The 288,358-nt window shown below is 42.7% G+C and overlaps 1 protein-coding gene across 4 annotated transcripts; it reads left to right on the top strand.

The window, feature by feature from the left end:
* The first annotated feature begins 83,436 nt into the window (after window positions 1-83,436).
* Window positions 83,437-287,520, top strand: MAD1 (mitotic checkpoint family protein). 4 transcript variants are annotated; one of them, XR_015692954.1, is made up of 17 exons: window positions 83,437-83,723; window positions 106,279-106,378; window positions 106,461-106,621; window positions 106,701-106,898; window positions 107,105-107,197; window positions 108,900-109,022; window positions 109,929-110,176; window positions 117,807-117,999; window positions 145,199-145,348; window positions 172,545-172,622; window positions 206,024-206,174; window positions 206,794-206,869; window positions 237,454-237,523; window positions 257,004-257,135; window positions 257,227-257,265; window positions 286,203-286,330; window positions 286,454-287,520. XR_015692954.1 is itself a non-coding variant. In XM_087691791.1 (16 exons), the coding sequence occupies exons 1-16, from the start codon at window positions 83,532-83,534 to the stop codon at window positions 286,541-286,543; spliced, it is 2,094 nt and encodes a 697-aa protein (XP_087547917.1). In that variant the 5' UTR covers window positions 83,439-83,531; the 3' UTR covers window positions 286,544-287,520. The 4 variants fall into 4 exon arrangements, 2 of the variants coding, with proteins under 2 accessions (XP_087547917.1, XP_087547918.1); XR_015692953.1 differs by lacking the exon at window positions 286,203-286,330 and having other exon boundaries at window positions 83,439-83,723; window positions 286,454-286,658; window positions 286,949-287,520; XM_087691791.1 differs by lacking the exon at window positions 286,203-286,330 and having other exon boundaries at window positions 83,439-83,723.
* Window positions 287,521-288,358: the final 838 nt, after the last annotated feature.

Below are 288,358 nucleotides of genomic sequence, written 5' to 3'. Positions count from 1 at the left end.
GAAGTACTTTCAACCCATAAATTAAAAACCAAACCACAAACAAATACAAAAAGAAACACTCATAATCTAATATGATTACATATTGAAATACTAGAAAAGGTTAAAAGAAATACAAGTAGTTTTAATCTACATTCTAAGACATGTTTTAGACCAATTGGATAGCAATAATAGGCTTGAATCTTATATAACAACAAATAACCATACATAAAATCTTTAGCACAGTGTTGCTTGAATTAGCTCTTTCATAAACTCTATTTAGAGACATGTATGGGTAGGGGTATGCAAATTACAATTGTTGGTCAAGGCATGCACATAGGTAATCTAAAATATGACTTAGAAAAAATGTTAAATCTATGTGTCATTGTAGTCTACCATGTATCTAGATACTCTAGATTCTAACTTAGGAGATAATTGAATTACTTGTTAGTACATGTATCTAGGTATTCTAAAATGTACCTTTGAAGCCAATCTAAATTTACTTGTCAATGTAGTTTGTGATTAGCTAGGTAGCATAAAGCAAAATTCTACCTTATCTAATTATCATTGTAGTTTGTGGTCACTTAGGTAGTCTAAATTCTGCTTTATATACTTGTCATTGTGGCTTGTGATTACTTAGATAGTCTAAAGTGAAAGGTGGAGCGGAAGTGGAAGCATAACTGAAAGCAAGAAGAGATGCAAGAGCTATGGAGGTTCAAGCAAGAAGAAATAGATCAATGTGTGGAAACCCCAACAGTCACAATTTGTGATCTACCTTCCCTTATTCTATTACCATTGAAAGAATAAAGAATAAAGTGATAATGATGGATGTTTGCCATCTGCAATGTACATATGTATGGGTACAATGTACATGTTAATGTAGCTAGCTATGTATAGGTGGCCCCCAACAACCTTCTTACTAAAGGCTAATGTCCTTGAGTGTGGGGAAAATAAGAAAATTGTGACAAAGCACAAATTGTACATAGAAGTACAACAAGATGAGGAATAGACACCATCTCATACTACACCCATCATCTTCCTATGGAAGCCATAACATTCCACTCGGAGAATTTTTGTGAACAAATCTGTAGAATTCATATTCATAGGGATCTCGACAAGCTCAATTGACTTGTCCTCTGCCACCTCTTTGATAAAGTGATAGTGTAACTCAATGTGCTTTGTCTTCACAATGGAAGACGAAGGTTATAGGCCAAATGAATGGCGTTCATCAAATTTGAATGCAATGTAGAAGTCATAAGTCATGACCAAGATCCACAATGAGATGGCCTAAACATAGGGCCTCCTTGCAACCCTCAATATTGCACCAATGTACTTAGTCCTAGCAATAGAAAAGACCATTCGTTTTTTCCCTTGGACATCCAAGAGATAGCACCTCCAACAAAGCTAAAGGCATACCTAGAGATGGACTTCCCACTATATGCATGTCTTGCATAGTCTAAGTTAGTGTAACCCATGACTCTAGTATCTTGGCGACCATAGCAAATGCACATATCTGCACTACCTTAAGGTATCTCATGATATCCTTCCCGGCATGCCAATGTCACTTGCCAAGTGTAGCCATATAATGTGTCCCAACTTCCACTGCAAAATGCTATGTTAGGTCGAGTGGCTATCGTGGCATACATCAAACTACCCATTGGAGATGGATATGAGACCTTGTCCATTTTGATTATTTAAGCCCATAATCACTCTTCAATTCTCTCCCTTTTTTTACAAAAACTCTTAAGCTATTGCATATAAATATCATCGTGTATCTCCCTATCTAAAAAAGCCATCTTAACATCCATCTAATGAAGATCCAAATCCAACTGAGAAAGCATGCCCAAGACCAAGCATAGGGTAATCTTGACCACAGGGGAGAATATCTCATCAAAGTCAACTCTCTTTTCCTACTTAAAACCCTTAGCAACCAATTTGGCCTTATATGTTGGCTTAGAAGGCAACCAAGGGTACTCTTCAACTTGTATATCCACTTGCATGGCAATGCATGCTTTTCATCAGGAAGGAAACTAAGTCTCATGTATGATTTTTCTGTAGCGAATCAAACTCAAACTGCATGGCCCTTTCCCAAGAATGAGAATCACCTTTGCACATAGTCTCCTCATAGGCAAGTGGCTGAATAGAGTCTATCACCATGACATGATCCAAAGATGGCTCATAATTATCAGGAGGACATCAAGCTCTAGTGTAGCATGTCAAGACTAGCTGTGGGGTGCATACGGCCCTATCGTCTCTGTCAAACATTATGATCATGTATAGTAGGTGGATCCTGTGCTACTATATCATCACGAGTTGTAGAAGGATGTCTCATTGGGATTGTACTGTAATTGTAGACTCCTCCTGAAAGATCACCCTACTTACCACTAGTATCTTGTTCAGAAGAAATGTAGAGTTGTAAATTTTTATGCCCTTATTTAAGATCTTAACATGTGGCATGCCAAGTTTCAAAGAACTCCTTATGTCAAACAACATTACACATAAGAACCCTACACTTGGTTGAAAGAAGGGCATGCCGTTCATGCAGCATATTCATCATATCAAACAAAGAGGCAACATGTAGGTGGGCCATCTTGAACTTGGGAGTGGTATTGGGATTATTCCACTACACCCAATTTTTCGTAGTATTTGGAAGCCATTCAATAAGAAAGGGAAAACCACATTTGTCCTCATACCATTCGAGGGAAATGCCATAGAGTTATCTTGAAAAAACACAAAACAAACCATCATAAGCAAAGGCATATGACTTCCTTTAGGGCCTCACAATGAAGCTTCAATACCATCAATATGATCACACATAATACAAACATAGATTATCGTTGAGTTTAAAGTCTATAGTTAAGAAAGTACACAACTTAAGGAAAATAGTATGGACTAGCATTTAAATTCAAAGGTGTTTCATTATAACTTCCTCTTTTACATATTGGTCTACAAAATTAGAGGTTTTCAAGCTTGAGCGATGATATTCCTTGATGAAGAATAATGTTTGGCATGTTGAGTTGGTGGTTAAAGTAGTGAGAGGTGACAAGGTTGTTGAAGAGCTTCTAGTGGGTGGTGATGCCCTTGGCTAATGGCCTCCTTTATTTTGGATAAAGCTTGCATGGGCATGTGGGTGTAGATCATAGAACATGGAAGATTTATTATTGATAGATAAACAATGGTGTAGGAGTCTTCACAATGTTTTGGACTTGCGATCAAAGACCTCTCATGCATTCTCTCCCTAAGCCAAGTGCTAGTCTTCTTTTTTCAAACAAAACGTATTCTGTTGGTTTGGGAGTTGGATCGAACTACAAGAAATCTTAGAGTGTTGTCCACATATCTAAGGTCCCAAACTGTATATAGGGTATTGTGCTTGTAGTCACACATGCATACTTAGGTAAGTACTTAGTTAAAAGGAAACTCCATTGGTTCCTCATGTAGATGTAGTTAGAAGGATCGCTTTGATGGCATTAGGATGGATGAGAAGTAGAGAGAAATAAGTATTAGTGGCTTAGGGTGACAAGTCTAACTATAGGTGAGACAAGCTCCCTAGATATGTCCTACACTTGATGAACATGTAGGATTTGAGAAGGATGGCTAGGGGTTGAGATGGAGTTGGTTGGTTGTGGCCATTGGGTGTACAAAACTTGAAGACGAAGTACACCTAAGTATAACCGAAAGCCTGATTGAGCACAAGTGCATGGAAGAGAACACACTTGTTGAGTGGAGGTAATGTGAGGATTGTATGCAATAATTAAGGAACTCACTCAGAAAAAAGAACGTGAAGAAACCCACCAATAAGAGGAGATTCCAAGACATAGACGGGCAATTCGAGCCCAGCATAGGACTTAGCAAATATCAACAGAGACATGGATCTAGCTGACCTCCTTAACCTTATCGACAACTTGGTGGAGGAAAAGAACACAACCATGTTGAAGGAAGGCTCAGACCGCAGGGAGAACGAGGAATTTAACTTAGGAGTTTTTCCAAAAGCGATCGAGCAGTTGGTGAGTAGCTACGACTCTCATGCCCGGTATGAGCACTGCGGTAGAGCGGCAAAAGCCATCATAGTTGACCTAGAGGAGGAAAGAAAACTAGCCCACAAAGCACTGCAAGGCATAATGGAATACAACTGAGACCAGTAGACTAGGAACCTAAGGCAGAACGCATAGATGCAAGAGATATAGCGAGTGCTGAACCTAGCAAGCATGAATCGAACTGACCATGAGAAAGCACTAGAAGGAGACTTGACGCTAAGTGAGCTTCTCATGAAGCGATTGCTAGACAACACAGCAGCAGAGCAAAGCACTGCAGCATTAGCCACGTTAGTACTAGCGGGGTAAGGGGTGAACCAAGGCTCCAAGAGCCAGCCTAAGATACCAGTTTTCGCTAAGCAGCTCGATAAGTACCATCCCCAAGACGATCCATACAGCTTTAGAGAGCAGTTCAAGCAGGTTTGGGAGGCCAACGGTCTCATTGACTTGACTCAACGCTCTCAAGCATTCGGGCTTTGCTTAGGCGACAAGGGTCAGACTTGGTACACAAGTCTAGACACCGTAGAGCGAGTAAACTTCAATGGACTAAAAAACCTCTTCATTAAGAGATTTTCTGAGTCCAGATACTCTAACAACTTGCTAGTACGACTTGTGAACATCAAGTAGAAGGAAAAAGAGGACATCCGCAACTATGTAATCCATGTAAGGAGTCTCTTCAAGAGAATCCCGATGGCCCGACCGAAAGAGCAGTGTCGACAGTATTCATCAATGGAATATGGAATGAGGAGCTTTATAAAGCCTTGGCAGGCAACTCGAGCTTGCAACAAGATGCTCTAGCAAGGGTGTTCAAAGAGGCCATTTGAGTCGACAACCAATTGAAGGAGAGGAGCTCTAGGAACTCGAACCAAGAAGAGACCAACTTAAGAAGTTCGAAGAGAGCTTCAGCATCCAGTGAGCGATCAAACGCAAGTACCCAAGATAAGGGAAAGGCTGCAGACACCAACTAGGAATTGGCTGACATGAAAATGGAAATAGCCAAGATGCAAGAAATGCTAAGACGACCAATGCGATGACATGTCCAATGCGTGTACTGTGGCTGGAACCACTTGTCGATTGAGTATCAAGACCCTAGGTCACGACCTTGTGCTAATTGTGGTAGGTTTGGTCACGATAGTGCCCATTGTAGATTTCCTAGAAGACTTTCATACTCACAATCGTATGATCAACCTTACCTAGCAAAACAGGCCGCAACAATTCTTCAGAAGAGGGGCACCATTAGCCCTTCCCGTGCCAAACAATGCTAAGCCGGCTATTCCTAGAATGGATATAAATCCTACTGGAATACCTAGACCACTTGGTCCCTATGTGACACATCCACCGCGATGCTCCAATCCACTACGTGGAAGAGCCAAATGAGGAAGAGCCTTACGTATACCCTTATGTCTCACATGACGATGATGGCAACGCAGTCCTTATGGGCTATCGACCAGTACCAGTGATGGGGTTGGGTAGGGGACAAGGTAGAGGCCTAGGAGAGCATACCCGAGATCCAATCATGTATTGGACTTGCAGTCACCCAGGACACATCTCATCACGCTATCCCAAAAGGGAGTAACAAAATAGAGACAAGGCTCACCTAAGGTGTCCTGAGTGTGGAACCACTCAACTCTTTGTTGACTGTCCACCCAAAGCGAAAACCATCCTCGAGCTTAGCTAACGTGCCATTTGTCCCATTGGGCATGTTCGATGTTGAGAATCTAGATGGGGAGGCTACACCTATCCCATTGCATGTCGTGACCCGTGCACAAACCGAGCAGGCTGGCATATCATTGCCAGGTCCTAGCACTCTTGACACAGCCTCGATAGGGAAGAAGCGCCATAGGCGAAGGAAGAGGAGACCCGAAGCTAAAGTCGTGCTTAAAACTAAGAGTGCGACAATGCTACCTGTTGGAAAGGAAGTCACTGACGTTGAGGCAAAGACATCAACTCCAAAGACAGCTGAAAAGGGAAGTGCTAGGGTAGAGGAGTATCCCAACCTGAAGCGCCAACTAGAGGCCATCGAGAAGGTGAAGGAGTGGGTAAAGGAGGCTCAGGAACACCTAAAAGATGCAGAGCCCATCTTAGAGAATGAGATCAAGGATCTCTCCAGCATCGGCACACCACTCTCATCCCCTGCACCAAAACTGAGAGATGTGACTGTGCCGTAAGCAGTACCACTTAGGCAAAGCCTTAACTCTGCGGGCCAGCAACCCAATCAGGACCACTCGCTAGGGCAATCCGAAACAAGAGAAAGATGAGCAACCAATGACCTCCTTACCACTCTAGTGACCACCCCAGTGACGTTAAGCCCGGGAGATCTGCTTAGACAGTATCCAATCCTATGGGGGGGACTTGAAGCAGTGGGTTAAAGGGTCACAAGAGTAAGCTGCTGCAGGCCTACAAGAACATGATGCAGAGACGTAGATACCGAGTTTGATGTTGCACTCCATGCCTAAATCCTTGCACATTAATGCTTTTTGGGAAGGCACCAAGATGCACGTGGTCTTATCAGTCTTTGCCCTAGAGGCGACACAACAAGGAAAGGGATTGTAGACATAGGGGGGGAGTTAGTGTATTGAGCCATGCAGTGCTCCAGAATTGGGGCAACCCACCTGTCGAGACTACTAGGTTCAATGTCACATTAGCTAACGGAATGAAAGAGAAGCCATTGGGGGTACTAAAAAACTGGTTGGTGACAATTGATGGAGTCCAATCCTCAGTTGACTTATAGTCATGAAGGGAGTGGACTACAATGTCCTATTGGGCCAACCCTCGATGCGCAATGCCAGAGTGATCGAGGATTGGGGGAATGGTCTCATCTTCCTAGGCAATAGAACAGAAGCCGTAAGGGTAGAAAGGGACTCTTGGAAAACTGCACCTTTTGACCTCAATGCCATCTCCGCGATGCTCAAGGGTGATACGCAGATCAAGAAATCCTATGGGCCCCTAACTAAGTATATCCCATGTCCTGAAGACAAGCGAGACTGGATGCATGTCCTTGCTACCATCGACCTGCCGTTCTCGGACGATGAGGAGTACGAACAGGCCATTAAGATGATCGGCGAGCCCAAGGGTGCACCCTCAGTACCAATCTGCATGATGGCAGGAAACCTCCGCAGAAGACCCAACCCTGTCACCTTCCAAGTGCCAACCAACTAGAGGGAGCTCTAGGGGGTTTTAGAGTATTTGACCGGCAAGCTAGCAAGCAATTCAGCAGCAAACTTCAAGACACTCCAAGATCTCTTAAATAACCAAGGTGGCAATGGGCCAAGGTGCATGACCTAAACCTCAAGTAAAATTGGGCCCTGGTCCCCGATCAAACACATGAGACATACCAAGACCTAGGAGATGACGAGTGGTCAGAAGAAGATGCTTCCAATGATGAATACAAGGACTACCGCTGTTGCACTGACAAGAGTGAGGACGAGATACATACCATAGAATATGACACCAAAGGACGAGAGATAGAACATATACGGGCAGACTCTAGGCCGCAGAGAAAGAACACCTTCAGGATAGAGCAAAGGGTCATGAGTGTGGATTGTGACCGTGCTTGGTCGGAACGTGTAAGAGCCACAGATCTGGATTAAGCAAGCCTAACCCAACCAGGTAACACACCAGTGCATAGAACAGAGTCATCCTCTGAGCTGCAAAGGGGGAGACTACCTCATCCAGCGAAGATTGGAAGTTTGATTATGAGTCGGAAGTGAGTTCAGAAAGTGACCCAAAAATATCGAGGCATCCCAAGACTAGATGTAGCAAGGGGGACTTGCCCGTCCACCTGAGGCGCAAATGCTTGAAAGAAGAAAGGGCAGAATAGTCTAAGGATGAAAGAGCAGACGAACAATGAAAACCACATGACCTCCCCAAGAGATTTACAAAGTTTAAAAAGGGCCATAGGGTAGTGATCCTGCTGGATGCCAAACGTTAAGGGCAAACAAGTGAACCCGTAGAGGGACCCGCTGTAATAAACCAGTTCTCACAGCAAATCAAATAATTGAAAATTCTTGAAATATACCATTCTTACAAAGAAATACAAGAAATACACCATGTTTGTAAAGTAGCCATAGCCATGGTAGCTAAGCTTGAAGTAATATTGCCATGGAAGGCTAAGAATAAAATATGTAAGCTGCAACATGAATATTCACCTCATGTCAAGGTGAGACATGGTATGCACCCCATATCTTGGTGGCTAAGAGCATGCACCCTCTTAGTTGGTGGGAGGAAGGAGCCTCAAAACATATGTTGTTTGAAAATTGCAAAAATATCCCTCACAAGTTACGTCTCCCCCTTTTATACTTAACCCTAGCCTACTCTAGACTAAGGTGACTTATGCTTTATTACAAGCCATCCCGGCCTAAAAGAGCTTTGTCCTCAAAGCTGAATTGGGAACAAATTACAAGGATGATTACAAAGATAGCTTGAAGCATTTGGAATTCATGCTGAAATAAAGCTCCATGTTGATGAAGATCATAGAAGTTGATGAAGATGGACCACATAAATGGAATAGGCTGTTGTAAACTGTCCAAAACAGGTTGTAGTACAAAATGGACTATATCTTGAGATAGAAGTGGGTGATTTCCATGTTTGAGATATAGAAATGTAGAGGACAACATGTAGTATCCAACCAAGCCTTCAAAATCAAAGTTTGAAGCCAATAAGACAATTTACTTTGTCACAGAAATTTAATACAACAAGATATTTACTGCTCTGTTTAAAAACTGTCCTCTTGCTGAAGCCATGGAAATTGTTCCAAATACAATGTTTGTTGCCATGAAGACTCTTCAATAGGCAAACCCTTCCATTTGACTAGGTATTCCACAAAAATATGGTTCCTTAGAATCTTCTCCCGCTTTCCAATAATCTTCTCGGGCTCATATATAATCAAACCATCCTCATCCAAGGGAGGTAGTTCTTCAATAACTTGAATTTGAGGACCCACATACTTTTCAAGCTGAGACACATGAAAGACATTATGGATCCTTGTGTTTGAAGGTAAGTCTAAATGATAAGAAAGATCCCCCAACTCGCTTGACAATACGATAAGGACCATAAAACTTATGAGCAAGTTTGTTGTGTCCTCCTTTAAGAGAAGCATAACGTGACTTGGAAACCTTTAAAAATACCCATTCATCTTCCTCAAACTCCACATGTCTTCTTTTCTCATCCGCATAGACCTTCATTGTCTCTTGAGCTTTATGAATGTTGTCCTTGCATTGCTTCATAAGGGCCTCCATCTTTTCCTCACGGGCTTGTGGATTTACATCTTCATGAAACAATGCGGAGGGTACTTGTACTTTGTAGCCATATAAAGCTTCAAAAGGAGACATTCTAATGCTCATATGGTAAGTATTGTTGTAAAAAAATTCCGCAAGATGGAGCCATTGGTCCCATGCATTTTGTGTCTCATGGCAAAAGTGCCTCAAATAAACCTCTAGCCATTTGTTAACTCTTTCAGTTTGCCCATTCGTTTGCAGGTGATATGCGGTACTAGGAATCAAAAGAGTCCCCATTGAAGAGAACAAACTTTTCCAAAAGCTGCTTATAAACTTAGTGTCGCAATCGAACACAATCTTCATTGGCAAACCATGAAGCTTGAAAATACATTCCATGAATTGTTGAACCACTTGCTTTGCTATAAATTGGGCCTTTGTAGGGATGAAATGGGCTGATTTAGTCAATCAATCAACTACTACATAAATGCTATTCCACCAATGCTTAGTTGTAGGTAGTCCCACAATGAAATCCATAGAGATATTAGTCCACTTGCCTTGAGGAATAGAATTCGCTGAAGTAAGCCGCCAGGTAGAAGAGTTGAGTCTTTATTTTGTTGACACGGAAGACATTGCACTACATAATCCTTTACATCCCGCCAAATGCCCTTCCAATAGAAGCTCTTATGGATGTTTTCAAATGTTTTGAATAGCCCATGATGACCTGCTAAAGGTGAAGAATGCATCTCATGCAAAATACAATCTTTGAAAGAGGATTGTGGTGTCAAGTAGACTCTAGCATGATACCATAAAAGACCGTTGTGCTAATTAAAATTGGGATACTCTTTCCCTTTTCCTTGCTAAAATTCCTTCATCATCTTTGATGCTTGCTCATCAAGCAAATATTCTTCTTAGATGTCATGAATCCAATCCTTATGTATGATTGAAATTGAAGATAAAGAACATGCCCACATACATGATAAAGCATCCGCCACAACATTATCTTTTCCAACCATGTAAGATATTTTAAAATCATAGCTTTGAAGAGTAGCTAACCACCTCCTTTGTTTAGGGGATAAATTTGGTTGGGAAAGGAAGTATTTCAACACACGATGATTGTTGTTCACCTTGAAATGGCTACCATATATATAGTGATGCCACTTTTTGATAGCATGCAAAATTGCCAACATTTCTTGTCCATAGACATGTAGTTGACATTCCTTGTCATCAAGCTTGCGACATTCATAGGCTATAACTCCATGGTCTTGATACAAAATAGCCCCAACTCCTCGTCCACTAGCATCCGCACATATAATGAATTCCTTAGAGAAATCCGAGCATACAATAATAGGTGCTGAAACTAATAGAGATTTTAGCTCATTGAAACTCTTGTCAGCTCTATGGAGTCCCAAAAGAAAGCTTCTTTCTTCAGCCTATCGGTCAAAGGAGCCGCCACAAGAGCATAATTTTTTATAAACCTTCTATAGAATGAAGATAATCCAAGGAAACCCCTTAAGGAAGTAGAATTCATAGGAGTAGACCACTCTTTGACACATTTCACCTTCTTAGAATCCACACGAATGCCTTGCTCTCCCACGATGTGACCCAAGTATTCCACTTCATCTTCCATGAAAGAACACTTTGGCGTTTTGGCAAAGAGTGTATGTCTTCTTAATGTGTCAAAGACCTCTCAAACATGCATCAAATGCTCAACCTTGGATTTACTATAAATGAGGATATCATCAAAGAATACAAGGTGATAACCAAGAAATATGTGCAAATATAGGCACCAAAATATGCTCGTTATAGAAACATCTTTTGTATAATGATCCATTGCAAATGTAATTTTTAGCAAAATATCAAATATGAAGCAATGTAAAATGTGTAGTCCAAAAAGGCTCACATTAAAAAAATGTTGAAAGGAAAAGAAAGGTCAAACACCTTTTGTCTCATTCAAAAAATAAAGGGTCTTTAGACCGTAGCCTAAATGTATGCAACCCAATTTTTATAATATCAAGAAAAGGAAAAGAAAGAGACTTAACGGGTGATTTGAGGAGGTGGGAGGTTGAGGTGGTTACAACCTCTACCTAGCCGGTTCATGGTTGCCATGGCAGGGTGCTCTTCACAAGGACTATTTTAAACAAGAAAGGCTGCAATATCTTATTCATGAGTGCTTGAAAAGTAGCGGGCGCATTTGAAAGCCCAAATGGCATAACCAAGAAGTGATATAACCCTCTTTCAGTCCTAAAGGCTATTTTATATCCATCCCCTTCCTCCATTTGAATTTTATGATAACCCAAACGAAGATCAATCTTAGTGAAGACCTTTGCATCTTTGAGCTCATCCAAAAGGTCATCAATGCGAGGAATCAGGTATCTATTCTTCACCGTGGACTTGTTAAGCTCTCTATAATCAATGCACATGCGATCCATATTTCTTCTTTACCAAGAGCACAGGAGAGGCAAACGGAGATTGACTTGGCTGAATTAAACCCATTTTCAGCAACTCTTTAACTTGTCTTTCCACTTCTTCCCTTTCAAACTTTGACAGGTGATAGGGAGGTTTGTTGATGGGTTTTGTGTTGGGTAGCAAGTCAACAAGGTAGTCTACCTCTCTCTTTGGAAGCAAAGATGATGGTTGCTGAAATAAATCTTTGTATTCTTCTCATAGCTTTTCCATTCTTGGATCCTTTTTCTTTTAGGAAGATGATGGCTTATTTGGTGACTGCTCTTCATCCGCTTTTGCAAGCAAAAGAGTGAATATGCATGACCGTGTATTGATTTCTTTACGCATCTTTTTTCTAGATATGAGTTCTATTTGCTTTTGACCAATTCCCTTCAATATCATAGGCTATCCATTTCATTGGAATTCCATCAGCATGTTTTGCAAATCCAAAGAAAACTTCCCAATGGTTTTCAATCAATTGCAGCCAATGACAATATCTATGGGACCCATTTCCAAGGTGATCAAGTCCACTTCCATAACACATGAAGGAGATAGGGTAATAGGAGTGTGTAGGCATACTACATTACTTGATTCATAAGCTCCATTAGCAACTTGAATCTTTAACGGCACTTGCATTTGTTGAGGAAGCAATCTCAACCCATGCAAAGATTTGGTATTAATGAAGCTATGGGTGTTGCCTATATCAATCAAAAGATGAACTTTTCTGCTATTGATCAGCCCTTCAAGTGTAAGGGTATTTTCTCCTTTACAACTAGTCCAAGCATCATGAGAAATTGCACATAAAGAACTACCCGGATCAAAAGGAAAATTGTCCACAATATCATAAAATTCATCATTATTTCCTTCCTCTTCATCATGCATTTCTTCAACCATAGGGTTTGCTTCTACTTGAAATACATTCGCCTCTTCACTTTCATTCTCATCCGTCTCATCAATGATGACAAAGTTAAGCTTGCTATTTTTGGATTTGCATTTCAGCCTATAGTCTTGTGTCCACTTTTCTCCACACTTAAAGCATAGCCCTTTTGCCCTCATATCTCTAATTTGTTCATTTAAAAGAACTTTGCTGTAAGTGTTGTTCTGAAATTCCTTTTGTGCATTTTTAGCCCTTGCAAAGCTTTGTTTTGCTTCAGCCATTAGTCTATAACCATTTTTTCCACTACATTTTGATCCATAGACCGTTGGATATGTAGGCAACTTGCTGTAATTACTGTTGTAGTTACTAGTTCCCTTGCTTTCTTGCCTATAAGCATCCCTTTGCTAGCTAAAATGTGCTCCAACCTTTGAAGGTTGATTAGATAATGAATACCCCGCACTTTTTGGCCGAACTCCCATTGAATCTCTTCTATATTTTTGCCCATACATTTCAGCATATAAAATGGCTTCATGAATTGTCTTGGGATGCATTGCACCTACTTCTGAATAGATGGCTGAATCTAAACCAAAGATATATTTGTTTACTTTGGCCAAATCATCAATCCCTTCAATGTACATAGAAAGATTAAGGAACATGTTAGAGTAATCACGAACGGAAATGCCCCTTTGTTGAAGACCATACCATCTTCTTTGCAATCTTTCTTTTTCCATTGGAGAAACAAACACTTCCAACATTGCCTTCTTAAAATCCTCCCAAGAAGCAAAATTGTGACCAACTCTTTACATATATCTCCACCATGTATACGTGTAGCCTTCAAGATGGAGTACTGCAAAATAGAACTTGGCTTCATCATGGCGAGGAAAAAGTGTGAAGTACATCTCCAATTTTTTTACCCATTCTTCCTACTCCGTCGGAGATGCATTATCCCCCTTGAAGTTGGAAATGGTAATCTTTTCTTTGTACCCTCTTTCATTATAAGTTGGCTGAAAATTGTTGGAATGCTGCCCAAAAGATGATTGTCTCAAAAAATCTCTATTCATCGAATCTCTTCCAAAGGAATTTAGTCTAGGATTATTACCACCATGATTCGATTGTCCCAATCCAAAAGAATGATGATGTCCATTAGTGGGTTGACCATAAAATGACTTATCTTTGTTGGTGATATCATGAAATGACATTCTTTCATCAAATCTCCCACTCTTATCATGAAAGTCCAATTCTTTTTGCTTGATGGCAAATTGAGAGGGAAAATATTTGTAGAAGGGGTCACATCCATGAAACTCCTCATTCTCCTCTCTTCTTATATCCTCCTCTTCTTCATAAGTAGCCTCATGTCTTGGATTGAATTGAGGATGAGTATAGTGCTTTGATGATATTGGTGGCTGGTAATGAGTACTCCTCATTGTAGATGGCTCTCCTTTCTCAAAGGTTGACATAATAGGCTGATCAATCCCCTTTCCTGTCATATTCGAGGGCTGAACTGAAGTATTTTCAATATGAATAGTGGGTTCACTTGGTGTAGAAGATATAGGTTGAGTCTTCAAATCCTTGATAGCTGCTACTACATCCTCAAATCCACTCTTCATGAACTTGACCAACTGTTGAAGTCCTTCATCGACTTTGTTGGATGTATTCTCAATCTTCCCCAAGGATTTGGAAATTTGCTCATATTGATCATGCATCCCAATGTTCAACATACGCATCTCTCTTGAAAACATGTGCTCTTCAAAAAGTTCATTAGACAAAGGATTTCCATCATTATCCAACCATGCACTATGCGCATTACCAATGCTTACATCATCATCTTGTTGGTCATGATTGAGGGCTTCATTAGTATTGTTTTGATCGTTGATATATTCTCTAATATCTTCTTGAATGGTTTCCATGACTTGATCTTTTCTCTTGTGTTTGGCCATTAAGTATAGGTGCTATCAAAATGATTGTGGAGGAGAAAACTGTCAATAACCTGCTTAGTATTGCACCAATGCCAATGGTTTATTGATCCAAACAAAGCTTACATATCAAGGATATTCCAGATTTAGTAATATCTCAACTTGCAATAGAGTATATGGGTAGAATGAACTCAAACAGTGCATCCAAGACAGCCTGTCTAGGTGCAGTCCACTAGACCCCATGTCAATAAATTGGCCATAACTTTTGCTCCCAATGTCCGATTACTAATATTTTTGATTCAAATGAAAGCTTAACATCCCCTCTTCAAATCAAGCTATCAATATCCCAAATCAAAGAGATTTATTTTGAGCTAACTTGACGCCATATTGGGGAGATAACATAGTCCAAGTGCTTGAGCATGGATTACTTGAACGACCAATAGAAAAAGCCCGACTTAGATGGCTCATCCTCAAGATTCAACCCTATTAGTTGACAGCAGGTCAGCTGTATAATCCTCGCCATACCACCCTCAAGCAAATGACCAAGCAGAATCCACCAATAAAATTTTAGTAAATGTCCTGACCAAGCTAGTCTCTGCTTTGTGCAGTGACTAGGATAACAAACTGATGGCAGCCTTGTGGGCTTACCGCACAGCCTACAAAACGGTTGCAGGCCAAACACCTTTTAGGTTGACCTATGGAACTGAAGCAATTCTACCTGTAGAATTCTTCGTTTCTAACCTGAGGATCGCACTTCACGAAAGATGGGAAGGGAAGGAAGCATGGACAAAACATCTAATTGAACTCGAACACCTCTCGAAAACTCGCCTCCTAACTACCCATGCGCTTATATGCGAGAAAGCACGATGCAAAAGCTGGTTTGACAAGCATGTTAAGCAGCGGGACTTTGAACAAGGCGACTTAGTGCTCCTCTACTCCGTTAAGGGGCATAAACAGAAAATGAAGTTTAAAGGTCTAGGGCCCTTCAAGATTCATGCCACAGCCAAACCAATAATGTCGAACTCGAGACTTTGAAGGCGAGGGCATAGGCTTCTTCAATAATAGTCGCATCAAGAAGTATTATCCCCCCACGCATCCCTTGCATGAACCACCAATGTTAGAACGTCGGTCAAAGTACAGGAGGTAGCCACAATCATGGAGATTGACGATGAAAATGAGGAAACTGTAGAACCTGTCTACCTCTGTATCGAAGTCACTGCCAAATAAACATGCACTGTCAACGCCTTGATCAATGAGGGAGCAAAATTCAATGTATTAACCCACGATCATTGGACCCATATTGGCAAACCACAGCTATAGCCCACTACCACCAAATTGAGCCCATATGGGGGTCAATCATACGCACTCCTAGGGAAATGCAAGGCTGCAGTTTCTATCATGTCTGAGAGCATACCAATGAGATTTTATGTGTTGCTAGACTCTGAAAATGCAGGCACCGAATTGCTACTGGGTAGAACCTTTAAGAAACAAGCTCACTGCAATGTCGATTATCAATCGCGCAGCATATCCACTTAGCCATTGGCAATGTCCACATAGTGGCGGCTTTCAACCAAGGCTGTTTCACTCCCACCAGCAGACCCGCAACGCCACTGGTAGACATGCATTCAGCCAAGCCCAAGGAGGAGGGTTGTGATTTGTTACACCCTCCCAAGCCTCTATGCCTGCAACCTACTGAAACCAAGGTCAATGCCCATGAACCCTAGTTAAGGTGGGTGCCTAAACATCAAAGCCTACCATCGAAAAGCAATCGGCCATGCCTTCGCAAGGCTAACAACACAACCTCAAAACCTAGCAGGCCAAAACAAAGCTACAAATAGCAATGTGTGGTCAAGCCACGATGGGTTCCTAAGACCCTATTACAAGTGCAAGGTTATTATGAGGGTAATGCTTGGATATGGATCCCTAAGTATAAAACATCCAAGAGCACTGATCAAGTGCCACCCTCACACATAACCATACCCCATGATACAATGTGTCGCCTAACACCGCAGAAGACTCGAGACACTAAGCACATTGACTCACAACTGATTATGCACATGAAGACCAACCAGGTCTACGAGTCCAAATCTCAGCCTAATGTTCCTGAACCAGTCCTACGCAACTCAATCAAGATTCAGGAGGCCACATATGCAAGTAATGATGCCCCATTCGCAATCTAATTGTCCCAGCCCACTAGACAAGCGACCTAACCACAATCTCAGGAACAACCGAGCCCGCAACAATCTGCTACCAAACTCTCTAGTTCTGTCAAACCTCAACCACCCGCAGGCCTTAGACCCTCCTATGAGCGGAAATCATTATTGTCACTAGCCGCAAATCTAGCCGAAGACACAGTGGATGATGTCATTACTTGCCTCAGACGCTTAGATGCCACATTCATGTCGTTGGCTCTGAGGTATGACCGCTTGGACTTCGACATGTTGCAAGAGCCCTTTGTGACAAAAATTCGCACAATGCCTTGTTCATGGGACATAATGGAATTTGCATTCATCAAAGCATCCCACTCAGCTACTACAGAGTTACTCCGCACTCAGATATCTACAAAGCAAGCCATCAAACAGCGGCTCATCATGTCATACGATAAGCGAGCCTCTTCTACTATCACTAATCGAGAATTAGAGGAGTTAAAAAAGCTTGCTGAAACCGAATCCCCATTCTTACGAAGCTGGTACGCTCTACGATTGCAATGGAAACTCAAAGGATGCCAAATAATGACCAATGTTGAACAGCAATGCGCCATCAAGACATTGGAATATGATCAAACTTATGTCACTCCAACTTCGTGTAGGGTGTTAACAACTATTCGTGACTGACCCCTAGAAAAGCACATCAAAGAACACCCTTATCTTGACCACCTCCTAATAGAGGAAGAGTTACATATTGCTAGTCGTATCGATTCCGGTGATGTCCTGACAAATGTTCTTACTTACATCACACACGTAGGTAGCCGACCCTTCGATCTAGACCGCAACGCTTAGTTGGAGTACAATCCAGAATTCTATGCTTGGCTCATGCGAAAGTAAACACTCAATCATAAGCTCATTGCCCTGGGCCTGCTAGCTTTCAATCCTATGAAGGATTCTCTTCAAATCCGAAAGGGGAGGGGATAAGGTAAGGTGGGTGAGTCAAATCAGAACCAATCAAAATCAAGAAAACGCATAAACACATAAGGAAAAACACACCGCTGTGAAAACCTCAGTCGACATTTAAACGTAGAAAGAAAAGAAACACGTTAATTTGCAATTGAAGAAAAATGTTACGAAAATGTTGAAATAAAGGGTGAAAAGTCTGAAAGGAAAGTTTATGTTGGAGCTTAAATGTTTTCATTCAACAAACACGAAGCCTTTCTTTTCAGCAAATAACTCTTTCGGAAGCACTAATGGAAATGATGGTTCATGATAGGAATGAAAGATGTCGCAGCAAGATCACGCTCATCGACTCCCTTTCACGAAGGAGAAGAGAATGCAGTACGGCATCAGCTTAGAAAACCGTGCTTATAGTTAGCTAAAATTCCGCAGCATTCACAACCTTTAGAAGGGGTGGTAGCCAAGGAGGAGGCCACAAGGAGAGTAGTGGAACAATGTAACCTCTCCAAATACCTAGAAAAGTTTGCACATGAGCTTGACCACACGAAGTGTGTGGAATTTCTGAGAACGTACAACCCCGATCAAAAATGCGAAATGATGACTGTGGGAAGAGGGGACAATGCTCGACAAGTGCAGGTGCCATTGAACCAGGCCTTGGTGGAGAAGGCATTGGGGTTGGAGCCTAAGGTGGAGAAGAAACATAAGAGAGATGTGTATGTTATGCTAAATATGAAGAGGGAGGATGTTTTGACAAACGATGGCATCAGCATACAGGATATCCCCGATGTAGAGATGCACATGCAGGCAAAATTGGTGTAGTCACATTTCTCCAACCAACCCTATAACTCCCTCATGCATCGAATAAGCGTGCCTATGTTGGAGAATGCGGCAGCCCACACCTTGGATGAGGTGGACTGGAATGGCTACGTGTGCAAGACTATAGACCAAGTAGCCAAAGCACTAGCTTTGGGTAGCAGACAAGCAAGTGGAGAATCCCCAGCCTCTAAAAATAGGGAGAGGAAGAAACCTTTCTCGAAAGCCTCCTTCATGGGGTATGGAAGTGTGCTGATGGCCATCATCCAGGAGGCTGTAAAAGAAGCCCAACAAGGAAACGAAGGAGCAGATGAGACCCCGAATAGGTCACCAACCCACCAAGGGAAAGAGCCATCGAGCGACAGGACAGAAACTAAGGAAGAGAAGGAGGAGTAGGAGGCTCAATCCGGATGGAAAAAAACAAAGAAGCCCACTTAAAAGACATCTCAGAAGAAGAAACAAAATGGGGGTAGGAAGAAGGAAAAAGAAGATCTAGAGAGAGCCAAAAGGGAGTCCCTAAGAGAGGTGGTAGAGAGGAAAAAGAAGGAGAAGGAAGAAGCTAAAAAGTTGGCAGAAGAATCAAGGAAAACAAAGGAAGAGAGAGAAAGAAGAGTTGTGGAAAAAGAGGCAGAGTTGAGGAGACATGAGGAGGAAGACATGGCCAAAGCAACTCGCCGGTCCATAGAACAACAAAGCCGACTCGATGGCCTAGGCACTTTAAGTCCACCCACGGAGGACAGACTCAGCTCAAGCACTCACATACCCAAAGTCATGCCGCCCGTGGTCATCGAAGGCAAGGGTAAGGCTCCCATCCATCCCATCCCGTCGCTCTTGGTGCCCACCAGCGAAGCAACCACTGTCACCCCAAGCATCCCAGCAAGCACCGATGTGAACAATTTTGTGGCCTGGATGCAATATTTCATCAATAAGGAACTAGCACAAGAAAAGAGTGGGGAGACTATGGCCACTGGGCAGAAAAGGCCGCCCACCACAGATGCCGAGTCTAGGCAAGATCCGAAACGCCAAAAGATGGAAGCTTCAACCACCCCAATCCCTACCACTATGACACCACCACCAAACCATGATGAATATGTTGATGAATTGCTCTTTCAGTTAGAGAAGGCAAGGGAGAAAAGAAAGATAGCAGTGGCCGAGTTGGAAGTGAAAAAGGAGTCGGTGACAGCCTTCCAGCTTGAAAAGACGAGGCAAATGGCTATGCAACAAAAGGAAATCCTTGACCTAAAACAGGAACTAAAAGCCAAAGAAGAAAAGGAGCAAAGCTGGCGACAACATCTCGTAGATGAAAATCAAGAGCTAGTGAAAATGCAGAGGGAGTATAAGCTTCTAATCATGCAGCATGAGGATCCGGCAGCAAAAATAGGTCGGATCAAATGGGGCATGAAAGAGTTTGCCGCAGGGGAAGAAGGAAGGAAGCGAGAAGAAGAACAACACTAGAGAAATGGAAACCATGACCTAAAAGCTAAGTCTTGAAAGAGAGAAGCATGAGAGAATGAGCAGGGAATTGGAAGACCAGGAGCAGAGACTCATGGCCCTGGAACAAAGACAAGGAGAAGGTATGGAGGAAATAAAAAAGAGAGCCGAAGAGTGGGCAAGCCAAAATGAACACAGAGTGAAGACCTTGGCGCGTCGCTTGGCTCTCATGGAAAAAGAGAAAGTCCTAGCAGAAAGCAGAGCAGAGGCAGGCCAAGTGGCTTTCAATACTCAACAACGAATCTTCCTGAATACCCGTAGAGGAAGGGGAGTCCTTGGAGGTGGTAAAAAAGAAGCTGAGCATAGCACGCAGAGCGCTACGAGCAGGGCTACACATACCCTCCCACAACCCGTTGCAATTGTGGGCTAAGCCTTGATGAACAACATAGGTACTTGTTGTTGGCAAGCCTAACCCCCCAAGAGATTGATGCTTTGGGGTTTGTAGAGGAGATACAATAGGAAGAGTGCCCATGAAGTGAAGCTGAACTAAAACTTGACCTAGGCGGATTCAAAGAAGAAGTGATCCCACAACCCCCTTCACCCTATTCTAAAGGATAGGGGTAGCCAACAACAGACGCATTTGCGGAAAGAAAAACCACCTTGAGGGAGAAGAGAAGGAAAATGGTGGAAGAAGCCAGACAAAGTCGAGGGCTAACCCTATGGCACAACCATCTATACCCCTCCCCCCATGCCCAAATGACCCACCGGCCAGTTTCCATGCCAACCTCATAGTCTAAGAGAGACAGCCCTTCAACTTCAGCTTCCTCATCCCTAATGCCCTGCGCAGAGTCCTTCCCCCTAAAATAGTGGACGAGGTGATCGGTGTCGAAAGCCGGCTAAGCCAACAATTGCTAGAAGAAAGAGAGAAGAATCCCACCCTCTGAGGCACCGAGGATGCGGAGTACTTGCAAAATAAGGTTTTTGAAGTGCCTCGGTCTGTGCCTGGATACGAGTGCCAGCCACTGAGGCGAAGACACATCTACAACTACAATGTGTTCGCATGGATGGCTTTTTGTAATACCCTCCCTTCTAAAACAAACAACCCCATCTACATGGAGTATCCTCGTAGGGTAGGAGTAGACTTTGATGCAAACACCCATGGCGTTTACAACTTCCCCGTCATATATAACCCCTGTACTACCACCTTAGCCCAAGCCCTCACCTTCACCTCTGACAGCCTAAAGGCCACCATGACCCACTTTATTGCTGACTTCTCCTCTGTCCAAATCCCACCTTCATTACCACATGAAACTATCTTAGGCTATTAAAAATCCTACTTAGGCAAGACCCCACCCTGGCAAAACGTGGCCTCCAACCACTCTTTTTTGACCCTAACACCATTGATACCTCCACGATGACCCGCCTAATGATGCGAGCCAGCCTTCTACCTTCCTTCTGCCTCACTGTTCTTAAATATATGAATGACAGCTAGTTCACCCACTACAACCCTCCATTCCTCTCCATCGCCCCTCTCCAGATCCAATTGAACCTTAAGGGTTTCGTATAGAGCTAGAAATTTTTGAGTCACTCCATTAAATCCCCTTCACCACCACCTTCTGATGACAAGACCTCAGCAAGGCTTTTTTTTTTTAAGAAGCCCGTGACATGTCCACACGCAAGTCGCGGCACATAGCTCACAGTCATTGCACCTAGGGGTCCTCAAGTTAGGCACGTCTAGTGATCTCGATCGGCCGGCCCCATTCCTAACCTCCTAGCCCTTTTTGCCTCCCCATTTCATGCTTAGGGCACCCCAAGAACAGGACACGCCTAAGGACATAACACTCGCCTATATTTAAACCTATCAACCTAAGCTACACACATCGCACCTCCCTTTGCATGAACAGGGTCCCCAAGTGTGGGACATCACCAAGGCTTACCTAGGGTTAGACCCAACTCCCTGTTCCACCAGAATGAGCACTGAACACTATACGATGAGGTAGACACTTCCCTTAGGTCGAGCACTTTCTCCTTCCAGGTACAACAAGATGTTGCAAACCACCAACTTCGGAGGCCCCCATCATCCACACGACACACCTTGGGTTCTCTATCCAAATCATTACCGAAGCTTCCCAATCAAACAAGTCCCTTAGCTCTAGTCCAGACTCCACCCTTCCACAACAGAGACCTTGAAGTGCCATGGGACTGGCACCCGTCTCGGAGGGGGCTAATGTTAACCTCAGTTCAAGATGGCAGAAAAATGAAGCAAAAAGCGAAAAAAGAATAGAAAAATAGCAAAGCCGCAGAGGCGGCTCCTAAAATCTAAGCTGAGGCAAAAGCGTAATTTTAAATAGAAGGCACCTTAAAAAACTCTAAAAACTCTTGTAAAAGAGCACCAAGCTCCCTCCTATGCCATTTGTAAAGGAATAGATGGGTGTAGGCTTAAGGCATGAGGCAAGAAAAGGGAAATAGGAAAAAGGACCTTGCCACAAAGGTCCGTCATGTAAAAAGGGATGGGCACCCATGGAATTTTAAGGCTTGTATATAAAGTTCAAAAAGTGAATGGAAGCTCATTCTTTGGTGTGTGGCTAACAAGAGATCTCTCTCCTCTTCTTCTTCTCTTCTCCTTGATTATGTGTGTGTGACATTGAGAGAGAAAGATGGAGAGGTTGACGGAGTGAGCATGTGGGACTGAGGGATCAAGAGGGTGAAGCTCTTCACCATTCCTCCTTCTCTTTTTCTCTTCTTTTTCCTTTTCTCGCGCGCGCACAGCTATGCTGGATGGAGCTTGAAGGAGGAGGCTTAAGGATGCTTGAGCTAGCATCTAGGATCGTGGAGCTACAAGTGTGTGTGAAGGAGGAGGCAACTCATTTCGGCATCGAGGTAAGCTCATTACATGTGTACGTTTGGAGGCGTGTCGGCTATGTGAGAGGTAGCCATTAGAGCTTGATTGGAATGCTTGAAACAATAAGCGGTCTGTGGGTCTTGGCTGTTGAGTGAAAGCTCCCACAAATGGTAATTAGAACATGGAAACAATTTTTATCCCTCCATGACTCTATTTTTCCCAAACTAGATTTTCACAATATAGAGTGTTGATGATGTTAAGGTTCTATTATTACATTTGTGTCAACATGACTAAAAACATCAAATATGACTTATCAAGTCATATAGGCTATTCAACCAAATGAGATAGCAATTTGCAAGCTAATCACCTTCTCAAGACTATCAAATTGATATGCTCCCAAGTATACTTGATAAATAACATGGATTAAAAACCCTAGAGGAACCACCTACCTACTTTGCCATATCATGATCCAATTAAGTTAACATTATAAGTACCTTCACCGAAGAACATCATTACTAATCTATAGGAGAAGAAGTTCCTTGTTAAGTAGGTTAAACACTTAGAATTCAATGGGGAAAGCTCTAAAGTTGAGGCATCAAAGTCTCAATTGAGATCTCAAATTCTAGATAAAGATTACTAATCAAGTCACAATAGCATGATTATACATCACTAATGCAGTAAGACTATGGTGGAGCAGCGATGCTATAAAATGTAATCACTAAAGCTTCGCAAACTTGGGACCAAATCAAAAGAGCTATCATGAGTATATGTCTACCTCCCTCGATAGAGTCTATAAGAAGAGTGAGTTCTTCGGCCTCAAATAGTTCAAACTATCACTTCAAGCATAGTATTCTAGCTTTATGACCTAACAAAAATGTGTGATATCCATGTCCATCCCACAACAAGGAGACAACAAGTAGCCCATTTTAATCCCTCCATTGAATTCCCAAGATGAAGCAATGAGGGCCACAACCCTAGAAGATGCTCTAATAAGGGCCAAGCCATTACAAGAAATTAATTTTGATATACTATTGGTTTGATCTAGTTGCATTGTACTTATTTGAGGGGGTAGCTCTTATTCTAGGAGATCCTCTCCCTAGGCATCCTCAAGAGAGGCATGGTGTGGTGCAATTGGACAAGGAGGGTCCTTGTCTTCAACAATTCGTGTATTGGAACTTGAGCTCCCATTGTAGATGTAAAACAAATCACTTTTTTGTTGTGGGAGGTTGAACCCCATCTCTTTTAGGCCAGCATCATTGTAGCATGCATAGATTAATGATTTCCATATTTGCAACATTATAAGGACAGGGAAGATATGTTGAAGAAAATCTCTATCATAGTGTTGCATGTGTAGTTTGTAAGTTTAGTTACAATATGTCTTTATCATCATCATCAAAGGGATTGTTCAAATAACTTTTGTTGCTACTCAATCATCATGTTTATGACTACCACGATGGGTTCTTTTAGTATATCTCACACATGAGAAGCGACATCTAGGTTTATAGTAAGCTTGTGGAGAAGGATCATATTCTTCTATTCTAGCGCCTAAACTTGTGTTTTGATTGCTTTAGTCATGCCAACAACTCAATCATACATTATCATGTAGCCCCTTAAAGAGGATAGCTTGAATTGAGTTGTGGCTATCTCGAAGTTACTAGAGGGATCTAATGAGCTACCTTTCTTGCAAAATGATAGCTTAAAGCTCATTAGTTGAGGTTTATTAGTCTCTCCAAGGTCGATTCCATTGAGAGAGAGCTTCTTCAAGTGGGTCATTTGAGACTATAGGTCTTTCTAGATCCTGGCCACTTTAATGTGGCAAGATGGAGAGAAGCTTGTATTCTCATCTTGCTCCTTTAATGGAAGAGAAGTTGAGCTACCTGGAAAGAGTGCCACTTGTTCTAGTATGGGGTATGACAAGTCTTGGAGAAGATTTGGTGCCCTAGTGGTTCATTGCCTTTTATGTATTTGACTTTGGTTGCTTGTGCATTAAGTTGGTTGTGGGAAGGTGGAGGCATTAATTGTACTCCCTATGCATTTGTTGTTTGAAAAATGCCATTTCTTTTCTTTCTCAACTTCAACTGACAAACAACTAGACCCATTGTCACTTAGAAGCTACAAGGCATACATATTTATTAATAAATCTCTATCAAAATCAATGAATTCAATAGAATTGTTCCACAATTCCAGCTTAGAAAATTAGAGGAAGAATATAGCTTAGACATAAACTATTGAACCTCAAGAAAGGATCAAATCAAACAATAGTAATAAGAAAAAAGTAGGGAATGCAAAGGGCTTATACAATGTTTATATTGATTAGAAGTTAGAATTTTTAAACATTAGTAAGAAATGATTGAAACTTAATAAAAATTTTGTTCACAAAAAAATTGAGGTGGTCAAGAGTCATCTGACATTATGCATAAGATTAAGTAATCTTATAGAAACTGTTGATAAAAAAATTGAGGTGGTCGAGTCAACAGACATTGCATAAGATTAAGTTATCTTATGGAAATCAATTGATACAAGAATCCATGGTCAACCCATACATTATAATGGGATCATAACCCTACAATAATCCTTGGTCAAGAGAAAGTGTAGACCCAAATTCAATGACCAGTAACTCTCCATAAAGAAGCCCTAGAATAGAGATGCTACTTGTCAAAGCATATCCAACCAATGTTCTACATCCTCTATTATCAACCAAAACTTAGATATAAACCCTAGAACCAAAACATGGAATCACTACTAAAAACCAAAAGAGGGAAGCATATTGAAGGAGGCATTGAGTTTGAGGAGGGTTGTGTATAATGGTGATTGGAATTCTTGATAGAAAGGGAGAAAATTGTACAAAATTGATTTCAATAAAGTACTATTTTATTTGATTTTTTCATTATGAATAAAGGAATGTGCCAAGGAACTCTATTTAAGGACCTAGTTAAGAAAGTTGTTTTTACTTATTAAATAGTGTGGTAGTATGCTCCCCTTGAAAAAAAAAGAATACTTTGGGTGTACACATAGAAAGTGGATGGTACTCCCGTGATGGGAGTGTCCTATAGGTGGGTTGGACCCAATTCATCAGATAGCTTTCAATTTATAATCGATAAACTAGAAATCAAGCTACGACAATAGTACCCTAGACCAACCTATTTAAGGGAAATGAGTGATAGAGTACTGGTCCTTGATGCCATGGAAGCAGCTGTCAGTCTCCATGAACCAAGTGCAAGTTCATCTACTTTTTGACCTAATGCCTTAGCCCATGAGTTATGCTAGGATGCATCACCTTCACCCAAACACAAGATCATTAAGGCCATACATCCCATTATGGGATAGCTTGTGACTAATTGCTTTTCGTAGAGCTACCAATAGATATGTTCTTTAGTTTAGATGAGTCCCTCTCATAAACTATTCATTTTTCATGTGAGACACCTTTTCCCTTAAGTCATCTATAGGTGCAAATCCTTACACCTCTTTGCCAAAACTACATGCATACATTATTACTTGAAACACACGCACATACACATAGAGAGCCTAACATGCTTTCTAAAAGAGTGGTTCCTTATGACTTGGGTGTAATCTACAATGATTACTGCTTGGCTACTACAAGCATGCTAGAGTGGTTTTTTGCAAAGATGTGGCCTTTTGTGATTGATGAATGATCTCTTCCAAAGATGCACTTTGTCACTTTATAGTACATGCATGTGTTGGAGGATAAGGGCAAGGAGTATGCTCTTCCAAGGCTGTAAGCTATATTCTCTACCTCTTTATGCATGCATTTGAGGAGTAGAAGGAGTGGCATGTTTAAGACAATTTCCATTGGGTGGAAAGAGGCATGTTTAAGACCATTTTTAGTAGGTCCCTCTATTGCTAGGGAAATTCAAGGTTAGTAATACTCCCTCTCATGAGAAGTACCAAAAAAATGGTAAGAATGAAAAGTTCAAATAAAAAAATCTCTCCAATACATGTTTATTAATCTTTTTGTAACATTTCTAATATTGATTTGGTGCTAAGACTTCTTGCTAATAAACTATTGTTAACACAAAAAGTGTCACGTTAACATGCTTCCACCCTTACATAGAACACATGCTAGAGAATGTGGTATACAAGAAGCTTACAAAATTTTAGACATCTTTTCTTGATGCAATCAATTGCAAATCCACCTAAACAATTGCACAAAATAGCCTTTGTTCACAAAATGTGTGATCTTCAAGGATATGTTGTGAGAGCTCTTAGAGCTAATTGGGAAAAACAATTCCATAATCTTAGGTGAGTCTTTGTAAGATGTAGGGATTCCTTAGTCCATAAATGTGCCAATTTTGGGTTAATCATGGTTGCATTCTAGGGCATGTGGTGTCTAGAAATGATAGACCTATGGATAAAATAGAACTTGACCTTCCATGGGTAGTTAATTCCAAGGGAGGCTTGCAATGCTTGTGTGGACAATTGAACACCAAGAATCTTATGAAATGTTGAGAGAACATTATCATCACATCTATTTTATGAGTCCTATATGAGTTGATCACATTGCATGTACCCTCGATATGTCTTTGTGCCAACCTAGGGACCACAACTTGGTGAGTTTCCCTCTTCAACAAATTAGTGATGATGAGATGGATTTTACTCAACCACCAAATGAAATGCTTAGATATGGTATACAGTAAGAAATTCTGCCCCGCTACTATTGATTGGCTATCCCATTGACTTTCATCATTGATCATCAAATATGTTTGTATGAACATGAGATTGAGAAGACTTCCCATTAAAAGCTTACCTAAGAAATAGAAAGAGGTACATGCCAAATAATGTTTGCTAGGATGTGGCTACTATTGACTGCAATCAACTCTTTGGCTACCCAAAGAAAAAGGCTAATCAAGGTAACTGCCTTTTGGACCAACAAATATTCTAGTTTAAGGCTCAATCATAATAAGCACACAATATTGAAAATAGTGTAGGACCTAGCCAAAGAGTGTGGATAGCCACCCTCTATACACTTCAAAGAGTGGATGACTTATCTAACAAATTAACACAAGTATATTCACTCTATGATTGAGGGCATCTAATGAAAAACATGTCTTAGTGTAAGATGGGATGAGTATCTACCTCAAGCAATTTGATCTTGTTAATGAGGGAACTAATACCCTCTCGAAGAACAACACCAAAACTTCAGTTATTTCATCCTTTATTAACTATACATGACACTAAGAAAGAGGAGATTAGAGAGCTTCAAAATAAGCAACCCATGGAAAATCATTTTCTCCTCCTTTATTAAGGCACTACATGACACTAAGAAAGATGAGATTAGAGACCTTCAAACTAAGAAACCCATGGAAAATCCTTTCTCAAAAGAATGTTATGACAATAGGGTGGAGATAGTCCAAGTAGGCAACCCACCATGACCAATGTGGAGCATTATAGAGTTGAAAAGACAATGGACTATGATCGTGTTTATGTAGCACCAACCACTACAAAATGAATAGCTCAATTTCATAAGGAAATAGTTCAAAAAAATTGTTGAAGCACATTAATAGATAAGGTCCTTATTGAAGAAGATCTACACATGGCAAGTTGTTATGGGAATCAACTATATTGAAGTCCAACTCCACTTACTTGAACCTATTCTCTTAGAAGTTCAAGTACCTTAGCCATCTCAATGGGATTTTAGCATAAAGCCAAATCTTTTCAATGGCACCTTCCTCTTCATAAGTAATAAAATAAGAGTGTATAGATAAACACAATTCATGACATGACACTCTTGTAAATAAATAACAAGGTGAACTGCCCCAAGAAGTCTTGCACACAGTGATCCAAATCAATTGACTTGAAGCAAAAGAGAATGAAAGTGTGTGTAAAAGAATCACCATTGAGGAAAAATGCAATAATCTTTTAGGAGAACCATGCTAGCCCATCAAAAAGATCATTTGCGTCAAGGTGAAAAGTGTCATCATTAAGGTGAATAAATCATTATATTGTCCAGAAAATATATTTTTTGTGCTTTTCCATAAGTCTTTTCTTACTCCTTTCTCTATCTTCAACTTCATCAACTTATTCTTGAGTCGCAGACTCTTGCCATGATATTTGACATCCTCCCCCAACCCACCACCCATTTTGTATTAACTCTTCATGTGTATTTGCAATCTCTCATTCAATTATTTGTGTTTGCATATGTGTTAGTCTAAATAAGAAGAGCACATCACTTGGTTAATTTAGGGGAATGTTCATGCTTTCACCAAGGAGGTTTGCTTTTTCACATCTTCCATGGATTCATGAGAAGCTTATTAATCACATCATTTTCATCCAGATGCCCATGCAGCTAAGAACTTGACTTAATGCATTCTACCAATGATGTTAGGAATCAATTTTGATACAAATCATGCCAAAAAAGAAAGGCTCGAGTGAAAAATTGGCCAAAATTTAAGTCCCTATATAATATCTCTATACCCACATATTAATATATCGATCTAGAGGCATTAAATACATTGTTTATCTTGTACAAAAGTAGCTAATAATTAAATATTAGTATCTCGATTTTGAGGTATTGGATAGGTTGTCTACCTAGTGTGGAAGCATTAAAGTCTTGGCCAAGGGTATGGATTTGGTATACAATTGGTCTAATTGCATTGTGCCTATTTTAGGGCGTGGCTCTTGCTCTAATAGATTCTCTCCCTAGCCCTCCTCAAGAGAGCATGGCGTAGTGCAACTAGACAAGGAGGGTCCTTATCTTGAACTAGTTCATCCTTTGGGACTTGAGCTCCCATTGCAGATGTAGAAGGGATCACTTCTTGCTGTGGGAGGATCAACCCCATCTCTTTTAGCTCGAACTAATGAGTTCTATCTTTGCAACATCATAATCACTTGTAAGATATGTTGATGAAAAATTCTCTTATTTTTTCATCATCAAGGGGGTGTTTGAATGGTATTGAAGAGCTTCTATTGTTGTTGGGTCATCGTCCTTATGACTACCATGATGTGTTCCTTGAGTATGTCTCACTTAGAAGCAATAGTTATGTCTTTAGTAAGTTTATGGAGACGAATTGTCTTCTTCTCTTCTAGCTCCTATACTTGTGTTTGGATTGCTTTAGTCATGCCTACTACAACCCAATTCGTTGTCATCTATAGCCCCTTAAAGGACTTGAGTTGAGCCTTAGGTTTCTTAAAGGTATTATAGGGCTTTGGTGAGTTATCTCTCTTGCAAACAATAGCTTGAAACTTGTTGATTTTTTTCTCTATCTGCCACACCTCCCACTAAAGCTAGATGCCTCATCCTTCTAAAGTAGGCCTACAAGTTCATTAGTCTCCACAAGGGTAGCTTCCATTGAGAGAAAGCTTCTTCAAGTTGGTCATTTTAGACTATAGCTCTTCTTAGATCCTGGCCACTTTAACTTGGTGAGAGGGAGAAGATGTTGTCTTCTTGTCTTACTTCTTTAGTGGAAGAGGAGTTGAGCTAGCTTCATTGAAATTTTGAGTGGTCAATACAAACAACCACTGCCAAAATCACAAAGCATCACATCAAGATAACACTCTTGGTACATTATGTACACAATTCACCACACAATACAATGGCTGAGTTGGAAAATAGGACTCTTATGAAGATGGCACCGTGCATGGTGAAAGTGCAAATATTATTGCATAGTTCTCAGTTGAAAGTTATTGTGTGTGTTAACTACATTAAACAAGTGTCCAACTAAGGCTCGTAGACAATTGCACCTTTAGAGATTGGCACGGTAGAAAGCCTCTTGTTGCACATCTAAATCCTTTTAGATGCTTAGCTTATGCTATTATGTTTGAGTAACAACAAAAAAAGTTAGAAGATAAGGCCATGAAGTGCATTTTGGTGGGATACTATAATGAAGAAGTATATGTGTACATGCTTTTTGTGATTCTGACTGACTGGACAATGTTGTTATGGTTTCAAGTGTCCACTAGCAAGTTTTGCTTTCACCTTCATCCTTCATGCATATCTTGGCTAAGCAAAAAGTGGCCTATAATAACTATCTCCACTTGTGAAGTTGAGAGCACAAGGAGGCTTGACAACTACATTTGGGTGTGTGTAGCTTAGATGACTTGTTTGTTAACTTGAGTTCATAAGTCATCTTCTACTATTTACAATTATGAAAATTAGAGTACAACAATTGTGAAGACTCCACTCTTCAATTCTCATGGAAAGCACATTGAGGAACATTATTATCATGTAGAAGAGTGACTCTTAGTAGTCAAGTCAACTCGATCTATATGCCTACATAGGATGACTGAGCATATCTATTTTACAAAGGCCCCATCTTATGATATGTTTGAAGCTTTTCTCAAATATTTGAGCATGTTGCCCTTCTCAAATGCTATATCCTTATTGTTGTTCATATCATTTCTCCAAAGGGGGATTTATAGCATGCACATTGGTAGTGAATTGTTATTAATAAACTTATAATCATTGGAGTTTTTTCCTAGCGCTTGTATATACCCTACCCTTATCCAGTTTAATGTTGTGTACTTTCTTTTGTTCTCTTTCATTTCTACTATAGCTATCAACATTAGAATGAGAGTAATTTGTTTGATTATTCTAAAGCATTATCTATGAACAATTAAGGTTTAATAATTACCTCAAAATGCATCCCCTTGTTATTCATGATCGAATCAATCACGTATGGAATATTATTTTTCTTTATCCCTCCTATTAAAATTTTTATCAAAGGAAAGTGCACTATTAAACTCTCCTAAATCTCATGATCTATTTTTTAAAGCTTAACCCTTTAACTTCACATTTAAACTTTAGATGTAAATTGATTTTGTACTAATTGAATATTAGGGCTTACATTGATATTTGTGGTCAAAAGGCACCCAAACCCTTGACCACATATTTTTGCAAGTGATCCCATTACAACATCCATCTTGGTGAAGACCAAGCAAGCAAAGCTATAATCAACTTCTTACATCATACATGACATAAAATGTTGCACTACACGTGAGAATGGAGCCCATGACTTTGGGTTTATTTCAACATTTTGCTACCACGTGAACTAGTAGCTCTTGGCTTCACATCCAAACTTTGTTGTTTCACATGTCTTCCAAACGCAAAGTATATTCCTTATAAGAGACTCCCTACCACTAAGTATTAGTTGTATGAAAAGCTTTACATTATGCCTTAGAAAGATTGTAAAACACATATATGAACGTGAGGGAATTTCATGTCCACTATCTTCTCATAGGAGAATATAATATTTTGAGATGGTAGTGCTTTTAAATTTATTAAACAATGTACTTTGATCTAAAGCAAAGACTTCATAGGATTGGTGAAAGTGGTGGCAATGGCATACATGCATTATGTAAAGTGTTGCAAACTTTGTCTCAAATTCTAAAGGGTTTCTATCAATCACATCAATTAGTCCAATACCACTTGAAATATCATGACTTCTATTTACAATATTGGTCGGCACTACTATCTTGAGAGTAAAATTAAACTTTGTTGGCAATCATTCTTTGCTTACATAAAACCTTAGCTGGCACATAATACCAAAGTAACCTTTAGTCACTTCTTGAATTTTTATTTCAAATTAATAAGAAGAGCTTTTGAGTGGAAGTATGCCATTGAAAATATAGTAAATTTGAATGAAGTACATGATGTTAGAGAGTAGGGTACTCAAAGGCTTTCTTTTGGCAAGACTAAGCAAGCATCATACTTTTGTATTTTGCATAATCCTGTAAAGATTTTTCCATAAGCTTGATTAGTATTACTAAAACATGTTTGTTTGCCCTTGGGAATGCATGAAGTTAGTGGAAGAAAGCATGCTTTCATGATTGTTTTCAGAGGGATATGTAGACTATTACTTGATAGAGCTACTTATGTAGAAACTTCAGCATGACTTTGCATTTGTAAAAGAAGGGAATCCATTTAGGAGACCAATATCATTTATGTATTAGATAAAGCCTTGTAAGTCATGTCACCTAATTGGTTACTTTAGAATTTTATTCAAAAGACATAAATCCTAGCCATTCAAAAGCAATTAAAAATCTAAACTAGGTGAAAAGTCACAAGAGCATTATACAAGGAAAGGGACGAAAAGACAAGCAAAAGAATATGAGACTTGCCAAAAATTCCTACCAAAGAGGAGGCATACACTAGCAACACAAACATGCCTAAAAGCAATATATAAATCTTTAACAAGCATACATAGCTAGCTTTTGTAAGGAATAATTGATGCTAATGCAAGGTCTAAGGTCGGTCGGTCTCTCTCTCTCTCTCTCTCTCTCTCTCTCTCTCTCTCTCTCTCTCTCTCTCTCTCTCTCTCTCTCTCTCTCTCTCTCTCTCTCTCTATCCTTTATCTTGTGATTGTTTATCCTTCATAATTAATTTGCCTTCAAAATAAATATATGATTAGGATGAAGAGCAATGTCCCCTTCCAATTTCTTCGCAAAGATATTGAGGTCTTACTATAGCCCTTCTAAATAAAATTTTTGGGATATCCCTATGATGCCCTTCAAATTCTAGCATTTCTACTCTCTCATATATGCAATAGGTGTTTGATGCAATACAACCTACACAAGAAGTGTTACATAAATTCCCATTAGAATTCCCACATTATGAATTCTGATAACATCATGAGCTTTTGTAAGGGAGTGACCATACACCTAGTTGGCAAGGGCCGGCAGTCCCCTATCCCCAAGTGCAATTAGCTAGGTATGACATGGCTGTCAAAGTCCCGAGCAGAGCAGCAAGATGTTGAACACTATTAAAGAAAACAAGGGAAAACAACCCCTTTTTCCACATGAAAGGCCAACAACCCTTTGGCCCAACTGCACCTAATTGGATATGTGGGGTCTCCTGAGCAAAAGCTCATGATGTTGAACATTACACAGAAAACAAGGGAAAACAACCCCTTTTCCCACATGAAAGGCCAGCAACCCCCTCTCCCAACTGCACCTGGCAATATGTATGGTACCTCCTGAGTCGAAGCTCATGATGTTGGACTCAATAGGGAACACCATAGAGAAAAACAAGGGAACAAGATGTATGGTAGGTACCTCTCTTGAGTAGAAGCTCATGATGTCGTCGGACTCGATAGGGGACGCCATAGAGAAAAACAAGGGAACGCGACCCCTTTTGACACATGGGGAAATGTCAAAACTTAATGTGCTAGAGTGTTATATTTTTCTTCATTAAAGCTCTAGCCTCTAGGTCGGTTCGAGGGAGAGAGAGAGAAGGCTTGAGCCTGGAGCCTTGCAGAATGGCATAGAAAGAAGGGTTTGCCTATTGGCTCTACACCGAACCAATCAGAGTAAAGACTCGGTCATATAACCCATCAAGACCCGATGGCTGATAAGGCCATCGCCCGCAGATCAAGCAGCAAAAGAGTCTCTTTCTCCTCTGCTTCCTCCTCCTCTTCTTCTTTTTCTTCTTCTTCTTCTGTGTTTCTGTTTGACAGGCCAAAACTGTTTCTGGACGACTTCTTCCAAAAGGCCATCAAGAACCTGCTGTCCAAGCCTCTCTCCGTCTTCCCCGTCGCCAGGGACGGCAATGTCAGGAGCGCGTTCCAGCCAGGCGGCATGGCCTTACGGCAGAGGTCTTCTGGTCTGGGAGTGGCCAAGAAGCCTGCCATGGCCGCCCATTGCAAGGTCGGTAGTAGCTTGCAGAAGACAGGAGGAGCAGGCCATCATCATCATCATACAGGCATCTCATGGAAGGCCCTGCAAGAATCGGACAATGAAATCCAAGGCGCCATAGCTTACTGCAAGCATTCTCTCACCACCATAGGTTAACAACCCAGATCAATCAAGACAGCAAAAAATGGAGACAGCATCACAAGGCCATCATATAGGACAATTGGCACACCTAGGGCTTTTAGCATAATAAGAGCACTACAAGTAGGATAATTAGCACAACAATTGACACACCTAGGACCTTAAGCATCATAAGAGCACTGCAGTCAATTGGGGCATTCTGTCATTTAAGACAATCTGCATTACAAGAGGGAAAGTGGTCGATCAATTATGCAAGGTTTAGAAGTGTGTTTCTCTACCTACCTTCCTCTCATTTGCTGAAGATTTGTGCAGTTGACACACCATTTGTGCCATGAATTGTTAGATTTCTTGAGTACATCCAACTCATCAAAATGTGGTAGCACAAAATTCAATGTAAACTTCTACATTCATAAGTACTTCATTGAGGTTAATACACACTATATTTCATAATAACAAACAAGACGTTGAGAGGACTTTAATCTTGCTAAACATGTAACATAATCAATGTGATAACAACAAATAAATGCTGTTGAGTGGTTACTTTTAAATATATAAATACTACCCAATGACATCTTTTGTGCATGGTATTGGAAAAAGGTGGCAAGTTGCTATGTGGTGTTAGTGTAACTATCTTATAGAAATAGTAAAAGTAAGAAGCCTTTCCTCTTCTTTCGTGTAATGAATATGAAGATTCATGATAATTTGCATAGGGAAAGGAATCACAAACAATGACATTACCCTCTTCTTCAAGATCATGGAACTAAAACATGCCTTCATTGGAAAGAATGTGCATGTTTCATTTGTGTATTAAGAGTCTCAATAATAGGTATGATAACAATTTATTTGTCATTGTGTTCATTTTGAGAATGGAAGATAACTCTAATGAAATGAATGGCCATGTGTCTTGAAGTTGAAGCATTTTTAACTAGATGGATTGTCGAACTATAGAAATGTGCTAAACATGTTTCATCTTTTGATTCACGCATTTGCCTTGCATGCTTTTGATTGTCAAGTTGATACAAAGAAACATGAAATGTTCTCAATCGATATCATTAGGAAAGCATACATACAAAGCGCCTTTTATAGGGAATGACATGTTTTGCATTAGGGTTGTCAATTTTGCCATCAAATGTTTACAAAGGAATTGTATATAAGGCTCAAATGTGTGTGATTTCTCCATACATGAGTTTTGTTGGTCCCCTTGTATTTAAGTTTTGTGTTGATGCTAATGACTAGGGCTAGTGCAACAAGGACTCCAAGTTATACATAGTGAAGTTAATGCATGCAACTATTTGAATGGACCTTCATTAGGTTGTTCAATGTTCTAGCTTTCAACTTGACCAGGTATTAGCTAAAGGGTTTATGTCCAATTAATCAACATTTCTAGTATTAGTTGTTCTTCTAATGTTTGTGTCCATATCCTTATTTTCATTCTACCTACATGGTAATTATGACTTGTAACTTCATTATCATTGTCAAGTACTATGCATGCACAATGTGCACATACTCTCTCTCTCTCTCTCTCTCTCTCTCTCTCTCTCTCTCTCTCTCTCTCTCTCTCTCTCTCTCTCTCTCTCTCTCTCTCTCTCTCTCTCTCTCTCTCTCTCTCTCTCTCTCTCTCTCTCTCTCTCTCTCTCTCATTGAGAGCTTAGCTAAATGTAGCCTTTGGGCTTTGGGATTATATGGAAACTAACCTACATCCATACACATTAGATTACCTTGTGTCTCTTAGCAGGGTTGAGTTAGTTAGAGCCTAGTTAATTGTAGTTGTTATGGAAGCTTGGACCTTTCTCAGAATGACTAGCTTTAGCAGGAGTTTTTGACCTAAGTAGTGTGCCTTTTTTACTTTAATTGGGATATCACAATCAGGACATGTTTAGGTGAAAAATCATTTTCTTTGTTGTTTTAGTCATTCTTGCCTAGGGAAATTACTAAGCTAGCTTTCTTGGTGGTAATCTCCATTATTTTAGTATTTCTTGGTATTCCTCTTCACAAAAGCTCATTGTTTCCACCTTCATGAATTGGGTATTAAAGAGAATTTGCATGCTTATGAGGCAAAAGGCTTTTTGTCACCATATTGTAGATCTATATCCAAATTAGACTCCTCTATAGTTGAGCTAAATGTTTCATTGTATGCTCAAACCTATGCTTGTTATTTTTTAAATTTCTCATCAATCGATGTGGAGTGGATGGAGGAGGGTGACCTAGTAGATTCACCTACTTCTATTTTTCTCTTTCTTTATCATCTTCAAGATCATTTGCCTTCAACCATAATTGCATTGCAAAGCTATTCTACCCATCTTGGGCTTTAATTTGGCCAATCTAGGCTAGCATTTGGAGGAGTGAACCCTTCTTCATTTTTCAAGATAATCCACAAATAAGCAACCATAGCCATGGGAGTTTGGCCACGACTCTTTACCATGGTATTGCTCTATGAGGTTCCCAACTTCATGTCATTGGACATCGACACATTTGTGGCTGATTATTGCATGCATTTTTAAGCATGAACTCAACATTTTAGTGTTTTGTAAACCACAAAAAAAGGATACTTGACATGCATAGAAAAAAAAAACCTCAATAAATAATTTGTCAATTCCAAGGTATCTTTTACATAACCTTGCAATTAAAGAGATTGAATTATCTACTACTATGAGTAGGAAAGAGACACCTTAGAGTTCCTTAGGTGGCCCGATTGCCCACTACCCTTTTTATTCAACATTGGTGGTCAAGTGAGCCTTTGTGCACAAGGGGATCCATCAATGCTACCTAGTTTTCTTGACATGACCCAATGTCTATCACCCTATGAACTTAGCAATAGGGTTCGATCTCATGGCCATGCCCTTAGTCAACCTCTTTGAGTGGTAATCTTCTCACATAATTGACATGTGCACCTTGACCTCTTCAACTAGAGAGGGAATGTGAGTATCACACAAGAAAAGATTCGAGAAATTGAGTTCTAAATTAACCCAAAACCACACAAACTAAACATTAATATAATTGCAAATATAGACCACCTTTCAAATGCAATGTTTTTGTTGTTTGTGTTACCCTCCATAAGACTATAATTCTATGATTCTTTGTTAACTAGAGTTCATGCTCGTGGTGTATGCAATTCACATAGATACAAAGGAACTAAGCTTGACACTAATTAACCATTTACCAAAAACATTTTAAAAGTGCTCATGCCTAGCTAATTTAATATGCACAACTAGTAAATTTAGAGCCATAATAATTTTAGAGATCCATGGAGAACTTTCATTCTTTCCAACTACAAGATTCGAGAATCCTCATCTTGCCCATATCCCTCTTCAATTCTCAAGCGGAATCTTCTAAAGGGTATAATTTCCACTTAACCAAATATTTAGTAACTATTGTATCCTTGCCTTGTTTTTTATAATTGTTGAGGATCTCTTATGGGTCAAGATTGATAGTACAAGCAATTAAGAGGTTATGTAGAGGTCACCTAGGACATGAGATGGATCTAGTATTTATTTCTTTAGCAAGCTAACATGCATACATTTTGCATTTTATCTTGTGGTAGTGAAAGCAATTGATAAGCTTGATCGTTGATTTTCAAGTAATCGCATGGGGTTCATAATGTACAAGTGATACATTTTACAAGTTCCTATGCTTAAAGTACTTTTCTTTATTTTAGTCCTAACGAAAACCATGTCTCCTTCAGTGAAAATCATACTAGGTCTGTGAGCATCAACATAGGTCCTTTTTCTACTTTGATATTTTGGTGGATTTATATTATTTGTGCTTCTATTTCATTCTAGGGATGTCAAAAAGCTTCACCTTCCCTAGATATTTGTCTCACTTGCCTTTAGTTCATTAGCAAGCCATACATTTATTGATGTAATTGAGCACATCTCATTTTGCCCTAGTAGAAGAAACTCTTCTTAAAGCAACAAGAGTTCTATGAAATCCAAAATGGTTTTATATGGAAATGTCATGGATTTCTTTAGGGATCTTCATTCTCAACTCCTTGTTGTTTGAAATAAGAAGTCTACCTTTAGAAATAAGACATCCTTCTTTTATCGATATGATGAGCTTAGATCAAATCGATATTGTTGAACTTGAATAGCTTTCAAGGTGGGGTCAGATTTTATATCCATTGCTAGGTTTTTCTTAACTTATTCAAAGACGAAGATATATGTTTCAAAAAATGGTATTAAGAGAAGCTTTCTCTCGCTTAAGACACCAACAAACTATTTGGAGATTATACTCATGTAAAGTTTTTATCTATCTTCTCTTTCTCACGTTGAGGTCCAATTGTGTGAAAACCCATTTCAAGCCTTGAGAATTAGTGTGATAAGTTGTAAAGTCTTTTTGAGAAGATAATCTCACCAAAACTTCAAGGTAGAGACCATAGATGCTGACTCCAAACCATGAGTAGGATAGTTTTTCTCATGAGTTTAAAGCTTTCTTGATGCACATCCACCAAGTCTTTATTCTTGAGAAAGTATCGTTATGACCACTTGACCACTAGCATTGGTGATGACCACAAGGGGTCTAGAGAAGTTTCATAACTCCAATGTTTCTACTCAATCCATTGCTACTTTAAGCTTTTTTTAAAGCCCTTTTTAAGTTAAGGATATACCTTTCTTCAAGAGGGTAGCCAACAGGGTTGGGAACTCTTGCAAAATCATGGATAAGTTTACAACAACATCTTGTTAAACCTCAAAATTGTCATACATTTTAAACATCCTTAGTTGCTACAAGTTTATATGTAGAGGCAATGACTCCCTATTAACCCTCAAAGGAACAAGGTGGAAAATCTAGAAAATCTAAAGTAGAAGACAGGGCCAAGGCAAAAGTGGAATGGAGAACGAAGGCACGCCAAACACAAAAAGTGTGAACAAGTCCTAAATCAATGAGAGGGGTACAAGAAAAAGTGCAAGTCAATACTTTTGTAAAAGAGTGCAAGGTGCACCATGATTTATTTTAAGAACGTTGACGTGCAAATTGTAAATGTAGATGGACAATAGAAAGAAAGCTAGGAAGATAGGAGAACAAAGGAAAAAAGGGCCTATCGTCGGCCATGTAAAAAGGGGATGACCACCCAAAGAGGATTTAGGGCTTTGTATATAAAGTTAAAAAGGTGAATGAGAGCTCATTCTTTTGGTGTGTGGCAACGAAAGACCATCCGAATGGGAGTGGCTGAGGGCCGATTACGAGCTGAGAACCGCGAACTTCGACGTGTCCGAATCGAGTGGGCCGAGGGTCGAGTTTCCAACTGTATGAGTCGATTGGGCCGAATGGCCTAATGGGAGTGGGCCGAGGGTTGATTTTGGGACTCCGAAGACCATACAGACACTTAAGAAGCCTTTTTGGCACAAGGAACAAAGGGATCAACGAGACTCTGGCAGCATAGAGATGACACTAGTCGACCATCTAGCGATTCAGCTGACAACAGCACCGAGTGTAGTCTTAGAGCACTAACGAATCATGACTGGGCGAAGAGAATAGCAGATAACCCTATAAACCAATGGGGATGACCAAAAATCGAGAATACAAGCCTATCAAGCTAAGCCCACTACGAGAGTGATAGAGTTGTCTAGGCACTTGTCTTCTCACTCACTCTGAATTCCAGCCCTCAAGGCACAATCGAGAAAACCTAAAAGCCTGACTTCGCACAGTGCATAGAAAAGAGCGCACATACGCACACATGCACAAAGTGAGGGTAAGTTGAGGACTTGTTGTAATTAACAAGGAACACACCCGGACTTAAGAACTTGAAGTAACCCACCAGTAAAGACATACAAGGGAGATCGAATCCCCAAAAGTAGGACCAAGCGAAGAACATGGCCAAAAATTTGAACTCAACAAGGACGGACAATACCGTGGAAGTGGATTTACCTGGCCTTGTCGACTTGATCGACAACTTGGTAGAACACGAAGTCCTAAACATGGAAGAGGGCAAGTCAAGCTGTAGAAGCAATGAGGAGCTTAACCTAGGAGACTTTCCTGAGGCTGTCCAGTAGTTAGTGAACAAATACGATGCTCAAACCTAGCTAGAGTATCACGGTAGACCTGTAGAGGACATCATAGCATATCTTGAGGAGGAGAGGAAGCTAGCACGTAAGGCTCTGCAAGGCCTAGCTGCGTACAACTAGGATCAACAACTAGGAACTTACTCCAGACCTTAGAAATCCGACAGATCTAGAGAGTGCTAGCCTTAGCGGGAAAAAATCGGTCAGAGAGTGAGAGAGTGCTAGAAGGAGATCTCACACTAAGCGAGCTCCTAACAAAGCAGCTACTAGATAGCACGGCTACAAAATAAAGTCCTGCAGCATTGGCAACATCGCTACTACTAACAAGGCTGGGAGTTAACCAAGACTCTAGGAGCCAATTGAAAACCCCCGTGGTAGCAAAGCAACTAGACAAATACCAAGCAACTGATGACCCATACAGCTTTGTGGAGCAGTTTGAGCAGGCCTGCGAGGCCAATGGCCTCACTGATCCTACTCAATGCTCCCAAGCCTTCGAACTATGCTTAAACGAAAAGGGTCAAATGACCTGGTACACAAGTCTAGATGCTGCAGAGCGCGCTGATTTCAATGGCTTGAAAAATCTCTTCATTAAGAGATTTTCCAAACCTGGGTACTCTGACAACCTACCAGTGCAACTCATGAATGTCAACCAGAGAGAGAAGGACATTCGAGATTATGTGACCCATGTGAGGAGCCTCTTCAAAAGAATCCCAATGGGCGAGAGGCCAACTGAAAGAGCGGTAACCGCAGTGTTCATCAACGGAATAAGAAGTGAAGAGCTCTACAAAGCCTTGGCCAGCAACTCGAGCTTATAGGGAGACGCACTACCAAGGGTCTTTGAAGAAGCTATTAGAGTGGATGACCAACTCAAGGAAAGAGGCTCCATAGGCTTAGATCGAGAGGAGTCTAGCACTAGGAGTTCCAAGAGGGCCTCAACACCGAGTGAGAGAGCCGACCCAAGCATGCACAATAAAGGGAAGGGCACTGATTTGGGACAAGTGCTAGTAGAGATTAGGATGGACATAGCCAAACTATAGGAGATGATGAGACAACCAACGCGCCCACACGCCCAATGTGCGCATTGTGGCAAAAACCACTTGCCAGCCTAGTGTCAGGACCCTAGGTCATGACCGTGTGCTAATTGGCCATGACACCATGCATTGTCGATTACCTCGGAGGCTCCCATACCCACAGCCATAAGGTCAACCCTACCTTGCAAATAGGCCACCGAACTTCTTTGGAAGGGGAGCCCCATTGGCTCTTTCGACACCGAATGACGCTAATTTGACCATCCCTAGGACGGAAATAAATCCTACATGTATCCCTAGACCGCTTGGACCCTACATGATCCATCCACCTAGTGATATTCCAGTCCACTATGTGGACGAGCCGAGCAACAACGAGCCTTATGTAAACCCATACGTGTTATATGATGAGGAAGGCAATGCTATCCTCATGGACTATCGACCAGTACAGGTGATGGTGTTAGGTAGAGGGAGAGGCTGAGGCCTAGGAGGGCAAACCCAAGAACCAATCGTGTGTTGGACTTGCAGTCACCCAGGACATATTTCTTCGCATTGCCTCGAGAGCGGGCAAGCAAATGGAGATAAGGCAGACCTAAGATGCATTGAGTGTGGAATCACTCATCTCTTTGTCGATTGCCCTAGGCGGAGGCCATCCTCTAGCTCAGCAAATGAGCCATCGGTTCCATTGGGGTGGTTCGGTGTCGAGACACTCGACGAGGAGGCCACACCTATCCCATTGCATGTCATGACCCACGCGTAGACAAAGCAGGCCGGCATATCATTGCCAGGCCTAGCAACCGTGATGCAATCTTAGTTGGAAAGAAGAGACGAAGATGAAGAAAGAAGAGACCAAATACTAAGGTCACCCTCAAAACCGAAAGTGCCATGACATTGCCAATTGGAGGGAAATTCATTGACGTAGAACAAGAAATGTCGGCTCCTCGGACGACTAAAAAGGGAAGTCCTAAGGTCAAGGAGTACCTCAACCCGAAGCACCAACTCGAAGCCATCAAGAAGGTGAAAGAATTTGAGATGGAGGCCTAGAAGTACCTGAAGAATGCTGAGCCCATACTAGAAGACAAGATCGATGATCTCTCAAGCATAAGCATGCCAATCTCTCTCCCACGACCAAGGTCAAGGGAGGCGATGGCACCACAAGCTCGGTCACTTAGACAAAGCCTAGATGCTCTGGGCCAGCAAGACAATCAAAGCCATTAGCCAAGAACCACAAACCTAGGAGCGAGGCAAGTGACTAGCAACCTCCTCAATACACTGGTGACCACCTCGATAACTCTGAGCTTAGGCAACACCCAACACTATGGCTGGAGCTAAAGCAGTGGGTTGAAGAACCAAATGAGCTAATTACCACATACTTGCCTCAGCACGATGCAAAAATCCAAATACCGAGTCTAACGCTGCACTCCATGCCTAAATCCTTGCACGTTAATGCCTTTTGGGAAGGCACAGAAATGCATGTAGTCCTACCAGTCTTGGCACTGGGGGACAGAGAGGCATGAGTGAGTGTGCTAAGCCATGCAGTACTCCAAACTTGGGGTAATCCACCGGTCGAGACTGCTAGGTTTAACGTCACGCTGGCAAATGGAATGAAGGTGAAATCGTTCAGAATGTTGAAAATTTGGCCAGTAAAGATCGCAAGAATCGAATTCTATGTTGACTTCATAGTCATGAAGGAAATCCAAGTCATAGAGGACTAGGGCAACAGTCTTATCATCTTAGGTAATCGAATAGAAGTTGTAAGAGTAGAGATGGACACTTGGAAGACTACGCCAGTAAACCTAGATGCCATAAGGGTGAGGGGATCCTATGGGGCCCTTACCAAGTATATCCCGTGCCCTAAGGACGAGCGAGATTGGATGCATGTTCTTGCTACCATTGACCTACCGTTCTCAGATACTAAGGAGTACGAACAAGCCATCAAGGCAATTGGCAAGCTCAAGGACATACCTTCAGTGCCAGTCTGCATGATGATGACCGGGAGCTTACATGGAAGACCCAATCATGTTGCATTCCGAGTCTTGAACAATAGATGATGGCTCTTGGATATCCTAGGGTACTTAACCAACAAGTTGGTTGGTAATCAACGAATCTTAAGCCACTCCAAGATCTCTTGGACGAGCTTGAATGGCGATGGTCCGAGGTACACGATTTAAACTTGACCACAAGGGCCGATCATGTAAAAAAGGGATGGGTGTCCATGGGATTTTAGGGTTTGTATATATAAAGTTCAAAAAGTGAATGAGAGCTCACTCTTTTGGTGTGTGACTAACAAGATCCCTCTTCTTCTTCTCTTCTCTTCATCTTCTTGCTTGTGTGTGCTCTTGAGAGAGGGAGTGTGAGAGTGTGAGGGAGTGAGTGTATGAGAGTGAGGGATCAAGAGGGTGAAGCTCTTCACCATCTCCTCTTCTCTTCTTCTCTTCTCTTCTCTTTTCTTGCGCACGCGGCTATGGAGGATGGAGCTTGGAGATGGAGAAGGCTTGAGGATGCTTGAGCTTGCATCTAGGATCGTGGAGCTACCAGGGTGTGTGAGAGAGGAGGCAACTCGTATCGGCATCAAGGTAAGCTCACTACACTCATAGGATCGACGACGTGTCGGCTAGGTGAGAGATAGCCATTAGAGCTCGCTTGAAATGCTTGAAGCAATAAGCGGTCCATGGGTCTTGGCAGTTGAGCGAAGGCTCCCACAACGGTGTGTAAGGGGAAATAGCATTACATGGCTAACCATCTATCTTGCATCCCCATGAGAGAAGTAGCTAGACAAGGTATTGTGGACGAAACTGCCAAACGTGCATCTATTTCGCTTATCCAGCGAAAATTATTTGTTTAAATCTGACATGATGACATATTGGGCAGATGACATAGTTCAAGTGCTTGAATATGAACTACCAGAATGAACAATAGAAAAGGCTCGACTTAGGTGACTTATCCTGAAAATCCAACCCTATCAGCTGATAGCTGGCCAACTTTACAGGCTGGGACAAGACAGGTTATTGCGCAGATGCGTGTGTGAACATGAGATGCATAACGTACTGACAGAGGCACATGGCGGAATCTCAAGAGGACATTTCAGTAGAGACATGACAGCTCGCAAAGTGCTGGAGTCCCAGCTGTGGTGGCCTACCCTCTTTCGAGATGCGAGATGATTTGTGAAGCATTGTGATGAGTGCCAACGAACTAAAGTCCCTATCCATAAAGATCGCATGGAGCTAACCCCAATTATCGCACAAAAACCTTTCAAGAAATTGGGGATTGACTTCATCGAACCCATTAGTCCCGCACATCATTGTGGCCATCGACTATCTAACCAAATGGGCATAAGCACGAGCTACGAGAAAGAATGACGCTAGGACCACTGCTAAGTTCCTATGGGAGCAAGTGATCTCATGATTTGGCTACCCCATCGAACTAGTCAGTGGACCAGGGCACACACTTCATCAATGAAGTAATAACTCACCTCATGTCCTCCTTCCTAATCATCCATCGGAAATGCTCACCTTATTACCCATAGGTAAACGGTCAAGTTGAATCAACAAATAAAATTCTAATAAACATCTTGCACAAGGTCGTCTCTGCTTCACGCAGTGATTGGGATAACAAATTGATGGTGCCCTTGTGAGCCTACCGCATGGCTTACGAGACGGCTGTCAAACCCCCTTTAGATTTGTCATATGGTACAGAGGCAATCCTTCCCTTAGAATTCTGCATACCAAGCCTCGAGATCTCCCTTCAAGAAAGATGGGATGGGAAGGGGGCATGGACGGAATGCTTGATTGAACTCGAACGCTTAACGGAAACCTGGCTTCTAGCCACCCATGCGCTCATATGCAAGAAAGAAAGATCCAAAAGCTAGTTTGACAAGCATGTCAAGCAGTGCAGCTTTAAATAGGATGACTTAGTACTGCTATACGCAATCAAAGGACATAAGCAAAAGCTAAAGTTCCAAGGGCTAGGACCTTTTAAGGTTCGAACCATCAGCCAAACTAGCAACATCGAGCTAGAAACCCTAGAGGGTGAGGGCATTGGCTTCTTTAATGGCAACTGCATAAAGAAGTATTTTCCTCCCACGCACCCATTGCATGAGCCCCCAATGCTAGCACCCCCTGTCCATGTACAAGTAGCCACTATCACTGAGGTGGACGGTGAGGATGAGAAAGCAGTACCACCAGCTTACCTACGCATGACGATCACTGCTAAACACACATGCACCATCAACACATTGATCGATGAGGGAGCTGATTTTAATATCTTGACTCATGACCATTGGACCCAAATTGGCAAACCTTAGTACCAGCCCACTAATGCTAATCTCATCTGTTATGGAGACCAACCCTGCACGCTGTTAGGAAAGTGCAAGGTTGCAATTTTTATCAAGTCTGAAAGTGTGCCGATAATCTTCTATGTGTTGCCCAACACTAAGAATGCAGGCACGGACTCACTGTTAGGACGAACTCTCAAGAAGCAATTTTGTTGCAATGTCAACTATCAGTCTGCAGCGTATCCACCTAGCCATGGGCAACATTTGCATTGTTACAGCTTTTAGCAAGGGTGGCGCAACTCTTTCCAAGACCATGAAGCCACTCCCGATGCCAACAACCCACTGGAACCAATGCTGACGCCCATGAACCCTAGTTCAAATGGGTACCTAAACAGAGAACACAACCTAGGAATAGAAACCCACGGCCTCACCAAGCTAATGATCTGCACTCAAAACCCAAGAAGCCAAGACAAAATCATAAACATCAATGTACGGTCAAAAAGCAACGATGGGTCCCCAAGGCCTTACTAAATGCGCAAGGCTACTATGCGGGTAACACCTAGATTTGGTTGCCTAAAGCCAAAACAATCAAAGGCCCTACTCAAATGCCACCCTCAAGCTTGACCACACGAAACATCATGCCAGAGACACTCACAACACAAGAGAATCAGGCCATTAAGTCCATAGAACCTCCAAAGTCTAACTCAGTAGGGCCTGAACCAATCTGTTGTCCAAACTCATAGCCTACTACTAGCAAAATGCCCAGCTCTAGCACTGATGATACCCCTCAGATCTCTCAAATGCATCTAGTAGTACAACAACCATAACTATTACCCAACCCATCGAATGTGAGGCCAAGCTCCAACCTAAAGAGCAACCCAAACTGCGACTATTAGCTGTTGAACTCTCTAGTCGTGTTAAGTCTCAACCACCACCGGCCTTTGACCCTCTTATGAGCGACAATCAATTCTAACCTTGGCCGTGGACTTAGCTGAAAATACGGGGGACGACTTGGTTGCTTGCCTCCAATGCTTGATGCTACTTTCATGACTTTGGCCAAAAGCTATGATTGACTAGACTTAGGCCTCTTGGAAGAACCTATAGCAACGGAAGTACGAACACTCCCTTGCTCTTGGGAGGAGTCGGAATTTGTATTCGTTAAGGCTTTCGAATCAGCTCAAGAGTTAATTGCAACAACTGAGATATCCTAGGAGCAGGCAATCAAGTAACGTCTCATTTTGACATATAGCAAGAATACAATCATGGTCACAAACCAAGAAATCCAGAAATTGAAACAGCTTACCGACCATGACTGGCTTCTTGTGGAAATGGTATGCTTTACGCCTACAATGGGAGATAGAGGGATGCCAAATAATGATCAACGTTGAACAGCAACGCGCAATCAAGGCATCTGAATATGACCCCACCTATGTCGCTCCAACTTCCTCTAGGGTGTTGACTTCCATTCGTAATCGACCCCTAGAAGAACACATTGAGGGACATCCTTATTTAGATCACATCCTCATTGAGGAGGAGTTGCATATCGCTAGTCGAGTGGACTCCGGCGACTTCTTGCTTGACGTCCTCACTTACATTACTCACGTAAGCATCCGCCCTTTTGACATGGATAGCTATGCTAATTTCGAATATAATCTGAATTTCTACGCTTGGCTCATGCAAAGGTAAAGCACTAAGATTATGTGTTGAATGCCCTTCATCCTCTAACCCCTTAATCCTAAGAAGGATTCTTCTCAATTCAAAGAGGGGGAGGTGAGGTGAAACAAACCAAACACATAAGAAAAATCATAAAGGAAAGTCACACATGAGGGACCTCAATGGTAGGACGAAGCAACTTGTGACTGAGGAATTGACGATACAATTTGAAAGCAATAGACTTAGACTGCTTGAAGGAAAATTTCTAATTTTGTACTAAAAATAAGTTAATCTTCCAAGCATGAAGTCTTTGCTTTCAGTGAGTAGCTATTTGGAAAAGCACTAACGGCAAACCACGGCTTATGACAGGAGCTGAAGATGTCGCAGCAAGATTGGGCCCATCACCTACCCTTCACAGAAGAGGAAAGAGCGAAGTAAAGCCTATCCCTTGAAAATTGGGCATACAACTAGCTCAAGTTTAGGAGCATCCACAACATTGAAGGGGTGGTGACCAGCAAGGAAGCCGTCAGGAGGATTGTGGACCAGTGCAGCCTTGCCACGTATATTGAAAAGTTCAGACAAGAGCTTGACCACACTAGATGTGTGGAATTCTTGAGGACGTATGACTTTGATAAGGAGAGTGGGACAGTGTCCTTGGCAAGTAGGGAAGGAATCAAGCAAGTGTAGGTCCTGCTCAGCAAGGCCTTCGTGAAAAAGGCATTGGGTTTGGAACCGAAGGTGGAGAAGAGGCATAAAAGAGATGCCTATGCCATGTTGGGGATGAAGAAGGAAAGTGTCTTAACAAATGATGGCATAAGTATCCATGGCATTCCCGATGCAGAGGTCAAATTTCAAGCAAAGGTGATCCACGCCCTCTTCTCCAACCTAAGATAGAATTCGCTTATGCATAGGATTAGTGTGCCCGTGCTGGAGAGTGTGGCTGCTCATTCGTTGCATGAAGTGGATTGGAATGGCTATGTTAGGAAAGCCGTAGACCAATCAGCCCAGACACTCGACCTTGGAAGCAGACCGGCGGGTGGAGAATCCCCAGCATCAAAGGGAATTGATAGGAAGAAGCCCTCAGCCAAGGCCTCATTCATAGGGTATGGAGGAGTCTTGATCGCCCTTATCCAAGAGGTGATAAGAGAGGCGCAAGACAGAGAAGAGGGATCAGATGAAACACCTGAGAGATCACCTCCTCGTCACGACAAAGAACCATCAAGTAAGAGGATGATTAATGAAGAAGAGGGTGAGCAAGAAGCTCAATCCAGAAAGAGAAAGGCAAAGACACCTAAAAAGAAGTAGCAGGAGGAAGAGAGGAAGAAAAAAGAGGAAGGGGACCTACTTAAAGCCAAGGCTAAGTCAAAAAGAGCCAAGGAAGAGAGGAGGAGAAAAGCTGTTGAAGAAGAGGAGGAGTTGAGAAGGAAAGAAGAGGAGGACTTAGCACAAGCTGTGCACATGTCCATAGAACATTAGTGCAGGGTAGGAGGAACTAGCAGTAATGAGCCAGCCTTGGCAGGACAGGCCGGGAACCAGTACCCACACATCAAAAGACTTACCTCTACCTATCCCTGAAGGAAAGAGCAAAGCCGCACTCCACTTGACCCCATCTATCCTCTTGCCCAATACCCCGACCATCACAACAACGCTAGGCACCCCAACCACAATGGACACCAACCTCATGGAGTGGGTGCAATTCTTGGTCAATAAGGAACATACCCCAATGCCCACCTCCAATTCAAGAACCCCAATGACAGGAGTGAAAAGATCGGCTGTTGCAGACATCGAATCTCAATAGCATGCCAAGTGACCAAGAATAGATGCTACCACCACGGAGCCACAACCCGCTGACCAAGACGAGCATGTCAGGGAGCTCTATGCTCAATTAGAAAGGGCAAAGGAGGAGAAAAGAGCAGTTGTGGCGAAGCTAGAAACAGAAAAGGAAATGTCAAATGCCTTCCAGTTAGAGAAGACCCACCAACTGGCCTTGCAACAAAAAGAAATCCACTCACTAGAAGCAAAACTGAGGGCCAAGGAAGATGACGGAAAACGATGGCAAAAAAGGCTGGAGGAAGAGAACCATGAGCTAGTCGAAATGCAAAGGGAATATAAACTCCTGGTTCTACAGCAGGGGGAGCTCAAAACACAAATGAGAAAACTCCAAGAGAGCATGGAAGAGCTCATCACGCTGGAAGCAGAGAGAGTACAAGAGCAAGAAAAACAGAAAAAAGAGAAAGAACAAGTAGAGTGTGGAATGCAAAGAAAGGGAGGAACAAGCAACACTAGAAAAGGAGATTGAACGCCTAACATAAGAAAAAGAAGAACTTGTGCAAAAATGGAAAAGGCAGGAGCCGCTGATAGTAGCTTTGTCACAAAGGCAAGGTGAGGGCTTCAAAGAGATGAACAAGAGGGCAAAAGAATGGGCTAGCTAGAGCGAGAAAAGAGTCAAAGCCTTGGCACGCCATCTTGCTCAAGCCGAAAAAGAAAGGATATTTGCTGAAAGCAGAGTGAAGCCGCCCAAGTGAGCTTTCAAACCTAGCAACACCCCTTCCTGGACACCCTACTAGACATCACTCAGGTAGAGGAATGAGAGTCCATAGAAACAATAAAAAAGAAACTGGGATTGGCTCGTAGGGCACTAAAAGCAAGACTACATATGCTGCCACAACCTAATGAAGTTGGCCCAATCCTAGAAGAGCAACGTCATTAGGCTCCTATTGGCCTACCTAACCTCACAGGAAGTGGATGTGCTCGAGTTCATTGAAGAAGAATAGCAGGGGCCAAGCCAGGAGAGAGAAATGGATGAGAACTTTGGATTGGGATCACATGAAGAGGAGCTGGTCCCACCACCTCCTTTCTCGCGACTTAAAGAGCAGCAATACGCAGACATATCCGCAGAAAGAAAGGCGGCACTGAGGAAAAAAAGAAAACAAATGGTGGAGGAGACAAGGAGAAAATGGAATGCCAAGGGAATGAGGGCACCCCAGGCACCTATCCCACCATGTGTGGACGACACCCCAGCAAGCTTCCATACCGACCTTGTAATCTGGGAGAGGCAAGAAATGACCAGGAGCACCTTTAACCTTAACTTCCAATTCCCCACCACCCTATGCAGGGTTTTACCCATCAAGGTGATGGAGGAGGTGATTAATATCGGAGGCAGGCTTGGGCAGAAGTGGCTGGAGGAGAGAGCATAGAACCCTACTTTATGGGCCATTGAAGACGCCAAATTTTGGCAAAATAAAGTTTTTGAAGTACCAATGTCCATGCCCTGCTACGAATGCCAACCTACCTGGAGAAGAAGGGTCTGCGATACCAACCTGGACACTTGGATGGCCTTTTGCAACACTCAACCCTTCAAGCAGAATGACCCAACCTTCATGCCCCACCCTTGAAGGGTCGGAGTGGATTTTGACTCTAGTGTCCATGGCCACTACAACTTCCCTATAATCTATAACCCTCATTGTACTACATATAAAGATGTCCTCATCTTCACATCAGAAAACTTATATGATACCCTAATCCAATTCACGAATGAATTCTCTTCATGCCCTGACCCCGCCTTTATTACTACTTGTAACTACCTTAGATTGCTTAGGATACTCCTTAGGCAAGATCCCACTCCATAGGAGCATGGCCTCCCAATACTCCGTTTTGATCCTAACTCTATAGATAGTTGCGCGATGGCTCAACTAATGATGCAAGCTACTCTATTGCCTTCATTTTGCTTAGCTCTTCTAGAAGACATGAACGATAGCCGCTTCACCTGTTGCAATCATCCATTCCTCTCCACCACCACCCTTCAAGTCTGCCTAAACCTTAAGGGGTATCCCCAAAGCTATCAATTCCTTAATAAACCTATTAAGCCCCCTTCTCCACCTCACTCCGATGACGAAAATTAAACTTCTATTACGACTATGTAACTTTCTTATTTTTATTTTTATTTTATTTTTTTAAAGAAAAAAGAGGAGAGAGAGAGAGAGAGAGAAACAAAGAGGAGAAAGCAAAAGGAAAAGAAAAAGGAAGAGATATCACACGTCGCCACCGCAAGTTGCACATCCACCACAGTCACTACACCTAGATGTCCTCAAGTTAGGTATGTTCGGTGGCCCCGATCAGCCGGCTTCATTCCTAACCCCCTAGCCTCATTTTGATCCCCCACTTCACGCTTAGGGCACATCAAGGGTAGGACACACCTAGGGAGGTAACACCCTAAGCTACACGCACCGCACTTCCCTTATACACAAGCTAAGTCCTCACATGAGTGGCAACGCCCAGGCTTGCTCCCACTCCTACTAGCATGAGCACAATGCACCGCACGACAATGGAAAACACCCCCAGGTAGTGCACCTTCTTTTCTTTTCAGATACAAACAAAGGCCCCAACCACCAGGCCTGGAGACCCCATCATCCATGCAATGCACTTCCCATCTTATGCGACAATGTCACCACGCCGGCGAAACAAAGCAGGGGCACACTGAGGCAACCCCAATCAAAAAGTGAATGAAGAAGGTCATTTGGAACAACGCAAGAGAAGGCAACTGCGGAGGGCCAAGGAAATGGATCCATCTAACACCATATTCAATTTTAAATATGGATCCGCCCATCAACCTCTCTCCCGACAAGGATCCATCCAACACCATCATCAAATTCAAAGGCATAAATCCCTCCAGCATCAGGGATCTTATCCAACACAAGGGCCTTCTAGCTCCAAAAATCTCTCCAATAGGTTCATAAATCTCTCCAGTACCAGGGATTGTATCCAACGCAAGGGCCTTTCAATTCCATAAATCCCTCCAACAAGTCCATAAATCCCTCCAGCACTAGGGATCATATCCAACGCAAGGGCCTTCCAGCTCCAAAAATCCCTCCAATAGGTCCATAAATCCCTCCAGCACCAGGGACCATATCCAACACAAGGGCCTTTCAGTTTCATAAATCCCTCCAACAGGTCCATAAATCCCTCTAACACCAGGGTTTATTCTCAATTCAAGAACCTTTCGGTTCCATAAATCCCTCCAATAGGTCCAGAAATCCCTCTAACACCAGGGTTCATTCCCAACTCAAGAACCTTTCAGTTCCATAAATCCCTCCAACCCACCCCCCAACATGGCTTGTATACAACCTCAAAAAGCCACCTAGCTACCCTAGCACCACCGTCCGACTCACCACCCAGCAAGTGCCATGGGACTAGCACTCATCTAGGAGGGGAGTAATGTTATCCAAAAAATCTAAAGCAGAAGATAGGACCAAGGAAAATTCGGAATGGAGAACTAAGGGCACAGCAAGAAAAATTAGAAAACACAAAAAGTGTGAAAAAGTCCTAAATCAAGGAGAGATGCATAAGAAAAAGCGCAAGTCAATACTTTTGTAAAAGAGAGCAAGGCACACCATGATTTATTTTAAGAGCGCCGGGTGGAGCTCTGACCCGTGCAAATTGTAAATGTAGATGGGCGGTAGGAAGAAAGCTAGGAAGATAGGAGAACAATGGAAAAAAGGGCTTGGGCTATGGCTAGCCATGTAAAAAGGGAATGACCGCCCAAAGGGGATTTAGGGCTTTGTATATATAGTTCAAAAGATGAATGAGAGCTCATTCTTTTGGTGTGTGTGGCAACAAGAGACTCACCTTCTTCTCTTTTTCTCTTCTCTTTGCTTGCTTGTGTGTGCTTGAGGAAGGGAGTGTGAGAGTGTGAGGGAGTGAGTGTGTGAGGGTGTGAGGGTGAGGAATCAAGGAGATGAAGCTCTCCATCATCTCCTCTCTTCTTCTTCTCTCCTCTTCTCTTCTCTTGTCTTGTCTCACGTGCGGCTATGGAGGATGGAGCTTGGAGGTGGAGACTTGAGGATGCTTGAGCTTGCATCAAGAATCGTGGAGCTATCGGAGTGCTTGAGAGACGAAGCAACTCAATCGAGCATCAAGGTAAGCTCGCTACACTCATAGATAAGGATAGCACGTCAGCTATGTGAGAGGTAGCCATTAGTGCTCGCTTGAAACCCTTGAACAATAAGCGGTCCGTGAATCTTGGCGGTTGAGCTTGTGCTCACCACTACACTCCCACTAAGATAGTGAAGCCCAAGTGTTCTAGTAGGTTGAAGTAAGGTGCCCCAATCAATCAAAACCAATAGTTCCATGACCCACATCATCTAGTCTTCCTTCTAGAAATAATAAACTTAGTTGGTCTTGGAAGTTATGGTCCTCGTTTGTAGGGAAACATCTAGAGGTTCACCTTAACAATAATCTAACACCCATCTAAGACAATCATTTGGCAATCAATCAATGGATGAGAATAATCAACACAGGGGATTCCAAGGGTCACTTTCCTTGCAAGTTTCTCCTTATTTGACTATTGCAAGTATGGATTCAAGGATTACTCCCATTGGGTCTTAGCAATCTCAATCAAAATCATCCATTCCATAAGTAGTTCTTGCTATTATTGTCTTTTCATTATTCAAAAGAGTAGAATAAGAAACACAAAGCAAGAGTAAAAATTTTAACCATGGTAATCATTTTGTTGTTCCAATCTCTTTCTAGGATCTCAAGTCTCTTACATTTCTTGCGATTTCTATTTTCTTTGGTTGTGTTTCTAATTGTTGTGTAACTAATCTTTGAGTAATTTATCATTGAGTTTATATACTTTTGGAGGTTTTTATCTATATTTTTACATATGCTTGTTTAATCTAAGATTTTCATATATCTTGATGTAATGTTATTTATAAGTAACAATAATAATTTAAAACAAAAGCCTAGTTTTGCATCACTTGGACCACATTCATCACATTGAACTACAATTATTGATTTAGATATTCTACTAGTACTTTGGCCATCGTTTTGTCCTCAATGAACTCAATACCAAGGTAGCAATGTATCTTTAGTGCTATAGCATCATTGATCTTCTTACTCTGATGGCAAGCTTTGTCGCTTCAAAAGCACTTCAAGTTACTCATACTCTTTTAGATTGTAGGCACAAGCTAGAAACCACTCTATAAGATACAAAAATGACTTTTTAGCTTAATCTTGGAAAAGTTGAGATTTTTTTTTGTAAACATGGGCATCTACACCCAAAAAGAACTAGTGATAAGTGAGAGCCAAATTGATAAGCAAGGTCAAAATAATGTATTCTAATTGTAAGATTACGAGCTTAAGTGTGTGTGTGTGTGTGTGTGTGTGTGTGTGTGTGTGTGTGTGTGTGTGTGTGTGTGTGTGTGTGTGTGTGTGTGTGTGTGTGTGTGTGTGTGTGTGTGTGTGTGTGTGTGTGTGTGATAGAGATGCTTATGGGTAGCATACAATTGTTTTGGGACAAGAATGTGCAATTGATTTTATCAAGAGGTTGAGAATGATGGTGATGGTGATGGTGATGATGATGATGATGATGCTTCGAAAGTTGGGGCTAAAGCTCATAGAGAATCCTCATGGCATTTCTTGAGAGTCTAGGTGGAAAGAGAGAGAGAGAGAGAGAGAGAGAGAGAGAGAGAGAGAGAGAGAGAGAGAGAGAGAGAGAGAATGTACTTTCAAGCTCCCATAATGGGTGTCTATATAGGCAAGATAGGGGGGATGTTGCAAGATACATTCCGAAACCTATGGAGCTTTTTCCAATTTTGGAATATTCTAATTTGAGTTTACTTTATCTCTTTCAACTTTTGTACTCCTAACAACATGAGAGTGATAATTATTTTCTTATTTCTAATTTTCTTAATAACCCTTTTGTGACAACCTATTTCCATTCAGAGCTCAAATTTTAATCTAATGAGCTCTTTTGTATCACGTTAGAGTACTATATAATTCTAGGATAGTTAATTTTTTGAGCCTAATGTGCTATTTCTTAACATACAATTTAGACTATTATTGGTTTTATCATTATATTTAAATCTTGTTATTTTCCAACAACACTTTCACTCTTTAAGGTACTCGATATTCATAAGGGCTCAACCACTAAATGTTCCAAATAAAAGATTTTGTTTAATTAGGTTAATCATGATTTACAATTCTAAGTCATCATGGTTTCAAATGGATGCCTTGCATAATGGGTACATTAGTTGCTTCCCCCCTTGAAAATTTGAGATGTCCTCATTTCAAAAGAAAGTAGCTATGTTGTTTTCAAGCGTGGCTCCCTCTACCTGTGCCACATCTTCTTTTAAGTAGTCTTTCCATTGTGCAAAAAGTTCTCTACAATGCAAGGCGTTACAGACTTCTCTATATGCATCAAGAATCCTTTCAATTTACATAAGATGTTGTGGGAGCTTAAATTTGTAGGTTTCTTTCCTAGAGACTTAATATCTCATAGGGTCCATAGTATCTAGGATAAGCTTATTGTACTTTCCCAAAGATAATGAGCTCTTATTTGGTCTTACCCTTAGGGAAACTATGTCTCTTTCTCTTAATGTTCTTTTGATTCTTGATTATTCGAGAAACCTATCTAGAAATTTTGGAGTGCTTTAATCTCTTGACTTATAAGTCCATCTCTTTAAGCACATCCTTTGATGCTTCTATCTTTAGAGTAGGATTTGAGATGTCCAAGGGTGGTAGACTATATTAAGCTTAATCTAGACTCAACTTTGGCCCTCTAAGAAATGGCACATCATCTTTGTTATGTAAATTGGGAGCACATTAATTTTTTTGCAAATTGATGCCAAAATGGTCAAATATTAGATATTTATAATCTACTTCTTAAGACCTTTCCATTGACATATAACATGACAAAGTTTGGATAGAGAAGTAAGAGATGTTAAAACAATGACTTGATTTTTAAGCTAACATTAAAATACCTAGCATAACTTGAGCATATAAATTAGAAAGCCATCAAGCACTGAAGTGAAGTGTTAGATTGTATTCCTTGAGAGGTATCCAATGATATATCATAAAGTGGGGATTTGATGTAAGATTAATTTAATCCTCATGAGGAAATTTATTGAAGGAGAAAAGGTTGAAAACAAAATCAATGTGTGGGATTGGAAAAGACTGAAGGATGTCAACAAATTTTTTGGTTCATGATCAAAATTTAGAAGAAGCTTAAAGTACCAATCTAGGTAGAATATATCCATAGAGTGCTCTTATAAGTTTTCCAACTTATTCCCTACTACTATGAATAAGGACACATTCATTTTGTAATTATTGGAGAGGTGAGGAGCTCACTCCCATGAAAATTGTATTATCACCTGAGGTTACATTTGAAAGAGTTGTAATGGATGTGAAGGTTGTCGATAATATTTATTCTATTTTATATATATTGTATCCACATAAGCCAACTTGCATCCAAAACAAAGGACTAGTCATGAAATTGTTGGAAAAAGGGTGAGAATACCCAACTTATGTGGGAACCCTAAAACAAAGCCCTAATGTATGTGAAACCAAGACTAATATTTTTGAAAGTCATATTGAGGCTAGACTAATATGGATAATTCTTGTGTGTTCTATAGACCTATATCGTGTCAACTTGAATAGAGACCTCATTCTTTTGTGTGCAACTTTGAGAATTGCCACTCTCCTTACTTCCTATTTATCCTCTTCATGCACCATTGCTTGGAGAGAGTGAGTGAGTGAGTGAGAGCTTGAGTGAGGGACTCCAAGAGTGAAGCTCGTCTCCTATTCTTCCCTTTGGCTTCTATAGCTTGGAGGGTGAGGGGTGTGTGTGTGTGTGTGTGTGTGTGTGTGTGCGTGTGCGTGTGCGTGTGCGTGTGCGTGTGCGTGTGCGTGTGCGTGTGCGTGTGTGTGTGTGTGTGTGTGTGTGTGTGTGTGTGTGTGTGTGTGTGTGTGTGTGTGTGTGTGTGTGTGTGTGTGTGTGTGTGTGTGTGTGTGTTTGGAGAAGCTCTTCTTCTTCTTTATCTTTTTCATCACATTTGTAGAGCCATTATGGATTGCATTAGATGTGAAGGAGAGGATGAAGAAATCAAGGAGCACCACATGGATCATGAGAAAACCATTGAATCTTCAACAACATCCAAACTACAACATGGCAAAGGTAGGTAGGTGAGTCTACTATACCCTCTTGAGTTATTTGGCTTTCTTGCTTGCATTAGGAGCACAACAAGAGAGCATAATGACTTGAAGTTTGGAGTCCGAGCCAACTAGGTGAAAGATAGTTGAGCAACAAGTGTGTTGAGGTCTTGAAAGAATAAGAATCCCTATCAATGTCGCATCGTTGAGCTCTAATATAGAGGCCAATATTTTGGTTTCATTATTGAGACCAAGGATGAATTTGATACACTCACAGTGCTCACATTATTGCCATGTGTTTTCATTTTATTGCAAACCAAGGACATGTTGTTCCTACCTTTATAGAATCCAAAATGTATCACATTTGTCATCAATTCCACATTGGTTATTCATGAGATGACCTTGAAGATATACGAGCCCAATCCTTCAGATTCTAGTACTCTTTTATGGGCCTAATAGAGGAGAGATTTCATGGCCTTAATAGATTAGAGAAATACTTGATTGCATACTTTAAAATTTTTATTGCTCAGTGTGTCTACCACCAATTCATGTTTTCTTTTCAACTTTTCTTACAATCATGACATGGGTGACTTGTTATGTTTAATCATTTGAGTCTTGCTAGTCATTTAGCCCTTTTCTTATCCACTTATTTTGGATTTCTTCTCTCAAAATAGGGCCTTAAGTTCAACCATCATGAGTAATCCTATTCTATAGACAAGTGTGAAGGGTGTTTCACTTGCAGCACTCTTGTAGACCATTTGATGGACCCATAAGGCATATGTGAGTTTATTCTCATAGTCTAAGTAGGAGGTATGAATTGTTTTGGTTAGGACTAAGAAGGACTTTGTTTGTTGAATCGTCCTTCTTCTTCAGGGTTGGGGGATTGGCTATGAATGACCATAAAGGTACTAATTAGATACTCAATCACCTTGTTAATAAAATGAGAGCCTTGGTAAATGGGATCCTTGGTCTCACTAATAAGGTTTGGCAACCATCATACTGCAAAATTGTATTTTCTCAGAGGCGCTTAGTGATTTTTGGAATTGAATTTTTGGTAGGATATTTCTTTAATCCACTTCTTCGACAATCCATGGCCACCAAGATATAACTTTCCTATATTTATTAAGTAGCTCAACTAATCCCTATGAAATCTATTTCCCAATCTCAAAGGATCTATACACTATTATAGCATTGTACTCCATTTTTTCCTTCACCACTTAGGGGACTTTAGTAACCATTAATCATAGCATCTTTAAAGAAAGAAAGGGACTTTAGTAAACATTAATCGTGGCATCTTTAAAGAAAGCAAGGGATACCATAGTTGGGTTGGTGATGGTCATAACAATGCTACTTGCATTAAAGTGCCCATCCATGATTCCTACATGTGCTCCTCCTAACACAAAGCAATACTCATGTTCACACACCCATTGTTCAAGAACACCATCCTACCCCTAAAAGTACACTTGTCAAGCCACTAACTAGTATGAGAAGACTCCAATTAACATTTTTCTACACCTAGGTTTCTCTATTAGTTCTTAAGCCATCTCTCTAGTAGCTCTATAGTTTCCTCAAGTCAATGTAGGTTTAGGTTTCTTCTAAAGATGTTAGTATCCAAGTTAATGAGAAACATGTCAACATTAGGGAGATCATCCTAGATCCCGCTTGGGACTTCATCATTCTAACCAAAGGAATACCAATAGGTCATTGAGGTGAATGTTATAAGGATAATTAATAAGATAAACTAGAGTTTGATTATTAATAAAAGAGATAAAAGTGGAGAGGCAATGAAATAAATTCAAAACTTCTTAATGGGACACAATCTTGCAAACTCTTCTTGTTCCATGGTGGTATGGTTAATCTCTATCTCACTCAATTGCCTACTCGTAAAGCTAACTAGATAGTCCAATTTATCCTCTTCAAGTTAACAAAGAACCACACCAATAACATACTTAAAGGCATCTTTATGTGCATATTGGGCTTTAAAAGGACATGCATACTAAAGAGAGAAATCTTAAGATTTTCATAGGCCTCTTGGCATTCAATGGTCCAATAAAATGATTAAGAACTTCTACAAAAGCCCAATCAATGAAGCAAATTCCAAGATAAACCTAAAATAACAACTAACATGGCCCCTAAACGTTTAAACATAGTTACAATTGGCTAGCAAGGAAAGTCCAACAAAAACCTTAATATTTGATATATTTTTAGAAAGGCCATTCTCAGACACTATGCATCTCAATATCATATATGGCATCTAACTCAAAATAGAAACTTGAGGGGATCCAAGAGACTTTATCCTTCTAACATGCATATGCTTTCCATAGGCACCAAAGGAGTTCAAGTCACTTGATGTGAATACAGGCCATCCATGAACACCTTAAGGAATTACTCAAACACATTCTTGAATATGCTACACATGATCCATTGGAATGTAGCGAGAGTGCTTCTTACTCCAAATGATACGACTATATCTACAAGACTCCCCCATCCATCAAAAATTCTATCTTACATTAACTATATCTACAAGACTTACCATCTATCACAAATTCTATCTTATGTTGAATCTTTGGATCAACTCACACTTGATTATATATTAAAGGCCCATCCCTCATTTACAAATGGTATGAATATATCTACAAGGCTCCACATTCATCACAAATTCTATCTTTATATTGACTCTTTGGATGAAGTCGCACCTTATTATATACTAAAGGCCCATCCAATAAGCTATAAGTTTTTTCCCTTACTACCTTCTCTAGTTTTTTTCCCTTATTATATTCTCTAAACATGCTCTTTGTGAAAGAGGGGATCATTGTCTCTCTTTGTTGCTTCATTTACATCTTTATAGTCTATACACACTCAAATCTTCAATACCATGACAATTGGTGATACCCAAACCATGTGCTCAACTTTATCAACAAACCCCTCATACAAGCATTTGGATCTCCTTTTTCACTTGTGTTGTGTTGTGTGTTGCATAATGTGGATTCATGAGATATGGCCTATGTTTGGAGGGTTTGGCATTTGGAACCATCGGAATGGCATGAGTCACTAGCATCATGGTATCCCCTTTCGTGTCTATGTTATGTACTTCTAAGAACATAGGTCCTCAAATTCATGCAAAACACCTACCTAGGTCTACCTATTCCTCAATCTTCATATCCGCATCTAAATACAAGGCTTTTGTTTCCTCTTATTTTGAGGCTAGGTTGACCTTGGCAAGTCCATCACGCCACACTCTTAGAACTTGAGATGTCATTAATTGTTTGAAATAGGATAATGACACCATCTTCCTTTCTATACTTCATAAAATTTGGGAAAACATCCAAATTTAGACTCTCTCTCTCTCTCTCTCTCTCTCTCTCTCTCTCTCTCTCTCTCTCTCTCTCTCTCTCTCTCTCTCTCTCTCTCTCTCTCAACAACGGGCCAATGGGACTAGTCTTAAAGAGGGTATCATCTTGGCTTTGGATGATTGTGCCAAGAGGTGGGGAGATGGTGTTAACCAATCTCCCACTCCTTTTTGGTGTCCACCATGAGAGATTTAGTGTTAATAATGCACATTTCTATATGCCATATTTCTATGGATCACAAAAGTAGTATACCATAATACTTTTTTGATGATTCTAAATGTATTTGTTGACTCTAGAACTATGGAACTATGCTAATTGCATCCAATTACTTCAAGGTAGGACAATATCATTGTGTTACTTTTGGAGCTACCTCCACAATCTATGCTCAAAGATTTGGTAATCAAAGTTTCTTGAACATCTAATATTATTGAACTAGCTAAAACACATACATCAAATAGACAAGTATACATATATATGATCATGATTTTCCATATGATTACTCACTAAAAATATACTAGAATGGTATCAAAGGTAACTTCTAGTCTATTCAATCTTGCCTTCACATCCCGAGCTCAAAAATATGTAAAATTAAATATTATATAAGACTCTCAAAAGGATTTATAAACATCTTATTCTAGCCTATCTACCAATGAGTTCTTATGGGAGCCTCAAGTCATACCAAATTATGACTGACAAATTCTATTGATGAAAGCTCTTGAGCTTGCATACATTCTCTTGGCATAATAACTTATTAGTTCACTTTGTTCGATTCATTACCATCGGTTTCATATGAGTTATTATTACATTAAGGTAAGATGGATCTTTAATTAGCAAGGGCTTTAGGATGTTACGGTTTTGACACAAAAATTATATCCAGCATCTTAATGAAACACTATGGAGGAGGGAATGTTGTTGATGCAATAGTCCTTTGTTGCTCCAATTTTGTGGGGATGTCATCTTGCTCCTCTTGGACATGCAACTTGCAAGATTTTTGCAATTTTTGCATGTAGGTTTTCTACAGTCCATATGATCAAATTTGAAGCTATTAACCACCCTGCTTTGCTCATAATATTGGTGCACCTCAACATTGACATGTGCTTTAGAGCTTTTGTGCTAGAACTACCTTCCCTTCTTTTGGTTTGGATTTCTATCACCTTTGTGGAAGGGACATATATTTTTTCCACATTGCTTTCTCATAGGTTTTACATATACCTCTTTCATAGCCTTCTTGTTCTTCTTCATTTTAGCCTATAGATTTCTCCACTCCTAGACTCCTTAACAACCCGCTACTCTTCAATTTCCCCTTCGTCAAAGAGTTCTCAAGGCAAGCTTACTTCTACTTCTTCCCTTTGCTTCTTTTGTTGCCTACCTTGTTCTTCACTAGAGTTTGGAATCTCTAAGTGTCTTGTTCTCCAATCAAGTCCTTTTGTGGTGCAAGTTGGCTTATATAATTTGATGGCAAGATCTCTTGGAGAAAGACTCCTAAGCTAGTGGCAATGATCTGAGTGAGATCATTACCATAGTTGATGATGTTGTTCCTTGCTTCTATGCAATTGATCTTCACCCTTGGATCCTTTAGAAGAAACTTATGGGCTTTGTTCAAGGATTCAATGATACATTCTAACCAAAGAGTGCCTGCTTGACCAATTTCCTTGCCATGCCTCTAATAACCATTTTGGTATTCTTGCTAGAATAGTTGTGTGAATAGGTGATGGAACACCTATGCTACAACCTTTAATTCATCTTCTAAGATAGTCTTTACCCTTTATTGTTCACCATCCCATCTTTGTGACACGTGTTCACTGTGTTCTTACATACTTTGCTATTCCTACTTTGATCCCTAGGGTCTCATCTATCGGTTTTGGGTAAACTTGATATTTTCCTCCCTCTCTTCATAGCACTAGCCAAATTTTAGCAAGTAGATGAACTTGCTAATTTTAGTGTCTCTGTCATAATTCCTAATAAGACCTTCATATGTCATGAAGTAAAGCTGACTTCCTATGTCCCTAATATAATTAGCCAATCCATAGTAGCTCCAAGCTATTAGCTCTTGGTGATTTGGTATTTATTAACAAGGCTTTGTAGCTTGGCTAGTATCTAAAATTGAAGAGGACCTACTCTCCGCATGCTCACTTCCAAGTTGAATTGGGTTGCCATCTGCAAGATAATAAGAAAAATTCTCTTTTAGAATTGTTTGACGAGAAATATTAAACTTGATTCACTTATCTCATTTTTACCTCTTCACCAAGTCATTAAAAAATTTACTCCATGTGGATGGTCACAATCTTGATGCATGGAGCACATGGAGATGCCCAGTAGCTTTTAGATTTTGTCCCTCTACAAAAAAAAGTTCAAACTTCTAATCTTAAAGAAGTTAGTTAATATGTGTGAACTTTTTTTTTCTTTTTGTTGTGGTTTAAAGTATTGTTTTATTGGTATTTTGAAAAAATGGATTGTTCGTTATAGTTGTTTTAGGAAGCTTGCAATCATAAAAGTCAAAACTCAATGAGGGCATCTAGATCAGAAGGTTGGCCATAAACATGTGTAGGCTAGAATTGATATTGCTAAGCAACAAGGATCCGTTAAAGTGATAGGCAACTTCAATGAGGATTTTATCCAAGAGCGAATAAATTATGAAGTCCTTACGTGAGTCAAGTTTGTTGCTTAGATAATTGATTTGAGAGACATGGTCTCACAATAGATGGGATCATCTTGTGGCCAATAGATAGTATGATGCCGTTTGGCTATGGTGATAAGATAGCTACCTATAGTGGTGATGTCATACTACAATGTGTACCAGCTCTTTATGAAACAATTTGAAGAGTGTGTAAGTTCGTGTTTATTGTGGAGACTAAAAGCATTCCTCTCCTCTTCTACATTTTGCCACACAAGGAGGTTCAAACAAAACTTCTATTGGAATGACCATTCAAATGCTCCACAATGTCAAATATGTTGACAAGAAAATTCACTTGCAATTTATGCAAGGGCCATCTTAGCTTTCAATTCTAGGGATTTGACAACGGGACACACACAAATCATTGCTTCTATCCCATCACCACAATAATCATTAGCAACATCAAATGCTACTCTTCTTGAATAACTCCTAACTGCACATGCTCAAAATCTGTACTCTACAAGCACGTATAGCCTATCTCCTCAACTATAATGGAGTCTCGAGAACAAGTCCCCAACAAGGACTAAAATCTACTTGGGCCACCAAATCTTTTCAAAGGAGAGCTCAAAGTCAAAGAAGAACTCAATGAAGGCCACACAAAATGCCTCAATGGGTACCCAAAGCCCTACCACACACAAGGATACTATCAATGTTGTTGATATCTCTAGATTCCTAAGCAATCTAAGCCCAAGAATTTATGCCACCAAGAGCCATTAGCTTTTCCTACACAAGCTACTACAAGCAATTAAATTAAGAAGCATGACAATTGTAATTGTATGCGTATACTCCCTCTTTGGAAAAACAATAGGAAGAGTAGGCAAAACAAACCCAACCACCAAAATCCACAAAAAAGTCCAACCGCTCTTCATGAAAGGTTTTGAGACATCCACACTTGATGATAGTTCCAAGCCTATAATGGTTTATATACCAAAGCACCCTGCTTTGAACTCTTTTATTCAGCATCAAATGCCAAACTAAAGAAACTTTGAAGCCGTACAAAACAATACCACACTACCTCACACTAGTACCATTAGCCTACACCTCAATCAAAAGCTTAGGTAACCTATCTATGGAGGACAACATTAATGTGTCTTCCTTCAGGATCAAGGAACATAGGTCACTAACCTATCTATGGAATGCTTTTTGGAACTTGATTTAACCTTTAGTACTTTTGCTAAACTATTTGTAATAATTGATTTGAGTTTAGCAAATGATGATATGGTCTCACTTGCCTCCCAATGGTATCCCACTTTGGGAAGAGCAAGAACACTTGTACCACAAGAGCATTCCCATCTTAGAGCAACTCTTCCATGAACTCCCCAAAAAATAAATGCAAATACGATGAATACTTCCCACTCACGTGCCCACCACTAGACTCAAGGACTTATCGAAATTTGAGGAACTCAAGCAACATTTCCTAGCAACAAGTAGGACTCAAGCAACATTTACTAGCAACAATTGGGATTTGCCTCCAGACAATAGGATTCAATTTAGCATCAATTGGTTGTAGGTGAGATTGACCTAGTTCTTTATAGTAGTAGTAAGGAAGGGTGTTAAAAACATCTCCCTCATCAATAAGCGTGTTAGCAACCTCAACTTTGGCTCAGGTCAACCGAATGAAGAGATATGCTGGAAATATTGTGAGGTCTTCCTGTGATCCTAAAGGTATTATGACTTTCATTGCTTTAATATTGAAAATTGTAGATGTGGGAGAAAGTTTGATTAAGGGTTGAATGTGAAGTTGAGATTATTGCTTCATTTGTTCATACTAGGTTTATTCTACCACCACCGTGATAGATTTGACTAGAATATCGCACTCCTTCACAGGTGGCACATGAAATAATATCCTAGAGGGCAGTATCTTTTTGTGTGGCTGCCATTAAACTATTTGATACTCTATCCATCTAAGGTTTTTAACTCCACATTGCACATTTTGCTAATTATATGAATACAATAGGGTCCGAGGTCTCAAAGTTTGAGCTTCTATTTGTGGACTTTAATCAAATGTAAAAGAACCAGGTCACCTTTATCAAAGGATCATTATTTGACATGTCTATCAAACCATGCCTTACATTTGGCCTTCTTAGCAAAGCAGAGCGTGAGTTGCCAAGAGTTAGATTCTTGTTCCAAATTTTTCTCAAATGTTTGAATCCTATGAGGTAAGTGGTCCAAGCCTTAGTGCCTTCCCCTCATTCTTGCTGTAATAAACCAGTTCTCACAACAAATCAAATAATTGGAAATTCATGAAATATACCATTCTTACAAAGAAATACAAGAAATACACCATTTTGTAAAGTAGCTATAGCCAAGGTAGCTAAGCTTGAAGTAATATTACCATGGAAGGCTGAGAATCAAAGATGTAAGCTGTAACATGAATATTCACCTCATGTCAAGGTGGGACATGGTATGCACCCCATATCTTGGTAGCCAAGAGCATGCACCCTCTTAGTTGGTGGGAGGAAGGAGCCTCAAAACATGTATTTTTTGAAAATGGAAAAAAAGATCCCTCACAAGTTACATCTCCCCCTTTTATACTTAACCCTAGCCTACTCTAGACTAAGGTGACTTATGCTTTATTACAAGCCATCCTGGCCTAAAAGAGCTTTGTTCTCAAAGTTGAATTGGGAACAAATTACAAGGATGATTACAAAGATCACTTGAAGCATTTGGAATCCATGCTGAAATAAAGCTCCATGTTGATGAAGATCATAGAAGTTGATGAAGATGGACCACATAAATGGAACAGGCTGCTGTAAATTGTCCAAAACAGGTTGTAGTACAAAACGGGCCATATCTTGAGCTAGAAGTTGCCGATTTCCATGCTTGAGATATAGAAATGTAGAGGACAACATGTAGTATCCAACCATGTCTTTAAAATCAAAGTTTGAAGCCAATAAGACAATTTACATTGTCACGGAAATTTAATACAACAAGCTGTTTATTGCTTTGTTTATGAGTTGTCCTCTTGCTGAAGCCATGGAAATTGTTCCAAATATGATGTTTGTTGCCATGAAGACTCTTCTACAGGCAAACCCTTCCATTTGATAAGGTATTCAACAAGAATACATCCTTTAGAACCTTCTCTCACTTGCCAATAATCTTCTCGGGCTCATAGATGATTAAACCATCATCATCCAAGGGAGGTAATTCTTCAAGAATTTGAATTTGAGGTCCCACATACTTTTTAAGTTGAGACACATGAAAGACATTATGGATTCTTGTGTTGGAAGGTAAGTCTAGTGGATAAGCAAGATCCCCAACTCGCTTGATAATACGATAAGGACCATAAAACCTATGAGCAAGTTTGTTCTGTCCTCCTTTAAGAGAAGCATAACGTGACTTGGGAACCTGCAAAAAGACCCATTCATCTTCCTCAAACTCTATATGTCTTGTTTTCTCATCCGCATAGACCTTCATTGTCTCTTGAGCTTTATGAATGTTGTCCTTGCATTGCTTCATAAGGGCCTCCATATGTGGCCTTACTCTTACAAAGACTGCTAATGCCAAACAATAAACATTTCTCTTGCTCTTATTGAGAGAACCCTAAATAGTCAATTATCTTAGCTTTTATATAGGTACACAAAGAGAGTGGTTTCCCTTAGGTGATGATGTTGAAGATTGATATGGAAGCACTTCAATGCTTTGTGACTCAAGAGAGGGTGAGACTCAAGTAAGTCAAGTGTGTCGTAAGTTGATTAGTGACACATACATATGCTCGTTTGCCTTTTCATGGAGATTGGCACAATTGTGTGTAAGAGTGGAGTCAAAATTTTAATGAGGGACCCCATGTGGTGGTTTAGGAAATGGAGGTGTGGAGTTAGAACATAGGGACATATCATCAAGAGGAGACCCCCTTGTGATGGTTTAAGAAATCAAAGTTACGGGCCTCTTCTAAGGTGCCAATACCCTTGCTCAATTGGATGCTTAAGTTCTAGGATACCAATTATGTATCTCTTACCTATTGCATTGACTTGTTCTTTTTGCAATAATTATTTGGGTTCTTTAGATGTTTATTGGCCCCTAATACAATGCAATTTCAATGTATCTAAAGTTCTCAAATGGATGTTTTTGACTTTTTGTAGGTGAGCATCCATTCTTTTCTCTTAAGTCTCCTTCCAATTATATGCTTTTTGTTTTAAATTACCTAAATCATGTTTGCCAAATTATGCCCAATACCTCGATACTGCACTAGGCATTTTCACCTTTGTAAGTACTAGCTTTTATCAATACCTCGATACTGCACTAGGCATTTTCACCTTTGTAAGTACTAGCTTTTATCTTTTGTGCTACCATCATCAATCATGATAATCTTGCCCTAGTTCCTCAACTCCTCTCATTTCCTCAATGTTTCCTCAAAGGCAAGTCCTTGACACCTTATTATATGCATAAAGAAGACAATTACATAAAATGATCTACTCTTGAGTGCCTTGAGAAAGAAACACCCTTAATGAACTCAAGCATAGTGCCATTATCTCCATGCTTCACAACCATCTTCATTTTAGTAGTGTATGATGGAGTAAAAACTCATTATTCTATCATTCTACACTTGGGGGTAAATTTTATTTTCATAACAACTTGCACTATCATGTAGAAATAAAAATTTTGTAAAAATAGTGAGTGGCATGTTGAGACTTTTGCAAAATTTCAAAGGGGTATATTGGAAAGTTTGACTAAGCATAAGAAATATTTTAGATGTAAAAAAATGAGAATGTTATTGGGGTGAAGGCCAATGACCTATAGACAAGCAGGCACCCCTTATATATATACATACTATACAATCATACATAAGTGAAGATAATAAAGAATAAGGGTACCATTCATTTTGTAGCCATGTAACTCGCTTGTATCTATCTCTCTCTTTACCCTCTTATGCTCCATAGCTTCTACCTCACATCCTACCAATCCTTCCCTCTTAACCAGTATCAAAGCAGTGTTCAATGTTTGTGGGAGCTCATGCTTGGAGTGAGAAGCACGATGAGTGAAGTTTTGTCATGAGCTTGAGGATTCGAGCTTCTTCTTCGACATTGGTGTTTGTTGTCCACATCTTGATAGAGAGACTATTCTCATCACTAAGCTCTACATCTAAGGCAAACACGTTCTTTGTCTTGGGGAGCCATTGAGTTTGATTTCAGGCTTCCATAGCCCAATTTTCTTGCACTTGGAAAGCCATTGGTGGTTAGAGTTGATGCAAATCATCTTAGCTTTGGATGCCTGGAAAGAGGTTTTGGATGCTCAAAGAGATTAAGCAACATTGAAGCTTTTTAAGAGAAGAGAAATCACCATTCTATTCCTTTTTTAAACCTCTCAACTATATATACAATAGATAAGAAAGTAAAAATGCATTTCAATCATTCACTTTGAGCCATTCTATCCATTTGGAGTGGATATAGGCCATGCTATGAAAGGCGTGGACAATAATGGCAGCTTGGCAACACTTTCATATTATGGCCATAGCTATTCTTTGTGACATTGGATTGAGGTGTTCTGTAGCTCAAAATAAAGAGCATGATAAGAATTATAGATTTGAGTAATCATAAAGCTGATTCTATGCAGTTATCAATTCTCTGTTTTACACAGAACAAAACAAGTCTGGTTTGGACATTAGCTTGCACTCGAAGGCTCCTAGATTACTTCGGGCTTGGGATTGCTCATAGATTTCCATGGATTAATTGTCTTGAAAGTTTTACCATTCTAGTTTATAGTCACTTGCAGAAATTTTGTAGGTTGAAATTGATTTGTGAAGGCAATTTACATGTACTTGGCCTCTAGTGGTGGTTGTTTTATGTTGAAGAAGCTTGCAAAAAAATCATGTCTTTTGGAGTGTTGAAATAATATTTTTACATTAATTTTATGTTAGTTTAAAATTCGGATAATCATCGCTTGGCTTCGCATGGCACTCCATTTGCAATCCCTTGGTCTATTTTGGGCTTGTAATTAGGTATTTTTTACCGTTTTTGGTGTGTGGAAATACTTTTGTCGTTATGGTTCTTCTTTATTCTTCTTCCACGCAAAAGAACTAAGTTTACAACATGATAAAAGACTATATGAAAGCCCCACAACATACATGTGTTGAGAAATGACAAACGATGTATGCTCCAAGAAGAGATGACTTGAATCCCACATGCATAGTGAGGAGAGCGGAGAAAGGTCAAAGACTATATAATGATGTACTTGGTTCACTTTTCAAGAATTGTCATAATACTTTTGTCCTTCAATCAAGTGTCTGTGTCATTGTCTTGCACACAAGATTGTGTTTATGAGTCTGTCTCAATCTTGGAACCTAATTCACTTGTGTGACAATTGGTCTTGTCTATGTCTATGTCTACATGAGTCATGTCTACATCTTCCATCCTCCATAGCTCATGCCATGCTCTAAATCCACGTCTTCTAACATGGTATCAGAGCTCAGTTGAGCATGGCCTAGTTTAATCTAGCTCTCCTCTTTGCTCTCTCAAGATTTCTTAACTTCAGTCTAGTTCAATACTAGCTTATGACCTCATTTTCACCTCTACCTTCATTCTAGCTTTCATGGTTGCCATAGCCAGACTGGACTTGCAGCACTTGGAGCTTTTGAATCTCCCAAATTACGCAATATCTATTCAAGCTTTCTTCTAGACATATTCTCTACACCTCAGGGCACTTGTCTGTACCACTTTATAGCTCGACATTAACTCCAATATAAGCTAGCATTGCTGAAATTCATCCTCGTTGTTTAGATCTACGTCTCCTCTGGTCATATTGCTATTGATGCACGCACATGCCATGATCTTCTCTAGGACCATAGGGCAATTGAAGTTGGCTCATGAGCTCTTTCCCCATCAAAGGATTCATCAGATGATTGCCTCTATAGGCTGTTGTGACAAAAAAACCAGTCAAGTCTGTCAAAAACCCTAAAGACTCCTTAGCTAGAAACCTGAAAGCTTGACTTTCTCTTACTATTATCATCAACAGTGATTTTAATCACTGAGCTACATTCTCTGGAGCTAACTACAGATCTGGAAGTTCCTACTAAGCTTAGAAGTCATCCACAAAGATTCAAGAGAAGACCAAGACACCATACCCATTTCACCTCAAGCTTTCTTTTCACTTCATTTTCAAACCTCTCTTAGCTCAAGGAAGTTCCTATACCTCTGATTTGGTGATTCACTCAATTTTTAGCAAGTTCTTTCCCATTAAATAAAAAAGAAGGGGAGAAATCACCAATAAAATCAAGCTTAACATAAAGATCTTCACATCTTCAAGCATAGTATCTATTGATACTCGACTAGTGTTATTTGGCACTAATATACTTGTGTTCTTGGGCAACTTACTTTCTGGTATTATCTCAGCTATTTGAAGCTGATTAACATGGAAAAACTTGAGCAAATAGCCAAGTTCAATGGAGAAGGCTTTCATGCATGGAAGGAGAAAACCATGTACCACCTTATGCAAAAGGACTTGTGGGACCTATTTGAGGATGATGTAGGAGATGTAGATAGCAAGAAGGAAGATGATGAAGATGGGTTCATTGAAGAAGACCAGCTCAAGATAAAGGAGTGGAAAAAGTTGAACAACAAGGCTCCAGGCATCATTGCCTGGGGACTATTTGATGATGTATTGCACCATATCTCTGACATCGGAGATGATAAAAAGGCTTGGGATGAACTTGACAGGATCTTTGGAAGTCAAGCCAAAAACTCTAAGGTCAACTTGTTAATGCAGTTTTATAAGCTTGACATAAAAAAAAACACTTCAATGACTATGCATATTAACAAATCCAAAAGTTTAAAAACACAACTTGCCACTCTGAAGAAAACAATAGATGAAGATGAAGCCATTACTGTACTCCTTGCTAGTATAAACAAGAATCCTTATGAAAATCTTGTCTCTACTCTCAAAAATGTACCTAATTTGTCATAGAAAGATATTGAGCACTCTCTTCTTAATGAAGAGAATAAACAGAAGAACAAGAATGCAAAAGATGGTGTTCCATCATCTAGGGAAAACCTTTTGTACACCAAAGGAGCTACTGGACCTAAAGGCCAAGGCCAAGGATTCAACTCCGATAACAAAGATCGGATGGCATGTCATTATTGTGGTAAGACTGGCCATATAGCCAATGAATGTTTCCACCGTAAAAGAGCACAACAAGTGCAAAATGGTAACCATAAGAATTGGTTCATGAATGAATGACAAAGTACTGTTATATTAGACCATTGCATAGTTTCTTAGTTCGACTCTACAATGCACATGCACGCTATTTTTGAGAGTCAGAATGTCTTTCTACACACCATGGGTTTTAGGTTGGTTTCTTTTGTTGTGATGTAAGTAATGGGATTGCCTTTGATGAGATATTCTCATCAATAGTCGAGATGATTACCCTTTGTACAATTCTTACTTTGGTCACTAGAGAGGATATGGAGTTGGTTCAAGTGGATTTAAAGACCACTTTCTCATATAGGGGCTTGCATGAGGATATTTACATGCAACAACTTGAGAGATTTGTTGTGGAGGTTGAGAAGTTGATGTGAAAGTTACATAAGAGCTTATATGATTTGAAATAGGATTTCAGGGATTGGTATCATAAGTTTGATGCCTTTATGCAAATTTAGGGGCATGCTAGGAGTGAGAATAATTACTACCTATACATGAGAAAGGCTGGAGATAGTAGCCTTATGATCTTGATTCTTCATGTGGATGACATACTAATCGTTGGGAAGTTAGTCAAGGATGTGAATGCTTTAAAGAAAAAAGTTGCATGAAACCTTTGACATGGAATTGGGGCATGTTGGTCACATTCTTGGTATGCATATTATGTGAGATCAAGACGAAAAGATACTATATTTGTCTCAAAAGGAATACATTGGGAAGATATTGGAGCATTTCAATATGGAGAGAAGGAAGGCTATTAGTGTTCCGCTGTCTCCATGTTTGAAACTTAGCTAAGAGGACATGCCCAAGTTAGATGAGCAAAAGGTTGAAATGGCCAAGATTCCTTATTCCCTATACAGTGGGTGTGGTTAACAGGTATATGACAAACCTTGGCAAGAAGCATTGGGAGGTAGTAAAGAGCACCATGAGATAGTTGAATAACATTAGGTTTATGTGCAATTGCTTTAGAAGGAGGATGCATCTATTCTTGGATATGTAGATGCAAATTTTGTAGGGGGATGTAGACTCTAGGATGTCTATAATAGGTTTTGTCTTCACTTTCACAAGTGGTGCAATCTCTTGGATCTCTTAAATGCAGCCATATATGGCTTTGGATAGTTTGCTGCAGCTCGTTGAGGCCTATAAGGAAGCTATATGGGTTACTTGTCTAGTGGAAGATTTGGATATTGCAAGAGAGATGCCTACATTGCACTATGATAGTCAAAGTGAATTTTAGTTGATATAGGTCCCTATCTTTCCTTCAAAGACAAAGCACATTGTGGTAAAGTCTCACTTCGTTAAGGAAGTTCTTGAGGACAAGCACATTGAGCTTGTCAAGATCCATTAAAAAAATAACATTGCAGATATTTTTACAAAGAGTTTACCTTTTGAACACTTTGCACACTAGAAAGTGCTAATGGTCATTGGATAGTATGTTCACTTTCCTCTTATATCCCTATAAAGGCACATTGGCCTTTAAGTGGGAGGTAGTTAGGGTAAAGACCGACGACCTATAGCCGATCGGGCATCCCTTGTATACATACACATTGTACAATCATATATAAGTGAAGGTAACAAAGAATAAGGGCACCATTCATTTTATACCCACATAACTCACTTGCATTACTCTCTCTCTCTCTCTCTCTCCTGGACTCCATAGCTTCTACCTCACATCCATTGCTTCCCTTTGAAATGCAAGTTATATTGAAAAACTTTCTCATCAAAGGTTATAAAAAGTTCATTTTCAAGGCCATGTCACTAGCTTAATAGCTCCTTGATTCTCCTCTCTTAGCATCGTGCTTGATGTTCTAACAGAGTGATAAGATTACTCATATAATCACCATAGAAAATCTAGATGGTAGAATAGAAGTTAACAAATCAATCCATCTAGACGAAGGCTCTATCCTTCTTCATGTGAAAGAGCATAAGCCCTTTCATCCTTTGTAACATGCTTATCCAACAAAAGTGAAGTTTCCATGGTAGAAAATTATTTTATGGAACCCCAAGAATTCCTTACATGGCTAAGGAAGACCTCATCAAGGTTGGGGTGAGAACCCACACTTAAAGAATAACAACTAGTATGATTTAACTTGCCACAAAAACTCATGTTTAAGCTATGGCCTTAAGAATTAAATTTATACTTCCTAATACACTAAATAGCATGTAGTATGAACAAATGTGGATTTGCTCACACTAGAGGGTTCATGATGTTATTTTGAATATCCTTTTTGCTTGACGATGCCATGGAGTTGGGCAGTGGCTTTAGTTTGATCAATATGGGCTTAGACAAAGGTAATGATAAAATAACTTGGGATTTCATCATGTAGGTTCTATAATGGTGAGGTTTTCATAGTGTTTATTACAATTGGCATGTGCTCTTTTTACAAATGCTTTCATTGTTAAGAATGATCAATATCAATGGATACTTTATTCACTTGTTTGATCTTAAGAGATCTATTTACCAATGTTTCCCCTTGGCATCATTGTTATTTTCTCTGGTCACACAACCACTCGTGTATCATATGATTATAAAGTACAATCTAGCTTAAAGGTTTGCCTCTTCTGAATGATCAAGTGTTCATGTCTCACATGTTTATAGATGACAACTCCAATAATATTATTGCTATTGAATGTGATTTTAGAAATGAACTATGAGTACTTATGAAGAGTTTGTAACTCTTTTTGGTTCAATCATTAGCAAACATAAGACTAAGAAAATCTAGTTTACTAAAAAGATAACTTGGAAGCCATAGACTCGTTTGATTTTAAATCTATAAGCAAAGGAAAATTGTTCAAATATTTAGAAGCTTTTTTGGACCTTGGGGATCACCATGGCACAATGCTTTGATTGGCTCTTGACTAAATTTCTAGATAAGATTAGAAGGAGAAGTCACCTTAACCTTGAGATGGTTGGAAGGATTGCAATGATTAGAGCTATCTTAATAACCATCGTGATCTTCAATACTAAGATATTCCCCTTTGCTAGAAGGTGTTGGAAATTTTTTTCGGAACTTCTTCTTTTCAATTCATTTTGTTGGTTGTTTGATGGAAGGAGGAACTGGCCAACGATTTATAGGAAAATCGTCACTACCCCTAGAAGCAATAGTGGCATTGAAAGGTGAGAAGGATCGAAGCTTGCACGCGAGCTATGGCGGGAGAGCAATAGCAAGAAAGAGAGAGACAAGAAATGGGAACTCCAACCGTCACAATGTGTGACCGGGCCTTCCTTTATTCAAACTGTCACTAAAAGAATAAAGAATAAAGTGACGTGACGGGCGCCCGCTACCTGCAGTGTGCAGTGGCGGGTACTGTCAGTGTAGTAATACATGGGGCGGCACGGCGGAGGCGCCTTTACCCCCAACAACCTCCCACTTAAAGGCGAATCTGCCCTAGTGAGAGAGAAAAGAAAAAAGAAAAGACAGTACAAATGTACATAGGTGAGGAAAGGTGACATCTCATCCAACGCCCATCAACCTCCTGAGGAAGGCAAAGCGCTCAGTAGTGAGGCTCTTCGTGAGCAAATCTGCAGGATTCTCGTCAGTGGAGATCTTGACAAGGTCAACAGACCTGTCCTCCACGACACCACGTATGAAGTGATACCTCACCTCAATGTGTTTCGTCTTCGCATGGAAGACCGGATTCTTAGCCAACTGAATGGCACTCATAGAATCCGAATGCAGTGTAGGTGTAGCATCAATCCCAAGGTCAGCAACTAGACGGCCTAACCATATGGCCTCCTTGCAAGCCTCAGTGGCTGCAACATACTCGGCCTCAGTGGTAGACAAAGCCGTACACTTCTGAACCCTGGACATCCAAGAGATAGCCCCTCCAGCATAGGTGAATACATAGCCAGAAGTGGACTTCCTACTATCTGCATGTCCTGCATAATCGGAGTCAGTGTACCCCACGACCCCTGTATCCTGGCTGCCATAGCAAATACACATATCTGCTGTGCCCTTCAGGTACCTCATGATACCCTTCACGGCATCCCAATGTCTGCTGCCAGGTGTAGCCATATAGCGTGCCACAACACCAACTGCATGTGCAATATCTGGACGAGTGGCTATCATGGCATACATCAAACTGCCCACGGCTGATGCATAAGGGATCTTGGCCATCTCGGCCCTCTGCTCATCTGTCTGCGGACAATCGGCCTGTGATACCTTCACATAAGAAGGTAATGGACAGCCAATAGGCTTTACGTCCTGCATGCGGAAGCGCTCAAGGACTTTATGAATGTACTCCCGCTGTGAGAGATACAAAAGTCCCTGATGCCTATCGCGCTTAATGCGCATCCCAAGTATATGTGAGGCCTGTCCCAAATCCTTCATCTCAAAGCTCTTCTTCAGCTGAGATTTAAGAGCATCTAGCTCATCATGAGCTTTCCCTACTATCAGCATATCATCAACATAGAGTACCAAGATAAGCAAACTGCCATCACGGGCTTTCTTCGTGTAAAGACACGGATCCATAGCACTCCTGCTGTAGCCCTGTGACTGCATAAAGGCATCAAACTTATGATACCATTCTCTAGGTGCCTGCTTCAAGCCATACAAGCTCTTCTTCAACTTGCACACTAGGTGCTCTCTGCCAGGTTCTGCAAAGCCCTTAGGCTGATCCATATAGATCTCATCATGCAAGTCCCCATGTAGAAAAGCCGTCTTGACATCCATCTGATATAGATCTAAGTCAAGCTGTGCAACCAAAGCCAAGACTAAGCGCAGGGTGGTCATCTTAACCACAGGAGAGAAGACCTCATCAAAGTCCACACCATGTTCCTGCTTAAAACCCTTTGCTACCAATCTAGCCTTGTATGCCGGCTTGGGGTGTCCAGGGGTACTTTTCAGCTTGTACACCCACTTGCATGGCAAAGCCTTCTTGCCCTTAGGCAAGGCAACCAAATCCCAAGTCTCATTCTTATGCAGGGAGTCTATCTCAGACTGCATAGCCCTCTCCCAGGAGTGACTGTCACCCCTGCGCATAGCCTCATCATAAGTGAAAGGCTCTCCTGCATCTGTAACCAAAACATAATGCATAGAGGGCTGAAATCTGTCAGGTGGACGTCTATCTCTAGCAGACCGTCTCACCGCAGGCTCTGCTGCCTGTCCAACATCCTGGCCCTGTGGAGGAACTGCTGCAGGCTGTACTACTGGCTGTGCTGGAGCTTTAGGCTCCTCCTGAAAGATCACTCTGCGGATCTCAACCACCTTCTCAGGCTGCCTGTGCATCTTGTCTTCATGGAAGACGACATCATGGCTGCGTACTATTTTCCGCGCCTGCGGATCCCATAGGCGATAGCCCATCTCTCCTGACTCACCATAGCCAAGGAATATGCATTTAATGCTCTTTGGATCCAATTTACTCCTCTTGTCCTTGGGCACATGGCAGAATGCCTCACATCCAAAGACACGGAGATGCGCATAAGAGGGTGGCTTACCAGCCCAAACTTCCTCTGCAACCTGGAAATCCAATCCACTGGAAGGCGATCGGTTTATGACATGCACTGACGTACTAACTGCCTCAGCCCAAAAACTCGGGGGTAGGCCTGCATGGCTAAGCATAGAGCGCACACGCTCCTGAATAGTCCTGTTCATGCGCTCAGCCAAACCATTCTGGGGTGGGGTGTAAGGGGCGGTCAACTGACGCTTAATACCCCTGTCATCACAAAATTGCTCAAAAGCATGCGAGACATATTCTCCCCCATTATCTGTCCTAAGGCATTTCAGCCTATACCCAGTCTGGTTCTCAACAAGAGCAAGCCATCTCTGAAAAACTGCCAAGACATCGGACTTCTGCTTTATGGGATAAGCCCACACTTTCCTAGAAAAATCATCAATGAAGGTAACGAAGTACTTCGCGCCACCCATAGACATGCAAGGCATAGGCCCACAAACATCGGAATGTACCAATGCCAAGGGCTCACTCATGCGTGGCCTACCCGATTTCTTATGCATAGACCTATTCTGCTTACCATAAAGACAATGATCACACGAGTCAAAACATGCATAATCCAAAGGCGGAAGATACTGCAAACCAGATAACATTTTCATTCCTTTCAAAGACATATGCCCCAAACGGGCATGCCAAAGTGATACATGTGGGATAGAGCCCACTGCCAAAACATGGTCTACAGAAGACCCAGATACAACAAGAGGATAGAGGCTGCCAGCCTTGGCGCCTCTAGCAAGCACAAGTCTGCCTTTGGTAATCTTCCAGGTAGAATCCCCAAAACAGACATGAAATCCTGCATCATCCAACTGTCCTGCAGACATAAGACTACGCGTAAGCGTAGGTACATGACGTACATCCCTGAGCAAAAAGGAACTGCCAGTGGAAAACTGCAACTGAATATCTCCACAGCCCACAATATCAAGAGACCTGTCATCTCCAAGTTTGACTGATCCAGATACAGTACGGTAAGAGTGAAACCACTCACGGTAAGGCGTCACATGGAAGGACGCACCTGAATCCAATAACCAGCACTGTGCATACATACTCGGTGTCTCAGTCAAGTGTGAAGCATCAGAAGAACTAGCTGCAAGTATAAACTCATCACCACCATCGGACTCTTCAGTCTGCGTGACATTAATTTCCTCAATCTTGACGTTGGACTTCGCAGGTACTATGCTGCGATCAGAGGACTTCTCCTGCACTTTATCTTTCCCCTTATCCTTGCGCTTCTCATTGCGCAACTCATGACACTGTGGTCTAATATGGCCCTTTTTCCCACAATGATGACAAGTGACATTTGCATTGCGCCCACGCGACTTACTACGCGACTTGCCACCACGAGATTTAGACCGACCCTTCTGCGAGTCACGGCCTCGGCCATTACCACGGTCATACCTGTCATTCCTGCCTCTAACTGTCAAAGCATGACTACCACGAGAGGCATCCAAGTTTTTGCGATTCACCTCTTCCTGAAGAAGAGCACTCTCAACATCTGCCAATTTTAGAGTAGCACTAGAGGCACAAAGAGCAGTGCGGAATACATCCCATGACTCATTCAGAGTTCCAAGCAAGAAAAGAGGAGTTACTTCCTCTCCAAAGGTGATATCCTGCGAAGTCAGGTTCTTCAGTATAGCATGGAATTGGCTCAAGTGAGCAGACATAGTCGCATTATCCTTCATGCGCAGATCCATAAGCTGCTTCAACCAGTACATCTGACTCGCCGGACTTTTCTTATCATAAAGATTCTTGATCTTATTCCATAGATCCCATGCACTCTGTGCTTCCTCAAATACATTATAATGTACCTGTTCAGTGAGAGACAATACAATCGTGGACTTGCATAGCTCATCAAGTTCAAGCCAGTCGTCAATGTCCATAGTTTCAGGCTGCTCCCCACTCAACCGAAGTGGCTTAATCTGAGATTTCTGCACCAAAACCTGCCATATTTGACTCTTCCAGTAAGAGTAGTTGGTACCATCCAACTTTGTAATGTTAAAGATGGCACTATCATGCGAAGATGACGCCATTATGCAGGCTGGAAATGCCCAAACAGTCCAAAACTGCTTGCTGTTTTACTGCAGAAACTGCCCAAAAATGACCAAAACGGGGTCCAAAGGGTGAGCAAAGTGTGCCAAAAGTTGCTGCCCACTTAGTACTAGGTGCGGTACACCAAATCAGGATATTTCAGCATGAAAAGTACACCTCAGTCCACCAATAACTGGTTGCTGTAATAAATTGCAGGTATGCAGTCTAGAGAGCAAACTGTCCCAAAATAGGATCCAATGTCAAGCAAACAATGCTAGGTCCAAAGCCGGCATGAAACGGACATAAGCAAGGCCAATGACAGTGAAAAGAACATGAGCTCAACACCAAGCATGTCAAAATAACATCTGCCAGTGAAAGGCACACCCCCAGACACTCTAGGCAAAGTGTTCCTGTAACTGCCAAAACCTGACACAAATAGGTATCTGCTCAAGACATAAACTGCTTCAAATACATGTAAGTGCTCCAATAGCATGCAACTGTCAAAGGTCAAGAAAGCATGTAAAATGCTCCCACTGGCACAAAAGGCGTACAAAGCGAGCTCAGAAGCTCAAACAACCCAAGAGAAAGCACCAGTGATAAGTGACCCTGTCAATGCATCAAGCGCATCCGAGAGAGCATGACATACATGAAGCACCGGTCGTATTAACCATGAAGCAATACATAAGCCCAAATAAGCTCTCGGTCAACTCAATGACATCCAAATAGCAACCAAGATCAGTGATCAAGTAAGCCGGGAATGCTCAAATACATCCAAATCCAAGCTCCAAATGTCGGTATGGCATACACGAACCAAATAGCATATGTCACGAACCAAAGCATGTAATGCAAAAGCCTAACTGTCAAGCAGAGACATGAGGCATAGGCGGTCCACGAGCATGCCGAGTCGGTCCAAATGCCAGTGAAGACGGAGCTAATGCGAAGCTCAAAAGCATCCCATAATCTCATACATATGCTCCAAGTCGTCCCCAAATGTCAGAGATATCATGCCAAAGCTCAAAGCATACATCCGGTATCGGTAGGTAAGTGCCAAAGCATGTAAAGTAGCTTCAGCCCACTGTTATTCCAGCATGTATTTACTGTTCTAAACAGTAGATTTCAGCCCCAAATTCAAGCCAAAATCATGGTCAAACCAAATGCATACATCCCCAATACATCCGGGTAGGAAGTAGACCGCATACGGGCATCAAACAAGGTAACCGGAGTAGAGTATAAGCATTAAATGCCAATGCCAAGTGTGGCTGCCCTGTTTCCAGCACTGTATAATAGTAAATAACAGTCCCAAATCAGCCAATATTTCAAGCCAAAATCATGGCATAATCATGTGCATACATTCCCAAGGCACTAGGCATCATGTAGACCGCATACGGGCATCAAATAGCACAACCGGAATGGAGTATAAGCAACAAATGCTAATGCCAATGGTGCTGCCCTGTTTTCAGCCTGTTATGACAGTTTATGACAGTCCCAAATCTGAAGAAATCAGCCCCGAAAGATCAAGACCAATACCCAAAGCTTGAATGACATCAAACATGAAGTCTATAGCCCTCTTGATCAAGGTAGAGAGCAAGAAGCAATGGCCAAGTGTGGAGCTGAAGTAGATGAGTGCTCACAGCCTGGAAAAAAATGATGCAATCTGCCCTGTTGGTGCTGAACTTGCTGTTGCTCCACATGGGCTGAAAAGGGGGTAATGGGGGGCTCAATGATGGCCCAAGGTAGACACATACCAAGCCATGAAGGCCCAATGCAAAGGGGAGGGAAGATATGAGCTATGGAGCTCAAGAAGAGTGGCTGTCCTTTGTTCCTGCCCTGTTTCAATCTGAGAATACACTCAAATGCCTGCAAATGCTGAAGCAATACCTCAAGGGCAAGGCCCTGATGAAGCTCAAGAAGGCCAGGATGGAGCTCGGGAAGCCGGGGAGAGTCGGGAGCTCAAGAGGTCGGCTATGGCTGCCGGGATGGAGACCCAATGCGTGAAGCGAGTCGATGCGAAGGTCGGGAAGCACCGAGTCGAGCTCGAGCAAGAGAATGCCAAGCTCTGATACCAGTTGAAAGGTGAGAAGGATCGAAGCTTGCACGCGAGCTATGGCGGGAGAGCAATAACAAGAAAGAGAGAGACAAGAAATGGGAACTCCAACCGTCACAATGTGTGACCGGGCCTTCCTTTATTCAAACTGTCACTAAAAGAATAAAGAATAAAGTGACGTGACGGGCGCCCGCTACCTGCAGTGTGCAGTGGCGGGTACTGTCAGTGTAGTAATACATGGGGCGGCACGGCGGAGGCGCCTTTACCCCCAACAGGCATTGAGCTCGAGTCTGAGCTTGAGTCCTTGCAAGAGAAGGCTTCTAGAATTGCTTTTGGTCTTCTCAAAGGATTGGTTAGTAAGCAACCCATGGGCCCTTTTTAAGACATTGGATTGTCTCAAGCAAAGGGAATTGCAACTCTTTGGATGGGTTGGATTGTTGGGGTATGCTTCTTTACAAATGTGCTAATGCTAAAATCAAATAGTGCCAATTGGTGCAAAATATTGTCAATGCACGGAACTTCATTCTCAAAAGCTTCAAATGGTCGAGTGATGAGTATAGGAGAGGTTACTTCTCCCTCTCCCATGCAATTTTGACCCAAACCAAAACCTTTGTTGATGACTTTTTTCCAATGGGGGAATGTCCTACCTTATCAAAAGGATTATGCATTAAATAAATTCTAAGATGGACAAATGTTTGGGATAGAACTTTTATTTCTTTTAAGACAGTGTGCTAGGTTGAAGAGCTACACTAACTGGTGGTGAGGTGTTAGAGCCCAATAAATGTGTGGGAGTACCTTTTACTAACGGGAAGCATGAGCACAAAGACATTTAACTTTTGAATTGGTGATAGAAAAGTGAGCTTGTTTAATATTAGTGTTGTTTTGTTTAAGGTGGGATGATTACATTTTGGAACTTATTACATAATTTTTTCTAAAATAGGTAAAAGAATGGAGAAGAATTATATGATATAAAGTACTTTGCAACAAGTGATAATTTTTATGGAGATACTTGAGAATGTAAGAAGGATAATTGGCCAACAACCCATATGGAGAAGAGATGTTCAACTTGGATGGGTTAGACTTCCTCCATGGGGCTACCTGTTACCTCTCTAAGAGTTAGAGCTAACTTTAAGTGGTGCCAAGTGAATCTCCAAAATCCATGTGTGCTGAAAGAAGCATGACTAGCATGCCACCCTTGGAACTTGGAAAAAGAGACTTAAGAGAATCTAGATTGCAACTCGCTCTTTTAAGATAAACTTGATCCTTTGGAAAGTCTCAGCCCCAACAAATTGCCTACGAGCCATAGGATTACTTTTTTTAGCTTTCTTCATTATGCTCTTATGCAAGATATGTGCAATATATCAAATATCTTATGTGGGATTGTGTAGAAACTAAACAATGTTGGAATTAGTTAAGGAAGACCGTGAAAGGCATTGCCTTGTAGCATGAGCTAATTTGGAAGCAAACTCTCCCTTAGATAAAAGCAACATGAATGAGGAAACTTATAAGATATGGATGGGTTGTTCTTCGTGTTTTGTTGTTTAGGGGCATCTAGACTATCAAAACAAACTTCTTTTTGGTAGAGATAGGATTTGCCGATCTAATCATAGCTTTGTAATCACTTATCTCAAGGATGATGTATTATTGGTTGCTTCCATTTTGGCCAAAAAGGACTAGTGCCTTTAAATTGGTTAAGAATAAACTTGTATTGTTGAATTCATCTATCTAATGATGTTATATATAATACAATACTACACTTGCGTATTAGAAAAGAAAAGAAAAGAATGTCACAAAGTGTTGTAATAACTCCTATAGATTGAAAAGTATATTGGTAATTGTAAAATTTTTAAAAATGCATTCATATGATTATGGTATCATGGAGTGCCCTATACGAGTAGAGGCTGCTAGCTACCCTTAGCGTTTGAACTCAAGTCCTCACGAACTCACAAGTCAGACACTCTTGTTGATGAATCCACCTACATGTTGCTAGTAATTTTAGTAAAAATAACTAAGTGCTTCGCACCTAGATTCCACCCGCACTATACTAAGGCCGGTCACACACCAAAAAAGGGACGCCCACTTTGTAAGCTTTGACCAATCAAAACACTTATTTAAAGGTTGGCGTTGCAGTCCTTTACACACTGGAGAGGACATGACCTGTTGTTTACCTGCTAAACAGGTGAACTTCCCGCCCACTTTTGGACGGGAAGTCTCCCCTGCCCACTTTGTAAAGTGGTGGACAAGGGTGCACTTTTTGCATTTGCAACCAATCAAAAGATTTATAAATTTATTCTTTTTTATTTTTTTTACAAACTGTGTCCCTTTGATGTGTAAAGATATGATGCCCATGCTTGTGGCTAATTTCAAAAAGTGCGTGTAAAGGTATGACGCCCATATTCGTGCCGAATTTCAAAAAGTGCATGCCCACACTCTGAGCGGGGGTTGGCCGTCCATTACTTGGTGTGTAACTAGCCTAAAACCATACGTCCTTATGCCACACCTAAAGGGACATGCACTAGGGAAGCCCACCGGGCGTCCTAATTTGGCGCCATTAAAGCTATAAGAAGCTTCGAGTCGCGGAAGGGCGTCAGTCCTTTAGTGCCTCGGAAATATGTTGCTCAGGACGCCTCCTTCGAAGCGGTCTCGTGTCCCGGCATCATCCCCTGACCCGACGGGGGGGCAAAGCCTCGCCCTTGCCCATCCTCTTCGCCATTTGGACGACCCTTCCAATGGCGACGAGCTCCTCGACTGCGCATTGCCTGACCCCGACGGTATGCAGTGCACCTACCGGTGTCGCCAAATGGTACGATAAATGTTTAAACTTTGTAGCTTGGTTTTGTAAATTCCATCTTTCAACGTTGCACGGGCAAGTAGCATGTCATCTCGTCCTGCAAAAACACTTTAAAGCCGTATTTTGATCTTCTATAACATGTTATAAGTTGTATGATTGGATTGGATATACTTGTGGGGCATGCTGTTGATAAACCCTCAATATTGTGAGAGTGCACAATGAAATCCATCACATACAGCTCTCTCTCTCTCTCTCTCTGTCTCTCTCTCTATCTAGCCCGCAGGGTAAAAATGATACAAAAGTGAGAGGAGTAAGCTGTTACTAGCCACAAGCAATGCGAACAATGGAGCAGGTTGGGCAACAACTTGGATCAGGTCGGCTAGCAGGTAATGTACCACCTAGCTTGTCAACAAGCCACAAACACGTGCCACCCATTAGACCAGGTAATGTACCACCTAGCTTGTCAACAAGCCACAAACACGTGCCACCCATTAGACCGGCAAACCCATGATATGTAATGAGGCCAAGACCATAGTACATAAAACAACGACAGCAGATGGATCATCATCCATGAATACCCCAACCTTGGGTGATTAGACCAATGTTGGATGTGTGAGAGTGCGCAGCGAAAGAAGAACACGAACACAGAGGAGAGGAGAGAGGAAGCAGAGAATGAAGGAAGAAAGTCTGCACTGACTGAGATGAATGCTGAATACACTGGAATGGACAGAACAGTCCCTGCACGCAGCTCGGAGCGTCAGTGAGGGAACCAGGACAGACTGGAAGCAGAGGCAGCACCAATGCCGGAAACGGAGACGGAGGAAGCAGTGCTGTACCTGCAGAGAGTGAATGTTGGACTGACTGGGGGGGGGGGGGCCCTGCTATAAATAGCCCCCAGCCAGTAAACTGGCCGACTAGCCAAACTGGCCGACCAGCCAGATCTGGCCGACTATGGCCAGATCTGGTCCGACTGCCCAAAATAATGGGCAGTCAGCCCAGAAACAGCCCAGATTGGACTGTAAAATGCCCAAGGCTGCATGCTGACTAAAGCAGCCTAAAAACACACTGACAGAGCTCCTCTGTCTCCTGTCAGACTCTGACAGGAGCTCACAACCAGGAGATGACAGACTGAGACTGAATAAGAGCAGGCTAACACCTCCTCTCAACTCCTGGGAGAGTCTGAAGACCCAAGAACCGCATGTGATGAAGCAAAGAAGCCTGAGGCAACGGCTTCGTAAAGAGATCAGCTGCATTGGCCGCCGTAGGACAATAGACCACCACTAGCTCCGAATCCACGATCCGCTCTCGAACATAGTGATACTGAACCTCAATGTGCTTCGTACGAGCATGAAACACCGGGTTCTTGGCCAGAGCAAGAGCACTCTGGTTATCCACGCGCAGCTCTGTAGGTCCGGTCTGGGAAAAGCCAATCTCCGCGAGTAAGCGACGGAGCCAAATTGCCTTCATAGCGGTCGAACATAGGGCCCGATACTCAGCCTCTGTAGAAGAAAGTGCCACAGTAGGCTGCTTCTTGCTGCTCCAAGAGACAGCACCAGATCCAAGGGTGAAAGCATAACCTGTAGTGGATCGTCGCGAATCCACATCACCTGCCCAATCAGAATCACTCCATCCAGAAAGGGTAATCCCATCTCCATACATGATCCCAAAGGATCGAGTCCCCTGCAAATAGCGAAGAACCCGCAAGGCCGCCTGCCAGTGATCCTGGGTAGGAGTCTGCATAAAGGAAGACAATAAAGCCACCACAAAAGAGATATCCGGCAGAGTGTGAAGCAGCCAGATAAGAGAGCCGACAAGGCACTTGTAACGGGTGGGATCGGTAAGAGGAACTCTAGCTGTCAAAAGCTTGGACTCAGGGTCCATAGGGCATGAAATAGGCCGACACTCAGCCATATTAAACTCCGAAAGAAGCTCGGAGATGTACCTGTGCTGCGAGATAAAAATGCCTTGTGCCATCTGATAGATCTCCAGACCTAGAAAGAAGTGAAGGATCCCTAGATCCGTCATGTCAAACTCCTGCTGTAGAATGGACCGTGTATGCTCCACCTGCTGAGTGTCGCTCCCTATAATGATAAGATCATCCACATACAAGATGAACACTGAAAGAGAATCCACAACCCGTAAGTAGAGGTTGGGATCATAAGCGGAGCGCGCAAAGCCACTCTGTAGAAAGAAGCGGTCAATCCGCTGGTACCAACCACGAGGAGCCTGCTTTAGGCCATAAAGAGCCTTCCGCAACCTGTAGACATGATCCTCCTTCCCCTGCACAAGAAAACCAGGAGGCTGTGAAACATAGATCTCCTCCTCAAGAACGCCATTCAGAAAAGCAGACTTGATGTCCATCTGATAGACAGGCCAACGGTGGTGAGCAGCAAGAGCCAAAAGCACTCGGATGGTAGACATCCTAGCTGTAGGAGCAAAAGTCTCAAAGTAATCCAACCCTGCACGCTGGGCAAAACCCTTGGCAACAAGCCTAGCTTTGTGCTTGTCCAAGGAGCCATTTGCAAGATATTTGGTCTTAAAGACCCATTTCACACCAATCACCTTCCGTTTCGCGGGACGCGGTACAAGCTCCCACGTATGATTTCGCTCGATGGAGTCGAGCTCGGCCTGCATAGCTTGTCTCCAAATATCTTGTGCAAGAGCCTCCTCCATAGTGGAAGGCTCGGAATCCTGAAGAATCTGTGACATAAGAGCATAGTTCACACATAGTGAACTGTCCCGCTGGGCCTGTAAACGGGCTGAACGACGTGGACCTGTAGAAGAAGCAGGAAAGTGAGTAACACCTGAATCCTGCATGAGTCGGCGATACCATAAAGGAATCCTGAAAGACTCCTGCTGCTGTGAGGGAGACCGGGGGGTCGCCGGAACCTGTAAAGCACCCAAATCGGAGAGGGACTCCCCCTCACCGAGGGAAGGTAGATCCTCCGCATCTGAAGAAGGCTGTATATCCCGTGAAGATCCCGAAGAGGCGGTAGAAGAGCTCGTAGTAGACGAAGGCACATCCACCAAAGGGGAAGCCGAAGGAGGAGGAATAGGGGGGGTGCTAAGAGGCATCCTGGAAGGAAGTGAAGGGAGAGAAGGTGGGGGGGGGGGGTCCGTCGATGATGAAGAAACATCTGAAATAGAACCATCAATCGGATCCTCAGAGGCCGAAGCCTCATCAAAGATCACATCCCTGCTCACCTCAACCTGCCGCGTCGTCGGGTCGAAGAGCCGATATCCCTTCATGGTCGTACTATAACCAACGAAGATAAGCTTTCTTGACTTAGAGTCGAACTTCGTCTTCCTCTTCTTCTTGTCCACATGGACAAAAGCATCGCACCCAAAGATGCGAAAATGGGACACGGAAGGCTTCTTCCCAAAGAAAGCCTCATATGGAGTCATGTCCTGTAATGCCGAAGTCGGAGAGCGGTTGCGTATATGCACCGCTGTAGCCACCGCCTCACCCCAAAGGAAATGAGGAAGACTTCTATGCTCCAGCATAGATCGGGCCATCTCAATCATGGTCCGATTCGCACGCTCCACCACACCATTCTCTGATGGTGTGTTCGGATGGGAATACTCCACCCGAATACCATGATCCCTGCAAAACTGAGAGAAAAGGTGAGAAGTGAACTCTCCACCGTGATCAGCTTGAACACCACGAACCTTGGAAGTTGTTTGGGTCTCCACAAACACCTGCCACTCACAGAAACGGGAGTATGCCTCGCTCTTGTACTCCAAGAAATAAGGCCACACATAACAACTAAAGTCGTCCACAATCAGCATCAAATACTTGGCCTTCCCAAGGGAGGCCGTGCCCATAGGTCCGCAAAGGTCGGTATGAACCAACTCAAGCGGAGAAGAAGCCCGCCTAGAAGCAACCTGCGGGTGAGGCTGCCGGTGCTGCTTGCCCCTCAAGCAGCTAGGGCACAAAGTGTGAAGAGGAGGGAAATCAGGAAGTCCCTCCACCATCTTCCTCCTAGAAGCCCGGCGAAGAGAATCGAGGTTCAAATGACCATACCGAGCATGCCAGAGCAGCCCAAGCTCATGGGAAGTCCGCGCAGCCAAGGCTGTGAGCGTATAAAGCCCACCCTCCTGTGTACATGTCCAAAGAGCATCACCTGTAGAAGCATCCTCCACTGTGACTGCATCCTGAGTAAAAATGACTCGGGTACCTAACTGAGTAAGACCATGCACAGATAATAGGTTAAAACCCAAATCAGGCACATAGAGAACTTTGGCAGAGGAAGACCGCCTGTCAGAAAACATAGGTAAAGTCCCCACTCCATGAACAGGAACTATAGAATTGTCACCAATGGTGACTGTACCCCCTCTGGAACGAAGATCCTGAAGCCAATCCTGACGGAAGGTCATATGTGAAGATGCCCCACTGTCGACGAGCCAAGGCTTCTCCTGTGTGGTAGAAGCTAGGGCAGTGTCTTCCTCAACAAAGAGATGCACAAACGCAGATTCTGTTGTGGCGGGGGCCGCCTTCGAGTCCTTCTCCTTAGGCTTCAAATGGGGACACTTCTGCCAACACTTCTCCTCGGGATGAGTGCCCTTCCCACAATAGGGACACTTGGGCTTCTTCTCCTTCGCATCCTTCTTGTCCTTGGCCTTCTCCTTCTTTTGTTTCTTCTTCTTGCCACCACCTGTGGAAGCCGTAAATGCCTTGGTGGAGCCACTGGCTCCCACCTCTTTGAGTCGCTCGTCATGCTCCAAGACAAGCGGGGAAAGCTCCTCCCATAGGAGAGTCTCACAGGTCCTCGAAGTGATGAGGCCGGTGTAGAAGACATCATAACGGGGTGATGGCAGCTGAGTCAACAGAATCATCGCCATATCCTCAGACGATATCAGACGACCAAGAGAGGCTAGCTCGCCTCGCATATCCTCCATCTTCGTGATGTGCTCCTTCATGGAAGAAGAACCATCAAGACTGAGCATCCGCAACTTCTTCTCCAGGGAAATCTTGTGGGCAAATGTCTTGTGCTGATACAAAGACGCAAGCTTTGTCCATACTTCCGCCGCGGTCTTTAATCTGTGAACATGTACAAGAACAGAATCATGGAGACTCATAAAAAGAAAAGAACGGGCTCTAGAGTTGAGCCTATCCCATAAGGCTGCACGGTCCATAGAGGTGCCATCGGATGAATTCACGGGGGGTCGGTCGATGGGCGAAGAAACAAGCTCCCATAGATCAAAGGTATCAAGGATGCAAGCCACCTTGCATGACCATAGGGAATAGTTGGAACCATCCAACTTGTCTTCCTTCGGAAAGGAAGGGAGAATTGGCACCTGGATAGAGGGAATCAAGGAAGGCATCCGCACATCTGATGCAGTCTTCACTGAAGAAACCTTCGCAGTAGATGGAACCCCCTGAGATGCATGGACTGAAGAAGGACGAGTGCGAGGAGGGTCTTCCCGATGTCGAACTTCACGATAGTCCCGCCTCTGCTCAGAGGAATGATGAGAAGGAAGCTCATCCTCTGAGTCTTCAAAGCCTGAAAACTGGTAAGACATCTTCCAATCTGCAAAATACCAAAGAAAGTTGTGCCGCTGACGAAATAGGACCAGCAATGTGGTCACCAACCACCAAGACGCAGGCAGAGAGTGCCTACAAACACCTGGATCTGCAAAACGCAAATAGATCTGATGTCGAACACTAGAATCGAGACCACCAGCACCAGGAACAAGCCCAGACAAAGGTCGCCTGCAGGAAAGGAGCAGCCGGGGGTAGAAGCGACCTGCAGAGCAGCAAAAGGCAGGCTGTAGGAAGGTCGCCCTGCAGTAGAAGAGGTTGCCTGGCAGCAAACGCAGGGTTGCTGCGTCACTGGATGACGTGGCAGCCCCTGTGTACAGCAAACGCAGGCTGTACAGCCTCCTGATGCAGTCGCCTGGCTGGAATGGACCTGTTGGCAGCCGCCTGAAGCAATCGCCTGGCTGTTGTGGAACTGTGGGCAGCAGCGGTAAGGTATTTCTCTCGTCCTCCGTGCTCTCAATCAGGCGATGATACCATGTGAGAGTGCGCAGCGAAAGAAGAACACGAACACAGAGGAGAGGAGAGAGGAAGCAGAGAATGAAGGAAGAAAGTCTGCACTGACTGAGATGAATGCTGAATACACTGGAATGGACAGAACAGTCCCTGCACGCAGCTCGGAGCGTTAGTGAGGGAACCAGGACAGATTGGAAGCAGAGGCAGCACCAATGCCGGAAACGGAGACGGAGGAAGCAGTGCTGTACCTGCAGAGAGTGAATGCTGGACTGACTGGGGGGGCTGCTATAAATAGCCCCCAGCCAGCAAACTGGCCGACCAGCCAAACTATGGCCAGATCTGGTCCGACTGCCCAAAATAATGGGCAGTCAGCCTAGAAACAGCCCAGATTGGGCTGTAAAATGCCCAAGGCTGCATGCTGACTAAAGCAGCCTAAAAACACACTGATAGAGCTCCTCTGTCTCCTGTCAGACTTTGATAGGAGCTCACAACCAGGAGATGACAGACTGAGACTGAATAAGAGCAGGCTAACAGGATGCACCTTTGAGTGTGAGTCAATGTGTCGATTGTATTTGAACGCTGATCAAAGAAAGCAGAAAATCTATTTGCTTGTGATGAACAATCTTATCGAAGCATATTATGACCAAGGATTCCTTGCCTTTAGCCATCTTGACAAAGGCCCCCCCCTTGTGAAAGCCAATTAGGAGCAAAACGTAAATAAACAGCAAGGTTTGTAGTGGAGAGAATAGTGTACGACAAACACTAACATGGAATGAACTCATAAACATAGGGAATGGAAGAATGATGAATGAAATCAAATGATGATACAATGGCCTCATACCTTGTCTCTCTAGGATCAAGCTTGAGGGGTGAGAACAAGGAGTTAGTGATGACTAAATGGCTTAAAATGTTAGCATTGCTCGATGAAGGGAGTGAAATATAGTTGTTTGTAGTTGATGGTGATGGAGAAGCAACTTCCAAGGGTACTAGTTGCAAAATGTAGTAAGCTGGTTGGCAACATCTTGGTGGATTGTTGCAGATCATGGGCGATCAATTGTAGTAGATGGGTGATGTCATGAAGCAGCTTTGAGGCTTCATGACCTTGTGTTTAGGGCCATCTACACTAGATTAGGGTTACTCTTAGGGTTTCTCTTAGTGTGGTTCTTGGTAAAGTGTAGTGAATGTGGAAGCACACGATCGGACTAAAAGCAAATGAACACGAGAGAAGAGGGGGAGAGAAAAGAGACAATAAAACACAAAAATCTGCAGTAGATGAATGCTGAAATGAAGAAGGGAGATGTATACACGGGTTATTGAATGTATCTCCGGAAGAGCCGATCTCTCTCACGACTTGAAGTGACAAGTGAATTATGATTGAGGTAGGCTGCCTATAAATAAGCAAGAAAAATAGCAATAGAATAATCAGGATTGCTGCCAAAATAGCAATTGCTAAATAAAATAATGCCAAAAAATGTTGCCCAACAATCTGCACAACTTGTCTAGCTTGCCCGACTCCTTGATAAAGCTAGAAATAACTTGTAGACTGCATCGAGCTAATCGAATTCATAAATAAGAAATGCGTAATTGTGCATGAGAGTGCTAACTATACAATAGTAACCCGCCGATTCCTATCCAAGGGATGAATAAATATCTAACATCCCCTCTTAGATCATGGACGGGGCATAAGGCTTAGGGATTCGGAGTGTTGTCGAAGAATAGTTTGAGGAAAAGCATTTGCAAACAAATTTGCTAAGTTGTCTTGTCCTCCGCCTTGCAATAAACCACATCAATGGTCTCATCCAAGATGTTCTCATGAGTGAAACGGTATTGTATTGCAATATGCTTCAACCTAGCATGGAATACAGGATTTTGTGCCAAAGCAATACAACTCTTATTGTTGCAATGTATTATAGTAGGACCTATTTGAGGACATCCAGGCTCTCCTAATAGTTGCCGAAGTCACATTGTCTCACATATTGTAGAAGATGTCACTTGATACTCTGTCTCTATAGACGAGAGGGCAACAATGGGCTACTTCTTGCTACTCCAAGAGATAGTAGCTGCACCCAAAGTGAAGCAATATACTATTTTTGACATCTGGTGGTCAACATCTCTAGCCCCATTTGAATCCATTGAGCCATATAGAACCAAGGTTGGATCTTGTATATTTGCTGGATAATAAATACCTAGGTTGAGGGTTTCCCTTGGGAACTGCAAAATCCTCATAGTAGCCCTGCCAATGAACCAGGTGGGCTCACTTATGAACCCTATAAGTTAATTTACAAAAAAATACCAATCAATCCAAGTATTAAGGAGCCATATCGATCCAATCAATTGCGTATAGTATCCATTGGTGGTGAAGTTGTATGGACTGTAGTCTTTTAGTTTAGATCAATGGGACTAGAAAGAGCCTTACACCCCTCCATCTCAAACATAGTCAAAAGCTCTTGCATGTAAAGCTTTTGGGAGATTAAAATTCCCCTTGGAGTTTGCCAAATCTTACGACCTAGAAAGAAGTCGAGAAGGCTTATATCCATAATCTTCAACATCTTGTATAGTGCCTCCCTTGTTTGCTTGACCTTTTGTGCTTCGTCACGTGTTAAGGTGAGATCATTCACATAAAGCACGAATAATGTGTGCCCTCCAGTTGAGGGGTGGACATATAATTGGGGATCGGAAGAGGAATGCTGATATCCTAACTTGCCTTGGTGGAACGAGTCTATATTCTCATTTCAAGCACATAGAGCTTGTTTGAGGCCATAAAGGGTGTCATGAGGATGTGAAATTTTGTTTGCTTTACTCAACATTTGGATTAATCTATAATCAAATGTTTGAGTATGTGTTGCACATGTGAAGTGCACTTGAGATTATTTCATATTTACGAGTCAAGGACCGAGGAAATTAGTGGATGCCAAAGGTAAAAGTTGTCTTAAGTAATGTTGCATAAATGTTGGGTGGTATTTGGTGCCAGATATTGGTCTAAGACATTTTATAGCCATAAGTGTCAATTGTAGTGATACTAGGGATTTAGTATTTAATGGTACTTAATGCCAATTTGGGGCCTAAAGAAGACTTAGGAACACTTGGGAGATGAATTGGCTTAGCCAATTGAATTATTGGTTGGTCAGACTAAAATTTTGGGTATTAAAGTAATTATTAAATTAATTTTAAAAATTTAAAGTTGAAAAGTAATTTAATGATGTTGATAATGTTGGAAAATGGAATTAGAAGATTGCCACTTGGCAAAACTTGCCCATGCAAGTGGGAAAGACGTTTTTGAGGATGAGAGAGAGAGAGAGAGAGAGAGAGAGAGAGAGAGAGAGAGAGAGAGGAGGGGGGGCGTTCTAGCCTTGTGCAAGTTGAGAGAGACGGAGAAAAGGCTGCCATAGCTACTACAATAGTCGATAGGCCATTTTGAGCTAGCAAGAGACCCTCTGGGAGTTGGTGACATGACCTAAAGAGACTATAGTATGTCAGAAGTGATGTAGTAATGAAAGTATAAACAAATGCTGAAATAAACTATCTAACACAAGATAGAAGAGAGAACATTACAAAGAAAAGAACTCAGAAGAATGCTCGGGAAATGGAATCCATATACCAAACACAAGTGAGTCACTAGCTATGTGGGCATTGGCACTGGCTCCTCTCTCCAATAGGAAGTCCACGTGGTGATTGAGGAGCCTCCATATATAGGCATGAAATAGGCCTTAAATAAGTGTTGGTCAGCTAGTATTAATATAATGTGCCTAGCCGTAAATGGCATGCACACACTCACGCATGAGTTGACGATATTGCTATCACCCTCTCTTAGATCATGGGTGATCTAATATAATACAATGATACAAGGAAAGCGACTCATCATAGTCCATATAACATAGAACCACTAGAATAGAACCATGGATACAAGCAGTGGGTGATCGAGCCACCACCAAGGTGCCTCAAAGAGAACCTAATGTTGATGCTGATTGTACCAACTCTTGAAAATAGAGAAGAACCATAGCGTGTCTCTGTGTCCCTCATCAATGTCTTGCAGTGCCATCCATGACCATCCTTCAAAAAATGTTGCTCAATATATGTGACCATGGATTCTTAGCCTTTGGCTAGATTGCCAAAGTGTCCCCTCATGTGAGCACAAGACTAGGAGCCAATCTCACGCTCTATTAAATACGGGCCCATCATGAACTTGCATGTCAATCCTAGCTCTAGGATTTGAACTTGCTAGACTTTGCTTGATGTGTCAGCCTTCAGGGATGTCCCTCTTTGGAACCTGTGCATTGGTATGCTTGTATAGATGAGGTTCACCTATCCCATCTTACCACCCTCTCACACTTACTCTTTGGCATCGGAGAGTCTTAAGGAATGACCGCATCACCTAGGTTAGAAAGTAGCAGAGGAACGAGCTACCAAGCCCTTCCCTCAATTTGAAGAAGCAAATCCCTTTCGTGCCTGGGACTTCTCCTTGGCCAAAGGATCAAAGTCGTAGTCGGAGAAGAGGACGACTCATCAAAGGAGTCCGCATCCCACTTCTTCTTTTACTCTTTCCTCTTTTATGAGGCTGCTAACTCCTTGCAATCCTTTTGCAAGTGTCCCTTTTGACCACAGTGATAGCATTAGGCCTTCAACTTCTTCTTGTTGCCCCTCTTTGAAGTTGCAAAAGCCTGCTGACTGGAACCTCCATAATGAGATGGAAGCCTCCCTTGTAAACACAAAGATGCCTTATGCACAAGCAATATCGAGGACATATGTGTGGCTCACAGGTGTAGATGATGTCTATGTTCTCAAGGTATTCACTACTTCATCAAACTTCGGGAGGAGCTTATAGAGTACTATTCCCACGAGATGTCTCAAAGCTAGTCTTGTGCTTGGGTAACAGGAAGCAAAAATGACTCAATGGTATTCTTAGGCTCGAACTTCATCTATTGGAGCTGTTCATAATTTGTCATTGCATGCATGGTGGAAGGTGCCTCATACAACATTTGAAGCTTTGACCTTACTTTTGAAGAGGTCCTGCAGGAGATAACCATTGGTAGAACTTCTTTAAAAATACATCAAACAAGCGCAGAATAGGCATGTGCATCATTCGTATCCCATGCAAGCATAACTTCAGTCTTCCTCGTGTGGTTGGCCTCATTAAAATCTTCAGGTATTGGAAAAGGACGTGGAGGATGTGGAATGGCTCCACAAACAATTGCACAAACTAGGCTTTCATGACAACACTCCATGTGAGATAGTTAGGTCCGTGTAACTTATCATCAGTAGAAGTGCACAAAGGAGCCATATGGAGAGGATAAGAAGAGAAGATCCAGTAGTGAAGGTATGGAGAGAGAGAGTACAGCCAAACCAACAGCAAAGACTTCACAAAATGAGAGTTCACATGTAGTGTAACAAAAAATCAGATCAGAAAAGTAGAGTGACTGTTGCAAAATGATGAAAACTCAGTCAAAAACTGCAAGAAGTAGTAAAAGCGGCTTGTACACACAGTGAATGAGCAATAAGTGTAGCAAACTAATGATGGCAAGCTGATGCAATGGTGCAGGCTGAAAATGCAGGGCACTGGGCTGAAAACATAGGCAACAGTGGACCACACATAGGCTGAAAATGATTGGCGATAGGGCACCTGATCAGCAGAGGTAAATTGGACTAGTAATAAGCAAAGAAAATAGCAGCGGGAGCCTAGACTCACACATGAGCTGACAAATATTGCTAATACAGTAGTAGGTAACAGCAATTTAAGGGTTGTTTCAGCCAAACAAACTCCATTTTCGGTGTGTTCCACCAATAGAGACAACTTTCATGGCTGTCTAGATAGGGCAATAGCTGATTTCTTCCATTTTCTCACGATGGAAGTCTGAATTTTCTCTCTATTCAGCACTCTCTCATTCTCTAGCCATTTCCCAGCCTTACTTTGAAGATCTCAGCATTCTAATCCACAAAGGCTGAGAAATTACATTTTTCTTTGTTGTAAACCCTACTTTACAGCAAAAATAGGGTTTCACAGTAACTTCAGGAAGCATGTGAGAAGATTGAAGTCTACTTGAATTTTTAGGGTTAAAGAATTAATTCGTAGCAAGATTTAAGTGAGGGACCATGCAACATTCACATTTGGGACAAATTTTATTTCCCAAGGAGTTGGTGAAGGCCAATTGCCTGAGCAAATCAGGGGGCAAATCAATTTGAAGACTTGTTGGTCATTGTTGACAGCAAGTGACTTTTGAATTGTGAAGGGTATTGAAGGAATCCAATTGTATTTGAATTCAATTGCAATTAAAGATAAAGAAATACCAAAAGGGATGCTAGTTTTGGGGCCAATAGGGTGTGCCTAAGATTGATTGGTAAATATGTGTTTCAGTATTTCATTAATTATTGCTTGCTGTAATTAAGTCATAATCAAGTTATTACCACCCCTCCACAAAAGAAAAGCTGGTTTCAAAGGGTCTTCTTTAAATTGTACTCTTTGCTATTTGATGAGGAAAAATTAAAAGGCTGCTCATCATAGAACTTCTCCTTCAATCTTCATTAAGGAATGCAGGTTTCACATAAAGTTGATAAATCGGCCATCTCCTATAGTTGGCTAAGGCTAGAATGGCCCTAATGGTAGCAATTCGAGTTGTAGGTCGGGCCATAAAGTTTGTATCCCTAGGACTACGAACTATAACCCACGAACAATGCCTTTTGGAAGCTGGCTCAAACTTATCCCTGTGTTTCTTTGGGATGTGAACATAAGCATCACACTTGAATATCCTAAAATAAGACATATTCAACTTTTGACCAAAGCAAGCCGTAAAAGGTGCCATGGCCGATGTAGGGGATTGATTAAGGATGTGGATAGCGGTGGCTATTGCTTGGGGCTATAGACACTGAGGTGTTTGCCCATGCTCCTAGTCCACGCCATCTGGATCACATTGTGATGCTTTTGCTCCAATATGCCATTCTCTTGAGGTGTGCTTGTGTTGGCAAACTCTTGGTGAATGGCGCGATTTGCACAAAACTTGATTAGCTTGTTGGAGACAAATTTCCCTCCTTTGTCAGAACTTACGGTCTTGATTTTTCTACCAAACTTGTTCTCCTTGAAGATCAACCAATCCTTAAAGTGTGAGAATGCTTGAGACTTCAACTTCAAGAAGTACTCCCATGTCATCTTGCTAAAATCATTAACAATGAGCATAAATTATAAACTCCCCTTGAGGGACTCCATTTGCATGGGTCCATATAAGTTCGTTGAAACAAGCTCCAAGGGTTGCTTAGCCGTGTGAAGCCGTGCTAGGAATCACGTCTATATGTTGCTTGCCACCAATGTAAGACATATATGGTGGGTGGTTCATCCCAATCTTTGGTAATCCACGCACAAGCTAACCATGTCTTGCCTTTCGAAGGTCCTTGTAGTTGAGGTGGCCAAATTGAGCATGCCATAGCTCGCAGTTTGAGTTTGAGAAGAGAAAAGAAGAGAACTAAGGGTTGATGAGGTCCACATGTTATACACTTTATTCTTTGCACGACTTGCACAAGGAACTTGTTGAGAATCGCCATTAAGAACTCAAAAGGAGTCCTTATTAAACTCAACCATAAGATCAAGAGCACAAATGTTGCTCACTAAAAGATGATATTCCAATCGTGGCACATAGAGAACTCCTGATGTGTGGGCACCACCTTGCCCGTCTGGAATTAGCTGCGTAGGATCACCTTTACCCTTGATAGGAACAAAAGAGTTGGCACTTATGAGAATTTGTCCATGCATCAGATTCATACGGGCAATACCATCTAAAGGAGTCATATGGTAGGAAGTGCCACTGTTTACAATCCACTCACGAGGTTAGGGAGCCAACTTCGTTTCATTAGAGATAGTTGGAGGAGCATTCTCAATCACCTCCAAATGGAGGAAGGCAACCAATGAAGGAGTAGCCATTGCTTTGAAGTCCTTTGTAGTTTTCTCCTTCTTGGTGTCCTTGTCCTTGTTGGGGCAACCCTTCTTCCAATGACGTGTCTTGTCACAAATGTGACAAATAAACTCCTTGGCTTTATCTTGCTCGATCTTTTTGTTCATCATCTTGTTGTTGTTGTTGTTCTTTCCCTTTTGACCATTGAAACTAACTCCTTCCACTTAAGGGTATGTGTTTGCGTTGAGGCAATCAAGGTGGATGTTAGGAGGATAAGAAATTCTATTGCTTTGCATAGTATTTGATTAAAAGTTAATCAAATGTGCAATGTGACTTGCACATGTGAGATGCACATCAATTATTTCACAGTGTGGGATCCACAACCTCGAGATGCTAGTTGTTGCCAAAGACAAAAGTTGTAATAAGTTATGTTTGATAGATTCTAGGCAGTACTTGGTGTCATTTTTCGGCCTAGACCAATTTATTGGCCCCCTAATGTCACTGGTCCCTGATGTCATTGGTGACATTAGAGACTAGGTATTAATTAATTAATTAATGCCAGTCCAAGGGCCAATAATTGCTTAGGGATACTTGGGAGACAAATTGGTCTAGCCAATTTAATTATTGGTTGGTGGAATTATTTTTTTGGGCACTAAAGTATTATTAAATCAATTTTTAGATAAAAATTATTTAATAAATTGGATAATGGGATTAGAAGGCTACGACTTGGCAAAACTTGCCCATGTAAGTAGGAAAAACGTTTTTGGTATTGGTGGAATTCTACTCCAACCATTTTGAGAGAGGAGGAGGTTGTTAGAGAACAAGGAGATGTTGCTAACGTGATTTGTAGCTATTGGGGATTAGTTCTAGAGTAGGTGATAGTAGTTTGGAGCTCTCCAGGTATAGGTGATAGCAGCCCAAGGTCCTTCAAGTGTAGGTGACAGTATACAAGAGGTGACAGCATACAAGAGGGGGCAATTGTCTTTTTGGTGGTCCTAAGTGATAGCTTCCATGGTTGTTTGAGCAAGGCAGCAACAATTTTTCATCATTTCTCGCTTTGGAACTTTGAAGTTTCTCTCTCTACATCATTTTTTCTCATCCCCTAGCCATCTCTTAAGTTATCTCACTAAAATCCAGCCAGTTGAGCCATCAAAGGTGGAGATATTGAAAAATCTTTGCTATAAGTTAGGGTTTGTCAGCCCCTTGAGATATGTACTCAGAATTGAGGGCCTAGGACTTGAATTCTAGCAATTGAAATTTAGGAATTTCAAGGAGATTCAAGGGGCCAACCAGCCAATATTAGATTTGGGGTTAAATTCGTTTTTCAAGGAGCAAGGTGAAGGCCAATCCTCGAGAAATTCAAGGGGCATATTGGTTTGGAGAGTTGCTGGTTAGTTTTGACAGCAGGTGGCACTTGGATTATCAGAGGAGATCAGAGGATCTTAGTTGTACTCCATCCATTTGCAATAAAAGTTAAAGAAATACCGCAAGGGGCGGCAACTTTGGGACCAGCAGGTTATTTAATAACCAAGATTTAAGTGATAACGTTTGCATTTTCAGTTTATGTGAATTTTATACTTGCTGTAATTAGTGTTAAATTAGGTTATCACCACTCTTTCTAAGAAGAAAGGCTGGTTTTAGCAGAATAGAATGCACCAAATCGAGGCAGTAATTGTAAAAGAAAAGTCATCGCCATGTCCTCTAAGATAATCACCTTCCTTGCATTGTGGACTTGCATTTGCAATTGCCAAAGCGTATTGACATGCTAATTCCAGCCACATCTCCCAAGCAATTGTCAAATGCTCAATGTGAGCTATAACAACTGGAGTGTAAGAGAGAAAGAGGACAGAGCAGATGTGGGCATTTAGTTTATTCCAATGTGCTTGTACCTTGATCAACTCAGCTTTCTCATCAGCAAAAAGCTTGGAGGCGTCATGAGTTGTAGGACGGTCTATAGCATTGGTCATGAGCTATGCTAAATCATAAGACTCTATGATGGCAATGGGTTTTGATAGTTGCCTCAGGATGCATGCTTAGAATTGAGAGTCTAGGACTTGAATTCTAGTAGCTGATTTTAAAGAATTTCAAGGAGGTTAAAGAGGCGAGCTAGCCAATCTCAAGTTTGGGGCTTTAATTTTTCTCGTAAGGAGTAGAATGAAGTGCAATCCCTGAGCAAACCAAGGGGCAAATTGGTTTGGAGGCTTGTCCGTTGTTAATGATAGTGAGTCATACTTGGATTAGCAAAGGAGTTTAGAGAATCTCAGTTGTACTCGATCCATTTGCAATTGAAGATAAAGAAGTATCAGAATGTTTGAGGCTTAATTTGTCTTGCAAGGAACAAGGTGAAGACTAATCCTTGAGCAGACCAAGGGGCAAATTGGTTTGGAGGTTTGCTGGTTGCTTATAGCAGTGAGTTACACTTAGCTTAGTGGAAGAGATTAGAGAATCTCAATTGTACTTGATCCATTTGCAATTGAAGATAAAAAGTACCACAATGGGTGCTAGCTTTGGAACTCGTGTTAAAACAATGGAGCATTTCTTTTATTGGCCTTCTTTGAGACATGTTGAGCAATTTGTTAGGACATCCATTGTATATCAAAAAGTGAAGTATGATAGGCAAAAGATGCTAGGTTTAGTGCATCCCTTGCCTATTCTAGATAGACCTTGGAAGAGCATTGCTATGGACTTTATCTTTAAGCTTCCTAGGATATTTACAGGGAATGATAGGATATGGACTAGTATTTGCAGGTTTAGTAAGTATGTCCATTTTATTTTGATGAGGAAGAAGATAAAGACCAATTATATGGCACACTTTTTTTTTGTAGCATGTGTTTAAGTTTCATGGCATGCCAAAGTCGATCATCATTTAAATTTTTTTTGCAGCATGTGTTTAAGTTTGTTTTGGAAGGGGCTGTTTGAAAATATGGATATTACATTGAGATTTTCTTCGTCCTTCCATCCGCAAACAGATGGTCAGCTAGAAGAGGCAAATTCTATTTTGCTTTATATCTTGAGATGCTATGTGTTTGAGTATAAGTCATAGTGGGACCAATATTACACTGGAATTTTCTTCGTCCTTCCATCCGCAAACATATGGTCGGCTAGAAGAGGCAAACTCTATTGTGCTCTATATCTTGAGATGCTATGTGTTTGAGCATAAGTCACAGTGGGACCAATATTTGCCTTTGGTAGAGTTTGCATACAATAATTCCGTGCATAGTTCCAAGACGAGTTAAGGGCTTTGATGTGATTCACTTTCTTTGTCATGAAATAGAATCGGTCCTTTCATTTATTTAGTGTCTCCTCTTGGAAGTAGTTGATCTTCTTGATTGGCTCCTTCGTTGCTATGGCTTTGTCTCTAGGAAGAAGATGCTCTTTTTTCGTTGGATTTGTTAGGTTTCTGAACGCTTTTTAGTTTAAGAAGTTGTTCATGAAAATGTTGATTCTCCTATCTATTGCTTGAAGGATAGCAGTGGACTCTTTTATATAAACTCACATTATGTTCAAGCAATCAATGCAAGGATTGAAAACAAGCTCACTTGTAATTTTAAACATTACTAGTGTTGGGGTGAGGATTGAGCCAAAGCTTAGACATCATCGTAAACATCCCAAACAATGTGGTATGACTATGCTTGACAATTATAATATTCACTTATTTTTGAGACTTAAAATGTCTAGAAAATGAAAAGAAGGAACACTTAAAGCTGACTTATAACAATTATTAAGAAAATTACAGCCACAGATATGTAAAAGAGATGGAAGGTTGAAGATGGGCAAACAACAGCCAATAGGCTTACTATCTTGTATATGGAATTGCTCAAGTACTATGTGTATATACTCCTTCTAGGACAAGTAGAGAGTCCCTTGGAGTAATTACGCGTAATATACATACCAAGTATGTGTGAGTCATGCCCTATGTCCATCCCAAAGCTCTTCTCAAGTTGAGTCTTTAAAGCATCCGACTCAGCGTGAGCACTCCTAGCAATAAGCATATCATCAACATAAAGCACCAAGATAATAAGGCTACTATCACATGTCTTTTTTGTATATAGACACGGATCCATAGTATTGTGGGAATATCTATGTGAATGTATGAAAGCATCAAACTTATGGTATCACTCCTTAGGTGCTTGCTTAAGCTTATAAAGACTCTTCTTCAATTTGCACACTAGGTGTTTCTTGCATTTTTTCACAAAGCCCTTAGGCTTTTGAATATAAAAGTCCTCATGCAGGTTCCCATGTAGAAAAGCTGTCTTAACATCTATTTGATAAAGATCCGAGTCTAATTGAGCAACCAAGTGTAGGGCAGTAATCTTGGCTATAGGAGAGAAAATCTCATCAAAATCAACTCTCTTTTCTTGCTCAAAGCCCTTCGTAACCGATCTAGCCTTATATGGTGGCTTTAGGTGACTAGAGGGTACTCTTGAACTTGGATATCCACTTGATGGCACTGTACACTTTCCATTAGGCAAGAAAATTAAGTTTCATGTACGATTTTTCTATAACGAATCAAACTCAAATTGCATAGCTCTTTTCCAAAAAAGAGACTCGCCTTTGTGTATAGCCTTCTCATAGATAAGTGGCTCAGTAGAGTCTGTCACCATCACATGATTCATAAAGGGCTCATAATGATCAAGAGTACGTGAAGCTCTAGTAGAGTATCTCAAAATTGGTCGTGGGGCTTGTACAGCCTGTTCTCTTTGTCCAACACCATGATTTTGCACAACAGGTGAATTTGGGGCCATTACATCATCAACTGTAGTAGGCTATCTCACTGGGATTGGGTGTATTGTAACAGGAGGTTTCTCTTGAAAGGTGACCCTGCGTACCTCAATTACTTGCTCTGGTCTTATATGCATCTTTCCCTCATGGAAAATAACATAATGGTTACGGATGACCTTTGAAGTCTACGGATCCTAAAGACGATAGCCTTTAGCTTATGTCACCTGCATCCCCATATCCAAGAAATATGCATTTGACTGACTTCGGATCAAACTTATGGCGCTTGTCTTTGGGAATATGGTAGAAAGTCTTACATCAAAAGACTCGCTCGTATGCATACGAGGAAGGTTGACTAGACCATACCTCTTCCACAACTCATCACCAAGAGCAGTGCATGGGGATCTATTCATGAGATGCACAATAGTATTAAGTGCTTTAACCCAAAAGTGTCGTGGTAAGCTTTCTTGACTAAGCAATGCTCAAAAGCCTTAGAAACATATTCATCTCCATTGTCAGATTGTAGGCATTTCAGCCTATACCTAGATTGGTTTTTAACTATGGCAAGAAAATGCATAATGGAATAGGCCCAAACCTTATGCGAATAATCATCTATTAATGTAACAAAGTACTTCACACCACCCAAGGACTAACAAGGCATGGGGCCACAAATATCGGAAAGAGCCGAAGGCTCACTAACATGCATAGAACTGGACTTTTTATGGGAATTACGAGTCTACTTGCCATACAAACAATAATTGCATTAATCAAAATGAGAATAATTAAGGACAGAAGATATTGCAAATGAGTTAATACTTTCATTTCTTTCAAAGACATGTGCCCAAGGCGAGGATACCATAAAGATATATGTGGAAGATTGATCACAATCAAAATATGGTTTACAGATTGAGGAACAAACAAAGCTTAGAGGTTGCCAACCTTGGCACCTCTAGTAAAAAAGAGATTGCTACAAGTGATCTTCCATGAAGAATCACCAAAGGATATATGTTACCTATCATCATCCAACTGTCTAGCTGAAATAAGGCTTTTCGTCAAAGTCGGGACATGACATACATCATGAAGCACAAAAGGAGTACCAGTACCAAACTGTAGTCTGATATCACCTATGCCAATGATATTCAATGTAGTGTTATCTCCCACAATAATAGAATCCATAATATATGGTAGCTATGAAACAAATGGTGATGTAGGGTGACATGGAAAGAAAGCCCCTAAATCAAAAAGCCAACCTTGAGAGTAAGTGGACAATACATTGGTCAATTGAGTAGTATCAAGAGATGAAGCTGCAAGAATGTAGTCATTGTAATTTTACTCTAAGGTATTTATCTTCTCTATCTTCACACTGGACTTAGGTACAATGTCAATGGACTTTGCATTTTCTTGTACTTTCTCCTTGCCTTTCTCATTGCACCTGTTATTTCACAATTTATAGCACTGCGACCTAATGTGACCTTGCTGTCCACATTTTATAGCACTATGACCTAATGTGACCCTACTGTCCACAATAATAACATGTCAAAGAGAACTTACGATCGTAGGATTTACTATGGGATTGTCCATTAGACTAAGACTTGCCCTTGTTGGGTTGTGAGTCTCTACCATGGTTATTATTACCATTTTCACCATTTCTGCCTCTACAGTAAGTGTATGAGAAGTGCGGGCTGCATCAATATTCTTTGTGTTTACTTCTTCAAGAACTAAAGCACTCTCTACATCACTGCATTTAAAACCATTCTCAAGAGCATTAGTACTCACAGTAGTACGAAATGTATCCCATCACTCTGGTAGTGACAAGTAAAACCAAATGCTTTATGTTATCCTTAAACTTGATGTCTTGTAAGATAAGTTGGCTGCAAACAGTGTGGAACTCATTCAAATGAGTAGAGATAGGGGTGCCCTCTTTCATGCAAAGGTCCACAAGCTTCTTAAACCATATGGAGGGTCACATACATAGATGCATACAACCAATGTATGCTAAGCATCCACCACTAACAACCACAAACAATGATAGGTACCCGGTATCCAAATGCTCAAAAGTAAATCAGTCCACAAGACTCAGTTTCCACAAGAATAGTGTACGCATGTTAATTGAGCATGAACATGAGCAAGAGACTTCTACTATCTCTAAAGAATCGAGCTTTGCAAAGTAAATACAAGGTCTCCCATTGGAAGTGAATTCGGAATTTAAAGTGAGCAAGCAAAGCTCAAAACTTGAAGTGTCATAGCATCTGGGAAGCCTAAGTACATTTGAGAGTCTATTCATCCAATATGTCTTCAACTCACAAGTGAAGAATCACTGAAGCAAATGTCCAAAGCCCAAATACATCCAATGGAGCTCAAATTCGAAGCTCAAAGTGCATCATAAGCATGTCTAGGCACATATATTAATAGCAAGCATCTACATAAGCATGCAGAGTATTTGAAGCACTTGTAGGCATCCAAAGCATAGACTTGCAACCTATAAACTTTCTGTTTACTGTGTATTACAGCAAGAAATCTTTAATGGATTGAGCAAAGGAAGCTCAAATCAATCCAAAAAAGCATCCACAATGATCTACCGGGATCCCAACATCAATACATACGTGTATTAGCATCAATGAAGCGCTACACAATGAAAAATATGCTGTTCATAGGTAGTATATAGCAAACTGCTTGAAATAGTGAGGCAGTGGTTGAGTCCTACTCCAAGTAGTGCCCAAGCTGAAGCAAATAAGCTCAGAGAATGTTCCAAAGTATTGCCCTAGTGCCAGGAGGCAATAGCTAGGTGAGTAGGGAACTTGCAGGTGAAGTGCAGGTGTGTTTGTTGCTGGGCACTGTGCTGCCAATGCTGGTGCTCAACAAGCACTTGGTAGTGCTCAATACATCCATAGTGAGGTCCTAGAACAAGGGAAACAAGGTGGGAGATGGAGAAACTCAATGCATACCTCGAAAAATGAGTGGAGCAATGGTTGCCATGAAATAGGGAATGAAGCTTCTCCACGGGCTGAAGCAAATGATTGATGACACTCCTTGAATACCTGCTTTGATACCAGTTGAAAAGTGGGAGTGGAAGTAGGAAGCACGAGTAGAAGCAAGAAGAGAGCAAGAGCTATGGAGGTTCAAGCAAGAAGAGAGAGACTGGTGTGTGGGAACTACAATAGTCGCAATGTGCGAGCTGCCTTCCCTTAATTTATTGCCACTAAAAGAATAAATAATAAAGTGATAGTGATGGGTGCCCACCATGTGTAGTGTATAGGTGTGCGGGTATTGTATACAAATAACACAAGAAGAGGAGGGTTATCAGCCTTTCTTCATGGTTGATTTGTAGCAGATTGACATGGCTTTCTTCTTAATCTTGTAGTGGAAGAACAACTTTAAAAAGAGATGCTTTAATGAATTTACAGGTTTACTGTCTTGTAAAACAGCAGTGAGTGAAGAGAGAAATTGAGACATTTGATGATGTAGAAGTGCAGGATAATGGTGGAGATGGCTACGACCAACTTTGGAGCTATCTTAAGCCATTGTACATGAGTTTACATCAGGGAGATGAGAGGAAATGAGATCTTTTTATAGAAGAAAGGAAGACTTAGTAAAGAGAGGAAAAGTAGAGTAGCACAAGACAAGTGTCTAGCCATAGATTATGAAGTGGAACAAGTCTTGGAAGCTCGAGCGACACATGTTTTGAAACTTGCCTCTTCTTTATGGCTTTCCCTTTCGGGCTAAGAATTGTCAAGAAATGTTATATAATTATACATTTATATATTTGACACTCGTTTAGCTGCCAAATCCGTTTGAGTTTTTTTTCTTTTTGGGGGGGGGGGATTATCCAATGATACTTTGTCTCATGCTTTATTACACTGTATATTAGATCTTTACTTTCTATGGGCTTAGTAGTATTCTTCATTCCATGATGTATTTGAATGTCACTTTGTATTAGCTCAACAGTACAGTGATACCCTGTATTATTTGCTCTGTCCAGGTGAAGTCTGAGCTTCTGCAGAAGCTTGATATTCAAGAGAGAAGAATTTTGGAGCTCTCATCTCAAACGAAATCTTTACAAGATTCACTTCACATGGCTGGTAATCCAAGTTCAGAAGAATCTATGTCCTTTCATTGTTTTGTGGTTGAGAGAGTGGTCTTATTGGTGGCTTTAATTTTCAGAAATGGAGAAGCAAGATTTAATGGAGTCTGTCAAGAGGCTGAAGCAAGTGGAAGCAGCATCAAGTGCACGAGAAAAGGCTATTCAAGAGAAGTATATTTCAGAAGTGGAACATGCTGAAGATAGAGTTCGTGTGCAACTTGAACGGTGCAATGATCTTCAGGTAAGTTTTTCATCCATCTGTCTATGTGTTGCTAGATTTTCTAAAAGTACGTCTGCAATGGTGATACTACAATTCTTAGTTGAAGCTGCAACAAGAAATGCAACACCGTGCGGAAGCAGAACGTAAGGCAGATGCTACTGAATGTCAAGTCACAAATATGAAAGATGCTGCAGACAAAGCTGATGAAGCCTCAAAGAGAGAGATCTTACAATTGAAAGAGAGGCTGCAGAGAGTCCAAAAAGAGGCTGATTCTACCCTTGCAAGGACAAAAATAGAGGTAAGACAAGTGGTTTTCAAAGCCTTCACTAGGATAGGCTATGGCAATAACACCAACTGATTGGTATCAAAAATAGTGAGTGTGCTATATATATTTATTGATAAAGTTCAATCATCAAAAAATATAGCATTACCATCTAGTGTAGACAGTAGATTGTTATTTCAAGCTTTGACAAAGTCATGTATTAAACATTGGCTATGTGTCAGAGTTCTGCTGAGAAGAGCCGCATGAAGTTTGATAAAGCTGAAGTCCAGGCTTTAAAATGTCAAATTGAAGATTTGCAAAGGCTGTTAGCAAATGTAAGTGCTTCCAAGAGTATCTGTACTGTTTGAAAGATGAAATTAGCAGCTGTTTTTACAGTGTTCAGTTGCTGTAGAAAGATGAGGAGTATTCAAAATTGAGTGGTATTCATATGCTAAAAAGTTGTTGTAGGGGCAACTTGTGGATGTGGGTAAGGCCGATAAGTGGCATCTCATGGTTTTTTGTCTTTCTTCCATTTTTGAATACCTGTCACTTTTCTGCAGTGTGCACCTTCACTTTGACCACATTCACATTTTGTCTTCCATTTTTTAATACCTGTAGGCTGTCATGTTTATGCACTATGCACCTTGATTTTGAGCATTATCTGTCCCTTTGTCTTTCTTCTCTCTCTTTGTTCATGATGTATGATCATGTATTTACCGTAGTCACAGAAATTGATTGGTTTAGATTCTAGAAACTGGAGAGAACAGTGGAAATGATCACATGGCTCGACGATCAGGTAAACTTGTGAGATGTGGTTCACATTTTGAATGGTCCTGGACCAAAGCAAGCTTGTCAAAAGCCTTTTGGGGAAATGAACACGTATGGGTATGATGCCATGACTACCAGCTGCTTGGCAGTCACTTTGTCTTCTTCCAGGCTACAGCATATGCAAAGGTGTCTATTCTCTTTCAAGATACCCCAGCCACAATTAAGATACACGATGAGAGTGTGGAGGCATGATGCAGTGAACATTACCATAATATCATATTTATTTTAAGCAAGAGGAAATTTTGGGCAGTGCTTCCTCAGTGCAACATGGCACTCCAGCATCTGTTAGTCGACTGGCATTTTCAACTCCATGTGGCATGGAAAGTGTCAATGCTTCCTACTTTTGACCGTGTTCTCTTTGAAGGACCATGATAGTTCTGATTATGTTTCTTTGGGGATTTCAATCGATTTTCAATAATGTCAACACTCAAGCATATGGCACCAGAATTCAAACAGAACATCCACATAAGTTACATTCTGACATTTGTACCGTCACGAGTCAGAATAGCTTAGATCTAACATGTGTGCATTTTGTCCTCCACTTAATCAGCAGGTTTAGCATGTAAGAAATTTGGAAACTGTCCTTATGTAGTTCATATTTGAAAGATGTTTGACATTGTTGGAATGTTGATTGTTTGCCAAGTGAGGGCCTGTTCGAAAGGTTTCTCAGAACATGTTTCAGACCCTTCATTACCTTTGCCAGAAGCATACTTTTTGTGGATAACGGTGTCTGTACATTGATAATATCAGCTTCGTATAGGAGGAAAGGGAAACAACTGTTTACATGGATTTCATGGACTTTTTATCTCAGGGGATTTCCCAGATCATAGATGATGTGCAGCTGTTTGATATGCTGAAGGTCTTTTAACACGTTGCAGGTGGTTTCAAATATTGAAGTTTCTGTAAGGTAGTATATTTGTGCCTCTAAGGAAAGCTCTATTTGAGATGCTTAAACAAATGATGCTTAGATGAATGGGAGATAGGATGGAATTGGTGCGATTCTCTTTGCACCAGTGAAAACTAAGGCAAACAGTTTCAACAATCTTGATCGTATGTATAATGTCTATTGTATGGTGACAAGTTTTTAAAAAATTTTTGGTACTTTCTGATGTGACTTATGAACACCCCATTGTTGATTTCTACATTGCTGTTTTTGTTAAAAATGGATATGATATCAATCTATGCAAATGGATTTCTTTCTTTCTGCAGAGCTTGGATGAAAAGCAAGAACTAGCTGAGCAGCTTGCAAGGGCGCCCTCTCAAAACTCTTCTTCAAAAAATGAGGAATTGGAAACTCTTGTAAAGAATCTGCGCGAAGAGCTAAAAAGCTTTGTAATGATTCTTTCTCAATTGGTCATTGTGATGTTAGTTTATAGTCTAAGTGAATACTGAAACAGGTTTGCTTGTTCTTGCAAGCATGAATAAGAAGCTACATCCTCTGAACATCACTGCTTTTGTTGTTTGCTCAAACTCATTCTCTGATGTAAAGCTTTGTTCTTGCAAGCATGAATAAGGAGCTATGTCCTCTGTACGTCACTGCTTTTGTTGGTTGCTGAAATTCATTCTCTGATGGAAATTTCCGGAGTAGTTCATTGCATGTCCAAAATGTGATCTAGATCCATAGCTCAAGGGAATCCTGTCCCATGCTGTTTGTCCAAAAAGTTGCATAATATTCTACACCATAGCTCATCACAATGAGAATGCCAAGATTGCTCTCTAACCATGCAAGAATTGTTGGAAATATGTATGCTATACTATAAGTGCTTTTGTGGCTTCTCTCGTGGGGCGATCATGGTTTCTTCTCTTGGGTCTTGTCCTCTTTAGTCTTGTTTTGTCAGGCCTTGTCCCATTTGTAGCCTATAGAAAGGGAACCCTATATGGTGCCCCACATTTTGTGCCACACACATGTTCACTTGCTTTTGGTTGGTCCTTTTTTGGCTCCAGCTTGTTGCGAGTGTTGTCAGATTTGTATATCTTGCAAGAGCATCAGCCCCTGAAGCAAGGAGAAGAATGCCCTGAGCTTATCACTGCACGCACTCTTAAATATCTGGTCCACACACATGCTATGATGAATTTCAAGATTGTAATCGGTATTTAAAAAAACGTCAGTGAGCAGACATGGGGTGGGTATCACAATATGACAAGTTTGAAAGCTCTTAATTAAACTTGCTCTTTCTGTTTGAATTGACATATATGTTTGAAATTGACATAGTAATATGCCTAAGATGGTGTTTCCAGGAGTTGGATGTTGCAGAAGCTCGGAAGATGAAACATTTCCATGTTAATGCCAATTTACTAAGAGAGAAGCTGGAGAGTGAGAGACAGCGGGCAGATAGGGCTGAAGGAGAATTAGGAATAATAGTAGAGTTGCAACTACAGATTCAGTCTCTTGAACAGGAACTGCAATCGTGGCGAAATCTACTTCATGAGATCCCTGATGTTGAGAGATGTGATGATATTGTACGAAAAATTGGGCAACTACAAAGGTATGTTTTTATCAACAACAGATGCTGTATCAAACATCTTACTTTCCAATCTGAATGAATGTTTGATGATCTGGCTTTGTAAGGAGCCATGTTGCAAGCTGCAGTTTCCTTTTGTGCATATGACACAAACATGGACGGGGAGAATCGGAATAAGATGTAGCCTTCCAATTCAGATGCATAGGAGTTGTAAGATACTTGCATCCCTCCATCTCACGTGTAGTCAAGAGCTCCTGTAGATACCACTGTTGGGAAATAAAGATCCCCCTTGAAGTCTGATAGATCTCATGACCAAGAAAGAAGTGAAGAAGTCCCATATCCGTCTTCTCAAACTTCTCATGAAGTGTTGCCTTCGTTCACTCAACCATTTGAGTATGGTCACTTGTCACAATCAAGTCGTCCATATAAAGGACAAACAACACACGACCTTCACCTGAGATGTGTACATACAGCTAGGGGTTGGCTTTGGAATGCCGAGACCCAAATTTTTCCCAGAGAAAGGAGTCAATCTTCTCATTCCAAGCGCGGGGAGCCTACTTAAGGCCATAGGTAGCCTTACCATCAGAAGAACCGAAGTCGGAAGGTTGCTCAATATAGATCTCCTTCTTCAAATCCCCATTCAAGAAGGTAGACTTCACATCTAGTTGATAGATTGGCCATCTCCTATGGCTAGCCAAGGCAAGAACCACACGAATAGTGGCCATTTGAGCTGTAGGGGCAAAAGTGTCATGGAAATCAATGCTTGGGCGTTGTGTAAAACCTTTAGCAACAAAGCGGGCCTTGTGTTTGTCCAATGTGTCATCATTATTGTACTTGGTCTTGAAGACCTAGTTGACTTCAATGGTCTTCTCATGAGGAGGCTTTGGCACGAGATACCAAGTGCCATTCCTCTCAATCGACTCAAGCTCCTGCTCTATTGGTTTCTGCCAATGATCATGCTATAAAGCCTCCTTTACGAAAGTGGGCTCTTGATCCTGTATGACACAAGTCATCAAACAATAGTTAGTGTAAACGAGATCAGTGTGGTGTGCTTGGCTCGTTTGAGAACACCGTGGGCCATCCTACGATTGCTACTCCTTAGGGATCCCCTCAATCCCTGCATCACGAAGAATGTCACGAGCCGAATGAGGAGGCCGGATCTTGCCTCGTCGCTTTCCATTTGTTGAAGTGTCTAGAAGGTACACTAACGGCAGGGAAGCAATTGGTGAATCTGATGGTTGAGAGCTAAGCTCCTCAGGAGGCACATGGTCTAGAGGAACAATTGTTGGCACCCGGCGGATCTCCAAGAACAGGGTGTTCCTCACTCCCCTGTGAGGTTGGAATATCCACGAACCAAACATCATGGCTCCTGTAAACATCCCGCTTAACAGGATCGTACAATAGGTAGCCTTGAGATTGTGAGCTATAGTCTACAAACGCTTGTCATTGGGAAGTTGTCTCAAATTTGTCATGCAATGTCTTCTGGATGTGAACAGAGGCATCACACCCAAAAACCCGGAAATAAGAAACATCTGGCTTAGACCCAAAGTACGCCTCACTCATATGGAGTCATACTAACAACAACAGAAGTAGGAGAACGATTAAGGATGTTAACGGTGGTAGCCATAGCTGCAGCCCATATACAAAGAGGTGTTTGACGGTGCTCCATCATGGTACAGGCCATCTCGATCACACTGCAATTCTTCCGCTCCAAGGTGCCATTCTCCTAAGGGGTGTTTGTATTGGCAAAATCTTGGTGAATACCACGATTTGCACAAAAACGAGCAAGCACATTAGAAACAAATTCTCCGCTCTTATTTGATTGTAAGGTCTTTAGATTCTTGCCCGATCGGTTCTCCTCAAAGAGCAACCAATCCTTAAAGTTGGAGAAAGCCTTTGACTTCAATTTCAAGAAATGAGCCCATGTCATCCTGTTGTAATCATCCACAATTAGTATAAAATACAAGCTCCCTTGAAGGGACTCCGTTCTCATTGGTCCACAAAGATTGGTAGAAACAAGCTCCAAGGGTGTTGAAGAATGTCTCGAAGCCTTGCTGGAAACAACATCATGAGTCTGCTTTCCATGGATGTAGGATACACAAGGCTGCTGGCTCATTACAATTTCCGGCAACCTCGAACAAGTTGTCCCTTGGACACCTTCCGGAGGTAATCGTAATTGAGGTAGGCAAACTGAGCATGCCAAAGTTCGGACTGAGTTTGTAAGGTAAGAAGAAGAGAAGTCAAGGCAGAAGAATACCACAACTTATAGACTTCCTTCTTCTCATAACTTGAAGAAAGAACCTCTTTGGATCCTTGATCAAGAATCTGAAAAGAATCCTCATCAAAATCGACCAAGAGATCGAGGGCACAAGTCTTGTGCACCGAAAGGAGATGGTACCCTAAGACCGGTACATAGAGTACCTCGGATGTATAGGCACCACCACGTCCATCTGGAATAAGATGCATGTGGCCCCGTCCCTCTATAGAAATAGATGAACTGTCACCAATGAGAATCTAGCAATGCGAAGGCCACAAATGAGCAACACCTGCTGAAGGAGTCATTTGCCATGAGGCACCACTGTCAACAATCCACTCTCGAGTGAATGGGGCCATCAACAGAGCATCAAAAGTCGTTAGGGTTGAATTTTCAACCATCTCTAAGTGGAGGAAAGTAGTTGATGAGGGAGCAGCCACCGCTCCGAAATCCTTTGAAGATTTCTCCTTCTTCTCCTTCTCCTTCTTCTCCTTACTCTCCTTGTCGAGGCAATGTTTCTTCTAGTGACTTGTTTTGCAAAAATGTGACAAGTAGACTCCTTTTCTTTGTCCTTATTCTTCTTCTTCTTTTGGTCCTTCCCCTTCTTTTGAGAGGACTGACCAACCAAGGCCTTAGATTTAGAAGCATTGGTCCCTTTCAATTGCTCCTCTTGGTCCAAGACCATAGGAACCAACTCTTCCCATCGAAGAGTCTTAGACCGCCCTGAAGCAATCAAGGCAGAATAAAAACCACAGAAACGGTGCGGTAATTGTGAAAGAAGAGTTATTGCCATGTCTTCAGAAGTGATCACCTTCCTTGCGCTTTGAACTTGCATCTAAATTCGCCTCAGCTTGTTGATATGCTTCCGCATAGAAGATGATGTGTTGACACTCATGGTTCGCATCTGTACTTCCAGAAAAACTCGCTTCATGACGGTCATCTGATTGTACATCTCATTAAGCTCTAGCTATATCTCTCGGGCCACCATCAAATGCTCAATATGAGAGAGAACATTTGTAGTACATGAGAGAGATAAAAATAGGTGAATGTAAGTATTGAGTTTATCCCAATGTGCTTGAGCCTTTGCCAACTCCACCTTATCACTGGAAGAGAGTTTGGACTCGTCTAGTAAAGGACGATGAATAGCCTCTGTAACAAGCTCCCCCAAATCATAGGACTCGTGAATGGCAAGCATCATGATCGGCCAGATGTGGTGATTCTCACCATCGAGCTTTTGATTTGATGGAAGAGCCGGTGGGATTGTGGGCACCTTCCGGTCCATGATCGCTTGAAACTTTGTCTCGGCCTCAGAAGACATCGTCACCTACAATGCATGCACAAAACATAAAAGCAGCCCTCTTTGACTGTGAAAATACAAACTGCTAGGGCTCTTGTTTGCTTGTCCCGCTCCTTCATCCGTCGGAGGCAATGAAAAAGTAAAATCTGCACTTGAAGGCCCAAAACATAGCCTTCTTCCTTCTCTAACAGCAAAAACCAGCAGTGCCTTCAACAAATCTTTTTCTTTCTCGCACGCCCACACTCACCTTAGCCTTGTTTTGATGCACAGCCCTCTTGCTTGCACTTGAATACTGAAAACGCAGTCTTGTGTCACGCTAAAATCTCCTCTTCAGAAGGGTCCAATAGAGGTCAATCCTTCAATTCTCTGACACTATATCAGAGTGAAGCAATGCGGAAGTGAATGACCAAGTCAAAGAGTGAACACACACACAGAGAGAGAGAGAGAGAGAGAGAGAGAGAGAGAGAGAGAGAGAGAGAGGTCTGATGCCATGTAAAGAAATACCCTAATGCAGAAACACAAATACAAGTCTATGACAAAGCATAAACTGAACAAAACATAGTTAGGGTTAGGGTAACTTAGAGACAATGAACATAGCGAAGAACATAAACGAATGAATCTATATGATACAATGCTTATGCAACAAACACACTATGTAGTGAAGGAATATTGTACCTTGAACTCGTGTCTCAAGGATTGAGACAAAGGTAATGAGCTTGACAGGGTGTCATATTGACCATGTCGATGTCATTCCTGGCATGCCGTGGTTTTTTTAATAATAATTTCTATTTGTATATTGACTATAAAATTCATGTACGGTATTTTGAACTTGATGGTTGTTGTCATTGTTAAAATGTTTGATACAAGTACAATAAAAAAGAACTTATTTATTCATGAAGATAGAGTGCCTTTATATATGCTTATATACAAGTGGTTTAGGGTAGTTGTTTTGATATGTATCTTTCTACTAGTGGTTTCTAGGTGGATAAGGTTGGTGGCTAAAGGTGGATTCACACTCTGCAGTGGGTGTAAGGAGACTCTCCCTTTGTTGATGCCTTGTGCAATCCCCTAAATACATATCATGTGTTTGTGATTTTAACACCCCCCTTCAAACTCATGATTGTATATAGCTCTATGCATGACCATCTTTTCAATAGCTTGGTCACCACATGACTTACCAAGGACATGTTGATCCTTAAGCAGCTCAAAGGCACATTGGCTTGTCTACTCAAGATGATCAGAGGTATTCTTTGCTTGATTACTTATGGCTAAGAGGCGTGGATAGTTTAGGAGACTTGGGCTTTTAGGCAAGATGATTTTAGTGAAGGTTGATACAAGTAAAAGGTATAGAGGGCATGTTGATAAGTGCGGTGGTGAGCACACGGTCATACTCTTTAGGTAGGGATTTAAGAAAGACACCAATAGCAATATCTTCTTCAACCTTAAGTTCAATTCTTGCATGTTGAGTTAACAATCCTTCCATGTGATTTGAATGAGATGCAAGAGAAGATTGAGACTTCATTTCCAAGTGAAAAAATTCAATTAGTAGGCCAAACTTGGAACTCTTGGTTTGAGCTCCAAACAATTTGTTGAGTTGATTCCAAGTATCTTTTGCAGTGCCACTTTCATCCACATGATGAATGTAAGTATCATCCAACTTCAGTTTGATGATGGCTTGGGTGTTGTCATCCTGTACTTCCCATGTGGCTACTTGAGCTGCATCCCAAGGTTTCTTCTCCTTTCCATTTGCAATATTCCATAAGCTTTTCTTCTTAAGAATCGATTGGATCATTATCTGCCAAGTATGAAATGTATAACCCTTAAACTTGGTGGAACCATTTTCACCATTAGAAGCCATGATGTTGTGTTTAGAAACACAGGATCTCAGCATGGATCTGGGCAGCTCATTGTAGCTCATGATAACAGAGAGATGAGTTGACTGATGCTCAGATTTGAACACAATATATGATGACAGGAATGATGCCTTTTTTATGACAACACCATCAAGAAGGATGATGGTATCCTTGAAGTATCCAATATGAAGAGTAGATGGATTGATTAGGAAGCATGAACAGTAGCATAACAGAGAGCTCAGATCATCAATGATCATAGCTCAGAGTAGATCACATGATTGCTTATGTTAACCACAATGAGAATAGAGCAGCTTATCTGATTAGTGAGTGGTACTTGATGGTATGATTCCAGGTCCAAATCCAAGATGATTTATGTGAGTATCCAGTAGCTCAGTTGTGGTAGATCTCAGATTTGCAAAGATCCAGCACAGGAAAACATGTGCAAAAACTCACAAAAATGAAGATGTAGCTCATTAGTGTGAACAAAGCATTAGCTTCACATCGACAGATATGCTTCTTGCTGAATCTGAAGAATGGTGTGGATCAGCGGCTTCATTCTTGCTCATATTTAGTAGTGATCTAACAGTCAGTATTTAAGACAAGGAATTGTTTGCAAAACTATCCAAGTGTGAGTTTTTTGGAATGGAGCTCTTATATCCATGCATATGTACATTCTTTACAAATGCACATCACATCAAAATGTACATTCCATGTATTCCATGTACTCCATACATACTCGTAGCCTAGCCTTGCAAATGTAGAGTTCCAGAGCCTAGTGCAAACCATATACATTTGCATATCAACTCACGTTGACTAGCACACTAAATAGTGATCCCAATGGCAGAAAATATCATTAGCATATAATACCTTGGATGCAAACTCGATAAATCCAAGTTCCACTACATAATTAAGCTATCCATTGGTAGGGGAGTGGAGATGCAACCACCCCCTTGAGCATTAGGCAATACCTTGGACTCTGTATGCTCTACTGAGCCCATAGTCTCCAAGTTTGAAATGAGAGGCATGAAATAGGTTTCATTCTGAGTTTCCTAAACTATAGAAACAAGCTTCATTCGAGATGGAAAAAAATTATGAGACTTAATAACTATAGAGTATGGCCCATATAATGTAATTTATCATAATTCATAATCCTATATAATGTAAATGAAGATTCAACATAGCATCAATATTTACATGCATCATGGTGCATTATCCATGACAATATTAGCTTTAACTATAGAAGAAGCCATAAATATATATATGCATCATGGACGACAACTCAAGCAAAATTCTTGCAATCAATGTCAGTATGTCAGATGAATGTATGACAAATGTTTGTTACACAAGGTCAAATGCATTTTTAAGGGTAGGGCTTCCTTGGGAGTTTAGAATAGGTGTTTCATAGGTTTCTGAAGCGCCCAGGTATACAATGAGTTTCCTAACCTTACGAAACAGGTTTCTTGGCAACTATGGCTGAACGTGAAAGAGCCCATAAAGTGCAACACCGAGGATGATTTGCCAGATCACCCTCCTCCATCCATTTGCATCCATTCATAGGTGAACCAATTTTGAAAGTTCACCAAGGGCTGGCGGCACAGTGCTGGCTGAGAGGGAGGAGCTGGCCACGCCAGTAGCAATAGGGCAGCTTGGAGTTGGGTAATGAATGTTATGTGCTCAGATTTAATTTTATTTCCAGGGTTGGACTTGAGTGACCAATTGGGCAAGGGTCTTGCAACATTCTTATTTGTTTCAGTTCTTGCCTTGGAATGGGCTTTGGCATGTGTGCTTACTAGAATTACTTTTATATTTTAATTTGCCTGTAGAATTCATGGTTGTATTGGCTGCAGTAGGGGCTTTTTATTGTGGTAGATGGCTTCTATGGGATCAGCAGGGGTTGTCATTTGCAATTTGGCTGGTTCATGGTTTGAGGTTATTTGCATGACTTAGATCACTGTTCATGTGAGACAGTGTTGGAACTCCTAGCACACTCTTACTGGTCAGGCTTCAATGAGTTTCATTTTCCTGCTGGTAAACTTGTGGGCTTTTTTTGGTTTTTTAGAAAAAGTGGTGAATATGCAAAAAGCATGCTGGCCAGACAGCCTTGTATGTTTGATTATTCTTGAATTCGGCAACCTTTATGGAAAAAAAATTGATGTAATGTCTATGCATTATTAGTGTCTAAGGTGCTATTGTAAATCTTGTGTAAATAGTTGCATGGCTAAATTCACAATTGAATTTTTTAAATTACAGGGAGTCTGTATCTGCAGTGGCCAAAGCTGGAGAGTTAGCAGTACAGGTCAAGGAGTTGCAAGCACAGGTCACAGAGTTGCAAACAGCTGTGAAGAGTTCAGATCTAGCAACTGGTGAATCTCTGAAGAAAGTGTCTCAGGATGAGCGAGAAGTTGAAGATATGGCATTGACAATCAAAAGGCTTGAGCGCAAGGTATACCTGAATTGGGAACAAGCTTTGGTTTTCGCACAGTGACATGGACAGCCATTTTCAAGCTTGCTATCCCAGTCCCATCCTGCCCTTGTACTGTCTCAGTCCGTCTCATGGTGACGGGACTCTTTTCCCCATCTTTCACATTTCCTCAAAACTCATCTCATGTCACTATGGGATTTTCAAGTTAGGTGCTTACTTTTCCTTAGTACTGTATTTTCAGGTCAATCCTATGCAATTTGAAGTATCGTTTAAGCATGTGTTGTGTTGGAATGTCTGAGCATGAAATTATAAAAGCTGTTTGATACACAGTCTAAAGCATGGTTTCAATTGTTAGATTCATCCTCGACTGACATGTTAATCTGGTGTTGGAGCTATCAAGTAGACATAGATTTTTTGGTGCTCTGAAATTGTTGTAGTCTATCAAGTACTGAAAGGTAGTTTTGCTAGCCTAATGTGGAACCATCTTTATCAATTCTTCACTTCTGGTAGTGTGATTATACTATATTACTGTGGAAGCATCCTTAAATCTGTTCTAGTCCTGCTTGTTAGCTCTTGGTTCTCTAAAGCGCGAAAGGATTTGCTGCCACTGGGGTGCCATTGTCCCCAAGTTTAAGCTACTCAATATCTGCTTTCCACTGTAAATAAAAAAAGCCTGTTAAATATTAGAAAATCCTGACTGTGACTATCCTTTAAGGACAATTTGTATTTGCTTTAGCTTACCAAAGAGGCTGTCTTAACACTGCGTCTTGCTCTAAAGTGCCTCTTGATTGCTTAGACTTCCTTGGACTGGTGAAAACATGAAACATGCTTGCATCATGAGTCTTTCAACAAATTTTTAATGTTTTGGCACGCTGAATGGCATATAGAAAGGTGGTGCCAACTTACCCTTTATGGTCCTTGACAGAAGACTTGCTATGAATTTGTTACTTGAGCATGGGGAAGTACCCTGTGCTGCTGAGCCGAACTCTTATTGTTTAGCCATTGTATTCTATCCATGTACTACACAGTACAGCACCAGCTCAGCTTTGTCTTCGTTCTCCAAGGGATTTTTGGGTTTCAACCTTCTAAGTTCTGGTAAAAACTCCTTACGGTAATGAAGCTTCTATCTGGTCTTTTCGTGTAAACAAGGGATTCATCTGATTATATTACGGAAGAGAAGAGTCTAATGCCTAATACATCCTAGTCAATAAGATTGCAAATTGCCACTGACATGGGTTATGGTTCCACAGACAATTTCTCAGCTGGAAGAAGGCATGCTAGTTTTTGTATCTGAAGGATAAATTGCTGTCTCTACTGTTGCATCGTTGTGATTATGGCAAGACACTGCTGCATAGTTCTAACATCCATCCTTCCAGTCTGTCATTATGGCAACACACTGTTCTAACATCCATACTTCCAGTCTTCACTTCGTATTGCGCTAACTGCTGGTTCACACTGTGCCTCCTGCAGGGGCTGAATTGTATCCAGGCCTCAGCCTTCTTCATTGCTTTTGCTAACCTTTGGTGTAGATCTTGACAAAAGGACCTGCTTCTTTTGACTGCTAGCCAGTAAGATTTGCTGGTAAGCCTGGCTAGCTCATTTCAGAGACAGCACTTGCCATGCCATGTGAGACCAACCAAGGTGGCTTTAGAGTAGCTCCCTCTCTTGGGGGGGACTTCTTAGTGGCCTCCTCAAGCCCTTAATGATGTGGTGTTTAAATGCTGAATGAATGATGTAGAGATACAAATGTGGGCTTTTATCGCATACTGTCTTTTGCTGCATAGCTGTTTGCTAAGATGCTCCAACCATCATAAATTAGGGGGGAATGTTGTAATTGAGAGTGAAACTCAGGTAAAGCTCTTGCATTAACTTGATATTAGCTCTAGCATTTTGAACCTTGCATTAACAGACAAGATCAGGGTGGGCAAGTGGACCTCTAGACCAATGGCTAGTTCTGAGAGACCATGGGACTTAATTGCTACTTCTACGAGATTTGACCAAGTCACTAGAGCCTCTGCTATTTATGTTTACATGCTAGTACTAGTCTTGGTCTTTGGAGTAAATTACGGCTGCTTCCTACATAACATAAGAAACAACAAAGAGGGATTTTTGCTTGTACAATTCAACAAGAATATATGAATCTATCACTATGCCTGGCTGAGATGAAGACCTTGGATGATTTGGTCACAACGGGCAATATTGAAAGTAGCTATTCCTTCATCTACTTTTGCACAAAATACTGTCAACTTCATATCCTTGAACTCTAGATGGGCTCTAGAAGAAGTAGAGGAAGTCTTGCCCTCTACATTGAGAGAATAATGCTATGGCAAGGCCTCCAGAAAAGAATCTTCCTAATGGGACACTAAAACTTTCCAAGATGAAGGTGATGAAGACATCCTGAGTTAGATGCACGTTGCTTGTCCTACTTGGCTTTCACGATGGTTGTGCAAGATACTCTTTAAAGAAGCACTGACTTTGATACCATGGGAGGATATAGTAGGGTTTGCAAAGGAAGCATAGACTGTACGAACATGACTAACAAAATGGACTCAAACAAATGCAAATGAAAAAAAGATGAATGAATGGTGAATGCTGAATGAATAATGAATGAACAAGGAGTATAGGTCAAAGAGCGGAGGCTGTTCAACAACCACTCTCTGGTGGGAATGGGTGAGTGTCGTCCTCCGAAGTGTACCTTGAGTACAATAAACCACTAATATTGATGCAGAAATTGAATCCTGATGTAGATCACATTGGCAGCTTTGTAGGCCAAGATGACTGTCCTGCATAGCAGGTTCGGAGAGGATAGATGATGACAGAGGGCTGAACTTTGAAGACAGCAAGGCAGCAGGCTGGTGTGACAAAGGCAGCAAGCATGAGGGCTAGAATGTTGAAACATTGGAGTGTGCAACTTGGCGACAGCCTTAGAAGGTGTGGGGAATAGCTGGTAGACAAAACACAGTAGTTATGACTGTCAAGAGATAAAAATGCAGTTGCATAGAAGGGTTAAAGATGTAGGTGAGAATGCCTGCCAGTGAGGGAGAAATAGGGTGGTAGCCTAATCAGCAGTAGGAGGTGAAAATGATGATCACAATGATGATGTGAGGGGAAAAAGAAGATAGTGACGATTTCAGGCAACAAGGGAAAGTTGACCTATTGATGTAATACTACGTAGCTTCCTAGGTTGTTGCAGATGCAATCCTATACTTTGCCTCCATACAAGAGAGGACAATGACAGGCTATCACTTGCTTCTCCTTGAGAGGACACTTGATCTGAAGGTGCAACAAATGCTTGTAGTGGATTAGCAAGGATATTGTTATTGGGTCTTGATTATTTGTTCCACCATTGTTTGACGTGCAAGGTGTATTCGAGTCTAAGTTGTTGTTTTTGGCTAATTGAAGAACTCTAGTTAATTGTGTTTTAATTGTACCCTAGAATGTTGGAACACCAGTCCTTGATGGTCAAAAACAGGGAATGCATTCCAAGACAAGGAAATGTTCCAGCCCTCAGTCCTAACTGCTGTTCCCTAGTTGGAATGTTTTAGGCACTTATAGGGGATGGGCTTATACGGAATATGTAGCAATGACACCAGAGGGAAGACTCAAACCACCTTTTTTTTCCTCTACCCTAGAGCAGATCTGTTTTTGCCCTGCACTCCTTGATATTCTTGGTCCTATTTTCTACAGCATCTCTCTCTCTCTCTCTCTCTCTCTTTTCGTAAAAGGTAATTGTATTAATTACGAAAAAAAGGTACAAGTTTACATGATTACAAGATACATGAGGCTAAGCCAACGTGTGTAAAATCCCAATACTAGGCCACGAAAAAGTTACACAAGTCATGGCAAAGACCCAGAGGAAATTGCCATATGCCAGGGAAGCAAGTCCTCCCGAGGGAGCAAGTCTGAATGCCGAATGAGATCTATTTGCCACTGCAAAAGACCTTTAAGCCGGGCAAGGTGTCTCGGTACATTAGATGCCGAATCAAAAAGAAAGGCATTTTGAGTGGTCCAAATGTACCAGCATCCCCAGTATTTGAAGAAGTGGAATAAGATCTTTATATGCAATTGGGGCGGTGTGGGGTATTTTGGGCGCACAAAAAACCAATTGAAAGGGGTTAGTGAGGATCCCACCACTGCGTGCCAAACCTGTGACAAGAACGACTAGATATTCTTGGCGAGCGGGAAAGAAATAAATCGATGTCGGGCCGATTCCGCAGTAGTGGTATAGAAGAAACAATCGTCGTTCGAGATTCGATGCTTGGAAAGGGCCGAAGCAAGAGGGAGACCACCAATCATGACCCACCAAAGAAAGACCTTACATTTGAAAGGGGTCTTATTCAACCAGCCTTCCATCACAGTTGCCTTCCACCATGACTGAGATTTCCGCAATCCCCACATAGTATTAGCTTTCACACCTAGCCATTGGTGATCTTTAATCAGAAGATGACACATTTAATTAGCAGATGCCTTTTCTAGACTCAAGCTGCCTGCAAGGTCCCAATCCTGCCAAGGACGATCCACAATGAGGGCAGGAAAGGGTTGCTTGCCCTGAAGCACCGATAGTATCTTTTCCCATAAATCACGGTATCCGCGCGGGATTCTGAAAAGTCTCCTGGCAGTACGAAACGAGGCAAAGACATTGCGACTGGCAAGGGTGGCATCCGCAACTGAAGTCACACCCAAACGGGCCATGCGGTTAAATCTTGGTCTGAGCTCATGTTTGTCTTCCCATGAAAGTAATCTGGAGATTGCCAGTAATTCCAGTTGAAAGGAGTTAGCATGCAAGCGATCCTCCACTGGATGCCAACGCACCTTTTGGAGCACCCCTTTCCAGGAGCCAACCAAATGCAGTAACAAAGAGGAGGGATTGGAAAACCGAGAGTCTGCATTAACGACATGCCACCAGGAGCACCGAAGTCGTGTATTACTATGCCGGAGTCCGCTGTCCTTAAGAAAATAACGGGCTATAATGGTCCACGGGTGATGATCCACACACAGAGTGCGAAAAAGAGACCAACGAAGAGCCAGCATATGAGTTTCAGCGTCCAAAATAGCCCCACCACCCAGGTGATTGGGGGTACATGTATGTGACCATGAAATCCACGAAATACCTGCGTGCAAAGAATCCTTCTTCCATAACATGAAACGAATGGGGCGAATGAGAGCCTTCAAAGTAGTAGGAGTCCACGACAGCAATGGCAAGAAACATGTGAGCATTGGCAGCAGAATTGTCTGCGCCACTTTGAGGTGGACACGGAATGGCCACGCTTGCGACTTCCAATACATAAACTTAGCTGCCAGTTTCTGTGAAATCCACTTCAACAGTTCCTTTGGCCGAACATCAACCCCCAATGGGTATCCAAGATGCCTGACAATGGAGCCACAGGGAACAACTTGACCTTGCCAGCCCAATGACTGTAAATCAGACTCCGTGCAACTGAGAATGGCTGATTTGAAGGCATTGATGCGAAGACTAGAAGCATGACCAAAGAGTATCCAAACATCTAATGCCCTGCGAATGTTGTCCTTGTCCGCATGCAAAATCATAAAGCTATCATCAGCCAGCGATTGGCTAATGAAGTGTTGTCCCAAAGGAAGAGACAATCCGGCCAGCTGAGCAGAAGCTGCCATTGAAGATAACATTGAAAGAACCGGGTGGGTTGCCAGGGCAAAGAAGAGGACTCAAAGGGTTACCTTGTCTCACTGAGCGTGCAAGGACAAATGGCTCTGTAACCCCACCATTGAGCATAACGCGCGAAGAAGCCGCAACACTAATGGTATAGATCAATCGGGACATCCGAGGATCAAAACCCATAGCAGACATAAGTTCTGCAATGAAAGACCAGTCCAAATAGTCAAAAGCCTTTTCCAGATCCAGTTGAATCAATACTACTTCTTGACTGGAGTGCCTCGCATAGTCAATAGCCATTTGCACATTCAAAATATTATGCAGAATGTTGCGGCCCTTAATGAAACCATATTGTAGAGGATGCACAATAGTTGGAAGGTGCTTGTGAAGTCGATTCGCCAGCACTTTGGAAAAGATTTTATACATCGAACCCATCAAAGAAATTGGTCTCCAGTGTTGCAACATTGAGGGCGAAGGAACCTTTGGAAGCAGTTTGATAAGGCCTTCTTTCCATGAGGAAGGCATAACCCCTGTTTCCCAAACCTGCTGAAACATAGCCACTAGTGGCTTCACCAGTTGGGTGGCCGAGTTCTCAAAGAATTCATTGGTAAGACCATCCCACCCAGGGCTTTTATCCTTAGGCAGGTGTAACAAAACATCCATAACCTCTTCCTCACAAATATCTGCCTCCAAAGTTGCTTGTATATCAAGTGGAACCTGCTGGCGGACCAGATCATAGAAGATTGAACGTGCATGCGTAACTTGGTTAGAAGGCGACGGAGAAGAACCAAGAAGATCGAGAAAGTAATTCCTGCACATATTGACAATGGTCTGCGGATCAGTGACCATGCGACCTTCTGAATCCTGGAGTCTAGTCATATTTTCTCGAGTAGGAGAAGAATGCAATGCGCGAAAGAACTTATGAGTCTGACAAGCACTATCTTGCAATGTGTCGGTCAAGTTGTGCAGTTTGGCCTGCTGATAAGATTTTAATTGAAATACTTGAATAAGATCAGTCAAACGCATTGCCAGTGACAGCAGAAATTCATCATCTGGGGTGTCCACCAACAGCGAACGAACCAACGCCAGTAAGTTCTCCGCTGCGTGTCGACGCCGCCGACAAATAGAGGCATGATGGATCCCATACTGCCGAGCAACCCGCTGCACATTAGAGAGCAGCCGTGCAAAAGAAGCCAAGCCCTCAGAGGCGAAGTCCAATAGAAATCTCTCAATTAATTGCTGCATATAGCCCTGAAAGATTGGATGCTTCAAATAGGACGAGTTGAAACGTAAAGGGAGTCTTTTTAGCAACTGCATAAAAGGTACAATAGGTTGCGCAAGCATCTCAAGCTGGAGAGGGAAATGGTCCGACAAGGCATATTGCTGCAAGACTTTCATTTCCAGCATCTCGGGAAGAAAATCATTCCCCTGCATGATATACATTCGGTCCAACCGCGACCAGGTAGTTGCATATTGAGCGGAATGAAAAGTAAACTCTGAAGAAGAAGGGTGGAGCCAAGACCAGAGATCTTGCTTAAGTACCTGAAGAGCAAAGTGATTCCACACCGGACTTTCCGGAGCATCCATTACCGAATGCCCTGAAGTGGACTGAGAAGAGTCAACACACATATTGAAATCCCCCATTAAAAAACCCCTTCTGCCAAGTGACATGGAGCTCTGCAAAGTCTTCCAAAGATCCCGTCTAGATGCAGGGTCATTCGGAGCATAGAGGCCCAGCAACCATAAGATCTCTCCTTCAAATAAAACTTCGATTACCACAAAGCGGCCCTGTACATCATTTTTTATAAGAACAGGCTGGTATTTCTCATGAACAATCATAAGTACCAGGAGAAGCAGTGGCCTGCAAAGTTGCCCCATTTCAAGCGAAAGTGCAAAGGATGCATGCCCGAGCAGTTGAGGCGAAGCCACACAGGCCTTTTCCTGGCCGTCTCCCATAACATACATAAACGGTTTCGATTCATGGCCCTTAGGCTTGGGGGAACCAGCACCGTTCCCACAACTGCCATCGCATCCTTTAACAATGGCCAATAGACCGCCGGACAATTTTCCACTTCAACCCACACCGGGCATTCACGTTGAAGCAGGCGCTGCCATAGGGCGTCATGGCACCACATGGATCAAGCGGCGATCAAAGAATAATGGCAATTTGGACAGGAGCTCAGCTCGATGCTTCTCTGATTTCAGCAGCACCTCATAAATTCCGCGGGGTCCAAGAAAGATCTCCTCAACACACTCCCCTTGTAATACATGGTGCAGCCACTGACGAATATGGGAAAGCACTGGGATCCTGCTAGTGAAGAAGAGTATGCCCGCACGGTCATAGAACACCGAAAAAGATCGCAAAACAGTTTTCGGGTCCACCGTGGCTTCCAGCACTTCATCAGTTCCCGAGTCAGAAAAAGCTTCATGATTATGTTGAACATAATCGCCAAGCAGAGTATTTGCAAATTCCAGCAAATGCTCCTAGTCAATCTCTTGCGAATCCACAAAATCAGAGGCAACCTGCGCATAGGAACGTTCCTGAGGACCCATTGTCTCGTCGGAAGTATGCTTGGAGCATTTGCCCGCAGGCGGCAAGTCAGAACCAGAAGGTATTTCCTCTGTGCAAGGAACCATCTCGTCCGTCTCCTTTGCATCAGAATCCGGACCAATATGTCCCAATCTGGCTTTCTTTGTGCCCATTACATCTTTCTAACAATTATTATATACTTGAACAATAAAAAATAAAGCTGCTGGGTCAGCACATTGTTGGGGTCCTCTGCATGGCCGAAACGAGAACATAAATCACTTTCCTTAGGTTTCACACCAACGAATTTAATTGCTGCTGCTGTTTACTAATAAATTCAGCTTGAATTCATCCAAATGGTCTGCTGAATTGCTTCAAGAGATTATTTGCTGCTGTCCTAAGATTATAATACTCAATAATGCAAGAATTTAATGATGTTCCTTAAATTCAGCCACTCAGCAGGATGGGAAATGCTTGCTCCTCAGGAGAGAGGATATATTCAAAGAGTTGGATTTTGACTCTTGCCTTGATGCAGGTGTGGAAGTGATGATGGATTGGAAAAATTTGAAATTCTTTAAGAGCTATTGGGATCTTATTAGTATAGGCCTTACTATAGCTTTTCAGGAGGTGGTGGCACGAAGAGACATGGTTGAGAGGCTGTTTGGGGGATTGATACATTTCATTTTCAAGTTTAGCATGGGTACAGATTGAAGAGACTTTGTTTACAAACAACTATTGCTTTTATGTTGGTCCATGCTAAGTTGAATTAATTCCACATTAGAGACTCATCACTTTGTTTTGGAACTTCTTGTGAGATGCTTGCAAAGCTGATTAGTCTCAAATTGGACCCCTTGAGGCTAGAGACTATCCACCCTACTCAGACAGGTTTTGTTCAAGAGCCCAACATTTTAGACAGCATCTTCACCTTTTGGGAGTCCACCACTCTTGCATGTTCCAAGAACCAGGACCTCATTGTACTTCTTCTCGATTTTGAGAAGGCTAGGGTTGTCTTTGTATGTTGTACGGACTGATCTATACGGCATGGTATGGTATGTATTAGTATGACTTCGTTAAAAAAAAAAAGGGCATTTTTTGCCACATAACAACAACATCCATCCCGCAAAACCCCCATTTTTATAAGCATTAACCTTTTACACAAAACCTTTTTGGGTACTAATATTGTACCATACCTTAAAAAATCTTTAGGTATCATTTAATACCGTATTTTATCATATTGTACGATATCATACCCTCCGTATCTAACAACTATGGAGAAAGTGTATGACTACATAGATTGTGGGTACTTGGAGGGCACCATTCTGCGGATAGGATTTCCAAATCAGCTGGTCAAAGGATAAAGGCAAGTGTATGACTACATAGATTGTGAGTACTTGGAGGGCACCATACTGCGGATAAGATTTCCAAATCAGCTGGTCAAAGGATAAAGGCAAGACAGAGGGGGCTGTCCATATGCCACGTCTAGCAGTGTGCCACAAGGTGGTTGAGTACTAGAAGGAGCTTGAGTACAGGTGTGCCTAAGACATTAATTGGGCCTTCAAAATGTCTTGTGGTGACATTAGGACCATGCATTAACTATTAAATTAGCCTAGTCTAAGTCTCATTAATGTTGGGAAACTTAAAGTGCCAAAACGGTTAGCACATTAAATATGCATGGTCACCATATGTTGAGAATTGCTAAGGAAATGTTAGAGGATGAGAGAGAAAATCAGCTCAAGGGAGCATCTTTTGAATGGCAGCTTTGATTGCAATTTCGATGGTGCCAACAGCTTCGAAAGGGAGGTAAAACACGAGTGCAATTGATGAGCACTTCTCTTCTATCACTACTTCTTATTGAGTCAGGGAAGGAATCTTACTGCCTTTGTCCTATTGCATTGGGTGATTAGCTATGGTTTGTCTCAAGGCTAATCTAGGAGATCTAGAATGCACCACCAATTGTTGACCTAGCGGGAATGATTCAAACCATTCGTGAAGAGCAGTAGTGATTTTTGCTGCTGAAACCTAATTTAGAGCAACAATTAAGGTTTCTTAATCACCTCAAGATTCGTCCAGAATAATTGAAGATCCTGCACTCAGAGTAGTAGTTGTGAATTGAGAATTTACAACTAATCTTAGGGGTGAGTCCATTTCCATAGGGCAAATTTATTATTGTTGTTGTCAACATACTTATAACAGCCATTTGTATTGAAGATTGAAGATTCAATTAAGTTAAATCAGGCCATCTACCACCTTATCCGAGAAGACAAGCTGATGTCACAGTTCCTTTGGGAAATGTGTTAACTCTTCAAGTAGGTGGCATGAGGCACGTGATTGCAAGGTACTATATTTGCAATTTGCTGAATTTCAGATCAGTTGAGTGCAAATCGGCAAGCATGTCATTATACTGCTTTAGTGATATGGGTTCAACCTTCAAGCAATGATGATGCATCACTATTTGAAGGTACTTAAAATGCAATGCCTAAATCTTGGAATGAGCATGCATTATGGGCAACATAGTGAGAATGTTTTGTTTTTACCAAGAAGTGGGTCCCTTGAGGCGTCAAAATGTTGACGACCAATAAGAAGAAGAAGAGGATGATGATTAGTTTAATGCTCAGTCATAGTTACTAGAAAGATCTCATTTTGTTTCGTGTTTTGTTTCTAGCTAGCTCAAGGTTTTGAGGAATATGCATGATAGTAATTAAAATGATTAATAATTATAGTTTATTAGTTCCTAGGTTCTCGATCCTAGACTTTAGAATCAAAAGTTCAAAGACTAGAATATAAATATTTGTTTAATCTAGATTCTACTTGTTTAGAAATTAGTATTTATGATTCATAAGTCTAATGTGCTCTCATCCAGGTGAAACTATCTCATAAGGTGCCTCCACAAAACTTACAAGCCACAATTTTGCTTTTCAATGTTTCATAGCGGTGGGCAAACAAGGTATGCTCCCAAGCATCTCAAGTGAAATCCTTGTGAGGAGCCATGAAGATCCAAGTTCAAGCCTTAAGGTGGAAGAAAATGAGATGGAGGGTAGGATGGGAGAAGAATGTGGTGAAGGATGAGAAAGAGAAAGAGATGAAGGTGGACTTGGAAGAGAAAGGAATGGAGAAGAGAAAGAGATGAAGGAGAAATAATATAAAGAGATAGAGGAAGAGGAGGAGGAGATGGATGGAGGAGGAGTCAATTGCAGCTGAAATGGGCTAAATGGTCTGCAGTTGAAAGGGGTGGGAGATGGGCGCACTGAAGGGTGATAGCTGTTCGAAAGAGAAGTGAGACGGGGTCCATGTAAAAAAAGTGAAACACGCTCTGGATAAAACCGTAGAATGGTTTAGGACAAAACATACCCCCAAAGTGTGTTTTCAAAATAAAAAATCTTACTTTAAGAAGTTACATTTCGCGACCCTATTTCGGGAAGTGAAATGAAATGTTGTGTTGGTTTCGGGGTTTTGCATTTCACGAGGAGAAGCATATTTTTTTGGTCACTCTACTTAATCAAGGACAACTTATCTCTTTGCATATTTGGCAAAGGATCCATGATTTGTGCGATTCTTGAATGTTTCTACGAAGGACGAGGGCAAGAAGAATAAATCTTCCAAAGCTGGGAGACAACTTGAGGTTCTAAAAGAAGAGCTACTTCAGCCTCAAGAAGTACATGATGTCAAGAAGGAATAGTAGCAAATGTTAGCAATTGTTCAAGCACGACAGATGCATGGCAATCTTGGATATACCGTTCTAATGACTTTTGGGCAATAGAGTATGCATCCTAGTATGGGACACATGGGATACTTTGGTGGAGGTTGCATATTCCATGCAATGACTGGTCATGGTTCAACTATGGGTATGTATGGACCAAATGCTTATGGTATGCAACAAGGAATGGATGCATGGTTTGATGTATCCAGGAAAGGCAGGTCTAGTGTAAACTCCCATGTGCAGTCACATTGCAATGTTTGGCTATGCATTTGATGCTTTTGACATGTTTGGTTCGCTTGCGTAAGTTTGGGGCTAGTCAATTGGATGCAATGTTTTAGGCTGGGCAAAGTTGGATTTGTAGCAAATATACCACTTTTGGAAGCAATGTGAAAGTTCTAGTGATTTGTGTGGTCCAAAGGGAAAAAGGTCTAGCATCTAGTGCGAGTTTTGGTGCAACTGAAGTTAGAGGTAACATTTTCAGATGTTGCTTGGTGAAATTTCCAGATTGTTTCACATATGCTCATTCAGGTCCATTAGAGCATAGAGGGTCTAGAGTATCACCTGATGTTGAAGGGGGAGTTTGCACATCCACTCCGCTAGCGATTGAGGGGTAGACATAATTGAAGACCCTGTACTTAGAGTAGTAGTTGTGGATTGAGAATTTACAATTGATCCAAGGGGTGAGCCCATTGACATTTGATTTGGCCCGCATGCAAGAGCCCAAGGATCAATTCGTGCCCAATCTTCGTTCAAATCAAGGGACAAATTGATTATTGTTATTGTTGGTCACTTATGACAACCACTTGTATTGAAGATTGAAGGAGATTAGTCCCAAATCTTAGTGTACTTCATTTTAGAGCAATGCAAGTGAACGAAATACCGCGAGGGGCACCAATTGTTAGATCCAATTGGGTGTTGTTTGTCCAAGATTAATTGGTAAAGTGTGTAATTTTAGGTTTGTGAATTTATTGCTTGCTGTAATTAAGTTAAATCAGGTTATCTGCCACCCTATCTAAGAGGGAAGGTTGATTTTACCTTCGTTGATGGATGTAATGATGGTAGGCAATGGAGGGTTCGACATGGCCTCTAGACCAAGTATTAGGTCCCAAAGGCCTCGGGACTCAAGCACTTGTTGCATAAGGTTAGACCGATTTGTGAAATTTTATTTGTTAAAATGGGCCTTATTTGTAAAGGTGTTCTTGGCCGTAGCATGTGGAGTGTTAGTGCTAAGTGATGAGTAGGGTGGGGGATTGGAGTACATTGGGGGATGGAGTCTACATTGGGGGATGGAGTCTAAATTGCCTACCATGTATTCAAGATGTGTGCATAGTGGATCCATATGTGTGTGTGGGCTGACTAGGCTAGGCATGGTAAGTGTATGAGCACCCAAAGGAGGACGAATAGGCACATTGTAGATAGAGGATGGAGATCCTTGTATTGGAGTGACGCATGGCGTGTGTGATGGTGCACCATCAAGAGATGATGGATATCTTTGTGTTTGAGTGGTTGACGGTGTGTGGATATCCTCGCATTTGAGTTGCAGGAGATGCATGTGCAAGGGGAGTGAGGGGGAATACCCAACACAACCATTCCATGGTAGACAGACCTACTTGGAGAATGTGTTGTAAGGTTTGGTGTGCATGGGTGAGATTCTTGATGATTGTGCACCAGGTTGCAGAGTGGCATTCACTCATACCACTTATGGTTTCCGTGGTGACTTAGATTGAGATCTTGCACACCACGATTACTAGAGAAGGGTTTTGTTTCTTATAAATCAAAGGGATTTTAGGAACCTAACATCTATTGAGAAACCAAGTCATTCGTACATTTTGCCTATTTCATTCCTATTTTGGTTTCCATTTACAGCTCCAAAAAGGCTTTATTTGGATCATTATTTAGTGTCGGTGGGGTGCCACCCGAGAGACTTTTGTGGGCACCAGTTGAGAGAGTTGGGTCACCACTCTAGACAGTCTGTGCCTATAAATATGACACTGACTTCCCTCATTCATCATTCCACACATTTATTCTTTCTAACACTCTGTCACTCTCTTCCATATTCCTCTCTCCTTTGTCCATCCTCTCCATTGCCGTTCACACCTCACAAGGAGGGCATTATAGTTTGTGGCTTTTGTATCCATCTCCACTTGACATTTTGCAGCCTACATCTTTTGGTGTCGTCATCAAGCCTCCTTTGCAGCAAATTCAGTCCGTTTACAGCAGGTTACACCCTCTTTATCAGCCCTACATTAGATACTTGCGTTTTCGTGTTTTCTTCACTCGAGAAGGGCTGCCCAATAGTCGCTTGTCTGGAGCCACTTACATGGAGAGATCTTCATCAGATATTCTTGCGCTTCCTTCTCTAGCTGGCTGCCCAGTATTCGCCTTGATAGCAGCCATCACCTTGGAGAGATTTCAGCATATCGTTTATCTCTGATAGCTCTGTGTTCCTATTGCAGCAAGAACAGTCATACCACTAAAGATTGTTGACTTCGACCTTTGCTCTCCATACCATTGGAGTATATGTGTCTATCACCAGGCACTCCTTGTGCCTCATCTCCCTTAAGGGCCACGAAGATTGTTTGCATCAACTATTTGAGTATTATGCTCAAGGCAATAAGACACATTAGATACGCACTAACTCCTTTTGAGCTATAGGAGGATCATTCGGTGCCATGATCTCTTGGAGATTGTCACAATGCGCTACAGAGGTTTCCCCCACCTATTTTTAGGTGCAATGGCTTCTGCGGCCACGGCCTGTAGTTTTGCAATTTGCTCGGTCGAGACAATGTGATTGTTGGATAGTGTCTTCTTGTTAGTCAGCTCCTTTGAGAGATGGAGTTTGTTTGACTCCTTCCGCTTCTTTGGCTTTGCACTCTGCTCCAGGAAAGATGATGATTGTTGTCCACCACAACCTTCCCAAGTGCTCTCTATTCTCTCACCTCCCTTGTCTTGCTCCATGGACACTGGCTCTGATGTGGGTATTGAGGAGATTCTGTGTGACACCCATTCCTCCACTCCCTCTTCTACTCAAGTTTGAGGGACCACCTTTGGGAGCTCTCTAGCTTTTGTTTCATTGTAGCCCTAGATACCTCCTTCAGCACCATTGGTGGCATTTCCTCCATCTTTCAATGTGTTAGAGGCCATGATGCATTAGTTTCTTGATTCCCTCTCTCTCTTAGAGGGGGATTCGGTGGGGGATTTCGAGGGGTCTTATCTTTCTTATTCAGGGCGGAATTCCATTCCTTTGGCTTTAGAGGAGGTTGTCTCCTATCCTATAGTTCTTTACATACCTTGTTGATAACCTTTGGGGTGGTTGACATCTCTATGCCACATCATCCATTTCCTCATCTATTTACTCATCCTCTTCTTAGCATAGAAATGCAAGATCTACAAGTTCTTCATAGTTCAGGGCTTTGGATGTTGCAACCATGGCTTGGTAGCTAGGCATGCATATACCTTCCAGCATGGAGTAACGAAGCTTGTGGCTTCTCTCTCGAGCTTCAGTTTTGGGTTCTGTTAGCTCATCATGTCTATTGCTCTTCACTACATGTTACCTTATAGGTGAAACATGGGGATCCCTAGGTTGATCTTTTTCTCTCTTGTATTCCTCTTTTTCATTTCTTTTTGGTTTTGAGAGGGGGTGTTGATAAACTCATTCAATACATTTCCCCTACTTCATTCCTATTTTGGTTTCCATTTACAGTCCCAAAAAATCCTTATTTGGATCATGATTTAGTATCAAGCCGCCACCCTAGAGAGTTGTGGCCATAGTTGAGGAAACGTTGCAAAGGGAACAGAATTGGGAATGGGAACGTGAATGCCAATTTTCAAACGGGGTGAAACGGGAATGGGAACACCACATCATCAAGGGGATACAAGGGTACATGTTGGATAATATCCTTCTTAAGAATATTTTAAGATGTGTATACTAGAAAGCTTTATTTATCAATATTTTAAGTTGAAGCTTGAAAGATAGAGATCCAAGAATCAAAATACCATTTTGAATTAATAATGGAGGCAAGATCAAACTTATAAAATATCAAAGATATAAAGGCTGCATTTAAATTTGAAGGACAAAATGGAAAATACAAATTCTACATTAACTAGATGTGCTAAGAAGATAAAAAACATCAAATATCTATCTCATCTAGAATTTCTTCCTCTTCATCATCTTCATTGATCTCATTGTCTTGAATCTCTTCGTCAGCATCCTCCTCTTCATTTGCAGTTTCTTGTACAAAACTTGGATTTTGTTCATCTTTATGAAAGCCAATGTACAAGTCATGAGTGTACTTGGTCTTCATTTTTGTTAGCAAACACAAGTTTGCATTCACAGAGAATAAATCATCAGCCTTTTGTGTGCCTAACTTGTTACTCTTCTTTGTGTGGATATGGCTGAATGTGCTCCAAAGCCTTTCTAGTGTACAAGATGCACAAATTTGGCTAAGGATTCTCATAGCCAAGTTTTGCAACTTTGGAGAATTGGCCCCATAGTCCTCCCACCATGTAACTCCACCTACATGGAATCTACAACATTTCAACAAAAAATAATAATAATAAAAGTTGTATTGAAAATCAAAACCTTATATAAGTAGAAAAACTAAGACAATTATAAATTACCTATCACATTGGGCATCGGGCCAGCCAAACATGCCTTCTTTCTTACAATAGCTTCTGAGTTGATCTTTGATTCATTGCTATTCCTCAGGACTTTCCACCAACTTCTGAAGTGTGGAGTTCCAACCTCGCATAATCTCAGCATCAGCTTGGAGTTGGCTTTCCTTATGTTGAAACTTTGGATCAAGCATATAAGCAGCACAATGAAGTACTAAGTAGTATTGGTTCCATTTGCTTATAGCAAGCTCCTCAATTTCTTGTTTTTTGGATGAAGCAAGGTCAAGAGCACGGATGTTGTCAATGAGACGATCCATTGCTTCATACACTTTACCGATGTATGGCACATCGATATCCACTTTCTACAAGAGATTAACTATAGGCAAGCATAGAAGAAGCAATTGCTTTGCTTCTTCCCAATACCCATCTTGGGTCACAATTGTAGCACAATTGACCCAATGTTGTTCTTGAAGTAGGCCAAGTTGCCCAAGATGGAGCGGCAACCATTTGCTTCGAAGCTGGCCTCATATTGTAAGCACGATGAAGCATAAGAAAATTGTAAGCAAACCTAGTTTTAGAACACTTTAGCAGCTCCTTTTTAGCATTTTCTTTGTACAAGGCTAGAGAGAAGTGATGGTGGGTGACAAAAGAGATTATTTCCTTACCTGTAACGATAGTGCTCTTGATCCATGCTAGTGCTAGAATGTCTTTCAATAAATTATTAAGACAATGGGCCATACATGGACTCCATGTAATATGGGGATATTGTTGCTCCCATACAACACATGCAGCCCTATCTGTTGCCTCTCCATATGAGATAAACTAAATTACATTTTTCAGCCCCACATATTCAATTGCTTCTGCCTATATCTCGCATAAGATAGGAGCTCTCTTCTGTCGAGTGCCAATCTTCGTGGATTTTATGTAGAGAGCCTTGCCACAACATGCAGCAAAGACACCTTCCAAGAAGTGGTTGTGCACGTTAAACCAACAATCACCAATGAGACTTAACCCATAGTTATCCTATTGTTCTTTGATTGGTGTGATGGTGGCCATTATGTTGGTCACTTCCTCCTGCAGAAGTTTCTCATGTAAATCATCATAGGTAGGAGATTGATAAGATGGGCCGAATTGCGTAATTTCGAAAACCCATCTCCTTGAAGAAAGGAGATCGTGCCACATTGAAGGGAATTCCACGAGTGAAAAAAGTGTGCTATAGCTGCATCTACTTGAGCTTTCCTTTGTGGGTGCCATGGAGTGAACAAATTACTTTGTTTTGCTTGAGGGTTGGATCATGTACCTTGTGTGCCACTATTTGTGCCAGTCGCAGGAAAAGGGGTCATCTGATTGGCTCCACTCTCATGGGTGCGACTTCCAGTGGTAGTAGCTGTAGCTGAAGGCATTGATGCTTGGATGACATGAGTGTCCTTTGGAGGTCTACTTTTTGGACATCTTCACATCCCTCACCATGCGAGCAGGATCCTTTGGGGTATCTTGTGACACCTTTGATACCATGGCCAGGAACTTAAGAGATGTGCCATCACTCGACTAGTACTTGGGGTATTATGGACCGTTGAACTGCCAATGCAATTTGTGATAATGCTTGAGCATCCCGTGTGTCCCAAGCCATTTGTGCTGTTGATCTTTGGGGAAGTGGTTGAGTTGGAGCGGGCCTTTGACCATGTCCTCCTAGGGGAGGTGTTACAGGAGCCACAACTGTGGGAGAGACTTCTTCACCACTAACATAATCCCAAAGCTTTTTTGCAATCAACACATTCTTCATCATGGAGGACCATAGGGAATAGTTATTGCTGTCCAATCTATCCTCTTTGGATACATATGCGAATACATCATTCTATCCTTATTCGGCCATGGTAAATGTCACTGTTTCAAAGAACACAAAAGCAAGAACCAATGCTAGAACAACCTGAAAATTTGCAAATTTTCAAAAATTACAGCATACACCAAGCTGTAATTAGCAAATCTGTGTCACACTTGATCACAACTCTCCAATGTACATACTATCCAATGCACAAACATTGCTCACCAATACAACCAATGCAAAAGACCCAAAATTTTACTTTAATGCTGGTTGCCTGGTGTTGACTTGCTTGGTGGAAGGGGAGAAGCTTGGCAGAGCAGTCGTCAGGTGGTGGAGCAAAAGATAGATGATGCCATAGGAAGCAAGCGGTGTTGCAAGTGTTGATCGTTGGGGACTAGTGAGACAATGGCGCAGGTGGACCTAGGATGGTGCTTCGACCAGGCAGAGTTGGTGTTGGTGGCGGGGGAGCTATAGACTGTGGGAGTTGGGGCAGGGAGCGTCGCACACAAGACTGGTGTCGACGCTGGGTGTAGAAGATTGTTGGCGGCGTTACAACCATACTAGGTGGATGGATCTGACGTTGATGGCATGAGCTACGTCAGCTAGTGGTGGGGCTGTAGTTGGACCAAGAGCTGTAGGCAGGTGAGCATGTAGGGTGGTGGGCTTGGATTGTTGACGAGTTGAAGACATAGGTTGATGAGCGTGGAGAGCTAGATCGTACCAAGCCTGAGCTCTGAAATGTGAGACGGAAGATGGAAGGTCTCAGCTAAAAGTACACAGTAGACAGTAGAGAGAGTGAGCGCAAAGACAACATGATTTCCAATGCAATTCCGAAGTGCAAGTGAGAGTACAAAGTACAACCCTTAGACCTTAGGGTGGTTAAGATGCGTTCACACTCAAAAGGCGTAAAGTACAGTAAGTGACCGAATTGTGTAACATAAACATGCAAAATAGATAATAATGTAACTCGGGGAGAAAGCGTATCGGAAGGAGAGTAAAAAATGCCGCAGTGTCCTACTGCGGATCATCGACACTCCTTTGTGAGCGTAGGCGTGAGTCAAACCCAACATGTAGTAGTAGTCTCTATGAGTTGAGACATGCCAGACACGATGGATTTAATGCAAAAATCCTTGATTCCTTTGGGCAGCCCACAAACATATTTTTCCACTTGCTCATGAAGGGATATGGGACAATAAGAAGTAATTGGTAGCAATACATCCCAAAACTTATTAATATATTGCTCCAAATTCTTACATTCCTTAGCATCCAACTTATTTTCTTATTCCAAGCTGTCATGATGTCCACCTCAAAGGTACTTGTTAGTCAATTTGATGCAAACCTTTGCTTGAATTGTACCCACGTTGACGATGTTGTACTTTGCATCAAAAGAGTGGACTACCACTGTAATGCATTCCCTTTCAAGAAAGAGCCGTCTTTCGAATCTTTGAGGACTCGGTGAAGTTCCACCTTGAATAGGTTGTATCGAACTGTTGAATGAAAGTCAAAGCTTTCAGCCTATCTTGTGCACCAGTGAAGGACTCAAACTTCACTACTTTTCCACGCTCATCATAGTCTTTTGTTGTCCCTTTGGGTGTTAAGTTGTCATACACTGGCTGCTGCAAAAAGGGTGCATTTGCTGAATTTACATAAAAACCAATGCCAAATGGAGCATTTGCACAACCAACATTCATTCCTTGAGCCCCATAAGCATTCGGGGGTGCAGATGTAGTATCAAACATGCTACTTTGTGCCCTAGGCATCAAGCCAATGTTAGTATACATAGGGTTTTGCATGTTTTCAGCCACACCTGAATACATTGGGCCTTACACACCACGCATGGGTTGCTACATACCATAGGGATTTGTGCCATACATTCCCATATGTGGTCGCTGTTCAACCATAGCATGAAAAATCGTGCTTCCACCAAAATATCCTTGCTGCCCCCATCATAGCATGCATGCCCGGTTATCCAAAATCTATTGGATTGGCACTTTTGTGATGGCCTTGCATTTGCATTTGGTTGCCGCGTAGGTATCAACTGTTTTATTTCATTAGCATCTTTGGGAGCTTCAAATGAAGGGTTTGGCATTACCTTTAGTGTATGTTGCTGTCCCGAAGGTGTAGAAGATGTCTTCTTCTTCTTGGCTTTGTTGTCCTTCTTCGGAGCATTCAAAAATCGGATAAATTGAGGATCCTTTGCTAATTCAGCAAAGAGATTTGTTGCTATCCTCATCCGATTCTTGAACTGGTCATCAAGTTCCTTTCCACTTTGCTGGTCATCAGCCTCCTTATGCCTTGAAGGCCATGCATCTTACCCAACAACAACATTTTCAGCTTGCTGTCCATGGTTTGAGCCTTGTTCAAGGTCAGACATTGCATTTTCTTCATTTCCATGTGAATGTTGATATTGAGAGGCATCATCACTGCTTGATTGCATGTCATTGTATGAAGACATTTCTGTAATTTCTTAGGTGAGAATGAAAATCAGCACTAGCACAAAGCTTTGGCTTGCAATTAGGTGCCTCGAGCCCACCAAATCAAGGGATTGAGTGGTATCCTAGCAATGGAACCATGAAACCAGCCTTCCTTCTTGAAAAGGGTGGTAATACTTTGATCAAGCACTTAGTTACAACAATCAACAAATAAACATAACTTGAATTGCACAAATTACCTTAATAATCTCGAACATTTGATACCTTGTTGGCCCCAAAATTGCTACCCCTTTCGGTATTTCTTTAACTTGATTGCTAATGGAATCAATATAAGCTAAGATTCACAATCTCCTTTGTTGTTCGGAAAGCCCCTTTGCTATAGCAACGATCAGCTATCAATTTGGATCATTTGCCCCTTGATTTTTCACCCAGGACTTGCACAAATGTAGCCACCAATTGGCCAAATGCTGCCCCAAATTACAATGAATGGGCTGACATCTGAATTCATTGACAATTACACAAATTTCAGGTGCTGAATTCAGTGTACGATACCTTCACCGATTGGCACGGGTCATGAGGTGGCTGTAAAATCCTTATTTTTGCAGAAATTTAGGATTTATAGTAGAGATCTCTCTTTGCTGTCCACCAAATTTGGCTGAGATCTACCCAAAATGACTGAGAAATGCCACGATCTCTTGCTGCTTGCTCCAGCTTGTATTTAATGTGGTCACCTATTGCTAGGCATCTCCAAAATGATGTCACTTGATCAGGAATGCTGTTGCCAGTCCTTGGAAGGTGACTCCTTGTTGTCCCCTGCTTGTTGAGGCCCCCAGATGGCTGTTTTGTGTGGTAAATTGCTGTTCTTTGATCGAAAAATGGACCAGTTGCTCTCTCTCTGTGTCTCTCTCTGTGTGTGTCTCTTTCCTCCCCCATTCAGAAACCCTTCACTTGCAGTTTGCGTTTTGCGTTTTGCATTTTGCGTTTAGTGTTTGTTTCATAGTGGAGTTCCTAAAAGGGGTTGAGTGCTCAAAGTGGGGCACCACCTTGGATAGCCGGCACCCTCCCTCCGGGCGCTACCCCAGACAATGTCACAACTCTATAGAAATAGAATTTGTATCCTTTTTCATTAATTTGTCTATATAATGATTTATTAAATTTATTTCATTTGCACTAATTAGATATAAAGAAAAGTGCATTGGAGCTGGCCACTGATGAGTGGTCACAGGTTATGGTGGACCCACGCGGTGGGTTAGAGAAAAGATAGTTCACACTTCCACCTATATGGCCCGATTGGGCGCCTGTGACCAGAACTCACGCATATCAGGGTTAGACTCGCATAGAGAAAAGATTGATGCCTTGAAGTGTAGGCTAGATCCACCAGAACAGACAGTTACAATCAACAAGATGGCATGATCATGAAATGCTTGTATAATGTGCATGTGTGGGCTGAAAGCTTGAAATGCACATTTCTTTGCATAGGAAAGTCACATGAAGATTCTAATACCGTTTTTGCGATGTACACGGAAAAAGTTTCATATGACACCCATATTGGGGGGGTCCCTAAATTTTAGGAGATCCCTAAATTTTAGGTGGTCCCTAAATTTTAGGAGCCTCGAATTAGCCTAAAAATGCTAGTCCGAAAAAATAGGGATGTCATTTTAAAAATAGTAAGTTCTGTACTCTGATTGTACTTACTAAATTTGGTTGTTTCTATTCTTGACAGTATTCAGCCCAAAAAGGAAGGCCATAGAGAAGAGACAAGTGTCAAGACACTTGTCACACAAGTTTCCAAGTGTTCCACCACTTGTCACATCTCATGACATGTGGTTGGACACTTGTCTTGTGCTACTCCACTTTCCCCTTTTGTACTAGCTCTTCCCTCTCTTATAAATAAGTTCTTTGCTGTAAACTCATGTACAACACCCCCAGATAGCCAGAAACTGGCCCCATCCATCCTCATCATCATTCCCCACTTCTCCATTATCAAATTCCTCCATATTCCCTCTTCTATCACTGTTGTTTTACAGGACAGCAAGCCTGTAAATTCATTACAACACCTTCTTCTCAAGCTCTTTCTTCCATTTTAGCAACAAGAAGCAAGCCCTATCCATGTACTACTATTCAACGATGGAGAAAGGTTGATTTCCCCTCTTTCTTCTCTCATACTGTAAAGAAATCAGTTTTTATCATTGCATAATAGATAATGCATGTGTGTTTGTACATCTTTGCATGATCTTGTGAGAGTGAGAATTACTTCTCCTCACTCTCAGGTTGATTGTAACTGAGCTCTTCCCTAAGGGACTTGGGTTGAGCAGAAATACATTCCTTCGAGGGGGGGGGTTGCCCATCTTCAACCCTCAATCTTGTCTCCATTACTTTTACATTTTCATGGCTGTAATTTTGTGAGTAATTTTCATTTTCAGCTTTAAGTGTTCATTCTCTTTTATATTAAATCTCGAAAACAAGCGAATATCATAATTGTTAAGCATACTACGTTGTTCGGGGCGTTTACAGACAGTCTCTTGCCTATTTATAGGCTATCTCTGTCACTCATTCTTGACGGCTGATTTATTTAGTCTGTCATCTGTTCTATCCAACCTCTTTGCTATTCTCACACCCCTTTAGGAGGACATTACTGTTTGTGGTTCATGGTTGTCTTTATCATCTTCCTTGTGCTATGGCACCCTTGTTCCCTTGTATCACTTTCACTCCATGATTTAAATCTTCATCATTCCATTCATCAGAGTTTCTTCTCTCTTCTCTTCTCTTCTTAGTATTTACGGAGTTCACTTTGTCTTCCACAAAACCTACTGTCTCGTTGGTATGTCGTCTTTTGACATGGTATCAGAGCTAGATCTGCTCAAACAGTGGCAAAGATCCTTCACTCTAGTGAAGACAAAGACTGGTGGCGGGTTTAACATCCACTTCTCTTCTTCTTTGTTGCATTAATACCTTACCTGGCGGCTACTCTCAGTTACACTTGTTTTTTGCTTGCTGACAGCTGGTGGCTTCTCCCTGCTGTTGGCGGCTCAGCTAGAGTCTTTTGGCTGTTGTTATCTGCAACCTGGGGCCTCTTTTTGGTCTGCTGGAACTTGCATTTCCAGCTGGCAGCTTCTCCTTCGTATTCCTTCTTGCATGGATGCACGGAGCTAGTGGCTTCTCTCCCAAGGTTGAGTTTTGGGTTCTCTAGTTCACTTTGTCTACTGTTCTTTATTGCAGGTCACCTTTCAGGTGGAAATCTTGGACCTTAGGGATCCTCTACATCTTCTTCCTCTTCTTCTTGCCTTAATTACTTGGTCAATATGGAGTCAACTCTCGAGATCGAGTAGGGGCATATTCTTATGATTCTCGGCACCACACAAAGTTTGACATTTCTGCTATGCATTGCATGATTTCATCATCTTTGTACTAGGGCGCTTGGGCAAGTGAACAATTTTTCCACGGGGGACATTGTCAAAGTACTTGCTATATGAGCATTCTTTAGCATCTAGCATTGCATCTCCACCTCACTCTTCTCTTGTTCCCCTTTTTGGGCTTGAGAGGGGGTGTTGAGAAACCTTTGACTTGCAGTTTGTGTTTTGCATTTAGGGTTTGTTTCACAGTGGACAATCCCAAAAAGGGGTTGGGCGCCCACAGTGGGGCACCATCGGGGACAGTCGACGCCCTCCCTCTGGGCACCCCCTAGATAGTCTCTTGCCTACTTATAGGTTGCCTCTGTTACTCATTCTTGATGTTTAATTCACTTAGTTCGTTATCTCTTCTCTTCAACTTCTCCACTGTCCTTACATCCCTTCAGGAGGACATTGCAGTTCGTGGTTCGTGGCTGTCTTCATCATCTTCCTTGTGCTATGGTACCCTTGTTCCCTCGTATCACATTCACCTTTAGTTTGCATGTGCATTTTTGCCAAGTGGCAGTCTTCTAAACCCATTTTTCGGCATTATCTAGCCATTTAAATAATTTTCAGAATTAAATAATCTTGAAAATTAATTCCATCTCTTTTGATCTTGCCCAAAATTAAATGTGCCCATCCATAATTAAATTGGCTAGGCCATTTGCAACATGGAGTGATCCCCAACCTCTGCTGACTCTTAAACTGGCATGAATTAATTAATTAATGCTAGTCCGTAGTGTCACCACTGACACTTATTGGCCAAATAAGTGTGTTAGGGCCAAAACTGACACCAACTAACCCCCAAAGCCCTGCTTGTATAACTTAACACAACTTTTGCCTTTGACACCCACTGCATCCTCGAGGTCCTTGGCTTGTTACCATGAAATAACTACTATATGCATCCCATGTGCTAAACAACCTTGCACATTTGATTAATAACTGAAATAAATCTTATCAGCAAGATTAAAGGATCTCAAAATATCACATCCTTGTGTGATAGTCACTTAGACGTAGAGATCTTTATCAAATATTCTGGTGTTTTCTTTCCCAGTTGGTTGCCCAATAGTCACCTTGATAGTAGCCACCAGCTTGGAAGGATTTCAGCATATCCTTCATCTCTAACAGCTTTGGACGATTGCGTTTTGCTCCCTCTACAACTGGTTGTCCTTTCCTTCACCCTTCATCATTTACCTTCGATATCCTACTGTTGGAGGATTGCATTTCATTCCCTTCACTATGTAGATTCCTTACAAGTGTTGCTGCTAGATTTAAACAGAGCAATGCAATTATCTTCAGAGTTTCAGCTCCATTGTATCAGCTTGATTCACTTAGCATGATTTAGTGATTCATCATTCATGATCTTCTTCTTTTTTGTTTTTTGTGTTTCTCTGTGCAAACTCTACTGTTTGTCTAGTTTGCGTTCATAGCAGTTATATTTTGACATTGGGTCTGGTTGTGATGAAGACAAGGGGTGACCAGCTATTTTTAATGTAGTATGTTCTCCTTGAGTAGAGAGGTGGCCATCCTCACCATTAGACTCCAACTGATGCTCATGTCCTCTCGCGAGAACAGTTTAAAGAAATAGGAGTGTAGTTGGGGTATTTGATATGCATGAATTCTCTTAACTCCTCCTTCCTCATCTATCCTACATTTGGTAAAGGAGGTGAAGATGATGATGTGTTGTACTCCTTGCTGAGGCCAGAATGCCTCCTCAAGGCCTTAGGTGAAGTAGAAACTTGAGAAGACAGTAGCTTCCCAAGAGGAAGGTGTCTCAGCCATTGTGAATTAGTTATGCGTCAACCAAGCCTCCATGATAGGTAGGGTTTGATACCATATGAAGATATGCTAGGGTTTTACTTGAGAAACATAGAATGTACGAACACAACTAAAACACAACAATTCAAGCAAAAATGCAAAACAAAGAAGACACAACTCTGATATAACTGAATGAATGAATGCTTGCATAGAATGCTCAAAGGCACAGCTATCCAACAACTGATGACTCGTGGGAGTAGGGTGAGGGAGATCTTAGAGTACGATGATCACCGGAGATGGATCCTGAGTGTAATAACCACCAGTCCGAGCTGCTGGAGTAGGCAGGCAGCAGAAATGCAGCATGTGGGAGTGTGTTGCAGCAGACTATGACCTCCAAGAGCAGCACAACAGCAAGGTAACTGACCAGATCTGAAAACGAAGCTGTCCACGTGGTTGGAAATCATGGTAGGTCAATGAAGCACTCCATCAAAGAGAAGATGACAGCTGAAAACAGGAAACGCACCAGGCAGGCTGACTGTGGAGCTGCAAAGATGTGGACGTCAGCAGTCAAGTGCAAAACACAGCAGGTAGGTGCCTCCTTTGGAGTAGGTGACAGCATTGAAGTTTGAGTTGTGGGGCTGTTTAAATGAGATAATTAAGGTTTAACATGAAATGCACTTTTTTAGCTTAACGGACAAGCCATGTGATGCAGCTTTCTTTAGCTACGTTACTAGGCTAAGGATGAGTATTCAAATGAGCAGGATCTAAGTAGATGCGACAACCACTCCTTACTAGTGTAGACACTGTATCTAAGATCTCTTGCTCTCAAACTTGTGGAGGAGGCTGGATGACAGCTTCAGGTCTAGAAAGATCTCTCTCCCTCTATTAGCTCATAGGAGTTTGGTAGTTGGTACCTGGCTTGGTTATGGCGCAACAATGCCTATATGATTGTGCTTCGCTTGATTTATTGTTCCATAGTCAATATTGGGCGAATTTTAATGTTGCACCTTTTGTGTTGTTGACCTCACTTGTAGTTGTCAACCCCCTTATAAATCAACTTAATCTGAACATTGGTTTTACAAAATCTGTCTGCACATACTCCTCGATAAAGAATCGTGTGCTTTGTAATTCAACTTGGTGATAATTTTTATTGGGATTTAGTAAAATTTTCTCTTGAACTAGTGGTACAACTCTCCATTTTATTGAAAAGTGTATTACAAAATTTGGGCATCTCTGATCTCTCCAGTGTAGCTCAGACATCTGTTGTTGAAGGATATCATTAATTACTTGTAAATTATTTTCTTACTTCAACTCTAAATACCTTTTAAATAATTGTTGTTTGTATTTTCTAGATACATTTGCTTATCAAAGAAAGAGATGGGTTGAAGTTAGTAATCTCTTCATATGATGAGGAGGAGGCTATGATGAAGACTCATAGTCGATCAAGTGATCTGATTCAAATGTTGGATACACCTCAGAAAGCAAAAGAAAAACGTATACAGGTACTTTTATGCAAGGAGCCTGTAAACTGGACAGTACCATTTGGAATAAACACAGTAGCGTGATGGTGTGTAGTTAGGTAATTGTTGCAAATGCAAATCATGATTCAGCTAATAGCTGTTGCATATTAATGGTTGTTCAAGTACTCAAGTTACTTGCATTAGCACACTGAGCATATGTATATGCTTGTCTTTTAGTGTAAAAAAGTGCAATGAGGTGCTGAGGCTTTCATACAAATTTTTAATGTGTGTAATTTAGAAAAAGGGTTAATTTGACTGCAGATCATTCAATCATTTGACTAGTGGATCCTAGGATATAGCTCAAGTGTAGTAATGCAATCACAATCTTTCCAAATTGGAGACTTCCCAAGGTTGTTTACCAGGCATATTCTAATACCATTCTGTACTACCGGAAAGATTGAACTATAGTGTCAGGCCTGAATAGTATTATTCAGAATGTAATATATAGACTTATTTTGCTTTAAAGGGTCTGATGTGCCATAAGGCTGTGCCAGGTTAACCAAAATGAGCTTGCTGTTACTACCATAAAAAAATTATGACGTGAATTCATAGCTTTGAACTTTTAGTGCCATTGCTAGAAATGTTTTTTTTGTGCTTTATAGGGCCCAGTAGATTGATGCATGATGCTTATCAACAACATGTAAATGCGGGTGCATTAAAATGTATCTTCTTGCTTTTGATCTCCCCCCCTCATCCCTCTCTCTTCCTTTTTTCTTTCTGGACCAAATGCATCCCATAGCTTGTTTATTATGTACAGTTTCAACTTACATTCAGACTGTGTGTAGCCACTTTGAGAAAGTGACTAATCGGGAATGGATATCGGCTGCACACTTATCATCATATGGTGAATAAAGTACATGGCAGGACAAGGGCAAAGCGACTGTTCCTATTATGTGAGGGCAGTGGTCTTGACTTTTGAACTCGGGTACTGTATGGGCTTGCTTCTGGTTCGAGTGTCGGCATGTGTATAATAATTGACATTGGCTCGGTTGGCTAGAAGGCCCTTTGGATTGTTATGCCCAAACTGAAGCACAACAGTATTGTTTGGGAATTGATAACATACAGAAGTTACATTAATGAGACACATCTTGTTGAGCAATATCACTTCTTACTAGGAAACAGTCTTGACTACCATTTTCATAGCAGCAAATAAACACATTTCTTTGGGCTCAGAACTTCTGAAACGTTTCTACAAGTAAGAAATGTTTCTACGCGTAAAAAACATGAGGTTTCTTTGATGACCCAAAAAAGTGAAGCCAGACTTTCGGAAAATGTTACATGATGCTACAAGACACTAAACCGTGTCAAGAAATGATTGCTTTGGAAGCAAAAGAGAGAGGGAGTAGGGTTTGCGGGGAGAAACATAGTGTGTGTACGGCAAACAGTGAGAGAAGAGGAACTTAGAAAACACAGAAGAAGATGATGATGAAGCATTGAATCATGCTAAGTGAACAAAGTTGATACAATAGAGCCAAAGGTCAAAAGATTACTGCATTGTCTTGTTTGAATCAGGTGGCAGCACCGGAAGGAAGCATGCCCTATAGAGGGAGTGAAATGCAGCTCTCCGAGGAGTGGGATGCCGAAGTAATCTGAAGAGAAAGGACAACTATGGAGGGAGCGAAACGCAGTCCTTAGATGTTGTGGAGGTGGAAGAAGATCACTAGCTAGATGATGATCAATAGGACGACTTACCAGATGAGGAAATCCAGCCCTTGATGGAGTAGGAACAACAAAAACGTTGGTATTTGAGGTAGTAGGTGCCTGCTGTAGTGGTCTTTGATGCTAGGGAGGTGTTAGACTGTGAAACACAGCCTCAAAGGCTGATGCTAGGTGGATAGCACTGTGCTAGGTAGAGGGAGGTGATCTGGGAACAAAAACGCAGGTGTTTACTGATGCCAAATGGAGATTATGGTTAGCAAGTGTAGGAGGAGAATTTGCAGCCAAAAACGCAGGTGCATACCAAAACGGTGGAAATGGTCATGAGGTGGAGGAAGAGAATTTGGAACCCAAAACGAAGTCTAGAAGAAGGGGACAAGGCGCTTGGTGCAGCCCAAAATGGTGGAAATGGTCATGAGGTGGAGGAAGAGAATTTGGAACCCAAAATGAAGTCTAGAAGAAGGGGACAAGGCGCTTGGTGCAAGAAGCGATGAAGACCAAGAATTGCAATGTCCTCCAGGTGGGGTGTGAGCAGCAGTGGAGAGATGGAAGAGAGTGATGGAACGTCGAAAGGAATGAATGTGGGATGAGTGGAATGGATGAAGTTAGTGTCATATATATAGGCATAGACAGTCTAGAGTGTTGCCCACTGAAGTCTCTTGGGTGGTGCTGAGAAAGCCTCTTTGGGGGTTGTAAATGGAAGGTAGAAATAGAAATGGAGGAGGGAAATGGCATTGAATGATATGGTCTTGAAATCGGGAAATCCCAGTATTCTACCTTTAAGGTAATGTGTAGTGAAGAACAATAGACATGATGAGCTGAAACTAAACCTAGGGAGAGAAGCCACAAGTTCGGTCACCCCATGCCAAAAGGTATATGTAGGCCTAGCCACGAAGCCATAGCAGAAATATACAAAGCCTTGAACTAGGAAGAACTTGTAGATCTTGGATATCAAAGAGAAAGAGGAATCAATGGGTGAAATGTCATGGAGATGTCAACCACCCCAAGAAGGTAAAGGGTGTGGGGTGTGTGAAGAACCGTAGGGTGAGTAGGAACCCCCTTTGAAGTTGGAGAAATGGAATCGCCTCTGAAAAAGAAAGATGATCCCCCTTGGAACCCCCCATTGAATCCCCCTCTAAGAGAGAGAAAGAATCAAGAAACTCGCAGATCATGGCCTTCGAAACATCTAAAGACGAAGGAAATGCCATGGTGGTGTTGAAGAACGTAATTGGGGCCCCAATGGAATAGAGGCTAGGTAGCTCCGAGAGGTGGCCTCTTGAACTTCAGTAGAAGGGGGAGATGAAGGAGGGGTATTACATGGAATCTCCTCGATGCTTATGTCCCAGTCGGTGTCCATGGATCAAGACAAGGGAGGGAAGGAAATAGGAAGCTCTTGGGGAGCCATGGGTGGACAACAACCACTAGCTCTCAATCAAGCGAACTACGGAGCCGAAGCAGGGGAATGAGTCTAATGTCAAAAGATGATGTACCAGCGAGACAATAGGGTTGGCGGGGAGGAACATGGAGTGAACTCGGCAAACATGGAGAAGAGAAAAGAAGAGCGAAGAAACTCTGACGAATGGAAAGATGAAGTTCAGAATCATGGAGTGAATGTGATACAAGGGAACAAGGGTGTTGTAGCACAAGGAAGATGATGAAGACAACCACAAACCATGAACCGCAATGTCCTTCTGAAGGGGGGTGAGGGCAATGGAGAGGTTGGAGAGAAGAGGCAATGGACTGAATGAATCAGCCATGAGGAATGAATGAGAGAGTGGCCTATAAATAAGCATAGTCAGTCTAGGATGGCGCCTCTTTTTGGGGCTGCAAACCCTAAACGCAAAACGCAAAAATGCAAAAATGCAAAAACGCAAACTGCAGGTGAAGGGTTTCTCAACATCTAACAGCCTTTATCTGTCCAAGGAGCGGATTGATGAGATGGTACAATGAAGAATATTATGGAGTAGTTGCTAGGGTTTGCACTGTGGAAACATAGATTGTATGACATGACAAAAACACAATGAAGAATATTATGGAGTAGTTGCTAGGGTTTACATAGAGTGGAAATAAGCCTCATAGGGCTAGATAGTGATGGGTTGTAGTCGGTGATGGTTGGATAGGAGATGGTAGGTGGTTGATGGTTGAAATTTGCAGGGTAGAGTGAGAAACATGTACAAAATGATGAAGATTGAATGGGGACAGCCTATCTATCTCTAGATGTGGATGGGCCTTTCCAAATTAGTGTTTCAGTGAAACTCTCGAATTGCGCATCGTTTTTATGTTTTTAATTAAATACGTATGTTTTGGGGATGTTTAAGAGACTAGTGAGCATATAATGAATTTCTTAGCTCAACACCCTCTCTATTATGGCAGAGAGCGCAAGGATTGAGACACACAATGCTTTCTTATGAGAGAGAGAGAGAGAGAGAGAGAGAGAGAGAGAGAGAGAGAGAGCATGTTCGGTACAATGACGAGTGTATATTTTTAGGTTTTAGATAGATATACATGAAAGTACAAATTTGCTAAGGGTGTGTTCATACCCGTGTACATATAAAAGGCACGATGGCCCTTTATTCCCAACAACCTCCCACCTAAAGGCAATGTGCCTTAAGAGAAGAAAAGAAAATCAGCTAAGTCTAGGTATGTACAAAGCTGAAATACATATATCTATCCAACTTCCATCATTTGTCGGCAATGAGCGAATTGCTCTGCTGGAAGACCCTTCGTTAGAAGATCTGCAAGATTATCATCTGTATGCACTTTGACAAGCTCAATGCTCTTGCTATCAAGTACATCTCTAATGAAGTGATACGTCACTTGTATATGCTTCGTCTTTGCATGAAAGACGGGATTCCGTGCTAGCATGATAGTACTTTGACTATCACAATGGAGAACATGTAACTCTGTAATGCCAAGCTCTCCCACTAGACATGAAAGCCATAAAGCCTCCTTGCATGCCTCAGTGGCAGCCACATACTCTGCCTCTGTAGTAGACAATGCAATATACTTTTGTAGCTTGAAGATCTAAGAGACTGCTCCTCTTGTGAAGGTAAACACATACCCAGAAGTGAACTTTCTGCAGTTCGCATGACTAGTATAGTCTGCATCTGTAAGGCCAACGACAGATGCCTTCTGCTTTCCAAAGCAGATGCACAAATCCTTTGTGCCTTTGAGGTATCTCATAATACCTTTCATTGCTTCCCAATGCTTTTTACCAGGGTTTGCCATGTATCTTCTAACCACTCCGATTGCAAAGGTAATGCCAGGATATGTAGCAACCATAGCATACATGAAATTGCCAACAGCTGAAGCATATGATATCTTGGCCATTTCAACCTTCTCATCATCAGATGTAGGGTTGTCCTTGCACCGAGTTTCACATATGGAGGCAATAGAGCCCCAATTGTTTCCCCCCCCCCCCCCCCCGCATATTGAAATGTTGCAAAACCTTGGAGATATACTCCTGCTGAGATAGATAGAGTAATCCTTTTGACCAAGATCCTTCATGTCAAAGCTGCCATGAAGAGTTTGCTTCAGTGAGTCTAAGGCATGAGTATCCTTGCCAGCAATCAGTATGCCATCAACATACAGAACCAAGATAATTAGGCTACCATTTGCTGCCTTCTTGGTGTACAAGCAGTGATCCACTTGACTTCTATGAAAACCTTGAGATTGCATAAATGTATCAAACTTATGATACCATTCTCTTGGTGCCTGTTTCAGCCCATACAAACTCCTTTTGAGTTTACATACCATCTTCTCTTTTTCTTTTGCTACAAACCCTTCAGGCTGCTGCATATATATGTCTTCATGCAGATCACCATGTAAGAATGCAGTCTTTACATCCATCTGTATGAGCTCCATATCTTCAGCTGCAACCAAGCCCAAAATGGTTCTCAATGTAGTCATCTTGACTACAGGAGAGAAGATTTGATCAAAGTCAACTCCATGTTCTTGCTTGTACCCCTTCGCAACCAATCTTGCTTTGTACTTTGGTGAGGAACCAAAAGTGACCTTCATCTTGTAAACTCGTTTGCATGGAAGGATTTTTGCCCTTTAGGCAATTGCACCAAGTTCCAAGTGCTATTTTTCTCAAGAGATTCCATCTTTGACAACATGGCTTTATACCATTTCTTGGTGTCCTGTCTGTCCATTGCTTCCTTGAAGCAATACGGTTCACTCATGATGAGTGGTGACATGAAAGGAAGCACCTGAATCTAGAATCCCAGTGTGCATGTCATCATCCGTATCTGCAAGTAAAGCATGTGTACTAAAGTGTGAAGAGACAAAGAGTACGTCATTCCTATTGTCACTGTCATGAGTGACTACATTCACTTCTTCGATTTTGACACTTCTCTTCTTAGGCCGACTCTCTTTCTTCCCTTCCTTGCTATCATCTCTCTTCTTGCCCTTTCCTTTCTCTTTCTTTCATTTGTAGCAGTCACATTTAAAGTGACTCTTCTTGCCACAATGATGGCATTCAACAGCCTTACCACGTGATTTACTGCGTCCCTTGCTATCAGATTTGCCTTTCCGTTGTGATCTGCCCGTAGTATGCAAAGCACTGGAAGGGTTACTGGATGCATTGTTTTGCCGATTCATTTCTTCCATGAGTAGAACACTCTCTGCATCAGCATACAAGAGGATCACATTAGAATTGCTCATAGCAGTCTTGAATCTATCCCAACTCTCTGGCAGAGTGCAAAGCAAGAACGTAGCCTTAAAGTCTTCATCAATCATGAACTTCAAGGTAACCAGCTGGCTGAAAATGGAGTTAAACTCACTCAAGTGAGTAGACATTGCCGTACCCTCTTTCATACACAAATTCATAAGCTTTTTCAGCCAACAAACTTTGCTTGCGGCACTCTTCTGTGCATACAGTTATTCCAGTTGAGTCCAAATAGCATAGGCAGAATCCAAACCTTCAATGTTAAACAAGGCATTAGAAATCGATAGCTCGATGGTTGAGCGTGCAAGCTCATTTAACTCATCCCAGTCTTCTTGTTCCAAATCTGCGGGCTTTGCACCTTTGGTCTTAATCGACTTTGCTTGCTTCTTCTGCAACATAATATTATAGCACTGTTTTTGCCAGATTGCAAAGTTATGTGCTCCTTCAAGCTTCTTAATGTGCATGAGATGACTGCTGTCATTGTTGCCAACCATGATTTTCAGCGCAAATGTGACCAATAGGGGGGGAGGGTGTTGATGTTGAAGACAAGTGCCGAAACTTGTAGAATACCAAGAAGGTGTTAGCTTGCGTGCTTTAGTCATGTCACTCTGTCATCTCTTGGTTGTGAGCTCTTGTTAGAGTTTGATGAAGACATGGGAGCTTTGGTAGTTTAGTGTGCATTTCTCCCATTTTAGGCACATTTCTTGTGCATTTCCCTACTCCGTTAGGAGGTTTCCACCTTTGGTAAGTGCTAGACTGCTCCAAGACTGCTGGTTATTTTTTACATCATTTTCCCTATTTTTTTCAGCAGTCAGACTGCGTTTAATGCAGTCATTTTTATGCATTTGCTGCAGTTGGCCAGATTTGGAAGGTGTTGGCTATTTATAGCCCCCTCATTGATCACTCTCTCACTTGTGTAGGTTATCTTCAACACCCTCCTCTTTGACACTCTTCGTCATTAGTCTTGCTTTCATCATCTCAGCCTGATATGGTGCCTCATTGATGCTTCGTGTTGTATGCAAGGACTTATCAGTCATCATTGTATTCAATATTCTTCTTCGGTCAGCGCAGTATGTCTTTCTTTATCTTCTATTCTGTGTGTGTGTGTGTGTGTGTGTGTGTGTGTGTGTGTGTGTGTCTGTGCTCGTGTTTCTTCTTCTGTCGCGCACTCTCACATTGTATCAGAGCCTAATTGGGAGCATGGAGGTGAGATCTTTTGTAGAGGAGGAGCCCAACCATCAAATGCAGCTTTTATCTCTTGTGTTCGTTGCAAACGCAACATTCTGTGGTGATTGCGTCAATGGTAAAATTTGTGTTTTGTTGCAAATGTATACATCTAGGAGGAGGTGACAACCATTTAGGCGTAGGCGACATCATGTGTGGGGTGGTGGTGGTTTTTTTTGCTTGGCATCAGCGTTTTTTCTCTCTCCTCAAGCGACATCTTTGGTGTAGGCGATAGTCCTTGTGTGTAGACATCACATTTTGTTGTCTAATTTGTCTTGTATTGCAACTTTTTTGGTGATTGCAAACTCGGAAGATGTCTTACCAGTTTCAAGGCTTCGATGACTTAGATGAGAAGCTTATCCTACGCCACTCGTTTGAGCAGAGACATGATTATCGGGAGTTTCGCGGTTACCACCAATGAGAGGAGTCTCCTCGAATCTGTTCTTTTTTTGCTCATCTATCATGGCGGGCCCCATTTGAAGTGAAGGTCCCATCTGAAGTGAAGATGGCTTCCTTGATACCCTTTGTTTAGGTGCATGTTCTCCCTTCTATACCCAAAAGAGAAAAACTAGATGGTTTCAACTATTCCTTGTGGTCCTGCAAGGTGGAGTGTATACTTGGCACCTTTGATCTTTGGGAGCTCGTTTCTTCACCTATTCGGCGTCGCAAGGAGGATCCAGTTGATAGGCTCTATATGGATCGTGCTGCCTTATGGCATCGGCTCATTTCTCGAGCCAGATCTTTTATCTTTATAAGTCTGCATGACTTTGTTTTTGTGCATGTTTGTAGATTGAAGATTGCGGCGGAAGTGTGGAGCAAGTTTGCGTCTTTGTATCAGCACAAGATGTTTGCCCACAATGTAGAGTTGAAGCGGAAGCAGAGAAAGAGGGCAGGCACAATAGTCGAGGTGCTGAATAGTCCTGAACAGTGAGATAGTGTGAGAGTTAGTCGACGAATAGGTGTGTACCAGTGTGGTACACACAAATAATAAAAGAATGTATTTATACTTAGGGTACAGTACACTTACACCTGCTAGGGATAGTGTGAGAGTGAGTCAACGGATAGTTGTGTATCAGTGTGGTACACACAAAGAATAAAAGAATGTATTTATACTTAGGGTACGGTACATTTGCACCCGCTAGGGTGAGCTCACATGTGTGAAGTAATATATACATGGGAGGGCATGCAAAGGGCCTTTACACCCAACAACCTCCCACTTAAAGGTCCGAAGCAAACCTTTAACCAAGTCCCACAAGTCTGATGCAATGCTCATGTGGAGCCTTTGCAAGACTTTTAGTGAGAAGATCTGCATGGTTATCTTGTGATTTGATCTTAGTTAGTGTGACTAGACCATCATCCAGAATCTGTTTGATAAAATAAAACTGAACATCAATATGTTTGGTACGTGCATGAAACATGCCATTCTTAGCCAGACATACAACGCTTTGGCTATCACATCCAAGTATAGGTGTTTTGGTGGGCAGCCCAAAATCCTTGATCAAGCGACCAGCCAAACTGCTTCTTTTGAAGCTTTAGTGGCTGAAATATATTCAGCCTCAGTGGTAGAGAGTGCTACTATATTTTGCAATCTAGAGCACCAAGAAACCGCCCCACTAGTCAAGATAAAGATGTACCCGCTAGTAGACTTGCGAGTATCCAAGTCACCTGCCATGTCTGCATCACAATACCCTTGCAAATCTAACGTACCCTTGTCATAGCAAATACATGTTCTTTGTGTGCCCTTAAGGTACCGTAAGATACATTTCATTGCTTCCCAATGTGCTTTGCCAGGATTTGACATGAACCTGCTTACAACTCCCATTGCATAAGCAATGTAAGGTCTAGTGGCAACCATAGCATACATGAGTGAACCGCAAGCCGAAGCATAAGGAACACCCTTCATAGTACTGGCTGCGTTATCATCTTTTGGGCAATCTGCTTTTCTAAACTTAAGATAAGGTGAAAAAGGTACACCAAGAGGCTTAGCATCAACCATAGAAAAACGATCAAGTACTTTGTTGATGTACTTTTCTTGTGAGAGAAATAAGAATTGTTGCTCTCTATCTCGTGTTACACGCATTCCCAAAATATGTTCAACTACACCCAAATCCTTCATGGAAAAGGCTAAATTCAGCTATCTTTTCAATGCATTAATCTGGCTTTTATGCTTACTAGCAATAAGCATATCATCCACATAAAGCACAAGTATAATAAGGCTTTCATCATCAGCTTTCTTAATATATAAGCAGTGATATGCACTACTGCTGTTAAATCTATGTGAGAGCATGAAGGCATCAAACTTTTTATACCATTGTCTAGGAGCATGTTTCAAACCATACAAGCTTCTCTTAAGGTTACATACCAAATGCTCCTTTCCTTGTATAACAAAGCCTTCGGGCTATTTCATGTACAACTCTTCTTCCAGATCACTATGTAAAAATGCAGTTTTAACATCCATCTGATCAAGTTCAAGATCCATAGATGCTACAATGACAAATAACACTCGAAGAGTGGTCATTTTGACAACAGGAGAAAAGACTTCCTGAAAATCAATGCCCTCCTTTTGTGTATAGCCCTTGGCTACAAGTATGGCTTTGTATTTGGGCTTGCCATCCACACATTTGATTTTATAGAACCATTTGTTAGGAATGTCTTTCCTATCCTTAGGCAATGTAACCAAATCTCAAGTATCATTTTGATACAATGACTTCATTTCTTCCTGCATAGCTAGCTCCCACTTTTTCTTTAATTTACATGATAAGGTCTCTTTATACATAAGAGGCTCACCTTCATCTGTGAGCAAAACGCAGTCCAAAGAAGGATCAAATCTTTGTATAGGTCTTTTGACACGTGTAGACCTTCTTACCCAATGAATTGTGTTATCAGGTAATGGATCCGCATCCAAGGGAATGTCAATGATCTCATTGTTTGGCTGCTGAACTACATGTTCAATTGCTGTAATACAATTTCAGGCTGCTGTAATTCATTTTCAGTATGCTGGTTTTGGTGCTCAAGCTGATGTTCAACATCCTCTTGCTGCCCATTTTCATCTGGCTCAATATTGATATATTGATTGTCATAATCAGCATCAAAAGGAGCTGAATTTTTAGTGGCTGATGGTTGCTTAAGTAACTGGTCATGCTGAAATTGAACTTTCTTTGTCTCTAAGTCATTAGATGTGACATTTTTCAGTAGCTTTGACTCATTAAATACCATATCCCGACTGTGTAGCACCTTTTTTATGCTTGGAACCCAAACTTGATAGCCCATTTCACCTTCATCTCCATAACCCATGAAGATGTCTCTATGAGATTTCATGTCCAGTTTGGTTTTGCTATCAACAGGTACATGTATATAGCATTCACAGCCAGAGACTCTTAAGTGGTCATATGAAGTAGGTTTGCCAGAACGAACCTCTTCAGGGATGCCACTTTCAAGTGCATGATGTGGAGATTGGTTGCAAATATGCACCATGGTTTTAAGTGCCTCTCCCCAAAATGATTGCGAGAGATTAGTTGTGGACAGCATGCACTGAATCTTCTCACATAACGTGCGATTCATTCGCTCAGCCACACCATTAGATGATGGATTGTAAGGACCTGTAAGCTCTCGTTTAATCCCATTGTCATCACAAAACTTATTGAATTCTTTAGACACATACTCTCCCCCATTATATGTTCTTATGGATTTTAACTTTAAGCCTTTTTGAGTATTAACCAATGCATAAAGCCTTTTAAAAGCATCCAATGCCTCACTTTTCTGCCTAAGCAAGTAGACCTGTAGCTTCCTAGAATGGTCATCAATAAGAGACACAAAATAACGGAAATCATAATAAGTTTTTATTAGCGTGGTGCAAATATCAGAATGGACTAAATCCAAGATACATTCCTTCCTAGAGGCTCCGTGAGAGTATGGACTTTTTACATGTTTATCAAGAATACAATCGTCACAAAAGTCAAGCTTTGAGTTTCTCACATCAACTCTTCCAAGCGAAGAGAGTGCTTGCAAACCCTTTTGGCTCATATGGCCAAGACGCTTGTGCCATAACTCCATGTGTGACTGTACTTCAGCAACTACAACAAACTTTCCAAGAAGTGCCTTGCAGTAGAGATAATACAGAGTCCCCTTTTTACCACCTCTAGTGACTAGCATAGATCCTTTCTGTATTTTCAACATACCACTACCAAAAGTAGTGAAGTAACCTTTGTTGTCTAGCTGTCCAACAGAAAGCAAGCTCTTCTTGATACCAGGTACATATCTAACATCATGAAGAATCAATTCCTGACAATTTTCTAGAGCCAGGTGTATGGTGTCCATTCCTTCAATATCACATGCATGATTGTTGCCAAGGTAGACTTTTCTATGATTATCTTTTGCATAAGTAGAAAAACATTTCAAAGATGGAGTTACATGAAAAGAAGCACCGTTGTCAACAATCCACGATTGTGACAAAGCATCTATCACATTTGTTTTAGTGATATACATATCTTTCATTGTCATGGCAAGCGGATCTGAAAATGCAACCAGCAAATCAACATCTTTATCATGTTTTATTTTCTCAATAACAACACTAGATACCACATATTCTTTTTGCCATCCTTGTCATTATTTTTGCCTTTTGTATTAGCTTGCTTATTGCGTTCTTGTTTCTTTTTAAAGTACATGCAATCGGGCTTTTTATGCCCTTTGCGACCACATTGATAGCAAGTTACATCTTGCTGTTTTTCCTTGCTTTTGCTGTGATTTTTGTTTTTATTTGTAGCATTATATCTTTTTTCAATTCTTCCTCTTACATTGTAGGCTGATCCACTATTTTCCCCACTTGCCTTGCGTCTAATCTCTTCATTTAGAATAGATACACGCACACCATCAAATGTCAAGTTGGGGTTATTGCTCAATGACACAACCAATGGTTCCCATGAATCGGCAAGGTTATGAGCAAGAAGATAGCCCTCAATTTAGAATCAAAACCTGCATCCTGTAACTTACTCAAAATACTATTGAAAGCATTCAAATGCTCTGAGGCAAGCTTGGACTCATCAAGCTTCAAGTTGACCGACTTCCGCTTGAGATGTACCTGATTGACAGGATTTGTATTCTCATAAGTGGCCTTGAGTTTCTCCCAAACTACATAGGTAGTATCAAGCCCCTTTATATCAACCAAGATATCATTTTTGATGGCCATTTTAATGTAAGTAATGGCCTTTTTATTCATTTTAGCTCAATCCTCATCTGACAAAGCAACACGCTTATGTTCTTCTAAAGCATCATGGCAGTCCTTTGGAAAGAGTATGCCTTGCATACGGTCTTTCCAAAGACCAAAACCAGTGCCGTTGAATTTACGAATCTCAAAGAGATTCTTTGTGTTAGATGTGGTTGCACTGCCAGCCATCTTCAACAATACACAGTTGCAATAAAGGGCTGTATGCTTTCAGCCACTAGCAAGGTTGCTGAAGTGTAACAGCAAGCACACACTCTTGTACTTCCAAGGTGTCCAAGAGCAGATGCTTAGCTGCAAATTTCAGTCTCAAGTACTGATTACAGCATATGCACGAATCAAAGCTGATACATTTGCATTAAGGATAGCTCCCACTTCAGTAATACATCACAAAATTCCCAAATGCAATGACCCAAATGCTGTATTTACCACTGTTTCACTGCATAATGAGTATTTAGCAATACATGTACCAAAAGAAGCTCCTATTTTTCAACATTTGAAGCATCCAAAACTCAAAAGACTAGCACTCAATAGTGAATCTACTGCAAATTTCACTCTCCAGTCTCAAAATGACTCAAAATACATCACCAATGTGAAAAGTCCCAAAATTTCTGTAGTGAATATGCTCCAATTGAATAAATATGTGTTCCCGAGCATCAAATACGGGTAAATGTTGCAGAAATTTCACGAATTTTGCAAAAGCCCCAACTTTCGGGATCCAAGAGTGCACAAATTTCCAAGAATTTGGCTCAACCAAGTGGAAATTTCACTTGAATCAGAAAATCCCCAAAATTTCCGAGACTCATGCACTTATTGTCTGCAATTTATGGTTTAGAAATCACTGAATCATGTGTCTGTCACCAAATTTGGGAAAAGCCCCAAATTTTGAGAAACAGATTTGCACAGATTTGTACTTTGTGCTTGTATGGTGAACACCCGGTAGAGAGGGGAAAATAAAATGAAGTGAAAATTTTTGAACTTTTAAGGAAAATGGGCCGTTGACCTACCCGTTTGACGGACGTTTGTGCAGCCACATCGCGTGCAGATTGTGGGACTTTTAGTCCGTTGCGCCGCCTTGGTGGACCTTGTCGACTGTTGGTTCACCTCATGTGTGGTTGTCTGCCCGTTGACTGGTTGCCCGCCACACACACTGCCTTCGTCAGTCCGTTTGACCTATTCCTAGCAGCCTTCGCTGGTCGTTATGCTTGCAGCAATACGGTGGCCTCTGCATCCTAGCGCCCGTCAATCTATCAACTTGCATGTAGGAGACATTATTGCAGTTGGCTGCCACGACTAGCTGCTTGGACCGTCGTGCTTTGATACCAGTTTGTAGAGTTGAAGTAGAAGCAAAGAAAGAGGGCATGCATAATAGTCGAGGTGCTCAACAACGCTGAACAATGAGAGAGTGTGAGAGTGAGTCGATGGATAGGTGTGTACCAGTGTGGTACACACAAAGAATGAAAGAATGTATTTATATTTAGGGTACGATACACTTACACCCGCTAGGGTGAGTTCACATGTGTGAAGTAATATATACACGGGAGAGTGCGTAAAGGGCCTTTACATCCAACACACAAGATCTCTCTTGAGAAGAAGCTTCGGATGTTCAGTCTTGATGACTCTCCTTCTATGAAGAAGCATATCACAAAAATGGTGGATATGAGAGGTGAGCTTGCCTCTCTTAGATGATAGATCTCTTCTGAGGATATGGCTGTGATTCTTTTGACCTAACTGCCTTCTCCCTGGTTTGATGTCTTCTACACCAACCTTATTACGTCGCGGACCTGTGGGAGGAGCTTTTACTGCTTGTCTTGGAGTATGATGAGTGACTCAGAAAGGCGGCATCGAGTGGTTTTGGCTTCACCAAGGCATTTATTGCAAGTACAGAAGGCGGGAAAAAGAAGCAAAAGGAGAAGGTTGAGGAGGAGGAAGAGAAGAAGAAGGATTTGAAGGAGAAGAAGCTCAAGTTCCCACACTGTGGGAGGGCACTCACCTCGAGGAGAAGTGATGGCATAAGTAGCCCCTATTGAAGCCCAAGGAGAAGGATTTGAAGGTGACCCTTACTACGACAGAGTCTGTCTTTGTGCATATACATGTCGAGGAGGAGACGACTCTTACTTCTTCTTCCCGGGAGAAGCCTTGGCTTGTGAATAGTGGCGCTTCTTCTCATATGACTTACATACAAGATTGACTTCATAATTTGAGATCTAGATGGGCATTGTCACCATTGGTGACAACTTTGCGGTTTCAATTCGTGGAGCGGGGACCATCCTTGTTACGAGATAGACGGTCTTTTTCGACGAGAGTTCTGTATGTTTCAAAGGTAGGTTTCAATTTCTCAGTTGTTTATGGTCTTACCTAGCTAGGTACTTGTGTGATCTTCACCAAAGATGCAATGATTGTAGAGGATGAGTCTATGGGAGTGCCTCTTTAGACCGGTATACAAGAGGGTGGGCTTTACAGGCTTACAGCTTTAGCCGTGAGGTCTTCTCACAAGCTTGGGCTGCATTCGCATACTCGTTATGGTCATCTTAACATGGATGCAATTAGACAGGCTTCTTGGAGAAAGATGGTGGAGGGACTTCTTGATTTCCCTCCTATTCACACCCTCTGCCCTAACTGCTTAAGGGGCAAGCAACATTGGCAGCCACATCCCTAGGTTGCCACATGGAGGACTTCTTCATGACTTGAGTTGGTTCACACTGACCTTTGTGGCCCTATGGGCACAACTTCCCTTGGGAAGGCCAAGTATTTGAAGCTGATTGTTGACGATTTTAGTTGTTATGTGTGGCCTTATTTTTTGGAGTAGAGGAGTGATATGTAGTCTCGCTTTTGTGAGCGGAAGGTGTTTATGGAGACACAAACCACTTCCAAGGTCCGAGGCATACGAGTGGATCACGACGGCAAGTTTACTTCTAATCTCTTTTTTGAGTTTTGTAAGGATCATGGGATTCGGGTGGAGTACTTCCATCCCAACCCACCATCTAAGAATGGTGTGGTAGTGCGGGAGGATTGGATCATGTTGGAGATGGCTCGATCCATGTTGGAGAATAGGGGCCTACCACATTTGCTTTGGGGTGAGGCGATCGCTACAACGGTTCACATCCGCAAGTGATCTTCGGCTTCTGCTTTGATGGAGATGATCCCGTACAAGACTTTCTTTGGGAAGAAGCCTTTTGTGTCCCATTTTCGCATCTTCGAGTGCGAGGTATATGTCTGTGTGGACAAGAAAAAGAGATAGATGAAGCTTGACTTGAAGTCGCGCAAGCCTATCTTCGTGGGCTACAACATGACGACGAAGGGCTATCGGCTCTACGATCCGTCTACACAGAAGATTGAGGTGAGTCAGGATGCGATCTTCGATGAGGTTGTGGCCTCTGACGATCCGGTTGATGGTTCTTTTGCAGGTGATACCTCATCACCGATTGAACCTCCCCCACCCTCAATTGCTCTTCTTCCTTCCTAGCTGCCTATTAGCATCCCTCCCTCATCATCGGCTCCTCTCCCTCCCCCTCCACCTACTCCTCCATCTATCTCTGCTTCTCTTCCACCTCTGACAGATGCTACTTCGTCGAGTACTTCCATCCCTTTAGCCTCCTCGTTGAAGTCTTCTAGGGATCCTTCTCCGTCAAGAGGGGAGCCTTCCTTAGATTCAGAGGATGTCCCTTCACTTGAAGAGAGGGAGTCCCTTTCTTCGACAGGTGCATTACAAGTATCGAAGACTTGTCTCCCTCACAACAGGATGAGCCTCCACATTCCTTTGTGGTATAGACGGCTTATGCGAGATTTTGGTGTTTCTCACTTTCTTGCTACCCCTTTAGGTCCACGCAGGGCTGCTCGATTACAAGCCCAATAGGATAGTTCACTTTGTGTGAACTACGCTCTTATGTCACAAATTCTTCGGGATAGAGAGTGTATCACAATTGATGAGACTCTTGCACAGGACGTTTGGAGGAAGGCTATGTAGGCTAAGCTCGATTCGATCGACTGAAATCAGACTTGAGAGATGGTTCCATGTTCTCAGAAGCGAAAGGTGATTGGTGTGAAGTGGGAGTTTAAGACCAAATGTCTTGTAGATGGTTCCTCGGACAAGCACAGAGGTTTTGCATAGTGTGCAGGATTGGATTATTTTAAGACTTTCACATCTACGGCTCGAATGTCTACTATTCAGGGTATCTTGGCTCTCATTGCCCATCATCATTAGCTTGTTTACGAGATGGACGTCCAATCCACTTTCTTGAATGGTGGCCTAGAGGAGGAGATTTATGTTTCCTAGCCTCTAGGTTTTCTTGTGTAGGGGAAGAAGGACCATGTCTAGAGGTTGTGGAAGGCCCTTTATGGCCTGGAGTGAGCTCCTAGGGCCTGGTACCGAAGGATTGATTGATTCTTCTTTTAGAGTGGCTTCCATTGATTTGTAAATGACCCCAACCTTTACCACATGGTTCTAGGTGATAGTTGTGTTTTTATTATTGTGTATGTGGATGATCTTATCATCATTGGGAGCTCTACACATGAGGTTGATTAGACTCACGAGATTCTGAGCCATGAGTTTGACACGACCGATCTTGGGATCCTTCACTTCTTGCTTGGCTTGGAGATTTATTAGATGGTACATGGTATTTTTTTTTTCACAGCATAGGTATATCTCTGAGCTTCTTTCGGAGCTTGATCTGGATGAGTGCCACATTGTTTCGTGCCCCATGGACCTTGAGTCCAAGCTTGTGGCAATCGGAGATCCCCTTACTAATGCTATGTCTTATAGGTGCCTTGTTGGCTCTTTGATCTAGGTTATTCATACTTGACCGGGCATCTCTTTTGTGGTGGCTTTGTTGTCTTCTTTTATAAGGATCCGTACATAGGATCACTGGAGAGTAGCCTTGCGCATTCCTCAGTATTTATAGGGGACTTGGTCCCGTGGGATCATGTATGGAGAGGGGGTTACTCTTTGTGAATGGAGTGACTCTGATTGGGTTGGTAATGTGGATTTGAGACGGCCCACTATTGGTTATGCTTTCTCGCTTGGATTGCACTCTCCCTCTTTACCTCAACGTGTGCTTTGTCTCTTTTTCTCTCTCCCCTTACCCCATTCGGGTTCTTTGGTAGCAGTTTGTTGCACTAATGGCATCAGGGATGTAAAGTTGTTCCTCGGCTCTCCACTATTGAGTTGTAGTGCACGTTGAACCTGTGTGTCAAGGTACTATTGTTGCCTACTTGTGGAATATTGGCATAGGGATCCATCGAGTTACAATGTACGTTGTACCTTAGTGTGGATGGTGCCTCTCATCTAGCCCAACTCCACCGACAGTCTATTCATCAGTTTGTATTTTTCCTTAAATCAAATCATCAAAGGAGACTGTTGCCACTCTTCTTTTCAGCATGTCCACCTAGATTTGCAAAGAATTGCCTTGCCCTCATGTTGAGTAGACTCTTTGATTAGATGACAAATCCCTTGTCCAATTCGCCTCTAACATTCGAATTGACTTGGCAAGAGTGAATAACCCTTCTCAGTATCTTACCCTAGCAACTTCTCATTTTGAGTATGATTCCTTCCCTTGGGCTAGTTGGCAATGGTCTATTGTACCTTATGAGCGCCTCACATAGATGGATTTATGGCATGCTTTGGGATCCCTTGATTGCTTATCCCTTTTTTTCCTCCAATTGCCATGAGCTCCTCGTTTTCTCTCCTCTTCATGCTTTTTTAAAAGGCTAATAATAGCCTACTAATTATTTACCCTCCATAATCTCCAGTAGCCGTGAACCATCCTTTCTTCCACCCTTTTAGACTTTAGTGAGTCTATATTCAAGCCCCCTATAAGATATGGTTCGATTTTGTGCACCTATACTTGTATGATTGGCTCAGTAAGCACCTCACAAGACTTCATTTGTTGAAAGATTTTTGAGCTCTTGAAGCTATTCGAGGCATGCACCTCACTGGGAGTGGCACAAACTGCGTTCCAAGAAAACTTCTTTAAGCAAACCATTCCTCGTAATAACATTGAGTGGAACCCACCATGTTTGCAAATATACTATTTTGGAAAGTGAATATGTTTCGGTTTTTTAATAGTTGAGTCCCCTATGTTGAATAGCTTGGCCATAGTCCTATTGGAAGATTCAATACCTAGATATCATAAAACACAAGCTAGAGGCAAGCTAGAGGTAAATATGCTTGTATGGGCTCTCTTTGGGAGCCTTCTCATTTGAAAATGGAAAAAGTGGCTCAATCCAACATTTTAACTATTGAAATGCTTCATATAACATACGATAATATCCCTAGTGTTTCATGCTTGCATGAAGCACATTGAGATTTAGTATCATTATGCTTGTGAGGGGATGGTGGATTCTGAGTTAGCGGTGGCCTATTGTCTATGGGGGACAATGTTGGATCTCTTCACGAAGCCTTTGGCTCAGGCTTCTATGCTTTATTACATGAGGTTGTTGGGTCTTCAGACATTCCTAGGATCTGAGAGGGGGTGTTAGTCTACTTACTTTAGTCATGTCAATCTATCATCTCCTAGTTGTGAGCTCCCATCAGAGTGTGATGGAGACATGTGAGCTTTGGCAGTTTAGTGTGCATTTTTTTCCATTTTAGGCATATTTCTTGTGCATTTCGCTAGTTTGTCAGGAGGTATCCACCTCTAGTCAGTGCCAGACTGCTCCACGATTGGTAGTTATTTTTGTCATCATTTTACCTATGTTTTTCAGCATTCGGATTGCATTTAATGCATTCATTTTCATGCCTTTGTTGTAGTCGGCCAAATTTGGAGGGTGTTGGCTATTGATAGCCACCTCATTGATCACTCTCTCACTTTTGCAGGTTATCTTCAGCACACTCCTCTCTGACACTCTCCATCATCTTAGCTTGATCTGGTGCCTCATGGACGCTCCGGGCTGCATGCAGGGTTTGATCAGTCCTCATCATTATATTTAGCATTTTTCTTTAGTCAATGCAGTATTTCCTTCTTCATCTTCTGTTTCCTTGTGTGTGTGTGTGCGCGCGCGCGCAGGTGCGTGCTTGTGTTTCTTCTTCCATTGTGCACTCTCACAAAAGTAAAGCGACCCCCTCTCAAACGTGGATGTCGATGTTGAAGGAGGAGGAGGAGCCGAATGTTGGGGTTTATGTGGTGTCAAGAACCGTGAAGTGAGGAAGTATCCCGACTAGAAGAACAAGATAGAAGTCACCACCAAAACTCCGAGGATGATGAAACCATGAATGGAATGGTGCGCATCCTAAGTCTCCGACCTAGGTAGGAGTTGTGCAAACCTACATGTTAGCTCTATACTAAAAACAAAACCTTGCAAAAGAGATGAAGATCTGCAAGCACGGAGGTTAGTAGTGAGAGGCTCCAAAAAACAAAACAAAACGAAAATGAAAAATAATGGAATGAACAATGCAATGATGCAAACGTGTACATATGTGTGAGTAAATGCAATAGAAAACTTAAGAATGAAAATCTAAGAACAAAATCCTATGGGCTAGACTTAATAGCCTAAAGACCTAACACTGGGAAGATGGAGCTAACCTAAGGATGTCGCCAACGTTGCGTACGCCTACTAGCAAGGCTTTGCCATTGAAGTGCTTGACGAGGTGGTTAGGTAGTTGTAGACGGAGGTGAATGTGTGTTGGATGCGTAAAGTGCAATGGGATTAGTGCTCGGAAACCAATCTCACAATCTTGCAAGAGTAGAGAAGAATGTTGAGGTTGCTTGTGTGCCACATGTCCAACAAGTGCGAGGGACTAAGGAGATGATGGAGCAACATTAAGCTGCAGGAGTCCGAGCCCCATGGGATTGTCCAGTGGGAGTGGATACAATTACAATGGTCTGTTGAGATTTCTTGGCAGGAAGACCTTGTAATGTGTTGAATAAAATGGAAGTATTTATCGGGCAACTTGTTCGAGAGAAACATTACTTGATTGTCGATTGACTTCAGAGAGCGAGTAGTGGGGTGGCAAACTCCACGAGTAACCGTCGACATTTGTCAAGGAAAGAGAAAGAGCACAACTTTGAAGTGAATGAAACCTGTAAATTAATGAGTCTACACAGCGCCCAAGAGCAGAGTAGTGGTGTCAGAGAGTGATGTCCATGGAAGATGGATCCCAAGTATTGTAAGCACCAGTCAGAGATGAGAGGGTGCTTACTAATGAAAGACAGTAGATTGGTCAACAAAACATAGTGGTCAGACTTTGAAATCTGGTAAAAGTAGCACTGTATCACCAAAGAAGGCTTAAAACTGATCATCCGAGGTAGAGAACAGTCAAGTGACAACAGGAGAGGTATTTGTTGATGTAGGCCACTTGTTGGACAACAAAAACACAAGTAATGCAATAGTTGCTTGGTGGGAGAGATGACAATAGTTTGTCGCTTGGTACCAGATGTTGAAAACGTAGGCTGATTAGGTGCTATGATGACGTTGCAGATGGAGATCGCAAAACAAGAGGGCGATGGTTGGAAATAGGTCTCCTAGGGCTGGATAGTGATGAGTTGTAGTCGGTGATGGTTGGATAGCAGATGGAAGGTGGTTGATGGCTGAAATATGCACAGTAGAATGAGAAACCTGCACAAAAGGGCGAACACTGAATGGAGAGAATCTATCTATTTGTAGATGTGGATGGACCCTCCCAAATTAGGACTGAAATATGTACCTAGTAGCAATTCTCTCTTGGTGGAGCGGATTGTAGAACCAGTGGAGCCATCGCACTTGAAAATTGGTGGGGAAAACCTCTGGAGTGGATTGCGGTGGTCTCTAGGAGGGGTGGCGTCTAATGATCCTCCTTTTGCTGGTAAGGACTTAGTGCGCATTGGATACGTCTTATTGCATTGAGGGTAATACTCTAATAGTTGATGCAAAACAATCTCTGTGGGTAGCGGAGAAGGAAGATGTGGCATAAAGAGTGCTTGTTGGTAGACGCATATACTTGGGTGGTATGGGGAGCAAAGGCTGAAGTCGATAGTCTTTGGTGATATGACCATTCTTGCCATAGTAGAAGTGCCTAGTAGACTTTCCATCTATCAGGGGAGAAGCCTTGGTGCCAGTGTGTCAAGTTGAAAAAGGAAGGGTGGGAGGAAGAAGAGAACAATATCTCCTGATGATGCAATGGAAATAAGAGGAGAAATGAGAAGATGATGTTGAACTGGCAATGTATCTTTGCCTTCTTCAATGTAGAGGATCTTTGTTGCTCTTTGGGCAACTTTCTCTCTGATACCGTGTTAAAATAACATGTATGCTTTGATATCATGTCAAGTAATGGCTCTTGTGAAAGCAAAACAGAGGCATAATAGGGTTTGCATGGAGAAATACACAGTGTGTATGGTAAACATTGAGAGAGAGGAGAAACTCAGTAAACACAGAAGAAGAAGAAGATATAGCATTGACTCATGCTAAGTGAACAAAGTTGATACAGTAGAGCCGAAGCTCGAAAGATGATTGCACTTTCCTATCTGAATTAGTCAGTATCACTTGAAGGAAGCTTGCATTGTAGAGGGAGCGAAATGCAGTTCTTTGGGCAGTGGGATGTTGAAGTAATTAGAAGATGAAGGAGAGTCGTTGAGGGAGCGAAATACAGTTCTCAAATGCCGTCGGAGTTGAGGAAGAAGATCACCAGCTATGGACGCACACTCCAGAAGATGAGGATTAATAGGACGGTTTGCTATATGAAAAAATCCGGCCTCAAGTGGAGCAGGAATTGCAACCCAAGTATCTGAGGTAGTAAGTGCTTGTTGAAGCTAGTGCCGATGCGAAGGAGATGGTAGACTAGTGCAACACAACCGGGAAGGCTGATATTGAGAGGAGAGCTTTGTCCCTAGCTAGAGAGAGGTGATTTGGCAGCAAAAACTGTTGAGATGGCAAATTTAACACGTGCGGACATTGATGATGGACCGCCTGGCTAGATGAGTCCGCACGCTTACACTTAGCACGTTGGTGGTCATTATGATACTCACATGGCCATTGACTTATCACTTATTATATTTAGTTTGTAACACCTACCTACAGCTGGCAAAGGTATAACGCCAGTCGATTAGTGTAGTCGGTTATGCATTGTTTGACTTATAAGGCCACTCTTCTTTATGTTGTATCTTATCTATACTTTGTGTACATTGTATAGTGTGTGGAAGAAGAAGAAATCAGCAAGAAAACGTTTTAGCCTCCATCTCTCTTCTTGTGTTCTTGAGTGAGATTCCTCTTGTGTATACAGTGTGTGTTTGGCTCAGAAGCTCAAGCAGGTCTCCCTATCATGCGATTCCTGACATGGTATCACAGCCGCGCCACTAAGAGAGTTTGATTTTGAAGGTTGAAGTGAAGGAGAAGAAGCAAGGTTCAAGCAAGCAAGCAACAGGTAAGAAGCTATTCCATTCTTTCACTCTCTCTCTTTGATAGTGCATGTGGAGGCACCGGAAGCAGGATAGAGCGAAAATCTCAGATTGTTGTGAGATTTGGTGTGCGTGCAGAGTACTGAATATTCTGCATATAAGCCCTTCAGGGCTTGCTGCAGTTATTTTGGGCTTTTGAGGCCGTTTCAGGCCCCGTTTTAGAGCCGCAAGATTACGGACAATAGCTCCGTTTTAGAGCCGCACTTGAAGGTATTTGGATGTGTTGCATATGTTCATGTGCCAGATGAGCTACGGAAGAAGTTTGATCCAAAGGCAAAAAAAGGTATTTTTATTGGATACTCTTTAGAGCAGAAAGGGTATCGTTGTTATAACGCTGTCTCAGGTGAGTTTAGAGTGAGCAGGGATGTTATCTTTGATGAGATGGGCAGCTGGTATGAATTTGCTAGTGATGTATTAGATGATGATAATGATCAGGATAGTTATGTGTAGAAAGAAAAACAAGAATCACCAGAAATATCATCTGGTACTATATCTACAGTAAGCCCTTGGTCTAGGAGACCAAGGAGTAGCTCCACATCTTCAAGTGGATCTATAAGTGTTGGAGGGAAGGACAAAGGAAAGAAGAAAGTGTTGGATGGTAATGACGCATCTACCAGTCATTTGGGATTTGACGGAGATTCTACTGGTTCAGAGAGTTTGGATGATGAGCTTGGTATTTCTTCAGTTAGGATACCAGGTGTATAGAGAGCTCATAGTAATGTAAAGGCTCCATTGAGTGATCCGATGGTACGCAGATCTAGCAGGTTCAGATACCCTATTAAAAGATTTGGTTTTGAAGGTTATGCAGCTTATCATTATGCTTATATGGTAAAACTAGTTGAGGATGTTGAGCCTACAAGTTTTGAGGATGCTGTTGATCATGCTCATTGGGATGCAACAATGGATGAGGAGATGGCTGCATTAGAAGTCAATAGGACTTGGGATTTGGTACCCTTACGTAAGGGTAAAAAAGCTATTGGCTGTAAGTGGGTTTACAAAGTCAAGCATAATGCATATGGTTCAGTTAGCAGGTATAAAGCTAGGCTGGTTTCGAAAGGCTATGCTCAGACATATGGCATAGATTATGAAGACACATTCTGTCCAGTTGCTAGGATGACAACTGTTAGATGTGTGATTGCCTTGGCAACAGCCAAAGGTTGGAGTTTGCAGCAAATGGATGTTAAGAATGTCTTCTTGCATGGTGAATTGCAAGAAGAAGTGTATATGGAGCAGCCAACAGGTTATGAGGATTTAGAGCATCTTATATATGTGTGCAGGTTAAAGAAGGCACTCTATGGGCTGAAACAAGCACAGTTAGACGTATATTGAGGTACGTGAAGTCCACTTTATATTATGGACTTTGTTATGAGGCAGGTAAAGACGTACATGTCTTTGGATACACAGATGCAAATTGTGCTGGTAGCATGTCAGATAGGAGATCTACTAGTGGATTCATGTTTTCCCTTGGTAGTGCAGCAGTTACATGGAGCAGTAAAAAGCAACCTATAGTTGCTTTATCGAGTACAAAGGCTGAGTATAGAGGTGCTGCTATGGCAGCATGTGAGGTGGTATGGCTGCAAAAGTTATTAGGGGATTTGGACGTGTAGGGAGATATACCAGTTGTCATTCATTGTGACAACATGAGCAGCATACAGCTAGCTAGGAATCTAGTGTTCCATGCTAGGACAAAAACACATTGAGGTGTTCTATCACTTTGTGAGAGAGAGGGTACTTGCAGGAGAGATTGACTTGGTATATGTCAGCACACAGGATTAGATAGCTGACATTTTTACAAAGGCATTGGGTGTAGAGAAGCTTCGAAAGTTTCAAAGCTTACTTGGAGTTGCAAAGATAGAGTTGAGCTTGAGGGGGAGTGTTGAGATGGCAAGTTCAACACGTGCGGACATTGATGATGGACTGCTTGGCTAGATGAGTTCGCACGTCTACACTTAGCACGTTGGTGGTCATTATGATACTCACATGGCCATTGACTTATCACTTATTATATTTAGTTTGTCACACCTACCTACAACTGACAAAGGTATACCGCCAGTCGATTAGTGTAGTCGGTTATGCACTGTTTGACTTAGAAGGCCATTTTCCTTTATGTTGTATCTTATCTATACTTTGTGTACATTGTATAGTGTGTGGAAGAAGAAGAAGAAATCAACAAGAAAACGTTTTAGCCTCCATCTCTCTTCTTGTGTTCTTGAGTGAGCTTTGTCTTGTGTATACAATGTGTGTTTGGCTCAGTAGCTCAAGCAAGTCTCCCCACCACGCGATTCTTGACAAAAACGCAGGTGTTTGTTGATACCAAAAGGACATGATGGTCACTAGGTGGAGGAAGAGAATGTGCAATAAAAAACGCAGGTACAATTTGATGCCAAATAGTGGAGATGGTGACCAGGTAGAGGAGAGGATCTACAGCCCAAAATGCAGCATGGAAGAAGGAGACAAGACCCCTATCTTTTGAGGACCCAAAAAAAGTGAAGCCTGACTTTTGGAAAATGTCACATGATGCTACATGACCCTAAATTAGGCCTTTCTCTTCTTCTTCCACACTTCGCCCATCATTCCCTCAGCCCGCCAAAGATGATTTTGGACGAGAGACTTACTTTCTTGGCATTTTTCTTAGTTATTGGAGCCTGTAACTATAGAGTCTATTCTCATCTCAAGAGTTGATTATGACTCTAATCTCATTTATAAGTGATGTATGATATACATGATTCATTTTAGATTTTGGCATTTTGTTAATTTGTTTTGGAATGAGAATCATGATGTTGTAGCTGGATCCATTTCACATTGCACATGGGCTATGTACCCTGTTTATTTGGACTTCCTTTGTGACATGTATGAATCATTACATCTCAAGTTTGAATCATAGTATAGGTTTCTAAAGACTAAACTTTGACATAAGTCAACAATGGATGTGTAATGTGGTTTCCTCAATTGACCTTTTTTTGTTTAAGCGAAAGTTCCACAAAGGTTTAACACTTTTCTCCCTATTTAAAATTATAAAAAATCCCTTTATAAAAAAACCTACTTTTCTTATTTTAATTCCTCTTGAAAGAAACTTACGAAACACGTTTCTAATGTTGCATTTCTAAATGTTTCTGACATTTCTGGCGGCTATGACCTTTTTAGAGTGTACAATCACACATGGTGCTCAAAATCTAGAGCTCTGTCATTGTTGATTTAAGTTTGGAAACTGTGGATCACTGTAGTCATTTTTGAGGATTTATTGAAGGGCTATTTTTGTGAAGAAGACTCGGTTTAGATATTTGCAGTCAACTTTAGGTATTTCTAGTGTGACAACATCGTAGAAATGTAGAGATGCCTTTATTTACTGCGCTACACTTGTAGACTTCAGAGTAGGTATGAAAGTGATAATATATCTGCCAAATTAGTGTTGTTTCTTCCAGCTTCTGAGTTTGTAGATTTTTCTTGCCTTAAAGCAATTTTGGAACAGCTTATCTGTGCGGTCTATAAATGTCTCTGAGATGTATTGTATCATCCTGCCCTTTGATGACTTTGCACCTTCTGTTAATTGGGTGGATGATGGCTGGCCATATGGCACTGATATTTTCTTTTCATTGTATTTGTCTATAATAAATTGCCTACTTGCAGGGATATTCAATAGTATACAAGCTGTGATTGTCTTATTGGCCAGTTTGTCACCAAGAAGTCTGAAGTGGGGACAATGTCTGTAGTATGTAAAACAGCTGTTTTGACATTCAAATAGCCTGTACTCTTAAGCTTTTGAAGGTTGTAAGTTGTAAATGTCAGTCCAGCACATTGGTCAGAACTGCTTTTTGTGTTCTGTGATCTTTAATGTGTTCAACTTATAAACAGCCTCAGCGGTACGCGCTATAAAACATATATAGAAACTTCATGCTTCCAATCATATAAGGGGCTCTGCCTGGTACATGAATATCATTAGGAGGGCAGGTGTCATACCGTATTGTAATATGAAAGCTTGTGGAGGTTTGTAACTGAAGTTTCTCCTTCAGTAATCTTCCTCTGTTTTTTGGCGAGCTACTGTAGGAAATGGAGGCTTTAATTCAAGATCTACAGCGTGAAGGAGATCTTTTGCGTTCTGACCTGACAAAGGCTGAAATGAAGGTGTGCTTGTATAGTTTTGTGATTTTATTCTGCATTAGTGTGAGCTGACTTTCTCTCTTTGCATGCATGAGCTGGTACTTCGTTTTCAGTGCATCTGTCTTTGTGTCTCTGCCTTTTTTTTTCCGTGAAGATAATTGAATTAAATGGCAATATTTATATCAGACCATCAAGTCAGCTAAGAAAAACAAAACAAACACAAATCAAGCCGAAAGGCCTCTAAGACCATAACAGACAAATATAACACAAAGGACAGCTGGAGTGGGGCGAACAATATCCAGCCAAGGAGCAACAATGTCAGGAAGAACCAGGTCAACCTCAGCTCACCCACGGTGTCTTGTTGAGTTGGATACGCACATTGATAGCGGCAACCGCTTGCCCGTGAACCTTGTGCCTTGCGCATTACACGCCGTGTTATGCCTGCGAGCCTTTGTGCCGCCGATCAATATACACTCGGGCCCTCAAGAGGGGCCCTTTGTTTTTAGCCCCATATCACTTGTTGTTTCCTTGTGCCATGTCGTGATATGCTTCTGCATGCTTGTGGGCACGCCGATAGGTGGGTGATTCCCCTTGACGTGGGCTTCATGGGTGGGTCTCCCCTACCTCAAGACAGATTCGAGGTGGGTTCGTAACACGGTGAAACCATAGAGGAGGTCTTCCATAATAATAAACCACGAACATAGGCTACATGACCATGGATACACGAGGCAGAATAAAAAATTGAAGGCATTCTGAGTACGCCAAATATGCTACAAAGCTGTGTAACGAAGGAAATGGAAAAGGCAGGAATGATCTGATTGCAAGGCGGACATAGAAGGCATCCTTCCCATAATCCACAAACGAGATGATATCCGTTGCTGAGTCACTGAGGACCACACACTGGAAACAAAACTCCAAATCTGTCAAGCAACATGGCAAGAGACAAAGAGGTGAAGCAATGTCTTGTCGCATGTAGTGCAAAATACATAGTGACCATGGGAGATCTCGCGAGCACGGAAGAACACATCCCTAGTTGGAAGACCCCAATACACAACCTCCATATGAAAACTTTACCTTGATAAGAAATCTTAGACTTCCAGAGTTTGAGAAATCTTCATACTACTTCTTTTTGCTGTCCTGAATATGCCATATTTTATTGGCCTTTCTAGTGACCCATCTCTTGACCTCAACCATTTGATGATAGATCTGATTAGCTAAACTGCTCTCAAAATCATTAGGTAGCACAAATATCCAATCCCACCAACGAGACGAGGGTTGTAAAGCAAGCAATGGAGAGTACCTCAGAAGCTGCTCCTGTAAGGATGACTATATGACATGATAACCACAAGACACTCTAAAGTACAGACAAATGCGTTAGAAAGAATAAAGATGGGGCTGCCCAGGAATGACACCATCGTGGATTGTTTGCAATCCCAAGCAAGCCATCCGATTAAACTTATCTCGCTAAGTCTTTATCAAGCCAATCCAACAATCTAGAGGTAGCTAGTACTTCTCCTTGTAGCGAATTCTCCTCCTCGTGAAGATTAGGAGGGTGCAAACTTGTGAAACACAAAATTTCTTGGCAGGATGTAATCAAATGAGAAGGAGAAAAGACTAGAAGACCTTAATAGGCCTTGTGGAATTTAGCACATGTCACCAAGAAACTTGAATAATCGTGCGTCCATGCAAGATACTAACCTTTTCAATGAAAAATTTTGCAATATTTGTCTAGGGATGACTCTGCACACATAAAGCTTGCAAAAGCGCCAATCTCAAAGCAACCATATGGAAACTAACATCCAATAGAGCTACTCCTCCCATTCTTTTAGTAGTCACATGCTGCCAAGAAATCCACACTTGGCCCAAACGATTCCCTTTATTTTTTCACAACATGAAGTAGATAGGCTGAATCAATTCCAAAAGAGACTTCTTAGTCTAAGGAAGTAAGGGCATAAAAAACGAGACCATACTGATCATGATGCATTGAGCAACTTTAAGTTTCACATGAAGAGGCCAGCCTTGAGATTTCTAGTACATAACCAATCATGTATACGGGATGACATTTAATCAAGCAAGGCATGAGGAGCTACATCCACACCAATAGGATAATCCAAGTGCCCGATAAAATCTCTTTTAGAAATCACAGCTTCTTGCCAACCCAAAGCTTGCAAATCACTCTTCCTACAAGAAATCATTGTAGATTTTGGAGCATTAATATGAAGCCTCGAAGCTAAGGCATGGAGATTCCACATAACCATTGCCCGATTCACATTAGTCCGATAAGCCTTGGGAAACGTGTAGACGCAAGCAAGTAAGCAAATCCTTGAAGGCATGAACTGGCCTATGAGTCAATTTCAAAACGAAGGGATGGTGATCTGACAAGACATGCTGTCGCTCCATTCACATATCGATCACTGTTGGAAGAAAAGAATGGCTCTGACAAATGTATATCCTATCAATTCTAGCCCAAGTATTTGGATGTTGAAGAGAGTGATGAGTATATTGAGATTGTGAAGGATGCATCCATGACATGTCTTGCTTTGAAAGACACAGCTACTAGTGCATCCCAAGTCTGACGCTTAGGACCATCCATGACTGAGTGAGGTGAAGTTGCCTAATCCGCAGATACGCATGCATTTAAACCACCCATAACAAAATCTTAATGAGCCATGGAAAGGCAATGCAAGTCATCCCGGGACTGGCGCCATTTCCAAGTTGTAGAAGGAGCATATACGCTCACCGGCCACAAAATCTCACCCTCATATATGATTTTCAGCATCATAAATTTGTCGCGAGCATGTTGGGAAACCAAGGATGGTTGCAAGGAAGATCGAACAGCCAACATAACTGAAGATTTATGTGGGACCTATCCATTGAAAAGCACTATATAATCCTTATATACATAAATAAGAACTTGCCAAAGCATGTTGTTTATGCTCCGAGGCACAAAAAACATCCCAATTACCAACAAAAACAATTCTCCACAACTGATAGTGGTTATTGCAAGAGGAAATGCCTTTCACATTCCATAAAGTAAGTCTCATGATAAACAGAAAGAGAGAGAACTACTGAATCGGAGCTTTCCCTTTAACATTCGTAGCTTTAGCAGCCTGAAATATCTCCATCTCACTATGGATCACATCCACAAGATCTACCCTCTGCAGACTAGCAATCGAAGCATGAGAAGGTAATTGCTATTGCTGAGAATGGAAAACATTGTTAGGAGGCAAAAGCCTCTTATAAGCATCAAAGCGCAAAGCAAAATCAAAAGCACTTTTATCAACCATACCAATTGCAGGTACACGCAAAAATTGAGGTTTCATGTGAAAGCCCCCACCTCTGCATTGAAAAGTCTGAGTAATAGGATGAGGAGATGGGTGAGTAGTAGTCGAATGAGATTCCTGTTGAGCATTGCATCTAATCACATTGACCCGGGAATCATCCTGAGGAGGGAGATCTTGACCAGTTGAATGCGACTCACGCTCAATACCAACCTGGTGAACATCCTTCTTTCCATTATCATGTCCATGCAAGGCAAGAGACAGAGGTTGAGCAACATCTTGTTGTTGAGTCAAGGGCTGGGGATCACGCTGTTGTATATCCATGTCAGGGTCCAAAGAACGCTGCAAAACCTCAAGGCTAGTATCACATTCAGAAATAAAATGGCCCAATTGGCCACATCAAAAGGAGTGTCCAGCAAATGTCCCCCATTTGAGCTCAAAAACCAATGTATGCAACCAAGGGACCTCAAAACGAATTTTGGTAGGCCGAGGTTTCCCAGTGTCCCAAAGCATACAAGCCGTGTTCCTATAATGGGAGGCCAAACGGGGCTCCACCAACACCTTGCCAAGGGATCGCAAAACCAAGCGAAGAAGTCTCCAAAGATGTGCAATAAAATTAATTGTCTCGACCCAGATTGGGCATGCTTGCTTAAGAACCTCTCGAAACTTAGCCATAGGTCTCCATGGGACCATATGGTTCATCTGACCATCCAAAAACAAGGGAATATGTTGCATAATGCGAGCATGCACATCCGGAGTACGAAAAAGGACCTCAAAAAACCCCTTCAGTCCATTATAAATCTCTTCCATTAGAGGAGCCTGCACTTGCCTAAGAACATCATCATCACGCGCATCGTCACTCACAAGCATGGACTGCAGCCAAGTGCGAATCTGAGCAATCAAAGGAGTCCTGCCCGTAAAATAAAGGATGGCTGTCCTGTCATGAAAGGCAACAATCTGCTGTAAAACTAGGTCAGTTCCCATGACAGCAACCACATGATCCCCTTCGGTAAAGATCTCAATTTACCCTCATTAGCATGAACATAATCAGACATAAGATTGTTGGCAGTGGGAAGTATGAACTGGAAAGACTCATCAGCCTGTGAACAAGAAATGTGAACACCTTGCTAAGGCAAATCCGGAGCACACAAAACCGGTTCATCAACCGTCATCTTACGGCATTTTCCCATCTCGTCCCCTTCCATCAACTAACCAAAATCCTCAGCGAAAGAGTCACCATCCGACTCAGCCGATTCTTTCTCACCCCATGCCGAATATGCTGGTTAATGCGGAGCACTGTGTGGACTGCAGCCATGCCTTCATAGCACCAGCCTGTTCTTGCAACCTTCCTGAGTGAAATAGGGCTGTGCAAACCCTGACTGAGTAGTGCGATAGTCTACCTGTTTTATGTCTCCTGTCTGCTGTGTACTGACTCCTGCCTGCAATTCTTTTTTTTCGTAAAGGGTAATTGTATTAATTACGAAAAAAAGTACAAGTGTACGTGATTACAAGATACATGATGGCACTAAGCCATTATGTGAAACAGTTCTAGTTGTACGAGTTACAAGGTCATGGTAAGGATATAGAGGAAATTGCCATATGCCAGGGATGCAAGTCCTCCGGGGAAAGTAAGTCAGAATGCTGAAGAAGATCGATCTGCCAATACAAGAGCCCCTTAAGCCGAACAATATGCCGCTGAACATTAGAGGTGGAATCAAAAAGAAAAGCATTCTGAATGGTCCAGTTGTGCCAGCAGCCCCAATAGCGAAGAAAGTGAAACATTAGTTTCATATGTGGCTGTGCGGGTGTTGGGTATTTGGGCTGCACAAAGACCCAATCAAAGGGCCTTAACGAGAAACCAACCACTGCTCTCCAAACAGTTGACAAGAACGATCATATTTTCTTAGCGACAGGGCAAGAAATAAAGCGGTGACGGGCAGATTCGACACTGGTGGTGCAAAAGAAACAATTGCCATTGGAGATTTGTCGATTGGAAAGAGCAGAAGCAAGCGGAAGACCCCCAATCATCACCCTCCAAAGAAAAACCTTATATTTGAAGGGTGTCTTGTTCAGCCACCCTTCCATCACAGTTGCCCTCCACCATGACCGGGATTTACGCAATCCCCATAGCGCATTAGCTTTAGTGACCAGCCAGTGATGATCTTTAATCAGGAGATGATAGACCTGGTTTGCGGAAGCTTTATCTAAACTCAGCCGGCCTTCAAAGTCCCAATCCTGCCAAGGACGATCCGAAGCAAGGGCGGGAAAGGGTTGTCTGCTCTGGAGCACCATCAGAAGATGTTCCCATAAATGCCTGTATCCACGAGGAATCCTGAAGATTCTCCTGGCTGTACGAAATGATATTAGCACATTGCGACTGGCAAGGGTGGCATTCGCGACTGAAGTTAAGCCCAAACGTGCCATACGGTTGAATTGTGGTCGAAGCTCTTGTTTTCCTTCCCATGAAAGTATCCGCGAGACTGCCAGCAATTCTAGTTGAAACGAATTAGCAACCATGCGATCCTCCGCTGGATGCCACTGAGCCTTCCGGAGGACCAGTTTCCAAGAACATGCCAAATGGGTAAGCAAGGATGAAGAGGAACAGGCGAATCGGGAATCGGCATTAAGGACATGCCACCACGAACTCTGGATTTGGGTATTGCCATGCCGAAGCCCCTGCTCCTCAAGGAAATAATGGGCTATCACGACCCAGGGATGATGATCTGAGCACATAGCAGGGAAAAGAAACCAACGGAGGGCAAGCAGGGAAAAGAAACCAACGGAGGGCAAGCATGTGAGTTTGGGCATTCAAAATAGCTCCGCCACCCATGCGTTTGGGGGTGCACGCATGCGACCAAGAAATCTAGGAAATGCCTGCATGCAAGGAATCTTTCTTCCATAGCATGAAACGAATAAACTGAGTCAGAGCATTTAGAGTAGTAGTAGTCCAGGGCAGCAAGGGCAAGAAATATGTGAGCATCGGCAACATAATTGTCTGGGCTACTTTGAGGCGAACATGGAATGGCCAAGCCTGAGACTTCCAATACAGGAACTTAGCTGCCAGTTCTGAGAAGTCCACTGAAGAAGCTGCTTTGGTGAAACATCAACACCCAAGGGTAGCCAAGATGACTGACAATGGAACCACGAGGCACAACGATCCCCTGCCAATTCAATGACTGCAAATCCGACTCCGTACAGCTGAGAATGGCTGATTTCAGCGCATTGATGCGAAGGCCGGAAGCCTGACCAAAGAGATCCCAAACATCCAATGCTTTGCGAATGTTATTCTTATCCGCCCGGAGAATCATAAAACTGTCATCAGCCAAGGATTGACTAATGAAATGTTGTCCAGAAGGAAGCGACAATCCAGCCAACTGAGTGGAAGCGGCCATATGAGATAACAGCGAAAGAACCGGATGGGTCGCAAGGGCAAAGAAGAGGGGGCTCAATGGACACCCTTGTCTGACAGACCGGGCAAGGGCAAATGGCTCGGTAACGCCTCCATTCAACATGACTCGCGAAGATGCCGCTGCACTAATGATGTAGATCAGTCGCGACATCCGATCACCAAAGCCCATAGTAGACATAAGCTCTGCAACAAAAGACCAGTCCAGATAGTCGAAAGCCTTTTCCAGGTCCAATTGAATCAGTACGACCTCCTGATTAGAATGCCGTGCATAATCAATCGCCAGTTGCGCATTTAACACATTGTGCAGAATGTTTCGGCCCTTAATAAACCCATATTGAAGTGGATGCACAATGGCAGGGAGATGCTTGTGGAGCCGATTCGCCATTACTTTGGAAAAGATTTTGTACATAGACCCCATTAAAGAAATTGGGCCCCAATGTTTCAACATAGACGGCGAAGGAACCTTCGGAAGCAATTTAATAAGTCCTTCTTTCCATGAGGAAGGCATAATCCCCGTTTCCCACACCTGCTGAAACAAAGCCGTTAATGGTTTCGCCAATTGGGTAGCAAAAACCTCAAAGAATTCATTGGTGAGACCATCCCAACCAGGACTTTTATCCTTGGGTAAGTGCAACAAAACATCCTCAACCTCCGCCTCACAAATATCTGACTCCATAGTGGCTTGCATGTCTTGCGGAACTTGATTACGAACCAGGTCATAAAAGACTGAACGGGCCTGAGTAGTTTGGGCTGAAGGTGGCGAAGTGGAACCAAGAAGATCAATGAAATAATCCCTGTACATATGCACAATAGTTTGCGGATCAATGACCAGTTGCCCATCTGCATCCAGAAGTCTAGTCATATTCTCGCGAGCAGGAGAGGCATGGAGGGCTCAAAAGAATTTATGAGTCTGACACGCATTGTCTTGCAGAGTCTCCGTCAGATGCTGCAGTTTGGCCTGCTGACACGATTGCAACTGAAATTCTTGAATAAGATGAGCCACACGCATTGCCAGTGCTAGTAAGAACGCATCATCTGGAGTATCCATCAGCAGAGAACGGACCAAAGCCAGCAAGTCTTGGGCGGCTTGCCGACGCTGTCGACAAAGAGAGGCATGATGGATTCCATACTGGCGAGCAACCCGCTGCACATTAGTGAGCAATCTTTCAAAGGAGGCAGTGCCCTGAGAAGGGAAGTCCAGTAAGAATCTATCAATCAATTGCTGCATATAACCCTGAAAGATTGCATGCTTCAAATAAGAGGAGTTAAAACGCAAAGGGAGCCGGTCCAGAAATCGCTTGAAAGGTGCAATGGGGTGTGTGAGCATCTCAAGCTGCAGAGGAAAATGGTCCGACAATGCATATTGCTGCAAGACTTTCATTTCAAGCATCTCAGGGAGGAAATCATCATTCTGCATGATGTACATGCGGTCCAGCCGCGACCAAGTTGTTGCATACTGAGCGGAATGGAAAGTAAACCCTGTAGAAGAGGGGTTCAGCCAGGACCAAAGATCTTGCTTAAGAACAGCAAGAGCCAGCTCATGCCACCTACGGCTTTCCGGCGCGTCCATCACCGAATGCTCCGAGGTGGACTGCAAAGAATCAACACACATATTGAAATCGCCCATGAAGAGGCCCGGTCTGCCAAGTGACAAAGAAGTCTGCAAAGTATGCCAAAGCTCCTGGCGGGATAAAGGATCATTCGGTGTATAGAGACCAAGTAACCATAAGATTTCTCCATCTAGTAAAATTTCAATCACCACAAAGCACCCATGCACATCATTTTTAATAAGAAGAGGTTGATATTTTTCGTGTACAATCATGAGCACACCAGAATAACGCACGGCCTGTGTCCCTGCATAGAACAGACGAAAGCCATGACAGTCTACAACTTTTCCAGCTTCACCGTGACTCTTGTGTTCAACAGCACACAAGACATCCCACTGATTCTCATGCAATACAGTCCACATGGCATGTTGCTTATGGCGAGAACAGATTCCTCGCACATTCCAAGTGGCTACTTTCATGGTTGTTGTAAAAGAAAATCAGGTACGAGGCACGGCTTGCCGTGCTTTGACCTTGTCCGCGAGAATATCCAGGACTCCCTCATCCAAGAAATCAGCCAACACGGCAAAAGAGTTCTGCGGACCAGATTTGGAGGTAGACGGCAGATCTGCTGGCTTGGGAATGGAGCGGGGATAACGACGATCCCACGGGGTAATGACATTGCCTCGGGAATCAAAAGTCAGCTTAGCTGGTGGACCCTTTGGACGATTCGAATACCCTCTCCGAGGGGGTTGCGGACGGGGGGCAGAGGAAGCCATCGCAGGAGGAGAGTGCTTTGACGGCAACATTTCTTTCCTGCGCATATAAGTACGCATGGAATCTTGTGGCCCAGAAGGCATTGAATTCTCCATAGCAGCAATCACCCTGTTACCTTTTTTTGCACGTACTTCAACCCAGTCAGAGCCATGGGAGGCCGAAACCGAAACCAGTTGTTTACCTTTATCCAGAGCTTTGGGTGGATGACTAGCATCCTGCGATGGGACATCACAGACCATATCTTCCATGGGGGGCGCTACATGCCCCGCATCTGAAGGGTGGTGCTGTTCTGGGCATTCGGCCATGAAGTGCCCTAATTTGCCACAGGAAAAGCAGTGTCTTGCATAAGTGCCCCATTTCAAATGAAAGTGTAAGGAATGCATGCCAGAGCAATTGAGACGTAACCACGCGGGCCTTTTCCTGGTAGTGTCCCATAACATACATAAGCGACTACGATTTACTGCCCTTAAACTTGGCGGGACCAGAACCGTGCCCACTGCAGCCATGGCTTCCTTCAATAGCGGCCAATAAACAGCCGGGCAATTTTCCACTTCAACCCATACAGGGCACTCCCGTTGTAGCAGGCACTGAAAATCTGCCATTGGGCGCCATGGTACAACATGGACCAAACGGCGATCAAGAAACAGAGGTAGTTTAGACAGAAGAGCAGCACGGTGCGTCTCAGATTTTAATAACACCTCAAAAAACCCCCGGGGCCCCACAAAAATCTCTTCCACACATTCCCCTTGTAGCAGGCTGTGCAGCCATTGGCGAATACGGGAAATCTGGGGGATTCTACCAGTGAAGAAGAGTATTACCGCGCGATCATAGAATACTGAAAAGGAACGCAAGACAGATTTGGGGTCAACAGTAGCTTCCAAAACATCTTCCGGTGCAGATTCAGAAAAGGCTTCCTGATTATGTTGCACATAATCACCAAGTAAAGTGTTTGCAAACTCTAGCAAATGCTCCCAGTCAACATTTTGAGAGTCTGCAGAGTCCGAAGCAACCTGCGCATAAGAACCATCCTGTTGATCCATTGACGGGTCCGGAGTGTGCTTGGTGCGTTTGCCTGCAGGCTGAAAGTCAGGAGCAGTGGGCGTCTCTTCATTGCATGGAACCATATCATCGGGTTCCTCAGTGTCAGAGTCCGGACCAAGCGCTGCCACCGTTTGGTCTATAAAATCCAAGTCCAAGCCGGCCATGGTGTATTGTTGCGTAGACCGGTTAGAGGCTGAACGAAAATCTCACGGGAAGCAGGACTGCACCGGCCGTTCTACCTCTTCGCAGGCAGAGACGGGCTCGTTCCCGTGGCTGGCTCACGCTGGCACGCGCTCTGTGTGGCAACCGGGGGGTGACTGGCTGCTGGCCCTTGGTGGCTCCGGGCGGGCAGCAGGCAGGGGGCGACGGAATGTCTTGACAGAGGGTGAGGTAGGTTAGGTGAGGGCTATCCTGCGCAGGGTCGGATTGCAGGTCCCCAACTTTACGCAATGTCCAGTTGAGCCTGCGCGGCCCTGGGGAAAGGGACCAGGTGGCAGGCAGGGCAGGGCGGCGAGGAAAGCACAGGGCAGGGCAGCGCCGCACACAGACAGGTCGAGGACGTCACGCAGGGGGCGACGGGGCAGGGGGCTGCGACGGGCGACAGGGCAGGGCGGCGCGCAAGGCAGTGCAAAGGTGTCTGAAGCAGGCGTCCGTGTTCGCGCTCGCGCTCTCTCTCTCTCTCTCTCTCTCTCGCACCTGCAGGAGACGACGGGTTGCCCTGGACGAGCAGGCGAAGCAGAGGACTCGCTGCTGCAGTCAGGTCACGGACGGGGTCGCCATCGCCATCGCCTTCCTGTTGCGCGCTCCCCCTGAATTCCTCCTGCCTGCAATTCTCTCTTTTTTTTTTTTCCGTAAAAGGTAATTGTATTCATAACGAAAAAAATACAAGATTACTTGATTACAAGATACATGACGACAAGCCAGGCCATCATGTGAAGAGGTGCTAAGTACTACGAGTTACAATTTCATGGCAAGGATGCGGAGGAAATTGCCATATGCCAAGGACGGAAGTCCTCCGTAGAGAGCAAATCAGAACGATGGAGAAGAGCTAACTGCCAATACAAGAGGCCCTTAAGCCTTACAATATGCCGCTGAACATTACAGGCGGAGTCAAACAGAAAAGCATTCCGAATGGTCCAGTTATGCCAACAGCCCCAGTATCAAAGAAAGTGGTACATGAGCTTCATATGTGGCTGTGCGGGAGTAGGGTATTTGGGCTGGCCCAAAACCCAATCAAAGGGGCGCAGTGTGATACCAACCACCCCTCGCCAAACGGCCGACAAAAACAACCAGACTTTCTTAGCGACGGGGCAAGAAATAAATCGGTGGCGGGCGGATTCCATAGTAGTGGTGCAAAAGAAACAGGTGCCATTGGAGATTCGTCGCTTGGAAAGAGCCGAAGCAAGCGGAAGACCCCCAATCATCACTCTCCAAAGAAAGACTTTGTATTTAAAGGGTGTCTTGTTGACCCAGCCCTCCATCACAGTTGCCCTCCACCATGACCGGGATTTACGCAATCCCCATAAAGCATTCGCTTTAGTAACTAGCCATTGATTGTCTTTAACCAGAAGATGATACACTTGATTAGCAGAAGCTTTGCTCAAATGCAGCCGGCCTTGTAGGTCCCAATCCTGCCAGGGATGATCCAAAGCAAGAGCAGGAAAGGGTTGTCTGCTCTGGAGCACCGTCAAAAGCTGTTCCCATAAAGGCCTATATCCACGAGGGATCCGGAAGAGCCTCCTAGTAGTACGAAACGATATAAGCACATTGCGACTGGCAAGGGTGGCATCCGCGACTGAAGACAAGCCCAAACGTGCCATCCGGTTGAATTGTGGTCTAAGCTCATGTTTACCTTCCCACGAAAGTAAACGCGAGACTGCCAGTAATTCCAATTGAAAAGAGTTAGTAGCCAAGCGATCCTCCGTTGGGTGCCACTGAGCCTTTTGAAGGACGTGTTTCCAGGAATACACCAAATGAGTAAGCAGCGATGAAGAAGAACTGGAAAACCGCGAATCCGCATTAAGAACGTGCCACCAAGAACTTTGGAGTTGGTCCGTTGCAATTCTCTCTCTCTCTCTCTCTCTCTCTCTCTCTCTCTCTCGTGCTTGTTAAATTGATAAAGGTTTGTACTTCTGTTGTTTTATGACCAGGATGATATGTAACCCATGGACAAAGTGATGTTGTTTTCTGGCCTCTTGGAAAGTTAAATATATGCTTTTTTCTTTCTTTCCCTCTCACAAGTAACTTTTTAAATTTCAGAATGCTGCTTTGCTACCAATTTCTAGAGCATTTTAAGAGAATCTGCTCTACTTACTGTTGCTTTGATGTTCGTCTCTCTTCTACCATGTACCAATGACACTTACCATATAGCCACCTGAAATGGGGAACAAAACAGAAAGTAATAAGGCTGTTGAAATAGTTATAGAATAAAGTGGGGAAAACAATGGTTCAAGTACTTCATAGGCTTTTCTATTGTTAGAGACATTCATTTCTAGCTATTGGCATATGTCTCACATGTTGAGAAATGAGTTGGTTGATAGCTATGTGATTCCTGTCCAGTAGTTATGGGATTCCTGCCTGGTTAAGCTGTTAGGATACAGGAAGGTTACATGTTTCTTCAATAAGCATCTTAGAATATCTTTGGCATGTCATTGCTGTTTCGCTTCTTCAAGGAGCTCTAATAGTATCAGGGTACTGCCATGGAGATATACCAGTGGAAGTCTGGCCATTGACTGGAAGACCGCTGGAAATTGCAGGCCAGGAAAAGGGGGACTGGAAGATGCTGTTCAGGTTAAGGGAGACAGCGTGTCAGAGGATGGAGGGAGCTGGTTTGAGGAGGGACTTGGAAACATGATTCCAGAGCTGAGGGGCAGCAACTTCTCAAGGCTGCTCCAATACATCCCAACTTCTGTAGCGGAAAGAAAAGACTGGTTCCGCAAAGTCAAAGTGTGTCAAACAAACAATTGATTAGTAAAAGGCAGCATACGAGCCCTGCGAATGAAGGGAAACAGAAATCTTTTGTTGGCAGTAGAGTGCCAAAAAAAAAAGAGGAGAATCCAGAGCTGACTAGGGTTAGGTACTTAGAAAATATTCAACTAGCATCATGCCTAAGGACAGTTTATCACTCTTAGAAGAATGAGAATAGCTAAGATTGTGCTGTACAAGTGTGAGGGGGCACTTGAGGCAACTACATTCTGCGAATGTTGTGCGGTATAAGTGTGTGAGGGGCTAGTTCTGGCAGATACATTCAGATATAAGAGTTGGTGACTAGTTGTGCCCTTTTTTTTTTCCCTGAGAGAAGAAAATTCTTTAAGTTACACCTTAAAGATCCCCTGAGGTAAAATGCAAAGTACAAGGAACTCTGTAAAAAGTAGCTGAGTACATCACAAATACAATGGTTGAGTGAATAACGAATCCAGTGGGCTTGATGGCCAGACCATCTGAGGGGCAGTATGGAAAAAGGTGCCCGAGTTCCAGGTCCTCAGGAAGGCCTCTCTCCTCCTCACCCTCTCAGAGCTACCCTGCATCCTCTCCCATCTCCTGTGGAGTGAGTGGATGATCTCTATCCAAATCCTTTTGACTAGTTGTGCCCTAATTGAGAGCCACATGGAACAAGACGAATGGGGAATGGGAATGGGAAACATAACCTTAATGGGGAGACTCATTCTAGGGACAGGGAGGGAATGGGATAAATTTTGGATTTTGTAGATAATTCTGCAATAAACTTCGTCATGAGTATGAGTGTGAGGGCTAACTTAAGGTAGATACATTCAGGCATCAGCTTTGGTGAGAAGCTAATGTTGTGCAGTACAAGTGTGTAAAGAGGTTCTTCAGGCAGATATATTTAGGCAGCACATACAACTAGTTCTGCCCTAATTCATAGGCACATGGAACAGGGAATGTGACTGGATCGGGAGGCCCCATTCCAGAAATGGGGAGGGAATGGAACTTAAAGAATAGATATATTTAGGTTATTCGGATAAATCTGCAATAAACAACTTCATAAGTGCTCAAAGACACTGTAAAAGGCACTCTCTAACATCATATTGCACTATTAAATGTGGAGTGTGCCTGCAGCCTGATTAAGACTATTCAATGTTGCAAAATAAGTACACAAGACCAAAGGAAAGCCTAATGACTAAATACACGAGATCCATAATTTAGAAATTTTTAAAGGCTGAAGTCGATCATTTTATAATTATGCGTGGGTGCAATGCGCATGCATGTGTGCATGTCCGTGTGTGCACACACACAGAGGCTGTAAAAGACTGCTGAGTTTATGCACGATGGCGTAGAGCCATCTTGCATCTTGTAATCTTGTAATCTTGTACTTTTTTTGGTAATTAATACGATTACCTATTATATGAGAGAGAGAGAGAGAGAGAGAGAGAGGGGTTAACGTCTACAAAAGGCCAATCTGGCCTATGGGACAAAAGCAAAGTACATTGGTACCCAATGTCATCTCATTGTTAAAGTGAAAGAAAAATGCATCCTAGTATAGTCTAATATTTAAAATTTAAAAATCTCAATGTCTTAAAACAGAATATCTAGCTATAATAGCTCCTCTTTATATCACGAGGTCAGCGCATTATCCTAGGTATGATGTGGTCTAGGGTTGCTTAGCTAATTTGTTGAGGGCTGAGTCTTTTGTGTCTCGCAATGATGGCTTTGATCTGACTATGGTGTGGTCCCCTGAATTGTTGGCTGGGTGGCCAAGGTCATCATGTTTGGCAAAATGCAATGGCCTTGTCTAGTGGAACTCTGTTGGTGTGGGGTAGGTCGAGTCCGGTAAGACGACTTTGTGTCTATTGAACTAGTAATGGATGTGGGGTCTGATCTATGGAAGAAATCTGTCATTGCTCTCTACTTGGGTCCCCTTGGGTGGATTGATGTTGTCTCTTATCAGTGCTATGCGGCACCCCTGCAACTTTAGTAGGAAAAGCTCAAGACATCTTTGGTCCTCATATTCCATGACATGGCGGAGGGGTCAAAAGCCCTCATGGAAGAGGCAATGATATCTCCCCTATTTGTTATAGTACATTGTACATTTGCAAATGTATATGATAGAGCTGGCAAATCCTATCTCTTGCTAGAATATCTATCCATGTACCTATCTCTATTCTCAGCTAATGGCAGAAGGTGCGCACCTGTCCAATAGCAGTCCGCATGCCATGGGAGAGGTGCATATCCATGCACTCTGGTCAGATAATAAATTTGTTCTCAGAGAGGTGTAAGAGGTGGCTCCAATAAAACTCCATCTTTGGTCCTAAAGGGAGAGGCTGCTGGATCCAAGTCCTTTGTATCTCAACTCTTAGGACAATGGTCTTGATGATGGAATCTAGCTCAAATCGATTAAGGGGGAGTGTAGGATAATCGAAGCCATAGTCAAAGCTCAAGAGTCAATTCATGTCCTGCCCATGTAAGCCCATCCAAGTTGCCATTTGTGAGTAACAACATTCCTTCTCATTTGCCTCTACTAGCTGTCTAGAGAAAGTCAATGCTAATTTCGGATATTCGTGGCATGGGAGGTCCCATATCCAGTGTAAGATAGTCATTGCTCTAAAGAGTGGCTCCACAACCATACGTGTTGCACGTAACTATGCTTTGGTAATAGAAAGTGGGATATAGAGCTTAGTCCTAATCATGCTTTGAAGATATGCTAGGGTTTGCATTTAGGAAACATAGCACATATGGCCAAGATTGAAACACAAAGACTCAGATAGAGATAAGCAAAACTCAAACTGTAGACGCAAAACACAAAAACACAAGAACTCAAAACTCAAACATAGAGAGAAACATAGAGATAAGAAACTCTGAAGTGAATGAAGGTTGCAAATGAATGTAAGAGTGTATAGAATGGCCAAGAGTAGAGCAATGCATTGTTGGAGAGTGAGGCCTATCAGAGATGGATCCTAAGTGCTGTGACCACCAGTCATTGTGCAGGAAACACCAAATGCTAATCATCAGAGTGTCATGGAATTGAGGCAAGAACAGGAGAGGTGTTTGTTGCTGATGTAGATGGCTTGTTGGACAACAAAAACATAGGTACTGCAATAGTCGCTTGGTGGGAGAGATGGCAATAGCTTGTTTCCTAGTACCGAGATGCTGAAAATGCAAGCTGATCAAGTGCTATGATGATGCAATAGATGAAGCCTCCAAACAAAAAGGCAATGGTTGAAAATAGGTTGCCTAGGGTTGGCTAGTGATGGGTTGCAGTTGGTGATGGTTGGACAACAAAGATGGTAGGTGATTGATGGTTGAAATCTGCACAGTAGAGTGAGAAATTTGCACAAAAGGATGAGGCTGAATGGTGGGAAGCTTGTCTATTTATAGGTGTTAAAGGGTGTCCCAAAAAATTAGGGTTTGTGGAGACGATTGAAACTCTCTCAAACTACATACGAGATTTGCATTTTTCATTTATTAAGCATATTTTGTGGTTGTTTAAAAATGGTAATGAACTATAAAGCATGTTTTAGCTCAATACCCCCTCTCAGGCCCAAAACTAAGTCTAAAAGGGAAGACTTGCAATGTTTACTCCAAGGCGTTCCACGCCAAAGTAGCTAGGGCATCGAAGAAAGGGTGCACGTTGGCTGCCTAGTGGCCTACCAAGACTACATAGGTGATGGTTATCTTACCAAGGGAGTCGAAGTAGTCACCCTAGAGAGGATAGGGCATCGGACAAAGGGTGCTCATTAAACTTGTTTTGTTTTGGTGAAAAGTGAATTTTAGGGGTAGCGACTGATTAAGTAACAGTGATCTAGAATACAGGAGTTGGAATGGTACATCAAACACATCACAAAACAATACAAGGTGCCCCAACCACTTGAGGATGTTGATCGTGAGGGAAAGGTAATGAAGTATCATGTGAAGAAGAAGGGTGGTATAATCTGTCGGCGGAAACAACTTAGGATCTGTCTAGCGGTGCTTTGCACAATGGGATACATAGCATGCTACATGTTGAAGAATGCTCATACAACATGTGCGACTTGGAGAGTGTCCTTGGTGGGTAAATTGTTCACTTGTCTAAGCGTCCTTGTACAAAGATGATGAAATCATGCAATGCATAGGGGAAGGTACAACAAGGGGGGAAAGGCCGATGTCGAAGACAAATGCCGAAAGGTGTAGAATACCAAGAAGGGTAGGAATCCCTTCTCAACCTAGATGTCGATATCAAAGGAAGAGGAGCTTGAGGATGCCAATCTTCATGTGGTGCTAAGAACCATGTGAAGAAAGATGATGAAGCATCCTTACTGGAAGAGCAAGGATAGAAGTCACCGCCATGATAGCATCAAGAGAGATGTTGTATGATCCATCGTGGGAAGGAAAGTCTCCATGTTGGTAGAAGAGAAAAACTCCAAGTAGATGTGACCATGAAAGGAGCAGTGTGCTTCTCGTATCTCTAGCTCAAAAAGGATTGGTGCAAGCTTACATGTTAGCCCTATATTGAAATACAAAACCTTGCAAAAGAGATCAAAATTTGCAACACAAATGTGAGTAGTGAGATGCTTTTAAAAAAATGAAACTGAAATAAAATAGAAGAAAGAAAAGCCAAGTTCGATGCAATGAATATGTAAGTAAGTATGCAGCGGAAGTCTTAAAAGTGAAAGGTCAAGTGTGTGGCCACCATTACGTATGACGAGGTGGGCAAGTGGTCTTAGAAGGTGTAGTGGATGTCCTAGGAATGGATGCATAAAGTGCAATAGGTGAGTTACTCGAAGACCAATCAGCCAATCCTTTAGGAGTAATGAAGGAGATAGGTTGTTGAGGTTGTCTACATGCCACATATTGAATAGCCGCTAGGACAAATGGAGTAGATCATGCTGTAGTGGGAGGCATAGCCCCATTAGATTGGCCAACTGGAGTGGAGGCAGTTGCACCAGTTTAGATTGTATGTTAGATTTGCCAATGTGTTCACCGATTCTATGGAAATCATGTTCAAGTCTATTAAGTCATATGTGAACATACGTAATCCTTTTACCCTCTGGTGCCAAGTTGAACTTCTATGCCTTGAGGTGTATTTGTCAAATCAAAGCCTTGTTTACAATCCACATATTTGCCTCCTACTTTCTTTCTCATCTTTTGGACTCTGCCAAGGTACCACATGCTATGAGACCCATCCATTTTATTCAAGTTTGTAACTTTTCCATCTCTCTTTGAATGCTTAACACTTGGTTTTCTAAGAGAAAGAAGTTGGGCCTTGGTATGCCACTCCTTGTCTACATGGCAAGACCTCTGGCAATGTATGCAAAACCTACTTTTCTTATGAATTTGCTGCCAAAGATATCATGTTTCTTTGTTTCCGTCGGAGGAAGTAGTGTCACGCTTGTTTTGGCTTTCCTTCGCATCTTGCGAGCTCTTGCCATTGTCGATTTTTGCTCTTGAAGAAGAGGCAACCAATCCTTGCTCCTTTGAATGGATGTGTGTGGAGAAACTGCTTGTGGACTTGATCATGTAGCCTTGTGTAACGCAAGAATTGACACTCGAACTCACAGAAGGTTGGTAATCTAGGTAGTGAGATAATGTGTTGGATAAAATGGAAGTATTTGTCGGGCAAGTTGTTCAAGAGGAACGTGATCTGATTGTTGTTTGACTTTGGGGAGCCAATAGTAGCAGACTTGGCGAGTAACCACCAATATTCGACCGACTTTACTTTCAAATCATCCCCTTGCTTAATGGAAAACTCGTGAAGCTCAAAATCGAGATTGATACGTCGTGTGTGATCTCAAGCTGCATAGTGGTCAATGAGATGACTCCAACCGTGAGATGTTGAGAGTGGACCTTAGGAACCAACCCTTGCATTAACTCAACATTGGTTGTGGCATTGCGGATTCTCCATTGACGGATGTGATTAGGGTGAGTTAATGGAGGGTCCTAGCATAGGCTTGGTACCAATGACGAGGTCTCAAAGTCCTTGAGATTCAAGCACTTGTTTAAACATGTCTTATCTATTAAGGCATTCTTGGCTGTTGCAATAGGAGTGATAATGTTAGGAGATAGATGTGTGTAATGGAGGTAGTGTGGATAGGGAGGACGGGAAGGTAGAGTAGAGTACACTCGGGACATAATCTCAGAGTGCCCACTATGCATACGAGATGTGTGGACGATAGATCCAAATGTGGACATGGGCGGATTGGGTATGGGTATGGTAACGGCCTATGGAGCCCAAGGTGAAGGGATAGGGACACGAGGAGCAGCGGATGGAAATCCCTGCATCGGAGTGACCCAAGCGATGTGTGACGACAATCCATAAGTAGAGGATGGATATCCTTGCATTTAAAGGGTTGTGTGGAGGTTCTATGGGTGTCCGAGGGTAGTGAGGGGGATGCCCATCACACTCGTCCAAGAGTAGAAGGATGTGGTAAAGTAGGGGTAGGTGGAGGGTACAATGTTCAAGGTCGGCATTCCCTCTAATGATGCACCAAGAGGTGGAGTGAATGGAGGGGAGGTAGATGGTGGGAGGGAGAATGAGCAGGTATTAGGAGTGGAGATGGAAGATCCAATCCCTACTAGTGTGCTTTGAGCAGAAGTGGAATGTAATCCAAGATGTTGGAATGAAGATGTGAGTAGATCAGAATGTGGAGAAGATAGTGGTGGGATGGGACGGAGTTGAGAAGTGCCGTTTACTTGCTCAAATGAAATAGATGGTAGAGATATACTTGATGAAGGGTATCTACTTCAAGAGCCTCCTCTATTAAAGTTAACATACTGAAAACCATTCGGTTCTTGCACACCAAAAGAAGAAACAAGAGATGGTTTTGGCTCATATCACTCAAAAGGGTTACACAAACTTGATATAAGGCCCGATTGAGATAAAGGAGATAGATTGCGAGAAGCGCCGAATGTTGTGGTCCCTCCAAGATCAGAGAGTGGCTAGTCTCACCAATTGGTTTGGATGCAGTAGTAGCACTCTTTAGAGGAGTGTAAACCGAACTATACGTGATGCACAAGTACTCTTCAAACTCTTCATCTGTAAGATGACCAATAAGAAAAGAAGAAGATGGCAAAGGTGAAGGTGTGTCTACCTCCTCCTTGAGACCATAAGGCCTTCTTAGGGCCTCCAATGATGGAGAAGCTTGATAGGGCATGATAGGATCTGAAGAAGAAGGTGCTTGAGACATTTTGAGTTAGAATCAAGTCACGTGTGAGTCTTTCTTAAAGACAAGCCTCTATAGTCACCGTAGGATACTTTTTAGAATAGCACCGGCTCTGATAACATGTGAAGATATGCTAGGGTTTGCTGTGAGGAAACACATCATGTACGACCAAGACCGAAACACAAAGATTCAGATAGAGCCAAGCAAAACTCAAACCCTAAACGCAAAATGCAAAATGCAAAAACTCAAGATTCAAACACAGAGACAAACACGGAGAGAAGAAACTTTGAAGTGAATGAATGCTATAAATGAATGTAAGAGTGTACAACATGCCCAAGGGCAAAGCAATACAGTGTCGAAGAGTGACATCCATCGAAGATGGATTCCAAGTGTTATGACCACTAGTCGGAGTGTGGGAAATGCCAAACACTAATCACCAGAGTGTTAGGGAACTGAGGCAACAACAGGAGAGGTGTTTGCTGATGTAAGCGGCGTGTTGGACAACAAAACACAGGTATTGCAGCAGCAGTTGCCTAGTGGGAGAGATGGCAGTAGCCTGTCGCCTGGCACTAGATGCTGAAAATTTTGGTTGATCAGGTGCTAGGATGTTGGATGGAGCCTCCAAATAGCAAGGCGATGGCTGAAATTAGGTTGTGTAGGGTTGGATAGTGATGGGCTCCAGTCGGAGATGGATGGACAATAGATGGTCGGTGGCTGATGGCTGAAATCTGCACGATAGATGAGAAACCTGCACAAAAGGATGAGTCTGAATGGTGGGCGCAGCCTGTCTATTTATAGATGTTAAAGGGTGCCCTAAGAAATTGGAGTTTTGGGGGAGCATTGAAAGTTTCTCGAACCGGGCACCAAATATGTGTTTTTCATTAATTAAGTGTGTTTTGGGGATGTTTAAAAATGCTAGTCAATTGTAAAGGATGTTTTGGCTTAACACGTGTGTGATATCATCATCGTTAATGGCCTGTCTAGGTGATCCGAACTATCATAATGGTTGCTCTTTGGGTAGTCTGGTCAACAAGCAGGCTCAATCCTCTGTGTTATAGGCTACAAGCCTGAAATCTCAGCTCCATACAAGAGAGTAGGTGTGAATGCGGTATAGGCTGCAACCTTGAATCTTAGCCCCATACAAGAGAGTATGTGTGACTATAATGTCAAATAACTAACTCTGAAGGTCCCTTGGGGTTGCATGGCCTCGCATCAACTGGACGTTAGCTGCCCATTGTACACATATTCTCTCACATGCTCTACTACTACTACATCTTCTCTAAAGATAAACTGATACATAGATTGGTTCACCCATGTTGCGGAAGTGTTGAATACCATGACTTTGGTTTTTTCAAGATTTACTGTGATCTCTCTCTCTCTGTCTCTTCCCCCCCCCCCCCCCCCCCAAATTAGAAAAAAAAAAACCAAAAGTATATAGTGCATCCAATTGATGCTATAGGTCCTTCGGTGGTTTGAAATGAGTACAATATCATCAGCATATAGTAGTATCGATATTAACGCTCTAGCTAGACTAGCTCCAAATCCACCTTCCCTATCAATGTAGTGAAACACCTCATCTATGTATAGTCCACATAGTGCGCGTGAAAGCGGGCATCCTTGTTTTACTTCTATAGTGCTGTCAATCCTCTTAGACATTCCTTTAGGTGTGCGGATATGGTCTATCACTAATGCATAGATGCTGCACTGCATACCCTCTGGCACTCGAATCTCTTGTAGTCTTTGCATGAAACATGCTCAAGGTACCGTGTCAAATCCTTTACAGAAATCCACAAAGCAATAACAAATCGTCTTGTTTAGGGCTCGGCCCTACTGAATCCCTGCCCTAAGTATGAGGATATGATTCGATCTTCCCCTTTGTAGTCTATAGATCACCTCTAACCGTATTATTGGTGAAGGACCATTGTGTTGGATTATGGGGGACTGTATGGGTGTTTGTCCTAGTACATACTATCTCCCATAATGGAGCCAAGTATGAGGTGATGTAATCTATATGGGGGTCTATCTCTCTTAAAACATTCTTCCTGCTATTCTGCTATCCCATTCATAAAATTGCCAGTATATTTGTATCTCAATTTTTCCTAGGTAGTTTTGCTTATTCTTCCACACAAGGCGCCTAAAGAGCATCCTTGCTTGGCAATGTCTTTTTGTTGCGCCCAAAGCAATCTCTCTCTACATGCATGTATGAGTATCCTTGCACTCATCATCATATGAGCCATTTTGGGGAGCCATAGAGCGTGGGGCCTTGCTAGTGGGCAACACATGTGGGAATGCATACATAATTGGAGTGTGTAGGGCCTCATCAAATGTATTGCGCATTCTTTCAAGGATCTATTCAAATCTAGCATTTGTAATTTGTCACGCACAAAGCCACTATACATATGTGAAGTCTGCTTTGCAAGGTAATATCTAGGTTGCTTGGAGGGATATGGTAGTGTGTCTCTCATATGTCCAAGAGATTGTAAAGCTCAAGATGACATGATCGATCACTTTTTCCAATTAGTCGTCTTGAGATCTTAGCATTATGGATGTGTGGTACTAATGATGGTGATCCTACTAGGTAGTCCACAGTACTTGCCCCTTACTTGCGGTTCCAACATGTCATGGCATATGATCTTGGCCAACATGAGAGACCATTGAAAATGGCTAGTCTATGTGCACTTGCCAAAGGTAGTGTGTTCCATAGGTGCTTACTTCTCTATCCTTGGCCGTCTTGTGTAGGCCCACCTCATTTCTATTGATCTCTTTCAACATGATGTTGGTAAGTTCTTCACAAAGAAAAGAGAGAGAGAAGTGCAATTGTATGTGCATTTATTGAAATGTGTCTACACATTTATTGCAAGGATATATTGAACTCAAGTAAGTGGAAACGTGAGAAGCTCCTACCAATGCGCCGTTGCCCTCGCCTCCGTGCTCCGTTGAACTATGCCTCCGTTGACTCGGTATCATGCCTCCCCCGTCCCTCTCGCGTGCCTCCTCGCCATTGCACCCCCCCCTTGGTAGTACAACAGTGTGTTTAGTAGGTTCTCAGTAGGGAAGCACAATGGAAACCTCTAGTGAGACGCCAGTGCATTTTGCGAGTGCCTCCCAATCAAACACCTTGGGCATTGTCCTCTTTGAGGAACAACTCTTGGCAGCCAACTCCGCCGACGCAGCCTCGACAGCAGGGAGTAGAAGGGCGAGCGATGCCCCCTCGGTAGAGCATTCCGCAGCCCTCCCTGCCCGCTCCACCCAACAAGGTCGCAGCCCCCTACATCCACCACTCCTTCTATCTTCTTCCCCACCACCAACTCCCTTGTCGAGCACCCCCCCGATTCGCCCTCGGTTCTGGTGACCCCCCCCCCCCCCCCCCCACCCCCGCTCCTCCCAACAGGAGGTGATGAGCCACACACGTCTATATCCTCTCCTACACAACCACCAGCTCATCTGCCCCTGCCGCCCATCACACTTTTTTGAGACAGGCACAACTGTTTCCACAGGAGTTTTTTCCGCAGTGGCCCATGGTCCTACCGGAGAGTTGCGAAGCCCGGAGAGTTTGCACTACCTCTAGAGGTGGGGATCTTCGTGGTTCGCAAGTTAAGGAGGGGCAAGGTCCATCTACTAGCACCATGGGATGGACTAAACTACGCTTTTTTCTTTCAGTCCTCTCACTCAGGCGTTTGGACGACGACATAGATAGAGGAGTTGAAGAGTCAGGTGGAGGACCACATCTCCGAGTGGATGGGAGATGAAAGACTAGCACTGTTCGTGCAACAGTGGCCTGGTTGCATGATAGGCATTAATTGGTGGGCTGGTGCTCAGGTCACACACTTGAGCATGATCTTTCGAGCCCCTCTATAGTGGAGAGCTCCGCCGGATGTGATCGAGTGGCCCCTGGCATAGGCAACCCGTTTCTACCAATGTAGAGAGTCACAACTCTCAGCATGGCTGATAGATGCATAGATAGTATCACTTGGAGCATGTATCATCCCTATGGTTCTGCCCAGGGCCACCATGGGGGATTGGAGTTCACTATCTAGACGTGCGGCAAAGCGCACTTGCATGCCTCATAGTTTCTCCTTCTCATCAGCAGCTTCCACACCGAATAGATGTCTATTCGTTCAGGCACAGGTTTCCCCATGAGCTTACACCTTGCGTCATGAAATATGAACAGTCTCAACTACAGTGGGGTAGGTGGTTCTAGAAAGTTGATTGTTTGGTAGGAGCTGCAGCCTGCCCTTGCCGGACGGATCGACATCCTACTTTTACAGGATCACAAGTTCACGCCCACCCAGGCTCAGTGGGTAGGAAAGGTACTCTTGGGCAGCTCTTGCACTTACCAGGAGCACACCATAGGTGCCCACGACAGGAGTGGAGACGCATGCACCTCTATTGACTCGAGTCTCACCGCCTGTGTATGAGACCATGGGACGATAGTAGCAGGGAGGGTTCTACGGATCAGACTGGACATTGGGGACTTGTGTATGGGAGTCCTCTATGTCTATGCCCCTAGGGAGGTTAGGGCACGCAGCAGGTTCTGGGTGGAGATCACGGATGGACTCCTGGATCGTTGGAGGAGACTTCAACAACGTGGAGGCATTGGAGGACCAATAGGGCAGAGGCAGAAACTACCAGGGCATGGCCGGGGAGGAGGAGGAGGCATGGGAGGTATTTCTATTGGCAGTAGGTGCACTTGATGCTTGGAGAGACCCTGCCTTCCACAGGAGGGAGAGGTCGTTGGACTTCTCTTGGGGATACAGGCGTCTAGATGGAGTCTTGCTGGAGCAATTGGACAGGTTTTATGTGGGAGAGTGGGGAGGCTCTTGTGGAGGCCAGATTGGGCAGTTGGCAGGCGCCACGTTGTCCGATCATTGCCCACTTCTCTTGACAGTAGATCCCGTAGCATCTGCCCTAAACACACGATCCTTTCGGATCCCTGACTCGATCTATAGGAGGGAGGAGGTGACGAGACAGATAGAGCAGCTGTGGACTAGCGAGTGGGGTAGGAGGGACCGGATCACAGAGGAGGTTGCAGAGATCCCAGTCGAATCGAGCAGAATCTGCCAAGAGGTAGCTATATAGGCGAGGCAGCAGAGCTGGGAGGAGGGGAGAGCACTTCGGTGGGACCTTGCAGCCATGCAGAGATTACTACAGGAGGCACTAGGGGATCCCACCCTCCACGCACAAGAGGTGTGAGCGCGAGCAGGCATTTTTGGCCTAGAGGACAGGTGCTCAGAGTTTTCTTTCGGTACCTCAACAGCTTTCTGGGCGTGGAAGGGGGATAGGATGTGCAAGGAGTTTTTCGAGGTGTACCAGCTTTCTACCTCAAGAGAGCAGATACGCAGCCTTCGAGATCAGTATGGGAGGACTCGTTCTAGTCTAGACGAGGTGATGGAGATTGCCACTGACTACTATAGTCGCCTTTTCGAGCAAGAGACAGCCTCAGCTAGAGGACAATGATGTAGGCAGCAGGTTTGGGATCACATCTCGTTGCTCGTCAAAGAGATTGGACGTTGCTCCTAGCCCCCTTCACGGAGAAGGAACTAGAGAAGGCTTTCCATACACAGGATAGACAGAAATGCCCAGGAGAGGATGGCCTTTCTAAGGCCTTCTTTACTACCTACTGGGAAGTGGTGAAGGACCCTCAACTGACGGCCTGCTAGGAGATTTTCACTTCAGGACAGATGCCAGGGAGCCTTTCGGCAGGCCTTATCAGTCTTCTCCCCAAAGGGGGAGACGGATTGGAGCTTTCCATGTGGAGATCGATCACCTTATTGTCAATGGCCTATAAGGCATTGGCAAAGATGATTGGTAGGCGACTACGCGCCGTGTTGCCAGACATCATCCATGACACACAGACAAGCTTTATCCAGGATAGGAGTATCTTGGACAATGTATTTATGTTCTTTGTGGCGACAGAGTGGGCTGAGCATAGTGGGCAGAGACTAGCCATATTTCTCTTGGATTTCGAGAAAGCTTATGAGAGGGTGGACTAGGATTTTCTAGAGGGCACTATGATGAGGTTGGGTTTCCCCCAAGATTGGATTCGTGCGGTTTGCGCACTTTACAGATCGTCCACCATTAGGGTTCTCATAGGTGGTAGGCGTGGGGAGGAGTTTCGGCTGGAGAGATCGGTCTGGCAGGGCTGTCCCCTGGCCCCATAGTTGTTCCTACTCTTTGCAAAGGTGATGTCTCACTTCCTCAGGTCCTGTGTGAGCGGATTACGTGGCCTTCGACTTCCAGTGAGAGAGGAGACTGAGTTGCTAGACAGAGAGTATGCAGATGATATAGCACTCTACATAGAGGATGATGATTTGATGTTGGAGAGAGTGAGGCTGGCTCTTGAGGTGTTCTGTTCAGCAGCAGGAGCGAAAATCAACTCGCGAAAGTCGGTTTCCTCACAGACCCGGACTCTAGCACAGAGTGGGGTGTCCATCTTGGATTTAGATGGGTGAGCAGAGGGCAGCCCATCCGGTACCTAGGATTTCAGGTGGAACTTGACATCACTCCCGCCTAGCAGTTTCTTCCAGTCCTCGATTCTATTTTTAGGAAGCTGACCTACTGGAGCACAGCTCGCCTCTTACTAGCCGGCCGAGCGCTAGTGGTTAACCAGGTCCTCCTAGCAACGGCCTGGTACATCGCCTTCTGTTGGTGCTTCTCCTCGTTTTGCGTAGTGTAGCTTTGCCGGCTAGTGCGGAACTTCCTTTGGTCCGGGTCTGATGGCTCCAGGGATTCCGAGGCCAAGATGGCATGGGCGACCATCGTACAATATCGGTCAGAGGGAGGGCTTGGGATCATAGACCCAGAGTTTCAGAGTATGGCGCTCTTGGGCAAGCTAGTTGTCCGTGGCCTCACACGGGGGGGGGGGGGGGGGGGGTTAAGACTTGGAAGGTCCTATTGCAGGAGGGTCTTCACAGTTGTAGACGGAGGCTTGGCGGTGAGTGGAGGCCATCCCTGAGATGGATCTTCACGTCAGCCAAGACTATCTCCCTAGATTACCTTTCCTATGCTGCATACTTCGCGTGTGGTAGGGCCTCCGTAAGGCCCTAATCCAGAGCCTCCCAGGCTGCCAGGAGGAGATAGATCGTCACCTGGTGATTTGGAACCCCAGGTCAAAGATCGGGAAGGGGCACAGATTGTTGAGCGTCTTGACATCGAGTGGGCTGGTTGGGAGGCGGGCCGGACTCGTACCATCAGGACATGGCGGGATGTGTACTGGATGAGGGGGTGCTGCAGCGTGTATTAGGCTGCTAGAGAGGAGTGGAGTTGAGGCGAAGAGGGAGATAGATGCAGCAATACCTCTGGAGTGGCTTGCTCTCCCGATACGAGTGTCGATAGAGTCCGTGGAGGTATGGGTCGCTAGGTTCTCACCAGCAGGCATCGCCCTATAGGTGGCAGGTAGAGTGGGTGGCGCCCCATAGGGGACGTTCTTCACTGTTCAGGAGGGGGTGCGTCTGGCCCTTTACAGAGGGCCGCAGGATGAGGGGTTAGTTGCCCTTTTGTTGAGGAGGATTTGGGTGGTGGGCCTTGAGGGGAAGACATGGCGGCTTGACCCCTATGTTTTCTAGAAGGAGCTCAGGGAGTGGCACCTTTGGATTTGGGAGGGCAGACCACTTGATGAGCTGGAGTGGGATCTAGGAGAGTGGCTATGGCCGGCCACTGTAGTCACCAAGAAGCCACGAAGGTTCCTAGAGTACACTGCTAGGATTGTCAGACACGTATTGACACAGGAGAACATGGATTGGGCGCCATCATGTAGCAGGCATTGCGCGGAGCACAGCATCACGGAGCTGTTCTAACAGACTTTCTGGCGCCGCCTACTATGGGATAGCTGGAGGCCGAGGAGGGTATCGTATTTCTTATGGCTGGTGGCACATGGAGGCTTGGCGGTGGGAAGTTGGCTGTTGTAAGCGCTGCACCCAACAGCCTCTGGAAACCCCAAAGCACTGCCTTTCGTCATGTGAGGAGGCGTAGCTTGTGTGGAGAGGAGAATGCTGCATCCTTCGCCATATAGTACCCAGCCTTGGATGTATCTCATGGGAGCTTTCTGCTGGGAGGTAGTGAGCCAGGGCTGTCACCTTTTGCATGAGGCTGGGATGCAGGACACGATATTCATCATCGAGGCAGGGTCATGCACAGTGGTTGGCTTGGCGGCTGTACCCATCTGCCAGGTACTGGAGCCCACAACAGACCGCTCTGAGGTATGGGAGATCGTAGGGAGTCTTATTGGATGGCATATTTGGAAGGCGCGGTGTCAGAAGACTTTCGGCGGAGAGAGACTTTCAGCATAGGCGACCTTAGCAGAGCTTTGGACCTCCGTCATCCACTCCCTCTGCGGCCGTTGGGATCAGGTGCAAGGCGAGTCCAAGGCTCGTCAGGAACGCCATTGTCATTTCATGCATACGTGGGGTGGCCAGGACCTGGTTTTCGTGATGCTAGCAGACAACCCCAGATGGCGATACACTCCCCCTCCATGGCTTCTTGCCCCGATCCGCCCCAGAGCGCCATGAGAGTCTTGTATTCGTGATGTATTTGTGACTTTGCATCAGCTCCAGCTAGTCTGTTGAGCATGAGCATTCCGTTGTAATCGGTTTTTTTGAGTAATATAATTAGCCACATTTTATCTGCAAAAAAAAAAGTGGAAGCTTGATTGCACTAAGGTGATTTGGATGCAATCATGCATAAAAAGAAGTCAGCTTTGAAGTTTGAAGCCAATGTTTGATTCTTGAGATGAGGGAAAGATGAAGCAAAAGCATACCAACAGTCCTCATGTACGGTTAGTGACGACTTGCACTTGACATGGCATGTTGCTACTGCAATGGCAACCTACACTTGACTCACGTGACGTATACCTATTGCATCGAGGGCCTACACTTGATGTGGCCTACATGCTGTACCACTATAGTGATGGCTTGCACCTAACATGCACGAGCGCGCGCGCGCGCGCACACACACACACACACACACACACACACACACACACAGTAAACGACGTGGGGGGGGGGGGGTGTATGTAGTCCCCACTCATGGATATATGAGTCTTTTTGGTATATGTTTGCACATGCTAGCAATCTCATGAATGACTATGTATACATAAATGAAGGAAAAGGAAACTCTTTATTGGACGGTGATGTAGTGGCTGTCTTAGTGTTATAGGAGATTGGTGTCTTTCATGAGAGGGCTTTTATTTGACAAGGACTCCCCTAATTACTTGTATCAAGGCATGGCTGCAGTCAATGTTTGAGTAACGATGTGCATGAGAATGATAATAATTGGCAGGTGGAAGCTCCTCTTGTTGAGGACATTTATGTTGGACTGAAAGGGTTCTTTGAAGTGCTCTTTCATACTTGGGTTGCTTGTGCACAAATAATGCATCAGATCTCTTTGTTTTTGGATGGAGACCCATAGATGAATTTTAGGATGTTCTTAGGCAAGTCGTTGCTCTTGTCACCTTTTGCGGCTCCTTTCCTTAGTGTTGAGATCTCTTGGACAAGTTTTGGTGCACCCTTCCTTGGCTTCTATAATAGAAATAAAGCCTTCTTGCTTTGGGATATTGGAAAATCTTGGCCTAGTAAAATTCGTTTTGGTGCTCTAGGGTTGCATGCATTGGTTTATGAGCTGAAATGGGGGACTTTGGGTGGACAAAGTTTTAGATGTGGCCAATTGTGCCATTTTGTTTTTGAATGTGATCGTAATCTTGAGGTTTTGTAGTATTGTCTAGATCTTGAGGATGTGCAGGAGTGTGAGCTGTAGGATATGTCTTAGCAACGATGTGTTTCTCCCTCTTTTCCTCTTAGTCTACATGGAAATGAAAATAAAGATTCACTTTAGGCTAGGCTTGAGGGTTGAGCCATGTCTTGCCTGTCAAGAACATGCATCTAAACATGCTTCTCAGATCATTGTTGTCATTTAGCTCTTGTGCATCTAGCTTTTGATAATGTCACTTGGACTTTTCAACACAAGGGTAAGAGATTTTATTCTAGACACCAATAGCCTTAGGTGCTTGAAGCTAGAGCAGTTGATCAAGGTGCTTTTAATTTTTCATTGAGGTTTGATGGTTGTGGAAGATTGTTGCTCTCTCAAGATGCTTTTCATAATTAACAATAGTAGTTTTGTTCTTGTGCATCCATTGCTGGTTTGCATAGGGCGGATGTGATGGATGTGATTGGTTGTTTAAGAGAGAGATCTTAGGTTGCTAAATTTGTGGATGTAAAAGGCAAATCACTGATTTCTTAGTCCTTTCTCTTTTTTTCATTATGAGAATAGCTTTATGGAATGTCAAAAGGGTTTCCTTGGTCAACATTAAGTAGTACAGATTGTGGACAACTATTTTTGCTAGTAATTGGGATGTTTTTTGTGTGATAGAGCCTAAGTAGCACTTGTTGGCTGGTCTCCCGTATGTCTATAAGGATTTCACAAGGTTCTTTTGTGCCCGGGTCCCTCATATATTTGGAGTTATGTTGGCTTTTTATTCTTCATTGTGGCCATCATTAGTTTGTCAAGACATTCAAGGCAAATTCATTGTTTTGGAGATTATGTATGGAAGGGAGGTTTTGTGGTTGGTAGGTGTGTGTGCATCTAATAGAGCTTGGAATTGTTGTTGGGTTTGGAAAGATTTGTAGTACCTCTCTATGGCTCGTCAGGGGTTTGTTATGGGTGACTTTAATGTTTTTGTATTCGGGGACTAGGCGTCATTAGTTTAGTCTACTATGGATGGTCTTTAGTGTCATGCATGGAATGCTCCGGCGGCTTTGTCATTGAAATAAGACATGTAATTTTGGTTCCATCCTTCTCATTGACCACCAAACTTGATGGAAAAGACCGTTGGACTTGATGGAACACTTTTTGTTTCAACCACTTCATCAGATTTGGAAACAACTATCTCTCACATAGCCTATACATCCTCCATTCTCATTGATGTATTTATTCTTCTCCCGAACCACATAAAAGCAAGAACGAACAAACCAATGAGGGTGTAGTGAACTTATCACCTTATCTTCTCCTCAATGTCGGAAATTGAAAGCTCAAGGGTGGCTCCACGATGTATGCAATGGTACTCAATCTGCCTTCTCTATTCCGTTGCTCTCGATTTTGGATCCACAAGTACCCGATCTATGAGATGAAATGTGAATAAGAAGAAAGGCAACCCAATCTCTCCTTCAATCTGCCTCTTTCCGCGTGCAAGGAAGAAGCTTTGCCTATGATGTCCCTCACTCTCTTCCTAACTTTGACACTCTCACTCTCCTTCACTCTCAAGTTGGAGCAGAAGTAGATAGGTTAGAAGCAAGGAGAAGAAGAATGCTCTCAAGTTTGCACACGACAAGAATGAGCTTATCCATTCACTTTCTAGCTTTTATACATGGGGTTTTGAGTTTGGGCTTCCACGCAAGTTGGGTGCCTGTCTCTCCTATTTGGCTCTTGGCTGGTCTTTTTTGGTTCATGCAAACACAATTAGATTACACCGATCATCACAAAAGTAAATGAAAGCTAGTGCGTGTACCCTTGCCGAGTTGTGGGTCTTTTTTCTTGGCAAAAAGTATTACAACTTGCATGGGTGCACTTGTCTTGCTTTTGTCGCACCTTTGTCCATCTTTTTTGCCAAATTTCTTTGCAATTCTGTTGCCTTGTTGTTTAATGATTAACATTCACTTTTCGGGAGGAAGTCTATATGGCTCCCAACCAAGCTGTGTGGAACCCTTGATGAAGATCTGCTCAGCCGTTAGAGGCATAGTGAGCCTTCAGCACTGGACCTTCCAAGTAAGTATTTTTCACATGGATTGGGGAGAGGGTGGTTTCCTCCAGTTGGGAACGATGCCATGGTCTTAAGAGTTTATGGTGGCAAACCGATAAGCAACTCCAATTGGGTTCGATGCCATGGTCTTATGAGTTTATGATGGCAAACTGATAAGCATTGTACAATGCAAGTTAGTGCTTTTCACCAAGCCTCTTGAAGGATTCATGATTTAGGATGTCGTGAATGTTTTAGTGCGAGTGTCTACATTGTCTCATTTGCTGTCAGTTGCTAACAAAGGTGGGTTTGAAGTCCATGGACATGTTATTCACAGGCATGCATAAGTGAAAGGGCATGTATTGTAGCTTTGGTGGTGTTTGAAACAAGTGAACCAAACTTGTGGGTTGCTGGAGGGGAAATTGAGACTGTGGGGAGACCTATGAATAGCTTAGACACATTAATTGGTGGGGGGATGTGAAAGCCTGGTGATAAGCAGGGAGCCAATATTGGTCTGCTAGATTGGAGCTAGTATCATGAGTTTGTATTGTCCTGTCAGGAGGAGACTATCTTTTTGCAGCTTAGATGTATGCAGGAGATTGATCTTTGGGACCTCTGAAGTGCAAGATAGACCTATCAGGGATTTATGATGAGAAGGGTGTACATTCTTAGTTGCAATGGGGAGTCACAAAGCTTGGTCCATCTGGATGCAAGGTGGCTCTCTTGTATGGCTTTCCTTTTTTGCATGTGGTGAAGTTGATTGTAAGAGGATTTGGTGTACATTCTCAGTTGCAATGGGGAGTCACAAAGCTTGGTCCATCTGGATGCAAGGTGGCTCTAATATATGGCTTTCCTTTTTTGCATATGTGGTGAAGTTGATTGTAAGGGGATTTGGATTGTCTTCTGAAGTTGATGGGCTTGAATGGCCATATATTTTAACTGGTGAGAACAAGCAAAGCCCGATTCACCTTTGACAAGGAAAATATCGCCCTGGCTCCCATGTGTTGTTCTTTGTACTTTGTTCTTTGCTGAGAGGTATCTCCCTTTGTGTGCGCGCGTGCACGTGTGTGTGTTTTGGGGGGGGGGGGGGGGTTTGATTTTGATGACTGAAGGTTATTTCTTTAGGGAGGGAAGGGTTGCTGGAATACACGGAATTGTTGTGGGATCCAACATCTTTCTAGTAGTGTATGCTACTATCTGCGCTAGGTAATAATATTCAATATGCAACCTCTGTAATGACATTCTTAGAGTAAATTACACTTGCTTAGGGGAGAGGATCAAAGGACTGTGTCTATCTTGTCCAGTGAACATGTCTGGCTCTTGTGGAGCTTGGACTAAGGGCTAGGATGTTTGTAGCATCCTGCAGATAAGAAAATCCCACCTGTTTTTTGGTCCTATGTGTGGGTTCAAAAATAATCTCCCTTTCTCCAACAAAAATACATGGAACCTTGTTTTAACTAATATAGAGATTAGTGGCAAGCCAATATTTGTTGCCATTTTGGACAGTATGGTTTAGAGAAACACACCAATTGATTTTGGTCTTTCTGTCCACAGTTGGGACGTGGGGATTATGACCCTTCTTGCACCAAGGTGGTTCGCATGATTGAGAACTTAGATGTGAATGCTGAGAAGCTGGTTCTCCTATCAGAAATCCAATATTTGCGTGAAAAGGTGGAGTTTTTACAGAATAACAGTGCTATAACAGGTAATATGGATTCATCTGTAGTTGTAGTCTGTATCCTTTTTTTTTGTAGTCCATAGCCTTATAAGATAGCCTGGTCTGCTTGTGATATCTAAGGCTGATTGTACAATCTTAATCTGGATACAAACTTTGCAATGTGATGTTGATCTCCAACCCCCTGTTAGCTTTATATGAGTAGTTTTATAATCCTTTTTGAAGGATACCAACTAACCTTAAGTATGTAGTGTTCATCTCTACTATCTGAGCAAATGATAAATTCCGTTTGAGACTTCTGAAGGTAGTCCAGTATATAATGCACTGGTTTTAAAAACTTGAGTCCGGATTGTCAAGATTGTAGCACCATCTGGCTTAATAGACAACATCACCTTTGGGACTAAAACTTATCTTCTGCCAGATCAGTTTATTGTTTTAGGATGCAAAAGTGTTTGGACGCATGCCAGGCTATATTTGAAAACTAATGGCTAGGTTGTGATTTGGTCTTCTGGAAGCAATTGTGTTAAGTAGGGGAAGAAGCTGCCAAATTGAGTTTGTTGCATCATTGTTTTACTGTTAAGATACCATTTTAAAATGTCATCCACCATATTTATCATGTGTGCATACAATCTTTTCTGCATTCTACCAGGAAACCTAGCTGCAAAGAATACAGAGGTGTCAGCGCTGAAGGAACAAGTCAGCTCACTTGAAAAGCGGGAGGCTAGGTAACCACAATGCTGCACTGTTTACATAGTAACTGCTTCTCCGCATATTCAAGTTCAAGCCTTTGGAACTTAGTTTATTAATGTCATAATGTGTTTCTGAAGAGTGCTTCAACTGCTTAACCATGTAACATGCATCCCATGAGCTTGTGGGTTCTTTTGGGCTCCAATCTCTTGTAATCCAAGTAAAGTCGGAGGGCCTTGTGCTTTTTCTTTTGGAATAGAATAGGAGCACCCCATGGTGAATTGCTAGGACTTATGTACCCTTGACATAGTAGTTACTTTAATTGCTCCTTTAGTTTGATTGCTTCAAGAATAGACATCTCATATGGTCTTTTGGCGACCAATTCGACTCTAGGTGTGAGTTCGATCTCATGGTCTGCTTCATGCTCATGAGGTAGTTTAATTAATAAAGATATCCCCATATTTACTTAGCCATGAAGGTTCTATACCTCATCTTTTGTGTGTTGCACTTGATTGAGTTCAATTAGATAACTTCCGAGCAGGTTCCAATTGCTTTTAGTGGCTGTTTTAATGGTAACTAAAGGAATTGACTGCTTTTTGGTGATTTCCCCTTCAACATGCACTTCTGATGAGGTCGAGTAGGTTCGTCGAAGAATTAGGGCCTGATTGTCTGAAACAGGAAATTGATTGTTAGATGCGATGAGGATGTTCTCTGTAGATTTAGATTTGAGCATCAAATCCTCTGAACACGACTACATACCCAGGCCTCCTTAGGGCCTGAGTATCTATGACATATATTGCCACTTGAATTATGCAAGATTACCAAATATGTCTAGTGGTGAGCTTGTTACTACCTAGGGTTCCAAGGGTAGGTGGATGGAATTTATATGTATAATCTAATGAGGGTTGTTAATATTTAGCTAAACCTTTTATGGGCAATGGCAAAATATAAATAAATCATAACCCCAACTATGAGTGGTAGACAAAAGGGTTGTGCTTTATTCAAATTATGAATTGTAAGGATAATGAACAATAAAAGCACAATCTGACGTATTTTTGTATCTCTGTTGAGGAAACAGATTGTATGATTGGGAATACACAATCATAAAAAGAAGGAACACGCCATTGAGCCCGTGCCCTAGAACATTTCTCTGTTTGGTAGTAACATGGCCGTTTGTGGAGAAAACTGCTAGGGTTTGCACTGAGGGAACACAGAGTGTACGACCACGACAGAAACACAAAGAGATAGACACAGACACAGAAAGCAAAACTCAAACCCTAAGTGCGAAACACAAAACTCAAAACTCAAAACTCAACCCCTAAACATAAAACTCAAAACTCAAACACAAACAGAAGAAGGGAAAGAAGAACACAACTCTGAGGTGAATGAATATTGCAAACGAATGTAAGAGTATATAGATACTCAAGGGCAAAGTAGTGTGTCGGAGAGTGACGTCCACCAGAGACGGATCCCAAGTGTGTGACCACTAGTTGGAGTGTAGGATGGAGAGGATGCAGCAAACGCAGGTCTTAGGAGGACTTGGAGCACCAAACACAAGCTGGACAGATGACGAAGACCGTGGGTAGCTATCACTTGGTGTGGAGAAGCTGTTGCGTGATAGAGGAAGTTATTGCTTGATGATGGAGATGGGCTGCCAGTTGCCGTCTGCACATTGGAGGAGTAAATGTATCAGCAAAAGGTGTGGCAGCAGTGTTTGGGGCTGGACAGCCACGTGTGTGTGGATTGATGGCTTAAATTTGCACTCAAGGGTGTGAAACTTGTACAGATAGGATGAGGCTGAATGGGGGCAGCCTGTCTATTTATAGATGTTGAAGGGTGCCCCAAAGATTTAGGGTTTTTGGGGACCGCTAAAACTCTCTCGGACCGTTGTTCTTTTTAGGGGTTTTCATTAATTAAGTGTGTTTTGGGGCTGTTTAAGAACGCTAATCAGTTGAAAAGCGTGTTTTAGCTCAACACCCCCTCTCAGGCCTAAAATTGAGTCGAAAGTTTTGGCCAACCACTTTGATTTTTACTTAACCCAAGGCGTCCCATCCCAAAGCAACCAGGGCATCGGACAAAGGGTGGACGTCAGCTGTCCAGTGGCATACCATGACTACAGAGGTGGTGGCTATCTTACCGAGGGAGTCTAAGTAGTCACCCCAGAGAGGACAGGGCATCGGACAAAGGGTGCACGTCGGTTGCCCAGTGGCTTTCCAAGCCCTACAAAGGCGGATGGAACCACACTGAACTTTTTTTTTCTTTTTTGAGAAATGAATGAGTTAAATTTAATGGGATGCGGCCAATTGAGTAACATTGACCCAGAAACTGGGAGTAGGGAGGATACACCCAACACATCACAAAACAGTACAAGCTTACCCATCTACTCAAGGGTGTCAATGACGAGGAAAAACAGGTGATGAGATATCCATGTGATGGAGTATGGTGGTGTGGTGACAACAGCCGCTGGTTGAAATAGCTTAGGATCTGCTCAAGTGGTGCTCTGCACAATGAGATGCAAAGTATGTTACATGTTGAAGAATGCTTATGCAATAGGTGCCACTTGGATAGTGTTCCCCATGGGGAAATTGTTTACTTGCCCAAGTATCATAGTACAAAGATGATGAAATTATGCAATGCAAAGGGGAAAGGTACAGTACAATAGGGGGGAGAAGTTGATATCGAAGACAAAGTACTAAAGCCTGTAGAATACCAAGAAGGATAGGAACCCCCTGTCAACTTGGATGTGGATGAGGAAGAAGGAAGAGGAGCTTGATGTCGGTCTTCATGTGGTATCGAGAAGCATAAGGAATGGAAGAAGATGAAGTGGATGAAGCATCCCGTTGGAAGAGCAAGATAGAAGTCATTGCCATGATAGTATCGAGAGAGATGCTGCACGATCTGCCTCGAGAGAGGAAACCTTCGTGCTCGAAGAAGAATAAGCACTCTTAGGATGATGAAACCATGAAAGGAACGGTGCGCATCCCCACGTCTCTAGCCCAGGTAGGACCAAAGCAATTTGCAAGTGAGCTCTACATTGAAAGACAAAACCTTGCAAAAGAGATGAGAATCTGCAAACAAAGAGATCATTGGTGAGATGCTCCAAAGCAAAACGTAACAGAGCGAAAATTTAACTCAAAAGACAATGCAATGAATGTATATGTCTGTGAGTAAATGCAGCGGAAGACTTAAGAATGGAAAAGCCAAGGACAATGAATCCTATGGGTCCGACTCTAAGAGTGTGAAAAATGGATGCTAGACTGACCTAGGATATTCTAAGGACTTAGAGACATGCTAATCTAAGAAGGTGTCCACCATCACGTACGTCCAGTAGCAGGGCTTTGCCAAGGGGACGTGTGACGAGGTGGAGAGGAGGATGAGATGGATGCATGAAGTGCAATGTGATCGAAACCTATAGACCAATCAACCAATCCCTCAGGGGTGGTGAAATAGAGTGTCTGTTGAGGTTGTGCTTGGGCCACATGTTCAACAGCAACGGCGGGTGTTGAAGGAGCAGATGAAGCAGGAGTGGAAGATATAGCCCCACTGGAGTGTGCGGTCGCAATGGTTTGCTGAGGCTTTTTAGGTGGAAGACCTTGGGCCTTGGAGCGACACTCCTCGTCCACATGACTTGCTCTTTAGCAATGTGTGCAAAACTGATTTTTCTTTGGGAGTTGCTGCGAGATAGATCTAGGTTCTTGGGTTTCATCTGACGAAGAGGAGTCGCCCTTTGATCGGCTTGCCTTCGCATCTTGCGAGTTCTACCCACTGTTGGTTTTCTCTCCCAAAGAAGAGACAGCCAATCCCCTCTGCTTTGAATAAGGTTGTGATGAGGATTTCTTGTGGACTTGATCATGCAGCCTCGTGTAACGCAAAAACTGACGCTCAAACTCATTGAAGGTTGAAAATCGGGGCTGTGAGATGATGTGCTAAATGAAATTGAAGTATTTTTTGGGCAACTTATTCAAGAAGTGGTGAACTCGGCGAGTAATCGTCTATATTCAGCCAGCTTGATTTTTAGATCATCCCCTTCCTCAATAGAGGACTCTTGAAGCTCAAAGTTGAGATTTATGTGCCGAGTACTATCTCGGGCCGCATAGCGGTCGAGAAGGTCACTCCAATACTCTAACGTGAGTGGGAAGTGGTGTAATTGAGAGTGAAATTTACTAAGCAATCCTCGCATTAGCTCAACATTGGCTGTGGCATTGCGGGCTCTCGATTGACGGATGTAGTTAGGGTGAGCTAGTCGAGGGTTTGGTATAGGCTCTAGACCAATGATGAGGTCCCAAAGACCTTGAGACTCAAGCACTTGTTGCATGAAATTCCACGAGTGGTGAAATTCAACCTGTTAAAAAGAGTCTTATCCGTGAAGGCATTCTTGGCCGTTGCAAGAGGAGTGGTAGTGCTGGGAGATGCGTAGTGTGAAAAAGTGTAATGGGGGTAAGATGTGGGAATGGAGTGCACTTGGCAATGGGTCTTAGAGTGCTCACCAAGCATGCGGGTAGTGTGCAAGGTGGATCCATAGGTAGGGATGTGTTGACTAGGCATGCACATTGTAGTTGTATGATTAGCCCAAGGTGGAGGTGGGATGGGAACACATGGAGCAGAAGATGGAAATCCCTGCATAGGTGTAACCGAAGGTAAATTGGATGACTGGGGATGGAATCGCGTGCGTCTGAGTGGTGATGTGAGAGGTGAATCTAGGGTTAGTGAGGGGGATGCCCATGCCCACAGCCGTCCCAGGTGCTATGGGTGTGCTCATTTGTGAAAATGTGAGAGACAGTGTGTTAAAGGGTGGCATTCCCTCTAACGAAGTACCATGGTGCAAAGAGGTAGAGAATGGGGTAGAGAAGGAGAAGGTGCTAGGAGGAGAGATAGAAGATCCAATCCCTAGTGTGTGTGAAGCGGATGTGGAGTGTAATCCGAGATTTTGGAAAGATGATGAGAGGTGATCAAGGTGTGATATAGAAGAGGGTGGGATGGGAGGGAATTGAGAAGTGTGTGCTACATGCTCAAATGAAACAGAAGCTGTAGATGTATCTTAATTCTGTTTGCTTAGAGAGTCCCCTCTATTAAAGTTCACATACGGAAAGCCATCCGGATCTTGCACCTCAAAAGAAGAAACCGGCGAGAGTTTTGATTCATTCAACTCAAAAGGGTTGTACGAACTTGACACTTGACTTGGCTGAAATGATGAAGATGAATCGCCAGACACTCCAAATGTTGTATGTCCTCCATGATCGGAGAGGTGGCTAGCCTCACCAACCGGTCCAAATGTGGTAGCAAAGCTTGTAGGAGGGGTGTAAACATTACCGTACTTGTTGGGATAGTACTCCTCAAAGTCCTTCTTTGTCATGTTAGTGAAATCTGGAATAGGAGTAGAAAAAGAAGGTGAAAGTGGAGTGTCGTCCTCCTCATGGAGTGCATAATGCCGTTTGAGCGCCTCCAATGATGGAGAAGCTTGATAGGAGACGAAAGGAATTGGAGAAGAAGGTGTCTGTTACATTGTGATTTGGTTACGGGTCGTACTGTGTGCGTCACACAAAGAGTAGCTCTCCACAATATCCGCAGGATACTCTTTACAGAAGCACCAGCTCTGATACCATTTGAAGAAAACTACTAGGGTTTGCACTGAGGAAACATAGTTTACAACCACGACAGAAACCCAAAGAGACAGACACAAACATAGAAAGGAAAACTAAAACCCTAAATGCAAAACTGAAAACTCAAACCCTAAATGTAAAACTCAAAACTCAAACACAGAAACTTAAACACAAACAGAAGAAGGGAAAGAAGAACACAACTTTGAAGTGAATGAATACTGCAAATAAATGTATGAGTGTATAGATACTCAAGGGTAGAGCAGTGTGTCGGAGTGTGACGTCCACCGGAGATGGATCCCAAGTGTGTGACTATGAGTTAGAGTGTAGGATGGAGAGGATGTAGCAAACATAGGTCTTAGGAGGACATGGAGGACCAAATGCAAACTGGACAGATGATGAAGAGGGTGGGCAGTTGTCGCCTGGTGTGGAGAAGCGGTCGCCTGATAGAGGAAGCTATCGCCTAATGATGGAGATGGGTTGCCACTTGGCACCTACACACTGGAGGAGTAAACGTAGTAGTAGGTGTGGCAGCAGTATCTGGCGCTGGACAGCCACGTGTGTGTGTATTGATGGCTAAATTTGCACTCAAGGGTGTGAAGTTTGCACAGACGGAATGAGGCTGAATGGGGGCAGCTTGTCTATTTATAGATGTTGAAGAGTGCCCCGAAGAATCAGGGTTTTTGGGGGACTGCTGAAACTCTCTCGGACCGCTCTCCTCTTTAGGGTTTTTCATTAATTAAGTGTGTTTTGGGGCTGTTTAAGAATGCTAATCAGCTGAAAAGTGTGTTCTAGCTCAACACCCTCCACATATGCTCGCACTTATGCGATGCAAAAAAAACATAGTCAAATAGTAGCTTTTGGACTTCTTAAAACTTGCAAGACATTCTTGTCTAAAGTTCTGTAAGTTAAAAGAGCAAGCGTCTAAAGTTTACAATGCACGCATTGCACTTGTCTAAAAAGCAAATTTATGCTTGTCAGGATGCATGTTAGAAAGAAAATACTGACTGGTCATTTTTTGAGGGTTTGGGACATACAATATTGGCTTACGGCTCTACTTGCAGCAAAACCTCTAATTTCGTTTTTCCCCCTTATAGTACTAGGCTTTGGCTTTTGTTTGAGGCCTTCTTTCCTAGCTATTTCTAGTGTTGTCGATATCTATTATAGTCTCTCTTCTCGTCTCAAGGTTTTGAAGCTCATGCGTACTTTTTCACAGAGAATGTATTCTAGGATAGATATTTTATGTTTGATTGGTATGAGAAGTTGCAAAAATGTTGTCTTGACTCTTTCTTGTGAAATCCTATGGTGAGAAAGTCTTATTGTTCTTGACTCTTCCTTGGAATTGTGCCATGGGAAAATCTCTGTATCCCTTCCCTTAGTCAAAGCTGCAGAAAACCCTAATGTGTTGGTTTCAAATTTCTTTCATCTAACACATTGATGGGAATGCTTTGTCAGCAAAAGTTAATCTAATGACAATGGGTGAGTAGTGGAATGTCCAATGAAGCTAAGCTTTCTAATTTTGTCATGTTTACTTCACTCTAATGCCGTGCAACTGCCAGTCCTTCCCAAAGAGATAGGTATTAGACAACAAAGCTCTTACTTAGACTTGGTTCTCTTTCTTGGGTGAGAGACTATTCATTTAGGAGTCGATGATGGATGGACCATTTCATTCTTGGAAGAACAGAGACCAATCAAGGCTTGCCAATCATAGTATTGCTATGTTTTCATATAAATGAAAACCCTCAATGGTTGCTGAAATACTTCAGACATTGAGTTGTTACATCCCTTGCCTTGTTTGAGGATGTGTTGACCTTCAAAATGCAAACCTCCAACCCGTAAACAAGCTAATTCTTTCCAAATAGTGTCTGAAAAATCTCTTTGATTATAGATTGTTAGGGAAGAGCTTGTGGTACATTAGTGACATGCTTGGCATTTGGCTCTTGGGATTGTTATCTTGCCACAGGGTTTGATTCTTGTATTGTTAGGAATATTTGTCAACCATAAAGATGCTACTGTTGCCATAGAGTTCTTTGGAATTCATTTGATAAAATAAGTTGTTAGTCTGGGAGACATCCCATCCCTAGATGCACAATAGACATTGTTTTTGAAGGACTTTAAGATTTTAGTATAGTGCTTAGTCTTTATATGCTATCCATTACATGTTCTAGAAGATAAAACACTGAGTTTCAAAGAAAGCAAATAGGTTTGGAAGTCAAATGCCGAGCATGGTGCTTGAAATCTTATTGGTGGATGCTTTGACTACTGAAATACTTTTCAGTGCAAGGTATTCATATGAACTTGCATTAGACGAGTTTAAAGGCAATCTAGTTCCATGCTGGTGTGGTCCTTAGAGAGTCGGCTGTTCCATGTGTGGAAATAATCAGCATTGTGTCGATTGTGCCTCCTTTGCGATTCCCTTCTCTTATCATTGTAGCCTTGTATTTTGTGGCCTTCTATCTTGTTGTGTGGTTTTCAACTTGTCTTTGAGTTTACTTGGTGGGTGTTTTGAGAGAGAGAGAGAGAGAGAGAGAGAGAGAGAGAGAGAGAGAGCTGTCAATGTCACCAGTTCTTTGCTCGATTATACCAGAAATATGCTCGAGAAAATTTTGTGTGTTTGATGGATTAGCAAGCTGTTATGGTGACTGATCCTGCTTCCATCATTCAGATGTCTATTGACTTTTATAAATCATTGTTGGGCCCCCAGGAGATTCTTTTTGATGTTGTTCACTTTGCCCGCTGATACATTTGCAATTTTCTTGGTAACTAGGTTAAGCGAGAATGTGTTGATTGGATGGAGGCTGATATTTTGGAGGATGAAGTGGAAGAGGTACTATCCCATGTGCCTCGAAGGAAAAGCCTTGGTTGGGATGGACTTCCTAATGAGTTGGTTTCAGCCCATGTTGAGCAGCTTAAGGATCCATTGACTCACTTGTGTTAGCAAGTGTGGAATTCTGGTATGATGTCTTCAGACTGGAAGATTGTTGTCATTTGGTTATTGCCTAAGGTTCCTTCTTCTACTTCCTTGAAACAATGGAGACCCATTTCTGGGATGGGTTCTTTATATAAAATCTTCTCTAAAATCATTGCCAACAGATTGTAGAAAGTATTTTCACATTTGGTTCATCCATGTGAATACGGTTTCATTAAGAGCCGGAATATAATGCATAACATTTCAAATGTTCAAATGGGGATTGACTATGCTAAAGCTTCAGCCCAACATGTTGTTATGCTTCAACTTGATATTGAAAAGATATTTGATCATGTTAGCTGGTCTTTTTGGCAGGAGCTAATGACCACCATGTAAATTCAGTCTCTTATGATTTCCCTAGTTGATACCGTTAGTCAGGGTACTGTGGCCTGCATTGCACTTAATGGAGGGATCACAGATGAAATTGCCTTATCTCTGTCAGTTCGGCAAGGCTGCCCTCTCAGCCCTTTGCTGTTTGCTTTAGTCACTCACCGGATGCTCTCTTTGTTGGATAAGTTGGCCGATCGAGGTGAGATTGTTGGTTTGTCTCTTCCCAGTGGGGCTCAACTTGTGGGTCAATCTTTGGCAGATGATTATTCCTTCATGTTCCTTAAGGCTGATTGCTCGAATGTGACTCGGGCAATGGTTGCGTAGAATTTTTTTGCTATGGCATTCGGACTTTATATTAATGCTCAGAAATCTACACTGCTCTCTTGTACGGATAATGATTTGCAGGTCTTGGGTCTACATGGAATTGTGATTTCTAAGGGAAATATAACCAGACACTTGGGTTATCCTCTTGGTGTGGATGTAGCGCCTCGCGTCTTGCTCGATTGGATATCATCTCGTATTCATGATTGGTTAATGTATTGGAAATCTCGAGGTTGCTGGCCTTTTCATGTGAGACTTAAAGTTGCGCAATGCATCATGATCAGCATGATTTCGTTTTTCCTGCAATTGCTTCATTGGACTAAAAAGTCTCTTTTGGAATTGGTTCAACCTATCCGATTCATGTTGTGGAAAAAGAAAGTAAATCATTTGGGCTAGGTGCGGATTTCGTGGCAACCATACTTGTCAGGTACGAAATGTACGATATGGTATGGTACGATAAAATAGAGTACTAAATGGTACCTTATGATTTTATAAGGTGTGGTACGATTTTAGTACGAAAAAAAATTAAGATGATTTTTTAAATAACAAAAATCCTAAATCATTAAATGATAGATCATAGAATACATTTTTAAAGTTGAAATAGCCATTTCATTATAGAATAAGATAAATGCACGAGGGTGACCATCGTGGTCGCATGGGCTGCGCAAAACATGCGATACACCAGAGTCTAGTATATCTGATACAAAAAAGAGAGACCTATGAATCTATGATGACGCATCACTATCATCATCATCATCATCATCATCATCATCATCATCAGAACCATATGAGTGCTCATCAAGAGAGTTTGAAGATGACTCCTCAACATTGGATGATGAGATACACTCATCGTCCTCACTGATGAGGTTACCATCATCATCAAATGATTGCTTCCTAGGTGGCGGTTGTGTTGGCAAGGGGAGATGTCATCATGAGGCACAATATGTGAGCTACTAGAGCTCCGCCTTACATATGTGTGCAGGCCACTCGAACCACCCCTCCTTGATGATGGAGGGCGTTGAATGACCATGCTTTTGCTACCACCTACTCGAACTCCTCGTCAGGAGCACATTGATTGCAAGTGTCACAAGCATCTGGTGCTATGAGCTCTCTATAAAGCTCTACAAAAGTCATTTGCTTCTCCTCGTTAACCTCCTAATGTATACTCAGAAGAGTATTGCCCGTCAACTTGAATGTATCAACATTCACCTACACAATGTTGTGATGCACGTAAGATTGCAAATGCTAAAGTCTAAATTGTAAAGTATAAACTTCAAAGTTTAAAAAAACAAATTTAAAATTTTATGGTTAAGTGTTTAAACTTTATCTGCTTTGGACTTCCCATGGTCATCATAGCCCTCATTATGCGTAAGTTAGTGCGGCAATAGACTAGCCACTCTAATTGTCGTGTGCTAAGTCGATTGGGAATCTTTGTGTGAATGAGAGAATAGACACTTCAGTTTCTGGCACATGTACGCGAAGAGCAATCTTACGCAAGGACCCTCATGGCTAAGGACTGAATGGTCTCCAATGTGTATTCAAAGTTTTGCCACCAAATTAAAGGCTTCACAAGTGACTTTCTCTTCCAATAAGTGGGGGAAGCAAAAGCCACATGCCCTCTCTAACCTGCATAGCATTCTAGCACCTCTAGCACTGCATTGTGGTCATCCATAGGGACCACACGAGTCAAATTAGCAAGCTAGGCCGAACGGAGCTCTCTATCATCCGTGAGATTGTCAGCAACTTGTAGCCCTAGATGTACCAATGCGGCAAAACCATGGATGGGCTTATGCATCCATGCCCATCTCCTCTCTGCTATCTCTAAAAATGTACACGTTGTCTCTATGATCACTGTACAAGCATGTGCCTCCACCAATGTTCCTCTAAAGAACTGAACAAGAAGGTCCATGGTGGACCCCTTGCAATCACTCATACATAACACCCTATAAAAGGGAGTTACGACAATGACAATGACATGGACTTTTTGCCAAAATTGCTCATTAAGACACAAGTGTTGCATGGCTTTGGCCTTCTTTGTCTCATGCTCATCCCACTCTTTCCATAGAGCGGACACCACAGTTTGGCGCAAGGTGCGGACCATATCTCATAAAGGCGCTTCAACAATAATCACATGTAAGCAAAGCGAGTTGAAGAAGGCTTCTTTAACTCCAGTGTCATATGCTCATGATACATTGCAAGCACCTTTACCTTTACCGTGAAGAAGGTGACAATTGATGGAGATTTGCGGACCATCCTCTTCATCAACTTGAGCTTCGCAATGTCTTCTATGAGCAAGTCAAATAATGACTCACACATGGAGTCTACACAATCGTGGGAAACTCGGCCTCAAGCAAATGGCCCATGCGCTGACAATTCGATGCATTGTCTATACCAACTTGCACCACATTCGAGGGACGCACCTACAACCACAATTTACAAATTACAAGTATACTAACAATACTTGGAGGTTAGAGAGAGAAAGAGAGATTTGAGCCTTTGAAGTTTCAACTTTCAAGATTCAAGAATGAAGAGAGATGGGGGTTGGGGGCCTTGGGATCCGGGGGGAAAGAAAGAATCGAGATAGATATTAGAGACATAGTAGAACGGGGAGATAGATAGTTATGCATAAATCAATTATCACAATGAATGAAAGTGAAACAAATTTAAGAGGCAATGTATACCTCAATGATAGCTTGTTGAACGTGGTGGTAGATGAATGCGCCTGTCGTTTTCCTCCTTCTCTTGCTCGTATCTACGGTCCGTATAAAGTAAGTGCGGAGCGGACATGAGACAAGTATGTTGATGATGCCCCATTTCTTACAATCACTCCATCCATCGGTGAGAATGAAGCAACCATATTTTATCCATGCGGCCGGAATAGGATCAGGGGCTCTATCAATCTTCTCCTTCTCTTCATCAATCTTTTTCGTCCTTAGTTTGTTGTATGTAACACCAGTCCATTCTTCGCATGGATCCACATTAGTCCATTCTTCGCATGGATCCACATTGGCAATGGCTTGTACCATCTTCTTCCATTGCTCTTGCTTTAGGACATTGAATCCAATATTGCACTTAATCACTGTACATGCAATTTCAATGTCCGCAAGTCGTTGCCTTTCTCTAAGAAACGCAACCGATCCACACACATGATTGGGAGCTTCAGAGAGAGGATTGTCTCTCTGACACTGCATGAGCCTCCACTCTTTGTGTTTTACTGGAGCTGGATGCGGATGTGGAGCCCCTACCACCAATGGTAGAGGCCTCTTCTGCATCGTTTGAAGATACGCCCGCATTCGATGCTTGCTCCTTAATAGGCATAGCAGTTAATGCCGATAAGCCACTTCCTCCTCCTCTTGTGGATCCGCCTCTCATCTTGGCGAGAATCTCCTTTTTAATGTTTTGAGGGATCTCCTTGCATGGAGGAACTTGGCCCCCAGTCTTGGAAAGATATTGGAGAAGCTGAGTTGCACCACGAGTCATGGTGCCGATGACGGAGAAAGAGGCCACACACACACACACACATAGAGAGAGAGAGAGAGAGAGAGAGAGAGAGAGTGTGTGTGTGTGTGTGTGTGTGATGGTTGAGTGTTGACTCTTGAAAGTTGAAACGGAGGGAGATTTGAGAGGCTTGATAGTTGAGGTAAAGTTGAAAGAGCAAGAGTGAGAGAGAGGGGATGGCAGATGAGACTGGGATGGGGATAGAATGGATGGGAGATGAGATTTGAGAATGGCAAATGCTATGATAGGGTGTGGGAAAGAGGTGATGGGAGATGAGGATGACAAATCACAAGTCCATTCAAGATTCAAGAGAGAAATATGAGATTGGTAAATGCTTGTTGAGTTGGTGTGTAAGCATGGAGGAGAGGAGCACCTTTTGTAGATGAGAGAAGGTATAAAGTTTAAAGTGTCAAAGAGGGGTCAACGGTCAGAGAGAGGGCTGCAAACTGGATGGAATCCAACGAGGGCTTTTTGGGGGGGGGGGGGGCATGGCTGGAAAAGGGGTTGGGATGAGGTATCCAAGGCTTCCCACCCCCCCAAAAAGTGCCACATGGGCAAGTGGAACGTGCGGGAGTTAAGGTAGGGCCGCAAGGAACGCGAGACTTGAGATGCGGAATACACATGTGAGGTAGTCAGAAAGGACCCAAAATAATGTATGAATTCATACGGATATGTACAGTGTAGTACCATACAAATCGTACTGTACGAACACTATCGTTCGTCGTACGGAGGCAACTATGGTGCCAGCATGTGAGTTCTGCTAAAAGGATGATAGGAGCAGCTTTGGTTATTCATGCTTCTTGGTGGCATGTGCTTAATTCTACAAAACCTATTAGGGTCTCCGAGTCTTTTGTCCTTTCTCATTTGATGGCATGTTGGCAGGTGATGTTAGATTTTGTAGTTTGGCGCCCTCTTTATTTTCGTAAGGAGAAGAATTTGCTGCTAGGTGAGGTACTGGCTACCTCTTGGTTGTCGGATTGGCCTAATAGAGATTTGCAGAGACACAAGTTTAATCGGATGGCTCGTTTGGGGTTGTAGATAGTCCTTGATGGTGTCATTCTTGGGTAGGCATGTCTTTATTATTTTTGGCATATTTGTCAGTACTTTCGGGTGCCCCGATGGTATCATGACATTTGGTCGTCCATATAGGACAGACTTTTGGGGTTCTATTCTTTGTCTATGTGACAGCCATTATCTCCCTGGCGTGATTGGATGTTTATGATTCCTGATGATTTTGAGAAAATGTCAGCTAACTAGATATATCATTAGATGGTGGAGGCCAAGAAATAGGTAACGCGTAAGGCTAAAAAAATATGGCACATTTGGGATAGCAAAAAGAAGCGGCAGCAAAGATTCATGAAACTCTGAAAGTCTAAGGTTCTGTATAAGGGTGAAGTGTTCATGTGGAGGTTGCTTATTGGGGGACGTCCATCTTGGGATGTGCTGTGTCCTCAAGATCGTTGTTGGTGGTTGTGTATTCTACACTACATGTGATGAGACAATGCTTCATCTATTGTCTCTTGCCTTGTTGCTAGACAAATTTGGAGTTTTGTTACCTGTGTGTGGTCCTTGGGCGACTCAGCACGGCATATCAACTTGTTTTTGGATTATGGAAAAAGTGACCTCTGTGTCCTCTTTGAATTCAGATTATTCCTGCCTCTTCCATTTCCTGAGATGGACAGCCTTGTGGCATATTTGGCAAACTCGGAATGCCTTCATTTTTGATTCAGTATCGTGCATCCATGGTCATGTGGCCCGTGTTTGTGGTCTAGTGTTATGGTAGATCTCCTCTATGCTGTCAGCTGATCTGGTTTTTGCTGACATTGCTGCTCCCTGGCTGGATATTGTTCGCTCCATATCAGCAGTCCTTTCAATGTGACATTTTTGTGTTAGGATCGTGGTAGACTTTCATTTGTGTTTGTTTTTTCTTTATTGAACTGATGGTTTGATGTAGATATGTTGTTAACCCTTAAACGAATGAGGTGGAGAATCCAAAAAATCTAAAGTAGAAGACAAGATCAAGGCAAAAGTGAAACGGAAGACAAAGGTGCGCCCAGAAAAATCTGGAAACACAAAAAGTGCAAAAAAGTCATAAATCAAGGAGAGAGGTGTGCAAGAAAAAGGACAAGTCAATACTTTTGTAAAAGAGCGCAAGGCGCACCATGATTTCTTTTAAGAGCGTCGGGTTCTCAGTGGTGCAAATTGTAATGGTAGATGTAGTGTTTCTCTGTCTCTGTCTCTTTGTCGCATAGTGGGCATATGCGTTCTTCTGTCTGTATACCCTCCCATCTGCCTGTCTCAATCCTCAGGTGGTGGGATGAGGTGCGGATCTGACCAATAACTGTGCGTAGTTCATGAGGCAGCTGTGTGTCCATGTAATTGGGTCGGGTGATGAAACCATCCTCAGATACCTGAAGGAAGTGGGTCTGGTAGTGTGCCATCCTCGTGCCATGTGGGGAGGGGGGTCTGATCGCGGTCTTCTCCGTATCTAACTTCAGTATGTCTGCTCTGATCACATGGTTTAGCTCTGATCGGCTTAGGTCAAGTGTAGGGCAATCCAGGCTATAGTCAAAGGGGGGTAGTCTGTCAATCTGCAGCCCATGTAGACTCATCCATGTACTCATCTGAGCATACCAACAGTGTCTGTCACCGTCTGCTTCTAGTTGTCTAGAAGAGGCCAGGGCTAGCGGTGGGTATCTATCTTGGGGGAGCTCCCATAGTCTATGTATGAAAGTCACTGCCTGAACCAAGGCCTCAGCCACCATGGGTGATGCTCCCAACTCAGCTCTGATAATCTCATGTGGGGTCGAGCTCTTCGCTCATATCAAGGAGAAGTGTTGACTGCCTCCGGGTTGTTGGATTGGCCTGGTAAAGACTCGCAGCGAGATAAGTTTAATCGGATGGCTCACTTGGGGTTGTAGACAGTCCATGATGGTGTCATTCTTGGGCAGCCGCGTCTTTATTTTTTTTGGTGAATTCATAAATACTTTCAGGTACCTTGTGGCTATCACGATATTTGGTTGTCCTTATACGAGCATTCTTTGAAGTACTCTGCATTGCTTGCTTTACAACCCTCGTCTCCTTGGGAAGATTGGATGTTTGTGCTACCTGATGATTTTCGAGAATAAGTCAGCTAATTAGATCTATTATCAGATAGTTGAGGACAAGAGATGGGTCACTAGAAGGACCAATAAAATATTTCATATTCGAAATAACAATAAGAAGTGGCAGGAAAGATTTTTCCAACTCTGGAAGTCTAAGATTCCTTATGAGGGGAAAGTTTGTATATGAAGGTTGCTTATTGGGGGGTCTTCCAATTGGGGATGTGTTGCGTGCTCACATGATCTCTCGTGGTCACTACGTATTTTGCACAATGTGCGGTGAGAGATTGCTTGATCTCTTCATCTCTTGCCCTATTGCTCGACAGATTTGAGAGAGAGAGAGAGAGAGAGAGAGAGAGAGAGAGAGAGAGAGAGAGAGAGAGAGAGAGAGAGAGAGAGAGAGAGAGAGAGAGAGAGAGAGAGAGAGAGAGAGAGAGAGAGAGAGAGATGGCGACCTGACCGTTCGCTCTGATTCTGTCGGGGCTTGAATGCCTGTGCAATTGTGCTCTGCGTTATCGCCTCGTGTTGAGGCGCGCGCGCGCGCACACGTGCGCACACACACACACACACACACACACACACACACACACAGCTGGACAAGAGAGTGAGCGATGGCGACTTGACCCTTCGCTCTGATTCTGTCGGGGCCTGAATGCCTGTGCAATCGTGCTCTATGTTATCGCGCCGTGCTGAGGTAGTCACACACACACGCGCGCGCACAGAGAGAGAGAGAGAGAGAGAGAGAGAGAGAGAGAGAGAGAGAGAGAGAGAGAGAGAGAGAGAGAGAGAGAGGATTCGGCTTTGCGTGTAGAAGGAATGCCTCCGATTCATCCATTTTGTCCCAGTGTGTAGGGCGATCCAAGGCCCTGTTTGAACGGGAGCAAGGGCGGCCGTGTCTGACAATGAGGAGCATCAAGCATTGCAGTCGTTTTCTTTAGTACAGGTCTTGCCTAACCTGCTTGCACACCTCGTTTTTTCGCGTGCCGCTGCAATATCAAGTGTCGACCTACACCTCCACCTCACACCTGTTCCTTCTACCTTTCTGAAGCGGCCCGGACTAAAAGGTAGCCGTAGACTGTCCTCTGTTTTTGCACCTACGGAGACAGTTCCATGTAGTGCTTGGAAGAGGCAATCCTAGCTCAGTTGTGACTTTGCCAGTCAGAGTTCACAAAGGCATTTGGTTCTGCTATAGCAAATTTGCAGGAATCTAATGGTATCGATATGGGATTTCTCGATTAGCAGATTTGGCAAGGAAATGACAAAGACTTGGCAGACTCGCATGGTGATTCATCGGCTGAAGAACTCGGGCCATTGCTGGTTGGTGAGGAGATGGGCAAACCTCATAGGATGTCGGTTAAAGAACCGGTCTTAGGCACAAATTTGCCCCCACCAGCGGCCCATGTTTCCTGCTGATAGCCTGATGGGTCTCTTTAGTTCATGTTGGCCACTGCCAATCATCTTATGTCGGATTATGTGCATGTTAATGTGGGTAAAGCTAACTCATTACCAGATGGGGATCATGTAGTTGGAGTCATGGGAATCAACCTGGTCTTATAGTAGATTGCTGCTTTCCATGAGAGAGCAGCCATCTTTTATTTTACTGGAAGGACTCCTTTGATCACTAAAATTCGTGCTTGGCTGCAGTTGATGCTTCTTAGTTTTGAACCGTGCTTAGATGATGCTTCAGGGCGTATGCAGGTCCCACTGGTTGAAGAGATTTGTGATGGTCCGAAGGAGTTTCTTGAGGTTCTTTTTCGTTCTACGGAAGTACAGGCTCTTAGTATGCAACACATTGCTTTGTTTATGGATGGGCAGCTAGTTCATGTGGTCCCTTGGAGGCCCATGGCTGAGTTTTGGGAGGTGGTAAGACATGCATGCTCAATTTGGGTAGGGGTGGTTGATTTCCGTACACATCTTTGGAGACTGCTCCCTCTGATTTTGAGAACCCTTGGGGAGGTTTTGGTGGAACCTCGGTTGGCTTCCCGCAATACGAATAGGGCATGTATGCTGTGGGATATAGGGAAACCTCACCCGACAAAAATTCGTTTTTAAGTTCCAAGGTTAGAAACATTGGTGTATGAGTTGAAATGGTGTACTTTTGTAGGACACTGTTTCAAATGTGGGCTGTTGGGCCATTTTATTTTGGAATGCGACAAAAATACGGAGGTAGTGCAGTGCCCTATGGATCAAGACATGGAAATGCAAGACCACCACCCTCACGAGATGATTCAACAGCCAGTAACTGATCGAGAGCTGCTTTTCCCACATGGTCATGAGGAAGGCAAGAGGGATGCTCCCCACATTGGTGGAGAGGGTGCTTTGATTGCGGTTGGGCGAAATTTGTCTCCTCATGTGAATTCTTGGGTCAATGTGGTTCGTCGTAATGCTACACAAGATTCTTGCTCGAATCTTGCTCATCCTTCGCCGCCCCCAATCACTTAGACCTTTCAACATAGAGGTAAGGGGTTTTATATGGAACCTGAATCTTCGCGTGTTCTGGCAGTTTTGTGCTTTGATGCGCGTGGAAGGCTTGTGCCTCCTCAGGATGTTTCCTGTTCCCAGCAACTGCAGTTTCCTTGCCATGCTTAGGTTGTAGGTTTGTAGAGGGTAGTTCTTGTTGATGTTATCCGAAGTGAAATGGAGAAATTCCAGGTTGCCAAGGGTATTGATGTCAAAGGGAAAGGGAAAGTGGTGGTTGAGTAGTTATTCTCATTTGTGATTCATAATGATAATTGCTTCGTGAAATGTGAAAGGTATTTCTTTAGGTGGCAAGCAGTTTTGGTTGTGCAAAGTTGTGTTAGCTGGAAATTGGGATGTTTTTGTGCTGTAGAACACAAACTGCACGCTTTGGCTGGATCTTCTTCCGTATACAAGGATTATGCGGTCCTTTTTAGTGGTTGAGATCCTGGAAATACCTTATGAGGAAGAGGTTTTGTGGCTTGTAGGCGTGTATGCTCCTTCTACTGCAAGGGAACGTCGTTAGCTTTGGGATGACTTGCACTGCCTAGCCATGGCCCATCAAGGCTTTGTCATGGGTGATTTTAATGCATGTGTATTTGGGGGTCAGGTGACTTCTCCGCATTTGGTTATGGATCGGTTATGGATGGTCTTGAGTGATAGGCTTGGGATGCTCTTGCAGAAGTATCTTTAAAACAGGATTTGTGGTCCTGGATGTATCCATCACAAGCCAGATATACTTATCGTTCTTTTTAGCATGCAAATACTTGGGCCATGTTGGATAGGATCTACATTTGCCAAAGTGATTCTTTTCTTCATGCAGTCATTAATATGTGGGTGGAAAGGATGCATGTTTTGTCAATTCATTATCCTTTGGTCTTGGAAAGAGCCATAGACTTGTTCGTGCATTTAAGGCGCTCCTTGCAGGTTTGCCTGTTCGTTTTAATCAATCTTTTCTGCAGCAAAACCAATTTTTGGATGGTGTCCAACAACTGATAGCTTCTTTTAGCTCGAGTGTACTATCTATAGGGATGGAAGCATTGGTGGTTTTTAGGGGTAATGCGCGAGCATTATCCCGACAGTATGATATTTAGTATGCTTCCTCTTTTCGAGATGAATTGCAACATGCCCAATCATTATTGGCCCATTCTTTGTCTCTGTGTCAGGTTGGGGATTCCAGTGATGACTTGCTCACATGCATTAAATTGTTGAAAGGCAGGGTTCAATCTCTTCAGAAAAAGGAATATGCAAAATACAAACTGTTGGCCAGAGCTGAAGATTTAAACGATAATAACTGTCAAAGTCATTAATTTTTTGCTTGTTTGCATTAGAAATATGCGCGGGAAAATATTGTGCGCTTAAAGGATGGGCAAGGTGTTATGGTGATGACTAATCTTGCCTCCATCATTTGGATGAGTGTCGACTTTTATAGGTCCTTGTTGGGTTTGCAAGAGATTCTTTCCGATGCTGTTCTCTCTGCTCGAAGATATATTTGTGACCTTGTCAGTAATCAGGTTAAGCCAGAATGGGTGAACTTAATGGATGCCGATATTTTAGAAGATGAAGTGTAAGAAGTGCTGTCCCACTTGCCTCCTAGGAAAAGTCTTTGTTGGGATGGGCTTTCTAATGAGTTGTTTTCAGCCCATGTGGAATTGCTTAAGGACCCATTAACTCGATTGTGTCAGCAAGCGTGGAAATCGGGTACGATCCTTCAGGCTGGAAGATTGTTGTTATTAGGTTATTGCCCAAGGTTCCCTCTTCGACCTCTTTGAAACAATGGAGACCCATTTTTGTTATGGGGTCGTTATATAAAATCTTTTCTAAAATTATTGCCACTAGATTGCAGAAAGTATTTCCGCACTTCGTCCATCCACGCCAATATGGTTTCATTAAAGGTGGGAGTATAATGCACAACATTCTGAATGTTCAACTGGGAATTGACTATGCCAAAGCTTGTGGCGAGGAGGTTGTTATGCTTCAACTAGATATTGAGAAGGGATTTGATCATGTTAGCTAGTCATTTTTGTGGCAATTAATGTGTAGAATGGGTTCGGCCCCCGTATGATTTCTTTGGTTGATACCATTAGTGTTGGGTATCTCACACGCCTTACTTACGCCTAGGCTCATATGGGAGTGTGCGGGTGATCACTAGGACACTGGGGCACTTTTTACTCTCGGTAGGAGAGGTTTTTTCCCCCAGATTATGTGTACTATTTTGTATGTGCTTGTGGTGCACACTTACGGGCACTTACTGTGTTCGGGTGTGAACAGCCCCTTATAACCCTAAGGTATAAGGGTTATCATTTGTACTTTCATCTTACACTCTATTCAGTACTATTGCATTGGGTGTCGTGCTCAACTCTGTCTCTCACTCTCACACTGTCTACTGCACTTCAGCTGCACCTCGATCCTCTCCCATCTGACATTTGGTATCAGAGCTGTCCTCAGTCAGCAGCCTGGAGTCCCCGTCAGTCTTGCCCCCGAGTCGCCAGCTCTAGACCTGCCCAGTACTGCCCTGCGCGCAGCTCACAATCTCCACGTCAGCAGCTGCCCGTCTTCTCACTACAGTCGTCCACGTCAGCAGCTGCCCGTCAGCAGTCGCTCGTCAGCTCGCGAGCAGCTCCACTTCGCCAGGGCCCTGTTTCGTGCACCGCTTCAGATTCGCGCAGCCCGCCAATCAGCCTCCCGCCGTTTTTGACCACGTGCAGCCCGCCTGCCCATCGCGACTGGTCAGCCCGTCTGACAACCTGCTCCCGCCTGCCCGCCTGCCTTTGTCACGTCAGCAGCTCGCGACGTGCTGCACGACCAGGTAAAATTTTCAAAAATTTTATTATTTCAGCCCAGAATAAAATTCTGGAAGCGGCGGTTCACACGCGGTTGGCACAAATTTACTGGAAAAGTAAATTTCATGCAAATTTCTGACTGAATGGTCAGAAAATTTTGGGGCTTTTGTGTATTTGGAGGACAGATGCATTTAAACTGCTGATACAGTCACAGACCGACTGTTTTTGACAGAGATTTTGGCAAAATTTTGGGGATTTATTCATAACAGTGTTGCACTGCACTGTTTGCACATTGGGAAACGTGCTGTGTCTGTCTGTGACACATTGAATGCACATTTTGGGGCTTTTGTAACAGACATTTGAGACAGAAATTTTGGGCAGAAAATTTTGGGGCTTTTGATGTTTTAGTGCTGCTGAGCACTAATTGCACCTTGGGAAGCGTGCATCAGTGACAGTTTTTTGTGACAGAGTACCCTTTGCACATTAATTGCAGACTTGTGTTTGCTGCAATTTCTGGAAATTTGCAGATTTCCAGCCCGTACTGCATTGACATTGCTCAATTGCCTTTTGGGAAATAATGGCAAATCAGGGAGGAGATGTATTCACCTATGTGTCCAAGGAAGACCGATTGGATGGGAACAATTATTCCCTTTGGTCTTTCATGATGAAGAATGTATTAGTGGCAAAAAATTTGTGGGATTATGTCAGTGGAGAGGAAGCTCGACCGGGAGTTGTGGCTCCCGCTACTCCTCCAGGAGGACGTGCAAGAGGGCAACCTCAGCCCCCTCCACCTCAGCCCGCTCAGCCACTTCCCCCAAGAACTGCAGCTCAGAAAACTTGGGATACACGGGATGCACAGGCTATGTCGCTGATTGCATTGGCAGTTCAGCGTTCTATCATTCCTCATATTCGTTCAGCAGCTTCTTCACAAGAAGCTTGGTTGATATTGGAGCAGATGTTTGCAGGAAAGAATGAGACTCGCATCTCTTTCTTGAAGAAAGAGCTAGAGACTCTAAAGATGAATGAGGGTGATTCTATGCAGGATCATCTCAACAAAATTCAGGACTTGCGGGAGCAACTCATGAATGTGGATGAATACTACTCAGATGCGCAGCTGATTTCTACGACATTGAATTCACTGGCTCCCTCTTACTTGGCTTTTCATACTGCCTTGAACCTCACTATGAGGATTTCGAAAGAGCCCATCACTTTCATTCAGCTTGTCAGTTTGCTTCTAGAGGAGGAACAAACTAGACGGAACAGTGGTGTGGATGGTATAGCCTCTGAGCAGGCTTTTATGTCAAGGCAGAAGGGTAAAAACAGCCAAGGGAAAAATGCTTCGCAGAGTTCTGGTAGTAGTAACACTTCACAGACAAGTCAGAAACAGGGGGGCACGCAAGCCAAGAAAGGAAAATGCCATTACTGCAAGAAGCCTGGCCACTACATCACTGAGTGCAGGAAGCGCATCGCCAAAGAGAAGAAGAAGGAATCAGGGATGTCTGTTTCTGTAGCTCCTTCCACTGCTAGTGAGTCCGCGTCCTTTGTTGCAGACAGGGACTATTGTTTTTACACTTGCAGTTATGATGTCTCTTGGGCTGATAGAGCATTTAGCTCTACAGAAGATGCTGACACTTGGTTCTTTGACAGTGGTGCTTCACGGCATATCACATCTCGTAGAGATTTGTTTGCTTCTCTTGGTGCACCTCCCGTTAAGAAGTCTGTTCAGTGTGCTAATAATGCATCATACCCTGTTCGTGGTATTGGGGAGATTCAGCTTACAGCCATTGATGGCTCTATTCTCCGCCTACAGGATGCTTTGTATGTGCCTGGCATTAAGAAGAATCTGCTTTCCATTTCTTCTATGGCACGTTGTGGTTTGCAGGTCACCTTTGATGATGACCGTTGCATGGTCCGTGACAAGGAACACATGACATTGGTCTTGACAGGTTCTCTGTGTCATGGGTTATATGAGTTGGATGCTCTTTCGGTAGATCAGTCTGCATATTTGACATCCACTCTTACTCCTGCTATGTTAGAGGCAGAGTTATGGCATGCTCGTTTGGGGCATGTAAACTATGGCAGCTTGATGCTATTACAGCGTACTCAGATGTTGGAAGGATTACCTCTCTTGGAGAGACCTCCTGAGCATTTATGCGAGGGTTGCATTTTGGGGAAAATGCATCGTTTCTCTTTTCCCCGTGATGTTGCTTTTAGAGCAACAGCCAGATTGCAGCTTGTGCATTCGGATGTTTGTGGGCCCATGCAGACACAGTCATTGGGTGGTTGTTACTATTTTGTAACATTTATTGATGACTTTACACGTTTGTGCTGGGTCTACTGTTTGAAAAAGAAGTCAGAAGTGTATGATGCATTTTTGGCTTTCAGTGCACTTGTGGAAACTCAGTCTGGTTGCAAGATTAAGACTCTCCGTTCGGACCGAGGGGGGGAATACATGTCCTCTATGCTGAATTCTTATTTGCAGCAGAAGGGCATTATCCATCAGTACACTACTGCATATACTCCACAGCAGAATGGGGTAGCAGAGAGGAAAAATCGGTCACTCATGGAGATGGCCAGATGTATGCTGAAGGCAAAGAGTTTGCCTCATAGTTTTTGGATGGAAGCCGTCATGTGCGCTTGCCACATTTTGAACAGATGCCCTACCAAGGCCTTGAAAACCGTCACACCTTTTGAGGCTTGGCACAGCCGCAAACCTTCTGTTGGCCACTTCCGTACTTTTGGGTGTCTTGCATATGCCCATATTCCACAGGTACTTCGAAAGAAGTTGGACAACAAGGCTGTAAAATGCATCTTTATGGGATATAGCAGCGAAAGCAAAGGCTACAGACTCTATGATCCCGTGACCAAGAAGGTTTTTGTCAGCAGGGATGTTGTATTTGATGAAAAATCAGAATTATCCTTGGCTGGTTTTGATACATATCAGGCTGCCCGTGATGTCTTTGAAGGGCTGCTGCCCATCACATTTGGTGATTCAGCTGGTACTTCAGCAAATGAACCTAATGTTCAGCCAGCTGCTCCTATGGAACATGCAGTAAATCAGCACATTGCTGAAACTGAGATTCAGCAGAAACTTGTACACAGTCAGGAAGCAAGACAGGTGCCTAGATGGTACACGCAGACTATGAGAGATAGTCATTTGGAAACACCCTTGGCTGGTCGTACTCGAAGGCAAACTCGACTGCATGATTCAGCACATTCCATGGAGTTTGTTATGGCAGCATGTACTCATGATAATGAGGAGCCTGAATGTTTTGAGGATGCACGACATAGTGTGCATTGGATGGCAGCCATGCAAGCTGAATTGGATTCTATTCATAAGAATCATACTTGGGATTTGGTGTCTTTGCCAGTTGGCAAGCGTGCCATTGGTACGAAATGGGTCTACAAATTGAAAAGGAATGCAAATGGATCCATAGATAAGTACAAGGCACGGCTGGTAGCTAAAGGCTACGCACAGAAAAAGGGCATTGACTATGAGGAGACCTTTGCTCCTACCTCCCGTATGATGACCATTCGGTCTATGATTGCCTTGGCTGCACATTTTGGTTGGAAAGTGCATCAGCTGGATATAAAGACTGCATTCTTACATGGGGAACTTCAGGAAGAAGTGTATGTACAGCAGCCCATTGGTTTTGCAGTTGAAGGCTCAGAAAATTTAGTATGCAAGCTGAAAAAAGCTCTATATGGTTTGAAACAAGCTCCACGAGCTTGGTACGCAAAGATAGATGCTTTCTTGCTTAGTCAGGGGTTTGTAAACAGCCCATCTGAGTCTACCCTTTATGTACATAAAGAAGGGGGATCCATGCTGATTTTGTGTCTATATGTAGACGACCTTTTGCTCACTGGAACACGTGCTGATCAGATTTCAGCATTCAAAAATAATTTACAGCAAACTTTTGACATGTCTGACTTGGGTATTTTGCACTATTACTTGGGCATCCAGTTTGTACATGATGCTAGAGGCATTGGATTATGTCAGTCAAGGTACATTGGGCAACTTCTTGAGAAGTTTGGCTTACAGGATTGCAAGCCAGTTTGTACACCCATGGAACCTGGGCTCAAACTGTCATTACATGATGACAGTGATTTGTTTGATATCCATACTTATGCTCCAGCAGTGGGATGTCTCATCTATCTATGCCACACTCGGCCAGACATACAGTTTGCCGTTTCAGTTTTGAGCAGGTACATGCATCAGCCTCGTATGTCGCATTGGCAAGCTGTGAAGCGTGTGTTTCGTTACTTGCAGGGTACTAGAACTCTTGGATTGCTTTATGCCAAGGGGGGACCACTGCAGTTACATGCTTACAGTGACTCTGATTGGGCTGGTGATTTTGATACTCGTCACTCCACTAGTGGCAATTGTTTCTTTCTTGGCTCGTCATGCATTTCTTGGCTTAGCAAGAAACAATCCACTGTTGCCACGTCGTCATGTGAAGCTGAGTACAAGGCAGCCTTCACTACTGCAGTTGAGTGCGTATGGCTTAGACGCTTACTTGTTGATTTGGATGTATCTGTTACGGAGCCTACTCCTTTATATACTGACAGTCAGAGTGCCATTGCAGTGGCACGGAACCCTGTGTTTCATGCTCGCACGAAACACATAGAGATTCACTACCACTTTGTCAGAGAGAGGCTACATGCAGGTGATATCAGCCTTGTCTACTGTCCTACCACCAGCAATGTGGCAGACATCTTCACCAAAGCTCTTCCACGAGACAAATTTGAAGCATTTCGCGATGCTTTGAATTTGACGCCCTTTGGTGGCGGATGATCCTTGTACACTTGATCACTCTTCACTCCAGGGGGGTTTGTTGGGTATCTCACACGCCTTACTTACGCCTAGGCTCATATGGGAGTGTGCGGGTGATCACTAGGACACTGGGGCACTTTTTACTCTCGGTAGGAGAGGTTTTTTCCCCCAGATTATGTGTACTATTTTGTATGTGCTTGTGGTGCACACTTACGGGCACTTACTGTGTTCGGGTGTGAACAGCCCCTTATAACCCTAAGGTATAAGGGTTATCATTTGTACTTTCATCTTACACTCTATTCAGTACTATTGCATTGGGTGTCGTGCTCAACTCTGTCTCTCACTCTCACACTGTCTACTGCACTTCAGCTGCACCTCGATCCTCTCCCATCTGACAATTAGTCAGGGTGCTGTGGCTCGCATTGCTCTTAATGGGGGGAGTACAAAGGAAATCTACTTATCTCGGTCTCTTCGGCCAGGGTGTCCTCCCAGCCCTTTGTTGTTTGCGTTGGTTACTCACCCCATGCTCTCATTATTGGATAAGTTGGCAGCTCAAGGTGACATAGTTGGCTTATCTCTTCCGTGCGGTGACCAGCTTGCGGGTCGATCTTTAACAGATGCTTCTTTTATGTTCCTCAAGGCTGATCACACTATTGTTAATTGAGCAATGGTGGTGTGGAATCTATTTGCTTTGACATCGGTTCTTCGTGTTAATACTCAGAAATCTACCGCTCTCTCCTGTACGGAGAATGATTTGCATTCCTTGGGTTGCAATGGAATTGTGATCCCAAGGGGCAATCTAACCAGACACTTGGGATATCCTATTGGTGTAGAGGTAGCTCCCCATGCCTTGCTGGATTGGATGGCCTCCCGGATTGATGAGAGGTTCATCTCAGAGTTGGCCTCTACATGTCAGACTAAAAGTTGCTCAATGCATTATGATCAATATGATTTCGTTCTTTCTGCCATTGCTTCCTTGGGCTAAGAAGTCCCCTTTGGAATTAGTTCAGTCTATCAGATTCATGCTCTGAAAAAAGAAAGGCAACCGTTTTGGTCAGGTATGGATTTCTTGGCAGCATGTGACTACTTCGAAAATGATGGGGGTGGAGCTTTGTTGGATGTTAATCTGCATATGACTGCTTTGAGGCTATCCCTTGTGCAGAGTCTATGTATTTAGAGTCATCTTTTGTCAGATATTGCTAAATTCTTCATAGAGAAGACATGTATCTCTCATGGTAGCATGGTTATTCACGCTTCCTGGTGGCATGTACTTAATGCTAGGAGGCCTATTAAGGTCTCCGAGTCTTTTATCCTTTGTCATTTGATTGCATGTTTTGTAGTTTGGCGCCCTCCTAATATTCGTAAAAGAGGAAAATTCGATGCGAGAAGTACTAGTTTCCTCAAGGTTGTTGGATTGGCCGCATAAAGATTTGCAGTGAGACAAGTTTAATTGGATGGCTCGGTTGGGGTTGAAGACAGTTCTGGATGGTGTTATTCTTGGGCAGCCCCGTCTTCTTTCTTTCAGGCGTATTCGTCACTACTGCAGGGTGCCTCATGGATACAGCGACATTTGGTCGTCTATATAGGACAGTTTTCAAAGGTTCTCTCCTTTGCTTGTGTTACAGCCATTGCATCCATGGCGTGACTCGATGTTTGTGCTTCTTGATGATTTTGAGAAAAGGTCAGCTAATTAGATATATCATCAGATGGTGGAAGTGAAGATACAGGTTACCCTGAAAGTTAATAAATTATGGCATCTTCAGGATAGGAACAAGAAGTGGCGGCAAATATTTATCCAACTTTGGAAGTCCAAGATTCCGTACCAGGGTGAAGTGGTAATGTGGAGGCTGTTTATTGGGGGTCTTCCAATGGGAGTTGTGCTCCGTGCTTGAGAGATCTCTGCACAGGTAGTTGGGTTTTCTGCACTACATGTGATGAGACATTGACTCACCTCTTTGTCACTTGCCCTTGCTCGACAGATATGGAATTTCATTTCCCAAGAGTGGTCGTTACCGTGTACCAGCTCATTCCTGGATTATGGGAAATATATCCTCTATGTCTTCTTTGCATTCTGATTATTCTTGCCTTTTCCGTTTTCTTAGATGGACAGCCGTGTGGCATATATGGCGTACTCAAAATGCCTTTATTTTTGATTCAGCATCGAGCATCCATAGGGAAGTGGCCCGTGTGCGTGGTTTAGTGCTATGGCCAATCTCTTCTATGATGTTTGCTGACTTGGTTCTTGCGGATATTGCTGCTCCCTAGATGGCTATTGTTCGCTCTACTCCAGTTGTCCTTTCGGTGTGATTTATTAGTGCTACTCATGTAATAGGTTGTTCTGATAGCTTGCTTGCTTCTTTATAGTTGTTTCCTTCATGTTTCATTGTCCTGAAGGCCTAATGTAAATATCTCTAGAGAGAGAGAGAGAGTTTATGATGGTTATTTCTATGCTAATCTGATGGTTTGATGTAAATATTTACTACTCAATTCAATTATCTTCATATGTGTGTGAGAGAGAGAGAGAGAGAGAGAGAGAGAGAGAGAGAGAGAGGGGGGAGGGAGGGAGGGAGGGAGGGAGAGAGTCGCTTGACCCTGTTTCTGTTTTTGGGAGGTTGCGAGCCTTGCTGTTTAGGGTTCTTGTTGTAGGATACAATTTGCCCTATCACCTGAGGCAACCTTGCACCTGCCCTGTGGATTGGAGTTCACTCTAGCGTTTGCGATGTTTGTACAAGGAGCTGCCTTGCAAACCAGCATGGCTGTGTCCCACTACCTGCAACCTCCTAACCTCCTGGTTGTTGACCTGGTTTGTCTCTGTTGGAGGCAACGTCTCTTGTGCAGTTGACCTGGTTTCTCTGTTGGAGGCAACGTCTCTTGTGCAGTGTGCAAGTGCGTTCGTCTGGCCTAATTTGTGTGGGATGTTAGCTCCTTTGCTGCATACTATGTACCCTTGCCTTGCTCTTTGGAGGGTGTGTTGCGCCTTGTGGGTTTAAGCCTGATGCCTATTCATGGATTGTGTTGACTTTCCTCTCGTGGTCGTAGACTTGACCATGGATGTTAAGGTTAACACTGTAGAAGTAGACATGATCCCTTGCATTGATGAGATCGCTTCCTCATCCTTGAGGCCTGTGATCCAGGTGATTCTCCGTATGCTCATATGCACAGGTGGCGTCTCGCTTGTCGGATTTGCCAAAGCCAAATGGGGAGCCACTAGTAGGGTTTGCTAACTCTTTTGGAGGAATATGTCGAGCATAATCATAGAGATATTCTTGGTTGTGTAGAGGAAGTGATTTTGGATGAATTGGTGAATACTTAGGAGGTTATTAGCTCCTTTTTGGCTTTTCATTGTTGGGTATTTCACTCACGGCTCACTTATGCCTACGCTCACATCGGAGTGTCGGTGGTTAGTAGGACACTGGGGCACTTTTTACTCTCGGTAGGAGAGGTTTTTTCCCCCAAACTTATGGTATTATTTCATATGTGGTTGTGACAAAGTGTTACGAGCACTTATTGTGTTCCGGTGTAAACACCCCCCTACAACCCTAAGGTTTAAGGGTTGTACCTTGTACTTTCAGTTTACACTCTTTCAATCTATTGCATTGGGTGTCGTGCTTCACTCTCTACTATCTACTGTTTCCTGTGCTGAGCTTCGATCCTGACCTCCACTCTCACATTTGGTATCAGAGCATTGGCTCTGTTGAGCTCAGCTCCGTTCAGCATTCGGGGCTCTCTGCTCAGCTTGAAGTGCCAGACGTCAGCTGCTGCCCCGCCAGTATGCAGCTCGCTAGTGCTTCGTGTCAACAGTCATCAAACCGGTGGATACCATGATTTATGGGAACAACTTTTGTTGGTACTTGAGGGCAGGCAACCCTTTCCTGCCCTTGCTGTCGATCGTCCTTGGCAGGACTGGGATCTTGCAGGCTGGTTGAGTCTGGAAAAGGCCTGTGCTAATCGGGTATATCATCTTCTAATTTGAAGATCATCAATGGCTGGGTGTTAAAGCTAATACTGTATGGGGATTGCAGAAATCTCAGTCATGGTGGAAGGCAACTGTGATGGAGGGCTAGTTGAATAAGACACCTTTCAAATGTAAGGTCTTTCTTTGGCGGGTGATGATTGGTGTTCTTCCTCTTGCCTCGGCCCTTTCCAAGCGTCGAATCTCGAATGGCAATTGTTTCTTTTGTACCACTACTGTGGAATCCGCTCGAGATCAATTTATTTCTTGCCCGCTCGCCAAGAATATCTGGTCACTCTTGTCACAGGTTTGGCGTGCAGTGGTGGGGTCCTCTCTAACCCCTTTCGATTGGGTTTTCGTGCGGCCAAAATACCCCACAGCTCCACACTTGCATATCAAGATCTTATTCCACTTTTTTAGATATTGGGGATGTTGGCACAATTGGACCACTCAGAATGCCTTTCTTTTTGATTCGGCCTCTAATGTACCGAGACACATTGCCCGGCTTAAAGGTCTCTTGCTTTGGTAGATAGATCTCATTCGGCACTCGGACTTGCTCCCCTGGGATGACTTGCTTCCCTGGCATATGGCAATTTCCTTTGGGTCTGTGCCATGACTTGTGTAACTTTTTTGTGGCTTAGTACTGGTATTTTACACACGTTGGCTTAGAGCCCTCGTGTATCTTGTAATCATGTAAACTTGTACCTTTTTTCCGTAATTAATACAATTACCTTTTATGAAAAAGAGAGAGAGAGAGAGAGAGAGAGGGATGTTAAATTTTACGAAAAAAAAAAGAGAGATGTTAAATCATATGATTTCTGAAATCACAATGTCTGTGCAGGTACAGGAAAATATTTGCAGAAAAGATCTCTCTGTTTAGGCAAGCATGCTGCTTATTATTTGGATACACAGTAAGGGATTCCTTGTTCAGTCGAGTTGCTCAGATACACCGTTAAAGTAGAAGGGGGCATGATCTTTTTACTCCGCCATGCAGCTTTTGAATAAACATGCTAAAAATTAGGTGTTGCTTTGTATAATTGAGATATAGGTATGATAACTTGTACATTTACAGAACTTTTACGCCAAAATGTATCAACATCAGACACGTATTGCTTCTTTATAATAAAAATCAATAAATACATAACTAACAAATGATCCTATGCTACAAACATCAAATCCAATTAGAAGGAGAATGTTCTGTTCAACCTGAACTGAAATCCTGATAATATCTGCTACAGATCTGACAAGAATGTTGCGAATCTACAGTGCTTATCCTCCTGTTGGATCTAGGGCATACATCTCGTGTTCTTGTAGTTGGTGGTTTTTAGGGCTCCAATTCTCAACAGTCAACTTTCATCTGTGTTATCAATAGAATTGAGGCATTCAACTTTGTTTGATTGATTAATGCTAGGAAATGGCGGTTATAGTGGGACTTTATTACCTTTAAGTTTAATGGATATAGGATGAGCATGTGTTCCTACTGTAAATGTTGGTCTTAGTTTAGAGGTTACGGTTTTTTGTGCTGGGGAAGAGTGATCATTCAGAATGTTTTGTATGATTGCTAGATCAGAGTTCTGGTGAGAAATGGTATATGTTTATGATGTATTGTGTGGTGAAAGAATGATCATTCAGATTGTTTTGTATGATTGCTTTACCGGATTTAACTATCCCTTGATTGCAATCAAGGCATACATTTCCAAGCTCAAGATTCAACTATCCCTTGATTGCATGTATTTGGCACAACTAAGACATATGTTCAGAGAAGATATATGCCTTAGATTTATTAGCTCCTGCGTAGTTACTGAATTTGGCATATATTGAGATTGTTGGATGCTCATATAGAGTGTTTAACATGTACCCCTACCCTTGCTGCTGTCCTCTCCTCTCCTCCCCTCTCCTCTCCAGGCCCTTGCAGTATGCTACTTGTGAAGAAAACTGTGGAGTAGCTGCTAGGGTTTGCACCACGACACAAACACAAACAGAGAAAGAAGAAGTCTGAAGTGAATGAATCAATGTAGTAAATGAATGTAAGGGTGTACGGAATGCTAAAGGGCAGAGCAATAGAGTGTCAGAGTGTGACGTACATCGTGGACGGATCCCGATCGTTGTAACCACCAATCGAATAGGAGAGTCTTGAATAATAAAGGGCGGCAGGTTGATCACCGGAACACCATAGTCAGATGTTGAAATTTGGTGGAGGCAATGGTGTACTAGCATAGAAGGCTGGAAACTGGTCACTCGAGTTAGAGAAGTGCCATGAGGCAATAGGATAGGTGTGTGCTGATGTAGACAACTTGTTGGATAGCAAAAACATAGATACTGCAGCAATCACCTGGTGGGAGAGATTGCACTAGGCCGTCTCTTGGTAGTAGATGCTGAAAATGGAGGTTGATCAGGTGCTATGATGACGCAGCAGATGGAGATTTCCAAAGAGCAGGGCAGTGGCTGAAAATAGGCTAACTAGGGTTAATAAGTGATGGGCTGCAGTCGGTGATGGTTGGATAGCAGATGGTAGGTGGCTAATGGCTGAAATTTACCTGGTAGTGTGAGAAACCTACACAAAAGGACGAAGATTGAATGCGGGTGGCCTGTCTATTTATAGATGTGGATGGGCCCTTCCAAATTCAAACTCTCTCAAACCATGTACCATTATTGCGCTTTTCATTTAATAAGCATGTTTTGGGGATGTTTATTAGGCTAGTCAATATTTAATGCATTTCTTAACTCAAGACCTTCTCTTAGGCCCAAAATAGGGGTAGAAAGGAAGGCAAGCCAAAGCAACCAAGGCATTCGACAAAGGATGCACAACGGCTTTTACCGAGTGGTCTACCAAGACTATAGAGGCGATGATTATCTTATTAAGGGAGTCCAAGTAGTCACCCCAGAGAGGACATGGCATTGGACAAAGGATGCTCCTCGGTTGCACATTACCCTTTCAAGCCTTGCAAAGGTGAATGGAACCACAATGAATATTTTTTCTTTTTTTTGTTAAAGGTGATTTGATAGCTGGTTTGGAGTCGATTTCGTAACTGTACCATATGGGAGAATGAGAAGGGATGGTTAGGTCTGACCAATGACAAAATAGACAACCTACCCATCCACTAGAGGGTGTTGATGACAAGGGAAGGGTGATGAAGTAATGGTGGTGTGGTGTACAAACCGCTAGTGGAAACAACTTAGGATCCGTCTAGTTAGGCTTTGCATAATGAGGATGCTACATGTGGTGAAATGGTCATGGAGTAGAATCCACTTTGATGTGGCTCATTTCAAAGATGATGAAATCATACAGTGCAAAAGGATGTAAAATTAAGGGGAGAGGGGAGAGTTGATATGGAAGAGAAGTGTCGAAACCTATAGAATACCAAGAAGGGTAGCAATTCCCTCTCAACCTTCAATGTCGATGCAAAAGAAGGAAGAGGTGCTGGATGCCAATGCTGAAGGAGAAAGCGAACCATAAATTAGGGAAGAACAAGATAGAAATAACTGCGATGATACCATCAAGAGAGATGTTGCACGATTTTCCTTGAGAGGGAAAGCCTCCATGTTGGTAGAAGAGCGAAACTCCTAGGACGATGAAACCATGAATAAATGGCACGTATCCCAAGTCTTCAGCGCAAGCAAGATTGGTGCAAACTTGCTCGCACAGAGATCGGTAGTGAGATGATCCAAAGAAAAAAACTAAATAGAAAAGATTATAGAATGAACAATCCAATCAGGGAGATGTGTACGTGCATGTGAGTAAACGTAGCAAAAGTCCCAAGAAGGAAAATGTAAGGACAAATCCATATGGGCCGATTCAATAGGCTAAATAGTAAAGGCCTAAGAGTGCGAAGATGGAGATAATCTAAGAATGTGGCCACCATCGTGTACACCCACTACTAGGTCTGTGCCAATGAAACGCCTAACCAATTAGGCAATCACTCAATATTAGAGAAGGATGGCGGTTGAGACTATCCGTGTGCCATATGTCTGTTGGGGATCCAAGTAGTAGCAGTAGGAAGCATAGCCTCATTGCTCTATTCAGCTGGAGTGGAGGTAGTGGTAGTGGTCTGTTGAGGTTTCCTAGGAGCAAGACCTTGAGCCTTGGTACGACACATGTCCACATGGCCGGATCTTTACCAGTGTGCGCAAAATCTATTTTCGTTGGGAAGTTGTTATCAGATGGGTTTTGTTTCTTTGGTTCCATCTGATGAAAGGCAGTAACCCTTCTTTCGGCTTGCCTTCGCATCTTGCAAGTTCTTTCATTGTTGATGTTACCTCGAGAAGAAAATGCAATAAGCCCGCTCTTTGAATAAGTGTGTGTGGCGGATTTCTTGTGGACTTGGTCATGCAGGCTTGTGTAATGCAAGAATTGGCACTCCAACTTGTAGAAGGTTGGCAATCTAGATAGTGAGATAATGCGTTGGATAAAATGGAAGTATTTTTATGGCAACTTGTTCAAGAAGAACATGACTCATTATTGTTTGACTTCGGGGAGGCAGTAGTGGCAACTTTGACGAGTAACCGATGATATTTGGCCAACTTGACTTTCAAATCATCCCCTTCTGTGATGAAAACTTATGAAGCTCAAAATTGAGATGGATACGTCGAGTGCAATCCCATGCCGCATAGTGGTCATCCCTTAATGGAAAACTCGTAAGCTCAAAATCAAGATTGATATGTTGAATGTGATCCCATGCCGCATAGCGGTCAATGAGATGACTCCAATGCTTAGATGCAAGGGGAAAATGCTATAATTGTGAGTGGAACTTAGGAATCAACCCTCTGCATTAACTCAACATTGGTTGTGGTAGTGTGGGTTCTCCATCAACGGATGTGATTAGGGTGACCTAATCGAGGGTTCAGCATAGGCTCTAGACTAATGACAAGTTTCCAAAGTCTTTGAGATTCAAGCACTTGTTGCATGAAGTTTGACCAAGAAACGAAGCTTATCCATGAAGGCATTCTTCGCCATTGCAACAAGAGTAGTAGTGCTAGGAGATGGATAAGGTGTGTAATGAGGGTAGGGCGGGGATTGGAGTACACTTGGGAATCAATCCCAAAGTGTCCACCATGCATGTGGGAACTCTGTATAGTGGATTTGAATGTGGGCATGGATTGGTTAGACATGGACATGGTAACTATAGAAGGAGCCCCTAGAGGAGGGATGGGGACATATAGAGGAGAGGATGGGAATTGCTGCGTAGGAGTGACCCATGCAAAGTGGGATGGCACACCATAAGCAAAGGATGGAAATCCTTGCATCTGAGAGGTCAAAGGATGTGTGTGATTGGGGTTAGTGAGGGGGATGCTCACCACAGTTGTCCCAGTGGAAAATGGTGTGCTTACTTTTGAAAAGGTGGAGGGAACTATGTTAAAGGGTGGCATGCCTTATAATGAAGCCCTATGGTTCAAAGTGCTTGAGGATAAGTGGAGGGTACATTGTTAAAGGGTGGTATTCTTTGTAACGATGCATTGTGATGTGAAGTGATAGAAAAATGTGAATATGGAATGGAGAATAAGAATGTCCTAGGAGCAGAAACGAAGGTTCGAACTCAAAGTGATGGCGATATAGATGCAGAGTGTAATCCAAGGTTTTGGAATAAATAAGAGAGGGAATTGAGGTGTGGGCTAGTGTTGGAGCTCAGTTGTGGATGTGCAGAAGTTCGAGGAGTGAGCGTGAGAGAGTAACAGCTTGAGAGAGAGAGAGAGAGAGAAGAGAGGAGTTTTACGAAAAAAAAAGAGAGGAGTGAAAGTACAATCCGATATGAGTGTACCAACAATGTGTTGGTACACAAAGAATAAAATGTATTTATACTTACGGCATATAAGGGTGCATTCACATGTACAGCTAAATAATGTGTGTGCATGTGCTATACACGAAGGCTAAACAGGCCTTTATCCCAACAACCTGCCACTTAAAGGTCTGAAGTGAACCTCTAACCAACTCCCGCGAGTTGTATGCAATGCTCATGTTGAGCTTTGCTGAGTTTTAGTGAAAACATCTGCAGGGTTGTCCTATGTTTTGATCTTGGTCACAATGTGATTAGACTATCTTCCAAAATCTGTTTGATGAAGTGATATAGCACATCTATATGCTTTGTGCGTGAATGTTACGTGACATTCTTAGCCAGTACATAGCACTTTGGCTATCACGTCCCAAAATTGCAATACCCATAGACATGCCGAGATCCTTTGCAAGTCTGCTCAACCATATAGCTTCCTTGGAAGCTTCAGTAGCTGATATGTATTCAGCTTCAATGGTACTCAGTGCAACGATGTTCTACAACCTGGAACACCAAGAAACAGCCCGACCAGCAAGCGTGAAGACATACCTGTTGGTGGACCTACGAGTGTCCAAGTCACCTGCCATGTCTACATCACAATAACCCTGCAAACTAAGTGGACGCTGCCTATAGCAAATACACTTTCTTTGTGTACCCTTTAGGTATCGAAGAATACACTTGAAAGCCTCCCAGTGTGTTTTGCCAGGATTTTAAATAAACCTACTAACAACTCCCACTGCATGAGCAATGTGTGGACGAGTTGCAATCATAGCATAAATGAGAGAGCCACAAGTAGATGCATAAGGTACTCCCTGCATAGCATTTGCTTCCACGTCATCTTTTGGGTTGTTGGCTTTACTAAGCTTAAGATAAGGAGGTAAGGGTACCCCCAAAGGCTTAGCTTCAGCCATGTTAAATCTGTCCAGTACCTTTCCAATGTACTTTTCTTGAGATAAAAACAACAATTTCTGCATTCTGTCTTTGCGAATCCTCAGGCCCAGAATATGCCATGCATTCCCCAAATCTTTCATGGAGAAAGCTGATTTCAGCTGATTCTTGAGAGTATCCAAGCTAGTCTTTCTTTTCCCAGCTAGGAACATATCATCCACATACAAAACAAGTATGATGGGGCTGCCATCTGCATCCTTTTTCATGTACAAGCAATGATCTGCATGGCTGCGTGTAAACCCATGAGATAACATAAAAGTATCAAACTTTTTGTACCACTACCGTGGTGCTTGCCTCAGCCCATACATGCTGTGTTTTAGTTTACACACCATGTGCTCTTTTCCGGGAATTACAAAGCCCTCGGGCTGTTTCATGTAGATTTCCTCATGAATGTCACCATGCAAGAAAGTTGTTTTTACATCCATTTGGTACAGCTGTAAGTCCAATACAACTGTGAGAGCAAAAAGCACATGTAGAGTGGTCATCCTCACAATAGGTGAGAAGACCTCTTGGAAGTCAATCCCTTGCTTCTGTGCATACACTTTGGCAACGAGTCTTGCCTTGTACTTGGGTTTCCCATCAACTGTCTTTACCTTGTACACCCATTTGTTTGGAAGGGGCTTCCTTCCCTTGGGCAATCACACAAGATCCCAAGTATCATTTGCATATAGAGATTTAATCTCTTCTTGCATAGCGAGCTTCCACTTACTACTGAATTCACATGACTTGGTCTCTTTGTATGTAAGAGGCTCACCCTCATTTGTAAGCATCACATAATGCAAGGAGGGGTCGAGCCTATGTGGTTGCCTTCTTACACGTGTAGATCTACGTACCCAATGATCAACATTTTCAAGAATTTGGACTACATCTCGAGATATATTCCTTTCAGCATTTATTGGCTTTTCAGCATACTGTTCATGTTGTACATCACCTTCATTTTCATTACCAGCCCCTGCATTTTCATAATCAGCAAGTCTATCTTGCTGCCCATGACCTCCTTGTGCTTCTATTTGTTGTCCATCATCATCTGGCTCAAAAATAACCGGTTGATCATCAGTTTCAACCTGTGGTACAACACCATGAGACTCATTTTCTGAAGTAATAGGTGGCTGCAAACTCTGAAATTTGACCTTTTTCATATCTTCATTAGAGGCTAAAGTACCTTTCAGCAATTTTGCCTCATTAAACACAACATTACCGTTGCGAATAATTTTCTTGGACTGAGGTAACCACACTCTGTAGGGAAATTCATCCTCATCACCATAGCCCATGAAAATGCCTTTGATGGATTTTGGGTCAAGTTTGTTCCTCAGCTCATCTGTGCTAATCTCAAACATGCACAAAAGCATCATAGCCAAATATGTGTAAATGGTCATATGAGGCCGATTTACCAGACCAAACCTCCTTAGGGATGCCATTATTTAAGGACTTGTTTCGAGAGCGGTTGCAAATGTGAACTGTGGTTTTAAGTGCCTCTCCCCAAAAAGTAATGAGGGACATTAGCAGCCACCCCATTTGAAGAAGAATTGTAAGGAGCTGTGAGCTCCCTCTTAATTTCATGCAAGTCACAAAAAGACTTGAATTCAGTAGATGTGAACTCACCCCCATTATTAGTTCTCAAGCATTTCAGCTTTCTACCTGTCTGGTGGTCACAAATTCCTGAAAAGGTTTAAAAACAGAAAACACTTCACTTTTCTTTTTCAACATGTATACCCAAATCTTTTTGTAACAATTATCAAGAAAGGAGATAAAATATGCAGCACCACCGAACGATTTTAGGGGCATACTACATATATATCAAAATGCACTAAGTCCAAGACATGGGACTTATGAGAGACATCAGAGTAAAAGAAAAATTTTATTTGGTTTCCAAACTGACACTCATTAAAAAAATCAAGTTTAGAATCTTTTGCATTAACCCTCTTCAAACAGGTAAGGACATCAAGTCCTTTCTGGCTCATATGGCCTAATCTCTTATGCCATAACTCCAAGTGACTGCAAATTTTAGGAATTTCAAGAAACTTGCCATTCAAGGCTCTACAATGCAAACAATACAAAGTGTCCTTCTTGGTTCCTTTTGCAATGAGCATGGAACCTTTTTTCACTTTCCACAATCCACCACCAAACAACGTAGTGTAACCATGCAAGTCAAGCTGACCTATAGATAGCAAACTCTTTTTACTGTTAGGCACATATCTGACATTTTTGAACACAAAATCCTGACCATTGTCGAAAGACAAGTGTATGGAGATAATTCCATCAGTCCTGCAAGCATGGTTATTTGCAAGATACACCTTTCCATAACTGCCTGCATTGAACATAGCAAAACACTCCAAGTAAGGAGTTACATGGAAAGAGGCAACAGAGTCTACAATCCAAGTCTGAGTGACACCATTATCAACTGACAAAAGTGCATCAATCACATTAGCCTTGGTAATTTGCATATTCTGCATGTGACATACAAGGGCATCATAATCAACTGCAAATAATACATCAGCCTTTGTATATCGGAAAGCTTCTCTATGACCACACTAGAGGCCACATTGGCCTTCTCCTTGTCTTTAGCTGCCTCAGATGCATCTGTCTTATCCTCCTCCTCCTTTTTATCTCTTGCATTCTTCTTTCTCTCTTGTTCTTTCTTGTAATACCTGCAATCAGGTTTCTTGTGGCCCTTCCGACCATAGTGATAGCTAGTAAAGTCACTCTTTTCCTTTCCTTTGCTCTTGCTCTCGTTTCTCTATCCTACATTTGCATTTTTTTTTTCAGGCCTGCCTCTTAAATTCAAGATTGAGCCCCTCACCCCATCATATGAGAAATTGGGGTTATTGCTGAGAGAAACCATCAAGGTCTCCCAAGACTCAGCAGTGCCATAATAAAAAAGATCACCCTCAACTTATCATCAAAGTCCATCACTTGCATTGTTCTTTCTCTCTTGTTCCTCCAAATAAGGGATTAACCGCTCCATCAACCAGTTTAAGCTCTCGTGTAGGTCTCAGATCAACCCCAGCATGGACTTGCAATGCATTTAGCGCGTTAGCATACTCAAAAAAAATAAGTTTTAATCTTGTTAAGATTAACCTTATTATTAAATTTCACTCCCTATAGATCAACTAATAAAGTCGTGGACTTATCTTTACCTATCCTAACTATCTTGTAAGGGCCATCCCATCTAGGTTCCAACTTTCCTGGAAATAGCTCCCTACGCGCATCGTAGTATAGAACTAACTGTCATTTCTTAAAGGTATTTTTCTTCGCTTGTAGATCATGCAGCCGCTTCATGCAACGCTTAGCTACTTCCTGGTGCAACAAACTCTACAATTTAAACTCATCCAAGTGGGCTATAGTCGTAAACCGCTCGAATAGGGCATCTTTATCACCCAAAAAATTTGCAATCAGGTTTCTTGTGGCCCTTCCGACCATAGTGATAGCAAGTACTGTCACTCTTTTCCTTTCCTTTGCTCTTGCTCCCGTTTCTGTGTCCTACATTTGCATTTTTGTTTTCAGCCCTGCCTCTTACATTATAAGCTGAGTTGCTGCCTTATCCACTAGACATATGTCTAATTTCTTCATTCAAGATTGAGCCCCTCACCCCATCATATGAGAGATTGGGTTATTGCTTAGAGAAACCATCAAGGTCTCCCAAGAGTCAGCAGTGCCATAATAAAAAAGATCACCCTTAACTTATCATCAATGTCCAAATTTACATGTTTGAGCTGATTTAAAATCCCTGTAAATGCATCAAGTGCTGAATTGTAGACTTTCATCCAATTGCATATTCACGAACTTGCGCATTAAATGCACCTGATTAATAGATGTGGTGATCTCATAGGTAGTTTTGAACTTCTCCCATATTGCATAACCTGTATCTAAACCCTTGATGTCTATCAAGATATCATCAGTGAGACCTTTTTGTTGACTTTGGCGCAATTTGCATCAGACAATAGTGCGGGTTTATCTTCTTGCAAAGCATCCTCACAATCCTTTAGGAACAATATGCCTTGGATACAGTCTTTCCAAAGGTCAAAGCCATGACCATCAAACCGTTTGATTTCCAGTAAACTTTTGATGTTTGAATTGGAAGAAGTTGCAGCCATTTTATCACGAACACAAGAATAAATGCCTTTGAAATGCAAAAGTACAAGCTGCACCACCAAACACATTGCTGTTCTTTCTCAAACAATAATAAATCTCTACCGTTTGTACATGAACCAACCAACACACATGCAAAAATACAGAAATTTACTGAATTCTGCACAAACCTCCAAAATTTCAGGTCCAAAATTGCATTATCAGTCAATCTGACACAGTTGAGCAAAATTTTACAAATACATGAAAAGCCTGAATTTTTTGGGATCCAATGTCAAGAATTTCGCAAAATTTCGCAAAATCTCGAATTTAATTAAGGTCACCACACGAATGTCTGCAATTTTTGACTTGAATATCACTGCCAGGCATAGATGAGGTCAAATCTAGGAAAAGCCCCAAATTTTGGAGCTGGAATTTACACAAATCTGAGAACTGTGCCTCTAGTGTGTGTACCCCTGCCAAGACAAGTAGTAATTGAAATGATTAAAGAAAATTTTTTGATTTAAAAAAGAAACAGACCGGGGAGGAGGGGGGTCTGCTGACTTTGCCCTGTCGTGTAAGTGACGGTAGTCACACCTGGTCGCTACCTGCCGGCGCTTGGTCCTTGTGACAAACTGTCGACTAGCAGCGAGGATGGTCCTTGCTATGTGCGTCGTCTGCCCAACTCCTGCCGTGTCGCGTGGTCATGCACAACAAACTTGCCACCTATTGGTTGAGTGGTTAGCACCTACTGGGTGTCATGTGCAGTCCATCATCTTTTTATATATGTTGAAGCGTATCTCAAAAATTAGGGTTTTTCGGGAGCATTTGAACTCTCTCAAACCGCATACCAAATTTGTATTTTTCATTAATTAAGCGTGATTTGGGGCTTTTTAAGAATGCTACTCTAGCTATAAAGTGTGCTTTAGCTGAACATAATGTCCATTGGAGACGGATGCTGAGTGTTCTAACTACCAATTGAAAACGAGAGAGCGTTGAATATTGAAGTACAACAGGCGGGTCATAAAAGCATAGCAGTCAAAGGTTGAAATTTGGTGAAGGTAGCAGTGCATCACCATAGAAGGTTGAAAACTGGCACCTAAGGTAGAGAACTATCATGCGACAATAGGATAGGTGTGTGCTGATGTAGATGGCCTGTTGGACAGCAAAAACACAAGTATTGCAGTACTCGCTTAGTGAGAGAGATGGCCGCAGCCTATCGCCTAGCACTAGATGTTGAAAATGCTAGGTGATCAGGTGCTATGATGATGTAGCAGATGGAGACCTCCAAATAACAGGGCGATGATTGAAAACAGGCTGTCGAGGGTTGGATAGTGATGGATTGCATTCGGTGATTTTTGGATAGTAGATGGTAAGTGGTTGATGGCTGAAATTTGCACAGTAGATTGAGAAACCTATACAAAAGGATGAAGATTGAATGCGGGCAGCCTATCTATTTATAGATGCGGATAGACGCTCCCAATTTCACGTTTATAGAAACTCTCTCGAACTGTGCACCGTTATTACGTTTTTAATGAAATAAGCATGTTTTGGGGCTGTTTAAAAGGCTAATCAGCATGTAATGCATTATTAGCTCAACAACAACGTCAGTTTTTGGTTCTAAAGAGTGGCTAAGTATATTATTGCAAAGAGACCTAGAAAGGACAAGGGCTTGCCAAAGATAGAGTTTCCCAAAGAATCATATGTGCCACTTCACAGATTGTCTGTGGCTTTTTTTTGCAAGTAAAATGTGGCTAATTATATTACTCAGAAGGAGCTGATACAAATCACAAATCCATAATGTATACAAGCCTCTCAAGGCGGGCTGGGGGGGATGGGGGCAAGAAGCCATGGAGCGGGGGTGTATCGCCATCTTGGGCTGCCCTCCTGCATCATGAAGAATAGGTATTGGCCGCCCCAAGTGCGTAGAAAGTGAAGACGAAGTTCTTGACGAGCTCGAGATTCATTGTGCACCTGGTCCCATGGGCCGTGGAGGGAGGGAGTTTCCGAATGCTGTTGTGGTGGCGCTTACAACCTCCATCCTACTGCATCTGGGCGAACCAACTCCCAACAGCCCAACCCCCATGTGCCACAAGCCAAAGGAAATATTGTACTCTCCTCGGCCTCCAGCTATCCCACAGGCAACGTAGAATGTCCGACGGAAGGTATCCGTGATGCTATGCTCCGCCCACTATTATTTGCTGCGCGAAGGTGCCCAATCCATGTCTTTGTGCATCAGTACATGTCTACGAATCCTCGCTATGTACTCCAAGAACCTCAGAGGATTCTTGGCACCCGCAGTGGCAGGCCATAGCCACTCTTCGGGATCCCACTCCAACTCATGAAGTGGCGTGCTCTCCAATATCCAAAGGCGCCACTCCCGAAGCTTCTCCCACGGCATATAAGGGTCTAGTCGCCAAGACTTCGTGTGGAGTTCGACGACACAAATTCTCCTCCAGGAAAGGGTAGCAATCTCCTCATGCTGTTGTCCTTCGTCAAGAACCAGGCGCCCCCCCATCCTGCACAGTAAAGAAGGTCTCGTAGGTGGCACCACCCACTCTACGTGCCACGTGTAAGGGAATACTTCGTGGTGAGAATCTAGCAGCCCACACCTCCCCAAACTCCATGGGCTCTCGGATCGGGGAATCTAGGCAGTCCTGAGGGCTTTTTGAGTCAGTCTCCCTCCTCCTCAGCTCAGCTCCTCGTTGACATCTTGATGCTCGTTGCAATACCTCTTGATCCACCATCCTATACACCTCCCTCGATCTCTTGATAGTACGAGCAAGGCCAGCCACCTAGCCAGCCCACTGGATGTGGGATTACTCATCTATCTGTATCATGTCTCGATCCGTGACTTGGGGGTTCTAGACCACTGGTTGGTGATCTATTTCCTTCTGGCGTCTTGGGGGTCTCTGAGCTAGGGCCCTTGCGAAGGCCCTGCCACACTCGAAGTAAACTGCAGAGGAAGGAAGTTTTGGGTGGCGTGATTTGGGTAGTGGTGAAGATCCATCTCAAGAATGGCCTCCAACCCTCGCCAAGCCTCGGTCCGCACTCCTGGAGACCTTGCAGCAAAAGGACCTTCCAAGTCTGGTCGCCTAGTGTGAGACCACGGACCACTAGCTTGTTCAAAAGGGCCAAGCTTTGGAACTTGGGTGAATGGTCCCAAGCCCTCCCTCAAACCAATATCAGATGATGGTTACCCACGCTACCTTGGCCCGAGAGTCCCTGGAATCGTTTGAGGTAGCCCAGAGAAAATGCCGCACCAAGTGGAGAAGTTGACCACACAAGACGAGGAGAAACACCACAAGAGCCGATGTATCAAGGCGTCGCTTGGAGGACTTGGTTGACCACTAGGGCTCGGCTTGCTAAAGAAAGGCAGACAGTGCTCCAGTAGGTCAGTTTTTGCCTAGTAGAGTCAAGAATTGGAAGAATTTGCTGGGTAGGAGTGATGTCGAGCCCCACTTGGAACCCTAGATATCCGATGGTCTGTCGCTGCATGCCCATCTCAACCCCAAGTGGACACACCATCCTGTAGTGGAGTTCAGATTTGTAAGAAAACCAACCGACTTTCACTAGTTGATTTTCGCTCTAGCTGCAGTGCAAAATACCTCTAGAGCTAGTCTCACTCTCTCCAGCATGAGCTCATCATCCTCCACATAACGAGCGGTATCATCTGTGTACTTTGAGTCCAACAGCTCAGTCTCCTCCTTCACTGGAAGTCGCAGTCCACGTAGCGCTCTCACTCGCAAGTGAAGGAAATATGACAATTCCTTCGCAAAGAATAGGAAGAGATATGGGGCAAGAGGGCAGCCTTGCTGGACAGATCTCTCTAGCCGAAACTCCTCCCCCCTCTTGCCACCAATGAGAACCCTGCTAGTTAGCCGATCTGTAAAGTGCCGAAACCCCGCAGATCCATGCCGGGGGGAAACCCAGCCTCGCCATGGTGCCCTTTAAGAAGTCCTAGTTGACCTTGTCATAGGCCTTTTCGAAGTCGAGGAGTATTGCCAATCCTTGACCAGTGTGTTGAGCCCACTCGGTCACCTCGAAAAAAGTGAAAACATTGTCTTGGATGCTCCTATCCTAGATAAAACCTGTCTGTGTGTCATGAATGATGTCTAGAAGGACAGGGCAGAGTGCACTCCGGATCATCTTGGCCAGGGTCTTATAGGCCACTAACAACAAGGTGATCGGTCTCCATCGGGATAGCTCCAACCGATCCTCCCTTTTGAGAAGGAGACTAATAAGACCTGTCAATAAAATCCCTCGCTTCTGTCTTAAGCCGAAAATCTCTTGAAAGGCCAGTAGTAGGGGGTCCTTCACTACCTCCTAGTAGGTAGTGAAGGCCTTAGAAAGACTATCCTCTCTTGGGCATTTTTGCCCATCGTATGCATTGAAGGCGTTAGCTATCTCCTTCTCTGTGAAGGGGTCTAGGAGGCAGTGTCCTATCTCCTCTGTGACAAGGGGCGGAATGCAATGCTAGATGTGCTGTCTACATTGCTGTATTCTGGATGAGGTTGCCTCCTACTTAAAAGGCTGTCTGTAGAAGTTAGTGGCAATATCCATCACCTCATCTGGGCTAGAGCAAATCCTCTCGTATTGATCATGGAGACTGCGAGGGTGATGCACCTGAAAAAATTCCCTGTAGATCGTGTCCCCCTTTCGCGCCCAATAAACTCTTGAGGTACAGAAGGACAACTCAAAGCGCCTTTCCTTAAGGTCGGCGAGGGTTGCCCGTGCGCGCATCTCCTGCGTGTGTAGAGTGGGATCCCTTGGTGCCTCCTGGAGTACTCTCTGCGTCATTGCTAGGTCTCGCCAGAGTGCTCACTCCTCCTTCCAACTTTGTTTCCTGGCCTTTAGGGTTGCTTGATGGCAGATCCTGCTCGACTTGGCTAAGGCCTTTGCAACCTCCTCTGCGAGATCTGGTGCCCCTTGGCCCACTCTCTAGTGTAAAGCTGCTCAATTTGCCTCCTCACCTCCTCCCTCCTGTGGATCGAGTCTGGGATCCGACAGGATTGAGTGCCATGGGCTGAAGCAGGAGCATCGAGAGTGAGGAGAACTGGGCAGTGCTTAGACAAAGTGGTACCGGCCAATTGCCCTACCTGGCCTTCGTGAGAGCACCCCCACTCTCCCACATAGAACCTGTCTAGTCCCTCTAGAAGAGCTCCGCCCAGCCGCCTGTATCCCCAAGAGAAGTCCAACGAACTCTCCCTCTTGTGGAAAGCTGAGTCTTGCCAAGCATCATGTGCTCCTATTGCGAGGAGAAAGATCTCCGCCTTCTCCTCCTCCCCTGCCATACCTTGGTAATCTATGCCTGTGCCTTGTTGGTGCTGTAAGGCCTCTAGGTTGTTGAAGTCTCCTCCAACAATGCAAGAGTCCAACTCTGGAAGTCCTGCTACGATCTCCATCTAGAACTTGCTCCGTGCCTTAACCTCAGTAGGAGCATAAACATTGAGGACTCCAAGGCACGAGTCCCTTATATCTAGTTTGATCCATAGGATCCTCTGTGCCAGAATCGTCCCGTGGTCTAATACACTCTTGCCGTGGGCACCGATGAAGTACTCGTAGTAGGGGTGTGAGTTGCTTGGAAGTACCTTCCCTACCTAATAGGCTTGTGAGGGGGTGAGCTTGTGTTCCTGAAGAAGTAAGATGTCGATCCGTTCGGCAAGAGCAAGTTGCAGCTCCTAAGAAACAATCAATTTCCTAGAACCACGTGTCCCATTGTAGTGGAGGCTGTTCACGTTCTAGGATGCTAGGTGTAGACCCATTGGGAAAGTTGTGACTAGCTGAACAAGCATCTGTTCGGTGTGGAAGCTGCTGATGAAGAGAAAGAGCTATGTGGCATGCGAATGCGCTTAGCCACAGGCTTGGAGGGTGGACTCCATTCCCCCATGGTGGCTCTCGAATGGACCATGGGGGTGATAGATGCTCCAAGCGGCACCACCAAGGCATCTATCGGCTAGGCTGAGAGGCGTGACTTTGTACAATAGTAGAAGCTTGCAACTTGTGCGAGGGGCAACTCAATCACATCCATCGGTGAACTCCATTATGGAGGGGCTCAAAAAATAATGCTCAGATGTGAGACCTAAGCTCCAGCCCACCAGTTAATGTCCATCATGCACGCTGGCCATTGCTGGGAAGAAAGTGCTAGTCCTCCTTCTTCCATCCACTGGGAGATGATGTGTGCAACTTGGCCCCTCACCTCCTCCTCTTTCTATGTAATCGTCCAGTCTCGTAAATGAGAGGTTTGAAACAAGAAAGCATAGTTTGGTCTATTCGGTGTTGGTAGTAAATGGACCTTGCTGCTCTTTGACTTGCGGACTAGGAAGATCCCCACCTCGAGAGGTAGTGGAAGCTCTCCGCGCTTCGCAACTCTCAAATAAGATCACGGACCACTGTGGAAAAACTCTTGGGGGAGCAATTGTGCCTGTTGAGGGAAGGTATGACGAGCTCTTGGACCAGATGAGCTGATGGCTGTGTGGGGAGAGGGGGGGGGGGTTTTGGACTGGTGGTGGCGAGGAGAGGATATGGGGGTGTGAGGCTTGTCACCTCCTGTGGGAAGGGCGGGAATGGAGGGGGGGGGGGGGGGGGACACATGTATTGGGCGAAGATCGAGGGGGGGGGGTGTGCTGATTAGGGGGGGAGAAGGTGGGGAAGAGGACAAGTAGGGGGTGGTGGGGTGATTGGCCGTATGAGGCGGGTGTGATGGGGGGGCAAGTGGCCTCGGAAGGGGGAGGTTGTGGGGTAGTGGTGATCTATGAGGGGAAGGGGGGGGGGGGGGGGGGGGTTTGAGATGCCTCAGTGAGTGGTGGGAGTGGAGGCCTGTGATCCTGTTGGGTGGGACGAATAGGGGGACGGGGCTGTTGCAGGGTCTTTTGACGGGGCCCATCGCTCGCCCTCCTGCTCTTTGTTGCCGTGGCTTTGTTTGAGGGGCTGGCTAAGGCCCCCCCTGCCGTCTCCCTCCCTGTAGTCATTGGACCCGTGTGAAACCATCAGCATTCACTTGTGGTTTTGCCGGCTAACGCCTTGTCTCCGAAATGTGTGCACTCTATTGCATGATGCCCAAACTCATGGCATCGCAGGCATTGGCGAGGCTGCCCTGTCACAATAACCTGCTGCGTGAAAGAGTGTTTGCTTGCCTCAATCTCAATAAACTTGGGCATGTTCTTTGTATCTTTTACAACCATCCGTACCTTTGTGACTCCTGCAGCTGTCATTGCATCTGCGAAGGAGGGAGGAAGAACTATGCGAAAAAGCCGTTCAAAGTTTTCCACTAATTGATGATACTCTACTGCTAGTCCGAGGAATAAGAGGGTGATCGAGTGTCTAGGAAATTTGTTGTGGAGCGCAAATGACCCCTTTCGTGGAGGCTTAAGGTGAGCTATCCACTAGCTCGCGGGCTGCATCCACGGAGGTGAGTTGAACCATGAGGATGCCATGACCCATGAGAATTGCCTCCGCAATCTGCGCTGTGCCAATGCGTAGGGTGGAGTGAAGCCAATCCCGAAGTTGGGCCCTAGATGGTGGACAGTGTCCTACGACCTGTCCATAGATTGTTGCTTCTTTCAGTTCCAGTTGTGGCACGGATGGAAAGGAGCTGTTCCTTAGAGAGGACGACATGCAAGGTGTTTGACTTTGGGGGGGGGCACCCTCAGAGGGTTCTGGCATCTGACCAGAGGTTTCCATTGTGCGTCACTGCTGGAGGCTACCAATTTAGCTGCTGTGATACTGGGGGGGATGTCTCTGCAGGTGGAGGAAGCAACGAATGCTAGTGGTATGCACGTGCAGCATAGGATGGAGGCACCGGAGCAAGTCGACTGGGGAGGTCTTTCGTGCCTGAGGCAGAGGGCAGAACTGCCATAGCAGGTCTATGATCAAGGGGTGACTGTCTCTTCCTATGCCCTGCAGGGGTTCCAGGACACAGCAGACAGGCATGCTCTGCAGGGGCCACGGGATGGGCGGCTGCAGATCAGGGTTGCAGTTCCCACGCTCTCACTCTTTCTGTCTGTTTGGCCCAGATGCTGCCTATTGCTACACACAGCAGGCCTAGGGCAGCAGCAGCGGGACGTGTTAGGGAACTTCCGGGCAGGAATACACAGAGAAAGGGGCGCCGAAGCAGGGTGCAGATCAGGTTGCTGGAGTCAGAGACCAGCGCACAGACCAAAAATGTTGGAAATTTACTACGAGGTTTGTACCAGATGACAAGAGCAAGCAAATGGTGCATCCCAATCTCGATGATGATTTGTACTCTGCTTTTTGTTATTATATACCTGAGTCAAACTGCAGATATATAGGTGAGGCTAGTGCTGGCGTTCTTCAATGCACATGAGGTGAAGGAATCAGCGACCGGTGTGGAGAGCGCCATTAGCCAGTACTCTGGATTGAAGGGGAGATATCTGAGCTACAGCAATGAAATTGATAGGACCGAGCTTGAAAGCCATGACTCTGAATGAAAGCCTGACTGTCTCTGGTTCACAGTCGTGTTGCAGGAGTGTCATTTTTTGCCGACGGCAGAGAAGAGCGTTTGCTCAATCGATGATGGGCTGCCAGTGATGGTCTCATAACAGCAGTGATTAGCCAAGCATTCAGCACGGGACAAGCAGAGACAAAGCACAATCTTGTGAGATGTTACCAGTCGAAGCGCACCGGCGACCGTCAACCGCCCACCCCAGCTAACCTCACTGGGAGACTGTATGTGCCTTGAATCAATCTTAAAGGTAAATGGTTTGAGATTTTGAAGGATTGCATTGGCACCTCTTATAACTTCATGTCACAATTGCTGTAGCTAGTTACATACGGGGATGTCATCTTAAGCCACATGAAGTAGGAGACAAACCTGGGAAGAATTTCTGCTCTTGTTCATCATAATTATTCTAGTTCAAAGGAAAATCAACTTTTCATATGCTCTAGTTTGAGAAGGGACTTCCGCACGTTCTAGCTCTACAATTTTCTGGATAGATTTTGAATGTAGGTAACCTGTAGATTTTGAGGAAAATTTGATCTTCAAGATTTCAGATTAACATAGATGATATATAATTAGAATAGCTGAATATGCAAACATCCTCTTGTTGACTTGGGGCTTTGAGTGATTTCTTATGGCCTTTTACTGTGTCAGCAACATCTTGATTTGTTTTTGCACTGCTTTTGATTCTAATTCTTAGAGCTCCCATCATGATGAGAAGCTCTTTCTTTTTACAGTTAAGCACATAAAGAGTAGTTTCAACGAGGAAACAAGTCTAGGGTTTATGTGCATGCGTGTGTGTGGATGCATGCGCACACGTGGGCACATGCATGTGTGTGTGGGCATGCTGATATCAGACTGTGTGGCAGTTTAATCTGGATTCCATGGATTTGTGTGCCTTTTTCTGATCCTTGTTGCTCCAGTCTCTTTGGGATTCTCTTTCCCTTGGAGATCTTCCACAATTTTAATTTGAACTGTTTTTCCTTTCTTTTTGGGCCTTTGATCTTAGTCATTGCACATTGGCGCCAAGTAAGGATGTACATTTTAGACCAATGAAATAATGTATTGCATAAAACGAAACACGCATGCATGCATGCAGGGCTATACATACTGTATGCTTATCAGAAATATGTTTTGTCAATATGTTTCTTATAGGTGGAGATGAGTGAAGAGCAGCAGTTATCCACTGGGATGACAGTCACCTTGTTTACTCTCCAATCTATATATGCACAGAGTGAAGATGAAAAGCTTGCATTTCAATTTGAGTCTAATCACATGAATCTACTGGTAATTTGGAATAGTGATCTTGTTTCCCTGATGGAATTGTTTTAAGGCCTTTGGATCAAAGAGAATGATTCTTTAATTGCTTAAATGACAGGCAAATGATTACACGTCCACACCAGAGATTGCAAGGATGGTAGGGATCTTTAACCAGTGCTTCTCAAAAGGTTTCCACTTCGCTTAATTGTGCAGTATTACATTGTATGTTCAACACACATAGATTTGATGTAATCTTTGGACCATGCCATCTTCAGTTCTGTTAGCTTAAATCTTTGTTTTGTTTGAAGTGAAGAATATTAAGTGCTCTTTTATTTTCTTTTGTGAGGATATTAAAATAATAAATGGATATATTTACAAAGGGTGTTCTGACTAACCAAGCTGGTAGAGTGCTCTCTCTCCACACACACACACACACACACACACACATCGGAAAGGGTTATTAATTTAGTTACTGGAAAAGTACAAGATCCACATATGAGCTAAATGGACAGCAGAGTAATGGAGGAAACTGCTGTATGCCATGAGACCAAATGTCTGAGGCAGAAGCCCTGCATGTATGCTGGACAATTGAGCTAAGTGGAATGATATATTCATCTGAGTAACATAGTTGTGCCAACATCCCCAGAAATGGAGAAAATGGAATGATATATTCATCTAGAGACAATTGAAGCAACGGGCAAGCCACCAATCAGCATTGTCCAAAGGTAGACCTTGCATTTGAATGGAGTCTTATTGATCCATCCCGATAAATCTGACTGAAGCACACTCTAAATGCAGCCACCCCTTAAGTATCCAATCCTGCCCGGGATTGTCCATAGAACAAGTTTAGGAAAACGTTACTGACCTTGCAAAGCTAAGGAAAGTCTGTCCCACAGGTCACATTATCCTGGAGGCCCAAGGGATATGAGAAATCTATTGAATTGTGCAAAATGACATCAATACACACGGTGCCTGCATTGTTGCATTAGCAATCTAAAGCAAACCAAGTCATACCATTGGATTAAACTTGGTGTATCTCTCTCTCTTTGGTTTTTTGGTAAAGAAGTTTAGATTAATGTGTAGAAATATCTAGATAAAGCCTTCAAGGAAGCAAAGCTTGACGAAGGACGGCAGCAAACACTCATGAAGCCAAAAGGCTATGAAACACCATATTACAAGAACAAAAGAAGAGGATCATGAAGTGGGCACAATAGTGTTGGAGCAAAGAATTTCCATGCATGGAGCAACCACACGTCCAAGTATGAAGCTAGTTGAGACCATGGAAGAAATCTTCCATAATAGCAAGCGTCATGTGTGACCCACACGACCACGGATGCCCGAGGTTGGATAAAAGATAAAAGCATTTTGAGTTGGCCAAATGTGCCAAAGACTAGTCAATCGCATGAATTGAAAGAGGCAAGGATGATGAGACTATGACTTGGCTATGGATGATGTCTTGCTCAAGACTCAAGAATGGACGAGCATTCTTTGACCGATCAATAAGGTCTACTATCTGAAAATTAGGTTCCATATTTGTTTGGCAACTAGGCATGAGACGAAAAGATGAGCAAGGGTCTCATTACAAGGTGTACAAAAAATTCATTTGCCATGGAATATCTTGTGAGCGTATATCACATCGTCAGAGTCTCCCAATACATAACCTTCATACAAAAATTTACTTCAATAGATGAGTCTTTTTTTTTTCCGTGAAGATAATTGAATTAAAAGGCAATATTTACATAAGACCATCGATGAGTCTCTCTCTCTCTCGTGGATTAAAGATGGAGTTTTCTCTGTGTCATTTTCTACATGTCTTTGACGATGGATTTATTGTCATACCTCAGCCTCTTTGTATGAGATAGTTTTGGGCTTAGGATATGCAGGCAAACTAAATCCCATAGGCACAGAGAGGGAGACTGCTACCTATCTAGCAACTATAAAGCATTGTACTTGAGTATCATTTTTCCATATATGATGAATGCAATATCATAATGCTTTCCTCTTTTAGTTAGTGTCTTGGTCATTGCCAGTCTTATACACAAGATTGTGTTTATGAGTCCAAGTCTCAATCTTGGAACCTGATTCACTTGTGTAACGGGTCAAGTCTTTGTCTATGTCATCATGAGCTTAATCTTCATCTTGCATCCACCATAGCTTCTGTCATGCTCTAGATCGCGCATCTTTTAACATGCTATCAGAGCCCAGTTGGGCATGGCCTAGCTCAAACTCTCTCTTCTGATTGCTCTTCTAGCATCTCGTAACCTCAGGTAAGCTCATGGTTCCAATTCTCACTCTACCTTCAGTGAAGCTTCAATGGTTGCTATAGGCAAATAGGACCCTGCTTACTTGGAGGAGTTGGATCTCCACTTGCAAGCTATATCTCTGCAAGCTCTCTTTTGGGGAAACATTCTTGAACTCCTTGCGCTCTTGCCTGGCACATTATAGTGGGACATTGGCCTCCCAGCTGCTCAGCATTGTACGAATTTGAAGACAGTACCTGATTTGTGCCAGATTCCGTTCGTACTGTTCATTCTCCTCCTGCGCTACGCGAATTTGTCATTGTTGATGGGGCAAATGATGCCTACCTTGTAAGGTTACTCCCCACCAAACCATTCGTGCTATAGTTGCATACAAGAGCTGCACTGAATCAAAAACGAGTTGGGTCAAAACCCTAATTGTAGAGACCCCTTAGCTTTTAAGCTCAAGCTCATAAAAACTCATCATTTTCTTCATTTTCTCTCTCCTCCCACTCAAATGCCACTCTCATTGCACTCAATGTGAAGGTTTTAGCAAAGATTGGGATATTTTGAAGATTTTTTTACAAGTCTTTAGACCTCAAGCAGTAGCATCAGCACCTAAGCTTCTTTCTTTGCTTCATTTTTCATCCATTTGCCAAGGCAAGTTCTGTCACTCTAATTTGAGTATTTACTTAGTGCTTAGCAAGATTTTACCAGTAGGGAGGGGACTCAAGCAACGGGTTCATCAAGCAAAGAATCAACATCAACATCAAACATCAAAAGCTCAAATTTGCGAGTATCTTCTAATTCTTGTGTCTTTTGGCAATGGTATCTCTTGTGTCTTTTGACACATAAAGTTTGAACTCTTTTGCTGGTCGGAAAATCAGAAATTTGGAGCTGATTTTCAATGACAAACATGAAGTTTTTCATATAGATGCCATTCATAAAGAGAAGTGCAATCATTTTTACTCACTTGTACCACATAGAAGATGTACTTGCTTTACTTGCAGGGAGAAATGGAGTTGTGAGCATTCAAGTGCCATTCATGTTTCCATTTGAAGAACTTGAAGACATGCATGCTACCTTAGAGATAGTGCAACCTTTTGAAGACATTTCTTCTATCGTGAAGACTATGCAAAGCTCAGAGATCGTACCTTTGCTTGAGGGGGACCTTAAAGAAAAGAACCAGTTGACTAATGCAAGCAAAGTCCATGGAAATGACGACCATGAAGGAAAGATCAATGCAGGAAAAGTCAAGAAGAAGTAAAGGATCAAACAGAGCAATCTGGACACATCAACAAGGACAAGAAGACGTGCAATGAATAGAAGATTTATGCCAAAAGAAATGAACAGAAGATTTATGCCAAAAGAAATGCTGAAAACCGCAAGGTCGGTCCTTGACTAAATCTTTTTTACTAGACATTTTTAGCCTTGTAATGCCTAGCCCTAATGCTTCTGATATAAGCTTGTAAACTCGTCATGTAGCGTTGTACTACAGCCTTTGTACAATTTGTGAGGCCTCTGTTACAGCTTTTGGATTCGCACCACGTCTTTGGTGGAACCCACACTTAGTTTTTTCTACGACAACCTCTAGTGTTTGCCATGTTTATGGTGTGCCGACACTCTCCAGGTGGTGCTTTGACTAAAGCCTCTACACACTTTTGTAGTTTTTTGGTTGTGATCGAGGAGGGATATTGAGATGTTTGCAATTACACCTAACTTAGCCTCTTTGGATGAGGCTGGGGTAATGAGCTGGAGAGTGTACCTCCAACTCTTTTATCTCAAGGATCAAGGTAGGGGAAATGAGCTGGAGAGTGTGTCGTACACTGAACTAATCTCGAATCGCAGCAAGGCAACCTTCTGATGTCGAACACTAGCAAACGCAGCAGTGAGAAGCTGGATATGATGATACAGATAAAAATTGAGGGAGAGAAAGACTAAAAACGCAGGCAACAAGTGAGAGAGAGACTAAAAAACGCACGCAGGATAGCCTGTAGGAGAGAGAAAGACTAAAAGTGCAGGCATGATAGCCTGAGGAGAGAGAAAGACTAAAAACGCAGCCTGCAGGATTGTGACGACATGGCAGGCTGTACGGCAGCAGGTTTGCACAGAAATAGTAGTTGCCTGGTTGGAATCTCCAAACTGCGTGAAGAGGACTAAAAATCAGGCGCCAATTGATGAAGACAGCAATGGACAGCTTCGGCTGAGATGTCCTTTGTGAACGGGATGTGGACAGCAAGGTGAAATGTCGTAAAATCTGCAAAAACGAGATTAAGGGCTTAATGGAGGGCAGCATATGGATTTATAGAAAGTTTGGGCCCTCCCAAGTGGGTTTGTGCTATGGGATAGAAAAGCTCTCTAGGATCGTGCTTCTTTTAAATAAACAAGGTTTCGTCATTAATTAAGCATTTTTTGGGGTTGTTTAAGTAAAGCTAATGCATTTTCAGCTCAACACCCCCTCTGAGAACCAACAATGGTGCCACGAGAATAGAGGCCAACCAAGCTCTTTCTTGGTTTATCTTTTATCCCAAGAAGGCGTGCCACCCCAAAGCAGCCAGAGTATCGGACAAAGGGTGCGCGTCGACTGTCCAGTGGTCTACTAAGACTACAGAGACGATGGTTATCTTACAAAGGGAGCCCAAGTGATCACCCTAGAGAGGACATGGCATCAGACAAAAGGTGTACGTCGGGTGCCCAGTGGCCTACAAAGCCCTACAAAGGCGGATGGAATCAGCTATGGACTCTTTCTTTTAGGGCTTTTTAGGTTTGTTAGATTAAGCATTAAGGGAGGGTTTCAAATCAGTTTTCTTCCTATTGAGTATTCGTGCCCCAAATGGGAGAGCGATAAGGGATGGCCAAACCCAAGTCCTTCACAAAACTAGCATACTATCCCTACTCTTACTAGGTGGTGGTGACGAAGAAAATGGGTAGGATGTGTGTATAGTAAATATGTCAAGCAAGCAGGACAAGCAAAGCAAGCAAGCAAGTTGGGAAAGATTACCTTGGAGACTGCCATGTGCAATGCTATGAATATGGTGGATCCTGGAGTCGACCACTCCAAACGACCGAAAAGGAATAAATGTGCACAAATGCATGTTTACATGAACAGAATGCCAATGCATAGGATAATGGAAAGGCAGATGCAAGATATGATGCTCATGCAATATGTTGTGCAACGGTGCCACTGGAACAATGCCGTGGCATGAGAATTGTTCACTTGTCCAAGTGTCCTTTTACAATTATGTTATCCTGACAGTGCGGATGAAGTTACCAATGTCCATAATACAATACAAAAAAAAAAAAAGAATGTAATGTCTAAAAAAAATTGTAAGCATCATCACTATCACTATGAAGAGTAGAAGCCGCCTCCTCTCAAATTGGAAGGGAAAGCAAGAGGGAAGCACCCTCTCCCCTTTAAGCTGAGGAAGTAGGGGAGGGTGTACCCAAGCCGATCTTGGGTAGTAGGTATTGAAGAACCGGCTGGTTGACCGCTTTGGTCAAGATATCTGCAAAATTATTTGGTGATGGCATAAACTCTAGGCGAATAGTGCCTAGCTCAACTTCCTCTCTGGAGAAATGAAAGTAGACTCCCAAATGTCGTGTCCGTGGTGTGATGATTGGATTGCTCGTAAGGGCAATGACACTCTAGTTGTTGCAGTAGACAACTGTGGGAGAGTCACATGGAAAGTGAAGTGCCGCCAGTAAACTCCTTAGATAGATAGCCTCGGTGGTGCCATCGAAGAGAGCTCGATACTCAGTATTGGCCGTGGAAGCCTCCACCGTCTCTTGCTTACGACTGGACCAAGAAATGGGAGTCGTGCCCAAGGTAAAGAGATAGTCTCCATGGGAAGGTCGGGTGTCAACATCTCCTACCCAATCGGAATCAGTGTACCCTTGCAAACATAAACGAGAACCATATGTCAGGCCATAAGAATAAGTATACCGCAAATAACGCAACATGCGAAGACATGCAATCCAATGTGATATGCTAGGTGCTGTGAAATACTCACTGAGTATGTTAACTAAGTAAGCTAAATCTGGCCTAGTGTGAAGTAATCAAAGAAATTTTCCTACAACAAAACGATATGTATGTTCATCGAAGGGCTGTCGTAGGGTATCCTTCGACAAGTGGACAGTAGGAACTAGAGGCGTGGCTATTGGCCGTGGCTGATCCGTAGTATATTGATCCAGGAGCTTAAGTGCGTACATCTACTGTGACACAAAAATACAGCCCCCCAGAACAAACTATCTCCAACCCCAAGAAATAGGACAAAAAACCAAGGTGGTCATCTCAAATGTAGCTTTAAGCATAGCCTTGATTTGCGTTATGGCAGCAGAATCTGAGCTTGTGATGAGTAAGTCATCAACGTATAGCAGGATATAGCTAACCCCCTTTGCAGTAGATTGAACATATAAGTTCGGGTCATAAGGGGTAAAATGATATCCGTGAGTTTGCAAGAACTCATCCATCCTATGGAACCAAGACCGCAGCGCTTGCTTCAGCCCATAAAGAGCTTTCTGCAAGTGGAATACCGTATCTCCAAGGTTTCCTGAAGGAAAGCCCCATGGCTGCTCCACATAGACTTCCTTCTTCAAGAAACCGTTCAGGAAGGCACTCTTAACATCCATCTGATGTATCGGCCAACCGCGGTGAGCGGCTAGTGCGAGTAGCAACCAAAAGGAAGTCAACAACGTAGTACGGGCGAAGGTCTTTTCATAATCAATGCCATGCTTCTGTCGAAACCCTTGCACGACAAGGCGAGCCTTGTACTTGTCTGAGATCCCATCAGCTTTTAGCTTGGTTCTAAAAATCCACTTTGTTCCGATGACTTTCTTGTGGCTCGGACAATCCAGTAATGTCTAAGTTTCATTTCGGTCAATACTCTTTGACTACTTCTCCATGGCCTCTCACCATTTAGGGTACTGAAGAGCTTGTCGCCATGTATTCGGCTTAGAATGTGCTATATAAGCAGCTATAAACAGCGATGCAAATGATGCTTGAGGAGTAAGCTGGGAAGATCTTCTAGGTTCCTTCGAAGTGGAATCCAGTGGTAGCATGCCGAATCCCGCAAGGTCTGTTGGTACCAGCGAGGTAATGAGTCTTGAGGAGGGGGCGTGGGAGTAGAAGAATTTGCGGAAATGTCAAGAGTGGGAAGTAGACCAGGCTCAAGAGGCACCATCTCTAATGATGTGGAAGAAGGAATCGGATTGGAGTCCTGTGTAGAGGAGTGCACGATATCTCTCTTGTCAAAGACGAAATCCTGCCTAACAATCACCTTGTGTGTTCGAGGATCAAACAAATGACAGGCTTTAACTTCAGAGGAATATATCACTAAAATAAGGAGATCAACTCGGGGAGTAAGCTTTCCTATCTTGTCATTAGGCATGTGTGTGTACGCACGATACCCGAAGACTTTGAAGTGGGAAATAACAAGCCGAGAGCAAAAAAATGCCTCATACGGGGTTTTCTGAGGAAGAGCCATAGTCGGGGGACACGGGTTGAGGATGTACACCGAAGTGTTAATAGCCTCTACCCAAAGGCACTCAGGGAGCTCTGCTGCAAACAGCATAGAGTGTACCATTTCCATGACTGTTCAGTTCCTACACTCTAGGACTCCATTCTGAGAAGGGGAGTTGGTAGAGGTGAGCTGGCGGGAGATGCCATGCTTTTGTAGAAACTCAAAAAACTCATGGGAGATAAACTCACTACCGCTATCACTCCTCATGCAACTGACTCAACAACTAGTCTGGTTATGAACCAACAGCTCCCGAGCAAAAAAGTATGTGAAAGCATTTGACTTATGCTTGAGAAAATACACCCATATGTATTTGAAATGATCATCTACTATCAAGAAGTAATACAAGGCGCCATTCAAGGTGGCAATGGATGTGGGCCCACAAAGATCAACATGAATCAATCTAAGAGGCGTCTAAGCACGATGTGAGGTTTGTGAGAGAATGGGATATGGTGCTGCTTCTCAAGCTGATATGCTTTACAGACATCTTGAGCTAGCTTAAAGCATGGAAGGCCCTTAATCCACTCATGGCATGACAACTCATAAAGAGAGTCATAACCAAATTGCCCTAAGCGAAGATGTCAAAGGCGCACATTGTTCGTAGCCTCTCGAGATGTGCTTAAGGCCTGGAAGCTATGGAACACGAAGCCCTCAGCTATCGGCTTGGTCAAAAAATGTGTTATGTGGTATAGGCCATTAGGTTGTGCCTCACTGCGAGCAATCACTAAACCAGTCTGAGAGTCAAGGACCTCGACTATGGTCGCTGTAAAGAAGACTGCTCGCCCCAACCGGCAAAGTTGCTGAACAGATAACATGTTCACTCCAAGCTGATGAAGATGATATATGTTGTCGAGCGAAGCCAGATCCGGACCCTTGTCAATGGCAAAACTACCGCAACCTTGAGCTTGAATCTTGACCGAGGAGTTTTTTTCTACGCTGACCCGTCCGGTTGCACGGGCTTGGCACGCCTCTGCGGTAACCTCGTCAAGAGGCAACTCAAAGATGTGGGCAAGACTTGCATCGGATGTCTCTATCTGGGGGTTGCCATCACCTTGCCTCACCTTTCTGGGGGTTGCCCAATTGAGGAGCGGGGGTCTGTGACTTAGATTTTGGTGCTCTGTCTCTTGCCTTTGATAGACACTCATCGTCAAAATGGCTCACGACGTGTGTTAACATACAAGAATTGGTCCTCAAGAGGACCTTTTTCCTCAAGAGATTGGACTCTTTCTTCCATATGATCTCCACCAAAATATTGCGAAGCAGAAGAGGTAAAAGAAGAAACAAAAGACGAATCTAAAGTACCTTGTATCGGAGTGGACGGAAGAGCATGAAAGAAAGGAACATATTCCTGGCCTTGTCCTTCAAGAGGGGGGCCCATCCGTTATGGAGGTCTCGATGGCCTTGCAACATCATCAGATTTACGTGCAACATTTGAAGAGAGGAATTCATGCATACCTTCATTTAGAAGCTTTTCTTGAAGGACAATCCTTCAATCGAGCTCCTCAATCTTCTTTCGTCTATAAGCTATGATCAGTTTGTATTCTGCAGAGGTCAGCTTGCCTAGTTTTTCTTCCATGTAATCAGAAGTGTCTTCTACCATGTTGAAACTTTGTGGAGCAAGCTGATCGACCCACTCTCACTCGATTCTTGAAATAGTTGGTTTTGGAGACTGAATCTGTATTGTTGTGTTTGAAGTCATTTGAACCTATTGTTGTTCTTGCTTCTTGTGTAGAGTTTTCAGATCGAAGGCCTAGGTTTGTTAGAGAGTACCACGCTCTGATACCATGTAAAGAAGTACCCTAACACAGGAATATAAACAGAAACCATATGACAAAGGAGAGATTGATAAAAGAACATAGTTAGCGTTAGGGTAACTCAGAGACTATGAACACAGTGAATGAATGAAGTGATATGACTATTGAATATAAGATGCTCATGCAGCAAACACACTATGCAGTGAATGAATACTGTACCTCGAACTCCTGTATCTCAAGAATCAGGGCAGGGATAATAAGCCGGAGAGTGTATCATACTCTAAACGGATCCCGAATCGCAGCAAGGCAGGCTCGGAATCTCGAACACCAGCAAACAGAGCAGTGAGAATTTGAATTTGATGCAGACAACAATGGGGAGAGAGAAGACTAAAAAGGCAAGCAGAAGGAGAGAGAGAGAGACTAAAAACGCAGGCAGGACAGCTGCGGGAGAGAGAAAGATTAAAAACGCAGACTGCAGGTCAGAGAAAGACCAAAATTGCAGGCAAGACAGCTTGTAGGAGAGAGAAAGACTAAAAACGCAAGCAGGATAGCTTGCAAGAGAGAAAAAACTGCCAATCAACACCTTAGGCAGCTGGGCGACAGCCTGCAGGAAGCAAACGCAGCGTTGTGATGACATGGCAGGCTGTACGGCAGCAGCTCTCCCCAGGAACAACAGTCACCTGGTTAGAATCAACTCCTAACTGTGTGAAGAGGGCTGGAAATCAGGCGCCAATTGATGGAGACAGCAATGGACAGCTTCGGCTGAGATGTCATCCACAAGCGGGGTGTGGGGAGCAAGCGGAAACACCGGAAATCTGCAAAAACAAGATTTAGGGGCTGAATGGAGGGCAACATACGTATTTATAGAAAGTTTGGGCCCTCCCAAGCGGGTTTGTGCTGATAGGACGCATAAACTCTCTAGGATCGCGTTTCTTTTAAATAAACAAGGTTTCTTCATTAATTAAGCATGTTTTGGGGCTGTTTCAAGTAAAGCTAATGCATTTCTAGCTCAACATATCCTACACTTCCCCTTAACCAATTGGAGCTGAATTTAGTCATCAGAGCTGATGTTCTAAGAGTTGAGATAGAGAAGACTTGGATTTAGCCACCTCTCCCTCTAGGATCAAAGAGGCAATTTTACCGGAGCCACTTCCTATATCTCTGGGAGGAAGAATTTATGGTCTAACCATAGCATATGAATGCATACCTCTCCCATGGTATGTAGGTTGCTATTGGACAGATGCACACCTCCTTCCATCAGCTGAGGTTAGAGGCAAGTAGATGGATAGATTTACTAGGAAAAGATAGGATATGGTAGCTCTATGATAGAGAGCTTGAGATAGAGGATCACTACATTTGTAGATGAGCAATGTACTATGATATATGAGGAAGATATCATTGTCTCTTCCGTGAGGGTTTTACACCCCTCCGCCATATCATGGGATATTAGGACAAGAGATGTTTGGGGCTTTCCTTCTTGGAGCTTTAGAGCCGTTGCATAACATTGATACGAGACAAGAGGCCAGTCTACCAAGAGGGACCTAGGTAGAGAGCTATGATGAATTTCTTCCATAGACTAGACGCCATAGGCACTACTAGTTGAGCAGACATAGATTCCATCCCTCGAGAGTGGACCTACCCCACGTTGTAGAGTCACACTAGATAGGACCATTGCACTTTGCTAAGCATGGAGACCTTGACCACTTAGTCGATGATTGAGGGATCTACGCCATTATCAGATTAGAGCCATCATTTTGAGACATAGGAGACTCACCCCTCGGCACACTAGTAGAGTAGCCTTTGGACCACATCGTAGCTGGGATCATGTGCTGACCTTGAGATATAGAGAGGAGCTTTAGAGCTAGATATTTTGTACATACAATTTTAGATATTGAGATCTTTAGATTTTGGATATTAGACTATACTAGGATGTCTCATCGGCCACATTGGCCTGTTGTAGACATTAACATCTTTCTTTCTTTTTCTTTCTTCTCATAGTGGGTAATTATATTAATTATGAAGAGTGTACAAGGTTCATACGACTTGTAAGTATCTCATAAAGATGGCAACACACTTGTGAGTTTGATCATCCTTGGTAAGAAAGCTAGCATACTTGATGGTGCTCAACTACCACTTAAGGCAACCTCACAAACTATTGTTATGGCTATGTATGCGAGAATGAAAATGAAAAACGAGAGCATTACGGGTAGTCCAGTTACTTCAATATTCCCAAAAGTGTAGAAAGTGGAAAACCACGAGTATGTATGAACGCACCAATCTTGTAAATATGGCGTTTTCAAACAACCCAATGGCAAGGATTCATAAAGCTTTTAACAAAACTGAATGACAAATTCTAAAGAGAAGAGGCCATATGCATTGAGTGATTGGGCAAGCCAAAAATATATGATGTGAGGTGTCCTCAATTGTAGTACATTGAAGGCAGGAGCCGTTTGCAACTTGAGAGGGCCACAACAAGTAGGAGACCACCCAACCACTGACATTTTCCAAGTAAAGACTTTGCATTAAAAGCATAGTTATGGGAAATGGGGAAATAGAAAGAGAAACAAAAATGGGAATGAGAATGGAAATGGAAATGGCAGAAATTTGGAGTTTCCACTAAGTATAGGGATGAGAGAACTAGAAATGGAAACAAGAATAGAAATGGAAACGAAAAGCTTGAAATGGCAAAATGTGGAATTTCGGGGTGTTTCCAGCACCTACGATTAGAAGGGGTTGTATTAAGCGATCCAACCATCAATGTGGATTACCAGCAAGCTCTCTCCTTGTAGAGATTCCATAAAGAATTTCACTTGTCCATCACATGCATGATCCTTCATAAGCAAATGGTGTATCTCATTTGTATATGCTTGCTCTAAGATTAATTGATTTGTTAAGTTGGTAATCTTGCTAGGGGAGCTCCAAGTCCAAGGAAGGACAAGATTGCCAAACAAGCAAAGAATCTGAAATTGTTGCCCATAGATCATAGTACCCTCTAAGCACATCAAAGCTACTTTGCACGGAATGGAATGACCGTTAAGTAGTGCTTGAAGGCTCCAGTGCATTAGCAATAGAGAGTAAGCCAAGTCTCACAATTGCTTTCAACTAGAGTAGAGGTTCTTGTTTTGCATCCTAAGAAACAATTCTAGAAGTCACGAAGGTTTTAGCTCGCCTGGAATGGACTGATAGTTTTTTGGGGGATGCCAAGGGCGGACAATATGAGTCAATAGTGGGGAGGACATATACACCCATGGGATATGCGAAGTATCTTGTAATGTTGCCTTGCTTTAACACCTCCTTTGCCAAATGTGAGTGACTAAGGTATGCATTTCAAAACTGATAGCTCAATTGTTGTGTCCACATTTTTGGTTATTCACTGCAAATAATCACTATATTACTCACAGGTGAATGGTCAAAGTGAAGCATGCATTTAGTTAATCTTATGTAAGCTAAATGCCTGCTTATATGTCTAGCATGAGGAAAAGTATGCCTTGTCTGTTTTTCCAAATTAACATGCTTCACAAACTTTTTACAGATCATTCACTTTGAACTTAGCAAGCCTATCACAATTTACATGAGTACATATTCTTCAAGCACTATACATTTACATGGCCAATACGTTCATACCAAATGTCCATATTAGCCCCAAAACAACAATTGGAATTGTAAAACTCAAGTTGGGGACAACAAATTAATTGACTACCATTGTGAGTTTTTAAATGCACCACCAATTATTTTGGAAAGCCTATTTGTGCATAGTGCATCAAATTTATAAACATTCAAATAACAAGTTTCTTTCTAGTGATTTGAGATGTTAGCAAAGCCAAATGGGTAGGCTAGTAAAACAACACAAACATTGAAGTTGAACTTATAGTAAGAAGCCTAGGCTTGCAACCACGACATAGGTGCATGTGCCTGAACAATGGACACAATCTCTGATCTATGATGCTAGTAGGTCTAGTTCCATGCAACTTTGAGAGCTTATTTGTGCCTATTCATGTGCCACCCTAAAGCTAGAGCAAATAATTTCTTTGTGTCGATGGCTCTACGAATGACCACCCCAGCATTTTTTTGTTAGATGGTATAACATCATTATAATTAGGTTGCGTTGCAAGAGCAAGAGTAAAGGACTCAAAGGACACTCTTGTCTAACAGATTCTGAAAGTGAAAACAGTCCATATACCCTCCATTGAGCATGAGCCATACATATGAGCATAGCAAATTTTAGATTTTGGCTCCAAATTCCATCTTTTGTATGAGCTATGCCATAAAAGACCAATCCAAATGATTAGAAGCAAAATGTTACGTCTTTTAATAAATTGATATTAGGCAAGGTGGGATATCTTTGGGATATGTTTATGCAATCTACTGCCAAACAGTTGGCAAAAGTCTTATACATACTACCCATGAAGGAAATGCACCATGGATGTATAAGAGAAGAAGGTGAGGGCACCTTAGGTAGCAATTTGATGGCTCCCACTTTCTAACAATTAGACATAGTTCCCATATCCCAAACTCCCTGACAAAGAGGTCACAGGTAGGGGAAGCACATTTGCATACCTTGCAAAGATTTTTTTTGTTGGGCCATCTTAGCCATTTCATTGTCCTTCGACATTTGCACTAGAATTGCATCCACCTCATCTCCTCTAATATCTGCTACCAAGGACTCAACTACATTGGGGGAGAGGGACCTAGTTCTTGACCAATCATAAAACATATATTGAGCATTCACAAACCCTCTTAGAGGCATACACCTAGGGCCCAAGTAAATTCGTAATGTGATCTCTATATATGTTCACAATGTTTTGTGGATCTGCAACTATTTGATTCAAGGAATTCAACAACCACACAACCTTTTCCTTGGCAAAAGAAGCATATAGGCAAGGATCAAACTTGTGTGTCTAGTAGTTATCGCCGTGCAAACCCTTGGTCAAAGCTTAGCTTGTTGATAGAATTGCAATTGAAAATGTCTAGCAAGAGTTGTCAAGTGCAAAGATGCAAAAAGCAAGATATGATTGTTTCAAGTGAATGCACCAATGGTAGTTGCTGCTCTGTTGTTGCCAATCTCTACCTTTGAAGTGTAGCATGGTGGATCCCACTTTGTATAGACACTCTTGGCAGATTATGTACAAGCAAGTCATACGCAGCAGTTCCGACATTGAAAGCTCCAAAGTATAAGCATCAAAGCTATCATGTTCAAGAAATGATGTGCAATGGCAGCATGTCCAAATGATGTTGGAACATAGTAATCAAAAAACACATTTTGGCCTACCAAAGTGTTAAACCTTGAAACAAGTGAAATGTCTCGTTTTGTTTTGCGAAATAGGCTCACAAAACGAAAAAAAAATTGCAATATGATTTTTTTAAAAAATGGGTTGTTTTATGAAAAAGAACATGCAGGCTACCCTCTTGTGCCAAATCACGCCCTCCATCTCATCCTAGTCTGTTTTGTTTCTTGAAACATGGTCATGAAACGAAAAGGTTTTTAAAAGTGTTTCTTTTACTAAGACAACATGTGGGCTGGTCTTCTATTATGGTCCCAATTTTTCCTATGCCCTTTTCCTTGCATGCCCCATCACCTGCTCTTGCTTGTGCATCTTCTTCTCCGTCTACATCTCTTTCTAGTCCACCTCTTCTTCCACCTCCATCTTATCTCTTCCTACTTTTCTTCTCCTCTTCGACACACTTCTCCTTTTCCACCTTCTCCTCTACGTTGGGCCTTGACCTCAAGTGAAAATGCCTCCCCACTAGGTTTTCACTAGTGAACATCAATTTTTGCTTTTGCCTTACATTGTGTATTGTATTTACGTTGTGGCCTATATGTCTTGACTTGCAAATCATGAATGCTAATTGCTAAATGAGTTGGTAAAGCAAATGTTTTGTCTTTTTACTCTAGGATCTACTTGGAATGAACATTTTTATTTATGGGATCTATTTTATATGGGTCTATTTCCCTTCCTTTAATATTAAAAATATATGGTAGTTTTATTTATTATAAATAATATGTTTGAAACCTTGAAACTTGAAGGTGGCTAATGAAACGAAACGTGATACAAGACCTTGAAACCTTGAAACATGAAACAAGACGAAACATTTTTGGTGACTATGCATTGGAAGAAATGCACAACCTATTTTAGCATTATAAATTCTAGAAGAAAGTGATAAAGAAGAACATACTATTGTTGAATCAAAATCTTCAACACCTCTGGTAAAAGGGAAATATCATGCCATTTACAAGAGTATTCTAGTCATTGCCTTCATGTGTCTACAAGACCATGTCTAGTCTTAGATCGAGAAGGATCCACACACATATTTAAGTCACCCACCAATAAACAAGGCCCACCAACCTATAGGGATGGGCCTAAGTTTCCACAAATTCGACAATTTGTAGCAATATTTAGTGGATAGACATTAACTACCCACATAACTTCACCTTCATATATAATCTTAACTAAAAGGAATCTAGCAAGTACATCCTATCTGTTCAAGACTAGCTGCAATTTCACATATGCAAATGTCAAGACGGCCGGATAGTCCATCAATGGAATGCCAACATAAAATAATTTAAAGCCATGATATTGTCCTATCCTTCTGCCTCTTTATGAATTTTATGTTCAACACTTTTCACTTATCATGTTGTTCGCTTCAAGAGAAAATGCCATGAACATTCTAGGTGGTGATTTTCATAAAGAACGAATTGCCTTTGTTTCCATATTGCCTTTGTTTCCATTGGAGCTAGTAACTCTTCATCCAAAAATTAGTCAACAATGCAAATGCATTTTGTCCATGGCCGTCTCTTGTTGAAGTAGATGAATGATCCATATCCATGGTATTTTCACATGCGAATTTGTGGTTCTAAGGGGTAATCACTTTCTGTTCCTTGCGAAAGGCAAGGTGAATAAGTGGATTGCGATCCAACCTCTTGCAGCCACAAATTTAAATCAAACATGGTATTTGATGACCCTTTGTCTTTAACCACAAGCTCCCTAATGGGTTTGTTCTTCCACTTTGCATAACTGCAAGGCACTTGATTATGGTCTACCTTGCTACTAGCAAGATGTACCAGGTTTGAGTTCTTGTTCTTTTTGTTGTGTTGCTCTTGCCATTCAGAATTGACAGCGCACTAGGGCTGAGCCGATTGTTTACCCTTATCCTTGTCATGCTTTGTAGGCAAAGCATGTATGGGTACAAGTGTAGGAGGATCATGATTATGCATCCCAACACTATCAATCAAATTATGGTTTCCATGCTTTTCGAAAGGACATTTTGCCATAGTGTGTCCCAACTGACCTCAATGTGGACAAGCAAGGGCCTATGGTGGTGACCTATGTTGTAAGCGGTGATGGGAGACATGAGGCCCATGTAATGGGATCTACTTGGGGCCAATGGTACTAGTACATTTTGTATGGTTGGTGTACAATGTGCCCATCCAAAATAAAATAGAGGCCCAAACAACCCATTCAGATTGTTGAACTTCTTGCTTAGTCTTCACCCTCATAAAAAAGGGATTATTGTGAATTTGTTTTCACACCTCTCATCATCTATGTCTTGATTCTTAAATGTCTCTCTACGAGTCTTTTTGCTCCTCTCTAGTCATCCTCTCCCTCTTCCTCTCACTTTGATCTACATACACATCTCTCTCTCTCTCTCTCTCTCTCTCTCTCTCTCTCTCTCTCAACACAACAAAATCCACAAAACACCCCCCCCCCCCCCCCCCCGTGCCTCAAGAGGGTGCTTTTTCCTCCCCTTCATCTATCTCAAATGTATACTTCCATTGCTTCTATCTCTCATTCCTTCCTACCTCTATCTCTATAGACTTGCCTTTACTTAGTCATTGTCTCTCTATCACGATCCCTAAGCCTTTTCACAAGGCTTTTTGGATTCTACACTACAAACCTTAACAAGGCCTCGAGCAAGTTTAATTGTTACTAATGGACTTGCAAGTTTTGTAGAAAGTCATATACAAGTAGTGCAATTGGTAGGCTTCTTATTCCCTTGTCCAATGTGGGTGGACAATTTGGTCCACATCCCAAATCCCTTGAGCGCAAGGTGGAAGTACTCTCTCATGTCCAACGAAAGTAGCAATGTATCTTCAAGTCTGGCAAAGGCTTAAGACAAGGTTTATCATTGACATGAAAGTTGAAACTTGCCTTTTCATATGACTCTCTTTGAAATAAAATAAAACATGACTCTTCGAATTCGACTCTTATAGTCACATTCTTGTAACTGTTTTCTAGTTAATGATATGACTCTTGGAACTAGGCTCTTATACTTGTAGTCTTGTAACTATTTTCTAGTTCATGCTTTTTGAATTTTCTATTTGTAATTAACATGTTTTTATGTACATATTACGTACATTATTAGAAAATGCAATTTATGTGTAAAATATAATCGTAGTTGTCAAGTATGAAAGGTACGATACGGTACGATGTGATAAAATACGCTACTAAATGGTACCTTATGATTTTATAAGCTACGATACGATATTAGTACAAAAAAAATTAACATGATTTTAAAAAAATCGTAAATCATTAAATGATAAAACACATGTTTAAAGTGAAAATAGCCATTTCATTATAACATAAGATGAATACATGAGAGTGGCCATCATAGTCGCATGGGCTGTGCACAACATGCAAACACACCCTTGCAGGTATAACTGTACCAAACCCTAAGTATAAATACATTCTTTTATTTTTTATGTGTGCCACATTGGTACACACCTATCTCTCGACTCTTCACTCTCTCGCTATACTCAACAACTACATACACCTTAATTGATGCACGCATTTCCTAAGTGCTTTCTCTTGTACTCTTCAAACTGGTATTAGAGCATTGAAAAATGTGTTTGCACTCTTGAGGAGCGGAACAGTGAGTCATTGTCAGTCGTGACCATGCGCAAGTTTGACAAGTTGTCGGCAGGTCTGACAAATTGTCGACATCAGGCTTGCAAGATATGGACACGTGGCAAGCGACTCCCGTTGACGGCAAGAAGATGAGGCGACAGACACGTAATAGGTGACTAGCTGGCGTGGTCAATTGGCGATAGTAATGTTAGACATACACACACAATTAAGAGGCGATGGTTATGCTACAAGAACAAAAATCATGACAAAAGCAAGGAAAGACAGCAAGATGTCACTTGTTATCAGTGTGGACGCAAAGGGCATAAAAAGCTCGATTGTAGCTACTATAAAAAGGAGCAAGAATGCAAGAAGTAGACTAATGCGAAAGGCAAGAAGAATGAGAAGGATGATAGCTCTCTCTAAAGAAATAGAAAAGACAAATGTGGTATCTAATGTTGTTATTGAGGAGATAGAAAAGATAAAGTAGTTGATTTGTTGGCTGCATCTTCATATCCACATACTATGGCAGTGGAAAACATGTATATCACTAAAAGGGATGTGATAGATGCCTTGCTGTCAACGCAGGATGGTTTGTCACAATCGTGGATTGTTGACAGTAGTGCTTGATATCATGTAACTCCATCTTTGGAGTGTTTTTTTTCTTATACAGAAGGTAACCTTGGGATAGTCTATCTAGGCAAAACCATACATATGATATTGAAGGGTTGGGCACCATACACTTGGCTCTTGAAAATGGTCAGAAATTGATCATTTATGATGTTAGGTATATACTTGGCATGAAGAAGAGCTTGCTTTCTGTTGGGTAGCTAGACAGGAGGGGCTATTTCACTACCTTTGGCGGTGCAATGTGGAAGATATCAAAAAGGTCTATGCTAGTCACTAGAGGTGGTAAAAAGGAAACTCTATATTACCTCTCCTACAAGGCACTTCTTGGAAAGTTTGTTGCAGTTGATGAAGGGCAACTAGACATGGAGTTATGGCACAAGCATCTTGAACACGAGCCAAAAGGGTTTACAAGCACTTTCTTCACTTAGAAGAGTTGATGTGAAAAACTCAAAGCATGACTTTTGTGATGACTGTGTTTTGGGAAAACATGTAAAGAGTTCATACTCTCATGGCGGCTCTAGGAAGGCATATATCTTGGATTTAGTCCATTTTGATATATGCACCATGCCAATAAAAACTCATTGTGTCTTTTATTGATGATCATTCTAGAAAGCTATGGCTTTACTTGCTTAAGCAAAAAAACGAGGCATTGTCGGTCTTTAAAAAGCTTTATGCATTTGTTAGTACTCAAAAGGGTTTAAAATTAAAATGCATAAGAACAGACAATGGGGGAGAGTATGTATCTAAAGAAGTCAATAAGTTTTGTGATGTCAATGGGATTAAATGGGAGCTTACAACTCCTTATGATCTGTTATTTGATGGTATGGCCGAGTGAATGAATCACACCTTATGTGAGAAGATTTGAAGCATGTTGTCCACAACTAATCTCCCGCAATCGTTTTGGAGAGAGGCAATTAAAACCGCAATGCGTATTTGCAACCGATCTCCATATCATGCACTTGAAAGTGGCATCCCTAAAGAGGTTTGGTCTGGCAGACCTGCTTCATATGACCACTTAAGGGTCTTTGGCTACGAAGGCTATGTACATGTACCTATTGATAGCAGAACCAAACTTGACATGAAATCCCATAGAGGCATCTTCATGAGTTATGGAGATGAAGGTTAAATGGGCTAGTGTTTGGGTTCCAAGCATGAAAAAGGTGCTACGCAGTTGGGATGTGGTATTTAATGAGTCAAAGTTGCTGAAAAATGTTCATCTAATGACTTGGACAAAAAGAAAGTGAAATTTCAGTATGATCAGCCACTTGAACAACCATCGGTCGACTGAAAATTGAGCTCCATTTGATGTTGGTTATGATAATCAGTGTATCATCATTGAGCCAAATGAAAATGGACAGCAAAGCAATGTTGAAAACCAGTTTGGGCAACAAAATCAGTGTGTTGAAAATGAGTTACAGCAGCGTGAAGATGTATTACAGCATCTGAACATGCATTTCAGCAGCCAAATAATGAGGTCATCGACATTCCTTTGGATGTGGATCCATTGCCTAATAACACAAATCATTGGGTAAGAAGGTCTACATGTGTCAAAAGACTTATACAAAGATTTGATCTCTCTTTGGACTACAATTTGCTCACAGATGAAGGTGAGAGTCTTACATATGCAAAGGCATTATCATGCGAGTTAAAGAAAAAGTGGGAGCTAGCTATGTAGGCAGAAATGAAGTCATTGTATCAGAATGATACTTGGGATTTGCATTGTCCAAATATAGGATAGCTATTCCTAAAAAATGGGTCTATAAAATCAAGTGTGTGGATGGCAAACCCAAATACAAAGCTAGGCTTGTGGCAAAGGGCTATACACAGAAAGAGGGAATTGACTTTCAAGAAGTCTTTTTACTTGTTGTCAAAACGACCACTCTTCGGGTATTGTTTGCTATCGTAGCATCTATGGATCTTGAACTTCATCAGATGGATGTTAGAAGTACATTCGTGCATGGTGACTTGGAAGAAGAGTTGTACATGAAGCAACCATAAGGCTTTGTTGTGCCAGGAAAGAAGCATTTGGCGTGTAGACTTAAGAGAAGCTTGTATGGTTTGAAAGAGACTCCTAGGTAGTGGTATAAAAAAATTGATGCGTTCATGCTCTCACCTGGGTTTGAAAGAAGCACTGCAAATCACTGCCTATATATAAAGAAGGCTGATGATGGAAGCCTTAAAATACTTGTGCTTTATATGGGTGATATGCTTATTGCTGGTAAGCATAAAAGCCAAGTTAATGCATTGAAAAGACAGCTGAATGCAGCCTTTTCCATGAAGGACTTGGGTGCAACTAAGCACATTTTGGGCATGTGTGTGACAAGAAATAGAGAGTAGCAGCTCTTGTTTCTCTCTCAAGAAAAATACATCAGCAAAGTACTTGATTGTTTCTCTATGGCAGATGCTAAGCCACTTGGTGTTCCTTTACCACCATACCTTAAGCTTCGCAAAGCAGATTGCCCAAAAGATGATGAGGCAGCCAACTATATGAAGGGTGTTCCTTATGTTTCAGCTTGTGGTTCACACATGTATGCTATGATTGCCACTAGACGTGACATTGCTCATGTAGTGGGAGTTGTGAACAAGTTTATGTCAAATCTTGGCAAAGCACCTTGGAAAGCAGCGAAATGCATCTTACGATACCTTAAGGGCACACAAAGAAAATGTATTTGCTATAGAAAGGGTATGTTAGGTTTGCAAGGGTATTGTGATGCAAACATAGCAGGTGACTTGGATACTTGCAAGTCTACTAGTGGGTACATATTTACCTTGACTAGTGGGGCAGTTTCTTGGTGCTCTAGATTGCAAAAGATAGTAGCACTTTCTACCACTGAGTCTGAATATATTTCAATCACTGAAGCTTTAAAAGATGCTGTTTGGCTTCGTCATTTGGTCAAGGATTTTAGTTTACCCACCTTGGATGTGATAGGCAGAGTGTTGTATGCCTGGCTAAGAATGCCATGTTTCATGCATGTACGAAACATATTGATGTGCATGATCACTTTATCAAACAGGTTCAGGATGATGGTATAGTCACATTGACTAAGATCAAATCACAGGATAACCTTTCGGATGTTCTCACTAAAAGTCTCGCAAAGGGTCGATACGAGCATTGCACTCGACTAGTGGAAGTTGGTTAAAGGTTTGCTTAAGACCTTTAACTGGGAGGTTGTTGGGCGTAAAGGCCCTTCCACTACTTCCGTGTGTATATTACTTTACACATGTGAACACACCCTTGTAGGTATAAGTATACTGTATCCTAAGTATAAATACATTATTTTATTATTTGTGTGTACTGGACTGGTACATACCCATCTCTCAACTCTTCACTCTCACTAATTGCACTCAATAACTGCACACATCTCAATTTACGTGTGTATTTCTTGAGTGCTTTCTCTTGCACTCTTCAAAGGCCTCTCTTACATCAGTTGAAGATATGTCCACATTTGATACTCCCTCATTAGTGGGAATAGGAGTTGCTGTCGATAAGCCATTTCCTCCTCCTCTTGTGGATCCCCCTCTCATCTTGGTGTGAATCTTATCTACGATGTTTTCAAGGATCTCCTTGCATGGGGCAACTCTAATCCCCCCCCCTACTCACACACGTGCGTGCGCGCGCATCTTTGAAAGATGTTGGACAAGCCACATTGCATCACTTGTATAGTGTTTCCCACAACACTCGCACGTGGGAGTTGGACTTCTTTGTGTTCCTCTCCACATGGATCGAGTGCAAATTGAAGGACTTGTGGTTCTCTCTAGTCATGGCATTGATGATGGATGGAGAGGCTCAAAGAGAGAGAGAGAGAGAGAGAGAGAGAGAGAGAGAGAGAGAGTGTGTGTGTGTGTGTGAATCCTTCCGAGCCTCACTGCGGCAATCTCTATATGATGCCAACTATGAGGGTGACATGGACGCTTCCTGCATAGAGCTTTTCTTTTTATGTTTCTGATAGTTTGGGATAGCCTCCTTTTTCGGGGGTCCCCAACTTGTAAATTTGTGAGCACATAAATATACTGCACTGGATATTACCAAAAAAAAAAGAGTGTGTGTGTGTGTGTGATGCTTGAGTCTTGACTCTTGACTTTTGAAAGTTGAAAGAGAGGGAGAGGGAGAGGGTTGGGGTAAAGTTGAAAGAGCAAGAGTGAGAAAAAGGGGATGGGATAGGCAAGAGAGAGTGAGAGGCTAGATCTTTACAAATCACAAATCAATACAAGATCCAAGAGTGGGAGATGAGAATGGCAAATGCTTGTTGAATTAGTGTGAAAGCATGGAGAGGAGCACCTTTTGTAGATAAGAGAAGGGCCAAACAGAGAGGGGTAAATAGCCAAACAATCAAAGAGCACATTTTGTAGATAAGAGAAGGGTCAAACTGTCAAAGAGGGGTCAACAGTCAAAGAGGGCTGCCAATGGGATGGAATCCAAGGGGGGTTGGGGGAGGGGTGCATAGCTGGAAAAGGGGGTGAGCTGAGATATTCAAGGCTTGCCACCCTCCCAAAAGTGCCAAGTAGGATACGGGGGCAAGTGGAAAGCGTAGGCGGAATGCAAGGAGATGCGGGAAGATGTGGTGACGAAAGAGGACCTGTTTTTCACATGAAACCGTATGGATATTTACGATACCATATGGTACAAGTCGTACGATACGATTAGTACGGTACGACATACGAAGGCAACTATGAATTTAATGAATTTAGGAAACAATGTATTTTACTTGCAAAATTTTTGTATACCTTTCATGTTGTACATATTCACGTATTGAACATCTCTCTCTCTCTCTCTCTCTCTCTCTCTCTCCACCCCCCCCCCCCCCTCCCACATGGATAAGTTTGAATTAATAAAATGAAATATTTACAAAAGGCCTTCTAGCCAACCAAGCATACTTAAAGACATTTAGCAATTGCCAAAAGGCTATGGAAACACAAGGCTAATGCTCCAGCAGGAGAAGGCAACCACTTGGCCAAGTATGCACAATCTTTCCTCACCTCATGCAAAGGAAGAGTAAGGCATCCTTGGCAAGGCAGAGCATAAGTTCTATGAGCTATTCTTGGGGTAGGACAGCAAGGTGGCATGGAAGGAATTTTAGGAGCCCAGAGCCTAGAGCGCATGCCCCTATTACCTCTCTAGAGACATGGCACACATAGGCTACCTTACTCTACTGGGTGTAGAGCCCCTTCTACTTGGACTACTAGAGAGTAGACCCATCTTCACCACCTTCAGCACAGATATGGTTCGAGATGCCATTGATAAGAGTCTACAATGGTTGAGCATAAGCCCATGATGGATTGGTAGTAGAGCACCTTGCATATGCCTCAGATGTGTTGTCACCACTCCTAGCCCACCTGTTCAATAGGGCCCTTTATGAAGGCTTCCCTACTAGTTGGTTAGCTAATACTATAGTATCAATCCTAAAAGTTGGAGATGCCATGGTTTCCACAAACTATAGAACCTTCATGGTCAGCCACCAAGCATTGATCCATACTAGAGCATGAGTGGAGCGAATGGGCAGAGATGCACCAACACTAGGCATGTCAATAGGGGTCGCTAGGGTGCCAAAGAGGGTATTCCACACTTGATGACATCCTTGCACTTCAAGCTATCATTGAGGAAGGCAGAGCAGAGGCGAGATGGATCTATTGTTGGGATTTCAGCAAAGCTTTTGATATAGTGTCACAAGGAATCTCAGCAGATACATCCATTTGCACATCACCACAAAAAGGCCTTAATAAGCTCACATGAAAGGCATTATGTATGCACCAGTATTGAGGCAATTTTAACCTAAATGCAATGTCATTGATCTTCTCCAACACGTGGAAGGGCCCATAATAACACATACTCAGATTTGGATACAATCTCTCTTTGCCTTTGATCTTTTTCAGCCTTGCTTTTTCAAAACGCAGCACTACAGAATCGCCCTTTGCAAACTGCAAAGCACGTCTATGGCGATCAGCTGCCTGCTTTTAGCTTTTATTGTGATCTCAATAGTGCATAATTAACCTTGCATCCATGTTCTCTATATAACGATTACCCTCAAAGATCTTATCCTTGGTGTGCAAAATAGGAGACTACAGGAATTGGAGGTTCCTATTGAGATGCGGTCGGGTGTCTTAGCAATGTATGAGTCAATTTAAGTCCCAAGTGGGATGTCATAGGAGATTGTCAGCACTATTGTCCTAGCTTTGCTAGCTTGAGCAGTATGTATGCAGATGTCCAGTGCACTATGACATCAAAGGACACTTCTGCTGTTTCTTTTGAGATGGAGCGGGACCATTATCGAAGGTGATGGATTTCCTAGATCAGCATTGCCTTGCACTCTTCCTTTTGGAGCCACATCAACATAGAGATCACCTCTTATAGTATCGAGGGAGCTATCTTGAGGGTGCAGAGCAGCGCACCCTCATTGACTTTTTCGAAGCTACAGCTACACCTGGTACCTCAGAGCATACCCTAGACGGAGTGGTGGTTCCACAACATGGAGTCACCCTAGACATTCCCACTGAGAGATGCACAGCATGCCCCCCACGGCCTGCGGGCCCATGTCCTAGCTTGAGACACCACTGGAGGATATTGCCGATACTTGCATGTCTCGGAGCAGGTCTACCTCGATACTTCAGCCTAGCCATGCTCCACAGACCCATGAGGGGTGTTCTAAGATGATGCTGATCCCCATGTCAGTTCAACATTGTCCATAGTGCTTTTTAATATTTTCAGTTATTTACTGTTTTCTAGCAAGATGTTTTTGGATTATGGTTTCATTATTCTACTTGGGAGGGAAAACATGACAGTTTTTGAACTTAAGATGTGTCTCTTTTTGTCTCATAGGCCGATTTGGCCGTTTATAGATGTTAATACAGATCTCTCTCTCTCTCTCTCTCTCTCTCTCTCTCTCTCTAGCATGTCAATGAATATCTACATGCCGAATGAATCTCCAATATTTTCTCCTCTCACTGCTGTATCCTTTCCTTTTTGTGTACTGTGATATCTCACCATACATCTTCAAATGAGATGGCAACATGAAATCACAAGCCATTAATGGATGACGTCTGCTTGATGCTGCCTAACTCCAAGAATGCACATGGGCATCGTTCTGAAGTACCTCCTTTCCAATGGAGATTCCTCTCTTATGGTGTCTCTGCCTTTACTTTGCAGGCTTATTTGACGTGGTATTACACACTTTCTGCCCGAGAAGCAGTGTGTTTATAGATGTGGCTTCCTGTGCCTTGGGACATGGACCATGGAATCTCAATAGCAAGTACATTAGGCAGCTTAGGGGGTAGAACCCATCCCATTACAGGATTGCAGCATCCATGTGAAATACGTCCTCTAGCTTTGGGATGAATTAGTCTTGGTGATTTTCCCTGCATACTAGAGAAGCTACTTATGACTGTGTTAGCCATGCCAGCCAATGTTGTTTGGACTCTCTCTAAAGGTAAGTGGAAAGTTCAAGGCTGCTGTGCACTGCTTTCTTGGTTGGAATAGAGTCTTAGGTTTGTGGGGCTCTCTGCATAGGCCCTATTTATCTCACTTGTAGTCTGTACAAGAGGTTCTTTTGTTAGTCTCTCTGAAACAAGGATGTCCACTTTCACCCACATTGTTTGGTCTATAGATAGATGAAGTGTCTGATTACATAGACCGAGGAGGAGGAGCTGGAGCCAACATGGCAGGGGTGCTGATACCGATATTACTGTATGCAGATGATATTGTTCTCATTTCAGATTCACCGGAGGGTTTGCAGTGCCATCTATATGCTTTGCACATCTTTTGTAGAGATAAAGACCTCACAGTGAACCTTGGGAAGACCAAAACCATGGTTTTTAATACTTCAGCAGCATGGGTGACTAGATCAAGTGTACCAATTCACATTTTGGGGAGACATACTGGAGCATGTGAGGAAATATGTCTATTTGGGAGTCACTTTCTCTGGCCCACGTTTTTCGTTGAGAGGGGCGTCAGAGGCACGTCTGGCATGTGGATACGCAGCACTAGGGGCACTTGAGAGTCAATGTGCTCACATACAGCTCCAGGAGCCCGGCACCAAACTTTGGTTATTTGACACCCTAGTCACAGCTACATTTCTATATGGAGGAGAGGTATGGGGTTGCAACTTGTACCATAGGCGCCTTAGCCCACTCACTGATCAGATTGGAGTAGAGAGGGATTATTATGATGGCTGGGATAGCATGGAAAGGCCATTGATTTTGATGATAGCACGCATGATTAGGAGTAAGCCCTCCACCCCACACCTCATTGTCAAAGGAGAGCTAGGGGCAACACCCATAGTCATGGAGACACTCTTCAGGGCAGTGACCTTTTGGCACAGACTATGGGAACTTCCACACCATAGATAGTCTAGATTGGCACTAACCTCATCTAGACAACTAGCAACAGGAGGCGAGAAGAATTGTTGGTTTTCACAGATGGCTATTTGGATGAGCCTACATGGTTTGGATATTGACCGTCTTCCTCCTTTGGATTATAGCCTTGACTGCCCTACACTTTCTCGTAGCCGATCAGAGTTGAACCAGGTGATCAGAGCTGATATCTTGAGGATTGAGACGGCAATGACATGGATCCACCCACCACTCCCTCCAGGATCGAGGATGGAGTTCTACAGGAGTCATTTCTTGTGCCTCTCTGATGATGGTTTCACTATTCGGCTAGCATATATGGACACCCATCTCTCCCATAGCATACGGGTTGCTATCGGACAGATTCGCACCTCCTCACATAGGCTCCAGTTGGAGACAGGGAGATGGACAAATACCCTAGTAGAGGATAGGACTTGCCAGCTTTGTGGTCGAGAGCCTGAGACGGAGAAGCACTACATATGCAGATGCACAGTATACTATGACATACAAGGATGGTACCACTGCCTCTTTCGGGATGGATTTGGACCCCTTCATCACGTCATGGAGTACAAGAACCAGAGATGCCTAGGTCTCTTCCTCTTGGAGCTCGAGAGGCGCCGAATTGCACTACTGCAAAACAGGAGGCCAGTTCACCCAGAGGGACACACACAAAGAGCAGTGACAGACCTTCTACAAAGCCGACCCTACTGACACTACCAGCCTTGCAGAGACAGAGCCACCCCTCCAGACACCTTAGAGGCCACACCATGGAGTCACATTGGATAGAGCCATTTCCCTTCGTCGAGCACGACGACCCCGTCTACCAAGACCACGTCCGAGGAGGCCACACCACAGTCGGATTAGAGCCATTATCACGAGACACTGCAAACTCACCACCAGGCATATCAGTGAAACAGCTAGGGACCGCATCATAGCTGAGATCATGTACAGATCTTGAGACCAGCTACAGCCCATAGTCTCCACCACACTTTTGTACATGGCTAAATCAGATCTGGTTCTCCTTTTCTTTCCTTTTCTTTTCTATCGATGGAACAACACTGCACATGGTTCAACCCTAGTATAGCCCCATCGTATAGTTATTTTCAGTATTGTTTCATAGGCCACCCACTTACTTGTAATGTTATCTTTACCTTACTGATGAGATGACATTAGACATGGATGTAATCTGGATTTTGTCTCATAGGCCACATATCAGTCAGAATCCAGATAATATACATAACATGTCGACTGATGCTGGGCTGTAAAATTTACAAGGGATGAGTTTAGTTTTGCTATCTTTATGTAATATAGTGTAGCAACTTCATGAAATGAGTTTATTTGAAGTGTAAAGCTCTAGTTTTTTCCTGTAATGGTCTGTCATTCCAGTACAAAGTATAATAGCTTCACAAAATAAGCTGTATCATAAGATTAAGCAATGATTGAAAATTGTTTAGTTATACGTGCATACCAAAGCCTGCAAGATAGCCATGACGGTAACCAATGATTGAACTGTGTTCGTTTGTGCATGCCCATACTTATAATATGCAAATACCTAGAAGAGAACCGTAGTGTTATTCTTCAAGAAAATGTTCCCTTTTATCCTTTTGTGCACATTCTTAACCTGATTACTGTGCGTAACTGTGCTTGTCCTAACCAAAGCTTTGTTATGAAGCTCTACTCTGAGATGTGTTTGGTAGATGTTATGCAAATTAGAATTTAATGTGTATCATATGATATAAAGCTGAAGCTCATAGAATCTGGTTGGTGGCCTGTGAAGGCCAATGCAAACCATTGAGGCTCTCGGTTCAGAGAAGCAGTTTGGTTGGGAGCGTGATAGTATTAACCACAGAAGGGAAGGCACAGTTTTCTTTGCAGACGGTGCATTGAGATTCAGATAATGAAATGGTCAATGTCTGCTTCGTATCTGGCTTATTATGCCCATGTGTGCTTGATAGGGGTTTGGAAGGCTAATCGTTTTTTATGCAGACCATGCAGCAGAGAAACAAGTACACTAATTTTCATTTTCAGGTGGAGGTCTACTTGCAGAGGTTCAACTGTATCCCAGCTTTTACAGCGAACCTGACTTCAGAATTGTTCAATAAGACAACACTGGGCTAGTTCTAGCTTCCTGGAAAAGGGAAGTGCTATCAGATGTTCTCTCTCTCCTGCAATGGAAGGATCATCAATTGGAGCACGCTTTTCTTCTGGTGTGGATCTGAGCAGAGATCGAGGTGTAAGTAGTCCATCTTTATTTTGCATAACCAAGAGGTTTAAGGATAGGGAACCTGAAGGATTTTGCATCACTCCTGCGTACGACATCTAAGTTACGCGATTGACAAGTTTGATCAGAAGCATAAATAGCAGGCTAGACTGTTTGTTTTGTAGTCAGATTATGGACGATAGATGAGCTAAACTTTGCAGGATGAAACGGAGGGTGATATGAATTTAAATGTAGGAGCTGAAGATGTCTGACTCCTGTGTAAGCATGTTCTCTCTGTAAGGGTTGCTTTCTCTATTCTCCAGGAAATCGGGAAGGATACGCGGAGTGTTTATGAAATTTCCTTGGGCTAAACAATCTTATGCATTTCCTATAGCTTTGTAGATTCTTGTTAGGAGAAAAGCCTCGCTCTCTCTCTCTCTCTCTCTCTCTCTCTCTCTGCCGCCCCCCCGCCCCCAAAAAAAAATAAAAGAGAGAGAAAGAACCAAAACCACCCACCACGTCAATGGCCCCCCAAATGTGGATTGTAACTTAGGCGTTGATGTTTGTCTCTTTATCCTAAAAGCCTTACAGGCATCTAAGGACGTTAATACAACACCATACATGCATATGCCCGCGCACATGTGCTTGTGCACACCACACACACTATGCTCCTTATGACTAGACTCCTAGTCTCTAAACCGACAACTTACTGACCTTGTTATTCATTAGTTATCTTTATATTTAGAAAAATTAAATCAATGTGGAAAGATTAGAAAATACATCTTTGTATTAGAACCTTGTAGTGAACTGGATGACACAAACAATGCCTTCTGTGTCTATTGCAGCATTTGACTCTCAAATGAATTTGATCAACAATCATCTATTTGTATATAAAGTGTGAGTTTTTTGAACATCTCTTGTTAATACATTTAAAAGTTAATGTAGGTGATTATAGTTCATTCCAATTCAGAGGTTTGTAACTTGTTTTCAAGGAAAGGCTTTCCATGGCTCAAGACAAATGGTGGTTCGATAAGGAAATGGAATTCCCCTCATGTTGTATAGTTGTCAGCATCCCGTTTTATAATCTAATTATGAAGTCAATATTTTTATAATCTAGTGGATCCATGACTTACATGTTTGGATAACATAGAGCTATATCAGCATAACTTAAGTGGTGGGGTACCAATTCAAACATAAATATCGCGATAGTAGGTAAGTTTAAATACTTTAATTGGAAGAACTTAAAGATGTTTCAAAAAACGCCCTAGGAAAGTGCAAACTACTAGCAAGTTAAGAAGTAAATACTTTTTAACATACACTATTGAGCATTCTTTATAAATGCAGATTTGAGAAATGCACCTAGCCCACATCTAAACCACATAATATGCCTCGTGCAATTGTTTTGTTTATCAAACAGGTTATGTATTCATGCTTATATCTATATGACTATAAGATATTGTAATCATTTTTCTTGTCTACTTTATGAATTATGATAAACAATCAATGCTTGTATGTTTTAATAGTCTGTTGGAAAATAAGGCCTAGAGCAAAGTGGCCATTCTCTATGTGGTTTAGTTCACATGTTAACCTTGTTAATTGATGTGGTACCATGTGGAAGTACTTGCACAACTTTGAATTGTCAACCCAAAAAGGGCTCTCAAAATTTGGTCTAAAATGTACAGTCTAACATGACTAAAGTATCTTCATGATCCTCTTTAATAACAAAGTATGCG

This window comes from Lygodium microphyllum, chromosome 13 (genome assembly GCF_053477565.2).
Source record: "Lygodium microphyllum isolate KBCC chromosome 13, Lygodium_microphyllum_v1.1.10, whole genome shotgun sequence".
NCBI classification, from domain to species: Eukaryota; Viridiplantae; Streptophyta; class Polypodiopsida; order Schizaeales; family Lygodiaceae; genus Lygodium; species Lygodium microphyllum.
The sequence above is the reverse complement of the archived record's forward strand: the minus strand, read 5'-3'. Positions and strand labels throughout refer to the sequence as shown.

What these genes read in the sequence shown, in the direction of transcription:
- MAD1 (XM_087691791.1), top strand. Translation starts at nt 83,532, where the DNA reads ATGTTGCTCAGGACGCCTCCTTCGAAGCGGTCTCGTGTCCCGGCATCA. An exon ending in TCAAAAGGCTTGAGCGCAAG is followed by an intron (nt 118,000 to 145,198) that starts GTATACCTGAAT and finishes TGTATTTTCTAG; the next exon opens with ATACATTTGCTTATCAAAGA. An exon ending in CTTGAAAAGCGGGAGGCTAG is followed by an intron (nt 206,870 to 237,453) that starts GTAACCACAATG and finishes ATGTCTGTGCAG; the next exon opens with GTACAGGAAAATATTTGCAG.